At 37.8% G+C, this 288,358-nt stretch overlaps 1 long non-coding RNA gene across 3 annotated transcripts; it reads right to left on the bottom strand.

Moving 5' to 3' along the window:
* Positions 1-74,323: 74,323 nt before the first annotated feature.
* On the bottom strand, positions 74,324-275,548 carry LOC129643213 (uncharacterized). Of its 3 annotated transcripts, XR_008710158.1 has the most exons (7): positions 275,006-275,548; positions 126,624-126,778; positions 126,051-126,445; positions 124,782-124,869; positions 77,895-78,067; positions 75,170-75,283; positions 74,324-75,054 (listed from the first exon to the last, which is right to left on the bottom strand). It is a non-coding gene; the product is annotated as an uncharacterized LOC129643213 (long non-coding RNA). The 3 variants fall into 3 exon arrangements; XR_008710156.1 differs by having other exon boundaries at positions 74,324-75,283; XR_008710157.1 differs by lacking the exon at positions 124,782-124,869 and having other exon boundaries at positions 74,324-75,283; positions 275,006-275,547.
* Between the last annotated feature and the right edge of the window lie 12,810 nt (positions 275,549-288,358).

The raw sequence follows: 288,358 nt of genomic DNA, 5'->3' as shown, positions 1-288,358 counted from the left end.
TACTTCTAAATATATCCTGCTTCACTATTTGCCCATCACTATTGCTGTGTGTTTAGTCATTCAGTTGTATCCGACTTTGTGACCCCATGGCCTGTAGCCCACCAGGCGCTTCTGTCCATGGGTTCTCCAGCAAGAATACTAGAGTGGGTTGCCACGCCCTCCTCCAGGAGATCTTCCCAACCCAGGGATTGAGCTCAGGTCTCCCACCTTGTAGGGGGATTCTTTTACTGTCGGAGCCACCGGGGAAGCCCTTCACTAGGCATACTTAGAAATGTTGCAGAAACACAGCCTGCCATATTTTATTACAGAATAGCAAAGATTTAAACTGCATCTCCAAAGCTGACGCACCACTGCATCATTCAGGGAGCTGCCAAGAACATTTAAAGTATACAGTATGTGCATTTACAGTGGAGGGCATATCGAATGTAAAGCCTTCAGAGTTTAATATATTTAATTTGGCACAGTTGGTCCTATTCTTTGTGAACCGTTAATCTTTTCAACCAATACAGCAAAATGTCAGTGTCTTCATTTGCTGAGTATAATAGGCTTATATCCTGAAACAATCAAGTCAGAATAGCGTGTCTGTTGCTTGGTGGAGCTATACAAATTCTGCCTGAGCCCATGGTTGCATTCCCTGCTTTTTCTCAGGGTTTTCTTGCACATGCCCTTCCTGTCTTGTTGGGAAAATTAGCCACATTCATATTTTTTTTTAATAAAATCAACTATATGGCTTAGACTAATTTTCCATTGCAGTATAATTCACTTTATTTTTTTTTCAGGATTGATATAATTAGCAACTAAAGACATCTGTATTAATAATGTAGAGAAAACATTATCCTTGTTTTAAATACTACTTTAATTTTTTTTTGGTAGACAAAACTCGAAGATTTGGAAAAGTCTATTTGCAGCAGAGAAGGCAATGGCACCCCACTCCAGTACTTTTGCCTGGAAAATCCCATGGAGGGAGGAGCCTGGTAGGCTGCAGTCCATGGGGTCGCTAGAGTTGGACACGACTGAGTGACTTCACTTTCACTTTTCACTTTCATGCATTGGAGAAGGAAATGGCAACCCACTCCAGTGTTCTTGCCTGGAGAATCCCAGGGACGGGGGAGCCTTGTGGGCTGCCGTCCATGGGGTCGCACAGAGTCGGACACGACTGAAGCGACTTAGCAGCAGCAGCAGCATATTTGCAGTGTAAAACCAGAAAAGTGAACAAAGTCATATTTAATAAAGATTACTACTTTCTACCAATGGTCATATTCAACTTCATTCTTCCCTGGCAAAAGAAAATACATTCTGTTCAACTCCTTTCTCTTCTGATTGATTTCCCTGCTAAAATGTAGAAAACGTCATATTATTAAAAAATAAAACCCAAAACATTAACAGTTCAGTGAATAGATGGTTTCATTTCCCCGGATTCTATAATTGTGTAATCAATTCCATGATGTCATATATTCTGTTTAGAACTCTTGTTGTTTTAGTTTGTTTTATTAAAACTTTGAGTTACAATGATTCAGATAGGGAAGTTTTGCAAGTGTTGTTCACTCTTGTTGAAAAACTTCAGTGATTATGCTGCTTTATCGCATTTTACTTCTAGTATTCCTGGTCCTTTATGCACAGGATTGAAAGGACTAAATCCAATATGTGGCAGTTACCACTTGTTATCTCCAAATGAATATTTATAGACTAAGTAAAGCATGATTATACAGGTAAGACTTATCAAGTCCATTTTAGGAAGAATTTCATAAAATTAACACATCTGAAGTTGAACCTGTGTTACAGGAAATATAATCTCTAGTTCATGTATTTCTAAATGAAGAGTGCATTTACAGTATACCTCCCTCCCTATGGGCCCAGTTTATCGCTTGAAAGTTTTTCTAATCAAGGTTTTGGCACCACACATTGAAGTGACCTCCTCAAGATTTTCTAGTGGTCATTTATTATCTGAAACACTATGCTGGCATATCTACTATTTTTAGATAATGTGTTCAGATTTTATTTCAGTTTTGGTGATTGTTTAGGGTTTTGCTTTCCCACTTGCAAGTTAATATAACATTGGGGATCACACTTATTTTAACCAGAGGCACAGGTTACTGCTCTTACACTGTCTATTAACCCTGGAAGGCAGTGACCACTGTGGTTCACCCCTGCCTCTGGGTACCCTCAGGAGAAGAGCTTAATCCATTAGACTGTACTGCTAACAACCCTGGCCCTGGTGGTTCAGACCTTGAAACATCTGTCTGTAATGCTGGAGACCTGGCTTCAGTCCCTGGGTTGGGAAATTCCCCTGGAGAAGGGAATGGCAGCCAGCTCCAGGAATCTTGCCTAGAGAATACCATGGACAGAGGAGCCTGGTTGGCTACAGTTCATGGGGTCGCAGAGTCAGCCATGACTGAGTGACTAGCACACACATTAACTGCAGATAACTCAATGACGTTTTTAGTCCTAGCTGTGATGAAGTGATTTGGTCTTGCCAATTGAAATCATTCAAGCCTAATTAAAATCGTAGTAAACTTCCATTTTATCTGTGAGAGAGAAAAATAATGCATTTAGGATACCCTATAAAGGACATGGAGATTTTTTCTGAGTAGCATAAAACTAGCATAGAATATTCTATATATTAATTTCTAAGCACATACTGTTTTGTGTACTTTATATTTCGTACTCAAGAGGAGGTGACACAAATCAACTATTTTGTGGTGGAGAAAAAGCCGTTTAAATTTGCCAGCTAGTTATTCTGTGATCTTTTTTCTAAGCCAAAATACTGTCAATGAAATTGGGGCTATACATCCATAAAAGGAATGCTTTATAACTGAATACTTCCGTGTGTGTGTGTGAGTTGTTCCAATTGTGTCCAACTCTCTGTGACCCCATGGGCTGTAGCCTGCCAGGCTCCTCTGTCCATGGAATTCACCAGGGAAGAATACTGGAGGGGTTAGCCATTCCCTTCCCAGGCGATCTTCTTGACCCAGTAATTGAACCCAAGTTCCCTGCATCCTAGGCAGGTTTTTTTACCGTGTGAGCCACCAGGGAAGCCCAAACAATTCCATACATATATATGTATGTATGTATGTGTGTGTGTGTGTATATATATATATGTATCTATCTATCTATCTATATATATAGACAGATATAAGTTCTTTGATGCTTTTGAACACACCTAAGTTTCTAAGGGATTCATATGGCACGTCCATAAAACAGAGCATCTTGGGATAAAAATGGTAGATGGAGTGAACTTGTTAAGGATTTTGCCTATTTGAGGTTCATGTTCCCAGCTATAAACATTGGAATAATATTATTTATGATGTTATTTATCCTTATTTCCTCTATGGTGGCTCTACATGTTAAATTTAAAACATGAGTGACTTTCACATTGTATATAACATAATAGATGCTCGATAAATATCTTTCTTTATTATTACTAATAAGAAAGTAATTGGTAATGATTTGGCAGTCAGATTATTCCTCTACTACTTATTAGCTATTTATCCTTTTCAAGTCAGTTAATTTCTCTGAGTCTCAGGTTCTTATTCTGTAAAGTTGAGATAAAATTTTCTTCACAGTTATTAGGACAATGTGTGTGCTTAGTCACTCAGTTCTGTCCGACTCTTTGCCACCCCATGGACTACAGACCACCAGGCCTCTCAGTCCATGGGCTTTCCCAGGCAAGAATACTGGAATGCATTGCCATTTCCTCCTCCAGGGGATCTTTCCCAGTCAGGGGTTGAATCTGCATCTCCTGTATCTCCTGCATTGCAGGCAGATTCTTTACACTGCTGAACACCTGGGAAGCCCATATAAGAACAATATTTGTAGGGTAAAACATCTAAAGTAAAAGTCACTCAGTTGTGTCTGACTCTTTGCAACCCCATGGTGAAAGTTAAAAAAAAAAAAATGTTGCTCCTGTTTTCTTACCAACAGAGGATGTAGTCTTCAGTGAGTGGAGGTTAGTTGGGTAATCAGGAGTGTTGTTCAGAAAGAGAAATAAGAAATGGGTTAAAAAGTCATCAGAATTATTATTATACAAATGTTATGAATTTATGCTGCTGCTGCTGCTAAGTCACGTCAGTCATGCTAGGAGGTAATAATATGTTTTAGAACTGATGGAGCTATAGGATTTATTCAACATGTAACAAGAGGAGCTGGAGGGTGTATGAAAGGAATGGGGTTCTGAGGGTGCTGGGTTAAGATGGGCAGAAATCTCAGATTGTATGTGAAACAGGTTAGTGGCAGGGGATCACTCGCCTTTTATGAATCACCATCTAGGATAGCTCTCATAGTGCTGGGAAAAGTCACCAGTAAGTGAAGAAGCGATGCCCCTGTTAGGGTGGAGGGTTAAGTCAGGGATCCAATGTGCGGATGGTAATGAGTGGTGTGGTTTGTTGGCCAAATCACTCCTAAAGGCCTGAGGCACCCTCCTCAGCTGCCAGGAGTGCTGGTGGCGGATGATGAGCACTTAAATTCATGCACTGGAATCTTGAAGAATGGAGTAGCCACAGGAGACATGCTTCATCTTCTGGATGCAGCCTCTACCTGCACCTCTTAGGTGTAGTTGGTATAAACTCCCTACCTTGTCCTCAAGATGAGTCAGTTCTGAAGAGACATCCCAGGCCCAGCGCTCACTGTGGAGGTGCTGGGTCTTCCTTCTGCCCTCCCTGCAGTGAGCGCCCCTCTGCTCATCCTCCTCCTTCTCCACAGCACATTCTTTTTTCCTCTTTTAGATTTTTTTTATGGTAAACAATACATAATATTTTGCATCTTAACCTTTTTTACACATACAATCCAGTAGGATTAAACACATTCACATTATTATGCAAACAGCTCCATCTCCAAGATTTTTTCATCATCCTGAACGGAAACTCTGACCATTGAACATTAGCTACCTAACTCCCTCTCATTCCAACCCTAGTAAACATGAGTCTATTTTCTGTCTTGTAGCCACCCTAAGTAACTCATATGTGCAGAATCATGTGGCATTTGTGTTTTGATGTTGGGTTTCTTTCACTTAGTGTAATGTTTTCATGGTTCCTCATGTTGCAGTAAAATCAAGAATTCCCTTCCTTTTTAAGACTAAATAATACTCCATTGTATGTATATGCAACCTTTTGTAAACATACATCTGTTGATGGACACTTGAGTTGTTTTTGACCATTGTGAATAATACTGTTATAAACATTGGTATACAAAGGTATCTCCCTATTTCTAAATTGCTGGGGTATATACCTGGGAGTGGAATTGTTAGATCATATGATAATTAAACATATGATAAGTTTAATATTTTGAGAAACTTCCATAATATTTTCAAAAGTGGCTGTACCAGTTTATATTCCTAATGGTTTAAGCCATAATGGTTCTAATGGTTCCCTCATTAACATTCATTTTCCTAATGGGTGTGAAGGGATATCTCATTGTCATTTTGATCTACATTTCCCTAACAATTGGTGATATTTGGTATCATACCATGTCCTTATTGGCCATCTGTATATCTTTTTTGGAGAAATAGTCTATTAAAATCTTTTTTCATTTTTAAATTGAATTGTTGGGTATTTTGTTGTTGATTTGTAGTGGTTGTTTGTATATCCTAGACATAAAATCCTTATCAAATATGATTTGAAAATTTATTTTTATTTTTGGAATTGCCCACAGACACTCTCTTCATAGTATCCTTCACACAAAAGTTTTGAATTTTGATGTAGTTTGGTTTGCTAATTTTTTTCTTTTATTTTGCTGTCATGTTCAATATATCATTGCCAAAATCTATGTCATGAAACTTATTTTAGTCTCTACTTTGAGATTTTTGATCCAGTTTGAATATGTACCGTTTGTATACAGTATAAGATAAAGTCCAGCTTCATTCTTTTGCATGTGGATATCCCGTTTTCCCACTATTTGTTGAAATAATTATCCTTTCCCCAATTGAATTGTTTTGGCACTCCTGTCAAAAATCATTTGACTGTACACGCAAGAGTTGATACCTGGGCTCATTATTTCTGTTTCATTGGTCTATGTGTCTGTCAATACATCAGACCACACTCTTGATTACTGTAACTTTGGAGTGAGTTTTGAAATCAAGAGATGTGAGTGCTTCAAATTTGATCTTCTTTTGGATTGTTTTGGCTATTCAGAACCCCTTGAAATTCTGTAGGAATTTCCAATAGACTTATCCTGAGGTTACAACTCAGTGAACTTTCTGCATACCAATGTCCTTCTTTTAATATCAGTATTTAATGACCAACTAAAATACATTAAATTCAATTCTTTTTCATCAAATATCTTTCAAAAATAAGAGCTAATTTTTCCTGGGACTACAAAAGTATAAGAATTTTCTTTTTATGTAATGACTACACTCCTTATATTAGGTAAAAAACATCCAGATATTTCACAATATCCTTTCTTTCCTTTGCTGAACTTCTCTATTAACACAAATAACCATTCACTTGATGTCTGAAAAATAGACAAGAAAAATATTTATTTTTCTTTCCCGTTAATAAAGCCCAACAAAATAAAAATAACAATTGACACGATATAGATAGATATATATATACACACACACATGTATATACACACATATACATATATAGATAGTTTTGATTTTATCTCTTCATATACCTAAACAATTTGATAGTTCCCTAATAGTGAGAGTTATTGGATGCTTATTAAATTTAACTAATTAAGTAATGTACTCTATGCTTTTCTTTTATATATAAATTTTTGTCTAAAGAATTTAAAGAGAAGAATATAGAAATTATAGTCTTGGCTGATATATACAATAAGCAATTGGAAATCTTTTGAATAATCTCATATGTCTGAATAGACTTGCAGCAAGAGGTTTACAGCACTAGAGAAAGTAGATAGTATAATTGTTAATAAAGCTCTATGATATCCTGTCTATTAGCTTTTCAGCAAATAAGTAGGAATTAGTAGTCTTTTTTGGGTTCAGGAACCTATTTAAAAATTTTGATTTTTAATGTGCTATGAGCTTTACACCTTCTAAGATCTTTAGCAGAGCAGCTTTGCAGATATTAATTATTCTGAACTTATTCTTGTAATTTATATTTTTACATGTGCTGTATCCTTCTGATTTATTGCTTTGATCTTATTTTTGGTTCAGCAATCAATTTGGTTGAGGTCCTGATCATTCCAGTTAATTTAGTGAACTACAAGATATAAAATTATTCTAAGTAAAATCTCCTCACATTTTCACAGTGGTAGGGGTCAGGGAGAGTTCTTACATGAAATATTTAAGAAACATCTGACTATAACCTTACCAGCATGTGGGGAAATTACATTATTTCTTAGACTATTTTAACATCAAAGTAGCTCTGAAGTGAAGGATAGTCATTAACAGCTGAATGACTGAAAGTATATCTGGATAGTACACTTAAACACATTTCAGCAGGCTAAAATAATTTAAAATCTGAAGTGTGATCCAAAATCACATATGTCAATTACTATGTTGTCTGTGATATTAAAAATGCATGCTGCTGGAGGCTTTAATTATATGAGATTTCTCTAAGAAATGCTTTGGCTTTTATTTTTTGAAAAAGTCACCTTTTCAGCAGTCCAAGGGAAAACATTTATAAAATGCATCATGCCTTTTCCAATTACCTATTACTTAAAGACAGAGCAACACTAGGGAGTTATAGAAGTGAACTGAAAACATGGTTTTATATTAAATCTGATTATTGTTTGCTGACAGCAATTGCCTGGGAAGGAGTAAATTTTTGAGTCAGACTTTTCTTCCCCCAGTGCACATGTCATTAAACCAAATGTGATCCAATATGTGTTATCTTGCCCCACTATAATAAATCAAGAGTTTTACAACTAAAATTTTCAAGTAACTTTTGGACTTATCTTTCACTGATAAGTAATATTTATTTTTCTTTCCCATTAATAAAGTCCAACAAAATAAAAATAACAATTGACATGATATAATATATATATACACACACACACATACATATATAGATACTGAAAAATTTTCATCATACATTTGTATTTATTACAAGATGCATTTATTAGAAAATTATTAGCTTATATAAAGCTACACATGCTCAGTCACTCAGTTGTGTCCGTTGTGTCCGACTCTTTGCGACCCCATGGACTGTAGCCTGCCAGGCTCCTCATTCCATAAAATTTTCCAGGCAATAATATTGGAGCGGGTTGCCATTTCCTATTCCAGGGTAAAGTTATATGAACTGCCTCTAAATGTATTTCTAATAGATACAATATCCTGGGAACATCACTAAAATATGAACCTTGAGAAATCATTAAATCCACCATCTCTTAAGACAAAAATATGTCTCAAGAATGCAAATTGTTTTTATTTCTTAGAGGACAAATGAGATTTAAAAATATTTATTTTATCCTCTAGCCAGGTTAGGTCTCATTGCAGATAAGGAACATGAAATTTGCAAAATGTGTATTTTTGGTAAAATCTTCCATGGAAAAGATCTGGTTGCCTTCTGGATAGCAAATTTCTATTTGCTGGGATTTCCTTATTTTTCCTCTTCCAGAATTCCTGTGCACAGTACAGCTCTTCACACTCCCAAGGAAGCAGTAACCCACACCAGGCTCATGTGGGTTAGATAGTTCACGTGATGGCTTACTCTTTTACAATGACTCTTTGTATCCCTAAAATGAGCCTGGGTTGACTTTTGTTCAGATTCAAAGAGAGTATTGGAATAAATCTCCTCTTCAAGTGGCAGGAGGAAATCAAATGTATCTCTCATTAAATAAAAAGTCAGTGTGAGTTTTGGAACTCTTCCAATTATCTACAAAACATGTCTTGTTGGACCCAGACTAAGGATGTGGAAAAAAAAATGGGCTAATTTTCTAAAGGGTTTTTCAAATAATTGTTGTTCAGTAGAGCAATACTGAAAAAGATCTACCAAGTAGATGGGATATTGATATTCTTTAGGTACTAAGGAGAAAAAGGCAAGCTTAAACTTTGATGAATTCGGTCTTTGACCAACATTTTTCTTTTTTTAGTTTCAGGTCTTGCTTTTGCTTATAAAAATGTGAAAACTTGTAGAGGTTTTTAATTGGATATTTATCTTATTAAGCATTTAATTAGCACCTTCCCCATGTAACGATATGTGGTTGCTATGCCTTGGGTGACAGATATTCATAGATTGTTTTGGAGTCTGGGGTGCATGACTCCCCCTTATTAGGGAGCATTGTGATTCTGAGGTCTCCCACATCCTTCACTACCATACCTTCCCTCAGAAAAGATCCTTTTTTACTCGTGGAAAATTTCTTGTTCTCCAGGGAATTTTAAACCAATGTTCTAAGAGCCAAAATTGTGTGATTTTACTCTATTTCTGCACTTTGACTGAGATTGTGACTTTAAAGCCACAAGAGGTTCTGCACTCTTTCCTGTCAGATGATGGAACCCAGGAAGGGTGGGGTGTAGCTAGACGGAGGTACCTGGGAAGTTGACTCCAGCCAGGGCACTCCCTTCACTGCACTGACGAGAGTCCGAGAGTGGGCTTCTCATCCACATATGTATCATGGATGTTTTTCTGTAAAGCACCATGTTCAGACTTTGCAGCAGACTGGGATAATGAAATCTTTCTGAATTAAAAATCAAAGTGATGGCACTTGTGCTAATGTTTTGGGTTTGTATTTTTAGGTGATTTATACAAGTAAGTAATTGCTCTCTTTTGGAATAGCCCCAGTTAATAGCTAATGTTTTTTCCTCAGTCTGTATAGCTGAAGCTAAATAAATTGAGAAATGTCTCAAGGATATTTATTATGTTACTGGTCCAGTTAGAGTCGTCTTCAGATCTATTCTAATATTATTTCTGCTGTACTAGGTTGTACCTTTTAAAAATAAAAGTGACTGTAAAAGGGAGATTATACCTAGGAAAATACTTACAATGTCAATAATAAAATCTGACTTTCCTTCTCTCATAGTTAATGTTGGGTTGGCCAAAATGTTTGCTCAGGTTTTCCATAGCATCTTAAAGAGGACCCAGAAGAACTTTTTTGGCCAACCCACTATACAGTTTGATTAAATCACAGATGTGTTGTTTGATTCGGGTACAGCGTCTGGGACAGAGAACGCCCCAGCTCTACCCTCCCTCTTGTAACAAGGCAGTGTGTGGTGTGATACTGACAGGCCTGGGAAGAGATGAGTGTCCATATGTCTGGGGATCATTGACTGGAGGTTTGATTTGAAGCCAGACACAAAACCACTTCGAGACCAGTTTACTGACATTTACAAAAGCAATATCATTTTCTTGCCTCAGTCAGAGAACTTAGTTAAAAAATATGTTAAATATTACATGAACATAAGATTTTGAAAAGGCGTTATTTTAGAATATTGGGTTACCTAGTCTAATTAATCACCAGCACCAGTTCCTCAGCAGAAATATGTCCCTGGAATCTTACCCTACCTTCCCACTCACTGCCTGAGGGATTCTCATTTCTGCCCCCAACAGAAAATCCTAAAGCAATTGGATATGAAATCCTTAGAAAAGCAATTTTTTCTAATATTGACTTTTATGTAAGTGATACGGCCCTGCTGAAGCATTTTGGAGGTGAGATGTCAACTAACCAAATCACTGAGATTCCCTAAAAAACAAATTTATCACCACTTCACAATCATATGTCCATATTATGGTGACAGATGACCCACAAAACTTGAGCTTCTGCCAAAGTGTTTTTAAGTCTCAGTGTATCACACCATGAAGGTATGTGATTTAGACCTGATCTGGGGCCTTTCGTGTGAATTCTATCGTTTACTGATTTCAATACAAGGAATGTCTCCTTAGAACCATTAAAACGCTCATACATTTTAATGGATTCTACTGAAAACATGAGGCCTTTACAATCAGGTCTAGAAGGAAATGTGCATCGGAAGCCATATTTCTCCTCCTCATTTTCCGGGTCCCGGTGGTGTGGCAATACCGTCGCTTCAAATTTATAGGGCACATTCTTGTGTCGTGTCATGGTGGCACTTGCTTGTGATTGGCCTGTATTTCTCTGGGTTGTGGTTTCCTTACAAATTAATTTGTTATTCATATACACATGCGGTTTGTTTATATACTTATTCCTTAGAAATATCCAGGTGTAGCTAAGTTTTTCCTGCCAAGCATTTCCACCACCCATTATTTTAAAATCAGGCAGGCATCCACTTGATTCATGTAACTGGTGATAAACCAGCACTTTGGCAGGCTGCTCAAATGTATTTGGCTCTGTCAAGGGGCATGATTCAGCTGTAAGCTCATTCAAGTACACACTCAGCTCTAAATCCTTAGGAGTGTTCTTGACAGAGGCCACAGGCTGTACACACAGCTCCGTAGATGACATCCTAAATCATTATTTGGGGAGGTATAAATACATATAATTATTGTGTGACATGACACCCTATTTCAAAGGCTATGAAAAGCAGAGCCCACAGATCAGAAAATGGGATTCCAATCTTATGTGAAAGTGAAAGTGGTAGTTAGTTGCTCAGTCGTGTCTGACTCTTTTGCGACCCCATGGACTACACCAGGCTCCTCTATCCATGGGATTCTCCAGGCAAAGATTACTGGAGTGGGTAGCCATTCCGTTCTCCAGGGGATCTTCATGTCCCAGGCACTGAACCTGGATCTCCTGCATTGCAGGCAGATTCTTTATTGTCTGAGTCACCAGGGAAGCCCCTGTGCATGCCAAGAAATAGTTCTCTCTCTGTTCTTTGACTCCAGAATAACAAAATACGGCATAGCACATTTTTACATAGGAAAGATATTTTCCTAATATTCTGATGCTCTCTGGAAAACGATGTAAATTGTAACTATGATAATGGATATACTCATATTCACACACGACATTGCATGAGAATTTCTAGTCTTTATACAGAAAGACTAGGTTCAGATATATGCTGGAAACATCCTGCATATTAAGGTTTGAGTATAAGAAAATATAGCTAAGGGGAGATAAATTCTAGAATATTAAAACAGTGCTGTCTTTAGTCTATGAATTGCTTTAGTTGTAAGAGTAATTAAAGTTACTATTATTTGGAATCACAGACTAGAAAGTACTACCTTTTTTCTGCTTTATTTTTTGATACTACTTGTCACGAATTGACATTTTCTTACTAATTTTTTCATTGTTGGAGAATGCTGCTATGTGACTTTGGACATTTTCTGTACATTTATTTGCCCTGTCTGTAATGATCAGAAGAATGTCTGCCATGTAGGGATAAGTAAATATTAAATCACAGAAAAGAATGATTTCATAATTTTTGTCTCTGGAATTTTTCTAAACTGAATACTGCTGCTTTGTTTCCTGAGGCTATAATGAAATATCCATTTTATGTGCTATTTATTATTTTAATTTTTACATACATATAGGTGTCTGTAAATAACCTTGAAGGGCTATATCTACCTTCTTACATTTTGAAGAAATAATGTATAATTTAACAAGGCCTCAGAAAGATATATGATGTGTTCTATTCCCCAAAGAGGTAAAACCAGGAGATGAAGTGGGCCATACAAATAGTAAAGGAAATAGCAGAGAGTGCAGTATTTATTCCTGGGGAAGAGGGCTACAGAAGAAATATTACCTAGTCAGTTGGTTCTTCTGTTTGAAAAAAAAGAATGAAAGGTAATGTGTGCAAAAATGACACAGATTCTACAAAAACAGTTGCTACAATACTAATATAAATAGTGGATGGAGTAAATTATTAGTTTATCACCAGATTCTGAACTAGTATTGCCATCTCCCTGGGCGAAAATTTTAAGAGTATGACAGCTTTATTCCTACAATTTAAAAGCAAGTATTTTGGATACCCAAATATACAATGGGCATTTAAAGTGCAACAATAAGGAAGTAAACAAACCAAATGAAAGTGCTCAAAAGATCTGAAGGGCAGATGGTGGGAGCCAGAAAACTCACTGCTGGACTGTGAATTCACAGATGAGAAGAGGGGGCTGGAATGAGCCATGTGGTGGTGAAAGTGACGTGGACAGCTAAGTAAGAACACAGGCTTAGTCTAATACAGATGGGTACATATAAAAATACTTATAGATGTGCATATAAAAAAGGCTTATAGGTATATGTATTGGGGGCTTCCCTGGTGACTCAGATGGGAAAGTATCTGCCTGCAATGCAGGAGACCCATATTTGATCCCAGGGGTTGGGAAGATCCCCTGGATAAGGGAATGGCAACCCACTCCAGTATTCTTGCCTGGAAAATTCAATGGACAGAGGAGCCTGGTGGACTGCAACCCATAGGGTTGCAAAGACTTAGACACAACTGAGCTACTAAGCACTCATGCATAGGTATGTGTATACACACAGGTTAGCACGAGTGTGTGAGCACAAACACACACACACATAAACACACACACACACACACACACACACACAGATTTCTTTGCCCTGTTAGTTGAGAGAACCTAATAAAGTGACACACAAGTAGCAACAGAAATACCCAGCACTCAGATCTTGGTTTCTTATTCTCCTATAAAGTGAACTCTGGCGTCTAGGACAAATGGTTGATTATAGGGCTGGGATAGCAAACACACAGAATGTGTCTGAGCATCTTGTAGTTTCAGAAGATAAGAAAAGTGCTATACACACACACACACACACACACACACACACTTTCTTTCTCTCTCTGTCTGTCTCTCACACACACGCACACACTTTGTTTCTCTCTCTGAAGTATGTCAGACGCAGGAGGCAGCCAGGATCAAAATAAAATAAACAAAATAAATAGTGTTCGATTATGACCCAACATGTAATATAAATGGCTGTGAGCCCATCTGATGATAAGTGAATGACTGAATAGAGTTAATAAATGGGCAGCAGAGCTGGTGTCTCATGCAGGAGAGTTCTTAGTGTTTGATGCTGATCACCCACCCTTGAAGACCCGAAGCCCACCTCCACACTCATTATGTGTGGGCGGCACAGAGTGACTTCCTGCCAGGGAGGATGTTACAGAAGTGAGATTAAAAAAAAAAAAAAAGAGCAACTTTACAGTGAAGAAATATGACAAACACTCCCTCAGCCAGGCGATAAAGGTCAACATTAACAGTCATAAATCATGTTGCTAGTTTGTACCCTTGGTATGAGGTGATGAATATGGCATTTTATTTCTGTGATTTTCCTCCCCAAAGCTCATAACCTCACAGCAATCGTGACAAAAACAAATTCCAACAGAGGGGCATCTGACAAAATACTTGACCATTAGTCCTAAAAGCTGTCAAGGTCATCAGAAACAAGGAAAGTCTGAAAATTTGTCATAGCCAAGAGGTGATATCAAGAAAGATGATGTTTAAATTTAAACCTATCCTGGTTGCGATCCCTTAACAGAAAAGGGACATTAAGTAAAAGCTAGTGAAATCTGGATTTTAGTTAATAAAGTCTGGACTTTAGTTAATGAATATGTATCAATATTGATTCACTAATTGCAACAAATGTCTTTACTAATGTAAAACATTTGGATCAGGAGAAACTGGGTGCAGGGTTGTGGAAATCAATTTTTCTGTAAACATAAAAATGTTCTAAAGATGAAGTTTACTTATAAAAAATGGGTAAAAGATAAAGGTTATTATGAGGTAATTAGAATGCTGTTGCACAACCTGAGTTGCGCAATTTCTAAAATACCGAGTGCCCTAAAAAGATATGCTTCATAATTCTTTATGCTGGGAGACCCAAGGTTCTATTTTATATTCAAACTTGTGGAATCTAATGTAGAAGCTTTCCTCTAGATTTCAACCCATTAAGCACAGTAGAGTTTTGAGAGAAGAAGAAGTATTGGGTTGGTCGAAGAGTTCATTGGGGTTTTCTATAAGATGTTATCTTTGGCCAGCCCAATAAGTCAATACTGACTTGAGTAGTGTGACCCAACATTTATGACATGGGGTTGGTCTGGCTGCACTGAAATCTTAAGCATCAGTGAGATAGAACCTGTATTAACTCAGTGGTTTTTCCAGTAGTCATGTATGGATGTGAGAGTTAGACTGTGAAGAAAGCTGAGCACTGAAAAATTGATGCTTTTGAACTGTGGTGTTGGAGAAGACTCTTGAGAGTTCCTTGGACTGCAAGGAGATCCAACCAGTCCATTCTAAAGGAGATCAGTCCTGGGTGTTCTTTGGAAGGAATGATGCTAAAGCTGAAACTCCAGTACTTTGGCCACCTCATGCGAAGAGTTGACTCATTGGAAAAGACTGTGATGCTGGGAGGGATTGGGGGCAGGAGGAGAAGGGGACGACAGAGGATGAGATGGCTGGATGGCATCACCGACTCGATGGATGTGAGTTTGAGTGAACTTTGGGAGTTGGTGATGGACAGGGAGGCCTGGCATGCTGCAATTCATGGGGTCGCAAGGAGTCGGACACAACTGAGTGACTGAACTGAACTGAACTGAGTGCTTCTTACACATTAGTCACTCAAGAGACGTTCTTTTAATTTTCATTGTTTAGAGCAGCCCTATACTCACTTTGGTCTGATGATTACTAATACAAAGGTTTGACTTGAATCAGTGTTTGTTGAGTTCTGAATCAATGTTTGTTGAGTTCCTTTTTTTTTTTTTTTGCTAAATCAAGAGAAACTCCTTTCTCCAACTTGATGAAAAATGTAGTATAGTGGTAGATTTTACTTGCTAGGTAATAAAAGAGAAAAAAGTGAATATGATGCTATAGAGGTTATACTAGTAAGGGAGGCATGACAAAAAAAAAGTGTCTAAGTACAACTGTGGCAAGAAGGAATGGTTGTTCATTGATCAGTCACTCAGTCGTGTCTAACTCTTTGCGATCTCAAGGGTGCAGCATGCCAGGCTTCCCTGTCCTTTAGTATCTCCTGGAGTTTGCTCAAATTCATTTGCATTGAGTTGGTGATGCCATCCAACCATCTCATCCTCTGTTGCCCAATTCTCCTCCTGCCCTCACTCTTTTGGAGCATCAGGGTCTTTTCCAATGAGTCAGCTCTTCGCATCAGGTAGCCAAACTATTGGAGCTTCAGCCTCAGTCCTTCAGGGTTAATTTCCTTTCTAGGATTTACTGGTTTGATCTCCTTGCTGTCCAGGAGACTCTCAAGAGTCTTCTCCAGCCCCACAGTTCAAAGGCATCAATTCTTCAGTGCTCAGCCTTCTTTGGAAGAATACTGAGAAGATGCATTGTTGGGAAGATGGTAATTTTCATGGAAATTTTATGGGTTTGTAGGACTTGTGAAAGTGGAGAAAGGAGATGGGGCATTTTTAATGGCAACAAGAGCATGTGTTAAAGATGACTGCTATGAAAATGAACACTGATTTGGGAGCAGTCCTGGTTAAGTGTGAGATAATAGAACACAGAGTTTAGGAAGAGAAAAAAGTGAGAAAGGAAGTTTAGAAATGAGACTATCTCCAGCTTTTAATTCTCAGTTAATCCATTGCACATGCAGTGTGAATCCATTTAAAATGTTCTGATGACTCCAGCTTTAGGAAGATATCTCTGACTTTCTCTGGCTCAAAACTTTAAGCAACTGACTCATTTTCTCTATTATTTTTTTCTAAAATAAGAATAGATACTCATCTGAAATTTCATGAGCTAATATAAAATAAACATGAAATTCATGGTGCTTTAAAGGACTGTGTGTTGTCGCTTCTCAGAATGAAGTAATATTTGATACTTTGATCTAGAGGTTATGCAAATAGAAAAATAACTCCTTCTTGAGTGGTCAGAGCTTTCCAGTATTGTAAAAGTTAATTATAATTCGTGTGAATTATACTTTATAATTACTAGGACGAGTGCAGTTTTAATATGAATTTAAAATAGTAAGAGTAAGATGAAAGGCACATAATTTAGTGCAAAGTGACATCGTGACAACATATAAAAATTACTAGAAATAAATGGTTATTCATATTAAGAAATATAATAAGTATTGGCTGATTCTTTAATGGTTTAGATGATTTATATTAGAGTTACTACCATGTGGGAGCAGTGTTCTTTGAAGCTGGTGATACTGTGTGGGCGTGTCACTGACACTCTGATGGTCTAAGGCAAGTTACTTTATTTTCTTCTTCTAAGGACAGACTCTGTCATCACTGACTTGGTGGTTGGTTGTAAAATCTAATATAGTGTCAAACAAAAAGAACACATCTATGGGTTTCACTAGATTCCCAGACTTAATGTAGTCATGTACTCTAGCCCTTGCAATTTTTTTTTTTTTATTCTAATGCTCTGACTTTCTTTGGGATTCAAAGCTGAGAATACTGATTCAATCTTAGATTTGATTTAAAAATAAAAAAAGGAAAAGAAAACACTAAAGAGGAAAATTGTGTTACAAAAGTCTTTGGCTTGAAATCATATCACTCTTTGTTCTAGAAAGGCATCTACTGGATGGAAAGTTATGATTTTTGAGAAAATGTTTTTAGTCCAACTATATTCTGTTATTCCTCATCTTCATGAAATAACATTCATGAAGCACTTATACCCCAAGTTAAAGGAGAATCATGTTTAGCTAGTTTTTGTGTTACTTTTCATCACATGAAATTGGAATGACCCTGACTTTGACTCTTCTCAAAAATGATTTAAAGGAATAAAATAAACCATAATTAAAGACAAAAGCAAGTTAAAGTCCCTGTGCTTGGCAAGATACAATTGTTGATCAATTTAAATGAGTAAGAAAGTATAAAATCCAACTTATTTAATGTGCCCAAGAAAACATATTTCATGTTTATGCTATTTTCAAGGTGATCCTGGTTAATTAAATAAACAACTATAGCAACACAAACCCAAAGACTCTAAGCTTCACTTAATCCTTCAGGGTTGTAAAAATTGTGATTAAATAGCCAAACAGATTTTCAGTGTCTTGTTACCGTGGCTCTATTTTTGATACAGGTGTTACTAAAGTATGTGAAATAATAGAAATTCTTAAATGCACTTACAGATGGTCAGAACCACTTATAAGGTGTGTGACTATATTCTGAATATGCAACAGATTCACAGGTAGGCAATAATAAAATATGTACTTATGCAAACATAGCCAAACAAAGACATGACCAAGGAAGAGAAGGAATAGCAAAGACTTAGCAAAATAAAAATGATCACTGCAGCACTCACCAGTGATCTCTTACCTTTGCAGAACTGTCGTGTGTCCAGATTTCCTCCTCTTATGAGGGCATTACCAAGTTTCAATTAGGTCCCACCCTCATGGCATCACTTTAAATTAATCCCCCTTTAAAAGACGTCACCTTCAAATACAGTCACATTCTGTGGTACTAAGACTTACAGCTTCACTACATAAATTTTGGAAAGATACAATCCAGCCCATAACAGTATGTATATAATGCTTTCAAGATATTCTATTTGGTTCTCAGTGGTGTGTCCATCTAAGTGTTGTTTTCATTTTGTCTTTTTTGGGATATGTTGGGATTCTTAAATTATTAAATATCCTTCATTTGGCAACATTTGAGAGCATTAGGATGGGACCTTTATATTTTGGGGCTCCAACATCACTGCAGATGGTGACTGAGGCCGTGAAATTAAAAGCCGCTTGTTCCTTGGAAGAAAACCTATGACCAACCTAGACAGCATACTAAAAAGCAGAGACATTACTTTGCCAACAAAGGTCCATCTAGTCAAGGCTATGGTTTTTCCAGTAGTCATGGATGGATGTGAGAGTTGGATTATAAAGAAAGCTGAGCGCCGAAGAATTGTTGCTTTTGAGCTGTTGTGTTGGAGAAGACTCTTGAGAGTCCTTTGGACTCCAAGGAGATCCAACCAGTCCATCCTAAAGGAAATCAGTCCTGAATACTTATTGGAAGGACTGATGCTGAAGCTGAAACTCCAATACTTTGGCCACCTGATGCAAAGAACTGACTCATTGGAAAAGACCCTGATGCTGGGAAAGATTGAAGGCAGGAGGAGAAGGGGATGACAGAGGATGAGATAGTTGGATGGCATTACTGACTCAATAGACATGAGTTTGAGCAAGTTCTGGGAGTTGGTGATGGACAGGGAAGCCTGGCATGCTGCAGTCCATGGGGTTGCAAAGAGTCGGACATGACTGAGCAACTGAAATGAACTGAACTGATGACATCAAAGTTTGATTTTTATCCCCCATTTTGTCTTCTCCTTCCATTATTTAAATTACATATAGGATTTTTGTGTGTTCTGTTAATCTTCCAAGCTTTTATCCACATTTTCACTCTTTATTTTCCTTCTGTGCTTCAGATTGACTTCTTCATGACAGAGCTTCCATTTTATAGTCTGTGTTTTGCTATCCAACCTGTTGCTAATACAACTCTGAGGACTTAATTTGTTTATAATACATATTTGTTCTGGAAAATCATTTAATTCTTTCCCATAAATTAAAATTCTACAGGAAATTTTTCATCCTTTCACCAATTGACATCATCCATATTTTTCTTTTTTTTTGTAACAAATTCATCAGAGTTGTTTGCTTTCTTTTCTGTCTGGGTGACCTGTTTGTTCACTTCTGCCATCTGAAGTTTCTTTTAACAAAATTTATTATGTAGATGTTGCTTTCTTTTATATATGGTTTGGCCAAAAAGTTTGTTTGGGTTTTTCAAAAAAATCCGAACATACTTTTTGGACAACCCAATATGTTTTCGATGTATGCTGAACTCTGTGTATAAAAGAACCTTAGAAGTTTCAGATTTGTTGTCTTTCAGATGAAAGGGTTTAGACTTCCTCCTATACCTTCTCCTGTTAACATATAGAGTCAGAGATGTATCACCATAGCCCAACTTGGGGCCAAGTTGTGTCCAGGCTGGGTTTCAGTGTTTGTAATACCTTGTGGTTGACTCCTGTTTCCAGAATGTTCCTCAAGAAATTTCAATAGACAGCCTGGTTGGACTTTGGATCCTTAGCTCTGAAAGACTACTGGTGATCCATTTTAGGTTTTTGGAGTATTTTATGTTTTCTGTTTAGCCTATTTTTCTTGATTTTCTTAGCTCATACCTGTACCGTTTGTCCCCTATATAAATAAAGAATTAATATTCATATTAATTCATTGAATTAATATTCATATTAATTCATTGAATTAATATTCATATTAATTCATTGAATTAATATGGTGCTTATTGGTGTGAAATCTCTCTGAAGGCTTAAAAAATGTGATTTTGTAACTTTATCTTGCCTTGTTAGTAGTTGACAGTAAGAGCAATTGTCTACCTCGATCATCTGCACTTCACAGAAGCAGATCTTATTAACATTTTGAGTACAAATAAACCTACATGTATGAGCAGCTAATTTACAGATCCAGAAGATGATACATGTTTCAGGATCAAACTGAATTTGAAACACTCCACTTGTATTACATGAATTTCAGGTAATAAACCCTCTAGAAGGAGGGTTAATTTATCAAAATGAGTATTATGCATGTTTCTATATATGTGTATCTATACATGTTTACCTATGTATACATATGACAACAAAAATACATGCAATTTTGAATGATAAAAATATATCTATACATATATATATATGTGTGTGTGTGTGTGTACAGGTTTATGAAAGTGAAAGTGAAGTCGCTCAGTCGTGTCCAACTCTTTGTGACCCCATGGACTGTAGCCCACCAGGCTCCTCCATCCATGGGATTCTCCAGGCAAGAACACTGGAGTGGGTTGCCATTTCCTTCATAGTTATGTATAAATAAACCTACAACTATACATTCAGTTACATGTTTTTTGGCCTCCTCGACCATGCTTGAATCAAGATAAGACAGTAAATCTTTGTAGAAAACAAGCTATGCGTATGGAGTTTTAAGTAATTTAATTAATTCGATAATGATTACCTGTCATCTTAGGGAAAACATCCCAACAAAAATTTAGTGTATCCTCCCAATTGCTTGGTAGCTAGAAATAAGTAAAATTGTTAAGACAGGGTTTTTTAAGGATAGAAATATAATTTTTAAATAGTGCTGTATAAGTTACCTATGTTGTGCAGAAAATTAGCATACCACAGATGTAGTGATTTTAAAAGCCACACATTTATTATCTCACTTGATTCTGCTGGTTGATTCTAGTCTGCTTAGATCTTTCCCCTACTCAGAGTCTCAAAAGGCTGCCTTCAAGGATCAGCCTGGCTGTGGCCTCATATGGTGTCTTGACTGAGGAAGAGTACGGCCTCCCTCCTCCCCAGACTTGATCAGATTTTTTGGCAGAATTCCTTTCCTCATGGCTGTGAGAGTGACCAAACTCTTGATTTTTTGCTGTCTTTTCATCTGGAAGCTTTGGTCAGTTCCTAAAAGCCATCCATGGTCCCCTCCTTGAGGTCCTCTCTGTATGGATATAAGCAGTTCATAGCTTCCTTCCTCAAGGGCAACAGAAAAGCAAGAGAATGAACCTGATGGCAAGGCAGCATCTCATCTGCAGTAACAAATCAGAGCAGGGACAGCCTGTGACCTTCGCCACACTTTCTTGGTTAAAGTCAGTCATGTCTTCCCCACCCCCAAGGGGTGGGAATGAAACATCATCCAGGCAGACATGGTAGGACCACTGGGTCAACCTTAGAGATTGTCTGCCAAGGTACTTGACCATTGATGTGACATGTCTAAATATGTGGTTTCAACAGTGCAAGAGGATTCCCTTAAAAATCTAAAAACAGAACTACCCTGTAACCCAGCAATCCCACTCACTACTGGGCATGCTGCTGCTGCTGCTGCTGTGTCGCTTCAGTCGTGTCCGACTCTGTGAGACCCCCATAGACGGCAGCCCACCAGGCCTCCCGTCCCTGGGATTCTCCAGGCAAAAACACTGGAGTGGGTTGCCATTTCCTTCTCCAATGCATGAAAGTGAAAAGTGAAAGTGAAGTCGCTCAGTCGTGTCCGACTCTAGCGACCCCATGGACTGCAGCCTACCAGGCTCCTCCTTCCGTGGGATTTTCTAGGCAAAAGTACTGGAGTGGGGTGCCATTGCCTTCTCCTACTACTGGGCATAGACCTTGAGAAAACCGTAATTCAAAAAAGATGCATGTACCCCAAAGTTCAGAGCAGCACTATTTACAATAGCCAGGACATGGAAGTAACCTGAATGTCCATTTATGTGAATGCACAAAGCAGATGTAGTATATACATACAGTGCAGTATTACTCAGCCATAAGAAGGAATGTAATCGTGTCATTTGTAGTGATGTGGATGAACCTAGAGTCTATCATGTGCAGTGAAGTAAGTCAGAAAGAGAAAAACAGATATTGAATATTATGCAAATATATGGAATCTAGAAAAATAGTACAGATAAAGCTATTTGCAGGGCAGGAATAGAGACGCAGACTTAGAGAATGAACATGTGGACTCGGGAATGGGAGGGTGGGATGAATGGGGAGAGTTGCATTGACATAAATGCACTTCCATGCATAAAAGAAATAGCTAGTGGGAAGCTGCTGTGTAACACAGGGAGCTCAGCTTGGTGCTGTGTGATGACCTAGAGGGGTGAGATGGAGGTGGTTCGATGGAGGCTCAAGAGAGAGAGGGGGACATATGTATACTTGTGTGTGATTCACATACAGTAGAAACTAACAACATTGCAAAGAAAGCAATTATGTGCCAATAAAAAAATACATTTATGTAAAATTCTCAGCGAAGATAAATATGTGGTTTCAAAAACGGATTTAGGTCATTAAGAAAAAAAGAGAAATCAGTTGGTGATAAGCAGTTTAATTGTGCATGTGTCAGTCATCCAGTTGTATCTGACTCTTTGAAACCTCATAAACTGTAGTCCACCAGGCTCCTCTGTCCATGGGATTCTTCAGGCAGGAATACGGGAGTGGGTTGACATTTCCTTCTCCAGGGGATCTTCCCGACCTAGGGATCAAACCAGTGTTTCTTGCATCTCCTGCCTCTCCTGCATTAAGAGCATTCTTTACCAGTGCACCACCTGGGAAGCCACAGTTTAATTGTATATATGTTCAAATTTTTACCCAAAAAAAGAATATATATATATATTTGTATATATTCTTGAATGTGTGTAACTGTTTCAGAGCAAATAGAATTTGGAACTCTCTTTCTCCAAGGAACTTCAGTTGTTAACTTGAACATGTATTCTTTACATATTTATTTCTTTGCTAAGAAAAAGAAAACATACTTTTATGTAAAGCCTGATTATTTACGCAGGGGGGTCACATTTGTTCTCAGATGCTGGGTAAAACTGGCATTTATAGTACCTCTTAAAGTTTGTTGAGAAGAAATCTCAATTCAGAGAGAATATTTGGATTCAACAGCTATAATACCTTTCAATCCACTATTTAAAATATTTTTAGCCTCAGGGCTTGTGTTTCATTTGACAGCCATCTCATTTTCCTCTTCCTTTTTACTGCAATGGCTGATGCTTCTCAACCCTGAGGACATTTATACTTTATCATGAGAAGCTGAGTGGAACATTCTGGCTCCTGCTCCGTTGGCACATTTGCCCTAATTTTGACCTGGTTGTAGAGTTGGAAATCTGAATTTGGTTTCCTTCATGATGTTAGAAAGTTTTAAAAGTATAAAATTACTTGAATGTGTTGATTATTTGGGATAACTCATGGAATATATCTGAAAGATGAATTTTTTGAACTTTCACATATAATATTTTATATCTAATAACAATAAATATAATCCCATAAATCATTTACATCATTCATTTAAATCAGTGGAGTCACTGATCATTTTATACTGAATTTCTAAGGTGAATATACTTATTGAATACTTAGAGTAAAGCAGAGTACAGTGTACACAAATTAATAGGATAAAGCTTTATCCCTGTCCATATTTGGGCTTTTAACTTTTTATAATGAACTTAATATTTATTTCAAACAGGATGAAAGTTTATTTCCTCATATGTGATTACTATGGATAAACACCAAATTACCTATGTAAAATTGGTAATAAATATCCAAAATATATCCAAGTCTTGCAGACTTATACACCTGGGCCAAATTGAAATGCTGGTTTCCTCTTTAACTAAATATCTGTTGCACAGTCTGAATTCTGACCTTAATTAGAGTTTTGATCAGATTACTCAGGTTATTATGAAACACAGCTTTATTTAATACTGAAATTGAATATTGAAATAATTGTTAATTAACTGACAGCTTTTAATAGCTTAAGTATCTATCTATGTTCTGAAATTTTGGGGAATATATTCAGAGAAAAATATGAAAAAGGTAAGAGGAAATAATTAATAAAATTCTCTGTCCTGAATCCCTAAACCCTGTCTCAAAATGCATCAGCAAAGTGAAGAATCCTTTTTGTCTATTTTCAATCAGATCCCAAACTCAGGCCTTTCAAGTAGTGTGTTCTTCGCCTAGAGTAATAGTCTAGTTCCACTCCCCACCCCCAACCCTTTTGAGCGAACACTTAAGAGTTCTCCCCTACAACTTATGAAATTCTCAGTGTTTTTTTAAACTATAAATGAGACACGTGTGAGTACTTGCTTTGCAGGACTTCCCTGGGGGCTCAGTGGTCAAGAATTCACTTGCCAATGCAGGAGACACTGCTTTGATCCCTGGGTCGGGAAGGTCCCCTGGAGAAGGAAATGGCAACCCACTCCAGTATTCTTGCCTGGAAAACTCCACGGACAGAGGAGTCTGGTGGGCTACAGTGATGGGGTCACGAAATAGTCTTAGCGACTGAATAGTAATGGCAATTTGCTTTGCTGAACATTTTAAGTTGTTCCAACAGTATTTGCTATGCTGTAACTGTAAATGTATATAATCAGCTTTGATGTGTGCTTAGTCGCTCAATCATGTCTGATTCTGTGCAACCCCATGGACTGTAGCCCACCAGGCTCCTTCGTCCATGGGGATTCTCCAGGCAAGAATGCTGGAGTGGGTTGCCATGCCCTTCTCTGGCGGATCTTCCCAGCCCAGGGACTGAACCCACATCTCCCGCACTGCAGACAGATTCTTTACCATCTGAGCCACCAGGGAATCAGTACGGATAAAACGTGAAAACCACTATAGAAGGTAGACCTTGAGAGCGCATCAAGTCAGACTGATGTGGTTTCAAAACCTGTATCTTAGAAGCTATGTAACTTTGGATAAATTATAATATTATTTTATTATATATGTTAGTATAAATGTATATTATATTTACAATACTAATGTCAGGATTAAATGAAAGAATGTATGAAAAACACATAGGGCAGTGCCTCTTCCAAAGTATTCACTGATTTCTATTTTATTAGTACTAATATTACTTCTGTTACTACTGTAATTACAGTTAAATCTCTCACTCCCTACTCTAATTACCACTATAAAACAATCCACGTGGTAAACTTGCAGGGAACTTCCCATGCCAGAGGATCACTAGTTTTAGAGAAATGGTTGTGTGTGCAGTAAGAACAGTTAGGCAGGGCTTTCCTTTGGCTCATGCCGGAGTAAGAGTCAATTGGCCTGACCCTTGAACAGCTCTTGTAATAAACTCTGTAAATAACATGTGAAGCTGACACTGAAGGTATTGGAGAGGGAACAGAAAGAGCAGATTCTGGTTAGATAATCGTACTCAGAGGAGACAGTAATGGGGTGATTCCCCCATTTTTGCTAATTTTAGACTGGAGGTAGGCACAGTTGCATAGAACAGTGAGGCTGTTGGTAGAAAACTCAAACCTTAAGGCTTGAGAATCCAGGGACTTGAGTGAAGACAATGACTGTAGGAGAGAGAAGGCAGAATCTAGGACCAGAAAGAGCCAGGAAGACGCTACTCCAATCATGTCTTTCTGTTTATCTGGGTGATCCCTGAACCATGCATTTATAGACCAGAATAAAAGCACTTAGCTAAAGAGTTGGAGAAGGCAATGGCACCCCACTCCAGTACTCTTGCCTGGAAAATTCCATGGACGGAGGAGCCTGGTAGGCTGCAGTCCATGGGGTCGCTGAGGGTCGGACACGACTGAGCAACTTCACTTTCACTTTTCACTTTCATGCATTGGAGAAGGAAATGGCAACCCACTCCAGTGTTCTTGCCTGGAGAATCGCAGGGACGGGGGGAGCCTGGTGGGCTGCCGTCTCTGGGGTCACACAGAGTCGGACACGACTGAAGTGACTTAGCAGTAGCAGCTAAAGAGTAAAGACCAAAATGAAGATCATGAGTGGCTCCCCCAGAAAACAGTGCAGTTTGCATCTAGACAAATAAGATTTTGCTAAAATAAATGTTTGCTTAAAACACTTTTAGGAACAACAAATAAATTCAAAGTCACCAGAGCCATACACGAATAACTCCAAAATACCTGATAGAATCTATAACCATTTTTAAGAAGAAAGGCAATTCATTGAGAACTAACCTAAGATAAGTGATGATATTCACAGAGAAGAATTTGAAAACTACTTGTATAGATATATATGTCAATTTGTTGCTGTTGTTTAGTCACTGAGTCATGTCCAACTGTCTTGTGGCCCAGTGGACTGTAGCCTTCCAGGCTCCTCTGTCCGCTGCATTTCCCAGCAAGGATACTGGAATGGGTGGCCATTTCCTTCTTCAGGGGATCTTCCTGTTCCAGGGACTGAAACCATGTCTTCCACATTGGCAGGTGGATTCTTTACCACTGTATCACCTGGGAAGCCCCACATATGTTTATAAAATATACTTCTAAAACATAAAATATGTGTGTGTTTTTTAATTGCTCAGTCATGTCCTAATCTTTGCGACCCCATGGACTGTGGCCCACCAGACTCCTCTGTACTTTGAAAGGTTGAAAATACAGGAAACGTTACTAGAGAGGATAAAAACAATAAAAGTCACAAGGAAATCAAATTTATAAAAATACACAATACCTGAAATTTGAAAAAAGTATCTGATATCCAGGGGAAAATTCATGAGAAATGAGACAGTGACCTTGGAGACATACCAATTAAGATTATTTCCTAGAAAAAAAAATTAAAAAAGAAAGCAGTCTTGGGGACTTGTTAGATCATATCAAATAGATGAAGGTTGATTCCCAGAAGGAGTATTATGGGTTGAATTATCTTCCCCAAATTTATATGTTGATGTCCTGACTCCAAGTATTTCAGAATAAGACTCTTCTTTGAAAATAGGATCACTGCAGGTGATTTCCTTCCTATCCAGGTCCCTGCTGTGCATGAAGTAGAGTTCCCTGTGGTATATTGTCATTAATTATCTATTTACACAGTTTCAATAGTGTGTATCTGTCCAGTGTGTGCGTGTTAAGTCGCTTAGGTCATGTCTGACTCTTTGTGACCCTGGACTGTAGCCCGCCAGGCTCCTCTGTCCATGGGATTCTCCAGGCAAGAACGCTGGAGTGGGTCACCATGCCCTCTTCCAGGGGAGCTTCCCAACCCAGGGATTGAGCCTGCATCTTTTACATCTCCCTCATTGGCAGGCTGATTCTTTACCACTAGCACCACCTGGGAAGCCCGTATCTGTCCAGAGAAAACCATAATTCAAAGAGATACATGCACCCCAGTGTTCATCACAGCACTATTCACGATAGTCAGGATGTGGAAGCAACCTAGATGTCCACTGACAGAGGGATGGATAAAGAAGATGGGTAGATAAAGATAATGAAATACCCCTTAGCCTGCTAATATCTTGATTTAAATTTCCTTCAAAACTATGAGAATCAAAATTTCTGTTATTTCTGTCCCCTCAGTTTGCAGTCTCTTGGTATGGCTGCCCAGCAAATGAATGCAGAAAGAAAGCAGAAAGAACATTTGTAAAAATAATGGCTTAATTTTTTTTCAAATGATAAGAAATTTCTACTGTGGTGAAAAGATGAGGCTGAGGATAAGTTAACCTTTATAATCTAACATTTCCCACATTTTATGTAAAGTGGCATAAACTTGAAATAGACTGTGGAGTCCCTTGAAAAATTACTAAAAATGTAATGAAAATAAGAACATATGAAAATATTTCAATGAAAAAGTCAGGAAATGTCAGAGTCATAATAAACAGAGTTGGCAAAGAGAAACAAATAATGCAGTAATATACTAACATGATACAGTACTACTAATTACATTAAACTGTAATAGACTACCTTCAATGAAAAGGCATTAAGTTGCTATGAAAAAGAAGACATGTCTTATATACAGTGACAGCCATAGCTTGAAAGCAACGGCTGGGAAATATATACTATACGAACTGTAGAGTAACAGGCCTTTTATTGATCTATCAGTATTTGATAAAATAGATTTAAATTTTATTTTATTTATTTTTTTTGTATTCTTTTTTTTAAATTTTATTTTATTTTTAAACTTTACATAATTGTATTAGTTTTGCCAAATATCAAAAATTATTATTGTCAAAAAAAAGTGGGACATTTCCTAATGATGAAAATGTCAATTCACTTTGAATTCATAATGGTCAATGTGTATGTGATAAATCATGTAGCTTTAAAATATGTACAGAAATATTCACATAATTAAAGGACAAATTACACGAGTCCACAATGATAGCTGGGGCATTTTAACAACTATTTCTGCAACTAAGATAATAACTAGATTAAAAACCAGTAAAAATATAGAAGATGTGAGTGACCCAATCACTTTGATCTACTTGATATTTATAGATACTACACTCAAGAGGAATACAAATTTCATATATTAATGTGTATATATGGAGTCTTAAAAAAATGGTACAGATGAACTAATTTTCAGGGCAGGAATAGAGACTCAGATGTGTGGATTATGTGGGGAAAGGGTGGGTGGGGAGAATTCAGAGAGTAGCACTGAAATACATATACTACCAGGCATAAAATAGCTAATGGAAACCTGCTGTACAGCTCAGCTCGGTGCTCCGCGATGACCTACGGGGTGGGAGGCAGCGGGAAGGAGGCTCAGAAGGGAAGGGGTGTGAGTGTGTGTGTGTGTATGCATATTGTTGTTCAGTGGCTCAGTCATGTCCGACTCTTTGGGACCCCATGGACTGCAGCACGCCAAACGTCCCTGTCCTTCCCCATCTCCCGGAGTTTGCTCAAACTCATGTGCATTGAGTTGGTGATTGCATCAAACCTCCTAGTTCTCTGTCATCTGCTTCTCCCACCTTCAGTCTTTTCCAGCATCAGGATCTTTTCCAATGAGTCAGCTCTTTGCATCAGGTGGCAAGAGTATTGGAGCTTCAGCATCAGTCCTTCCAATGAATATTCAGGGTTGGTTTAGTTTAGGATTAACTGGTTTGATCTCCTTGCAGTCCAAGGGACTCTCAAGAGTCTTTAACACCACAGTTCAAAAGCATCAATTCTTTGGTGCTCACCCTTCTTTATGGTCCAATTCTCACACCCATACATGACTACTGGGAAAAGCATAGCCTTGACTAGACAGACCTTTGTCAGCAAAGTAATGTCTCTGCTTTTTAATATGCTGTCCAGGTTTGTCATAGCTTTTCTTCAGAGGAGCAAGCATCTTTTAATTTCATGGCTGCAGTCACATTCCACAGTGGTTTTGGAGCCCTGGAAAATTAAGTCTGTCACTGTTCCACTGTTTCTCCATCGATTTGCCTTGAAGTGACGGGACTGGATGCCATGATCTTAGCTTTTTAAACGTTGAGTTTTAAGCCAGCTTTTTCACCCTCCTCTTTCACTTTTATCAAGAGGCTCTTTAGTTCTTCACTTTCTTCCAAAAGGGTTGTGTCATGTGCAAATCTGACGTTATTGATATTTCTCCGGGCAATCTTGATTCCAGCTTGTGCTCCATCCAGCCTGGCATTTGGCATGATGTACTCTGCATATACATTAAATAAGCAGGATGACTATATACAGCTTTGACTTACTCCTTTCTTAATTTGGAACCAGTCCATTGTTCCATGTCTGGTTCTAAATGTTGCTTTTTGAGCTGCATACAGGTTTCTCAGGAGGCAGGCAAGGTGGTCTGATTTCCCTGTCTCTTTAAGAATTTGCTACAGTTTGTTGAGATCCACACAGTCAAAGGCTTTAGCATAGTCAATGAAGCAGAAGTGGATATTTTTCTGGAATTCTCTTGCTTTTCATATATATTTATCAACAACTGATTCACATTGTCATACAGCAGAAATGAACACACAGCACAACCTTGCGAAGCAGTTATACCCCAATTAAAAAAATCTCAACACATTCTTTTCAAGTATACATGATACATTCACCAGGACAGATCAATGCTGGGATATAAATTATCAATAAACTAAAATATGTTGAAATCCCCTCAACATAATTACATTGAAAAACAGTAAGACAAGCATTTAGAAACCTCCCAAGCACTTGAAATTAAACAAAGATATCCAAATAACCCTAAAGACTAGAAAGGAATCATAGAAAATGACAATATATTGTGAACTAAATGGAAATGTAGGCAGGACTTTAAAAATTCTGGAGGCACAGCCAACACAGTTCTTAAAGGTAATTCTTTAAATGATTAAATTAGGAAAGATGAAAGATCATAATTCAGTGATATACGTGTCTTAATAAACACAGGGAAAAAAAGCTAATTATTCAAATAGTAAGAAGAAACAGTATAAGAGCAGAAATCAATGAAATAAAAACAATTAAAAGAGAAAAATCAGTAAAATCAAATACTGATTCTTGGAGAAGTTCATTAAAATTGATATAACTCTGCTGAAACTGGTTACAAACAAGTAGAGAACACATGGATGAACAGTATCCGTAATGAATAAAGAAATGTTACTATAGGTCCTGAGGAAAATAAAGTAATAAGGGTCTATTGTGAGCAACCTAATTCCAAAATCAACATTATCCTTAAAGAGTTCAAATTTCCATAAGCAAGATAAGAAAAAAAAGTTAATAGAAATAACCTTTCTCAGTGAAAGGAAGTAAATTCATAATTAATATCTTCCCTGCAAAAAATAACTTAGCTAAGAGATGACTTCCCTGACGAATCCCATGAACCTTTAAAGGATTTTTATTTGAAATGTCTGGAAGTCCTTGTCAAGTCAATAATAAAACAACCCCAACATGGTTAGATATTTTTAATAATCATTTTATAAAAGGAGACATCTGAATGGTCAATAAGCATATAAAAAGGTAATCAAAAGTCACCGGGGAAATTCGAATTAAAGCTCCAGTGACACTGACTGAAATTTAAAACGTACATTGATGAGAATGTGGAGCAACCGGAACTCTCCATTCTTTGGTGGGAATGTAAAATTGCAGTCATTCTGGAATACAAATTAGCATCAGAGATAAAGTTAAACATAAATTTATATATGACAGATTGTCCTACAGAGTGAAGTCTGAAGCAGAACAAATATATATTAATGCATGTCTGTGAATCTAAAAATTGGTACAGATGAACCTAGTTCCAGGGCAGGAAAAGAGATGCAGATGCAGAAAATGGATGTGTGGCACGTGGGGAAAGAAGAGGGTGAGAGGAATTGAGAGAGTAGTGTAGACACAGATATACTATTGTTGTTCAGTCACTGAGTCGTGTCCAGCTCTTTGCGACCCCATGGACTACAGCACACCATGCTTCCTTGTCCTTCACTATCTCCCAGAGCTTACTCAAACTCATGTCTACTAAGTCGGTGATGCCATCCAACCATCTCAACCTCTGTTGTCCCCTTCTCCTCTTGCTCTCAATCTTTCCCAGCATCAGGGTCTTTTCCAATGAGTTGGGTCTTTGTATCAGGTGACCAAAGTATTGGAGCTTCAGCTTCAGAATCAGTCCTTCCAGTGAATATTCGAGGTTGATTTCCTTTAGGATGGACTGGTTGGATCTACTTGCAGTCCAAGGGACTCTCAAGAGTCTTTTCCAACACCACAGTTCAAAATAACCCATTCTTCAGTGTTCAGCTTTCTTTATGGTCCAACTCTCACATCCATACATGACTACTGGGAAAATCATCACCTTGACTATACAGACTTTTGTTGGCAAAGTAGTGTCTCTGCTTTTAAATATGCTGTGTGGGTTTGTCATAGCTTTTCTTCTAAGCAGCAAATGTCTTTTAATTTCATGGCTGTAGTTTCATTGTGAATTTCATTCACTGTCCACAGTGAATCTGGAGCCCAAGAAAATAAAGTCTGTCACTCTTTCTATTTTTTCCCAATCTATTTGCTATGAATTAATGAGACCAGTAATGCCATAATCTTAGTTTTTTTTTTAATGTAAATTTAAAGCCAACTTTTTCATTCTCCTCTTTCACCTTCTTCAAGAGGCTCTGTAATTCCTCTTCACTTTCTGACATAAGGTGGTCTCATCTGCACATCTGAGGTTATTGATATTTCTCCTAGCAATCTTGATTCCAGCTTGTGCTTCATCCAGCCCAGCATTTCTCATGATGTACTCTGCATATAAGTTAAATAAGCAGGGTGATAATATACAGCCTTGACATATTCCTTTTACACTATCATGTGAAATAGATGGCTAGTGGGAAGCTGCTGTACAGCAGAGGAAGCTCAGCTCGGTGCTCTGTGATGGCCTCGAGGGATGGGAGGAGGGGTGGAAGGGGGATTCAAGTGGGAAGGGATATATGTATACATATGGTTGATTCATTTCATTGTGGACCAGAAACTAACAACATTGTAAAGCAGTTATACTCCAATAAAAATAAAGAAAAAAATACCACATAGGACCTAATAATCTCAGTTCTAGAACTTTGTCCAGGTGGAATGAAATACATATGCACATAATCACCTGTACACAAATCTCGGTAGTATCATAGAAATAATCCAAATAATCTAAATGTTCATCCACTGATTCAAACAAAATTTTGGTACATCTATGCTGTTGAATGCATGTCGCAGTGAGAAGGAGCAAACAGTTGACACACATAACCATTTGGATCATTGCAAAATATGTTAAGTGAAAAGATGAGACAAGATGGCATGTTGCAGGAAATATGATATTTTAGAAAAACCTAGTAATACTGACTAAAACAATAAATGTGGTACTTGTAAGGAGTCACCTGATAATATACATACTTGACCTTAGCTAATATCGATAAGTAATTCTTAAAGGAAATGCACATATAGCCAACTTAAATTAATTTGGTTTTAACGTAGATACTGATTTAGTTAATTCAGGACCCTGAAGAGTCTTTTTTTCTCCTGAATTTCATATTACCCCAAACCTAAGGAATTCCACCATGTGGTTGTGAATGACTTTTTCCTGATGTGGCTTCCCTGGTGGCTTAGACAGTAAAGAATCTGCTTGCAGTGTGGGAGACCTGGTTTTGCTCCCTGGGTTGGGAAGATCCCTTGTAAAGGGAATGGCAAGCCACTCCAGTATTCTTACCTGGAAAATGCCACGGGACAGGAACCTAGCAGGCTACAGTCGATGAAGTCGCAAAGAGTCCTACGTGACTGAGCAACTAACATTTTCACTTTCACTTTTTTCATAACATGGGTTATGTCTCTAAAGTTACCAAATACATTAAGAACCAAGAATGTACTTAGAATTTGAAAAAAAAAAGTTCAAGAGTGAAAGATATATAAATAATTGAGAATGTTATATGGCATTTGAACATAATCTTGATTCCTATGAATGAACTTGTTCACAAGCAAACATTTAACCTGTCAAATATGCCTTTAACATTTGCTTGAAGCAGTTATTAACAATATGTAATGAAATAACCATTGTGCATACTTACAGTGCCATTAAACATGAGACTTATAAGACTGAAGACAATTTAAGTGACTTTCTAAAATATTCAGATTCTTTGTATTCATAGTCATAAGAGAAAGAAAGGCAAAATGATTTTATGTGGTAGGAACCTGAACTCCACAAAATATGATAGTTAGAAAAGTTCTTGACTATATTAAAAAAAAAAAAAAGGTTCCCAAAAGTCTATACTCCATGGCAACAATCATACCGTTTTAAATCAATGGGAATTTTAGAATGCAGCAAAGGGATTGAATTGAGCCCAGAGTATTTAATTAAAATGACAAATGTGTGTAAATAATGAATATAAACCATTGTAATTAGAGACTCACCAGGTGTAGTAAATACTCTGTACTTTCATTTTCAAAATTGCTTATAGCCTGATAGTGAGATGATTTTGCAGGGCTGGTCTGAAATCCCAAGTCTCTGCAGATGATGGGTGATCTAGTTAGTTTCCCTTGCAACAGTGAGTATACATCTAAAGATGTGCAGAGGTGATAAAATAAATGTTCAGACTAGTTCAGAAAATGAGGAATCTCTGTATGAGGTAAGGGAGGTGAGTGGCCTAATTAACTTGGGGCTGGAAGGAAAGGTAACTCATATTTTGTCTTTAGAACAAGGTTAGCTAAAATATTTGTACCTCTTTAATTGTTTTCAAAATGTTGCCCAAAAATCTACACAAATCTCTCCTCTTTTAAAAACTTGAGATTTGTCCAAATGTGATTAATTTGATAACTTATCCTCCCCAATTTACAAAATGGAAATTCACAGCTGTTACTAATTACAAGCCTACCCTTCATAAAATAATCCAATAAAACCATCCAAATTTACTAGAAGGTTAAGTTCAAATGCACTGACTTGAATTAACAAAGGACACTGTTTTGTTTTGTTTTGTTTTTACTTAAAACTTTAAAAAATTGCATTAGTACACTTAAATGATTTGGAAAATATTTTTAAAGTAATTGATGGAAAGGTTTGGAGAACAAAGAAACAGGTGACTAAAATATTGAGTCAATTATATTGAATATAAATAAAAACAAAACACCTAAAATTCTGATAACCAATGGATTCCTTTTCTTGAAGCTTTGCTGCATGCTCAGTCATGTCTGACTCTTTCTGATCCCGTAGACTGTAGCCTGCCAGGCTCCTTTGTCCATAGGATTTTCCAGGCAAGAATATTGAAGTGGATTGTCATTTCCTCCTCCAAGGGATCTTCCCGACCCAGTGACTGAACCCATGTCTCCTGCATCGTGGGCAGGTTCTTTACCACTGAGCCACCTGGGAAGCCTCTTGGAGTGTTCCAGGGTCACAATGAAACATCATCTTCAGCTCCTATAGGCTGGCTTAAGCAACTCCACTTAGAGTGTACATAGTTAATTTTATACAGTCTTCAAATACGTACCCTTTTAATGTTTCCTTCAAATTCAAAATTTTTATATTTTAATTATATAAAGATGAAAACCAGTTTTGTAAGCTAAAATATTTACTTATTAAAATTATATTAATACTTCTGTAAACTACACAAAAAAATAATGAGAAAACATCTGTATTCATAGAACTGCATGTCAGCATGGCAGATCCCCACGGAGGGAATTTCCAATAGCACCTGATTCATTGTTTAGGCACATTCATCTACTGATACAGCATGGTTAGTCCTCCAGTTCTTTCTCTTTTTTTTTTAATGAAGTATAATTGAGTTATAATCTTTTGTTAATTTTTGCTGTATAGCAAAGTGATTCAATTATATGTGTATGTTCAATTATATTCGTTTCCATTATGGTTTATCACAGGATACTGAATGTAGTTCCCTATGCTATAGAGAGAAAGTAAGACCTTTCTTATCCATTCTATTTATAATAGCTTATATTTGCTAACCCCAGCCTCCCGTGCCCTCCCTCCTTCACCCTGCCCCCTTGGCCACCCCAAGTGTGTTCTCCATGTCTGTGTGTCTGTTTCTGTTTCATAAACAGGTAGACAGGTTCGTTTGTATCATATTTTATTTTATTTATTTTTTTTTGTTTTTAATTTTATTTTATTTTTAAACTTTACGTAATTGTATTAGTTTTGCCAAATATCAAAATGAATCCGCCACAGGTATACATGTGTTCCCCATCCTGAACCCTCCTCCCTCCTCCCTCCCCATTCCATCCCTCTGGGTCGTCCCAGTGCACCAGCCCCAAGCATCCAGTATTGTGCATCAAACCTGGACTGGCAACTTGTATCATATTTTAGATACCACATATAAGCAATACCATGATTATTGTGTCTGACTTACTTTGCTTGGCATAGTTCCATCCGTGTTCCTGCAAATGGCATTATTTCGTTCCTTTAATGGCTGAGTACTATTCCATTGCATGTTCCACATCTTCATCCATTCATCAGTCAATGGACATTCAGGTTGTTTCCATGTATTGACTGTTGTGGATAGTGCTGCTGTGAACATGGGGCGCATGTGTCATTTTGAATTATAGTTTTGTTTGGATATGTATCCAGGCATCGGATTGCTGCATCATATGGTAGTTCTACTTTTAGTATTCTAAGGGACCAACACTTCTAGAGGGTTCCCTTCTGCTATGAATGTGTGTGTCCAGTTGTCTGCTTCTTAGAGTTGGCATCGACCTTCCTCATCTGCTGTTGGTTTGCAACCTGGCTCCATACTTAGAGGGCAAGGAAGAGGCTGACCACTCTAGGTGGGTAGGTGGCAGGTTTAATAAGTTACCAATTACATATGCTGGCATATGTAACTTATGCCACCAAGTAAGGAGGTAACTTACATATGAGAGACCCCCAAATAAGGAGATCTCTGCACTCACCCCAAGATAAGGGGATCTCTGCATTCACCCACAAGAATATGAAGTGTTTCCACACAGAGAGGCCTTAACTGCATTCAGTCATGTCTACCACCCAGAGACCTCCAGGACACACTATTGTGTTAAGAATGTGGCCTTGGAAATGTCTCCTAGTGTGGGACCAGTGGGCAGAGCCTACACTCCAAGGACAGGGGAGAGAGTGAGGAGCCTCTGATTGCCCAGGTCCAGCGAGTGGGTCCCTCAGTGGCCACTCCCTCTCCATGACTTCCTCCAACATCCACTGGCACTGGAGGAGGACTGGGACCATGCAGACCATCAATTCAACCCACTCTTCCAGGGATGTTTTATTGTATACTTTCAACAGAAATTCTCAAACTGTTAATTGACTCTTTTGGTTTCATATTGTCAGTAGTACTGCAGCCAAGATTCCAACAAAGGCGCGTCTATTCCCAAAGCCTACGTTGCGTCCTGGGGAAGATGTTGTCCTTACACACTCCCACTTTTCTTGATAGTTCTTCAGGATGTGTCTCAGAGCCACTGTGCATGACACCCCTGATGCACGCTGACTGCACAGCTGGCAAAGGTGCCCTTCACATGGGCAAAAGTATGCCCACTTTTGGGAGTTGCCTGGTGCAACTACTCGTGTGTCTTGAAATTTCCAGTCCTTCATCTTATTTTTGATTTGATTCTGGGAATCCAAATTTTTAAAAAAGTAGAAAAATCTACTTTTCTATAGTAAATTATCTTAGTATCCAGAATTTAGCAATTTGAGTACATTTTTTTTCCACACTGACATAATACATATAACATGATACAATAATACATATAAAGTACAGAATGGGCTTCTCTGATGGCTCAGTGGGCAAAGAATCCACCTGCACTGCAGGAGATATGGGAGAAGTGGGTTTGATCCCTGGTTTGGGAAGATCCCCTGGAGGAGGAAATAGCAACCCACTCCAATATTCTTGTCTGAAAACTCCCATAGACAGAGGAACCTGGCAGGCTACAGTCCATAGCATTGTAAAGAATTGGACATGACTAAGCACACACACAAAAATACAGAATACTCATAATATTCAGGTGTGTTTTCTTCCATATACAAATTTATAAAGTTTGTTGATACTATTGTCTATCATTGTGCCTTGCATTATAAAAAACAAAAATACTTGGTGGATGAATACGTAAGTTTCTATAGAGTGAAATTCTTGGCACAATTTTACTTATTCACTTGTTTTTGTATGTATGCATGTCTGCGTATATGTTAGGTGTGCATTTCTTTGTGTAATCAAGTGACCACGTGGTCATGGTATATTTCATTGTTTTTTGGCAAAATTCCAGGGACAGATAACTGATAAATAAGCTTTTTGATGATGGTCTGTTTCAAACTGAGAAATTAGAATTCTAGAGAATATATTGTACAGTAAATCATAATTCATTTTAAAGAAAACTTGAACAAACTTAGGGCAAAGCATAGGCTGGGTGGAAAAAATCCTCTGAATATAACATTGAATGCAGTGCTAAGATCTTTGTAACCATGAGACTTGTTCCACAATGGTATCTGCTTCTTGAGAAGAACTGACCCCATCCCCCAAACACATGGCTTCCCTCATAGCTCAGTTGGTAAAGAATCCGCCTGCAATGCAGGAGACCTGGGTTCGATTCCTGGATTGGGAAGATCCTCTGGAGAAGGGAAAGGCTACCCACTCCAGTATTCTGGCCTGGAGAATTCCATGGACTGTGTAGTCCATGGGGTTGCAAAGAGTCAGACACGAGTGAGTGACTTGGACTTCACTTCACTTCCCCAGAAACATGGTGCTAGAGGGTAGAGGTCACACTTCTGATATCTCTATAAAGATTCTTGCTGTAGCAATGGTTTGTTGGATTAAATATACTCAACACATCTTTGAGCTCTTGTTCAAAAATTTATCATTTCTCTTTTGGCCTCTTTCATTACTAGTTAGTTTTGTTCTTTTCCTTGACAATAATGTCCCAACAATGGATCTTTCAATTTTTCTGCAATTGGTCTCTCACCACTATTCTAGAAGCCCACTGGAATATTGCTGGATTTTCTAGGGATGAGATAGCCTGTCATTGTTAAGCATTCAGAGATAGGATTTCTATCAGTTTGATAATAAGGAGATGGATTTATACATTGTAAGCCTGTGGTGTCATTTTATTGTTATAACTCATTCTTAGAACGGCAGTGAAACTGGATTCCAGATATATGATAGAAATGTACACTTGGTTATCGAATGTTTGGGGAAGAAACAAGATCATTAAATTCTTGGTAGCTTGCACAAGAGTCAAAAGGCAAAGTCTAGAAAGCTATGTGTTTGCATTTCTTTTAACTAGTCTCATTTTAAATCCTGATTTAAGAGAATATCAGGCTTTCTTTTGTTTCTTCAATAGTAATACAAAGCAAACAGCAGGCTGGAAAGGTGGGAAAAAGTTGATATTTGCTTTAACAGTCATGGTAGCTAGGGGTTTTAATAATAAATCAGCTGTTAACTAGACATGTTTTGTTTCTCCCTTATTCAAATATCAAAGTTTAACTGGATGTGATTATAATTAGGATTTATTCATGATACTCAGATTTAAAACTTTCTATTCCATAGAACTAAACAAAAGGCAATATAACTATTTGTAGATACAAAATCATGTTTTTACTTAATTTATATATTTAGCTAATCTTACTCTGTCTTCTGTAAACTCAAGTTTAGGGAAAAAGCAAATGAATTACTGTGCATTCAGCAGTATGGATGTGATTTTTCAATGCTATGTTAATATATCACTGATGTAAAATACCAAAGTCAAGTTTCATTAGCATGTGATATTTTAGGATAGCAGAATTATGTGCTATCCATCAAAGGTAAGTGTTTCTCTTAAGTAATATTTGCCTTTGCTATGGCTATAAGTGAGTATTTGGGGGGAACAGACTAACCTTGATTTGCATTTAATTAAACCAAAATAGGGAATAAGTGTTTGTTGAACCAACGGCACGCACTTGGCTAATTTTTTTTGACTAAAATTAGTATATTGCAATTGATGGAAGTGTCTCTGTGTATATTCACTCATTTCTGCCACTTTGAGTCCCATTAGCTTCCTTTTCCAAGACAGAAGACTGCTTTGGGGGAATATCTGAGCACATTTACTTTTTAATCACTCCATGCCTGCCTAAAGAAGTTTTAAAGTTCATTGTAATCAGATGTTCATGCTTTCAGGAAGCAGAGAATTGCTGGCCAGTTGTCTGCAGTGGCTGCAGGCCACTTCTTAGATGTCCACAGGGAAGAAAGTCTGGACAAAGTCAATCTTTGCAGCTACTATCAAGCACGCATTGTAGACCCTTGGAGAGCAGGGCTTGGGTATAAGAAAGCCTCCAGGGCTGCTTTTCATGGAAGAGATGTGAACGAACCTGGATGAGAACTCTTTGTTCTCTTACCAAACGGGGGGCTTCTTGCCAAGAAAGCATGATGGAGAAAGGAATGACTCTTAAGACTGAGGCCTCTTACCAAGTGGGAGGTGACTTCAAGCACAGTGTTCTGAACCAGCTCCCAAGAAAGGACAGAATCCAGGGGAGAATTTTTTTTTTTTTTTTTTTTTTAACTATGCTCCCAAGAAAGATGTCACAGCCAACCAGGAAAAAATTCAAATATCCTTATCATCAAGGTAAATAATCTGCCACTCCCTGAAACATTTCTCCTTAATTGTTCTTGTCTATGAGGGGCTTTGTTCGTGGCTCTATGGTAAAGAATCCATCTGCCACACTGTTTATAATAGCTAGGGCGTGGAAGCAACCTAGATGTCCATCGGCAGATGAAGGGATAAGAAAGCTGTGGTACATGTACACAATGGAATATTACTCAGCCATTAAAAAGAATGCATTTGAATCAGTTCTAATGAGGTGGATGAAACTGGAGCCTACTATACAGAGTGAAGTAAATTAGAAAGAAAAACACCAATACAGTATAATAATGTATATATATGGAATTTAGAAAGATGGTAATGATGACCCTATAGGTGAGACAGCAAAAGAGACACAGATGTAAAGAACAGACTTTTGGGCTCTTGTGGGAGAAGACAAGGGTGGGATGATGTGAGAGAATGGCATTCAAACATGTACATTACCATATGTGAAACAGATCGCAAGTCCAGGTTCTATGCATGAGACAGGGCGCTCAGGGCCGGTGCACTGGGATGACCCTGAGGGATGGGATGGGATGGGGAGGGAGGTGGGAGAGGGGTTCAGGATGGGGAACACATGTACACCCATGGCTGATTCATGTCAATGTATGGCAAAAACCATGACAATATTGTAAAGTAATTAGCCTCCAATTAAAATAATAATAAAAAAAGAATCCATCTACCAATTCAGGAGACCCTGAACTGTTCAATCCCTGGGGCAGGAAGATTCCCTGGAGAAGGGCATGGCAACCCACTCCAGAATTCTTGCCTGGGCAATCCCATGGACAGAGGAGCTTGGCAGGCCACAGTCTATGGGGTCTCAAAGAGTTGGACACGGCTGAGCAATTAATACTTTCCACTTCGTTTCACTTTTCATGAACTCCTCCTAAGGTTTGCAGATGGTAACCAAGGGCCCCTGAATTTCACATAACAGTTTCTTCCAGTCATACAATTGTATTTCAGCAGAGAATGTGTTCTACTTGAGCTTATGATTCCTTTTTCTGGCCTTAGAGTCCATTCCTTACTGCATCATGCTTTCTTACTTCAGACAGTTCAAAATCATCTCCTAGTTTTTCCAAACTCAGTAGGTCATGAGCTTTTCAAGGACAAGGAGCATCACTTATTTGTTTTAATAACTCCAAGCCTGCCATAATTACTGTCATATTAAAAAATTCAAGCTCTCAAGGACGTGGTGATACATTAAGTCAGAACCCCTTGCTGTGATTTTTAAGAAAGAAAGAAAAGGGAAAAGCCTAGCTCAGTGATTGAACAAGACTGAATTTAAAGGGGGAAGAAAGGCCACAGACAGGGGAGTGGACAGCCTGAAAACCAGGTATTTCTTAGCTCTTCAAGGGGCGAGACCTCTTGATCTTTCAACATGTTCTCACCTTCATCACATGGAGAGGGAAAGGGCAGGACAGCAGGAACGTGGACACTCCTGGCTTGCTAATCCTTTCCCCTCTGTCATTATCTTAGAAAAGATGTCACCGTCCCAATTTTTTTGTCCCCGCCCCACTTTCTCTGCTGAGAACTCATCTCCAATTATGCAAATGCCTTGGAGGCCTGGTCTGACTTCTCATTTTGTGTAACTTCTTCTTTTTCTTTAATACTGAATCATTCAGTACCTTAACCTCATCTTCATTTTAGACTTCTACTTTCTTCATATTTAATTTGAGCTGCCTGGAAGCCCTTTCAGTTCTTTATTGTATCAATAAAATGTGTCCTTTGTCTTAAGTTGGCATCTCATAAAACCAGAAACAGTCTTATCTAAAACATAGTGCCATTATGTATTTAAAAAAAAATCTACCTGGTGTTCTCTTATTTTATGTGTGTGCGTGATTATTTATCTTTATAAAAACATGTATTTCTAGGTATGTTCAACAGTTTATCAACAAAATCCTTCAGCACCCCTGATCTTATTGACCTTTTAAATCTATTCTAGATCAGATGGCTTCTCCTTGAATGTCTATGTATTTATACATAAATACACACATATATATTATATACATATATATTCCCTTCTTGTGCATGCTCCCTGGTTTGTGTGTGTGTGTATCTTTGTTTTACTTTATATAATGTTCTTCTGAAATATACTCATGGAAAAGTGCCAAAACCATAAAATGCAATTCAATGAATGATGATACATTAAGCATATCATGTGACCTCCACCTGGATTAAGAAATAGAATATTAATATACCTCAAATTTCCCAATTAACCTTCCAAACAGTTACCTCCCTTTCCTCTCCAAAGGTTATCCCTAGCCTGATATCTAACACCATAGGTTAGTTTGGTCACTTCTAAAAGTATTTCATATAAAATTATACGGTATTTTCTTTTATATGGTTTTGTGTGTGGCTTCTTCACTCAACACGGTATTAATGGAATTCCCACCTGCTGTTGGATGTAACTACAGACTATTTCTTTTTCATGTTTGCCTATTACTGTACACTGTTCTATTGTAAGGATAAAATGGTTTTAGTTACCATTCTAATGTTAATGGACATTTGGAGCTTTTCCAAGTCTGGCCATTTTGAACAGTTGAGCATATTTCATCCGGGTCTTTTGATGCACATATGTGTGTGTTTCTCTGACATATGAAACTGCTGAATCCTGGTTTGGGCTTTCGGTGAACCTAGATCATTGCATCAAGTTTTCTAAAGAGACATTATCAATTTAAACTGATTCCTGCAAATACTCAACAAAACTTATTATTATCAGTACCTTTCATTTTAGTTATTGGAGTTTGTGGGTCTTGGTGTTTCATTTTGGTTTTGACTTATGTTTCACTGATTTTTAGTGATGTTTATCAAGTTATTTGTATAGGCTTTTAGGATATCAATGTCTGAAGAACTGTCCTCTTTTCTCTTGCTTTTTTTCCCTTACTCTTTTCTTATTTTATTCCACTGCCAATTTTTACTGTGGGTATTATCACCCACTAATCTTCTCTTCTCTCTTACTGTCTTTTCCTGCCTTTCCTTGTGTTTCTCTCTTTTTATTCTATCAATCTTGTCCTCTCCACACATTCACCCCTTTAAGCCTATGTATTAAAAAATGATGCTACATCTTCTCATGATTTCTAGAGTATCATTCTCTAATGTTTAGAGCAATATCTTTGGACCAGAGAGCTAGTCTGAAATCTTGTGAGTTACCTTGTAATACTTTATGATAATGTAATTCATATTATAATAAATATTTAATTTCTAGGTATTTTAATAATTTGTGTTTTAACTATGAGTAATTTCTAATTATATTAAAATTTTGTTTTAGTTGTATACCGCATCATTGTAACATTTTTTCTTCAGTAGTGTACAGTCATAAGATTGCAAGATACAATTGTAATATTTAATAGAAATATAGAACAAATCATCTAGATAAAATGTATAAAATCTATGGTAACAAGTAGTACCAAATGATAGCAGAACTCAGATAATTTGAGGGGTCTGATAAAAGTGATTTTTTTTATCTTAGTGAATAGCACAGAATATGTCTATCAACAATAAGTAAACACATAGGTACACAAAGCATATGTTCGAACAAGCAGAGAAAATCAATGGCAAAGGAAAGTTGCAGAATTATGACTTATTCCTACTTTAGAAATTATTAAGAGGTATCATAAAAATAATAGCTATGTGAAGAGAAATAAACCAGATGGCCTCATAGAGGCCTCTCTTAAATCAACAAATTCTAAGATTCCGTGAGAAACTATCCATCACAAATTCAGGCTCAGGTGGCTTTAATGTAGCTCTCCTCAAGAAATTGAAAGAAATGAAGAAGAGTATATAACCAAATGACAGAGATGGAGAGTATTCTCTACTGAGGTTTGCTTCACAAATAATAAGGCAAAGGAAAGGATAATGCTGGTGATAAAGGAATTTTAGAAGAATGGATAATCTACCTATAAGAACAAAATTTTAGGTTTTACTTTTGACCCCTCACATATTAACTGATGATTTTCTATGGTGTGAAGTGCCATGGGTGCTGGTAGAATAATTTTGCCTTTTTTTTTTTTTTAACTCCGGTTGTTTGAGGGAGGACATAGTTATAATTCAATAAAGGTTTTCCTTGAAATATGTTTCTTTAGAACATTAAGCTGTTTCAGAATTTAAGAAAAAATTCCATGCTCCCATTTTGTATGGCATATTTAATTTTATCTTAAAATACATTCTACACTTTTATGTGTACATCTTGGCAAAGTTTCCCTTCTCCTACTGAATTTGAGATCAGTATTTCTTATCTTTTCAAACGATAATGATCTTGCTTTTTATGGCCAGTGGGTGAGCAGGTCTGCAGAGTATGTAAACAATGGTTTTGATTTTTAGTCGGTCACTGAATTTTTTGTTGCCACAATTTTCTTCTCCACAAAAGTTACCATGATGCAAATTCATGATGTGAGATTTTATCTTTCTGATGGGAGGAAACGATCAGAAGGAAGTGGAATCTAGTGGTTATTGGTGGATAGAATATAGCAGGATAATCATTCCTCTCCCTTGATTTTTCCCCAGAGCATGGTGGTAAGCACCTACAGGCCATTTGACACCATGAAGAGTTGGGAACATATATGAGTGTTTATGGTTTTGCAAAGGACTTGGCTTGAGCACCAAACAGGAAGGGGGAAGTTAGGTGCTGGACTCCTCCGCAGATGGCAGAAATCTAGCCCTGAGATTGCCTGCAGAATGTGACAGCCTTCAACAGGCTGCTGCTGCTGCTAAATCGCTTCAGTCGTGTCTGACTCTGTGCGACCACATAGACAGCAGCCCACCAGGCTCTGCCGTCCCTGGGATTCTCCAGGCAAGAACACTGGAGTGGGTTGCCATTTCCTTCTCCATTGCGTGAAATTGAAAAGTGAAAGTGAAGTCGCTCAGTCGCGTCTGACTCGTAGCGACCCATGGACTGCAGCCTACCAGGTTCCTCCATCCATGGAATTTTCTAGGCAAGAGTCCTGGAGTGGCTTGCCATTGCCTTCTCCGTTCAACAGGCTACATCCCCCTTTAGAGTGTTCTTGTTGTTCAGTCACTCTGTTGTGTCCGACTCTTTGTGACCCCATGGACTGTAGCACACCAGGCTTCCCTGTCCTTCACTATCTCCTTGAGTTTGCTGAAAATCGGGGCCACTGAGTTGATGATGCTATCTAAACATCTCATCCTCTGTTGCCCCCTTCTCCTCTTGCCCTCAGTCTTTCCCAGCATCAGGGTCTTTTCCATTGAGTCAGCTCTTTGCATCAGGTGGTCAAAGTATTGGAGCTTCAGCTTTAGCATCAGTCCTTCCAATGAATATTCAGGGTTGATTTTCTTTAGGATTGACTGGTTTGATGTCTTTGCAGTCCAAGGGACTCTCAAGAGTCTTCTCTAGCACCACAATTTGAAAGCATAGATTTTCTGGCACCCTGCCTTCTTTATGGTCCAACTTTTGCATCCGTACATAACTACTTCAGAATGGGGCCCAGGAAATTTTGCTGAGCTCAGGGATCAAGCAAAGGTGCTCCTTTGTAAAGGATTTCTCTTGTAAATTAAAACACTGGCTTCCCCCCCCATCATACATTAGGAATCCAAATTAATATTAATTGGTGTGGGAATTTTTTGAGCCAAAATATATTAAAGGCTTGTCATAGGCAGGTAACATTACTTAGAGACATAAACACAGAAAGCAGTGTGTGGGGGCATTGCCTTACACGTAGATTACATGCATCCCTTACATGCAGATAACATCCCTTACATGCAGAAAGGGGATATTTGGGGCAGTAAGAATCTGCTTTGCAGGTTTACACAGCTCTCATGACCTTGTTCTTGTACCAACTCTTTCTGAAGTGGCTTCTCCATTTAGATTTAATTTCTAATTTTGAATCTTTCTATAATCCTACCTATAAATTTTGACATTGCCTATTCATTACATTATTTTTTCTTACCTTCTCTAGGTAATTTTAAGAATATTACTCAGTGAGCTTATTTAATGCTTCTCTTCTCTCTCCATCTATATTAAACATTTTCCTCCATCTGTGCAGCTGATAATTAACAAAATTAATTGCTAGAGATCAGTCATCCAGGAACAAATGCTATGCCAGTATTATTAAAATTTGGGAAAATCCTTAATTTCAGTTGTTAAGTTGGCTGTAGACCAGGGCCCAGTAATCTCACAATACTTGTGATTTAGGAGGTTTATAATGTGATATTTCTTTCCCCGAAGAAAGCCTAGAGAAAAGGGTTCATTTAAAATTGCAGGTAAAGCTGAGTAAAAAGAGTGAAAGACAGAAGCCGGGTAAATTTTAAAGATGACAGATCTTTAAGATAGACTTTCTTGAACTTTATTTTGAGGCCTCAGTCCTCCAATTAAACACTCTGACTTCTAAATGTTCCATGTTTTGTCCTCTGATTTTTTATAGAATTTCTCATAAGTCTATCAGTTCATTATATTTTACAAGTCATAAGTACCCCCTTAAGGGCCATTGATACTGTGTGTTGACTTGTTTTGGGCTGTTTATCAAGCAAAGTGCCAGAGCAGGGAATATATTGAGACTTTAAATAGAAATCAGATTTTTTTTTAAGAAAAAAGTTGAGGGGACTTCTCTGGCAGTCCAATGGTTAAGACTTCCCCTTCCAATGCAGTGAGTGTGGGTTTGATCCCTGGTTAGGGAGTTAAAACTCCCACGTCTCGAGGTCAAAAGACCCCAAAATATTAAACAGAGGTGGTATTGTAACAAATTCAGTGGGGGCTTTAAAAATGGTCCACGTTAAAAAAAAAAAAGTCTTTAAAAACAAAGGTATTGGGATTTTGACAAAGACAATTCCATGCAAATACAAAAGCAGAATCATGACATTTTGGTTGTGTGTGCTCTGCATGTTGCTTTGGTTTCCCCCAACAAGCAGGGTTTTGAGGGGTTGTATGACCAGCAACCAGGTGAGGGCATGTCTTTCACAAACTGGGAGGACAGACACCTGTAAAGAACCTGGGATAAAGTGCACCCTGACCCCTTTTATGACGTGTTACTTGTCTGTGAGCTTCCCTGGTGGCTCAGATGGTAAAGAATCTGCCTGCAATGCAGGACACCTGGGCTCAGTTCCTGGGTAGGGAAGATCCCCTGCAGAATGAAATGGCAACCCACTCCAGTATTCTTGCCTGGAGAATTCCATGGACAGAGGAGCCTGGTGGGCTACAGTCTATGGGGTCGCAAAGATTTGGACAAAACTGAGCTACTAACATTTTCACTTTCACTGGTCTGGTAGCTTCTAGTCATTAGCACCCAGAGTCCACTGAGTTAACATGGAAACTTCTGGGGACACTCTATCCATTCTCTGTGAAAGCTTCCTTTCTATGTCTTAAACAGAACTAAGAAAATCCAGGACAGAACAAAGACCTGCATGTAAAAAATATAAATAAAACTTTGTACATAGATAAAAGCAGAAGAAAAAGCACTAAAACAACAGAGGAATAAACATGTTAATAGCAAACAGCAGTACACTTTCCAGTGGTACAGCCGCAAATTCCAGGATTCAACATTTTACATAAAGATCTAGGTTTAATGACCATATACAGACACTTAATCTGGCTACAAATTCTAGGATAAAAGGTAATTTTAACAACTCTGCACAGTAAAACTGTTCAGAACTTTGTTGTTCAGTCACTAAGTTGTGTCCAACTCTTTGCGACCCCATAGACTGCTGCATGCCAAGCTTCCCTGTCCTTCACCATCTCCCAGAATTTGCTCAAGTTCATGTCCATTGCAGAGAAGGCAATGGCACCCCACTCCAGTACTCTTGCCTGAAAACTCCCATGGATGGAGGAGCCTGGTAGGCTGCAGTCCATGGAGTCCCTGGACACAACTGAGCGACTTCACTTTCATTTTTCACTTTCGTGCATTGGAGAAGGAAATGGCAACCCACTCCAGTGTGCTTGCTTGGAGAATCCCAGGGATGGGGGAGCCTGGTGGGCTGCTGTCTATGGGGTCACACAGAGTCAGACACGACTGAAGCGACTTAACAGCAGCAGCAGCATGTCCGTTGAGTTGGTGATGCCTTCCAACCCTCTGTCAGCCCCTTCTCCTTTTGCCCTCAATCTTTCCCAGGACAAGGGTTCCCCTCCACCACAGTGAGTCAGCTCTTCATATCAGGTGGCCAAAGTATTGGAGATTCAGCTTCAGCATTAGTCCTTCCAATGAATATTCAGGAGTGATTTCCCTTAGGATTGACTGGTTGGATCTTCCTGCAGTCTAAGGGACTCTCAAGAGTCTTCTCCAACACCACAGTTCAAAAGCATCAATTCTTTGGTGCTCAGCTTTCTTTATAGTCCAACCCTCACATCCATACATGACCACTGGAAGAAACATAGCCTTGACTAGATGGACCTTTGTTGGCAAAGTAATGTCTCTGCTTTTTAATATGATGTCTAGGTTGGTCATACCTTTCCTTCCAAGGAGCAAGTGTCTTTTAATTTCATGGCTGCAGTCACCATCTGCAGTGATTTTTGGAGAAAATAAAGTATGTCACTGTTTCCATTGATTCCCTGTTATTTGCCATGAAGTGATGGGACTGGATGCCATGATCTTAGTTTTCTGAATGTTGAGTTTTAAGCCAGCTTTTTCACTCTCCTCTTTCACCTTCATCAAGAGGCTCTTTAGTTCTTCTTCACTTTCTGCCATTAAATTGGTATCATCTGCATATCTGAGGTTGTTGATATTTCTCCTGGCAATCTTCATTCCAGCTTGTGCTTCCTGCAGCCTGCCATTTCACTGATGTACTCTGCATATATAAATTAAGTAAGCAGGGTGACAATATATAGCCTTGCTGTACTCCTTTCTCAATTTTGAGCCAGTCTGTTCCATGTCTGCTTCTAACTGTTCCTTCTTGACCTGAATATAGGTTTCTTAGAAGGCAGGTAAGGTGCTCTGGTATTCCCATCTCTTTCAACATTTTCCACAGTTTGTTGTGATCCACACAGTCAGAGACTTTAGCGTAATCAATGAAGCAGAAATATATGTTTTTCTGGACTTCTGTTGCTTTTTCTATGACTAGCAAATGGTGGCAATTTGATCTCTGGTTCCTCTGCCTTTTCTAAATCCAGCTTGAACATCTGGAAGTTCTCTGTTCACAGGCTGTTGAAGCCTAGCTTGAAGGATTTTGAGCCATTACTTTGCTAGCATGTGAAATGAATGCAATTGTGTGATAGTTTGAACATTGTTTGGCATTTCCCTTCTTTGGTATTGGCATGAAAACTGACCTTTTCCAGTCCTGTGGCCTCTTCTGAGTTTTCCAAATTTTCTGGCATATTGAGTGCAAACCCTTTAACAGCATCATCTTTTAGGATTTGAAATAGCTCAGCTTGAACTGGAATTTCATCATCTCCACTAGTTTTGTTCTTAGTGATGCTTCCTAAGGCATACTTCACTTCACACTCCAGGATGTCTGGCTCTAGGTGAGTGATCACACCATTGTGATTATCTGGGTCATGAAGATCTGTTTTGTACAGTTCTTCTGTGTATTCTTGCCAACTCTTCTTAATATCTTCTGCTTCTGTTAAGTCAATACCATTTCTAAGCTTAATTGTGCTCATTTTTTCCCATGTTATATTTGTTCGCTTGGTATCTCTAATTGTCTTGAAGAGGTCTCTAGTCTTTCCCATTCTGTTGTTTTCCTCTATTTCTTTGCATTGATCACTTAGGAAAGCTTTCTTATCTCTCCTTGCTATTCGTTGGAACTCTGCATTCAGATGGGTATATCTTTCCTTTTCTCCTTTGCCTTTTACTTACTTTCTTTTCTCAGCTATTCGTAAGGCCTCCTCAGACAACCATTTTTTCTTTTTGCATTTCTTTTTCTTAGGGATGGTTTTGGTCCCTGCCTCCTGTACAATGTTACAAACCTCCATCCATAGTTCTTCAGGAACTCTGTCCACCAGATTTAATCCTTTTAATCTATTTGTCACTTCCACTGTATAACTGTAAGGGATTTGATTTAGGTCACACCTGAATGGCCTAGTGGTTTTCCCTACTTTCTTCAATTTTAGTCTGAATTTGGCAATAAGGAACTTGGATCACTTTTGAGACCATCTCACCAGACAGGAGATCTAAAGAAAAAAATACTGTTTTGGTGAAATAATTCTAGTGAACACAGCTGTTGGTCTGAGAACCTCTTGATTCTGTCAACTTGATGTCTTTAAAGCAAACCTCCAGAAATGATCGTGAGACTGGCATTCAATATGTGAAATACAAAGATTATTATGAAGTTAGTTATTTCAGTAAAGTAAGGTACAGTGTCTCTGCCCAGAGTAGGCTGGCAATTTTGTGGAGTTTTGGCTATCATGGACAAAGGAATCAATGGTCTTTCAGAAGGTGCTCTGTGTTGACATTATCTGTAGACGTGTGGTTACATAGGTGAGATATTGGTGAATGACACTCATAAGTGTGTTTATGGAACAAGCCTGTTCTTTACTGCTGGCCTCAGAAGCGAAGTTGCGATGCTGGTTGACTTACAAAAATGGTTTCTTTCACTAGTTGTCCATGATCAGCTGAACAGTCTTCAGTTTTTGGTGGTTAGTTGTTATTATCACTACAGAACAACTAATCTTTTCCTACGAGGGTGGCAAATTTTCCCCCAATAGCATATACTAAGCAAGCATAAATCCAAAAGAGTGATACAAAGCTTCAGTAATAGTGATGAAAGGTCATCTTGATAAATGTTAAAAAAAATGTTGAGTTTGATTTTATTTATAAGCATCTGTGTAGACAAATTTTTTCAGTCTGATCAAACTTTTAAATAGGTAAAATGAGATTTGGTACTTTAACTGGGAGTTAATAATTGTTCAAAACCAACAAAGATTATTTTGCTATTAATAATTCTTGTGAAATAACTGTATATTTCTTCTTTAATCTTGGAATATTGACTTCATTGTATTTATTTAAAAGAAACATAATTATTCTTTTAAGTAATCAAACAGTACTACAAAGAAAGAAAAGCACTAGATAACTCCACAAATACTAAATCATCATTAGCGTTAAAACCATTCCCTACACTAATCCATAAATCCCACATTGTTAGTTTTAGTTTTGTAGTTAATTGCATTCAGTGTTTACCACCAACTCCTGTAACACCACTTCCATTCCTGAGTTATTTTGAGTCACCTCTTTTTGGGCTCATTTTTTTGTGTTTCTTGCAATTCACGTTTGTCAGCGTATTGTTTATATTTGACCACCACCCTTGAGTGTAATATCCTTGGGCTTCATTTTTATCTCAGAATATTATACATGTTTTTAAGTATTTCTTGTCATTGACTGTTTCCCTGGAGAAGTATTAGGTCACTCTTGATTTTTCTCTGCCATGGCACATTTTCTTCTACAAGGGTGACAGAGACTTTTATTCTTTTCAGAGTTTGTAAAGAAGCCAGGAATTGATGTGGACTGAATCTGCTTCATTTCCATTCCCTTGAAAGATGTCTTACAATCTTATAAAAGCTAGACAGCTAAGCACTGCAGTCTTCAGAATCCCTGTCACCCACTCAACAGATATATCTGTATTAGAGTTTTGGAAAACGAACATAAAAGCAAGAGAAATTCTCTTGATACTAATTCTTACCTTGTTTAAAGGCTCTGTAATAACCACACCTGAAGTAGGTACCCTCTGTCTGATATAAAACCTCATGACCTACCCCTGCTAATTTGTCATTCGTCCCTACAAGTCATAGAGTGTTGCGCATTTAGGATATGTGTTGTTCCTATAATAAAAAGACACTAAAATTTGTGCATTTCTTTCTCAGATAAGGTCAAAACATGAGTAATACTTGCTTAAAGGTGGTCCTGTTGGGTGTTTTTAAAGCAAGATCCTCAGATCTTTCTTATTTCTCTACAAACTCATGAAACACACCTTGCATGTGATAGAATCTCAGTCGGTTCTGTATTTTGGATCCTGTTTCAAAGAAGTAGAATTGGGAGGAAAATAATTTTTTAAGTAAATTACCAAAAAACTATGCACATATTGCTTCTGATCATTTCAGTCATTGATAAGTTACTCACATGTCACAGCAGCTCCTAGAAAGCCTGTGAGATGCATTGCCCAATTGGGTAGTTGTGAAACTACATTATAGAAAATTGGAACTACAGATCTGAAGGGGAGAATAAGGTAGGCAAGGGAGCTGTTGGTATATCAGCATTCTCATTTGGGTGTGACCCACCCTTGTTTAACTGGAAAACATGAATGAAGCATCTACTAATTTTTAGAAGTTATTAAGACTACTTGGTAAGTGTTCTACACACAGATACATAGGCAGAAATTAATAATTTGCAGTTAGAATGTATACTAAAAAAAGAATCCATTTACTTTGGTACATATAACATCATGTGAAAAATCAACTGAAATATTCAGGAATGGTATTTTTCCTTGATGGTTGACATGTATTATAATTCAGTACCACTCATTCAGTAATTGCTTCTCTTTTTATTATACTGCTATGTTCATCACAGTTTAAAAGTCTTGATAGTTGTTGATATATAGTGACCTATCTACTCTGTCTATATGTCTTAATAATTTGGGAGGCAATCACTATTTCACTTATATTATCTCATTTTGATTAGCTAAAGGAAACATACTGGCTATATCTCTGTATTTTTAATTTTTATTGGAGTGTACTTGCTTTATAATGTTGTTAGTTTCTGCTGTACAGCAAAGTGAATCAGTTAAACAGATACATATATTCACTCTTTTTTAGGTTCTATTCCCACATAGGTCATTATAGAGTATTGAGTTGAGTTCCCTGTGTTATACACTAGGTTCTTATTAGTTATGTATTTTATTTATAGTAGCATATATATGTCAATCCCAATCTTCCAATTTATCCCTCCCTCCCCCACTTTTCCCCTTGATAACCATACATTTGTTTTCTACATCTGTGACTCTATTTCTCTTATGTAAATAGGTTCTTATCATTCTTTTTAGATTTGACATATAAGCAATGCCATATGATATTTGTCTTTCTCTTGTCTGACTTCACTCAGTATAATAATCTTTAGGTCCATCCATGTTGCTACAAATAAGGTTAATCTTTAATTGCTTTTTGAGAGATCTCTTTGAAGGATTTGAGGACATAGTTATTCCAAATGGGTCAAATTGTTAGGAATAATTTATCAACATGATTCTCTTATAATGGTTTAAATAGCTAGGGAATTTTGACCTTTTTACCTATTGATACATCTTATCCATAAAACCAGTATAATTATTATACATAACTGCTGAGCAGTTGTTCTACAAAGATTCATAAGGGCTTCTTAGATTGGCTCTCCTGTTTCAATGATCATTTTTCAACCACTGGCCCACAGTCAATATGGATCATTCTTTGAATCCCTTCACTTTCCTATTTGCTTATCTGTCTTACTAAAGAACATAAAGACCTTAAGCCAGAAGGATAGTTGGTATAAGTTTATGACCTGCAGTCAGTGAGTGAACAGTCTGCCACGAGGCAGCAGAACCCAGTGGACTACGGTGAATGTATGGAAGTCAGTATTTCTCAGCGTGGTTTCCTAGCTATGTTGGTGAAGTGAGCCCAGTTTGGCCTGACAACCACAGTTGGTTTTAGGAAGTTTCTGTCCTGCATTGTCGTAATCCCTCCCAAACATCCATGATCCTGTGTATGTGAGGTCTTCTGGTCTGTTGGCGCCAGTGATATTTATTCAAATTAGCAGCCAGTCGTGAATAATGACCTCCCCAACTTTTCTGTATCTTACATTGATCTCAGCTCCACTGCTGCAGAATGATGTGGTTCTGACAGCATGTCTTTTCCTGACACTGTGCAGTCTTTTTCAGTGTGTAGAATTTCCAAGTCAGGGACTGAAAACATCTTTTTATCTAGTATTACCTATTTTAAATTCAGAAGAAATTTATTCAAGCTTCTGAAGAGTGTATGGCACACTAATTTCCAGTGCTAACACAGTTGTTTGCTGTTTTCTTAGTTGTGTGGTTATTTCAATGCCACTTTGGATTTGTGAGATGAGGTGCTTATTGTTAAGATGTATTGCAATGGATGCTGGGAAACCTGGTACAAGACAGATGTTGCTAAATTTTAGTGATTCCAAAGACAGTTGAAAAGTGTAAACCCATAGCTAATGTGAAAAAAAAAGTGGAAGGATTTAGTTGTGCTCAAAAAGAGTTAAAATATTATTCACATACCTAAAACAATTTTTTTTTAAAAATTAAACTTAGTGAAGCAAAATTAAGACCAAGGGAAGAAAGTGAACATGAGGCAGATTTAGTTGACAGGGGAAACATTTTTTTGCAATAATTATAACTTCCCCAAATGGGATTGGCTTCATCTTGAATGTAGTGATTTCCCTACATTTAAAACATTTCTATAATAGTAGGAATTGGATGACCACCTGCTGGAAATAAGATTTCTCTATGAGCAAGTATTCCCAATGTCCATCCACTAATTTATTGTTCAGGTTTCAAATGTCGTTATGTAGTGTTATAGAAAAAAATTCTTTTGTTATAAATATTAAGAATCCAGGATCATTCCTTTCATCTTATTCTTTTATTTGTACAGAGATAAGTTAAATCTGCACAATATATTTTAGACTTTCTGTAGATTTATAAAATTTTATGTTTATGTTTCACCATCTAATAGATTTTTTTGCCTTATATTTTACAACCAGAAGGCTCAAAATTGGTTTCTGATAAATGGTAAATATATGGTGAATATATATGGTGATTAAGATATGCCTCCTTTTCTGGAATGTAAAATTCAAAACCAAATGCTAACCTTTTTTCCCTCAAATTTTAGAATCTTCAGTAGGATGGATTGTGGTTCATATATTATTCATCTATCGTATATTAATCAGGCATCCACCATGTGGGAGGCACTGCCTTAGATGCTGGGGATACAACAGCGAACAAAGCTCTTCTTTAATGAGCCTCTGTTTTAATTGGGAAAATGAGGCCCAACAATAAACATACAATCAAGCCAATATATGGTCCACAGGATGGTGATACGTGTTTAATATTACTGTAAATTGGAGAAGAATGGTGGGGCATGCTCTCTTAGGAAGAGTTCTCTGAAAGGGTACAATTCAAGCCCCTAATGCATGAGGCAAGACAGCAAGTTAGTGGGGCTATCTATGGTAAGAGGTTTTCAGCAGACATAATAAGTTCAATGTCTTGAAACCATAGTGCCTAGGTGTATCAAAGAGACAAAAGACAATAAGCAAAGATGCGAGTGGAAGGAGATGGGGTGAGAGAGGTGTTAGAGGTCAGGCCCTTTAGGCACCATAACCTCTAGTGAGAATTTTACACTTCATTGAGTAAGAGGACATCATTGGGGATGTTAGCAGGAGAGATAAAATATGCAAAATTAATAGACTGTTTTGGGGCTTCCCTGGTGGCTCTGTTGGTAAAGAATCTGCCTGCCAGTGCAGGAGACCTGGGTTTGGTCCCTGTGTTGGGAAGATCCCTTGGAGAAGGGAATGGCAACCCACTGCAGTATTCTTGCCTGGAAATTCCTATGTACAGAGGATCCTGGTGGGCTAAAGTCCATGTGGTCTCAAGAGTGGGACCTGACTTAATGACTGAACCACCACCACCACAGGCTGTCTTGAGCTTCACTCTACATTGTTTAGAACAGACTTTATGAAGGAAAATGCGGACTCAGAAAAACATCTGACTTTTTCTCAGATGATGAGAGCACATGAATCCACACCAGAGAAGACACTGATTCGGATGCTGGTCATGGAGATCTGGCTTCCCAGGTGGTGCAGTAGTTTAAAAAAAAAAAAAATCCACCTGCCAATGCAGGAGATGTAAGATACACAGGTTCGATTCCTGGGTCAGGAAGATCCCTTGGAGAAGGAAATGGTAACCTCCTCCAGTATTCTTGCCTGGGAAATCCCATGGACAGAGGAGCCTGGTGGACTACAGTCCATGGGGTCACAGAGTGTCAGACATGACTTAGCACCACACACACAGTGGAAATCTGAGGAGTGGCTGGTGCTGGACATATCTGAAGGTACATGTGCCAGGGTTTTCTGGTTAATGCATGTCACAATTTAAGTTATTCCTGGTATTTTTTCCAAAGCTGTTGAAGCAATATAGTTAAAATTGACTGAGATGGGAGGAACTGGAGTAGGAGAATATTTAAAGAGGTAATTGAAATGAAGTGAAAATCATTCAGTCATGTCCGACTCTTTGCGACCCCATAACCTATAGTCCATGGAATTCTCCAGGCCAGAATACTGGAGAGTTTAGCTTTTCCCTTCTCCAGGGGATCTTCCCAACCCAGGGATTGAACCCAGGTCTCCTGCATTGTGGGTGGATTCTTTACCAGCTGAGCTACAGGGAATCCCCAAGGATACTGGAGTGGGTAGCCTCTCCCTTCTCCAGTGGATCTTTCCCACCCAGGAATCAAACCGGCGTCTCCTGCATTACAGGGGGATTCTTTACCAACTGAGCTATCAGAGTTGTAAAGGGAGATAATTAGGAATATACTGTTCACTTGGTTCCACTGGATAGCATATTTATATAAACAAATTGCATGTACTCCTATGCAATTTGAAGGGTGTGGACCTCCATATTAACATTTTAGAAAGCCTCCTAAGCTTTTATTTTCTACATTAAAATGATGTAGGCAAAAGTACGTTAAATTAACAAATAAAAACAGTAACTGCATTTAGGAGTCACATAATAATTTTCAAGTAACTGTCCATTTCCCATAACCTATAAGCCAGGCTTTACTACTCAATTATCTCATGATGTTAGCTTTTCCTTTCACGTCAAATTTCTGACCCTTACTGTTTGGGCATCAGGATAGTTTTTGATTCTTGATCTGTGGGGCTATCAACTGGTACAGCTTTAATATCGCCATTTGTAATTCCTTTATTTATATTGTGTCTTTTCAGATCAGACTTGATTAAGGCTGTTAAAATGATGCCTACAAACATCCAAACGTAGAGGAAAATGTTCCCTGTTCTAGGACCACATGCTGAGGTAAGCTTTCCTGGAGCCAATGTGAATAAGATTGCAAGTATCTGTGCAGCAGGACTGAGAAGACCAGATGAGGTCCCTTCAGATACATTCTGTCTTTTTTTGGAGAGAGGTAAATTAGGAGGGTTCTGTTCTGGATATATGAAATATGAACAGAGCATTGCTATGAAGACTGGGACTGTCTAGCCAGAATGGCTGGGTTAAAATTTAGGCTCTGCCATTTGCCGGGTGATGCTCTAGAAAAGTTTGTTATCCTCTTGCTTTAGTTTCTTCATATTTAGAAAGGTAAGAATCTACCCACTAGTGTTATTGGGAGGCTATGTGTGTATAAAAACACGCAGTACTTGGTGGAACCCCTGGTATGTAATGAAGATTCTGTAGGAGTATTATTGCCTACAAGGGGAAATGCAGAATGGACAGCTGAGTGTATAAATCCGAATTCAGGAAATGCTTCGGCCAGAAATACTGTTTAGAGAGCTCTGTAGTCTGAATGTTTGTGCTCTCAACAATTCATGTTGAAACCCCCAAAGGTGATGGCATTAGGTGGTGCTTAGGTCGTGGGGGGAGATGTGTCATGAACGGAATTAATTTTCTTAGAAACCCCACAGAGTGTGCCTGCCCCTTGTGAGAACAGGGCAGAAAGGCAGCAACTGTGAACCGTAAAAAGGACCATCATCCAACCATACCGACACTCTAGTGTCAGACTTCCAGCCACCAAAACTGTGAGAAATTAATTTTGATTGACGGTGTCTAGGCAGCTTGAGGAGAAAAAGAGAAGATAGGACTTAGTCGCCAAGAAAAGTGGAAGACAGTTCAGTGAGCAAATGCATCACTCCTCGAAGCACCTGTAATGCTCTCTTCCAGGCAGTCTGTGTGTGCAGAGAAGCGTCAACTAAGCTATGTTTCCTCCCGGTGCCCATCATGGTTTAAGCAGATAGCTGGATTTTTAAACACAGAGGTTGTGTTTTCAGAGAAAACAGGGAGGCAGGGAGAGGGAGAAAAGTGGTGAACCAGGCAGAAATCATGGGGAGTTGCAATCTTATGTCACATTCACTGGACTCTGACTCTTTCTTGAAAAGGTGTTACGATGGTTCAAGTAATTATTTATCTATTATTGTTAATTCTGCTTGGAGCCAAGCATGTGTGTGTATGTGTGTTAGTCGCTCAGTCGTGTCCAACTCTTTGTGACCCTATGGACTGTAGCCCGCCAGGCTCCTCTGTCCATGGGATTCTCCAGGAAAGCACAGAAGTTGATAAAAGAATGCATGTTGGCATCATATTACTAGAAAAAATCAGGGTTTTTTTTTTTGTTATTGTTATGCAGTATAATCGAAAGTAGGTTATATAACATAGTCCCTAGACAATATGCATCAAATAAAATCAAGAAATACATGATCTAACTTTGATTTTAAAATTTGTTCAAAAACAATAGATACTTGAAAACTGATACATGTGAGTGGGTTTTATATATGATAAAATACTACATGTGATGTTTGAGGATGTGAATCTGCTTTTTTTTTCCCTAACAAACATATTACCTTAGGAATTTATTTAACTTCGAATTCCTCATATTATTAATGAAGAGATTAGGACCAGATGATCATTAAGTGCCTGATCATTCAAAGTTTCCAACAGCATCTAGATGGGAGGATAAAATCTTTTTAAGTCCTAACAACTCAGGGAAAAAAAGTTGTTCTGTGAATATAATTATTATTATTTTTTTCTAAAAATGTTGAAAGCCTAACAGAGAGCAGAAAAAGGTAAATGACTTAACTTGACAATCAGTAAAAACATTCTCTTATACTTGAAGGCAGGCTACAGAAAAAACACCAGTCCTTGCCAGAATTCTCTTCTGCCCACTCGTAGAAGTCAGGCCTGTGGGGGATGGTCCTGGGATAGAGATACAGTGTCATCCCTTCCCCAAGTGTTTCTTTGTGACTTAAACTCACTAGGATGGTAATTTACTGCAGTTTTTCAACACACAGGAATATTGTTACTCAAAAGTAAAACATTTTAAAAATGGGGAAGGAAACCATTTGAATTCAAACTATTTTAGTGACTTTAGATTTCATAGCCATAAACGTTTGATAGATTTCAGTCTTAAGGACAGAAACAATTTTGGGTTCTATCTACCAACTGCCAGGAACAATATTAAAATCCTAGTAGGCTCTCAAAACAAACAAACAAACAAAAAAAACCAAACAAAACCAAAAGACCAGTGACTATTTCCAAATCTATTATCATTACCTTGCTTTTTTTTTTTTGTCAGCATTTCTGTTTCTGAAAATTTTATCTTTCTTTTGATATATTTTTTTAAATTTTGTGTATAAAATACAATTCATGTCTTGCATAGCAGACTATATTGTCCAGTCTGCAAGGAACTTTGGAAACTGTAGTAAGAAGCAAAGCAAGCTGTCAGATATTTCGGTAATTGAATTTCTTTGAGAACTGACTTGGTTTGTCAGCTTGGACTTTACTGTCAAAAGAAAATAAAATAACCAGCGAATTCATCTGAGATAACACTGGGGGTAGTTTGATAATGCTAAGGTGAGAACACTAAGTGTTTTCTATGAAGTTCTCTGCACTCAGATACCCCCAGCTAGTGACTGTGAGTTCACGTGAGCTTTGAGTCCCTGTTATCTGATGCTGAGGTCTGAGATTAACTAATGACCTGTCAAATGGCCACACAGAAGCCTTTCTTCCGGTATGAGAATGCACACCATCGCTGCTTAAAATGCCCAGTGTGCTCTTTGTCAATTATTTCATAAGTGCAATTCATCTTTTACTGCTTCCGTGCATGGATTGCTTGTAAAATGTTTAGTGGTTAATTAGCCTGGAAGGAAGTCCAACTTATGAAAACCCAGGTAGAAAAAAAAAAGTGTCATAAAATTAATGGCTTATTCTCCTGTTATTATTTGACAGAACAATGTTAATTGGATCCCATCAGAAATTTACCTTTGACTACCATGCAGCCTTCTCCATAATTGGCTCGAGATTTTCCACCATGGAAAATCCTTTCTTTGGGTTTCCTTTCTTTGGCTTGCGCTTTTCGCCAAAGGACTTAAATGTATTAGACTGGCAGTCCTCCTAACAACTTTGGACTCTGCTAACACTAAAAGGAAACATGGGTCTTGAGATATTTCTTTCCTGAAATATCAAACATGAAAAATATTTAACTATAAATGAAACCAACACTTGTTACTCTTTATGAGTAGACTGACCTTGAGTTGACATTAATCGGTTAGAGGGAAATTTATAGAAAACCCATAAAAGTACAGGCATAGATATATTATAAAGCTATTTTTATAGTCATGAAGACAGCAAATTAAAGGATTTCAATACAAAATACCACAGTTGCATATATTCAGTTTTACTACATGGTCTGATAAAAGTACTAAAAAAATCCTTAAATTAACAAAAATGGTTATGTATGTTTTTCACTTTATCCTGAAAGGGAAATATATATATATATATATATATATATATATATATATATATTTACCACAGGTATTGGCAGAATCAGTATATACAATTTTCTTTAGCTTAAATATGAGATTCTTGCGTTATGGTCTGTAGTACACAGAGACAGTCATTCAGTTCAGTTGCTCAGTCATGTTCCACTCTTTGCGACCCCATGGGGTGCAGTATGCCAGGTCCATCACCAACTCCCTGAGTTTACTCAAACTTAGGTCCATTAAGTCAGTGACCCATCCAACCATCACATCCTCTGTCATCCCCTTCTCCTCCTGCCTTCAATCTTTCCCAGCATCAGGGTCTTTTCAAATGAGTCAGTTCTTTGCATCAGGTGGCCAAAGTATTGGAGTTTCAGCTTCAGCATCAGTCCTTCCAATGAATATTCAGGACTGATTTCCTTTAGGATGGACTGCTTGGATCTCCTTTCAGTCCAAGGGACTCTCAAGAGTCTTCTCCAACACCACAGTTCAAAAGCATCAATACTTTGGCGCTCAGCTTTCTTTATAGTCCAACTCTCACATTCATATACAACTACTGGAAAAACCATAGCCTTGAATAGATGGACCTTTGTTGGCAAAGCAATGTCTCTGCTTTTTAATATGCTGTCTAGTTTCATCATAACTTTTCTTCCAAGGAGCAAGTGTCTTTTAATTTCATGGGTGCAGTCACCATCTGCAGTGATTTTGGAGCCCAAAAAATAAAGTCTCTCACTGTTTCCACTGTTGCCCCATCTATTTTGAGCCAGTCACTAACCCTTTCTGATATGAGATGGATTATAATGAAACCCATAGAACTAAATTCAGCTTATGTAAATGGTTTTAAGTTGTGATTTTTCCCACCCCAGTTCAACTGGCTGTTCATACTAGGTAACTTAAGAAAGGGCCCTGTCCCGCTATAGCAGGTACTATGCTGTGTCTTCATTAACATCTTAGCTTCCTTGGTGGTGCCTGAAGGATCTGCTTTATTTTGTTTATACCCCCAAAATATGCGGATGTGTTCTAGGGGTGTGGTGAAGTCAGTACATACTTTTTCTTAGGTTAATGAGAAAGAAGAATTTTCAGATTGTCTTGGGGAAAAAAAAAAAAAACATGTATTAATAGAAATTTCCTTTCATTAAGCTGGTAGAGTTCTATATTAAGTTAATCTTATTCTGCTATACACAATAAAAATATGTATATCCACCTGAAATAAGTACAAGGGGGGTTTAATTCGCTTGTTCTTCATCCTGTGGATGAATTCTTTTGTCTTCAATAAGGCAGTTACTCTTTAGCATTAAGACCACTTTTTCCTTGTTACCTGGCCATCAGCTACGTCAAATATCATAGAGTGGAAACATGCTGGAGAATGCGTTAGTACTGTTAACTCATCTGTATGGAATGTTTCATGATTTTATCAGTTCCAAGTAGTATATTGGTATTAGTATTCATCAAACGTTGCATTTGATGGCTTTATATGACAATAGGATAAAATTCTGGCAAGATTTATACCCTTAGTTTAAAGAGAAGACATCTCTGATTAAAGTGCTATTTCATATCAGAAGAAATAATAGATGACTATTAAGGCATATGTGTGCTTTATAGGCCTTCTGTAAATTTTTAAAAGTAAGTAATAAAATGTGGCACATTATTAATTTGGGTTTTAAAATGGAATTTTAAGTGCCCTTTGTTTCACATAATGGTGTAAGCTGAAAAAGCCAAGCAAATTATTTGGATAAATGTCAGCACTCTGTGTGTATAATAGCAATGGTAGAACAATGCTATTATTTTATTTTTTAAATTTTTATTGCAGTTGCTTTACAATGTTGTGTTAGCTTCTACTATATAGAAAAATTAATCAGCCATACGTCTTGCCTCTCCATTTTGTACTTTCTTCCCATTCGGTCACCATAAAGCATTAAGTAGAGGTCCCTGTGCTATATAACACATTCTCACTAGTCACCTGTTTTATACATAGTATCAATAGTGTATATGCGTCAATCCCAATCTCTCAATTCCTCCCACCACTCCTCCTCCTCTTTGGTATCCATACATTTCTTATCTAGGTCTGTGTCTCTGTTTCTGCTTTGTAAATAAAATCATCTGTACCATTTGTCTAGATTCCACATATATGCATTGATAAATGATAGTTTTCTCTTTCTGACTTACTTCACTCTCTGTGACACACTCTGGGTCCATCCACATTTCTACAAATGACCCAATTTCATTCCTCTTTATGGCCGAGTAATATTTCATCATATTCAGGTACCACATCTTCTTTATTCATTCCTCTGTTGATGGACATTTAGGTTGCTTCCATGCCCTGTTTATTGTAAATAGTGCTACAATGAACATCGGGGTGCTTGCATCTTTTGTAATTATGGTTTCCTCTGGGTATGTGCCCAGGAGTAGGCGTGCTGGGTCATAAGGTAGTTGGAGGACTTAGCTGGGGGCTCAATGGTAAAGAATCGACCTTCAATGCAGGAAATGTGGGTTCTATCCTGGGTAGAAAAGATCCCCTGGAGAAGAAAATGGCAACACACCCGAGTATTCTTGCCTGGGAAATCCCATGGACAGGGGAGCCTGGCGGGCTACAGTCCATGGGGGTCACAAGAGTGGGGCGTGACTTAGCAACTGACCACCACCACCAGGGTAGTTGTTGTTTCCATCTTTTAAGGAACCTGCATGCTGTCCTTCATAGTGGCTGCATCAGTTTCCATTTCCACCAACAGTGTAAGAGGGTTCCTTTTTTCCACACCCTCTCCAGCATTAATCTTTTTATAGATTTTTTGATGATTTGTTTTTGCTGGATCATTTTTGATTCTGAGTGGTGTGAGATGATGCCTCATTGTAGTTTTGTTTTGTCTTTCTCTAATAATTAGTGATGCTGAGCATCTTTTCATGTGCATCTTGGCCATCTGTATGACTTCTCTGGAGAAATATGTAGCCAGGTCTTCTGCCCATTTTTTGACTGGGTCATTTTTTTTTTTTTCTCATATTGAACTATATGAGCTGTTTGTCCATTTTGGGGATTAATCCATTGTCGGTTGCTTCATTTGCAAATATTTTCTCCCATTCTGAGGGTTGTCTTTTCATCTTGCTTATTGTTTCCTTTGCTGCGCAAAAGCTTTTAAGTCCTATTTGTTTGTTTTTATTTTCATTACTCAAGGAGGTGGGTCAAAAAGATCCTGTTGTGATTTATGACAAAGAATGCTCTGCCTATGTTTTCCCTTAAGAGTTTTATACTATCCAGACTTACATTTAACTTTTTAATCCATTTTGTGTTTATTTTGGGCAATGGTGTTAGGGAGTGTTCTAATTTCATTCTTTTACATGTAGCTGTTCACTTTTCCTAGCACCACTTACTGAAAAGACTGTCTTTTCTCCATTGTATGTTTTTGCCTCCTTTGTCATAGATTAGGTGACCATAGGTGTGTAGGTTTGTCTCTGGGGTTTCTATCCTATTCCATTGATTGAAATTTCTGTTTTTGTGCCAGTACCATACTGTCTTGATTACTGTAGCTTTGTAGTATAAAGTCTGCATTCAGGAAGCCTGACTACTCCAGCTCTGATTTTCTTTCTCAAGATTGCTGTGGCTATTCAGGATCTTCTGTGTTTCCATACATACTGTAAAAAAAAAAAAAAATATATATATATATATATATATATTCTAATTCTGTAAAAACATGATTGGTAATTTGATAGAGATTGTACTGACTCTGTAGATTGCTTTGGATAATATTCTCATCTTCAATCTATTGATTCTTCCAATCCAGGAACATGTTATATCTCTCCATCTGTTTGTGTTATTTCTTTCACCAATATTTTATAGTTTTCCAAGTACAATTCGTTTGCCTCCTTAAGTAGGTTTATTCCTAGGTATATTATTCTTTTTTTTGCAATGGAAAGTGTGATTGTTTCCTTAATTTGTTTTTCTGATCTTTCATTTTTAGTATATAGGAATGCAAGAGATTTTCTGTGTGATTTTTGTATCCTTCAGCTTTACCAAATTCATTGAATAGCACCAGTAGTTTGCTGGCAACATCTTTAGAGTTTTCTTTGTTTAGTATCACATCATTTGGAAACAGTGACAGTTTTACTTCTTTTGAGTTCAATTCTTTTTATAATACTTCATTTCCCTCTCTGATTGCCATGTCTAGGACTGATTATAATGACCAGGGCTCCCCTGGTGGATCAGCAGTGAATTCACGTGCCAGTGCAGGAGATGGAGGAGATACAGGTTTGATCACTGGGTCAGGAAGATCCTCTGGAAACAGAAAGGGTAACCCACTCAGTATCCTTGCCTGGAAAAACCATGGACAGAGGAGCCTGGCGGGCTACAGTCTTGTTGTCTTATAGTCACAATGTCCTGTCTGACTCTCTGTGATCCCATGGACTGTAGCACTCTAGGCTTCCCTGTCCTCCACTGTCTCTCAGAATTTGCTCAAACTCCTGTCCATTGAGTCAGTGCTGCTAACTGTCTAACGTGCTGCTGCTCTCCTCCCTTTTTGCCTTCAGTCTTTCCCAGAATCAGGGTCTTTTCCAATGAGTCGGGTCTTTTCCGATGAGTCAGCTCTTTGCATCAGGTGGCCAACGTACTGGAATTTCAGCTTTAGCATCAGCCCCTCTAATAAATATTCAGGACTGATTTCCTTTAGGATGGACTGGTTTGATTTCTTTGCAGTACAAAGGACTCTCAAGAGTTTTCCAGCACTACAATTTGAAAGCATCAATTCTTCAGCACTCGGCCTTCTTTGAGATCCAACTCTTAAATCCACACATGACTACTGGAAAAAACCATAGCTTTGACCATATGGAATTTTGTCAGCAAAGTGATGTCTTAGCTTTTTAATATGCCATCTAGGTTGTCATAGCTTTCCTTCCAAGAAGCAAGCGTCTTTTAATTTCATGGCTGCAGTCACCATCTGCAGTGGTTTTTAGAGCCCAAGAGGAGAAAATCTGTCACTGGGTCCACTTTTTTCCCCCCTTATTTGCCATGAAGTGATAGAACTGGATACCATGATCTTAGTTTTTTGAATGTTGAGTTTTAAGCCAGTTTTTTCACTCTCCTCTTTCACCCTCATAAAAAGACTCTTCAGCTCCTCTTCACTTTCTGCTATTAGAGTGTTGTCATCTGCATATCTGAGGTTATTGGTGTTTCTCCCAGCAATCTTGATTCCAGCTTGTGCTTCATCCAGCCTGGCATTTTACATGATGTACTCTGCATATAACTTAAATAAGCAGGGTGACAATAAACATTCTTGATGTACTCCTTTTTCAATTTTGAACCAGTCAGTTGTTCCATGTAAGGTTCTAACTGTTGCTTCTTGACCCAAACACAGGTTTCTCAGGAGACAGGTCAGGTGGTCTTGTATTCCTATTTTTTTAAGAATTTTCCATAGTTTGTTGTGATCCCCATAGTCAAAGGCTTTCTCTTAGTCAATAAAGCAGATGTTTTTCTGGAAGTCCGTTGCTTTCTCTATAATCTATTGAATGTTGCAATATGATCTGTGGTTATTCTGCCTTTTCTAAACTCAGCTTATACATCAGGAATTTTTCAGAACACATACTGTTGAAGCCTGGCTTGAAGGATTTTGAGCATAACCTTACTAGCATGAGAAATGAGCACAATTGTCCAGTAGTTTGAACATTCTTTGGCATTGCCCTTCTTTGGGAACTGGAATGAAAACTGACCATTTACAGTCCTGTGGCTACTGCTGAGTTTTCCAAATTTGCTGGCATATTGAGTGCAGCACTTTAACAGCATTATCTTTTAGGATTTGAAATAGCTCAGCTGGAATAGGGAATGGCAAACAACCCCAGTGTTTTTGCTGTGAGAACCCAATGAACAGTACAAAAACAACTACAGTCTGTGGGGTTACAGAGAGGTGAACATGACTGAGTGAGTGAACAACAACATGGTATTATTCTGAGAAATATTTAATTGTGTACATGTATAATGTTACATTTTATGCAATTCAAGTAAATCATCCCTTCCAAATAGTTTTGGATCCTAACTTTTTGGGAGTTCGAAGTGTAAGAGAAAAATAATTTGAAACTTATTCTCTGACTCTTTGATGTTGGCCCAGATAGACCTTTTTGGAGGAATAGGATAAAGCAGTGAGCCCTGTTTGGATGAATCTCCAGGAATTAGGAAAGTTATGTGACTAGATGTTTAGTCTGGTGCTTGAACTGTTCAAGATATGCCCCAGCAGTAAGTCAGCTGAGTCTTCTCAAGTTCGTTAGGAATACGCTGCCTTCCAGTAGGGACTTCAGTGCTAATCTACAAGGCTGAAGCTTAAGCTTGGTTGGGACTCTGGCTCTTTATCTGGTGTCTGTTGAGGTTCTTCAAACAGACCTCATGCAGTGCCTCCCATGCCGAGGACGCAGCCGCAGAGAGCACCTGAGTTGGTTATCGCACCCACCTTCTGAGAGCGCTGTTGCCCCTCTGTGTCGTGTGGCCATTGAGTGCGTGCAGTTTGCCTTTGAAATGTTATCACTTTATCCGTTTTTCATTTGTCTATTTAGCTATTGTACCTTACTATTTGCTCTCATTTATAAATATTGAAGAATAGGTACTTAATTCTCAGAATGACTGGAGATCAGCAGAATATCTTGGCCCCTTAAGAAGCACATATCTCTGCTTCTGTCAGCTGAGGTAAATTCTTCAAAAACAAAATCAGCCTCATGAAATATGAGGTATCTGTTAAGCAGTACAGCACCCTGTGACTGAAAAATGTCCCCCGAAAAGTCAGCAAGGAGAAGATAGGGGGGGAGTGGAAATTCTAAGTATTTAATATGCATGATTGCACCTAGTTTTATAGCAATAGTATGTGTATATGATTATTCTCATTTAACATATAGTAAAAATGAGGCTTAGAAATTGCTCAAAGTTAGAGTATAACCAAACCATAATGCTAGTGTCAAAATCCAGCTCTTCTTGATGTTAGTTATCCAGCTTTTAGCCATGGGAAAACTTAGTTATCTACTTACTCATGAACAGTCCAGTCTCATTATGAAAACATACAGCATCTACTCTCCTTATGATCAGGACATAACAACACAAAGGAATGGGAAAGAAGTCCCATTCTGGGAGGAAAAACTATTGTAAATGATGACATCCAACTTTTGTAACTAAAGTAGTTCTCGATCTGCCAATTCCATCTTGGAGGGTAAGCAACAGAATGTCCAAAATCAGGATTCTGGATTCCTTTTTTTGCCAGAATGCTACAATTGACTTGTTTTCAACTGAGTGGTCTGGTGGATTAGTAATAAAACAATTAGGCTTTACAATCAATGCCAAATGGATTTTAACCCACATAGCTCTTATTGGCCTGTGGGAAATTAATTTATTTAATGGACTTAGACATTTATAAGATAAAATAATACTTAGCTTTCACATTTATGAAGAAAAACAGAATAGGTATTCAATAATTGATAGTTATTATTGACAGATTATTATTGTTATTATTTACTTAAGTTGATCTTGGGACGAAGATTTCTTTACTCCAATTTTTATAGAATTTAAGTGGAAACTGACAAGAGCATGAATTATTTTTAAGAGACATTTTAGAAATATAATATGTACATATCTAAGAATACGTTTAGTAACATGTGTGTGTGTGTGTGTGTGTATATATATATATATATATATATATATTAGTGTTTGTTAGTTGTTCAGTTGTATCTGACTCTCTGTGACCCCATGGACTGTAGCCTGCTAGGCTCCTCTGTGCATGGCATTTCCCAGACAAGAATACTGGAGTGAGTTGCCATTCCCTTCTCTTTATAGTTGAACAGGATCCTATAGACTACTAGACTAGATATTCAGGTTCTCCCTATTACATTTTGCTCTAGCTGTCCTCAAAAATTCTTTTAAATCATTAAGTATTAAATAAGAAATTTCCTCTGTACTACTCACCTTAAACATGAACAGAAAACTAGGATGTGGCCACTCCATGGAAACTGGGAAGCATATGGAAAAGAGGGCCTCAGTATTTTCCTGTTTGGTTTAATGATGTTTTTAATGAAGGTTTCTCAGGGTCTGAAGCTTACATAATTTTATGAGCTGTTTTTAAGTAAAAAGGCACAAAATTTCAAATAAAAAATTAGGGCTTTGGGTAGAGCCTTGGCCTTAGAGCTGATACATCATCAGCTTTGTTTAGAATCTTCCTTGGGATCCAGACTCTTCATGTTGAAAATTCTTCCCCACTTGTAGAATCTGTTTAGTTCCCTTTACATTTCTGATAAATATTATCTACAATGGCTTTGTTTCCCATATCTTACCTCTCTTACCACACTGAAGTCCAACCCCACTTTCCCCATCATGTTTCCCTTCTTCAGTCTCTCTTTCTTTTATTCCTAATCTTTACTGGGGTATAGCTGCTTTACTGTGTTGTATTAGTTTCTACTCTACAGCAAGGTGAATCAGCTACATATTTACATGCATCCCCTCTTTTTTGGATTTCCTTCCCATTAGGTCTCCACAGAGGACTGAATAGAGCTTCCTGTGCTTATACAGTAGATTCTCGTTAGTTATCTATTTTATACATAGCATCAATAATGTACATATCTCCTACCTCACCCGGTCACCTAGTGAAGATTCCTAATCTTTCTACCAAAGCAGTCATCACACTAGCCCTGCTTCAGTTATCTGGACTTGCACCATCCATTATTTCACAGGAACTCTAACCACATGGTAATGACTGTGTGTTAGATTTTCATAATATCTCTCTCTCTCTCACACACACATATACATTTGAGCATTTTCCTTAAAAATATATAGATGTTTTCTACAAAAACGAGAGAAAAATATATATGAATACATATGAATCGAGGGAATGTGTACAATCTGATACAACCGTTGTATATTGTAGGTATTGCAGTTATGAGCAGATAGAGATACAGTTTGAGACTGGAAATATCAGGTGTCGTTAGTGCCCCTTATGCCAGGGCTTTCCAGGAGGCGCTCGTGGTAAAGAATCCTCCTGCCAATGCAGGAGACAGAGGTCTATTCTCTGGGCTGGGAAGATTGCTGGAGTAGAAAATGGCAACCCACTCCAGTATTCTTACCTGTAAAACCCCATGGACAGAGGAGCCTGGCAGGCTACAGTCACAGAGTCAGACACGACTGAGTGACTGAGCGTGCACATGCACACACACACATACACACACACACATGCCAGGCTAAAGGCCTTAGACATTTCACTTAAGGCTGGGAAGGTCAATCAGGAATTACCATGAGAGCTGACCAACAGATATGTGATAAAAAGATCTCCAGTGGCAAGTTGGAAGCATAGCTTGAGAAGGGAGGTGAAGAGACAGGCTGCTTAGTCTATAGTACCCATAACTAAAGGTCCAAGAGGAACTGTGTGAAGAAAAAAGGAAAACAAAAATTAAGAATAAACTTGGTGGAGCGTATATATTGATTAGAAGCAGAGAATGAAGGGAGAGGAAATTAAGAAAATTACATACACACACACACACACACACACACACACACACACACATATATATATATATAATGTTTCTATTTTGAGGATGTAATTGGATGATGGGTGAGTGGTATATGGAACTTGGTGAAAAATGTGCAGTTTTATAGGTAAAAAGGATACTTTTGTGGGAGCCTTGTTGGAGTTTGTGTACAATTGAGATACTTGTCTACAGTGTGTGATCTCAGTTGGACATGCTTTCAAAAGACTTCAAATTGATTCAGAAAATTCTGGCCCTCTTCTTTGTAGCTTTTATGGTAGCTCAGATAGTAAAGAATCTGCCCGCAATGCAGGAGACCCAAGTTCGATTTCTGGGTCAGGAGGATCCCCTGGAGAAGGGAATGGCAACCCACTCCAGTATTCTTGCCTGGAGAATCCTGTGGACAGAGGAGCCCGGCAGGCTACAGTCCATGGGGTCGCACAGAGTCAGATACGGCTGAGCAATTTAATGCTTTCACTTTTCTCTGTAGCACTTCCAGTGTGTAGAATATAGATTAGTTCTCAATCTCAGTTGTAAAATGTTTGTACTACTTTTTCAAGAACCCAGAAGCTTCATGCTCTTGGCTCATAACAAGGAGTTTGAACTTGAAGTTGTTTTGTTTCCTGCCGAGGATAAAACTGATGTTCAAAACAGACAAGCCAAGAGCAAGGCCTCTCCTATCCATCATATCTCAAATCAGACTAAACTCTATCTTTTTCTCAAGTTGGTTGTCAGAATGCTTACCTGAGTGGCTCAAACTTCTGCAGAAATGCCTTCATTGCACTATTTTTAGTGTTAAGCTCTGGCTGTATTAAAGATAGATTCAGTAAGTGGACATGGAAAGAATGCTCGCAGCTTTGCTGAGAAGCTACTGTTGAAGACATTACCCATTCTCCTGTTCTCTGTCATTTGTAAGAAGTGTCTAGGGAACACATTATTCCTTGACTTAAGCACTGGAAAACTCTGATTCTCTTACAGAACAGGTTTGATATTTTTGATCAGAGAATGGAAAGTATGTAACTCAGTTGAATAGTATGTAACTCAGTCTGTTTTTGCCTGAATTATGAGTTAGAATTTGTGAAAAAAGGTAATAACCACATTTTAGTTCAGTTCAGTAACTCAGTCATGTCTGACTCTTTGCGACCCCATGAATTTCAGCATGCCAGGCCTCCCTGTCCATCACCAACTCCCAGAGTTCACTCAAACTCACATCCATCGAGTTGGTGATGCCATCCAGCCATCTCATCCTCTGTCGTCCCCTTCTCCTCCTGCACCCAATCCCTCTCAGCATCAGAGTCTTTTCCAATGAGTCAACTCTTCGGATGAGGTGGCCAAAATACTGGAGATTCAGCTGTAGCATAATTCCTTCCAAAGAACACCCAGGACCGATCTTTAGAATGGACTGGTTGGATGTTCTTGCAGTCCAAGGGACTCTCAAGAGTCTTCTCCAACACCACAGTTCAAAAGCATCAATTCTTCGGTGCTCAGCTTTCTTCACAGTCCAACTCTCACATCCATACATGACTATTGGTAAAACCATAGCCTTGACTAGATGGACCTTTGTTGGCAAAGTAATGTCTCTGCTTTTGAATATGCTATCTAGGTTGGTCATAACTATTCTTCCAAGGAGTAAGCGTCTTTCAATTTCATGGCTGCAGTCACCCTCTGCAGTGATTTTGGAGCCCCCAAAAATAAAGTCTTACACTGTTTCCATTGTTTCTCCATCTATTTGCCATGAAGTGATGGAACAGATGCCATGATCTTAGTTTTCTCAATGTTGAGCTTTAAGCCAACTTTTTCACTCTCCTCTTTCACTTTCCTCAAGAGGCTTTTTAGTTCCTCTTCACTTTCTGCCATAAGGGTGGTGTCATCTGCATATATGAGGTTATTGATATTTCTCCCGGCAAACTTGATTCCAGCTTGTGCTTCCTCCAGCCCAGCGTTTCTCATGATATACTCTTGCATAGAAGTTAAATAAGCAGGGTGACAATATACAGCCTTGACATACTCCTTTTCCTATTTGGAACCAGTCTGTTGTTCCATGTCCAGTTCTAACTGTTGCTTCCTGACCTGCATATAGGTTTCTCAAGAGGCAGGTCAGGTGGTCTGGTATTCCCATCTCTTTCAGAATTTTCCACAGTTTATTGTGATCCACAAAGTAAAAGGCTTTGGCATAGTCAATAAAGCAGAAATAGATGTTGTTCTGGAACTCTCTTGGTTTTTCGATAATCCAGCGGATGTTGGCAATTTGATCTCTGGTTCCTCTGACTTTTCTAAAACCAGCTTGAACATCTGGAAGTTCACGGTTCACGTATTGCTGAATCCTGGCTTGGAGAATTTTGAGCATTACTTTGCTAGCGTGTGAGATGAGTGCAATTGTGCGGTAGTTTGAGCATTCTTTGACATTGCCTTTCTTTGGGATTGGAATGAAAACTTACCTTTTCCAGTCCTGTGGCCACTGCTGAGTTTTCTAGATTTGCTGGAATATTGAGTGTGGCACTTTCATAGCACCATCTTTCAGGATTTGAAATAGCTCAACTGGAATTCCATCACCTCCACTAGCTTTGTTCGTAGTGATGCTTTCTAAGGGCCACTTGACTTCACATTCCAGGATGTCTGGATCTAGGTGAGTGATCACACCATCGTGATTATCTTGGTCATGAAGATCTTTTTGTACAGTTCTTCTGTGTATTCTTGGCACCTCTTCTTAATATCTTCTGCTTCTGTTAGGTCCATACCATTTCTGTCCTTTATCGAGCCCATCTTTGCATGGAATGTTCCCTTGGTATCTCTAATTTCCTTGAAGAGATCTCTGCTGCTGCTAAGTCACGTCAGTCGTGTCCTACTCTGTGTGACCCCATAGACGGCAGCCCACCAGGCTCTGCTGTCCCTGGGATTCTCCAGGCAAGAACACTGGAGTGGGTTGCCATTTCCTTCTCCAATGCATGAAAGTGAAAAGTGAAAGTGAAGTCACTCAATCATGTCCGACTCAGCGACCCCATGGACTGAAGCCTACCAGGCTCCTCCATCCATGGGATTTTCCAGGCAAGAGTACTGGAGTGGGTTGCCATTGCCTTCTCCAGAAGAGATCTCTAGTCTTTCCCCTTCTGTTGTTTTCCTCTATTTCTTTGCACTGATCACAGAGGAAGCTTTCTTATCTCTCCTTGCTATTCTTTGGAACTCTGCATTTAGATACTTATATCTTTCCTTTTCTCCTTTGCTTTTCACTTCTCTTCTTTTCACAGCTATTTGTAAGGCCTCCCCAGACAGCCAATTTACTTTTTTGCATTTCTTTTCCATGGGGATGGTCTTGATCCCTGTCTCCTGTACAATGTCACGAACCTCCGTCCATAGTTCCTCAGGCACTCTATCAGATCTAGTCCCTTACATCTATTTCTCACTTCCACTGTATAATCATAAGGAATTTGATTTCAGTTATACCTGAATGGTCTAGTGGTTTTCCCTACTTTCTTCAATTTCAGTCTGAATTTGGCAAGAAGGAGTTCATGATCATAGCCACAGTCAGCTCCCAGTCTAGTTTTTGCTGACTGTATAGAGCTTCTCCATCTTTGGCTGCAAAGAATATAATCAATCTAATTTCGGTGTTGACCATCTGGTGATGTCCATGTGTAGAGTCTTCTCTTGTGTTGTTGGAAGAGGGTGTTTGCTATGATCATTGATTTCTCTTGGCAAAACTCTATTAGTCTTTGCCCTGCTTCATTCCGTATTCCAAGGCCAAATTTGCCTGTTACTCCAGGTGTTTCTTGACTTCCTACTTTTGCACTGCAGTCCCCTATAATGAAAAGGACATCTTTTTTGGGTGTTAGTTCTAAAAGGTCTTGTAGGTCTTCATAGAACCATTCAACTTCAGCTTCTTCAGCGTTACTGGTTGGGGCATAGACTTGGATTACTGTGATATTGAATGGTTTGCCTTGGAAACGAACAGAGATCATTCTGTCGTTTTTGAGACTGCATCCAAGTACTGCACTTCAGACTCTCTTGTTCACCATGATGGCTACTCCATTTCTTCTCAGGGATTCCTGCCTGCAGTAGTAGATATAATGGTTATTATAATAATAACCACATTTAGTTTAAGTTAAACCTCGCATGGCAACCCACTCCAGTGTTCTTGCCTGGAGAATCCCATGGACAGAGGAGCCTGGTGGGCTGCAGTCCATGGGGTTGCAAAGATTCGGACACGACTAAAGCGACTGAGCCCAAAACACAGCACAAACCCCCAAACTTATACACACCTACTTTATACAGTTATTATTCCAGCTTTCAAAAGTATGCTAAGATACATGTTTCCTTTGTAATAAAAGGTTTGAAATTTTTTGGAAGTGTATAGGTTCTAAATAATAGATGAGTAAATCATCAAAAAATCAATAATTGTATATTTGCTTACAAGAGATGACACTTATATTTTTATTTCACTATTTTCTACCTGAACGCTTAAGAAAGAAAGAACTTGGTTTGTAAATATAGTGAAATCATTCCCTCAGAATTTTGATATTTGAAAAAATTTTATTTTAATTGTTTCTTAATTATAACAAATATCTTTCCATTAGGATATGACTTTGCTTTCATCAGTTTTTCTATAATAAAAGGAGACAATATACCTACATACAAGGCTATTTTATACACACACACACACACACACACACACATATATATATATATATATATATATATATATAAAATTTCCTTCCATTACATTTCTTTTTAGACTACACCCATCTTCATGCTTTCTCCTCTGCCATTCAGTTCTAATTCTTTCATTTGCCTGTGAAGCTTGAAGAAATCAGGTGTTCGTAGTTCAGATTTGTGGTAACATCTCAATTGCTTACCTTTCCTGGAGGCATTAGAAAGGCTAGTTTGGGCCATAGGTTATAACAAAATGTTACACAAGAATCGGTGGGAGTTGGAGTTTGTTCTATGAAGTATGGCAACAACATCAGAGGAAGCAATTACATATAAGACTGTCCTGTTTATGAAGAGAATGAAGACGTCTACAAGAATTGTTGTTACTTAGTCGCTAAGTCACCTCTGACTCTTTTGCGGCCTGATGGCCCCATGGACTGTAGCTGGCCAGGCTCCTCTGTCTGTGGGATTTCACAGGCAAGACTGCTATGTAGTGGGTTGCCATTTCCTTCTCCAGAGGGTCTTCCCGACCCAGGGACTGAACTTATATCTCTTGCATTGGAAGATGGATTCTTTACCAGTGGGCCAACGGGGAAGCCCCTATAAGGCATAGCAAGACAGAAAAGAGATTTTAGAATGGTGTAGTAGTCTGCTAGGGATACTATACAAAATGTCACAGAGAGAGTGCCATAAACCCATAGATGTATTTCCTCACTATTCTGGAGTTGGAAGTACAAGAGTAAGGTACTGTCAGGGCTGGCTTCTGGTGAGGCTTGTCTTCGGCGTTGTAGCTGGCAGAGTTCTTGCTGTATCCTCACGTGGCTTCTTTCTGTGTGTGCATGAAGAATGAGACAAGGGAATAAGAGAGAGATCAGAAAAGATCAATTTCTGGTGTCTCCTCCTCTTGTAATAACACCACACCTATTGGATTAGGACTCTTTCTTTCTATCTCATTTATCCTTTATTATCTCCCTAAAAACTGTGGACTCCAAATACATCAGGGGTAAAAGTCTCAATGTATGAATTTTGGAAGGACACAATCTAGTCCGTACCAGATGGTAAGATGACGGGAAACAGAATAAATAACTTGATTTTGGTGTCTTGAATTTTGTGCCCACTTGAGGTTGTCTAAATCTGAGGCTCTTCTTGGCACAGGAGGATGCAGGGAGCAGAGACTAATGCCTAGTAAGGGATTTCAGTAGCATCATTTCCTTTTCCCAAGTTTTGAATAAGAAATTTTGAACACTTTATATCTATTTGCCTTTCCATTTTGATTCCAAACAGCTTGGAGTGTTGATTAAGTATATAATCCTTTCAATCAGATTTATACCAAAATTTATGTACTGCATTTTCATTGCAAAACACATATTTCACCCTCTAATGAAATTAAGCCAATTTAACCCTTGTTTTATGCTTTTTTAATAGTGCCACTTATATGCTTTTAATTTATTCCACATTTTTGGACTGATATCATTAAAATAATTTTCATCAGGATTAATTGCTTTTTTGAAAATTTCAAATATTTGGTTTGTTGATTATTTAGAGCATATCAGTTTTTTTTTTTAATAAACTATTACTCTTGCCATTGAAGGCTTCCTTGATGCCATTATTTCAAGCATGTAGAGTTTCTGTGGGTTTAAATTTCACAATCCAAAATACATCTGTATTAAATCCTTTCATTAATTTTTAATCAATAAAAATTTTAATGAATGTATTTTCAGTCACTTCTTTTTAGACATTAATTTTATTAATTTTTCCAGACCTAGTTTTTTCTAGGTCTCAAATTTGCAGATTTCAATGTTACCAATAAGATATATTTCCTTTAGTTGTTTTGTTTGTGGAATTTATTATTTACCATGGTTTTTCGAGCAGAGCAAAAAAAGGTAAAAGCTGATTTTTTTTTTTACCATAACACACCTAAGATCATTGTTTCAAATTTTCAAAATACCAAAGTAATTGACATCCACATAATTTAGAGAAATAGAAATAGGCTATTTTATAGTTTATGGGTGAACAAATTTGATAAGCCTTTGGAAAGTAATTTTCTTACAATAAACAACTATGATTCAGCAATTTGATTTCTAGAAATCTCTCTTTAGAAATGATAAGTAGGTAAAAAATGTACATGCAATATTATCTTTAATAGCACAAATGCTGAAAAATGTAAATATCCATCATGCTAAGGAAAATAAATTTGTTTAGTTCATATGCTGAAATTACATCCATCCATTAAAAGAGATATAAACCAGCAACTCCTTCTGAGGAATTGCTGTTTAGTGGGTATGAAGTTTCAATTGTGCAAGATGAAAGATTTCTAGAGATGTGGGTACACCACCATCTGTACAGAATTGTACACTTAAATTTTGCTAAGAGGGCAGATCTCACGTTAAGTGCTCTACCACACTTGGAAAACTGTAATAGAATTACAGATGGAGCCTCTTAGAAAGTTAATCTTGATATATCAACTTTGCTTTGGTAGAGATATGACGGGTATTATTTTTCCAATGAAAATTAAGCTAAAGACAGATTTTCAGTGTTTGGGAATGAAAGTCATGAGGAGTCATTAGTGGTATTCATCAAATATTTTGGTGCAAATGGACTGAGCTTCCCTACAGTCACTGAATTAAGTGTAAATTTGCTCCTTGATTTGGTGTCTGACATGAGTGGAAGTGACATAATACATTTGGGTGGAACCTTAACATTCAATGCATGGTTAGCCATAATGCCTTCTTTCTGCCTATGCAATTGTAACACAGATATAGAGTCAACTTCTGCATGAATAAAATATATCTGTGATTTTAAGCCCCTGAGAGTAGGGGATTATTTTTTACTTACAGCATAATGTAGTTTATTCTATGCTGATCTTAAAAGTTTTAAACATACTCTTACCCCTGGGTTTGTAATAGATTTGGAACTATTTTGAAAAGTCTTCTGTCTCTTCTTACTTTCCTAACTCAATCTAGTATATATCTTACCAGCATACAACAACCCACTCTTGTCAGTTGGCTTTATTAGACCAGTGAAATGAACATTTTAGTATGATTTAATGTAAGCTCTTTTATCAGTCCTTATTTATTAAACTGGCAGGAGTAAGATAAATATCCACTGTATCTCTGATCATTTTACCCATCAATTTCCAACTCATCAGTTGCACCCGTCTATGAAGGGTCTTTGATACTTTCCAATGCTACCCTAATTGGCTTAAATATGAACACAACAGAAAACATTACTGTTACTATCTCTTCTGTGATGCAGGATAGACTTGGTAAGTTGACTGCCTTGTTCCCATCTTAGCATATGTCAGTTTTATCAATAGGCAAAATGAGATAAATTTGGACACTAGAGTAAAATGTGTCACTATGATAGTATCTCCCAAATGAATTCTAAGTGGAAGTTTGGGGGCTTTTTTTTTTTCTAAGAAGGGAAATGTAACCACATACCTGGTACTCTCCTGGGAGGTCCCTTAGAGACTCTAGGGAAAGCTCTGTAGAATCTGTGTCTTTCGTAGAATCTGTCTTTACAGATTCCCAACTTTTCCGTGATGATTGGCAAGTGATGGCTCTTACTGGCACGTAATGGCTCTCAGTCAGGGGGTTCCATGAATAGCTGGAAGCTAGGAAATTCAAAGGGGCAAAAACCATGTATTTATTGCTTTAATTTTCAGCCTTACCTATCTTTTGCCTACTTACACAAAACCTAAGTGCTGGCTTTGATTCTAAATACTTTGCACGTGTTGATTTAATTCCCAACAACTCTCTGAGATAGAAGCCATTATTTTCTCAATAAGTAAACTGAGGCACTGGAAAATAATTTATCTCTGGTCATATAATTGGTAAATGGATTCAAACCCAGGCAGTCTGAATACAAAGGAACATTCTCAACCAGCATGTTGCATTGCCATTCAAAAAAAGTCATTGAAGGCAAGCATTTACACAGTCCAGTGTTCAAAGAAAACGAGAGCAGCAAACCCTGAAAGACTGGCCGTGTCCACCAAGAATAAGGGATACTGGCATGTCATCCTAGTGATGCATTTGATGCATGACAGGGGAAATACAGGAACCCAAGCCTGTGTGAGTGGTAGATTCTGATCTATGCTGACTAGTGCAGCCTGATGACAAAAGTTATGTCTCAAGAGATAAGCCATTAGTTCTGCTTCGTGGTGTATAAATGTACAGTTGTACTCATTACATTGCAGATTTAGACTATAATCACTTTGAAATATATAATAATGTTGTACCTGTTTCTTGTGTTCTCTTCTGAAAGTTTAAATATTCTTTAATAATGGAAGTAAGACGGTTGCACACAGGAATCTTAATGCTAAACTATAGCATCTCAGTACAGATGATTAGGTGAAAGTGAAAAAGGGTGGACATGTGATTTATATTTATTCATTGCTGTATCCCCAGCCTAGCACAGTGCCAGATGAATTAAGGCTGTAGGTATATCATTATTCATTTACCAGTGAATTGTCTGGTTTATAGGAATCACACATTGAAAAATAACAGCTTTCTTAGCATATAGAAGATTTCTGTCCTGAGTACATGCTAAGTTGTGTCCAACTCTTTGCAATTCCATGACTGTAGATAGCCAGGCTCCTCTATCCATGGGATTTCCCAAACAAGAATATAGGAGATTGTCCTGACCAGGGGATCAAACCTGCGTCTCCTGCATTGGCAGGTGGATTTTTATTTTTATTTTTTTATTTTTTTTGCCACTGAGCCACCTGGGAAGCCCTACAAATTCCAAAAGAAAGTAGTCAGATGTTTCAGTGTCACCCAGGACATACAGACACCAGGGCATCCTGTTACTCCAAGAACCACGATGATTCTTAGGCTAATTGATCTTCAGTATGAAAAATGTCCACCAAAGAGGAATTGTACAATATTGTTAGATTAGAACACTGAGTATTCATTTATTTTCCCATAAGTTTCCACCTTCACTTTTTGAGTTATTTATTAACAACTTATTCAGGAATATTTGTGAACACATTTATTAATATTTCTCATGTCACATCACTTAGATACTCACTCTTGTGTCTGTCCCTTCCATGTTTAAGAACCATTGTGTTTACACTGCTTTACTTGGATAAGCCCAGCCACTGTCTTATTTAAAGTCAGCCCCAGGAGCAGATGGACTTGAATCCACTGCCTTAATTCCCACTTGCTATATAATTAAATGTTCAGAAATGTGTGGGATTAGAATTTAGATATCTTTCAGTTCAGTTCAGGCGTTCAGTGGTGTCTGACTCTTTGCAACCCCATGAATCACAGCATGCCAGGCCTCCCTGTCCATCACCAACTCCTGGAGTTCACTCAAACTCACGTCCATCGAGTCGGTAATGTCTTCCAGCCATCTCATCCTCTGTTGTCCCCTTCTCCTCCTGCCCCCAATCCCTCCCAGCATCAGGGTCTTTTCCAATGAGTCAACTCTTCGCATGAGGTGGCCAAAGTATTGGCGTTTCAGCTTCAGCATCAGTCCTTCTAATGAACACCCAGGACTGATCTCCTTCAGGATGGACTGGTTGGATCTCCTTGCAGTCCAAGGGACTCTCAAGAGTCTTCTCCAACACCACAATTCAAAAGCATCAATTCTTTGGCACTCAGCTTTCTTCACAGTCCAACTCTCACATCCATACATGACCACTGGAAAAACCATAGCCTTGACTGGACAGACCTTTGTTGGCAAAGTAATGTCTCTGCTTTTCAATATGCTATCTAGGTTGGTCATAACTTTCCTTCCAAGGAGTAAGCGTCTTTTAATTTCATGGTTGCAGTCACCATCTGTAGTGATTTTGGAGCCCAGAAAAATAAAGTCTGACACTGTTTCCACTGTTTCCCCATCTATTTCCCATGAAGTGGTGGGACCAGATGCCATGATCTTCATTTTCTGAATGTTGAGCTTTAAGCCAACTTTTTCACTCTCCACTTTCACTTTCATCAAGAAGCTTTTGAGTTCCTCTTCACTTTCTGCCATAAGGGTGGTGTCATCTGCATATCTGAGGTTATTGATATTTCTCCCAGCAATCTTGATTCCAGCTTGTGTTTCTTCCAGTCCAGCGTTTCTCATGATGTATTCTGCATATAAGTTAAATAAACAGGATGACAATATACAGCCTTGACGAACTCCTTTTCCTATTTGGAACCAGTCTGTTGTTCCATGTCCAGTTCTAACTGTTGCTTCCTGACCTGCATACAAATTTCTCAAGAGGCAGATCAGGTGGTCTGGTATTCCCATCTCTCTCAGAATTTTCCACAGTTTATTGTGATCCACACAGTCAAAGGCTTTGGCATAGTCAATAAAGCAGAAATAAATGTTTTCCATAATATATCCTAAAAAAAGAAAATGTTTTGTTTAAATCATTATTTATAATTGAAGTCACTTTTCATTCCTTCCTGTAGATCAGGGCTTCCATCTACTGCTGCTGTTCTTTAGGACTAAGAGTGCTTTGTACACCTCTCATATTGATAGTTTACTGGAATATGACTCTCTTAGATTTTTGATGGTATGACACTGTACTTATTCTACATTAAAAAAAAAACAACTTTATATTTTGCATTGGGGATAGGTGATTAACACTGTTGTGGTCATTTCAGGTGAAGAGCAAAGGGACTCAAGCCATACATAGTATCCTTTCTCCCCTAGTCCCCCTCTCATCCAGACTGGCACATAAAGCAGAGTAGAGTCCCATGTGCTATACAGTAGGTCCTAGTTGGTTATTCATTTTGATTACAGCCGTGTAAAGGATATTTTCATTGGATATAGAGTTCTAAATTTACAAGAACTTGCTAGTTTTTTTTTTTTTTTTTTTTCCTACTTGCATCACTTAAAATGACATTCTTCCATCTCTGGCCTCCATTGTTTCTGAAGATCATCATCCATCATTTATATCACTTACCTGCTATGTGCTATGTCTTTATTTTCTAGTTTTTAATATTTTAAAAATTTTAATTTTTCAGAAATTTTCTTTGCCGTTTTACAAATTTTGGGTTTCAGTGACCTTCTTAGATTTATGGCTTAATGCTTTTTCATCAGTGTTAGATAATTGTCACATTGTCCCTTCAAAACTGTTCTCTGTCTTCATCTGGTTCTGCAATCACACACAAGTTGATTCCACAAATCTCTGAAGCCCTGCTTACTCAACCTGTATACTTTCTAAGTATGTGCTTTCAGTTTACACATTTCTGCTGCATTTCTACAAGTGAGATTATGGTGAAATCAAATTAAATCTTTATTTTTAGTATTTGCATTTTCTGTTGATATCTCCTGGCTTTTTTTCTAGCTCCTTTAACATATTTATTCTAATTACCTTGGAGTCCTTATCTGCTAGTTCCTACATCTGGGTCATCTGTGGGTCTGCTGCTATTGTTTATCTCCCTCTTTGATTATGAATCATATTTCCTGCTTCTTCAGGTCTCATAGTTATCTACTGCATTCCTGCCACTGTATATACGTAAAATAACAGTAAGTACAAAAGTAATAATATTCACTGAGAAAGGGGGGGGCCTGCCTTATCTGCACTCCAGATTTTCTTTACCACTCAGATTGCTAGTGTAGCAGATCTGTCAGTCTGATTGATAGTAAGGTATTTCTGGACCTTGTTGCAGCTTTAGTTTGGGGCTCAGTTCCCCACTGGACTACACTATTTTCAGGGCAGGATTAGGACTTTTCCTTCAGCACAGTTTGCAGTCTGAGTAGGGATCTATGTTGTAGGGTCCAGTCACTAGTTTTCCAAACCATGGTTGATTTCTTCATTTTTTTAACAGAACAGTTGCCAGCTTTTTGGATCACTAGGTATGTCTCTGGGCTCTTGAACCTGACCCTCTGCTCCACCCCCAGTGTTAGGAGTTGCATGCCCTTGGCAGGACTTCCTGTTCTACTCCATGCAAGGTGGAGGCCGTGTCCATCTGTAGCTGACGTGGCTCAGCTTTGATGCTCTCCCAGTGTGGTAGCTTGCTGATATGCGTTCAGGAAGAGCCTTTGTAGCTTTAGGAAGAGGGTTACAGTGTTCGCTTTCAGGTCTTCCCTACCCTCACCTGACCCATGCCTACAGAGAAGGCTCTGTGGGAAGGAGCTGGTGGGTAGGGACAGACTTTCTGTTTCTATCTTGAGTCTGATTCCATCATACAAGCCACAGACAGCTAGGCAAAGTTCATTAAAAGTCTCTGGAGTCTCTTTACCCCAATCTGGTTGGTTCTTTCTCCTACCAGTCTTAAAGGATTGAAGGCAGCATTGTATCTTGTTTATTTCTGGATTTCAGTTTATCTAGGTTTCTTTATATCAAAATTTCTGATGGTTTTAAAAACTCTGATCTCACAGCTTTCCCCCAATATTCTTGTTGTTAGTTTGGCAGTGCCTACGTTTTAACTGAAAGGAAAAATACCCTTTGCTAAAATTTTCCTTTCTCTTTGATTAATTATCAAAGCAATTTTGAAAAAATTGTTATTGCTATTAAAGTTGAAAATAGGTTTAATTCTCCTTCACACAAAACGGTATTGTATTCTGTGTACATTAGTAGCTGAAAATACAGCAATGGTTCACTGCTTTTATTTTCAAAATGACACTGAATGCTGTTAAATTTGATAAATTTAATGTCACCTTTTTCAGTGTTCAGCCTATTTGCTTTGTATATTCCAAGTGTATATCAAAACAGCTACAGTGTACTACATAGTGGGTGGAGATTTTGCACACTTGATTAATATTGAATATAAGTCACCTTATGGATGTGGACTAACACTTGTGGAAGTTGCCCTCAGATGGCAATGCTAACCTTGTAAATATGCACAGTACCTAATTATAACCACTCAGTGTCATGGTGTAGAAAATCATTAGGGCTCCAAGACAATACATGCCTTGATAAAAATAACCAAGCATTATTAGTAAATTGTCTTCTGTTAGAGGAACATGATTTTGAAAATCAAAAAAAAAGCAAGAATTAAAATATATTTATTTATACATTATCCTGTTATAAACTTATTAAAGGAGACAGAAAAATCTGATTAAGATGACAGAAATAGAGGGGAATTCAGAGAAAAGTAAATTAGACACAAAGGTAAATCACAAAGAAATATAAAATGAAATGCTATATGCTTTGTAATATGGCAAACAAGTTGAACTCTGGGCTGTCTAGTTTTTCACTGTGTCAGCAAGGTTTCCACTTGCAATTAGAGTGGTGGAAAGTATGCATTTAGATTAAATCATAATGGGCAAATTATTTTAATTAATTCCTGGAGCTTTAGATGTTTCCTGTGAAGATAGGTGATATTAAAATTTTTCCCTCCCAGCCACATACTTTTTGCTTAATGTCCCATTAAGTTCCCAGCAACTGGTGTTTGATCAGTTACCCTTATTAATCATAGTCTTTTTGTGAGAGCCTTCAATGATTCCTCAAATTCTGGGCACCTCCCTAGAGAAATAAGCCTCTTAAGTGTCAACTTTCTTACCCAACTTCACCAGCCAAGCTTGGGCTGCTCACATGAGATGCTTCCCTGAGCTCTTGAAACAACGTGTCACGTGCTGTTTTTTCCTTCATCTCTGCCACCTTCACTGATGAGCCAGGATATCTGATCACTCTAACTGAGGCAGTGATTTAAGATGAGACTTCGAATCATTTCATAAGGATGGATTCTCCATGTCCACAGAATATCTCAGGTGATAAACCCATCCTCCAAGTGAAAGTGAAATGCCCTCTGTTGTGTCTGACACCTTGCGACCCCCATGGACTACACAGTCCATGGAATTCTCCAGGCCAGAACACTGGAGTGGGTAGCCTTTCCCTTCTCCAGGGGATCTTCACAACCCAGGGAGCGAACCCAGGTCTTCCACATTGCAGGCGGATTCTTTTACCACCTGAGTCACCAGGGAAGCCCAAGAATACTGGAGTGGGTAGCCTATCTCTTCTTCAGCGGATCTTCCCGACCCAGGAATCAAACTGGGGTCTCTTGTGTTGCAGGTGGGTTCTTTACTAACTGAGCTATCAGGGAAGCCCCCAAAAACCCATCCTCCAACTTGTCCCCAAGTACAAAGAATATATTTTCTCACCCTCTGTCAGGTCAGAAATCCAGTCTCCTCCTTCATGGTCCCCTCCCAGAGAACTCCATGGTAAGCCTCTTTTCACCTTCTCTCCGTAGCCTCCCAGACTCCAGGGCGTTGTGTTTTATATGCGGATGATCATGTGTTGTTCACTAGTGCCTCCTTTCTCTGCCTTTCGGCACTCCCTTCCAGAATCTTCTAAAAGATTCTCTCATTTCTTCCAGCCCAAACTCAACAAGTCTCTCACAAACAAAATAATGCAATTTGATTCTTCAAACCTTCCATCTCCTTCTGTTACTTAGAAATACTTTGATCACCTAAAAGCCTCTCTAGAATAACCTGAAATGATAGAATTTCCTCAATCTTAAAAGTCCCTAACCCATTTTCCCCTGTGGAGTCTTAGAATTCCTCTAAAAATATTTCTCCCAACACAGTAACAGAACTTTTCGTGTTCTCTTTTATTCCAAATTTATACATTCAGACCCACTTGGTTATGCTTTTATGGAAATAGCTCCCGATTTTTACAAGGGAGTTCTGTTCCTAATCTTGACTCTCAAGCCATTTTGATGGAAAATTCCTCTTGCTGATTCAGCCAAGCAATCCATAACACTACATGATTACTTTGTTATCAGAAAGAGCTATTATAATTACTTCCATTTTCAAGCACTGTTTCTCTCTGACCAGTTTAAAACAGTAGAGTCTAGCTTAAGATAAAAAACACAATGCTTCTCAACCAATTTTTAAAGAAAGATTTCCATATAAGCATATTAGCTGAAATGCTTTCCCCTTCCTTCTTAAAGGCTTGACATTAGGACTGACATAAATACCCAGAAAAGCATGGTTTGTTCCTGTGTCTCATCATCCATAACTCTCAAGCTCAGTATACTTGTCTGTAGCATGCCTGGGAGTTACTGGAAGTGAGCTCATGGGGGTGTTTCCTCTATCACTTATTTTTATATTTAAAAAAGAACTTAGGCTATAAGCTGCTTTTTATTGTGAGAACTTTGTATAAGAAATCACTATTCTGTTTCCTCTCTTGCCAACCTCAAGTCCTTAATAGCAAACCATACTCTATCAAGTTTTATCATGGTAAAATAAGCTTTGTTTCTTTCTCTTTCCTCCAAAATTTCAAGACAATAAAATGAGTGTAGTGCTATTTAGGCAGTAAAGAAAGAAACATAATGTTGAGCTGCACCCTGAAGACACTTCTTTTGTATTATAATGCTTTTTATCCACAGATGTTAGTTGAAAATTGATATAATGATGTTTCTTGTAAGTCTACCAGAAACAAAACAAAACAAAAAACATTTTAAAACTAGAATAGATGTAATTGTATGTGATAAATGAGCCTCGTGGTATTGTACTAGAAACCCACAGGGAATAATTATCTATCAGTGGCACCTGCAGAGGAATTATAAGCAGCTGCAGAATTTGATTTTTGAACAACAACAAAAAAATAGAAGAGAAAATAACTTAAAGACTGGTATTAAGAATTGAGAAGTTAGAGAACAGAACAGAATATAGAATGAGAAGAGGAGGATTTAACCGGGATTTCAGTCCAAAGATAATAAGGTGAAACACAGCTAGAAATGCATATATATTTAATTGTTATGAAGAAGTGTGCAGGGCCAATTAGGGGAGAGGTAGGGAAAACATTGAGTTTGAAGTTCAGACTCACACTGTCTCTCACGTTTAGGAATGTAAATCACCTGAATTTAGAAACTCTTTTGTTAGGCAGCAGGCTGTAATAAAAAGTATATAAAATCTGAAGACAAAGATATGTCTAGCCCCTGCTGTGTCACCTACAAGCTGTATGTTCTTTGAAAGTTATCTGATGTTTCTGATCATTTGTTTATATCATCATGTTGTGAAGACCAAGTAAATTTGCATTTGCTTTATACTTTGGACAGAGGTTAGTGAATATTAGGTACTTAGAAAATGTGGATTCTCATTATACCTCTTTTCATTATTTTGGAAAATTCACAAAGTTTAACAAAATCTTTTCTTGAGTATGGACAAAGTCAACTCTTATTTGTGGTAGTTCTATAAAGTCTGTGTAAACACTGACCCATCACTCCTGGGGATAGATAGTTCCTGCGAGATTTGGGTCACATGTTCATCCTCCTGTAAAGACACAGCCTTGTCTTATGTGTGTTTCTATTTAGACATCTTATGTACAATGTATTGGTGATTTGTTAATTCACACCTGGAGGAGTCTGTTTAACCCATGGGTTTTCTTCATAAGGCACATCTCAGTCTTCTACTGTTATAGACATTCGACATCACTTCAGCACCACAGACAGGCCCTTTTCCATACAAGGTCACCAATAAGCACACAAATATGAAACATGTGGCTCAATAAATATACTATGAAAAGGACTCATTTGTAGTGTAGGCTCTGAAATGAGAAGGCCAAGTGTCCCCTTGCCTGACCTCACTTGGGGACGTGTTCACTGGGTGACTCAAGCGTTTCACCACTCAGTGCACGTCACACAGAACCACAGAAGTGCCTGTCACACAGAACCACTCAGTGCCCATCACACAGAACCACTCAGTGCCCGTCACACAGAACCACAGAAGTGCCTGTCACACAGAACCACTCAGTGCACGTCACACAGAACCACAGAAGTGCACGTCACACAGAACCACAGAAGTTCAGTTCAGTCGCTCAGCCATGTCCCACTCTTTGTGACTTCATGGACTGCAGCACACCAGGCCTCCCTGTCCATCACCAACTCCCAGAGTTTACTCAAACTCACGTCCATTGAGTCAGTGATACCATCTGATCCTCTGTCATTCCCTTCTCCTCCCACCTTCAATCTTTCCTAGCATCAAGGTCTTTTCCAATGAGTCAGTTCTTCACATCAGGTGGAAAAAGTATTAGAGTTTTAGCTTCAGCATCAGTCTTTCCAATGAATATTCAGGACTGATTTCCTTTAGGATGGACTGGTTGGATCTTGCAGTCCAAGAAACTCTCAAGAGTCTTCTCCAATATCACAGTTCAAAAACGTCCATTCTTTGGTGCTCAGCTTTCTTTATAGTCCAACTCTCACATCCATACATGACTACTGGAAAAACCATAGCCTTGACTAGATGGACCTTTATTGGCAAAGGGATGTCTCTTCTTTTTAACATGCTGTCTGGGTTGGTCATAACTTTTCTTCCAAGGAGCAAGCGTCTTTTAATTTCAAAGAATATGCCTGCAACGCAGGAGACCCCAGTTTGATTCCTGGGTTAGGAAGATCTGCTGGAGAAAGGAAAAAGCTACCATCTGCCCTCCAGAACTAGTCCATGGGGTAGGACAGTGTTGGACAGGACCGAGCGACTAACCACAAAAGAGCTGTGAGTATTTGAGAATAAAATGTCTATTCAACATCAAGGAGAAAATTACAGAGGAAAAAAAAGGAAAGCATTTGATAACCATGTTTTCATATACATATTTACATGTTTGTTTTTATTATGGTCGAAGTCCTCTTTAGAACTCTGAGAGTTTGAAGAACGTGGTCTCATCACATACGTGATAACTATCAGAGAAGAATGGCTGGGATTTTCAGAAATGTCAAATTAATCTTACTGATAGGAAAGTGATTTAAGTCCATTATGTGAAAATTAAGAATCACACGTTATTTTTGTTGTTTAGTGACTAAGTCATGTCTGACTCTTTGCTAAGTCTTGTCTGATTCTTTTGTGACCCCATGAACTATAGCTTGCCAGGCTCCTCTGTCCATAGGATTCCCAAGCAAGAATACTACAGTGGATTGTCATTTCCTTCTCCAGGGGATCTTCCCAACCCAGGGATCCAACCCACATCTCCTGGATTGGCAGGTAGATTCTTTACCACTGAGTCATCAAGGAAGCCCATAGGTTCTTAGGTGACTGTAAAAATGAGATATAATTTTTCAGTTATTTTTGCTGTAATTAATATCAACAGCAAAATACTGCATCCCTACTTAGAAACTTTTAAGCATTATGATAAATGTTGAAGTAGTGAGCAAAGAATACTGTAGGAACTGGGAACCCCTGATGTTGATTATACTGGGATGTGCTTAATTTGGACTCTTGTTGTGGTATAGCCTCATCCCACGAGACTATTATGGGATGTACCTTTCTCCTGAATCACGCTACAGCACTCTTCTTAAAACTATGTTGGCCGAGTTGCTCTCTGACATTTTCCCAAAATTGAATCATCTAGAACAATCTGATTCTTAAGAGGAGTGTCCCTACTCAATGGTGGCTTTCCTAAGAACTGTTTTAGAGTGTGTGGGCTTCCCTGGGGGCTCATAGAGTAAAGAATCCACCTGCAATGCAGGAGACCTGGATTCGATCCTTGGGTTGGAAAGATTCCTGGAGAAGGAAAGAGCACTCACTCCAGTATTCTTGCCCGGAAAATTCCATGGACAAACGAGCATGGTGGGGGTCCATGGGGTCACAAAGAGTTGGACACAACTGAGTGACTGAGCACATCAGTGAGGCAGGAAGATTAGTCCACTATTAAGGATCATTGTTGTTAGAAATAGAAGAGAAACAGCTCAAGCATAACTCGTGCCCACTCCTTAGATCACTTCAGTCTCATCTGTGCTGTCCGACTCTCTATACCCCTTGACTGTGGCATTGCTCACTCTTTTTTTCTCATTCTATCGTGGACTCCACTGTCTGTTGTCTACTTCTCCTTGAAAACAGAGACTATATCTTATCCATGAAGATGGTTATGGTTTTTAGCACCATGCTTACCACAGTGGAGGGCTTCCCTGATAGCTCAGTTGGTAAAGAATCTGCCTGCAATGGAGGAAACCCCGGTTCGACCCCTGGGTTGGGAAGGTCCCCTGGAGAAGGGAAAGGCTACCCACTCCAGTATTCTGGCCTGGAGAATTCCGTGGACTGTATAGTCCATGGGGTCGCAAAGAGCTGGACATGACAGAGGACTTCCACTGTGGTAAAGTGAAAATTGCTCAAAGAAGCTTGTTAAACAGTGTAGGAGGAGACTGAAAAAGAGCGAAGCCTGCAGGTGCGTGTCTTTAATGACAGGTGTGGGAGGCACTGGCTGGCACCCAGAGAGCAGAGCACCTGTGTGCATCAGGGCAGGGCCCTCAGCCCGGCTGCCCTGCCCACCGTCCTCCTTGGCGACACCCTTTATACATCTTTTCCCACTCAGAAACAGTGTTAGCTCTACATCACTCCATCCTTCTGAGGTTAGGTTTCTGACAATTGTTTTCATTCCCTTTCCTTTATAGAGGGGAAGAATACAAAGGCCATGAGATTTTTAATATCACTTGCTGATTGTTACCACTAATTTCAGTCAAGTCCTGTAGGCCAAATGGATACTTTTGCTAATCGGCAGACTCTACACAAGGACGTAGGCTTCTGTGTGCATGCGTGTACATAGGTGTGGATACTGACTCAAAGAATGTGACCAAGGAACATACATGAATGAAGAAAGGGAAAAGTAAAGAACATTCATGTACGTTCCTTGGTCAAAGAATGTGACCAAGGAACATACATGAATGAAGAAAGGGAAAAGTAAAGACAGCACTTGTGAAAGAAAGATCTCTGAAATAATGGACTATAAGAATATTTGCTTTCTTAGGAATCTCCAAAATATTCACAAGGATAGCACCAGATATTCTGAAGGATATGGAACAGGGACCTAGATCAGTGTGATGCTTGTCTTAGAGGCTGGGAGACTGCAGGAGACTCCCATTGTTAACTTATAATAGAAATCCCTATAAAGCTCTTAACATACTAATAATGTCATCCCACAGATAGTAAAATATTCCCAATCAATAACAAAGGCAGAAACTTGAAAACTTGACACATGCGATCTGATAATTATGGGAGAACGTGTATCTGCAGACCTAGCCAATTTCCAGTGTCCCACTTAGCACTAAAAGAAGACAAATCTGGAAGTTTCCAAACTGATAATTAAGATGTTTAAGTACCTGAAATGTTAACTTGGCTGATCAGTCCCAAAGTCAGTTATCAAAAAAATTATTTAAATCACAGGGAACACCAAATTATAGACAACTCAAATTTGCAAAGGCAGATGACATTATCAACGGTCCATAATTTCCAGTTGCTCCAAACAATGCACTGTCTATTGTCTTTCATTAATATTTTTATCTGAAAACTTTTTCACACGTATTCATGTCATTTTAATGGTTTTGGTTGGCTGTGTCCATTACTACTTTAGAAAAAATGTGTAGTTTCTCTTATATCACCTTTAAAAAAAACAAAAGGATCACCTTGTTTGGACTCAACTGAAATAGAGTAACTTTTAGAATGAATTAATCTAAGAAAAGTTGTATAATAAATTCATTATTTGCTAACTGTCATTACTGGCCAGAAATATTACAACACTTCAGTGTAAGAATTTGGAACTGTCCTACAGATCTATAAAATAATCAACAGTCAATTCCATTATTTTGCATTGATTGGGAATGGTACAACAAAGTAGCTCTAAATGCTGTACATTAATAACGAGTTTTCCACAAATGGTCCATCGTCCTTTTTTGATATTTCATACATTTTTAGGTATTGTAATGCCTCACAGTCATATTCTAAACCTCAGTTTTAATCACATCTTCCTTATAAATGAAGAAGGTTACAATAGGAAGGCAGGTCAGTTTTAGCTAACTGTATTATTACTACCTTATTTTTACCCTTTTACATTAAAAGTTAATATAGGAATATTTAAAAAATATTATTCTGGTTAAAATTGTGTTCACACCAAGAAGTTATTGGCATTGTATTTATTTATATTTGATAATGTTTTTAAAACTTCATTTTGTACTTTTGGATTTCAAAAACTTCTTAAGGTAGAAGTTTAGGTCATTGATTTGAGTTCTTTATTTATTGTGTGTGTATATACATGTATATATAAGCACACATATATATTCAAATCTTCTAAACTGTACTTTAAACTTTCCCTCTAATCCTAGAGTCCATGTTCCTGGCTATGACTTACATGCTCTCCATCTAAACATTTAAACATAATTTGTCTACTCATAAAAATAGTGTTCACTTGAAAGGTTTTATAATTTCTCTTGTGGTTTATTCTTTGACACACATTTCATATTAGGTGTGGTTAATTTTCCCCCACTTGTGTGAGCCTTTCCCAGGTTACTTTCTATAATTGATTTCTAGGTCACTTCCCTTGTGGTCAGAGAACACAGTGCACACAATTTCATGTTTTACACTTCTCTATTAATGGCACAGGATATGGCTTATGTGACTGTTAATGAGTATCTGAAAAGAGTGTGTGTATTCTGGATATGGTGTTGTACAAATATGAATTAAGTTAGCCTGGTTGAGAGAAGCCCACTGTGGAGCTTGGGGTGGGACAGGGTTGACAGAGGAGGAGCTTGAGAAAACTTTATGAGGTGAAAGATTTCTGTGTTTTGATTACATGGATTTTATCATAATAAACTTTGATAGAGATGATTTAAAACAAATCTCCTTCCAGCTACTGCCCTATTTCTTGGTCAACCATGACCCTAAACACTCCAGAAGCGCCGCCCACACTTACTGCTTCTAATTTCTCTCCCGCCTTTCTGACATCCTCACAAGGGAGGGTTCTCCCCCGACTTCTGCACTAGTCCTCTGGCTGCGGTCAGTAGTCTTCACTCTCTCACTTTCGTGCTCATGTTCCTCCTCCTGCCCCCTCTGTTACGCTGCGGCTGAGATTCTAATCTCCTGCCACCAGGCTTTTCCTGATTATGTCTAACTCGCTTAAGATACTGGCGGGGAACCAGGCTGGAGGAAGAAGGGCAGGATGTCTCTCCTGTTTGTCTCTGTCAGAATCAGTGCGTAACAACAAATGGTTTCCTTATTCCAGCTCCCAGCTTCTTCCGGCATTGCCAGCACCTACACAAAGCAACCTGTGCTTTAACAAAGAAGAACCAGCCACCCGACTTTAAGGCCCATCCCTACGTCCTCTCCTCTCTACTCCGAGGTCTATTTAACCGCACCTTTTCCCTCTGCCCCACAGACCCAGGTCAGCTGCTGCTTGTAGGAAGTAATCTGAGAGCCTCTCCATTTTCCCTCTTTTGGTTTTATGGTGCTATGCAACCAAAATTAAGCTTTCTCTGTTTGAAATAGTTAATGTAGCTTTTGATTTTCTGACTCAGCCAGAATAACATAAAACTTGGTGATATTTGGCAAAACTAATACAATTTTGTAAAGTATAAAAATAAAAAAAAAAAAAAAAAAAAAAAAGAAAGCGAAGTCGCTCAGTCGTGTCCGACTCTTTGCCACCCCATGGACTGTAGCCTATCAAGGTCCTCTGTCCATGGGATTCTCCAGGCAAGAATACTGGAGTGGGTTGCCATTTCCTTCTCCAGGGAATGACACCAGAAAGCATCCAATGGTTTTGTAAGTGCTGGGACTCAAAAGGAGGCGGAGATGCTGAAATTTGAAGAACATATACGTAATTTGAAAGGAGCGTTTCTTGGTAATTTTAAGAACCTCTGAAAAGTTACTAGACGAAAGTGGTATTTGGACATAGATTTATTGATAAGCTGTCACTTAAATTTGATATTCATTACCTTATTTTTCTTATTAGATAATGTTAGGCTCATGACTAAATGTTTAGTAATCCATTCTTTGGTGTAGACAAATTTAAGCTTAAATGCTTAGATGGAGAGAACATATAACTAACAGGCAGAAGCATGGAATATAGGATCTAATGCAGGCAAACACGTGCAGTTTGATCTTGGATATTTAACACTATTGGTTCACGTTCCTTGTTTGTAAAACAAATAGCACTATTTGAGTTCTAGGGTCCCTTTTCAGTTTTGTGGTCTCCTTGAGTATACCTGCAGAGATGTTGAGAGCAAAAGAGAATCGCATGCAGATTGCAAAAGCAACCCAAACCAGAAGGAACCATATGTGTAATGGGAGAAAATGGTAGGTATCTGGGATGGAAAAGTATAAGTCCCCTCTGGTAACAAACCATTCATATTCTTGGGTAGAGATGAAGCAAAAAGCCACGTTTTAGATGAGAAATCTGGACATATAAAACTGACAACACAGCTTAAAAAATTGAAGACAAGCAGAAATGAAACTTGTAAATATTCAGATATGAAACAATCAGAATAAAGTATTTCTTACAGAAATTCTAATATTATAGGTAATTATATAGCTATTTCACTTGCCAGGATACTTTTTTTTTTTTTTTTTTAATACAGAGTGTCCTTGCTATGCTATATGGTATGGAATAGAATTAGTAAGCATATAACAGAAGCAACTCAGAAGACTCTACACCTATATTCAAATCTCAGTTTTATATTTAAATGCTACAGAAGTTCAGAGATCATGAAAGATCTGTATTCTCAAACTGTCCCAGACTAAATACAGTATAAGTTAGTCAATACTGCATTCTATTATATGAGCTGAAGAGCCAGCTCTTTGGAAAAGATGGTGATGCTGGGAAAGATTGAGGGTAGGAGGAGAGGGGGTGATAGAGCAATTGATGGCATCATTGACTCAGTGGACATGAATGAGTGAGTGAAAGTCGCTCAGTCGTTTCCGACTCTGACCCCATGGACTATACAGTCCATGGAATTCTCCAGGTCAGAATACTGGAGTGGGTGGCCTTTCCCTTCTCCAGGGGATCTTTCCAACCCAGGGATGAAACCCAGGTTTCCTGCATTGCAGGTGGATTCTTTACCAGCTGAGCCACAAGGGAAGCCCCAGTGGACATGAGTTTGAGCAAACTCCGGGAGACGGGGTAGGACAGGCAAGCCTGGTGACCTGCAGTCCTTGGAGTCACAGCGAGTCAGACATGACTGAATGACTGAACAACAACAAAAATTCTATATGTCAAGTATATCTCAATTTTAGGTTTTAAAAATACTATATTCTTTGATTTTTTGCATCTTAATGAAATAGTCTGTGGATGTTTTATCTATTCCTAAAACTTCTTTGTTGGAGTTACTTCATTTTGCCCCCACTGTGCATTACCCTATTCAGTTTTCTCTTCCATAATTGAGAAGCTGATCTAATCACAGCAGATCATCATTCAGGATTTATGTCATTTTCCACATAACATTAATAGACTTTCTGTAATTTTCTTTTTCTAATATCCATGGTTTCATATAGATACTCCACATTACATCTACTCTAACTTAGTGTTCCAAGGTCAAGTACAATGTGGAATAATTTTTCAAAATAACCACCACCAAAGGAAACTATTAAATTATGAAACACATTACCAATGCCCATTTCTTGGTCCCTTGAATTCTAGGTCTGCTTTGTACAAGCCTGTTATACACTTGTGGAAACATGAAGTCTGAGATAAATATCTAATAGTTTGGAACCTATAATATATTGGTATCTCCTGGACTTTGGTTCTACCTTCTATAACTACTGAATTTATTTCACATTGTTAAGCCCCAAGCAATAGAGTTTCATTCAAAATTTATTTCCTTTCCCAAAGTGGAAATAGATTTTAAAAATAAAACACCTTGCACAAAGCCTGAGAGTAGCAGTAATGATCGTGCAGTCCACCCACTTCACTTCCTACCATGTTCCCACTCTTCCTTTGTGAGCTTCTCAACCATTTCCCACTTCACCAATTCCATTCCATTCCATCCCTTTCATACTCATCTCACCTTAGTCCATCCTTGATTGTTCTTAAAACTCCATTTTCTTTATTGTTAAGTGGATCAAGTCACTACTTTTTTTCCAGCACCCATTTAATATTTGAACATCCAAATGCATCAAGATGTTTAACAGTCTATCCATACTCCTTACAAGTCAACTGTGTTTATATATATATATATATATATATATATATATATATATATATATATAAAACTTTGTTTTTCATTGCAAATCCAAGTACTTGCTATATAGATGGTGCTACTATAGGGTCAAAACATCACCATACTTTTGTTGTAATTCCTCCTCTTTGTGAATTGAGACCCTTTCCCCACCCTGGGGCTAGAATAAGTAGTCATCACTCTGTTACCATTCTTTAGTCTGATTTTCCACCAATATGTAGAGAAAAATTCTGTTTATTTCAAATTGTGACAGATGTTTCTAGTTTTAAAATGTAACTTTCAAAAGCTTTTATTTATTTTTTTTGGTTAGTCCTATTCACCAAGTACCAAAGTAGTGATATTTCCTATTTTACAGTGAGATCAAAATTCTAATGGGCGCCAATAGTTTAAAGAAGTAATAAAGTGAACATATCAAAAAAGAAATTGCTCCTGAGCTGAGTTAGACACATTTCAAAAAAATCTGGTAATGTGTTCTCTAGGAATATTCCTGATCAGTATGGCAATGACTGTGCAGTGTGGAGAATAAGTACCCAGTGCATAAGTGCCTGGTATCTCTTGCTTGTGCGCTATCATAAAACTCACAGGAAGTGCTCGTAGTCTTAGGAAAAAGGTTATTTAGTGGCTCTTTGTCTGCTAAGATACATATAACTTAGTACTGATATAAATAAGACAACTAGCTCTCAACTTGTTTAGAGTGTACTGTTGAATATTTGTAGTCAATTCCAGTTAATTAGATGGTATAAAGAATCATTGTTTGAGGCTTCCACTGATTTATATGACAAGCCTCCTTATGGGACAATATATTCAAAAGTAAAATTTGTTTCACTGCCTATAAACACTGAAACCTATATCAGAACACCTTGTTATCAAAACCTTTATTCAGTAAACATAAGGGATTTTATTGCTTTTGCATTTTGGAGGACACTGGAAAGCCAAAATGATTTTTCAGAAATGAGTAAACAGAAACATTGCTAAAATGAAAGCTCTGAAAAAATGATTTTAAATCTAGGCTTTTGGGTCACTGCATGTATCAAACATATTATTTATATGACAGACTAAATGCTTTTTATCTTTTCTCAGGTAATTACAAAACTAGGCAATGAGGATTTTAATTTCAGTTGAAATACTTTACATAATGCTATTATACACTGAATTTCTCTGTATGTCTCTCACTCTTTGCGACCCCATGGACTGTACCCCTGCCAGGCTCCTCTATCCATGGGATTTCCAGGCAAGAATATTGAAGTACATTGCCATTTTCTTCTTTAGGGGATCTTCCCGACCCAGGAATCAAACCCCTTTCCTGCATTGCAGGCAGATTCTTTACTTACTGAATTTCTCTGATATACTTATTTCAGCAACACTCCATTCAATATTGACATTAGGTTATTTTTCCTGTTAACACAATACTAGAAGTTTGCATATTTCCCACCACAGGCATGATCCATTCTAGTCCACTTCAACTTTAATTCTGAAGATAACATTTGCATACGGTCATAGCTCAATTTTAGGCTCAGAGTAACAGTCTAGAGCAGCACACCAGCAGGGAATGGAGACCCATATTTAAATCATTTGAAATGCTTTTTGTCCATTGCTGATACTGAGATTGACTAGCAGAGTTTGTTAAACTATCTCCTTCACCAACACATCTGAGGGATCAATTGGTTTATTATTTGGTCATTTGCACTTTCATTTAGAAGGAAGAGGGACACTGCCCAGCCAGTAAGGGTGGGTATCAGAGTCTTGATGATGGGGTTGGGAGTTGGATTAAAGGTTGTAGATGACTCTAATAGCATTACAAAATCATCCCAACTTCTTCCCATCATTGTGCAGCTCTTGAATCAATTTACTTTCTAATTATTTAATAATATTTTATGGCATCTATTGAACATCTCTAAGGTACCAAATACTGTGACAAAATGGCTTTATTTAATTCTCATAATAGCTACGAGGCAGGCATTCTTCTTATCCCCATTCACAAATAAGTAAATTGAAATATGAACTAAATGACTCAAGCTGGGTATCTTTAGAGCCGACTCTCGAAGAGAAGACTGTTGACATCAAAGTTCATAATCTGAGTTACCACTGACTTGTGTCTGGCTTTGTTCAGTTTAGCATTAACTGTGTCTTAATAAAATTATTTTGAGAATAGTCAATGTATGTTTATATCTAGTAATGTGATGGTGATGGGAAAATACTTTCAAAAATGACTGCAACTGTGCAACTCAGCAAAGATCCATTGATTTCATCACTGCAGGGAGAATGCTACACAATGCAGGTGGGAATCCATTAAAATATTTCAGATAAAATATGTGTGATCCCAAGCAATACTTATTATTTCATTGTGTGCTATTGTATTTAGTGTTTCCAATTTAGTCTATATTTTATTATCCAAGAGTATTTTAAAATATGAAATGATTTTTTTTTAGCTAGAAATTTTAATAGTTAAAACAGATTGACATATCGACTTAGAACTAAATTATCTCTGCAAAGCAGCAAAGATAAAAGGATGAAATGGTCAGGAGGGTTTTAATATCTAAGCAACCTCACTCATACTTTAAAGTGGTCTATGTAATACCACTTGAAGTTTGTTTTAATGTCATTTAATGGCAACCCACTCCAGTGTTCTTGCTTGGAAAATCCCAGGGATGGGGGAGCCTGGTGGGCTGCCATCTATGGGGTCCCACAGAGTTGGACATGACTGAAGTGACTTAGCAGCATTCATTTGTTATTTGGTTTTATAGAATATAGCATATGTACTAGGGCCATATCAATTAATAATGAAAATAAGCAACTTCTAACATAGTAATTCTGGAGTTTCTGTTGCTTTTCTCTTTGGGGTTCATTTCTATTGCTTAAAAGAAATGCAATATTTAAATCTATCTTATTAAGTGCTATCTGAGTATATTAGACCTAAAAGGCTGTGATCTTAATTATCTCAATGTTTTAACTCATGAAAAATGTACACTCAAAATTCTTTAGCCATAGAACAAAGGTTTTAAAGAGTGAAGAACTTAAAATTATGTGACTCAATTATATAAAGAGGCAAACAAGAAAATTTAGCTTAGCAGTTAATATTCTTTACAGGTCTGGGTGCTCTCATTTTAGATTACTCTTAATAAAATTTAAGACAATTATTTTTTTATATTGAAGTATAGTGGATTTACAATGTTAGTTTTAGGTGTACAACACAGTGATTCAATGTTTTTATAGATTATACTCCAGTTAAAATTGTTATAAAATATTGCCTGTATTCCCTATGCAGCACAATATTACACTGTTGTATGTTATTTGTGTTATATCTAGAGGTTTGGACACCTTAATCCCATTCTCCCCTCTGATAACCACTAGAGTGTTCTCTGTATCTACATTTAACTACACATTTAACAAGTAAATGACAATAAATCAGTCATAGCATTGTATCCTTTCTAAATTGCTTTAAATGTATTACTAAGTGAATATTTGCATTTACAAAGCATTGTGATGATCACTAAAGCATTTCCATGTCACTGAAACACTAAAAGTAACATAAGGCTAATTCTAGGTAAAAGCAAAAATGATAAAAACATGCTAAATTGCCAACAAAGTTAAATTTTGAATATCTGCCACATTATGTTCAATTTTCCACCAGTATAAGACACAGAAAACAAAGCAAATAGTATTAAAGCTCAGAATAAGCTGAATAAAGGAAATTAAAAAGCAGAAATGATGGAAAAGAAAACTATAAGCATTAGAAATATTGGCCAAAACCAACATTTCTTCTTTGAGAAGGAAATACACCTGCAAAATTGCTACCAGCCCGGGACCCCAGATGGCACAGTAAGTGCCCTAGGATCTGCCTGCCAGTGGGTCACCAACCACAGCACAAGACGGAGCCTGGCACCCAGCTGGGCCAGGGAGCAGCCTCACCGCCTGAACCTGCAGTAGTCAAACTGCCTCAGGGGAAGGAAACAGAGGGCGCCCCCAAGCGGACTGCAGAGAAACGCAGCTCTGGGGCCCAGAGGAGAGTGTGCTGCTGGGTCCTGGGCCGCCTACATAAGGCTACTTCTTGAAGACTGGGAAATGCACCCGGACCAGCTAAAATGTAGTAATAAATTCAAAGAGTTCGAGGAATATTTTTCAAATGAAGGCATAAGACAAAACTTTATAAGAACAAAGTGAAAAGAAAATAACTACTTTACCCCCCAAAAGTTTAAGATAACAACCATAAACATGTTCAACAAACTCTGGTGCTGAAAGAAGGAAGAGAAATTTAGCAAGAGTGAGAACTCTGAGACCTGTGTCAGACTCCCCAGCCTGGGGGGTTGACATTAGGAGGAGCCCAAGAACATTTGTGTTTGAAGGCAGGAGCTCCCAGGACTCGGGGAAACAGAGACTGCAGTCTTAGAGGACATACGCAGTTTCTCATGGAATGGGACCCAGGACAAAGCAGTGACTCAGGAAGAGCCTGGACAGACTTACCTGCAGGGTTTGGCGTGTCTCCTGAAAAGCCAGAGGTCACTGGTCATACCCCAGAGAATACTCAGAGATCAATGAAACTAGCATAAAAACAGAGGTGTATTCCAATGGTATAGGACAGAAAGCTCACGTACCTATGGTCCACATACCTATGGTCATCTAATCTATGACCAAGGAGGCAAGAAGAAAATACAATGGAGAAAAGACAGTTTCTTTAATACGTGGTGCTGGGAACACTGGGCAGCCACATGTTAAAGAATGAACTCAGAACATCCCCTAACCCAAAAATGAACTCAAAATTGATTAAAGACCTAAAGGTAAGACTAGATACTATAAAACTCTTCAAGGAAGACATAGGGAAAATACTGTGACATAAATTAGAGTAAGATCTTTTTTGACCCACCTCCTAGAGTAATGAAAATAAAAACAAAAATAAACACATGGGACCTGAATAAACTTAAAAACTTCTGCACAGCAGAGGAAACCATAAACAAGATGAAGAAACAACTTTCAGAATGGGAGAAACTATTTGCAAATGAACCAACTGACAAGGGATTAATCTCCAGAATATACAAACAGTTCATGCAGCTCAGTAAGAAACAGCACGATCAAAAACTGAGCAGAAGACCTAAATAGACATTTCTCCAAAGACACACAAGTGGTTAAAAAGGACAAGATAGGGCCTGGCACCCAACTGGGCCAGGGAACAGCTTCACCTACCAGCCAACATGGGGGTGCCCTAGAGAAGGCAGCTCTGGTGCCCAGAGGAGAGTGTGCTGCTGGGCCCAGGGCCTCCTACACAAGGCTGCCACTTGAAGATTGAGGAATGCAACTGGGCTACCTAAAATGTAATCAATTCAAAGAATTAGTGGAATATTTTCCAAGTGAAGGCATAAGACAAAACACCAGAAGAACTAAGTGAAATAAAGATAACTAATTTGCCCAATAAAAGTTTAAGATAATGACCATAATTATGTTCAACAAACTCTGGAGCAGAAAGGATGAAGACAAATTTAACAGAGCTAAAGGATATAAAAACAGATCCAATAAAATGTGCACTGCTGCTGCTAAGTCACTTCAGTCGTGTCCGACTCTGTGTGATCCCACAGACAGCAGCCCACCAGGCTCCCCTATCCCTGGGATTCTCCAGGTAAGAACACTGGAGCAGGTTGACATTTCCTTCTCCATTGCATGAAAGTGAAAAGTGAAAGTGAGTTGCTCATTCATGTCCGACTCTTAGCGACCCCATGGACTACAGTCTACCAGCCTCCTCTGTCCATGGGATTTTCCACGCAAGAATACTGGCGTGCACTAGAAGGAATCTATAGTAGATTAGGTGATAGAGGAATGGATCAGAGACTTAGAAGACCAAGTAGTGGAAATCAACCAAGATGTTCACCATCACTAATCATTGGAGAGTGTAAGTTGAAACTACAGTGAGGTATATCACTTCACACTGGTCAGAATTTCTACCATCAAAAATTTCTACAAATACTTTAGAGTGTGTAGAGAAAAGGAAACCCCTGCACTGTTCGTGGGAATGTAAATTGATAAAGTCACTATGGAGAACCGTGTGGAGGTTCCTTTAAAAATTAAAATTAGAACTACCACATGACCCAGAAATCCCACTACTGCACATATAGCCTGAGTAACTCATAATACAAAAAGATACATGCGTCCCAATGTTCACTGCAGCACTACTTACAACAGCCAGGACATGGAACCAACCTAAATATCCACCAACAGATGAATGGATAAAATGGATGTGGTACATACGTACAACAAAATATTACTCAGCCAAAAAAGGAGAAAAATTGGGTCATTTGTAGACACGTGGATGGAACAAGAGTGAAGTAAGTTAGAGAAAACCAAACATCACATATTAACACATATATGTGGAATCTAGAGACATGGTACAGATGAACCTTTTTACAGGGCTGGAACAGAAATGCAGGGATAGAGAATGGATACAGTGGTACAAAGGGAGGGTGGGATGAATTGGGAGATTAGGATTGACATAGAGATAGCTAATGTACAGCACAAGGAGCTCAGCTCAGTTCTCTGTGATGACCTAGAGGGGTGTGAGGTCTGTCCAAGATGGAGGGGACATATATATACATATAGGGATTCATTTGTACACCAGAAACTAATGTAACATCATAAATCAATTATACTCTACAATTTTAAAAAAATCAGTGGAACTTTTAAAAGCTGGGTTCTTTAAAAAGATAAAATTGATAAGACCTTTAGCCAGACTCATCAAGAAAAAGAATTCAAGTCAATAAAACTAGAAATGAAAAAGGAGAAGTTACAACTGACATTATAGAAAAACAAAAGATCATAAGAGACTAATACAAACAAATATCTGCCAGTAAAATGGACACCTTTAAGAAGAAATGGATAGATGCCTAGAAACTCGATCTTCTACGACTGATCCAGGAAGAAACACAAAACATGAACAGACCAATCATAAGTACTGAAGTTGGAACTGTGACTAAAGAACCTACAACAAATGCGAGTCTAGGACAAATAGCTTCACATGTGAACTCAATCAAACATTTAGGTAAGAGGAGTTAACACATATCCTTCTAAAACAATTCTAAAAAAGCTGCAGGTGAAGAAACACTCCCAAGCTCATTCTAGGAGGCCACCATCACTCTGACACCAAAATCAGACAAAGAAACCATAAAAAAGAAAATCATAGGTCAATATCACTGATGAACATATATGCAAATATCCTCAACAAAATACTATCAAACTGAATCCAACAACACATTGAAAGAATCCTACAGCACTATCATTTGGGATTTATCTCAAGGATGCAATGATTCTTCAATATCTGCAAATCAATCAGCGTGATACACCACATTAACAAACTGAAGAATGACTACACATGCATCTCAATATATGCAGAAAATGCTTTTGACAAAATTCCATACCCATAAAAACACTCTAGAAATGGGAATAGAGGGAATTTCAGTTCAGTTCAGTTGCTCAGTCATGTCCGACTCTTTGCAACCCCATGAATCACAGCATACCAGGCCTCCCTGTCCATCACCAACTCCCGGAGTTCACTGAGACTCACATCCATCGAGTCAGTGATGCCATCCAGCCATCTTATCCTCTGTCGTCCCCTTCTCCTCCTACCCCCAATCCCTCCCAGCATTAGAGTCTTTTCCAATGAGTCAACTCTTCACATGAGGTGGCCAAAGTACTGGAGTTTCAGCTTTAGCATCATTCCTTCCAAAGAAATCCCAGGACTGATCTCTAGAATGGACTGGTTGGATCTCCTTGCAGTCCAAGAGACTCTCAAGAGTCTTCTCCAACACCACAGTTCAAAAGCATCAATTTAAGGTCATATGTGACAAACCCATAGCATACATCATTCTCAATGGTGAAAAACAAAATATTCCCTCTAATATTAGGAACAGGACAAGGATGACTACTCTTGCCACTGTTATTCAACATAGTTTGGGAATTTTAGCCATGACAATTAAAGAATAAGAAACTAAAAGGATCCAAATTGGAAAGGAAGAAATAAAACTGTCACTGTTTACATATGACCTGATACTGTACATAGGATATCCTAAAGATGCTACCAGAAAACTACTAGAGCTCATCAATGAATTCAGTAAGACTACAGGATACAAAATTAATGCAAGTAAATCTCTTGCATTTCTATACATTAACAATGCAAGATCAGAAAGAGAAAATAAGGAAACAATTCCTTATTTATGATAAACAATTCCTTATTTATGATTAAAAAAAAAACTGGTAATAAACCTACCTAAGAAAGCAAAAGACCTGTACTCAGAAATACAGAAAATACTGATGAAAGAAATAAAGGGTGATAAAAAACAGATGGCGATATATACCATGTTCTTGGATTGGAAGAATGGATGTTGTGAAAATGCCTATACCTCCAAAAGCAATTTAGAGATTCAGTGCAGTCCCTATCAAGTTCCCAATGGCATTTCCCCCTCAAAATTAGAGCAGGATAATTTACAATTTGTATGAAAACACAAAAATCCTAAACAGCCAAAATTACCTTAAGGGAAAAAAAAAAAAAAAAAGCTCAAGTTATCAGGCTTCCAGATCTCAGACAATACTACAAAGCTACAGTAGTCAAGACAGATAGTAGTGGCACAAAAACAGAAATATAGATCAAAGGAACTAGAAAGCCCTGAGATAAACCCATGTGCCTATGGTCATCTAATCTATGGCCAAGGAGGCAAGAATATACAATGGAGAAAAGACAGTCTCTTCATAAATCGTGCTGAGAAAACTGGACAACTGCATATCAGACCAGATCAGATCAGTCGCTCAGTCGTGTCCGACTCTTTGCAACCCCATGAATCGCAGCATGCCAGGCCTCCCTGTCCATCACCAACTCCCGGTGTTCACTCAGACTCATGTCCATCGAGTCAGTGATGCCATCCAGCCATCTCATCCTCTGTCGTCCCCTTCTCCTCCTGCCCCCAATCCCTCCCAGCATCAGAGTCTTTTCCAATGAGTCAACACTTCCCATGAGGTGGCCAAAGTACTGGAGTTTCAGCTTTAGCATCATTCCTTCCAAAGAAATCCCAGGGCTGATCTCCTTCAGAATGGACTGGTTGGATCTCCTTGCAGTCCAAGGGACTCTCAAGAGTCTTCTCCAACACCACAGTTCAAAAGCATCAATTCTTCAGTGCTCAGCCTTCTTCACAGTCCAACTCTCACATCCATACATGACCACAGGAAAAACCATAGCCTTGACTAGACGAACCTTTGTTGGCAAAGTAATGTCTCTGCTTTTGAATATGCTATCTAGGTTGCTCATAACTTTCCTTCCAAGGAGTAAGCGTCTTTTAATTTCATGGCTGCAATCACCATCTGTAGTGATTTTGGAGCCCAGAAAAATAAAGTCTGACACTGTTTCCACTGTTTCCCCATCTATTTCCCATGAAGTGATGGGACTGGATGCCATAATCTTCGTTTTCTGAGTGTTGAGCTTTAAGCCAACTTTTTCACTCTCCACTTTCACTTTCATCAAGAGGCTTTTGAGTTCCTCTTCACTTTCTGCCATAAGGGTGGTGTCATCTGCATATCTGAGGTTATTGATATTTCTCCCGGCAATCTTGATTCCAGCTTGTGTTTCTTCCAGTTCAGCGTTTCTCATGATGTACTCTGCATATAAGTTAAATAAGCAGGGTGACAATATACAGCCTTGACGAACTCCTTTTCCTATTTGGAACCAGTCTGTTGTTCCATGTCCAGTTCACTGTTGCTTCCTGACCTGCATACAAATTTCTCAAGAGGCAGATCAGGTGGTCTGGTATTCCCATCTCTCTCAGAATTTTCCAGTTTATTGTGATCCACACAGTCAAAGGCTTTGGCATAGTCGATAAAGCAGAAATAGATGCTTTTCTGGAACTCTCTTGCTTTTTCCATGATCCAGCGGATGTTGGCAACTGCATATAAAAGAATGAAATCAAAACACTCCCTAACTACATACACAAAAATAAACTCAAAATGGATTAAAGACCTAAATGTAAGGTCAAATACTGTAAAACTGTTTGAGGAAAACATAAGGAAAGTATTCTGACATAAATCAGAGTAAGATCTTTTTGACCCACCTCCCAGAGTAATGAAAATAAAAATAAACAAGTGGGACCTAATTAAACTTATAATCTTCTGCACAGCAAAGGAAACCATAAAATAAAAAGACAACCCTCAGAATGGGAGAAAATATTTGCAAATCAAGCAATTGACAAGGCATTAATCATCAAAATACTCAAGCAGCTCATACAGCTCAATAACAACCAACCCACTCAAAAGTGGCTGTAGGACCTAAATAGACATCTTTCCAGGGAAGACATACAGATGGCCACAAGGCACATGAAGAGATGTTCAACATCACAACTGTTAAAGAATTGAGTCAAAACTACAGTAAGGTATCACCTAACACAGGTCAGAATGGCCAACATCAAGAAATCTACAAACAAATGCTGGAGAGGGTGTGGATAGAAAGGAGCCCTCCTACACTGTTGGTAGGGATGTAAATTGATATAGTTACTGTGGATAACAGAATGGAGATCCTTAAAATGTTAAAAGTAGAGCTATCATATGACCCAGCTATTCCAACTCCTGGGCATATAGATGGAGAAAACCATAATTCTAAAAGATACATGCACCCCGATATTCTCTATAGCACTATTCACAGTAGGACATGGAAGCAACCTAGATGTCCATTGACGGAGGAACCGATAAAGATGTGGTAGATATATAGAATGGAATTTAATCAGCAATGAGAATAACAAAATAATATCATTTGCAGCACCACAGATGGGCCTGAGATTGTCCTATTGAGTGAAGTCAGAGAAATAAATATCACATGATATCACTTACATGTAGAATCTAAAAAAACTGTACAAATGAACTTATTTTCAACACAGATATAGACTCATTATAGAAAACAAACTTATGTAACCAAAGAAGGTCGGGTGAGGGAGGAGATAAATTAGGAGATTGGGATTAATATATGAGCACTGCTATATATAAAACAGATAATCAACAGGACCTACTGTATACTATATAGCATAGGGAAGTCTACTCAATGATCTATAATAACTTATATGGGAAAAGAATCTTTAAAGGATACATGAATATAACTAAAACTAACACATTGATGTATGCTGGGAACTAACACGTAACATTGTACATCAACTATATTATAAAATAAAATCTAAACATAAAATAGCAAAAATTAAAGGTTAAAAAAAGTAGGAATTTACACCAACTGCTGTTTACCAGTGAAAATGATGAACTGTTTTTTAAAGTTATGTATGCTGGTCAATAGGAGTGGGTTATCTGACCTTTCACACTAACAGCCTTTAACTTTTCCCAAATCTGACACCTTTTATTCCTTCTGCATTGTCCCCTTGTAGGTGCATTAGTCTAGGCATCTCAGGGGGATTCTGGTCACTGATCTATTCCAAATAGTAGAATCTTGTGCTCTAGTTCTGCTCACCGAAGAAGCAATAGTGTGCCTTTAATTCAGGACTCTGCCCATTACTATTCAACTCTAACCTGAAGGCAGGGCCACTCTTGTAACTCTCCTGTTCTGAATTCAGAACTTCACATCACACACAGAAGCTGACCATTGATTCTTACAGTACAATGAGTGTCAAAGAAGGAAATCATTTGTTAAACCCCATATAGATAATGAATCTTCTGATCCAGGGATGTTTACATTTCTGGATTAAAATCTGTACTTATGGAAAATAAAGGCATTTTGAAATTGTTTAAAAAAAGTATATTAAAAATATCAAGAAAGAAGTAACTAGCTATGTACAAGAGAATTCCCATACAGTGGTGAATTGGGTTTTCAGCAAAAATTTTGTAGGACATAAGGGAGTTGGACAATATATTCAAAGTGATGAAAGCAAAAACAAAAACAAACCAAGAATACTCTTCTGTCAAGGCTATCATTCATTTTTGAAGAAGAGATAAAGACTTTTATAGAGAAGCAAAAACTAAGAGAGTTCTGAAACATTAGACTGGTTTTAGACAAAAAAAAAGTTCAAGACATTTCTCTAAGGAGAAAATACTACAATTACAAATATAAAATCTCATTTTATATTTGGGAAAATATATAGTAATGTTGGAGAAGGAAATGGCAACCCACTCCAGTATTCTTGCCTGGAGAATTCCATGGACAGAGGAACTTTGCAGGCTGTAGTCCATGGGGTCACAAGAATCGGACACGACTGAGTGACTTTGACTTGACTTGACTATAGTAAAGTTAGTAGATTCAGAACTTATAAAGCTATTTGGAAGGCTAAAAGAGAAAAATAGTAAAAGCATCTATAGCCACAATAAGCAATTAAACACACAAAACAAAATAGGTAGGGAGTTTGGGATCAATATTACACACTGTAATATTCAAAATGGATAACCTACTGTATATAGTACAGGGAACTGAGCTTACTGTTATGTGACAGCTTGGATGGGAGGGGAGTTTGGGGGAGAGTATACATATGCATATGTATGACTGAGTCCCTTTGCTGTCCACCTGAAATTATCACAACATTGTTAATCGGTTATCCTCAAATATAAGTTTTTTTTTATTAAAAAAGACATCATAAGGGAGAGAATAAGAATGCAAAGTTGTTAGGACATGTTTAAACTTAAGTGAGCCACTTAAGATCATCACAATCAGAAACTATATAGATAGAAAAAAAGGAAATAGGATTCAAACAAAACACTGAAATTAGTCATCAAATCACAAGGTGAGAGAGCAAAGAAGAAAGGAACAAAAAACAACTGCTTATCAGTAATTACTTTAAGTGTAATAGCAATAAACACATATTGCCTATCAATAATTATTTTAAATGTAAATAGACTAAACACTCCAATAAAAAAAAACATAGGGTGACTGAATAGATTTTTAAAAATCTATTAAAAAATAGAATTAAAAAAATTTTTTTAATCTATTAAAATAGATTAAAAACAATGACCCATATATATGCTACCTGTAAGACACTTCAGATCTAAAGCACACACAGACTGAAAATGGAAAAAATGGAAACAGAAGAGAACAGTGGCAGGAGGATAGAGTGGGACTAATTGAGAGGATGCATGGAAACATGTACGTTACCTTTGTAAAATGGCTAGCAAGTGAGGATTTGGAGTGACACAGGGAGCTCAAACCAGTGTTCTGTGCCGACCTGCAGCGGTGGGGTGGGTGGGAGGTGGGAGGGGACATATATATATCTGTGGCTGATTCGTGTTGATGTGTAACAGGGGTCAACCCAATACTGTAGAGCAATTTCCTCTAATTAAAAATAAAAAAGAAGAATGCTCAGGGAGCAATACTTATATCAAATAAAAAACACTTTAAAATGAAGACTGCAACAAGAGCTAAAGAAAGAGGGACATTACATAACAGCAAAGGATCAACCCAGTAAGAGGATATTGTTAATATTTTTGCACTCACGTAGAAACACCTGAATACATCAATATAGCAGACATAAAGGAAGATATTGACAGTAATACAATAATGCCAATAGAAAAGTATATTAATACCTCCACTTACATCATTGGATGAATCATCCTAATAGAAAATCAATAAGAAGAATCTAGCCTCAAATACATTACACCAGATAAGCTTAATAAATAATATTTCACTGCATAACAGCAGACTACACATTACTTTTAAGTGCACATGGGATATTTGCCAGGATAGATCATATGCTAAGATACAAAACAAGTCACAGTCCATTTAAAAAGACTGGAATCAAATTAAGCATCTTTTCTGACCACAGTGTTATGAGACAAGATCAAATACAAGAAAAACTGCAATAATACAGTCATGTGGAGGTTAAACAATATGCTACTAAAAAAAAATAAATAAATAAACTATGGGTAAATAAATTAAAGATAGAATAAAAAATACCTGGAGATAGACAATAATGAAAACACAATGCTCCAAAATATATGGGACTTAGCAAATAGAATTCTAAGAGGGAAGTTTATTGCAATTCAAACCCACTTCAGGAAACAAGAAAAATCTCAAAGTAATCTAACCTTACTGCTAAAGGAACTAGAAGAATAAAAAAAAAAACCCAAAGTTATAGAAGGAAAGAATTCATAAGATCAGAGCAGAAATAAATGAAATAGACACTAAGAAAATAGAAAAGATCAAGGGAGCTAGGAGCTGTTTCTTTAAAAAATAAACAAAATTGATAAATCTTCATCTAGAACATCTAGTCTAGTCATCAAAAACAAAAAAAGGACCCAAATACATAAAGTCAGAAATGAAAGAGAAGCTATACCAACACCATAGAAATACAAAGGGTTATTAGAAATTACTATGAACAATTATATGTCAATAAAATGGACACTCTAGAGAAAATGGATAAATTCCTAGAAATGTACAATCTCCTAAGACCAAATCAGGAAGAAATAAAAGATATGAACATATCAATTATAAATAATGAAATTGAATCAGTCATCAAAAGCCTCCAACAAACAAAAGTCCAGGACCAGATTCATCACAAAAGATTTTAACCAAACATATAAAGAAGAGTTAACTATCTTTCTCAAAACTATTCCAAAAAACTGCAGAGGAAGGAATGCTTTTGAATTCATCCTACAAGGTCAGCATCACCATGATAACAAAACAATACAAAGATGCCATCAAAAAAATTACAGGCCAGTATGACTGGCAAACATAGATGCAAAAATCCTCAGCAAAATATTAGCAAGCTAAATTCAGTAATGCATTAAAATGATCATACCCCATGAGTAACTGGGATTTATCCTATGGAGGCAAGAACTGTTCAATATCCACAAAACACTTTAGTGCATGATATACTATATTAACACATTTAAAGATGAAAATTATATGATCATCTCAATAGATTTAGAAAGAGTTTTTGACAAAATTCAACACTCATTCATGGAAACAACTAAAAATTAGGGAATAGAGGGAACATATCTCAACAAATGCTATTTATGACACACCTACACTCCTCTTACTCACTGATGAAAAGCAGGGAGTATTTCCTCCAAAATCAGACTCAAGACAAGAATACCAGCTCTTACTCCTATTCAACATGGTATAGGAAGTCCTAGCCACAGCAACAGACAATAAAAGGCATCCAGCTTAGCAGGGAAGAAGTAAAACTGTCATTATTTGTGGATGACATAATAACTATATGTAGAAAATCCTAAAGATGCCACAAAAAGCTATCAGAATAAATGAATTCAGGAAAGTTTCAGAATGCATAATTAATATATTGAAGTCTATTGCATTTCTTTATACCACTGATGAACTATCAGAGAAAATTTTAGAAAGTAAAATTGCATCTAAAAGAATACGATACCTCAGAATACATCTAGCTAAGTATATGAATGAACCATGCTGAGAAAAGTATAAGCCCCTGATGAAAAAATTGGAAGATGTTACAAATGGAGAAGATATATATTGCAATAAGTAGTATTGTTAAAATGGCCAGGATCTCTACAGATTCAATGCAATTCATGGCATTTTTCACAAAACCAGAGGCAATAATCCTAAATCTTGTATGGAACCACAAAACATCTCAAATAGCCAAAACAATCTTGAGAAAGAAGAGCAGAGCTGGGGTATCAGGCTCCCTAATTTCAAACTATCCTGCACAGCTACAGTCATTAAACCATACGGTGATGGCAGAAAGACACACAAATCAATGGAACAGAACAGAGAGCCTGGAAAGATTCAATGCTTATATGGACGATTCATCTTCAGCAAGGGAGGAAAGAATATTCAGTGGGGAAAAGATAGCCTCTTCAATAAATAGTGTTGGAAAGACTGGACAGCTACAAGGAAAACAATCCCACTGGACTTATTTTTCACAAAATATACAAAAATAAACTCAAAATGGATTAAAAATTGTATAAAACACTTGAAAGCTTAAAACTCTGATTAGAAGACATGGGCAGTAAGCTCTTTGACATCAGCTATATATGTATAATATATATTATGTATGTGTGTGTGTGTGTATATATACACACACACACTTCCCTGGTGGCTCAGACAGTAAAGTGTCTGTCTACAATATATATGTTATGACTCAGAGGGCAGACAGAATGAAAACCACACAGAAAACTAATCAAACTGATCACATGCATCACAGCCTTGCCTAACTCAATGAAACTGTGAGCCGTGCCATGTAGGGCCACCCAAGATGGACAGCTTACAGTGGAGAGTTCTGACAAAATGTGGTCCACTGGAGAAGGGAATGGCTCTTCAGCATCTTGCCTTGAGAACTCCACGAACAGTATGAAAAGGCAAAAAGATATGACACTGAAAGATGAACTCCCCAGGTTGGTAGGTGCCCAATATACTACTGGAGAACAGTGGAGAAATAGCTCCAGAAGGAATGAAGAGGCTGAGCCAAAGTGGAAACAACGCCCCACTTGTGGATGTGCTTGTGGTGAAAGTAAAGTCCGATGCTGTAAGAACAATAGTGCATAGGAACCTGGAACGTTAGGTCCATAACAAGGTAAATTGGAAGTGGTGAAACAGGAGATGGCAAGAGTGAATATTGCCATTTTAGGAATCAGCGAACCAAAATAGACCAGAATGGGTGAATATAATTTAGATAACCATTATATCTACTACTATGGCAAAAATCCCTAAGAAGAAATGGAGTAGTTCTCATAGTTATCAAAAGAGTCTGAAATGCAGTACTTGGGTGCAGTCTCAAAAATGACAGAATGATCTCTGTTCATTTTCAAGGCAAACTATTCAATATCACAGTGATCCAAGTCTATGCCCTAACTACTAATGCAGAAGAGGCTGAAGATGAACAGTTCTATGAAAACGTACAAGACCTTCTAGAACTAACATCAAAAGAAAGATGTCCTTTTCATCATACAGGAATGGAATGCAAAAATAGGAAGTCAAGAAACACCTGGAGTAACCAGCAAGTTTGGCACTGGAACACAAAATGCAGCAGGGCAAAGACTAACAGAGTTTTTCAGGAGAACAGACAGGTCACAGCAAACATCCTCTTCCAACAACACAAGAGGTGATTCTACACATGGACATCGCCAGATGGTCAATAGCGAAATCAGACTGATCATATTCTTTGCAGCCAAAGATGGAGAAGCTCTATACAGTCAGCAAAAACAAGACCAGGAGCTGATTGTGGTTCAGATCATGAACTCCTTGTTGCCAAATTCAAATATAAATTGAAGAAACTAGGGAAAGCCACTAGACCCTTCAGGAATGACCTAAATCAATCTTTTATGATTATACAAAGTGACAAATAGATCCAAGGATTAGATCTGATAGAGTGCTTGAAGAACTATGGATAGAATTTCTTAACATTGTACAGGAGGTAGGGATCAAGACCATCCTCAAGGAAAAAAAATGCAAAAAGGCAAAATAGTTGTCTGAGGAGACCTTATGAATAGTAGAGAAAAGAAGAAAAGCAAAAGGCAAGCAGAAAAGGAAAGATATACCCATTTAAATCCACAGTTTCAAAGGATAGCAAGGGGAGATAAGAAAGCCTTCCTCAGTGATCAATACAAAGAAAGAGAAAAGATACAATAGAATAGGAAAGACTAGAGATCTCTTCAAGAAAATTAGAGATACCAAGGGAACATTTCATGTAAAGATGGGCACAATAAAGGACAGAAATGGTATGGACCTAACAGAAGTAGAAGATATTAGGAAGAGTTGGCAAGAATACACACAAGAACTGTACAAAAAAGATCTTAAAAACCTAGATAACAACAATGGTGTGATCACTCACATAGAGCCCAATATCCTGGAGTGCCAAGTCAAGTGAGCCTTAGGAAATATCATTATGAACAAAGTTAGTGGAAATGATGGAATTCCAGCTGAGCTATTTCAAATCCTAAAAGATGGTGCTGTGAAAGTGCTGCACTTAGTATGCCAGCAAATTTGGAAAACTCAGCAGTGTAATACAGGACTGGAAAAGATCAGTTTTCATTCCAATCCTGATAAATGTTCAAACTACCAGACACTTACTCTCATTTCACATGCTAGCAAAGTAATGCTCAAAATTCTTCAAGCTAGGCTTCAGTACATGAACCGAGAACTTCCAGATGTTGAAGCTGAATTTAGAAAGGGCAGAGAAACCAGAGATCAAATTGCTGACATCTGTTGGGTCATAGAAACAGCAAGAGAGTTCCAAAAAACATCTCTTCTGCTTCATTGACTACTCTAAAGACTTTGACTGTGTGGATCACAACAAATTGTGGGAAAATTTTTAGAGATGTGAATACCAGACCACCCTACCTGCCACTTGAGAAAACTGTATGCAGGTCAAGAAGCAACAATTAGAACTGGACATGGAACAACAGACTGGTTCCAGATTGGGAAAGGAGTACGTCAAGGCTGTATATTGTCACCCTGCTTATTTAACTTAAATGCAGAGTACATCATGTGAAATGCCAGGATGGATGACACACAAGTTGAAATCAAGATTTCTAGAAGAAATACCAATGATCTCAGGTATGCAGGTGACAGGACCCTAATGGCAGAAAGCAAAGAGTAACTCAAGAGCCTCTTTGTGAAGGTGAAAAAGGATAGTGAAAAAGCTGGCTTAAAACTCAACATTTAGAAAACTAAGATCATGGCATCCAGTCCTATCACTTCATGACCAATAGATGGGGAAACAATGAAAACAGTGATAGACTTTATTTTCTTGGGCTCCAAAATCACTGCAGACATTGACTGCAGCCAGCAAATTAAAAGACACTTGCTCCTTGGAAGAAAAGGTATGACAAACTTAGACAATGTATTAAAAAGCAGAGATACTATTTTGATAACAGGTCCATCTAGTCAAAGCTATGGCTTTTCCAGTGTCATGTATGGATGTGAGATTTGGACCATAAAGAAGGCTGAGCACCAAAAAATTAATGTTTGGAACTGTGGTGTTGGAGAAGACTCTTGAGAGTCCGTTGGACTACAAGGAGATCAAATATCTGATTCCTAAAAGGAAACCAATCCTGAATATTCATTGGAGGGACTGATGCTGAAGCTGAAGCTCCAATACTTTGGCCACCAGATGTGAAGAACTGACTCATTGGAAAAGACCCTGATGCTGAGAAAGACTGAAAGCAGGAGGAGAAGCAAGGACAGAGGAAGAGATGGTTGGATGGCAAACCGATTCAGTGCACATGAGTTTGAGGTAGCTCCCGGAGATGGTGAAGGACAGGGAAGCCTGGCGTGCTGCAGTCCATGGGGTCGCGAAGAGTTGGACATGATTGAGCAACTGAACAATAACAACATGTCTCCTCAGGCAGGAAACAAAACCAAAAATAAATGGGAAAATAACAAACTGAAAGGCTTTCACACAACAACAACAAAAAACATCATGAAAACAACAACAGCAAAACCTCTGTGACAACCTAGAGGGGCAGGATGGGGTGGTCCATGGGAGGGAGGTTCGAGACAGAGAGGACATACATATACCTATGGCTGATTCATGTTGATATATGGCAGAAATCAGAACAATATTGTAAAGCAATTATTCTCTAATTAAAAATGAATTAATTAAAAAAGGAAGCCTACTGAATGGGATAAGATATTTGTAAACAACATATACAATAAGAGGTTAATATTCAAAAGATAAGCAGAATAGATTCCTCAACATTAAAAAAAATGATTAAAAATATGCAGAGGACCTGAATAGACATTTCTCCAAAGGAGATACACAGATGGCTACCAGATACATGAAAAGATGCTCAAAATCAAAAATCATAAGGGAAATGCAAATCATAATCACAAATAGGTATCACTTTATAGCTGTCAGAATGGTTTCATTAAGAGAACCACAAATAACAAGTATGGGCAAGGGCATGGAGAAAAGGACACACTCATGCACTGTGGTTCAGATTTTCAATTGATGTGGTCACCACAGAAAACAGTATAAAGGCTCCTCAAGATATTAAAAATAGAACAGCAAGATATTAAATATAAACCAGCAATTTCACTTAAGCATTTACCCAAAGAAAACAAGCACTAATTTGAAGATATAGACATACCAGTGTTCATTTCCACATTATTTGTAACAGCCAAGGTACTGAGGCCACCTTGATAGTTGAATGAATAAAGATGCAGCATACATATGCAATGCAGTATTACTCAGCCATTTAAAGTGAAATCTTGCCATTTGGAACATCACTAGATCTATACAGCATATTTCTAAGTGAAAAAAATCAGAAATGGAAAGACAAATACCACATGATCTCATTATTTGTGGAATTTGAAACATAAGACAAATGCAGAGAACAAATGAGTAAGTTGCCAGAAGGGAGGGAGTTGGGAGATAGGTGAAGTGGATTAAGTGATCTTAACCTCTAATACATAATAAATAGTAACAGTGATGCAATAGCATAAGGAATATGGTAAATATTAATTATTAATATGTATTGTGCTTATCATTTCATAGTCTATGCAAGTGTAAAATCATTATATAGAACACCTGAAACTTATGGATACTTGACATAATTAATTTCAATGAAAAATGTTTAAAACTGAAAACCTTGTTCAAATGAAGAGAAAAATATGATAAGTCATATGCAAAGTAAGAATGAGAAAGTCTAAATAGACTTCATGGTACACATCTTTTTCTCCAACAATAGGAGTTTCTCTTGTTCCTTAGAAGGGAGAGGCATTTGTGGTACTATAAGAGTGGCAGAGTATAGAGGATGCTAAGGGAATAATGTTTAAGTACTAGTTACACACACCCACACTCCCCCCCACACACACACAGAGATGATTAAATTGCTAAAACAAATCAAGAGAAAAACAGAAAATTCACAAAATACAAAAGGATATCAATAATAATCATAGAGGTAATAAAATAGTTTATGCCAATAAATTAAATATCTTATGAGAGCTGTTTTTAAGTTACTTAACAGTGCCACAGTACATAGATGAAGACTATCTATAGAAATGCAAACACATCCAGCAATATGAAATACATTATCAAACATGCAAATAAACAAGGAAATGCCACCCATAATGAAAAGAAAACTCAATCAAGAGAAACAGACTAAATTGACATAGGTAGCATTAATATTTAAAAAAACATTATAGTATTATAACTATTTTTCATATATTCAAGATGGTAGAGGAATGACATTTTTTACAAATACTGAAATATATACAAACACATAAGTTCAACTTTTAAAGGTATGCAAGTATAAACTACATACTTTTTAAAGGTATAAACTATAATTCCTGAGATGATATTTACAAGATGGGATAAATAACAGACTACATAACAAAATTGAATGGTTTGCCTTGGAAACGAACAGAGATCATTCTGTCATTTTTGAGATTGTGCCCAAGTACTGCATTTCAGGGAGGAGGCAATGGCAACACACTCTGGTACTCTTGCCTGGAAAATCCCATGGATGGAGGAGCCTGGTAGGCTGCAGTCCATGGGGTTGCGAAGAGTCAGACACGACTAAACGACTTCACTTTCACTTTTTGCTTTCATGCATTGGAGAAGGAAATGGCAACCCACTCCAATGTTCTTGCCTGGAGAATCCCAGGGACAGGGGAGCCTGGTGGGCTGCTGTCTATGGGGTCGCACAGAGTCGGACACGACCGAAGTGACTTAGCAGCAGTAGCAGCAGCAGCAGCAACTGCATTTCAGACTCTTGTTGACTATGAGGGCTACTCCATTTCTTCTAAGGGATTCTTGCCCACAGTAGTAGATATAATGGTCATGTGAATTAAATTCTCCCATTCCAGTCCATTTTAGTTCACTACTGATTCCTAAAATGTTGACATTCACTCTTGCCATCTCCTGTTTGACCACTTCCAATTTGCCTTGATTCATGGACCAAATATTCCAGGTTCCTATGCAATATTGCTTTTTACAGCATTGGATAGTGACAGTGAAAGTCACTCAGTTGCATCCAACTCTTTGCAACCCCAAGGACGGTATAGTCCATGGAATTCTCCAGGCCAGAATACTGGAGTGGGTAGCCTTTCCCTTCTTCAGGAGATCTTCCCAACCCAGGTATTGAAACCAGGTCTCCCGCATTACAGGTCAGTTCTTTACCAGCTGAGCCACAAGGGAAGCCCAAGAATACTAGAGTGGGTAGCCTATGCCTTCTCCAGCGGATCTTCCCAACCCAGGAATCAAACCTGGGTCTCCTGCATGGCAGGCAGATTCTTTACCAACTGAGCTATGAGGGAAGCCCTTACAGCATTGGACTTTACTTCAATTACCAGTCACATCCACAACTGGGTGTTTTTGCTTTGGCTCCATCACTTCATTCTTTCTGGAGTTATTTCTCCACTGATCTCCAGTAGCATGTTGGGCACCTACCAACCTGGAGAGTTCATCTTTCAGTGTCCTATCTTTTTGCCTTTTCATACTGTTCATGGGGTTCTCAAGGCAAGAATACTGAGGTGGTTTGCCATTCCCTTCTCCAGTGCGCCACATTCTGTCAGACCTCTCCACCATGACCTGTCCATTTAGGGTGGCCCCACACTGCATGGCTCATAGTTTCACTGAATAGGACAAGGCTATGGTCCATGTGATAAGTTTGATTAGTTTTCTGTGATTGTGGTTTTCATTTTGTCCACCCTCTGATGAATAAGGATGAGAGGCTTATGGAAGCTTCCTGATGGGAGAGACTGACTGTGGGGAAACTGGATCTTGTTCAGATGGGCAGGGCCATGCTCAGTAAATCTTTAATTCAATTTTCTGTTGATGGATGGGGCTGTGTTCCCTCCCTGTTTTTTTACTTGAGACCAAACTATGGTGGAGGTAATGAGGATGATGACAATCTCCTTCAAAAGGTCCCTTGTCGGGAGCCACGTTAGGCATTACTGACACAATGGAGGCACAGCCCCCAATCCCCTCTCCTCATTCCACAGGTACGGATCCTGGGATGAAGGAGTTAGGCCTTGTAATTCTGACTTGTCTTTTCCTCTCCTCGGCTGAGTTGACTGAAAAGGAATATTAAGGTGCTTATTGTTCTTGAAAGGAGCATGAGAAGGCACAAAGCCTTCTGAGTTGTGCTCAGAAAATAATTCATAAAGTTAATCATTGACATTTGTTCAAGGACTTTTACAAAAGAGTGTTCCAGGATGAGCACATAGGCCGTAGCTTGAGGCCATGGGAGGGATTGATATCTGAAGCCTATTTGTGAGGAGAAAGTTTATGGCAAAGGAGTTTACTGAATTTAGGGCTTAGAAATAATTAAAATAGTTAGAAGTTAAAGATTTAAGGAATGTTGTAAAGTTAGCATATTTTACTATAGCTTATAGAAGTTAGGAATTTTTAGAGACACTATAACTAGAAGCCTTTTTAAGAGATAGTGAGCTCAGGATGTTAGGGGCAAACAGGATTTAGGAAGATAAGTAGTAAACTGAGGAATGTAGCATGAGTTACAATGTAATCACAAATTAACTATAGGACACATTAGAAGAGGTAGATAATAGATGATAAGGCTGATCTGGAGAGAATCACTGAAGCAGGAACTCTGTTTGAAGAGCAACAATGATTTATGGAGATAATAAATGTGGGAGAGGGGGCAACTGAAAATGTCAAACCTCTGGCCTAATGTTTTTGTAAAAGTATAAAAGAGAATCTTAAACTTGAAATAAACAGGCAGTCCATAGAAAAATGAGAGGCTGTCTCATCGCCAACACCGTCCATCTCTTCAGGTTGAATCCCTGGTTGTTGGAGTTGGACTTTGGCAATCCCTTGCAGATCTCAGTGCCTCTGACCCTGCAGCAGGCCACCACCGACCCACACCTCCTCTGGAGACTCCTGAACACTCACAGGCAAGTCTTGTGTGGTCTGTCTTGTGGGGTCACTGCTCCTATCTACTGCTATGGGCAGGAATCCCTTAGAAGAATGGAGTAGCCCATGTAGTCAACAAAAGTCTAAATGCAGTACTTGGGTGCAATCAGAATGATCTCTGTTTGTTTCCAAGGCAAACCACTCAGTATTACAGTAATCCAAGTCTATGCCCCAAAAAGGAATGCTGAAGAAGCTGAAATGAAGACCTACAACAGCTTCTAGAATTAACATCAAAAAAAATTAAAAAGATGTAATTTTCATCATATTAGACTGGAATGCAAAAGTAGGAAGTCCAAAGATACCTAGAATAACAGGCAAATTTGGCCTTGGAGTACAAATTGAAACAGGGCAAAGGCTAACAGAGTTTTGCCAAGAGAACACACTGGTCATAGCAAACACCCTCTTCCAACAACACAAGAGACAACTCTACACATGGACATCACCAGATGGTCAATACCAAAATCAGATTGATTATATTCTTTGCAGCCAAAGATGGAGAAGCTCTATACAGTCAGCAAAAACAAGACTAGGAGCTGACTGTGGCTCAGATCATGAACTCCTTATTGGCAAATTCAGACTTAAATTGAAGAAAATAGGGAAAACCACTAGACCACTCAGGTATGACCTAAATTAAATCCATTACAATTATACAGTGGAAGTGACAAATAGATTCAAGGGATTAGATCTGATAGAGTGCCTGAAGAAATATGGATGGAGGTTCATTGCATTGTGCAGGAGTCAGGGATCAAGACCATCCCCAAGAAAAAGAACTGCAAAAAGGCAAAATGATTGTCTTAGGAGGCCTTACAAATAGCTGAGAAAAGAAGAGAAGCTAAAGACAAAGGAGAAAAGGTAAGATATACCCATTTGAATGCAGGGGTCCAAAGAACAGCAAGGAGAGATAAGAAAGCCTTCCTCAGTGATCAGTGCAAAGAAATAGAGGAAAACAACAGAATGGAAAGGCTAGAGATCTCTTCAAGAAAATCAGAGATATCAAGGGAATATTTAATGCAAAGATGGGCACAGTAAAGGACAGAAATGGTATGGACCTAAGAGAAGCAGAAAATATTAAGAAGAGGTGGCAAGAATACACAGAAGAACTATACAAAAAAGATCTTCATGAACCACATAACCATGACGGTGTGATCACTTACCTAGAGCCTGACATCCTGGAATGTGCAGTCAAGTGGGCGTTAGGAAGCATCACTACAAACAAAGTTAGTGTAGGTGATGGAATTCCAGTTGAGCTATTTTAAATCCTAAAAGATGATGCTGTGAAAGTGCTGCACTCAATATACCAGCAAATTCGGAAAACTCAGCAGTGGCCACAGGACTAGAAAAGCTCAGCTTTCATTCCAACCCCAAAGAAAAGCAGTGCCAAAGAATGTTCACAATACCACACAATTGCACTCTCTCATAGGCTAGCAAAGTAATGCACAAAATTCTCCAAGCCAGGCTTCAATAGTGCATGAACCAAGAACTTCCAGATATTCAAGCTGGATTTAGAAAAGACAGCGGAATCAGAAATCAAATTGTCAATATCCATTGGATCACTGAAAAAGCAAGAGAGTTCCAGAATAATATCTACTTCTGCTTTATTGATTACTCCAAAACATTTGATTCTGTAGATAAAAGAAACTTGGAAAATTCTTCAAGAGATGGGAATACCAGACCGCCTTACCTGCCTCCTGAGAAATCTGTATGCAGGTCAAGAAGAAACAGTTAGAACCAGACATGGAAAAATGGAGTGGTTCCAAATTGGGAAAGGAGTACATCAAAGCTCTATATTGTCACCCTGCTTATTTAATGTACATGCAGAGTAAATCATGAGAAATGCTGGTCTGGAGCAAGCACAAGCTGGAATCAAGATTGCCAGGAGATATATCAATAATCTCAGATACACAGATGACACCACCTTTATGGTAGAAAGTGAAGAGGAACTAAAGAGCCCTTTAATGAAAGTGAAAGAGAAGAGTGAAAAAGCTGGCTTAAAACTCAACATTCAAAAAACTAAGATAATGCCATCCAGTCCCATCACTTCATGGCAAATAGATGAGGAAACAATGGAAATAGAGACTATTTTCTTAGGCACCAAAGTCACTGCAGATGTTGCTGGCAGCCAGGAAATTAAGAGAGTCTTGCTCCTTGGAAGAAAAGCTATGACCAACTTAGCATATTAAAAAGCAGACATTACTTTGCCAACAAAGGTCTGTCTAGTCAAAGCTATGGTTTTTCCTGTAGCCATGTATGGATGTGAGAGTTGGACTATAAAGAAAGCTGAGCACTGAATAAATGATGCTTTTGAACTCTGGTGTTGGATAAGACTCTTGAGCGTTCCTTGGATTGTAAGGAGATCCCACCAGTCTATCATAAAGGAAATCAGTCCTGAACATTCATTGGAAGGACTGATGCTGAAGCTGAAACTCCAATACTTTGGCCACCTGATGCGAAGAACTAACTAGTTGGAAAAGACCCTGATGCTGGGAAAGATTGACGGCAGGAGGAGAAGGGAACAACAGAGGATGAGATGGTTGGATGGCATCACAGACCTGATGGACATCAGTTTGAGTAAGGTCTGGGAGTTGGTGATGGACAGGGAAGCCTGGTGTGCTGCAGTCCATGGGGTCGCAAAGAGTCAGACACGACTGAGCAAATTAACTGAACTGAACACAACAAAATGCTTGTGAACTTGATAATGTCTTAACAGAATCTGTCAAAGGAGATGGTAGAGGAGGAGAACCAAGAATCAACGAACTCTTAGACAGCCTTAGACAGGCTAATGTTCTTACATAGAAGGGAGGGCGTTAAGAAATAATTGTCAACATTTTCCCCTAATTTGATCAAAAGTATAAATCCCTAGGTCCTTGAAGAAAGTCCAACAAATTTTGAAAACAAAGAACTAAGTGGAAATACTTAAGACTGCCTGGTAAAGATATTTTCAAGCTACTGTAGTGCAAAGACTACTTAATGGTTAATGTTTGTATATATTCAATATTATATGCATATTTTCAACAAATGGATACACATGACAAAAAATGAATTTCAGATGTTTCCTTACATCATAAACAATAGTTACCTTAAAGTGTATCTGATCCCTAAATAAATGTAAGTACAATAACTATAAAGTTTCTAGAAAATAGAATTTAGTGAACTTACATCAGGCAAATATTTCTTAAAAATGACACATAAATTAAGTGTAAAAGAAAAATATTAATAAAACAATCAAAAGTCAACACTTGATTTTCCAAAGATACTGAAAAACTTAAGAGGCTCGAATATATTATTTGCAAAACATACAACTCAGTAAGAACATGCATAAGTAACTATTTACAGATTGCCTTTGAACAATGTGGGGATTAAGGGTGTCTGCCCTTGAAAATTTGTGTGTAACTTACTGTTTGTCCTCCAGATCCACAATTCCTTTCTGTTCACAATTTTACTCAACTGAGGATTATGGTAACACTGTACTTACTATTGAAAAAAACATCATATCTGTCGACCCCTGCAATTCAAACCTGTGTTTTTTTAAGGATTAAGTGTATATGTTTACACCCACACACACACACATATACACACATATATATCAATAATAAAGAAAAACACCTCAATTAAAAATGGGCAAAACATTGGGATAATTCTAAAAATACATCTGTAGGCAAAGAAGCATATTAAATAGTACTCGATAGCATTTGACTCTGAAAATGCAAATCACAACTCCATATATATTATAATATACATAATATACCACATACCAATAGCACAAATTAAAAAGATAAATCATACCAAGTTTTGGATAGGATGGGAAACAATCGAAACTCACATACTGTTGTGGGAGGGTAAAATAATACAACCATTTGCAAAAAAATTTTAGCAGTTTCTTAAAACATTAAACATACACCTACCTTATGAGTCAGCCATGCCAAGAGAAACAAAAGCATGTATAAACATAAAACTTCTAAAGAAATGTTCAAAGCAACTTTGTTACAATAGTCTAAATATCTATCAATAGGTAAATGGTTAAACAGATTGTGATGTACCCATATAATAGAATAATGCCAAAGTATTATATTTCCAAAGTAATATAAATATACCATACCAAGAAAAGCATATATGCTGTGCAATTCCACATATTAAAAATTCAAGGAAATGTACAATAAATTGACAGAAAAAAAATTTTTTTTTCCCGGGGAGAGACAAGTAGAGAGGTACAGGACAAACAAATTACACAAGAAATTATGGAAGTCATGGGTTATGCATAGTATCTTATTGCAGTGATAGTTTCATGGGTCTGAACATGTCAAAATGTATAAAATTTACACTGATAAACACATATAATGAGATACAGCTGCATCCTTGTCATAATAGATCAAGTTATCAGTATAGACTTACTACTAATCATTGGTAGGGATTTGGAACAATTAGAATTCTAATGCATTTCTAACATGGAACAGTTACTTATAACGTGAAATATGTATATGTCATACAATGCAGTTCTTTCACTCCCACAATATTTATTCAAGAGGAATTAGAACAGATCAGTTGTTCATGTATTTTTGTAGTTGTTTAATTCATTAATTAAATCTCAAATCTGAACACAACTTAAAAAGTTTTCACTGATGAATGGATAGACTAATTGGGTCACACATTCCCATGATGAATAGCTGACCCTTCAACAGCATGGTTTGAGTTGTGTGGATCCACGTTTGTTTCACTAGAAATGTACTACAGTACTACACAGTCTGCAGCTGGTTGAATCCATGGATGTGGAACCAGGGTTACTGAAGTCCGACTCTAAGTTATATGGGGATTTCTGACTATGTGGAAGGCCAGTATCCCAGTTCCTGTGTTGGTCAAGAGTCAGCCATGTGTACTATTTAGGAATGAATACTGCATGCAGCAATGCTAATATGTTGTAAGTTATAGGGTCTGAGATAATACAATCAAATATTTACACAAATCATTCCAGTTCTAATAAATTATAGAATAAGCAGGACTAAGTTTCAGTGATGGAAAGCTTATCAAGATTGATTGTAAATGAGATTTTAAAGAACTTTTTAAGGAATGGAAATTTTATTGGTGGTTACACACATCTGTCAAAATTCATCAAGTTGGACACCTCACATTGGCACTTTTTATTGAGTGTAAATATATTTGATTTAAACATTGAAATTGGTTTCTATTATAAGAAGCTGAATCATAAAACATAGACATAACATTTTATAAGATTTCACAATATGCATTCCAACAAATATTTAATATTTTTTGTGAAGCTGAAATTCACAGTAAGATCTACAATTAAGGTCATGATTTACTCTTTCAGAATTTGAAAAATGGTGTACTTAAACAGGAAAGTGCTGGGTCTATGTAGTAATTGCTAAAAATCCAGCCGTATTCAATTCACATAAATACAAATTTATTGGATTTAATATTCTTCTAAAAAGGTGAAATTCAGTGAAGCCATTATAAAATTTTTAAGTATATAACTATTTTGGTAGAATTTATCATTTTACCATTTGAGCCCAGTTTGTTCTGCATAAGAGTACAACCCCTGATTATTGTTAGAATGTGCCACATTCCTGTGAAGAGCCTTTTCAGTTGAAACGCAGTGTATATAGTGAGTGTGTGTGTGTGTGTGTGTGTGTAGTAGTTGTATGTAGTGTATACATGGTGGTTCTAATAACATTAGAACTCAGAGCATTTTTCTTATGTCTTAGTATCTTGTACTCACATTGCATGGTCCTCTCCAGGTGATGTCCCAAGGAGTTACTGGGGTCATCCTGTCTGGGGCTCTGTCTTCAAGGCTGTAGTTCTTTTTGCTGCAGACATTATTCCAACAACCTTCAGGTACTCCTCTCCCTCCTTCCATTTAGTTTCTAGATCTGTACTAAAAGATTCAGGCTTCCCAATACAAAATTCTAAAACAGATTTTTATTTTCCTACTCTATATTTTAAAATCATGTTTCTTTTTCTCATAAGACATAACTAGATCCATTAAATTTTAAGTTTATTTTTATTATTCAAAAGACTGTATGTTCCATGAAAGCATACTTTTCCTGATTGTCACTGGTTTATATTTTGTGCCTATATATAACAGGTATTCATGAAATATTATTTAGATCTACTTCCCTGGTGGCTCAGATGGTAAAGCGTCTGCCTACAGTGCGGGAGACCCGGGTTCAATCCCTGGGTTGGGAAGATCTCCTGGAGAAGGGAATGGCAACTCACTCCAGTACTCTTGACTGGAAAATCCCATGGACGGAGGAGCCTGGTAGGCTACAGTCCCGTGGGGTCGCAAAGAGTCGGACACGACTGAGCGACTTCACTTTCACTTTCCGTGAAATATTATTTAGATCAATACAAGCTTGAGCACATAAATACATGGGTGTCTCTGAGTTCTGATCAACCACAATGATCAAGTTTCTGTTTTGCAACCTTGATTCTACCCTGCCCTGCAAAAGTGAAAAATTGAGATTTCTCAGCTTGGAACTGCAGAAAAAAATAAAAAAAAATTTTTTGAGCCATTTTGAAAATAAGCTATACATGTGTGCTAAACCATAGCATCCTATCTACTTTCAAGAAGACTAAAGGACTCGGAAATTAAAACAGAAACCTTTTTTTTTTTTTTTTTCAATTCTACTGTCTGAACACATCAATTGTCTCTATTAATCTCTCCTGGTCTATCACCTGGTCAACGAAACTTATCCTCCCTCTTCCACTGATCACCTTCCTCCTCTACCTCCTTGCCAACTGATTTGGAATTATGTTCAATATCACCAAATGTAGGTACTGAAAAACAATATAAATTTTTTTTTTTTTTCTGTTCCAACTAAAATCTAACTTAAAGCTAAATTCAAGTCAGGAAGATGTGGGCTATTTAGTTTTTATAGCCAACCTCCTCACAAGCCAAAATCATTTGTTCACATTTGGCCCTAGTGGAAAGGGACTGAGCACAGAAAGGCCTCTGCTGCTTTTGTTCTGTGACACGGGCTTGACTTACCTCCTAAGTATGCAGCAGGAGAAATTACAGCTCCATGTGTTTTCTGCAGCAGACCAATTTAGCCTGTCAGAAAATGGTTTACTCTCATTTGCTTCCTCTAGGCAGTTGCACCCCACTCCAGTATTCTTGCCTGGAAAATCCCATGGAAGGAGGAGCCTGGTGGGCTGCAGTCCATGGGGTCGCCGAGAGTCGGACACGACTGAGCAACTTCACTTTCACTTTTCACTTCCATGGCTTGGAGAGGGAAGTGGCAACCCACTCCAGTGTTCTTGCCTGGAGAATCCCAGGGACGGGGGAGCCTGGTGCGCTGCCATCTATGGGGTCTCAGAGAGTCGGACACGACTGAAGTGACGCAGCAGCAGCAACAGCAGTACTGTCAGACAACCTGGTAATGCCTTTTTTTTTTTTTTTTGAAAAATAAGGAAAAATAAGCTGAAATAAGAGTGAACTAGATTTGGATTCATTCAAGTCATAGATTTTTTGTTGTATTTTACCTTGGGGAAGTATTCCATTCAAGGCTCATTAACATAGAGTGTTATAAGAATTAATGTTGAGAACTTTTTGAAAACCTACTTGTTGGATGAAGAGGACACTGGAGTCTGACCGAAAGAGCAGCTCTTCCAGAGATGGATGGAGTTCCAGAGTAAAGGTCAGTGTCAAGACCTCTGTGGACTGGATTCCTGCCAGCAAGGCTAGGTTGTTCTCACCTCTTAGCCTACAAGATCCTTCTGTAAATAATCATTTATATTAATAACATTAGTGGAGTAAAAGGGTTGATCTGTCATATTTATCTATTCAATCATTTTTTCTCCAACTGTTTCACCTATTCTTATATTTTACAAATGTGTCTTTAAGAAGGTCTATATTCCTTTTCAGGAATATGTGAACACTGTAACAAATCCTCAGTGAGTTTTGGTGAGTAAAATATAAGCACATATATTTAATGCCATTCACAGTATATTTTTTCTAAGAAGAAATCTCTGGTTTGCTGGAGCAATACGAACTATAATTTATGTTAATATTCATAAAAAGTAATGTCATTCTTGCTTGAGGTTTTCCCCATGTTTAGTGGACCGTATCACAGGAAGTATCTTGAAAATTTTATTCATAAAGAACATGTCAGTTCAGCCTGAAAATAAAAATTTAATAACTGCTATACAGATTTCAATGTATTTTTTGCTCATTGGCTCAAGATTCAAAGACTATTTTGGAAATAATATTTCCATTGAAATTTTAATATTGTTGTAACTTTTATAGAGATTATTTTTCTCTAATCCTCATTTTACGAGTTGTCACCATAAAACAACTATTAATTTTATTAATAGTCATACAACTTTATATTTAGAGTAAAAGAAGTTGATAATACCACTGTATATATTTATAGAAGATAATACAAGACAATTCCCCCAGAAAACAACAGTTGTCTGCTTATTCTTTTCCAAAAATAATGGAAAAAAATTGTTCAGAAATGATTTCAACAGATTTCAACCTTTGAATAATTGCTATAACAAAGGAAACTTCCCTCATAATTTTCCAAATTTTGTGTAATTTATAGTCATCTGTAGTAAATAGTGTTTATCATTTTTTTTGTACAATGACCAAATCATAATAAAACTTAATGGAATCAAACAAAAACAAAATTTCTGTGATAATAAGACACTTTTTGCATTCCTTTTTTGCTATTTTTTCTTTTTTGTTTTATTCCCTCCATTTCTTTACCTACTTTTACCACTCAAATGCAGAAGTCTAAACTTACCACAAGAGAGGCTGCTCGTGTATTTTAGAGTGATAGAGAACATCAGGTGTTTCATTTGACATGGTATTAAGTTAGTTTTATTACAAACTCAATTTAATTGAAAGTTAAAGGGCTTAACAAAGGAGCTTAAAGTTGAAAGCAAGCATGTGAATTATGTTGAAAATGGATGTGTTACTTTTACTATAGATTCAATATTCGATCATTAAATTAGTCATATGTGTAACAGTATTGTGATATAACATAGAACAATGAGTTGTATGGTCTCTTTTAAAGGTCATTATGATAGATGACAAAGTTTCATAATATAATTAGTAACTTGAAATGTAATTCTTGGTAGTTTACCTTTTTTTTTTTTTTTTTTTTTAACCCGTGAAATGTCTAAAGCCTCAGCTATATTGCTTCTTTAGCAGCATGAGTCTATTTTTCAACTAGATGCTTGGGGCTGGTGCACTGGGACGACCCAGAGGGATGGAATGGGAAGGGAGGAGGGAGGAGGGTTCAGGATGGGGAACACATGTATACCTGTAGCGGATTCATTTTGATATTTGGCAAATCTAATACAGTTATGTAAAGTTTAAAAATAAAATAAAATTAAAAAAAAAAAAAAAAAAAATAATCAGAACAACAACAAAAATGCCTTACATAGGTTCTGTAGAATGAGAAAAACAAATTCTAATTAACAGATAGGTACAGTCATATATAAATAAATTAGACTATAAATATTATTATATAAACATACTATTCCACCATTCTTTTGAAATGCATCTTTAATGAAGTGTATTCATATGTTTCCTACATCTTGTTTCATTGATTTATTAGCATAAACCTGCAAAAAGAGCATACCATTTAAATCCTGAGATAATTTTGTTTGTATTTTGATGTTGATCCATCATTATTTTTAGTATGAATATTACCTAAGCCTTTCAAAATGTACTGAGACTTGTATACTCTGTAAAGGTTTAGATAATAAGAAAATTATACTTTGAAGTATTGTTTTTAAAACATTTTTGTACAGTTATGAGCCTGTTTCCATTTACAGGGTAATACATAAACCCCTTTTAATAATTCCTCATAGATACTAGTACTTGAAGAGTCTCAAATCCTTTTGCCAACATTAGCAGCTGATAATGTTCAAGGACACACTAGAAGGGAGCTGAGCTGAAAAGGGCTCTGCACCCAGTGCCTGAAATTCCCACACTATGCTGCCCCTCCTGCAGCTCACGGTGCAAGCTGATGCATTTATGCTAACGCTGGACTCATATTTAAAGCTAAAATTCAAGATACTCTGATATTGAAAAAAAAAAATCAAGGTTACTTACTATCATCATTAACTAACAGTGTTCTCTTTGAGTAGATGATGTAAAAATAAGAGAAAGAAAACAGTATAAAATTGAAAAGAAAAATAGCAGTTGCAAAGTGATTGCTCATTTTACAATTTTATAGATAGAAATACAGTAAGCTAATCAACACTCCAGAAGAGCTAAATACACAATAGTATCATAAGAAGAATTATTAGGCAATAAATATATGTGGAAACAACCTATGTCTCAATAACAGCAAGCTTATTGTTGAAGCTTAAAGAGCTAGACATCATCATAAGCACCTCACATCCTTCCCTCTCTACTTCTATAGCATTTCTAATCAAAACAATACACACTGCATTGGTAAACACTAAGGCTGGATGAAGAAAGCATGTGTTATGAATATGTCACTTCTTCCTAAACAAATATGATTCTCCATGAAAATGCTAATAGCTTCAGCAACTATATAAACTTTCAACTGAACAGAAAAAATGAAATGAAAATTAGGCAGAGATAGTATAAAATTTAGTAATAGTGAGAAGGCTCTCCTAATGGATGTTAAAACATATTATTGAGCTTCAATATTTAACGTATCATATTAATGGTAAACACATAGCTCAATACAATAAAGAGCAGAAATAGAAAAATGTTTTAATATATGAGAAAAGAAAAATGTCTTACCATATAATACAAGTAGCATTCAAAGTAAGTGAATAATCAATAGATTATTAATTGACACTAGGATTGATGGATAGCCATCTAAACACAATCCAGTTCCTTCCCCCCCCCACTCTTTTTAACAATTTAATTTCAATTAATCACCAATAAAAGATTTAAATCATAAAGATCAACACAAATTGTTGAAAGAAATCAGGGGATATTAATTATAATTTTGAAATCAGCATATTAAAATATAATCTTGAAGTGAAATTTCTGTTACTTTTTAAAGGAAAAATGCTAATGTAAAAAACTTAAAGCATAAAAATTCAAACTGAGAAAATATTTAAAACCTATATGCATGAATAGGGCATATTTTCTTAATACCAGTTGATATGGATACAAGACAAATAGGGATTTAACTGACTGGTCATTATGAAAAAATAAACAGATACTGAAATATAATTACAATATAAAAGTTACAAAAATATTTTCACTGTAAATAATTTTTAAATTAAAGGCAGGAGAAGGCAATGGCACCCCACCCCGGTACTCTTGCCTGGAGAATCGATTTCATGGACGGAGGAGCCTGGTAGGCTGCAGTCCATGGGGTCACTAAGAGTCGGGCACGACTGTGTGACTTCACTTTCACTTTTCACTTTCATGCATTGGAGGAGGAAATGGCAACCCACTGCAGTATTCTCGCCTGGCGAGTCCCAGGGACAGAGGAGCCTGGTGGGCTGCCGTCTCTGGGGTCACACCGAGTCGGACATGACTGAAGTGACTTAGCAGTAGCAGCAGGATATATACATTTTATGGAGAAGGAAATCGCAACCCACTCCAGTGTTCTTGCCTGGAGAATCCCAGGGACAGAGGAGCCTGGTGGGCTGCCGTCTATGGGGTCGCACAGAGTTGGACATGGCTGTTGCGACTTAGCAGCAGTAGCAGCATATACATTTTAAAAACAAAGTACGAAAGATAACTGTGATAATAACATGTTGCTTAGAGTATGGGGTAAGAAAGACCCCCATACAATTTCGGTCCAGGTAATTAGTTAATAAATATCAGAATTATAGGTATATAGGTACATATTTACTGGGGTATGTATATATAATCCTATTCATTTGGGTTAGTTTGTAATAACAAAATATATTGATACAAACTAATTTACTGTCCATCAACAAAAATACTAATGAAGTATATAATATGCCCTTGCAGTGATGTACTATGAAACCAAAAAAAAAAAAAAAAATTGCCAAAACTAACAAAAACAATATATCACAATAGAAAGAACCTATCTCAACATAATAAAGGTCATACATGACATACTCACAGCAAGCATTATTCTCAATGGAGAAAAACTGAAAGCATTTCCTCTAAGATCAGGAAGAAGACAAAGCTGCCCATTCTCACCACTGTTATTCAACATAGTTTTGGAAGTCCTCAACACAGCAATCAGAGAGAAAAAAGAAATAAAAGGAATGTAGTTTGGAAAAGCGGAGAAGGCAATGGCACCCCACTCCAGTACTCTTGCCTGGAAAATCCCATGGGTGGAGGAGCCTGATAGGCTGCAGTCCATGGGGTCGCAAAGAGTCGGATACGACTGAACGACTTCACTTTCACTTTTCACTTTCATGCATTGGAGAAGGAAATGGCAACCCACTCCAGTATTCTTGCCTGGAGAATCCCAGGGCCGGGGGAGCCCGGTGGGCTGCCGTCTATGGGGTTGCACAGAGTTGGACGCGACTGAAGCGACTTAGTAGCAGCAGTTTGGAAAAGAAGAAATAAAACTATTTTCAGATGACATGATACTACATAGTATAATGTATAGAAAACCCTAAAGATTCTGCTAGAAAATTACTAGAATTCATCAATGAGTATATTAAAGTTACATGATATAAAATTAATACACAGAAATCTTGAATTCCTATATACTAACAATGAAAAATCAGAAAGAGAGGTTAAAGCACCAATCCTTCACCACTGCAACAAAATGAATGAAATACCTAAGAATAAACCTAACCAAAGAATCAAAAGACCTATATGCAGAAAAGTTTAAGACACTGATGAAAGAAATCAGAAATGACACAAAAGAGATGGAGAGATAACGCTATGTTTTTGGATTGGAAGAATACTGTGAAAATGACTATACTACTCAAAATAATCTACAGATTCAGTGCAATCCCTATCAAACTATCAATTATATTTTTCGCAGAACTCAAAAAAAAAAAAACAAAAAAAAAACCATTTCACAATCTGTATGGAAACATAAAAGACCCTGAATAGCCAAAGCAATCTTAAAGAAAAACAGAGCTGGAGGAATCAGCCTTCCTGACTTCAGACAAAGCTACAGTCATGAAGACAGTATGGTACTGGCACAAAAACAGAAATATCAACCAGCAGAACAAGACAAAAAGCCAAGAGATAAACTTACACACCTATGGGCACCTTGTCTTTGACAAAGGAGGCAAGAATACACAATGGAGAAAAGGGAGCCACTTCAATAAGTAAGCAATGCAGGAGAAAGTGGACAGCCACATGCAAAAGAATGAAACTAGAACACTTTCTAACCCCACACACTGAAATAAACTCCAAATGGATTACAGAAGTAAATGTAAGGTTAGAAACTATAAAGCTCTTAGATGAAAACATAGGCAGTATGCTCTATGACATAAATCACAGCAAGATCCTCTGTGACCCACCTCTAGAGTAATGGAAGTAAAAACAAACAAATGGGACCTAATTAAACTTAAAAGCTTTTGTGAAGCAAAGGAAACAAACAAGATTAAAGGACAACCCTCAGAATGGGAGAAAACAATTGCAAATGAAACAACTGACTAAAGGATTAATCTCCAGAATATATAAGCATCTCATATAGCTCAAATTAGGAAAACAAACAACCCAATCAAAACATGGGCAGAAGACCTAAACAGACATTTCTCTAAAGAAGACATACAGATGGCCTGTGAGCACATGAAAAGATGTTCAATGTTAGTAATTATTAATGAAATGAAAAATCAAGACTACAGTGAGGTATCACCTAACACCAGTAAGGATGGCCATCATCAAAAAATCTACCAACATGAAACGCTGGAGAGGCTGTGGTGAAAAAAGAACACTCCTACACTGTTGGTGGGAATGTTAACTGCTTCAACCATTGTGGAGACTCGTTAAAAAAAACTAGGAATAAATCTACCATATGACCCAGCAACTCTACCATTGGGCATATATTGTGAAAAAACATAATCAAAAAAGACAGATGTACCCCAGTGTTCATCACAGGACTGTTTACAATAGTCAGGACACGGAAGCAACCTAGATGTCCATCAACTGATGAATGGATAAAGAAGATATGGTGTGTGTGTGTGTGTATATATATATATATATATATATATACACACACAATATAATATTACTCATCCATAAAAAAGAATGAATTTCAGTCAGTTTTAGTGAACCTAGAGCCTGCTATACATAGTGAAGTCAGAAAAATAAATATAGTATATTAACACACACATGCACATATATATATAATCTAGAAAAATGATATTGATGAACCTATCTGAAGGGAAGGAAAGGAGATAGAGATGTAGAGAAGGACTTGTGGACACAGTGTGGGAGGGAGAGTGTGGTACAAATGGAAAAAATAGCATCAACGTGCGTACATTATTGAGTATAAGATGGATGGATGTGAGAAGCTGCTGTGTAGCACAGGGAGGCCAGTCGGGTGCTCTGATGACCTGGAGGGATAGGATGCAGGGAGAGGAGGGAGGCTGGAGAGGGAGGGGACGTATGTGTAATTATGACTGGTTTGCATTATCATATGGCAGGAACAAACACAACATTGCAAAAAAATTTTTTAATTAAATTAAAAAAATCCAACAACAATGTATCATAGCCATCACTGATGTGAACCCACCCCAGAGTAAAATGCTACGTGGAAAAAGCTTGCAGAACAATGTCTATGGTATGGAGCATCTAGGATAGAAGAAGGGATGAAAAAGATGAATGCCAATTACTACATTAGTACACAAGTCACACTTGATGATTGCCACTTCTATGGTGTCATCTGTAGAAATCTGGGTCCCAGAGGACAAAAGGTCACTGGAAGATTAACTTTTATTTTGGCTTTTACACCTGTGCGCGTGTGCGTGCACGCGCACACACACACTCCTATATGTAGACACACACATATATATCTACACACACAGATACATATATATGCCTTCACTGTTTGAATTTTATTTTACCTTCACAAATATTACCTATTCAACAAATTCCCAATAATTTTATAACATGTGAACTTGGTTAATCTATTTGAAACTAAAACTTAGTTTAGATCTAATGAAAGTGTTGTTACATTCTATTTGAATTTTAAAAGAATTCTTTTGAAAACATACCAAATCAAAACATGTATTAGTAACAGAAAATATTTCATGTAAAATGATCTTGAGTGGTTTCTGTAAGTTTCATGAAATCAAAGTACTACACAGTAAGAATGTGCTCTGGGCTGAAAAATAAATGAAAAAAGTTATAACAACTTGAAGATTCTTTGAACAACTGATGTACATACACTGCCATGCTTGACATGTTTAGAAAGGAAGACAGGAAGTTTCTGTTCTCCTTAATAAATAATTCCTGGCCATTTTATTATTTTGTAAATGACTTCTGACTTTGAAGAATATCATTTACTTAAACAGCAAGACAGACCATACAGATAGAACCAAATTTCTTTTTGAAGTATGACTTTCAAAGTTACAGTTTCCTTTTGATCCAGATATATATTAGATTACCTTTTGCTTTTCAAACTCCTGACATTTTGCTAATGAGTTGAAGCCAAGGCTCACAGCTAATGACATTACATTAATATGATCCTTCACTTGGTGAAGCTTTGGAACAAGGACTTCTGGAGTAGAACTTCGTTTTTTTCCTTCCTTTCTATCCTCAAAAGACCACTTTCAGTGGCCACTCTGGGATATATGAGATACGTTATTTCACTACAAGATAGCATATTGTTAATGGTAATGTATTTCAAGTGTTTACGTGCAGTCAACGTGGAAATTGAATTTCATCTGAAAGCAGAAACAAGTTACGGCTTCTAATGAAGAGTTTATGAATATGTAAATGTGAGTCTAAATCATAGTATAGCGATCTTTTCTGAGATATTTAATTACCTGAAAGAAGCATGAGACATTGTCATTTTTAAAGAAAAATGACAATCTATAATAAAAAAAATGAATGCTGAGGGTGTATTTTAAAAACTGTATTATTAAGCAAAGTGAAATAGGATATGGAAATAATGAAGGACTCCGGAGAAATAAATTACATCTAGCTCAGACTCTCTCACTAATTACCTGTATGACTAACTTCTGTATTCTCTAGATTAGCTATTAACTGGTTATAATACATGTCTTACCGCCTTCTAATATTTTTATAAGGGAAAAAAATGCATATGGATGTCATTTTTTAGAGTTTTTTAAAAAACACCCCTTGAATATATCATTTTAATAATTCTAGAAGAATTTTTATTATTTGATAGCCATGATGACATTGGTAACAACAACCAAGTAATTAAAACAGAATCTCATCATTATTCACTTAATAACCTACACGGGACTAAGTAATTTGTCCTTTCAGCAAAGAAGCTTGGTTTCAGCATCTTTTCAGTACTGATCAATGTTTCAGCATCCAGTTTTTCACTGATGTACCCTCAGGTTTCTAGGTTTGTTGGAGGACAAAAGGTTTCTGACAGACGGAGGAAGCTAACTGTTTCCGGAAGAGGCAGGTCGGCACCGCCCTTCCCCAAACTTCTCAGCGGTTTGGGGAAACGCTCCCCCTCGATTCTGCGCACTGGGAGAAGCAACAGCTGGTCCTCCTCCCCCTGATGGAGGCTGCCACCATTTCCTTTCCCACCGCAGCTGATGAGGGTGTCCATTATTTATGATCATTAGATTACGCTCATCTCTCAGCCTTTGGGCAGGTATACAAAAACAAATCAGCCCATCAATCTTTTCCTCCCGAGTTTCCAGTCTACAGATTCACACCTGCCCCTCTCCTATATTTATTAGACAAAAGTCTGTGTCCACAGATGGGCCTTAACTGGGAAGGAAAGCAAAAACAAAATTTAGAAGCATGAAAACCTACAGATAATCCTGTCATCATGCTCATATTATTGAAGAAAAAAAAGATCATTAGCTCTTGATCATCCACAGTTTGCAAGTCGTCATCAGCAGTGTCTCATCTGTACTGAATGCTGTTTAAATGCAAATACATCAGCACATACACATATCAAGGATACAAGGTATATGTTCAAATTCATAAAAATATACTGAGAAAGAAAATACGTTTGATGCAATAAAGAAAGAAATAGTCCTTTGTGAAACACCAAGTAGCCCTGACAGATATTTAGTTTCTGGGACAGGGTTTTCTCCAAAGCAAACTCATTAAAGCGTTTTAGGAAAATGAACCTGTGTCACTATTTAAAGAACTCCACAGTTTTAAAAATAGTATTTGTCTTATCTGAGTGTTACAAAGCCTAGAGTGTTTCTACAGTCCTGCAGCCATGTATAAAATCACCCTGATGCTGGTGAGTTTTTAGATACTGATCACAATAAAACTGCAGTTTGAATTGAATTAACTGAATTTTTTGGCTTCCTATAAGAAATATAACTTGATGGACACTATGCTTATCTTTAATATGAGAAATATAAGACTAAGTTTAGGAACTTTTGAAATGTAATGAATCAAATTTGAGGTGAGGGATTTCTTTTAGGGTTCTATTAACAAAACCGCTGTAAATAAATGAAAAATAAAAATGGTGAAGGTTAAGCCCTGTGAAGAGGCTGTCATTTCTGTAATAAGACAGATGTTTAAACACATGCCCTCTGGCATGGCCTTCACATGAATCTCTAACTGCAACTTCACCGTAAAGTGTACCCAGGAGATAAGGAACTCTGGGAAAACACACTGAAAAAGGAAAAAAAATTACTTTCCATATGTTTAATTCTAATTACGTAAAAATAAAAATTAATTTTGGTAATATTCTCTACATGTTATCTACTTATAATTTCCCTGCTTTCAGAGAGCCTATACATAACCTCACCAAGGTTCAAATGACATAAAGGCAAAAGCTGAATATTAATCATAAATAAAGTTTAAATAAACTATCTTTCAAGATATTTACTTTTGAATTATCTTTAGACACTCTTTATCTGCTTCACAAGGATTTTACAGTCCAAAATTTGCTTCAAGTGTCAATTTCTCTATCACTATTTGTGTCTATACCTACATCTACAGAAACATCCATAGCTATATTCTCATCTATATTCCTTACATTATTCCTATATTTGTTCATATCAATGTAACTATTTCAAGGGTCTCAGAGTAACATCATTACTAGTTTTATTTTCCTTGAAACAGGTAAATTTGTTAAAAATGAGCCTGTGTTAGGTGAATTCTATCAACCATTTAGAGAAGAGTTAACACCTACACTTCTGAAAATCTTCCAAAAAATTTCAGAGGAACACTCTCAAGCTCATTCTATGAGGCTACCATTAATTACCCTGAAACAAAAACCAGAAAAAAAAAAAGAAAATTACTGGCCAATATTACTGACGAACATACACACAAATATCCTTAACAAAATACTAGCAAACGAAGTCCAACAACACATTAAAAGAATCATACACCATGATCACATGGGCTTTACCTCAGGGATACAAGGGTTTTTAACATATGTAAATTGACTGGTGTGATACACCACATCAACAAATTGATGCATAAAAACCATATGATCATCTCAATAAATACAGAATAAGCCTTTAACAAAATTCAACACCCACTTAATGATAAAAACTCTTCAGAAAGTGGGCATAGAGGGAACCTATATCAACATAAGTGTTAGTCACTCAGTTGTGTCTGACTCTTTGTGACCCCATGGACTGCAGCCCACCAGGCTCCTCTATCCATGAGATTTTCCAGACAAGGATACTGGAGTGGGTTGCCATTTCCTTCTCCACGGATCTTCCTGACCCAGGGATTGAACCCAGGTCTCCTGCATTGCAGGCAGACCCTTTACCTTCTGAGCCACCAGTGAAGCCCCATATCAACATAATAAAGACCAAATTTCACAAACCCTCAGCAAAAGTCATTCTTAATGGTGAAAAACTCAAAGCATTTCCTCTAAGATCAGGAAAAAGACAACTTCTCCCACTTTTATTCAGTGTAGTTTTGGAAGTTCTAGCCACAGCAGTCAGATTAGAAAAATAAATAAAGGAATCCAAACTGGGAAAGAAGAAGTAAAACTGTCTTCCAATGGCATCTTTCACAGAATTCAAACAAACAAATCTACAATTTGTATAAAAATATTAAAGACTCTGAACAGCAAAAGTAATCTTGAGAAAGAAAAGTGGAGCTGGAGGAATCCCAGGTTCTCTGACTTTAGACTATTTTACAAAGCTACAGTCATCAAGACATTATGGTACTGACCCAAAGACAGAAATATAGATAGAATTTATATTTATAGATATATAGATATCTATCTATAGGATAGAAAGCATAGATATAAACCCACACAATTATGGTCAATTAATCTACAACAAAAAGACAAGAATACACAATGGAGAAATGTAGTCTCCATTGTATATTCTTATACAAGTGGTTCTGAGAAAACTGGAAAGCTATATATAAAAGAATGAATTAGGATATACATTTATAGCATACACAACAATAAACTCCAAATGGATTAAAAACCTAAATGTAAGGCCAAGAACCACAAAACTCTTATAGGACAACATTGGCAGAGTGCTTTTTGACATAAATTGAAGAAAGATCTTTTTTGACCCACCTCATAGAGTAATGAAAATAAAAACAAAAATAAACAAGCAAGACCTAATGAAATGCAAAAGTTTCTGTACAGCAAAGGAAACCATAACAAGATGAAAAGACAACCCTCAGAATGGGAGAAAATATTTGCAAATGAAGCAATGACAAGGAATTAATCTCCAAAAATATACAAACAGCTCACACAATTCAGTATCAGAAAAGAAATCCAATCCAAAAAAATGGGCACAAAATCTAAATAGACATTTTTTTCAAAGAAGACACATTAATTATTGTATGCTACTCGCTCAGTCATGTCCGACTCTTTGCCACCCCATGGACTATAGCCTGCCAGGCTCCTTTGTCCTTGGTATTCTCCAGGCAAGAATACTAGAGTGGGTTGCCATTTCCTTCTCCAGCAGATCTCCCCAACCCAGGGAGACCCCAGGTCTCCCACATTGCAGGCAGATTCTTTACCATCTGAGCCACCAGAGAAGCCCATCACTAATTATTAGAGAAATGCAAATCAAAAAAAAAAAATGATGTTCCACCCCACACTAGTCAGAATGGCCATTATCAAAATATATACAAACAATAAATGCTGGAGAGGGTGTGGAGAAAAGGTAACATTCTTAGACCGTTGGTGGGAATGTAAACTGATAGAGCCACTATGGAGAACAGTATGGAGGTTCATCAAAAAATGAAAAACAAAACTACCATATGACCCAGAAATCCCAATTCTGAGCATATTCCCAGAGAAAACCATAATTCTAAAAGAATATGTACCCCAATGTTCATTGGAGCACTATTTACAATAGTCAAAATATGAAAGTAACATAAATGTCCGTCAACAGAGGAATGGATAAAGAAGCAATACTTCATACAAATATAGTGGTGGAAATGCTGTATGGAATATGGTAAGATATTAGGTACACATGCAGTTTCAAGTTCAAAGAATATGTGATCCTGAGCTTTCCATATGTAAATGCTGGTAGTCTTGAGGATCTACTTTAAATGTTTAAAATCCTCTACTACTACTTACTGTCATAGCAATCAATCTCACATTTAATTCTTTCACTTCCCTTGAACTTTCCTTTTTCCATGATATGTATTTCTACCATATTTCAGCTTATCCATCATTTTATTTTAGGAATACATCCATCTTGTCTAAGAGTAACATCAGATGGTCCTGAAGGTTATAGTGAAATTGTTATCACTTGAAAGCAAAAAATGCAATCTTTTCTCTTGATACATGTAAAATAAAAGATGTAGAAGTGTTTCCCTTGTGCAAAAAATTTTGCTTTTAACTAAGATTTATCACTATTTCCTTATGAATTTAAAACATATATATTGCAGTTTTTATACATACTTGGCAATCCTATTTTTATCTTTATTTACATGCTGATTTTTAAAGAAAAATCATACATCTATGGATTTTATCATCACCTAATTATAGCAATTATATTATTTACTCTTTTAAGCACCTTGAAGTGTTCTTGTACCATGCTAAGCATCATATAAGTTACTGATAGTAGGTAGATTAAATAAAAACTAACTTGTTCAAATATATTCATGAGTTTTGAATGTTTCAATTATGTTTAATGGAAATTAAAGCTGTTTTCCTATCTAAAAGATACGGATTTTCAGTGCAATGTCTTATGATTTTTCAGTATCTACCCAGTTGTCACCTTATAGTTTTATCTTTGGGACAAAAACGATTACATATTTTTAGTAAAATATACTGTTCCCGAATCAATGTAAAGGGCAGATAGATAGCCATTTTAAGTGATCAGACAACTATTTTAAGAATGCATTGATCTACCTCTGAAGTCAGTAATCTCATATCACCAGGTTAATGTCAATCTTTTTTTTAAAGGTAAAGGCAAGTTTTTTCAAAGACAGATATGCACTGATATTTTTAGCACTCTCAAGAGGCTGAAATTCCAGAGTATATATTCCCTGGTGTTTGAGAACCACAGGCTGTGCATGAACAATGTGTGATTCTAAGTGGGACTCCTTTACCTCAGTGCTTAGAGGGTTTTTCTTATTAGGAAAGCCACACAAGTAATTATAATCTAATTATGATTTTGGGTCAACAAGGTTTAATATGGACCGTTTTGTTTTTTCACACCCAAATCCTTAAATAAGTAGTCAAAGCCTCTTCTCTGTTCTCCTCTTTTGTCACTGCTAATGATGCTCCTCTTTAAATGAGGCACTGGGTTGTGGGTTGGGGGGGGGCGGTGCTGCTTAGACTATCAGTACATTCTTCTGAAAGCCTATCAGTGTAACTAATGATTACCTTGTCTTAAACCTGGGCTGGTTTGCTCCATCTTACCCCTGGGAATTTCCCAAGGGTTGGCATTTGTCTTCTGGTTTTATATATACTGTGTCCTAAGAGATCACATCTTGTTTTCTTCCTGTTTTCACTCCTGAAGTAATATCTTCAGAAATCTTTGTTTCCCCTCTCACTTTCCTTTTGTTTGTTTTACAGTTCTGGGTTTAAGTGTGGGGGTTTGATATAAGTGAAAATTAACTTTGTAAGCAGTAACCACAACCTATATTGTGCTAAGGATAACAACTGTTTGCAGTGAATCAGTTTTATTTAACAATTCCCCAACAATATACCTAGATTACTGAGCGGGATTGCATGTCATGTGCTAACCTGAAATGTGACAAAGGTCATGAAAAGTGGGATGCAAAGGTTTTGGTTACCTAGGTGGAACTATCTAACTTCTTGGAAAAGAATGTTATATTGCTGAAAACAGCATAAGTGAAACCATCCTTTGTAAATATCCCTGAGATTATATAAAGGTCCCTTAACAAGTCTCTGAGACAACTTTCAGGCTCGTTCTACTCTTTTACCTGAATCTTCCTGACACTCTCAGCAACACTTGTGACATAGTGATATTATTTTCCTTAAGTGGTAGGATAGAAATTTATGTCATAGCTAAAAATATAACCCTTATTGTGATTATAGTTATTAAAAGAAAAATTGTGACAACAAAGTAGTTATAGTTATTATAATTATATAATATGTATAGTATATAAATATCATTTATAAATCAGTATAAACAAAATTATATCTACATACAATATTAATATAATGCTTGAACTCTCAAAATCACATACCTTCAGCAGACATTAATTTGTTCATAAAACAAATCCGAAATTGTTTAATTTTCAAAGATTTCTATAATTTGCATGACATCAGCATTTCAGTGTGATCATCAGGTAGTTCTGACACACTGCTGTACAGCTGGATCTGTTTATAATCCCTAACTCCTCTCTGTCCACATATTTACAACCACCACGTGCTTGTCTCTAAGACTGACGCCGCCTCTCAGGGCTCCCCTCACATCCCACCACCTCACTGATCTCTTCCCACCTGATCTCTGTCTGTATACAGCAGAGATGCTCTTACTGTATACAGCAGTAGCTTCAAATATTTTGCAAACCTATCCCTTAAAGAACTTTACAAACTGTCCGATCCCTTGAACATATATAATTTGTCAAATTTTCTCTTCACAAATTTCAACAGCTACTGTAAGCAAATAATTTCCAATATATTATATAAACAGTTATTCTAAGCAAAAATTATCACATCATTCAAAATGTAATCAAGTTTATGTGCCACAGATACTCGGTGCCATATTTCATTAACTTAAAACTATGTCAAAAGTCTCTGTAAGACAAAAAAAATGTATCTTTTCCTTGCTATTCTTAGAATGCATATTTGTAATTCTGAAAATTTTAACTATTTTATGTGTTTAAATATTTGATTTTCTTTAGCAATATATATATACATATTACACTATATATGTATACACATTTCATGTACTTATAAAGATAAATATGTAAAGAACATTTCTCTGGATTAAATAGTCATAATTATTACTTACATATAATTGATTTAAATAAATACCTATGTCATGCATAGTTATTAAATATAAACAAAGTGAAAAATTTTCAAAATGCATCTTTTTTTTGGCATCTTAAATAAATTTATAAGCCTCTGACTTTAGTTTGTGTATCTCTATGTCAATTCTAGTTTTGTCTTTCAACTTTATGACCATAACCACTGAGAAAACTTATTTACATAAATAAGTAAAAGAGAAAGAAATGTGGTGTGATCTAGTAATGTCACAATCATTTAAACCCCTACTGTTTTAAAAGTCAAAAATCATGTAGTACTCTACCTTCAGAAACAAACCCTATGGTTCACTGGTTAATAACTACATTTTGGTTTTACTCAATTTTTGTCTTAAGTAAAGATTTGGAGACCACCTGACTTGCAAATAAATGTTTCCTGGTCTGCTGCATTCAATATGTCAGCAAATTTGGAAAACTCAGCAGTGGCTACAAGATGGCTAAGTCAGTTTTCGTTTCAACCCTGAAGAAGGGCACTGCCATTGAATGTTCAAACCATTGTGCCTATTTAGCATGCCAGTAATGTTATGCTCAAAATCCTTCAATCCAGGCTTCAGCTGTGCCTGAATCGAGAACTTCTAGATGTACAGACTGGGTTTAGAAAAGGCAGAGGAACCAGAGATACAATTGCCAACATTTGTTTGATTGCAGAGAAAGCAAGGGAATTTCAGAAAAACATCTATTTCTGCTTCAATGAAGTAGGCTAAAGCCTCTGACAGTGTGGGTCAATACCAAGCCACCTTACCTCTCCTCCTGAAAAATCTGTATACAGACCAAGAATCAACAGTTAGAACCAGACACGGAACAACTGACTGGTTAAAAATTGGGAAAGGCTGTATACCATCACCCTGCTTATTCAACTTCTGTGCAGAGTACACTTTCTCAACACCAACATGCCGAACATACTCTTTGTCAGGTGCTCCAGGATCTTTCACACTCAGGGCAATGCCTAGAGTAACAGAGAAGAAATGAAATGCCTTGCATTTCTTCTCTGGCAGATTAATAAGTACATACAGAGGGAGACTGAAGATGTGATGTTCATGCTTCTCAACTTATCTGTATCTGTATACCCAGGAAGTTTTGGCATACCCTCAGAAATATTCAGACTCCATTCTGAAGATCACTGCTCTCCAGCACTGGAAAGGCCATCCAAAAATTAGGTCTTAATTTTAAACCAATTATGTTATTCATTGTTGTTTCATGAACATTTGTTTAACTTCCTCATGTGAGGTGGAGTCACTTGAGTTACACTTAGTTTATGTCATGCACTTCTTGCTCCTAAACCATATCTCTCAGTGCAGATTAGAATCCCAATTATGTATGTGCTTAGTTTCCATTTCTAAAAGCATTAGTTAAAAAAAAAAAAGGCAAAGAAATTAAATAACATGATGTGGTCATTTCTAAATGTTAATGCCAAAAATATTTTGCATTCCAAGCGCAGACCATTGTAATTTATTTTGAATACAACTATAAATTAGATTACAGCCTCCCATGGAATGGAAATTCAGAAAGATTGCAAATTAGTAGAAGTCACTACATTTAAATTCAGTCTGTAACACAGTCAAATCCAGATACACATACTGTTTTCCCACAGGTATCCACATAAATTCAGACAACTACATTCATGGTTACACTTATGTTTTATGTATATGCCTATTATATTTGTAGGGCTTTATTTTGTTTTCCCAGCTGGATGTTCCTTAAGAGCTTGTGTCACATTTAAAAAATGATATTTTGTTTTGGAAATAAACATTTGGAAAAAATAAAGAAATTTGGGGAAAAAACCCACTCTTGATTATTTCAGAGTTTTGAAATTAAATGATTTTTTCATAATTTTCTTCATTTTTATGTCACCTTACTAAATGGTTTAACATGTTCAGACATCTACCTATAAATAGATTCTGTAAAATTCTACCTATAAGTGGATTCTAAAACATTTGGTTAATTTATTTAAGTTTTAATTTTAACCTTTTATCTTCATACTCAAACCTTCACATAATCTTTATCCTGCTAAACCATTTTACATCATAAAAGTGTTTCTCAACAGTTATCTTAGACTTTTGTTCCTGATTATCTAGGTAACAGTTTTCAAATTTACATAAATATCTATAAAAATGTTCCTCTACATTCATAATCATGTTTTCATGACTGACTTCCAATATTTCTACTTAATTTAAGAATCCAGAGCTAGTCACAATTTAGTTTGCTTTCTGAAGGGCTGCATACAAAACTTTTTCTATGAAGATTACTGCAAAATGTATTAATGTTTTTTCATGGTAGATAGTTTCTTTATATCCCAAAATTGTTGACTTGGTTTCAAGGTAACAATATATATTAAATTATTTGAATCTAGCCCTTTCCCAATGCCATTGAAATAAACAAAATATTAAGAATGTAATCTGAAACAGTTCTGACAAGTAAGAATATTTGACCTTGTGTATGTGTGTGTATGGTAAGTCACTTCAGTCATGTTTAACTCTTTCTGACCCCATGGGCTGTGTAGCCCACCAGGCTCCTCTGTTCATGGGATTCTCCAGACAAGAATACTGGAGTGGGTTGCCATTTCCTCCTCCAGAGATCTTCCCAACCCAGGGATCGAACTCATGTCTCCTATATCTCCTGTGTTGGCACACAGGTTCTTTACCACTACTGCCACCTGGGAAGCCCTATAGTTGACTGACCTTAGCAACTATGAAATCTTGAAGTTCATAGATGGTGTAACATAATGCTATGAATTTGACAAAAAAGTATTTAAAAAATATGGCCACATTTCATACCATGGAAAGAAAAGACCTATCCAAAATATAATAGAATCAGTACCAGGTCTCAGCTCCAACATGTAAAAAAGTCACCACTCCTGTCTTTACAAGAAACTGGGCAAACTGAAAATCAGCAGTGCTTCCTAGACCCACAAGAGGACAAAGACTGCAGGGTAACTGAAATTTTGAGATATAGGTTCATCTAATGAGAACCAGTCAAACTCTCTTAACCTGGAGCAGAAGCTGCTGGAACCATAACAGTTAGAAACATTTAAATGATAATTTTGATGAACTGTTGGGAGAATGAATGTAGACTGGTATTAGAAGGGGAAAAAAATGGCTGGGTACATGCTTTAAAAATGTTCTGTATTCTTATGGGCTTTATCTGTAGGAAATTTACAAGGTTCTCAGAATGTTCCCCATGTGGCTCTAGGAAGGAGGAGATTAATCATTGTAGCTGTAACTGAAGTCTGCTCAGTATATTTCCCATAGACTTCTCCTTAACTCTCCATGGGGGAAACGTGGACAGAGACTTATCTCTATGGGGAAGATCATCCCTCCTGCTCCAGGCTTTTCTATCCTTCCTAATTCACGAAGATGTGGGGTGGGGACTACAACCAATCAATCTGAAGGCTTCAAGGTCATTGATGTAGAATGCTGTTGCCAGAGAAGGAAGTGGGGGTGAAAATGGGAGAAGAGCTATTCCACTGAGGAGAAAGACTTATTAAGGTCACACTTCTAAAAGATGAGTCCATTAAATGACTGAAATTATAGAACACCTCCACTACCCTACACCTTACAACTATTACCCCTAGTAATGGGCACCAGCATGTTACTAGGGGTAGCTGAAAGCAGCTTTCTTTGAGGAAGATTACCTAGGAAAGCCTGAAGTCAAGCGATAAGACAAACAAGGATACCAGGGGAATGTAAATGCAAAACTTCTGGTAATTCCAGCAAATATTAAACAGAACCTGACTCAGCCAGAGTAACATAATCACACAACAGAAAGGTCTCTTTGCCTCAGTAACCATACTGATCCACAGTATCTGACTTTCAACAAAATTACAAGGTTGCCAGGCATGACAAAAGGCAAGCTAAAACAATCCAAAGAGGCAAAGCAATCATCAGAACATATGCAGATATGACACAAATGTTGGAATTAATTAACTATGAGCTCAAATCCAGTGTTCTATGACAACCTAGAGGGGTGCAATGGGGGTGGGAGGTGAGAGGGAGGTTCAGGAGGGAGGTAATATACATATATCTATGGCTCATTCATGTTGATGTATGGCAGAAACCAGCACAATACTATACAGGAATTATCCTCCAATTAAATATAAATAAATTTTTAAATTAAGTGAAATTTGAACTATGACTAATATGTTAAGTGCTCTAATGGAAACAGTAGTCTAACAAACATCAACAGAAGGGTAATGAAAGTAGATGAAAATCCTGAGCAAGAGGCCAAGGGAAATACTAGGATTCAAAAATGTAACAGAAATGATGACTACCTTTGATGGTTAGTAAACAAGCTAGGGTAGACTCAAGCAGCTTTAAGATAAGCCAATAGAAACCCCCCCCCAAACTGGAATGCAAAAGGGGGAAAAAAGAAAAAGCCAGAACAGAGTATCGAAGAATTATGGGACAAAAAGATTTAACATATGCACAACTAGAAAACAAAACATAAAGAGAGGAAACATAGCAAACTATTTTAAGTAATAATAGCTAAGGGCTTTTTAAATTAACGACAAACACCAAACCACAGACTCAGTAAGCTCAGAGAATATCAAGCAGATAAGTAGAAGAAATAAACAAAAAGCCCTATATTTAGGCCTTCTGTTTTCAAAAGGTAGAAAAGCAGAACAAGGGAAGTTTTGGAAAGCAGCAGGGGGAAGGGACACATAGACTAAGGAAATAAACACAATGGGTTTCTTAACATAAACCGTTCAAGCAATGAGAGAACTGAGTTGTGTGTGTGTCCATATGCTGAGTGACTTCAGTCGTGTTTGACTCTGTGAGTTATTTACTGTTAAAAACAAAAACAAATATATGATCCTAACTACAGGGGAAATAACTTTCAAAAAAGGAAGCATAAAGATTTTCATAAACAATACTGAGAAAATTCACACCAGTAAACCTTCCCTGAAAGCAATGTTAAGCTTTCAGAAGAAGGAAAAGCAGTTAGTCAGTTCGGTATCTCAGTCATGTCTCTTTGCAACCCCATGGACTGCAGCACACCAGGCTTCCCTGTGCATCACCAGCTCCCAGAGCTTGCTCAAACTCATGTCCATTGAGTCGGTGATGCCATCCAACCACCTCATCCTCTGCCATCCCCTTCTCCTCCTGCCTTCAATCTTTCCCAGCACCAAGGTCTTTTCCAGTGAGTCAGTTCTTTGTATCAGGTGGCCAAAGTATTGGAGTTTCAGCTTCAGCATAAGTCCTTCCAATGAATATATAGGACTGATTTCCTTTAGGATTGACTGGTTGGATCTCCTTGCAATCCAAGGGACTCTCTCCCACACCACAGTTCAAAAGCATCAGTTCTTCAGTGCTCAGCCTTCATTATAGTCCAACTCTCACATTCCATACATGACTCCTGGAAAAACCATACCTTTGGCTAGATGGACCTTTGTTGGAAAAGTAATGTCTCTGCTTTTTAATATGCTATTTAGTTGGTCATAGCTTTTTTTCCAAGGAGCAAGTGTCTTTTAATTTCATGGGTGCAGTCACCATCTGCAGTGATTTTGGATCCTAAAAAATAAAGTCTGTCACTGTTTCCATTGTTTCTCCATCTATTTGACATGAAGTGATGGGACCAGATGCCATGATCTTAGTTTTTGAATGTTGAGCTTTAAGCCAACATTTTTCACTCTCCTTTTTCACTTTCATCATGAGGCTCTTTAGTTCTTCTTCACTTTCTGCCATAAGGGTGGTGTTATCTGCGTATCTGAGGTTATTGATATTTCTCCTGGCAATCTTGATTCCAGCTTGCGCTTCATCCAGCCTGGTATTTAAGATGAGGTACTCTGTGTATAAGTTAAATAAGCAGGGTGACAATATACAGCCTTGATGTACTCCTTTCCCAATTTGGAACCATTCTGTTTTTCCATGTCTGGTTCTAACTCTTGCTTCTTGACCTGCATACAGATTTCTCAGGAGGCAGGTAAAGTGGTCTGGTATTCCTATCTATCTAAGAATTTTCCATAGTTTGTTGTGATCCACACAGTCAAAGGTTTTGACATAGTCAATAAAGCAGAAGTAGATGTTTTTCTGGAATATTCTTGGATTTTCTATGATCCAATGGATGTTGGCAATTTGATCTCTGGTTCCTCTTTTCTAAATCCAACTTGAACGTCTGGAAGTTCATGGTTCACATACTGTTGAAGCATACCTTGGAGAATTTTGAGCATTATTTTGCTAGTGCATGCTGCTGCTGCTGCGTCACTTCAGTCGTGTCCGACTCTGTGCGACCCCATAGATGGCAGCCCAACAGGCTCCCCCATCCCTGGGATTCTCCAGGCAAGAACACTGGAGTGGGTTGCCATTTCCTTCTCCAATGCATGAAAGTGAAAAGGGAAAGTGAAGTCACTCAGTAGTGACCGATTCTTAGCGACCCCATGGACTGCAGCCCACCAGGCTCCTCCGTCCATGGGATTTTCCAGGCAAGAGTACTGGAGTGGGGTTCATGAGATGAATGCAATTGTCCGGTAGTTTGAACATTCTTCAGAGAAGGCAACGGCACCCCACTCCAGTACTTTTGCCTAGAAAATCCCATGGATGGAGGAGCCTGGTGGGCTGCAGTCCATGGGGTCGCTAGAGTCGGACAAGACTGAGCGACTTCACTTTCACTTTTCACTTTCATGCATTGGAGAAGGAAATGGCAACCCACTCCAGTGTTCTTGCCTGGAGAATCCCAGGGATGGGGAAACCTGGTGGGCTACTGTCTATGGGGTTGCACAGAGTCGGACAGGACTGAAGTGACTTTAGCAGTAGCAGTTGAACATTCTTTAGCATTGCCTTTATTTGGGATTGACATGAAAACTGACCTTTTCCATTCCTGTGGCCAATGCTGAGTTTTCCAAATTTGCTGCCATATTCAGTGCAGCTTATAAACTCAGTTAAATGAAAAAAGGAGCATCACCGGGAAATAATTAAATGGAATTAAAATAAATGCTTCATTTTTCTTATTCTTAATATAGGATATGACTGCTTAAAGAATTAGTAGTAAAAATGTACTGACTCATGATAGCATATGGATAAGTGAGATAAATGACAGTAGTGTTAGAAAAAAATCAGAAAGGTAGGAATCAGGAATATTGTCAAAATGTCCTTGTAATGGAGGTGACATGATATAGCATACTCAAATGTGAATTTAAGATTAATTAAGACATATCCTGTAAACTCCAGGGCGATAAGTGAAAAATAAAAGTAAGTTCAACTGAAATTCTGAAGTGAAATTAGTATGGAACCCTGTAAATGCTCAATTAAAATTAAAGAAGATAGTAAAAGAGAACAAAAACAAAGAGCGAATGCAATAGTATTAGGAACACTATAAATGTGAATGATATAAATAGGGCACTTAAAAAGAAGAGAATTTCAGGGCAAATAAAAATATGAACCAAGTATATATTTAAAGTGGATTTCTTTTAGAACATATAAATATGCAGGATAAAATTGAAGGACTCTAGAAAGATATGCCATACTAATTCTAATTTTTAAAAACATTCAAGCAGTTGGAGAAATATCAGAAATAAGTTAACATCTGACTTATAAGAAATTGAATGAGGGATATTATAAATACTAAGTTATTTCATATTTTTCTGTATATATATTTAATTGGAGTATAGTTGGTCTACAATGTTGTGCCTGTTTCTGCTATACAATTAAGTGAGTTAGCTATGTGTATACATATATCTCTTCTTGTAAATTTTCTCCCACCCTGTCCCTCTATCTCACCATGTAGGTCAGCACAGAGCACCGAGCTGTGATCCCTGAGCTATAGAGCAGGTTCCCACTGTATGCGAGACCGCAAAAGAGACACAGATGTACAGAAGAGTCTTTTGGACTCTGTGGGAGAAGGCGAGGGTGGGATGATCTGAGAGAATAGCACTGAAACATGTATATTATCATATGTGAATCAGATCGCCAGTCCAGGTTCGATGCATGAGACAGGGTGCTCGGGGCTGGTGCACTGGGATGACCCAGAGGGATGGGATAGGGAGGAAGGTGGGAGGGGGGTTCAGGATGGGGAACACATGTACACCCGTGGCAGATTCATGTCAAGTATGGCAAAAACCACTACAGCAGTAAAGTAATTAGCCTCCAATGAAAATAAATAAATTAAAAAAAAAATAAACTAAATTCTTTTGCTAAAAAAAAAAACTATTTTAAAATTTTAAAAGGAACTACATTAAAATCACATTAATCAGTGAAAGTACTACACTCTGTTTTGAAAGAAATAATTTGCAGCTATTTGTTCATACATAGAAAAGCAAAAAATAAAGAATATCCATCAAATCATTAATTATGATTGACTTTAGAAGACTTCCCTGGTGGCTCAGATGGTAAAGCGTCTGTCTACAATGCAGGAGACCTGGGTTCAATCCCCAGGTCGGGAAGATCTCCTGGAGAAGGAAATGGCAGCCCACTCCAGTATTCTTACCTGGAAAATCCCATGGATGGAGGAACCCGGTTAGGCTACAGTCCATGGGGTCGCAAAGAGTAGGACACGACTGAGAGACTTCACTCACTCACTCACTCACTCAGAAGACTTTACATAAATTATATATTTCTAATGTTTAGTAGCCCACATAGTGAACAAGTCTGAAAGGCAGTCCTTGGGTGCAGTATCAAAAATGACAGAATGATTTCAGTTCCTCTCTAAGGCAAACCATTCAGTAAACAGTAATGCAAGTCTATGCCCCAACCACTAATGCTGAGGAAGCTGAAGTTGAATGGTTCTACGAAGACCTACAGGCCTTCTAGATTTAAAACCAAAAAAGATGTGCTTTTCCTCATAGGGGACTGGAATGCAAAAGTAGGAAGTCAAGAGATACCTGGAGTAACAGGCAAGTTTGGCCTTGGGGCACAAAATGAAGCAGGACCAAAGCTAAGATGGTTTTGTCAAGAGAACACACTGGTCATAGCAAACACCCTCTTCCAACACAAGAGACAATTCTACACATGGACATGACCAAACGGTCAATACCAAAATCAGACTGATTATATTCTTTGCAGCTGAAGATGGAGAAGCTCTGCACAGTCTGCAAAAGCAAGACCTGGAGCTGACTGTGGCTCAGATCATCAGCTCCTTATTACAAAATTCAAGCTGAAATTGAAGAAAGTAGGGGAAACCACTAAGCCATTCATATGTGAACTACATCAAATCCCTTGTGATTATACAGTGGAGGTTACAAATAGATTCAAATGATTAAATCTAGTAGACAGAGTGCTTGAAGAACTATGGAAAGATGTTTGTAACATTGAGAAGGAGGCAGTGACCAAAACCATCCCAGAGAAAAAGAAATGCAAGAAGGCAAAGTGGTTGTTTGAGGAGGCTTTAAAAACAGCTGAGGAAAGAGGAGAAGTGAAAAGCAAAGGAGAAAGGGGAAGATGTACCCAACAGAATACAGAGTTCCAGAGAATAGCAAAGAGACATAAGAAGGCCTTCTTAAATGAGGAATACAATGAAGTAGAGGAAAACAACATATTCTTCAAGAAAAGCAAATATCAGAGAATACTTTATGCAAGGATGGGCACAATAAATGACAGGAAAAGTAAGGACCTAATGAAGACAGAAGAGATTAAGAAGAGGTGACAAGAATACATAGAAAAAAACATACAAAAATGTCTTAATGACCCAGATAACCATGATGGTGTGATCACTCACCTAGAGCCAGACATCCTGGAGTGGGAAGTCAAGTGGGCCTTAGGAAGCATTACTACAAAGCTATTGGAAGTGATGGAATTCCAGCTGAGTTATTTCAAATTCTAAAAGATGATGCTGTAAAGTGCTACACTCATATGTCAGCAAATTTGTAAAACTCAGCAGTGGCCACAGGACTGGAAATGATCTATTTTCATTCCAATCCCAAAGAAAGGCAATATCAAAGAACGTTCAAACTCCTATACAGTTGCACTCATTTCACATGCTAGTGTTATGATCAAAATCCTTCAAGCCAGGCTCCAACAGAATGTGATCCAAAAACTTCCAGATATATAAGCTGGGTTTAGAAAAGGCAGAGGAACCAGAGATCCAATTGTGAACATTTGTTTGATCATACAGCAAGGGAATTTCAGTAAAGTATCTACTTGTGTTTCATTGACTACACTAAAACTTTGCCTATGTGGATCACAAAAAAAGTGTGGAAAATTCTTACAGAGATGAGAATACCAGGCCACCAAACCAGTCTCCTGATAAACCTATATGCAGGTTAAGAAGCAACAGTTAGAACCTTACATGGAACAACAGACTTGCTCTAAATGGGGAAAGGAGTACATCAAGGCTGTATATGTCACCCTGTTTGCTTAACTTATATGCAGAGTATATCATGTGAAATGCTGGGCTGGATGAAGCTCAAGCTGGAATAAAGATTCCTGGGAAAAATATCAATAGCCTCACATATGCGAATGATTCCAATAATGGTAGAAAGTGAAGAGGAACTATAGACCCTATTGATGAAAGTGAAAGAAAAGAGTAAAAAAGCTGGCTTAAAACTCAACATTCAAAAAACTAAGATCATGACACCTGGTCCCAGGATTTCATGGCACATATGGGGAAAAAGTTGAAGCAGAGACAGACCTTCTTTTCTTGGGCTCCAAAATCACTGCAGATGGTGACTGCAGTCATGGAATTATCTTGCTCCTTGGAAGGAAAGTTATGACAAACCTACACAGCCTATTAAAAAGCAAAGACGTTTCTTTTTCCATAGCCATGTATCCATGTGAGAGTTGGAACATAGAGAAGGCCAAGTGCCAAGAACTGATGCTTTTGAGCTGTAGTGTTGGACAAGACTCTTGAGACTCCCTTGGAATGCAAGGAGATCAAACCAGTCAATCCTAATGGAAATCAATCCTGAATGTTCACTGGAAGGACTGATGCTGAAGCTCCAATACTTTGGCCACCTGATCAAAGTTGGCGAAGAGTCAACTCACTGGAAAGGACCCTGATATTGGGAAGGATTGAAGGGAAAAGAGAAGAGGGCAGCAGATACAAGGAGATGTTTAAATAACATCTTCAAGTCAATGGACATGAATTTGAGCAAACTCAGTGAGATAGTGAAGGACAAGGAAGTCTGGCTTGCTGCAGTCCATGGGGTCAGAACGAGTAGGAGAGGACTTAACAAATGAACAATAGCAAATGTTTCATATCACCTCAGAGATTTTCTTAGGTCTCATTCCTTAGAATCGGGGCCTAAAAGGGGAATTTTTATGTAAATGACTTATTCCAAGAATGCCCTCTGGTGAAAGGTACAGGGAAGTGATGGGAGCAAAACAGGGCAGACTGAGTGACATGGATGGACCTAGAGACTGTCATACTGAGTGAAGTCTGTCAAAGACAAATGCATGATATCAATTATATGTTCAATGTAAAAAAAAAAAAAAAGGCACAAATGAACTTATTTACAAGACAGAAATGGAGTATACACTTATGGTTACCAAGAGGAAAGAGGGGGTAAATTGGGAGACTGGGATTGACATACACATACTGCTACTGCTGCTTACTCACTTCAGTTGTGTCTGACTGTGTGGCCCTATGGACTGCAGCCCATCAGGCTCCTCTTGTCCATGGAATTTTCTAGGCAAGAATACTGGAGTGGGTTGCCATGCCCACAACCAGGGGATCTTCCCAACCCAGGGGTCGAACCCAGGTCTCCTGTATTGCAGGCACATTCTTTACTGTTGAGCCATCAGGGAAGCCCCATCAACACACTGTGCTGCATTGTGCTTAGTCGCTTAGTTGTGTCCCTCACTTTGTGACCCCATGGACTGTAGTGCACCAGGTTCCTGGGGATTCTCCAGGCAAGGCTACTGGAGTGGGTTGCCATACCCTCCTCCAGGGGATCTTCCCAACCCAGGGATTGAACCCAGGTCTCCCACATTGCAGGTGGATTTTCTACCAACTGAGCTAACAGGGAAGCCCCATATACACACTAATATATATAAAAGAGAGAACTACTATATAGCACAGGGAACTCTATTCAATAATCTAATAACATACATTGGAAAAGAATATAGAAAGAATACATATACGTATATGCATGACTGATTCACTTTGCTGTAGAGCAGAAACTAACAATATTTTAAGTCAACTATATTTTAAAACAATATTTTAAGTCCAATAAAAATAATTTTTAAAAACCACATAGAAAAAGCTCAACAGTGTAGCTCAGCCTGAATCCATAGGCATTCTACAATTGTCATGCCTTGATGCAAGGGGCTTGGCTTTTGTATCCCCTATCAGATCATCATGGACCTCAGTCCTTACTGGCACAAGGGTACACATATCAGGATACCAAAATAAATAAATAAATAAATATATATATATATATATATATATATATATATATATATATATATATATAATGAATGTGTATTACATTTCTAAGCAGAAAACAAAGATCATGTGTTTTCTGGGGGCTGCTCAACCCCTCCATTGATAGTTCTAAGTTAGGTAAATGCATCATTTTTTATTTCTATTCTTCTGCTATTTTTCCTGCAACCCATAGTGTATGCCTTTCTAGAATATATACAGTATCAAACAGCATAAAATGCTGACACAACTTTCTGTTTGTGTAAATGTTTCTTCAAAGCAGTTTGTGTACTGTATCTAGGTATTACTTTTCCTTTATTGTTCTCCCAAGTATTTAAATGTCTTAAAATTAGGCCCAGAGTCTAGTCTGAAAAATAGGAAATTAACTAGTAACTTTTATTCCAGTGGAATCATAAACCCTCAATTTAAATGGTTCTCTCATCTACAGGTTTTTAAATTATCTGTTAACTACCTGATTTTACTATGTATTTTGAAAGCTAAATCACTACTTTTCCATAAATTTAAGTTTTTAAAATGTAAAAGAATAGTTTTAAGAGAGCAACTGTATATAAGTGCTGTCTGTTTGTTCACACAGAACTATCGCCACACAGACACTAAGCCTTCACAGAAAGCTCACTTAACCAGGTATTCAGGGATAAAACGAAGTGATATTTTCTCCACAAAAAATAGCCTTTATTTCAAAAACGGTACTTTCTCTTTTACAATAATGTTATCAGTTCATAAGTACAAATAACTGCTTTGGATAGAAATGTGCTATAACCTAATATTATTTTCCCTGTGTCCTCAGCTGCTTAGCTGTGTCTGACTCTTTGAGACTCTTTGGACTGGAGCCCCCAAGCTCCCCTGTCCATGGGATTCTCCAGGCAAGAATACTGGAGTGGGTTGCCATGTACTCCTGCAGGGGATCTTCCCGACCCAGGGATTGAACCTGTACCTCCTGTATTGGCAGGTGGATTCTTTACCAATGAGCCACCTGGCAAGCCCTTACATGATACCAAACATTGGTTGGTATCCAGAGATCAAATTGCAAACATCTGCTGGATCATAAAAAAAGCAAAAAACTTACAGAAAAACATCTATTTCTGCTTTATAGACTATGCCAAAGCCTTTGACTGTGTGGATCACAATAAACTGTGGAAAATTCTGAGAGAGATGGGAATACCAGACCACCTGACCTGCCTCTTGAGAAACCTGTATGCAAGTCAGGAAGCAACAGTTAGAACTGGACATGGAACAATAGACTGGTCCCAAATAAGAAAAGGAATAGGTCAGGGTTGTATATTGTCACCCTGCTTATTTAACTTATACACAGAGTACATCATGAGAAACACTGAGCTGGATGAAGCACAAGCTGGAATCAAGATTGCTGGGAGAAATATCAATAACCGCAGATATGCAGATAACACCACCCTTGTGGAAGAAACTGAAGAGGAACTAAAAAGCCTCTTGATTAAAGTGAAAGAGGAGAGTGAAAAAGTTAGCTTAAAGCTCAACATTCAGAAAACTAAGATTATGGCATCTGATCCCATCACTTCATGGCAAATAGATAAGGAAACAGTGGAAAAAGTGGCAGAATTTATTTTGGCGGGGGGCGGGGGGGGGGGGCTCAAAAATCATTGCAGATGGTGATTGCAGCCATGAAATTAAAAGATGCTTACTCCTTGGAAAATTTATGAGCAACCTAGACAGCATTATTTAAAAGCAGAGACATTACTTTGCCAACAAAGGTCTATGCTATGTCAAGGCTATGGTTTTTCCAGTAGTCATGTATGGATGTGAGAGTTGGACTATAAAGAAAGCTGAGCGTGAAAGAATTGATGTTTTTGAACTGTGGTGTTGGAGAAGATTCTTGAGAGTCCCTTCGACTGCAACAAGATCTAACCAATCCATTCTAAAGGAAATCAGTCCCGAATACTCATTGGAAGGACTGATGTTGAAGCTGTAACTCCCAGTACTTTGGCCACCTGATGCGAAGAACTGACTCATTTGAAAAGACCCTGATGCTGGGGAAGATTGAAGGCAGGAGGAGAAGGGGATGACAGAGGATGCAATGGCTGGATGGCATCACTGACTCAATGGACATGAGTTTAAATAAACTCGAGGAGTTGGGAACAGACAGGGAGGCCTCAGTTCAGTTGCTCAGTCATGTCCGACTCTTTGCGACCCCATGAATCACAGCACGCCAGGCCTCCCTGTCTTTCACCAACTCCTGGAGTTCACTCAGACTCATGTCCATCGAGTCGGTGATGCCATCCAGCCATCTCATGCTCTGTCGTCCCCTTCTCCTCCTGCCCCCAATCCATCCAAGCAACAGAGTCTTTTCCAATGAGTTAACTCTTCGCATGAGGTAGCCGAAGTACTGGAGTTTCAGCTTTAGCATCAGTCCTTGCGTGCTGCAATTCATGGGTTCACAAACAGTCAGAGACAACTGAGTGCCTGAACTGAACTGAACTGAACTGAATCCAGTTAAAATCATGGGTTTACCAATCGTAACTAACTGAATCATAGGCAGAAACCTTGATGTCTATTAGAAGTGAAACTATATAACTCTTAGAGGAGAACATAGGCAAAACACTCTCCGACATACATCTCAGCAGGATCCTCTATGACCCACCTCCCAGAATATTGGAAATAAAAGCAAAAATAAACAAATGGGATCTAATTAAAATTAAAAGCTTCTGCACAACAAAGGAAACCATAAGCAAGGTGAAAAGACAGCCTTCAGAATGGGAGAAAATAATAGCAAATGAAGCAACTGACAAAGAATTAATCTCAAAAATATACAAGCAACTCCTACAGCTCAATTCCAGAAAAATAAATGACCCAATCAAAAAATGGGCCAAAGAACTAAACAGACATTTCTCCAAAGAAGACATACAGATGGCTAACAAACACATGAAAAGATGCTCAACATCACTCATTATCAGAGAAATGTAAATCAAAACCACAATGAGGTACCATTTCACACCAGTCAGAATGGCTGCGATCCAAAGGTCTACAAGCAATAAATGCTGGAGAGGATGTGGAGAAAAGGGAACCCTCTTACACTGTTGGTGGGAATGCAAACTAGTACAGCCACTATGGAGAACAGTGTGGAGATTCCTTAAAAAACTGGAAATAGAACTGCCATACGACCTAGCAATCCCACTGCTGGGCATACACACTGAGGAAGCCAGAAGGGAAAGAGACACGTGTATCCCAATGTTCATCACAGCACTGTTTATAATAGCCAGGACATGAAAGCAACCTAGATGTCCATCAGCAGACGAATGGATACAAAAGCTATGGTACATATACACAATGGAGTATTACTCAGCCATTAAAAAGAATACATTTGAATCAGTTCTAATGAGGTGGATGAAACTGGAGCCTATTATACAGAGTGAAGTAAGCCAGAAAGAAAAACACCAATACAGTATACTAACGCATATATATGGAATTTAGAAAGATGGTAATGACAACCCTGTATGCGAGACAGCAAAAGAGACACAGAAGTATAGAACAGTCTTTTGGACTCTGTGGCGGGGGGGATGATTTGGGAGAATGGCATTAAAATGATATATAATATCATATAAGCAAGGAATCGCCAGTCCAGGTTCAATGCAGGATACAGGAAGTTTAGGGCTGGTGCACTGGAATGACCCAGAGGGATTGTATGGGGAGGGAGGTGGGAGGGGGGTTCAGGATGGGGAACACGTGCACACCCGTGGCGGATGCATGTTGATGTATGGCAAAACCAATACAATATTGTAAAGTAAAAATAATAATAATAATAATAAATTTAAAAAAAAGATGTGAACTCTTAAAAAAGTGCTTGACTTATGGTTCACTTAAGGATGACAATAGGAAAAATGCATCATACAGATAGATCAATGTATCTTACATGTTTTTACTATATGAAATGGACACATGTTCCTAAACATAATTTCTATACATTGATTTTCCAAAAACCTTGAGAAATAAAGAAAACATCTACCAAAAATTAGTAAAGATAGTTTTACATAGAAAATTTCTGTTGCTTGCCTCCTGAATATACATTTTACAGTCTGTTTAATTTATTTCATTATACTGAGCTTGCCTCATTTTATTACACACACAAAAAACATCCAAGCTCAATTTAAGAAAACTAAACTTTATACTACTGTACTTACATGTTTTTAATGCTGTTCATATTTTAAGTGTATTTTTATGAAGAATTGATATTTGTCATCCAGACTTATTTAATTATTAACTTACCCATAGATAAAAAAAATCTTCAAAAGGTAAACTAGTTATCTGGTAAGAACTATTCTGTCTTTAATCAAAGATATATCAAGTCTCTTTGATCTGATGAACAATGGTTTTGAAAAAAAAATAAACCTAGCTTTTGGTTGGCTGATTAAAGGTATCTTCTCAACCGTCTATCATTTCAGAGATTTTAAAATCGAATTTAATTAATAATAGATTTAAATTTTAACTGCCAAATTATATGTTGAATAAAACTATACAATAGGCTAAAGAAGTTCCTCATACTATATTAAGACTTACATTATTTTAAGATTTTATTTTGACCTTAATAAAACAATTCAAGTTGGGTTGTACTCAGAAATGCAATTTTTAAACTCTAATACATGCTGCGATTCATGGGGTCGCAAAGAGTCAGACACGACTGAGCGACTGAACTGAACACTTAATAATGATTATAATAGTGAATCAAAATGCATATAATAACTAAAAAGAAAACTATAATTTAAGAGCAGAGACATGGCTATATTGGTATAATTAGCCAAACATATTTTAAATCATATTTAATGTAATGAGCTTTCAATTAATACATTTAATCTTGTATAAGATATTAAGCTATTTGTAGAATTCTATATACAACAAAACATGTCTCTATACAGACTTTATGACATTATAAACATATTTTGCTATGTTTTATCTTTATATATTTACAGCAGTCATATAGAAGAAGATAGAATAATTTTAAACATGAGTATAGCTAACTAAGAAAAAAGAAGCTAGACATCATTTGATTGATTTTTAAGGAGAAGAAAGTGTTTCAGAGTCAGGGTTGTGTTTCTATACATGTTTATTAATTCAATATGCTTTAAAGGTAATATTTATTTTCCTTTAAGTTTTACATAATCTGAAAAGACAGGCATAAGAAATGTGAAACTTAAGTTTAGAGGGGTAGTTCAAGCTGGTGGTATAGGGAGACCTTGAACTTGCCTCCTCCTGGGGAGACAGTCAATCTCCAGCTACACACAGACCAGATAAGACCTGAGAGCAGGAGGCCTGGCCCCGCAGCACGGGCAGGTGGCCCACGGAGGACAGGGCAGGAGAGGAAGCGTCACAGTCCCACTGAGACCCTGCCCCGGCGCCCCCACCACCGGCGGGAGGGATCGCATCCAAGTTCTGAAGGCCTCCCAGGGGAGGGAGAGACGTGTACCCTGGATCCGGCAACACACTCCCTGGGACCTGCAGGAGAGACACAAGCCCCACAACCCCCTTACCTAGAGAAGAAATGGGGCTCACGTCCAAGGGCCCCCAAGAGCTGTAGGTAACTGAGATTCTCCTTTAAGGGCAACACAGCCCAGAAGCAGCAGTTTGAAAAGCACCTGGACTGTATGTGAAGAGGATTCATTTGCGAACCTTAAAGCATCGCTAGAGCAGGGTGGACACATAGGGCTGTCTCCAGCGGGGCAGGTGCCTGCAGTCATCACGTTCACACCTCCTCTCCTCCCGTTTGTGTAGACGGTGCACACGGACACGCCTCTTCCTGCTGCCTCCGAGTGTGGCCCGTGGGGCAGGGGGCTATTTCACTGCCTCGGGGAAGCCAGTGAGCAGAGGTGGCCGCAGCAATGCCCTGCTCTCTGGCCGGGGATGCCAAGCAGGAGCAATCACAGGCTGCCCCCCGTCCCGAGCTAAAGCCGGCGTGCACACATGGCCAAGGCACTTCCCCTTTTCATCGCTGAGGCTGGTCTGTGCAAGCCGTCAAGACGTCTTCCCACCGCCTTGCTGATGCCAGTAGGCGTGCCCTGGCGCCCACACTCACCAGCTGCCTCACTAAAGCCAGCAGATACTAGGATCCACACAGTGGATGTCACTTGATTACCTGGCCTGATGGCAAGGGGCTTGCATTCCTGGGCTTCAGGAACACAGTTTTAACAATTGAAAAGATAATTATTGATGGGCTACCACCCCTCCATGAGGGCTTTCCAAGTGGCACAGTGGTAAAGAACCTGCCTGCCAATCAGGAGTCTCAAGAAATGTGGGTTCAATCCCTGGGTCAAGAAGATCCCCTGGAGGAGGCATGGAAACCCACTGCAGTATTATTGCCTGGAAAATCCCATGGACAGAGGAGCCTGGTGGGCTACAGTCCACGGGGTCATAAAAGAGTCGGACATGACTTAGTAACTAAATACCAAGCACCACCACCCACCCCAGGGCACTGCTCAGTAAGCAGATTGAAACACAGTCCCTGTCTTCCTGTGAAAAAGGACTGTTTACTCAGAGATGCACTCTGGGGGATAGGCTTCAGGTTTGCCACACGCCTGAAGGCTCTGGAAGCAGCCTCAGGGAACATAAGTAGCGAGATGCTTTCTTCACCCACTCCCTTGGCTTGATGGCAGCCTGACAGAACCTCCGAGAAATGAGCCTGTAAGCAAGCATCTGGAGCACCAGTTTGCAACTGTTGTCCAGGGAACGGCTTCAGATCTCCTGCTCTGGAGGCCAGCAGGGTCTACAGCCACAGCCCCACAGAACTTGTATGTGTGCATACTTCAAAAGCTGGTCCCTGACGTCTATGTTCCAGTCAACAGGAAACCGAGTGCCAAATGAGGTCCTTCCTCTTGGAGCACTGACAGGTCTTGGCGCACCCCTAGCAGCGGGGATCTGTTGAGAATAAATCAGGCTGCTTAGACAGCCACGAAGATTTGAAAGACAACCACATGTCGGCACAAGGTATAAGTTTCCACACAACGCCATTCCTTCAAGACTGGGAGCCTTCTCTTTCACTTAATACAAAGGAGCAAACACAGAGCCAAGAAAAATGAGGAAACAGAGGAATGAGTTCCAAGGGAAAGAATAAGACAAAACCTCAGAAGAAAAAAAAAAAAAAAAATATATATATATATATATGAAATAGAGATAAGAAGTCTACTTGTTAAAGCATTCAAAGCAATGGTCATAAAAGTGCTCACTGAACTGAGAAGAATGGGTGAACACAGTGATATAAAAATCATAAATACTTAACAGAAATCATGGAACTGAAGAATAAACAAACCGAAAAATTCAATAGAGGGGTTCAACAGCAGACTAGATGAAGCAGAAAAATGGATCAGTAATCTAGAAGACAGGGAAATAGAACTGAACCAAATAGAGGAAAAAAAAAAAAGTAAAGCTAGTTTAAGGAGCCTGTGGGACCATATCAACCACAGTATCATTCACCTTATACGGGCATTAGAAAGAACAATGAGAACGGGGAGGAAAACCTATTTGAAGAACCAAGGACTAAAAACTCCCCTAATCTGGGGAAGAAAAGAAACATCTAGGTTCAGGAGGCCAGCGAAAGATGAACCAAAGGAGATTCACTCCAAGACACATTATAATTAAAATGGCAAAAGTTAAAGAGAGTATCTTAAAACCAATAAGAAAAAAACCACTTGCTATGTCAAAGGAAAACCCATAAGAATATCAGCAGATTTTCAGCTGAAATTTTGCAAGTCAGAAAGGAGTGGCATGATGTATGTATCCAAAGTGCTGAAAGGAAAAAAAACTTCCAACTGAGAATACACTATCTGGAAAGATTATCATTCAGAATTGAAAGAGACGAAAGAATTTTGCAGACAAGCTAAAGCTAAGGAGCTCATCACCACTAAAGAAATGTTAAAGGCAGTTCTGTAAGCTGAAAAGAAATGACACTAATTAATAACAAGAAAACATAGGAAAAGAAAAAAAAATCTCACATGGGAAAATAAAAAAAGGTAAATATATAGTAAACATCATGTATTCATTACACAGCTAGTATGAAAGTTAATAAACAAAATTAATAAAATTAACTAAAGCTCCAATAAGTAATATAAAAATAAGATGTAAAATATGACATTAAAAACATAAAAAATGCAGGGGGATAAATATATAGAGCTTTGGGATGAGTTAAAAATTAAGTTGCAAATAACTTAGAATGTTATATAAATAGGGTGTTATATGTAAATCCCACAGTAACCATATGGGAAAAATATATAGTATAATAAATACAAAAATTAAAATGAGAAAGAAACCTAAATGTAACACCAAGGAAAGTCAAAGGAAAAGAGGAAAGAGTAAGAAAAGAAAAAAACGTAATCAACTAAAAGAAACTAAGTAACCAGCCAGAAAACAATAGAGTGACAATAAGTAAATACCTATCAATAATTGCTTTAAATGTAAACATGCCAATCAAATGTGCAAATCAAATCTAAATGTTACACCAAGGAAAGTCAAACTACAGGAGAAAAGAGTAAGAGAAGAAAGAAATATAACCAACTCAAAGCAACTACATAACCAGCCAGAAAACATTAAAGAAAGTGACAATAAGTAAATACTATCAATAATTACTTTAACTGTAAATGTACCAATCAAAATATAAGTGCCTATAGAGACTCACTTCAGCAGAAAGGCCACAAAGTGAAGAGATACAAAATATATTTCATGAAAATGAAAGAGATGGTGTAGCTATAATAATATTAAGCAAAGGAAACAAATATTGTAATAAAAGACAAAAAAACATAATGATACATTATGTAATTATATAATATATATTATATATAAATATATAAAATATATATATTATATAATTATATATATATAATTACATAATGATAAAGGAATAAATGCAAATAGAAAATATAGCATTTGGAAATATATATACACCCAAAATAGGAGCACTAAGATACATTAACACAATTTCTTTTACTGTATGTCTCCGGGAGCTCAAACAGGGGATCTGTATCAGCCTAGATGTGTGGGATGGGAGGGCGATGGGAGGGAGGTTCCAGAGGGAGGGGACATGTGTACACCTATGGCTGATTCATATTGATGTTTGACAGAAAAAAAAATTCTGTAAAGTAATTATCCTCAATTAAAAAATAAATTTAAAGAATAGAAAAGAAAAGGAGCAAGAAAAATAAAAAAAAAAACTTTCTAAAGGAATTAGAAAAAGAAAAGAATAGGGAAGAAATAAGACTAAAAACTCAAACTAAGAACTGATTCTTTGAAAACATTAAACTTTAGTTAGACTTAAAAACAGAGTAGGCTTAAATCAGAAATGAAAGAAGTTACAACTGACAACACAGAGATACAAAGAATCATAAGTGACTGCAAGAAACAATTCAGTTCAGTTCAGTCACTCAGTTGTGTCCCACTCTTTGCGACCCCATGAACTGCAGCACGCCAGGCCTCCCTGTCTATCACCAACTCCAGGAGTTCACTCAAACTCACGTCCATTGAGCCGGTGATGCCACCCAGCCATCTCATCCTCTGCGGTCCCCTTTTCCTCCTGCCCCAAATCCCTCCCAGCATCAGAGTCTTTTCCAATGAGTCAACTCTTCGCATGAGGTGGCCACAGTATTGGAATTTCAGCTTTAGCATCAGTCCTTCCAATGAACACCCAGGACTGATATCCTTTAGGATGGACTGGTTGGATCTCCTTGCAGTCCAAGGGACTCTCAAGAGTCTTCTCCAACACCACAGTTCAAAAGCATCAATTCTTCAGTGCTCAGCTTTCTTCACAGTCCATCTCTCACATCCATACATGACCACTGGAAAAACCATAGCCTTGACTAGATGGACCTTTGTTGGCAAAGTAATGTCTCTGCTTTTAAATATGCTATCTAGTTTGGTCATAACTTTCCTTCCAAGGAGTAAGCATCTTTTAATTGCAGATGGCTGCAATCACCATCTGCAGTGATTTTGGAGCCCAGAAAAATAGTCAGCCACTGTTTCCACTGTTTCCCCATCTATTTCCCATGAAGTGATGGGACCAGATGCCATGATCTTAGTTTTCTGAATGTTGAGCTTTAAGCCAATATTTTCACTCTTCTCTTTCACTTTCATCAAGAGGCTTTTTAGTTCCTCTTCAGTTTCTGCCATAAGGATGGTGTCATCTGCATATCTGAGGTTATTGATATTTCTCCCCACAATCTTAATTCCAGCTTGTGCTTCTTCCAGCCCAGCATTTCTCATGATGTACTCTGCATATAAGCTAAGAATGATCTCTGTTTGTTTCAAGGTAAACCATTCAATATCACAGTAATCCAAGTCTATGCCCCAACCAGTAATGCTGAAGAATCTGAAGTTGAATGGTTCAGTGAAGACCTCCAAGACCTTTTAGAACTAACACCCAAAAAAGATGTCCTTTTCATTATAGGGGACTGTAATGCAAAAGTAGGAAGTCAAGAAACACCTGGAGTAACAGGCAAATTTGGCCTTGGAATATGGAATGAAGCAGGGCAAAGGCTAATAGAGTTTTACCAAGAGAACACACTGGTCATAGCAAACACCGTCTTCCAACAACATAAAAGAAGACTCTACAATGGACATCACCAGATGGTCAACACCGAAATCAGATTGATTATATTCTTTGCAGCCAAAGATGGAGAAGCTCCATACAGTCAGCAAAAACAAGACCGGGAGCTGACTGTGGCTCAGATCATGAATTTCTTATTGCCAAATTCAGACTTAAATTGAAGAAAGTAGGGAAAACCACTAGACCATTCAGGTATTACCTAAATCAAATTCCATATGATTATACAGTGGAAGTGACAAATAGATTCAAGGGACTAGATCTGATAGAGAGCCTTATGAACTATGGATGGAGGTTTGTGATACTGTACAGGAGACAGGGATCAAGACCATCCCCATGGAAAAGAAATGCAAAAAAGCAAAATGGCTCTCTAAGGAGACCTTAAAAATAGCTGTGAAAAGAAGAGAAGCAAAAAGCAAAGGAGAAAAGGAAAGATATTCTGATTTGAATGCAGAGTTCCAAAGAATAGCAAGGAGACATAAGAATGCCTTCCTCAGCAATCAAAGCAAAGAAATAGAGGAAAACAACAGAATGGGAAAGACTAGAGATCTCGTCAAGAAAATTAGAGATACCAAGGGAACATTTCATGCAAAGATGGGCTCGATAAAGGACAGAAATTGTATGGACCTAACAGAAGCCTTTGTGTGTATCACAATAAACTGTTGAAAATTCTGAAAGAGATGAGAATTCCAGACCATCTGACCTACCTCTTGAGAAACCTATATGCAGGTCAGGAAGCAACAGTTAGAACTGGACATGGAACAACAGACTGATTCCAAATAGGGAAAGGAGTACGTCAAGGCTGTATATTGTCACCCTACTTATTTAACTTACATGCAGAGTACAACATGAGAAATGCTAGAAACAATTACACACCAACAAACTGGAAAACCTATAGCAAATAAACTTTTAGAATAATACAATCTTCCAAGACTGAATCAGGAAGAAACAGAAAATCTAAATAAACTAGTTACTTTTAAGGAGATTGAATCAGTAATCAAAAGCCTCTAAACAAATAAAAGGCCCAGGACTAGACAGCTTCACTGGTGATTTATATCAAATGTTCAAAGATTTGATATCTATCCTTCTTAAACTCTTCCCCCCAAAATTGAAGAGAAAACACTTCTACACTCATTTTATGATCAGCACTACCCTGATACCAAGACCAAAGACATCACCCCTCCAAAAAAAAAAAAAAAATATATATATATATATATGCCAATATCCCTGATGAACATGTACACAGATGCAACAATCCTCAACAAAATATTAGCAAACCAAATTCAACAATCTGTTAAAAGGTTCATATACTATAATCAAGTGTGATATAGTCCAAGAATGTAAGGATAGTTCAACATCCACACATCTATCACCATGATACACTCTATTAACATAATGAAGGATATAAATCATATGATCATCTCAGTAGATCCAGAAAAATCACTTGAAAAAAATGAAACATCCATTTATGAAGAAAAACTCTCAACAAAGTGGGTACAGAGGGAACATAATTCAACGTAATAACAACCATATATAACAAACCAGAGGAGAGAAGGATTGGGGGGTGAACAAAATGGGTGAAGGAGGTCAAGAGATACAAACTTGCCATCATAAAATAAGTCATGCAGACATAATGTACAGCATGGTAGTCAGTAATACTGTAGGGCATATTTGAAAGCTGCCAAGTGAGTAAATCCTAAAAGTTAACTTTGTGTGATGACAGGCAGTAAATAGATTTAATTTGGCCATCACTTTGCAATGCATACATCACTTCATAGCAAACAGATGGGGAAACAATGGAAACAGTGACAGACTTTATCTTTTGGGGCTGCAAAATCATTGCAGATGGTGACTGCAGTCATGAAATTAAAAGACGCTTGCCCCTTACAAGAAAAGCTATGACCAACCTAGACAGCATATTAAAAAGCAGAGACATTACTTTACCAACAAAGGTCCATCTAGTCAAAGCAATGGTTTTTCCAGTAGTCATGTGTGGATGTGTGAGTTGGACCATAAAGAAAGCTGAGCACTGAAGAACTGATGCTTTTGAACTGTGGTATTGGAGAAGACTCTTGAGAGTCCCTTGGACTGCAAGGAGATCCAGCCAGTCCATCCTACAGAAAATCAGTCCTGAATATTCGTTGGAAGGACTGATGCTGAAGCTGAAACTCCAATACTTTGGCCACCTGATGCGAAAAGCTGACTCACTTGAAAAGACACTGATGCTGGGAAAGATTGAGGACAGGAGGAGAAGGGGACAACAGAAGATGAGATGATTGGATGGCACCACCAACTAGATGGACATGAGTTTGAGCAAGCTCTGGAAGTTGGTGAAGGACAGGGAAGCCTGGCGTTTTGCAGTCCGTGGGGTCCCAAATAGTCAGACATGACTGAGCAAATGAATTGAATTGATTGCAATGTATACAAATGTCAAATCATTATGTGTACCTTTGAAACAAGTATGTCTATTATTATTACCAGTATGTCTATTATTATCTGACCTGCCTCCTGAGAAATCTGTATGCAAGTCAAGAAGCAACTGTTAGAACTGGACATGGAACAACAGACTGGTTCCAAATCAGGAAAGGAGTACATCAAGGCTGTAAGCTCTAGGAGTTGGTGATGAACAGGGAAGCCTGGCGTTTTGCAGCCCAGGGGGTTGCAAATAGTCAGATATGACTGAGCAACTGAACTGAAATGAATTGATGTCTATTATACCTCATAATTTAGAAGCATAAGCCTTTATTCTTTGAGATACTCAACTAATTCTGATTCTCTTTATCTAAAAGTAAAGTCACATAGAAAGAAAATGAGAAAGCAGGTCTCATATTGTCAGCCCAGCTCTCATTCTTTGGCACATATCTCTGGTAGCTCAGCTGGTTTAGAATCCCCCTGCAATGAGGGAGACCTCGGTTCAATCCCTGGGTTGGGAAGATCCCCTGTAGAAAGGAATGGCTACCCGCTCCAGTATTATGGCCTGGAGAATTCCATGAACAGAAGGAGCCTGGCAAGGTACTCTCTATTGGGTTGCAAAGAGTCAAACATGACTTAACAACTTTCACACACTAGCCAAAGTAAATTCTTGTATGTATTGTTCAATGTCACCAGAGAAGCAAGTATAAACAAATAAAGCCTTATTCTTACATTAATTCTGAAAATCCACTCACCCAAAACACAAACTATCATGGCATAAAACTGAAACAGAATTTGCCTGAAGAGACAAATATGTGGATGTTTACCTACATGGGTCAACGCTCCACAGCAGGTGTTTTTAATTGAGTGTTATTTTTGGCTTATTACAAGTATGTATAATGTTGGACTCCCACAAAAGCAGATCTTGAGACAAAGTATTTGAGGACAATTTTGGAGGAATCTGAAAACAGAAGGGAAAGCAGGGTATACACAGAAGAACAGAAAGCCCCCACATGGGCACATTTTCCATCTGGGTCTCAGACCTGGTGGGGACTTCTTAGAAACAGTTTAGACCAAACCTAAGAGTAGCTCATTTGAGGGGCAAGGAAGCTAGAGTGTTAATATTCCAGTTCCCATTCATTATTATTTGAGAGCTGTTTCACAAAGTCCTTTTTACCTATAAGTTACTATTAACAATACAATGTCAAATTATATCTATGAATAAGAAACTTAGTAATAAATGTCAAATTATATCTCTGATGATATGACTGGTAGGAAGTTGGTAGCCTACACATTGTGGGTGGGATGCTACTACGGGTTCTGTTTTTTGCTTTTAGAATACCACATTGCAAGTATTCATATTGATTAATATATCATTCCCTTGGGTATAGTAATTATACTTCTAGGAAACAGAAGTATGTGTACACTTGAAACCAGTATGTCTATTATTAACCAAGTATAACTTATTTTATAAAACAGTATGAGTGCCAGAGACAGTTTTTCAGATGCCCAATGAAGTATTCATGCCCCATTATTTATGAAATGTTGTGTTGGATACCTTCAGTTTACTCTCTAGATTGCTCTCCACTTCTGTCAAATAGCTCCCTTGCCATCTAGCCTCTTGTTGCAGATGGGCAGTGGGAAGCCCCGTGTGCTATCAGAGAGAGACGTGGAGAGAACAGTCAAATACTAGATCCTCCCAGCTCTTCCTTGCAGTGTCTTCCCTTGTGAACTGCCTACTGCCCAACACCTAAGCCATAATTCCAAGGAGACAGCATTCTCCGTGGCATTCTTCTGTTCTCTACATGTTATCCTTCAGTGGTTAATTCTCTCAAATTGACTCCGTTCCACTGTGCCTTCTACTTCCTGCCCTATGCCCTGGCTGATACAATCATTTACTACATGGTAGGTGTTAGTCTATTTGCCACCATTCCATCACTCACTCAGCACATATTCTGTTAAGGAAGACTAACACCATGAATAGAAATGAGTACAATTGACGAACCGACATCAACACATCATCTAGACAGCAGGGGAGGTTATTCATGAATGAGGCCAGAAATTATATGGAAAACATTTGTACCTTCAGGCCGATTTTGCTGTGAAACTAAAACTACTCTTTAAAAAGTCTACTAAAAAAAAGAGTGGAAGCTGTGATAAAAAGCAAGAACATTCTGCCTTGGGTGTCATTTGGTCCTGGTTCTAGTCTGGGTGTTTCTACTAACCAGCTATGTAGCCTTGGACCCTTTTGAATTCGGTATCCTTATATGTAAAATTGGAGGAGAAAAATCAACAGATTTAATATTTTCAAAAGCCACTTCTAGCACTGTACGGAAATTTTTTAGGCCTAAGGGTCACATGAGAAAGGTAAATGATGAATTAGTCCCACCCTATGTGGAAAAAAAGACCCTACTGGCATATACTAAAGTATTAATATACACAGTCTTCTGTTACCAACTTTATTGACCAAATCTTCAAAGATATAACACTACAGCAACAATGCTGTTGACAAAATAAGAAGTTAAAAATTTTCGATAGGTAGAAAGATGGGTAAAAACCAATATGATTAAATTGTACAGTGACAGAGGGGCAGTCACAATTACAGGGGGGTAAAAAAAGCATTGCTCCAATACAAGACGGGTGGAAATGTTTTCTTGATATTACTAGAAGGAAAAAAAAAAGATGTAAGTTTTTAGTGACCAGAAAGATCAAAATGATTGGCACAGCTGCTCAAGAAATAATTAAGTAAAGGAACTAGAGATTAATCTAGAACTGGGAAAACTTGAAATCAAACATCAAAATAGTCTCACACAGAAGGAGTTGGCACATTCTTCTTTGAACAGAGTATAGACGTAGGTCTACTAAGTGGAAGTTCAGGGAGGTAGATTTTGACTTCATATAAATAATAACTTTTGTTTCACATATTAGAAAGTGTTTCTAGGGCATTTAATACTTCCCAGGTGTGATCAAGATATGGAGCTACAAAGATAGGCAGAGATTCATCCTTAAGTACAGAAATAAACAGGCTACCTTGAGAGGTAATGAACACTCCAAAGGAAGAAGCCATCAAGCAAAGGCTTACTGTTGACTTTTTTTTTTTCTAACTTTCAATTTTGTGTTGGGCTATAGCTGATTAATGATTAATAGTTTCAGGCAGACAGCAAAGGGACTCAGCCATACATACATAGGTATCCATTCTCCCCCAAGTTCCCCTCCCATCCAGGCTGCCACATAACATTGAGAAGAGTTCCATGTCTTATACAGTAGGTCCCTGGTTGTCCATTTTAAATATAGTTGCATGTAGGGAAATCTTGTATCAGGCAATTAATTAAGTTAAACTGCTTTTTCAAGTATCCATCAATGGATATATGGATAAAGAAGATGTAATATGTGTATGTATATGTGTATTATTAAGCTATGAGAAAGGAAGAACTTTAAGTCCTATTTGCTTTTTAATAGCAAGTTCAAGTTGCTATTTGCAACAACATTGATGAACCTAGAGGGTATTATGCTAAGTGAAATAAATCAGACAGAGAAAGAAAAATACTCTGTGACGTCACTTAAATTTAGAATCTAAAAGAAAAAAAAAAAAAAAATAGAACACAGAAACAGAGCAGAATGGTGGTTACCAGAAGCTGAGGAATGGGAAGAATAAGGACATGCTGGTCAAAGAGTCCAAGTCTTAAGTTATAAGATCAAAAAGTTCTAGAAATCTAATATACAGTATGATGATGACAATAAATAATACTGTAGTATGGACTTAAAATTTACTAAGAGAACAGGTATTAGTCATTCTCATCACACACACAAAAAGTAACCGTGTGAAGTCATTGATGTATTATCTAACTTGATTACAATAATCATTTCACAATGTATATGTATATGAAATCATTACTCTGTACACTTTAAATATATACAACCTTATTTGTCAATTATACTCCAATAAAACCCAGTGGAAAAATGAAAGAAAAAAAAGAAATGAGTAAAACATAATGGGTTTATGAGAGAAACAATGAAGCAGAAAAGAATTGAATTTTCTGGGCCTTGAAATGGACCAAGGGAATATTCTTGGAAAGATTTTCTTCAGTAATCTGGAGCAATTGAGGAGTTGCCTATGACTTTCTGGGTAGGGGTTAAGGGATAAAAGAAGCACTTCACCTAGACAGAGATCCCAAAGATCAAAGACCCTGGATGAAAATGTGCCTTATATGTGTGAATAATCATGAAGGGTCCAGTGTGACTGAAGGGGAGTGAGCAAGAGGGGGGACAAGCACATGCAGCCTCACAAATGGGCAGTCAGCTCACAGAGAATTCTGCAAGGTCCCTTAAAGAATCCAACATTCCATCAGGGTGAAATCAACAGCGAATGCAGATATTTCAGCAGGGAGTGAAATGATGTGTCATAATTTAATAGAGCCATCCCTTTTGCTACCATGAAGACAGAAGGGCCTGGAGAAGAATCTGGAAGGGTAAGTCCAGTTGGAAGAAAAAGCAGTAATCCGGGAAAGATATTCAGAAGTCTGCCGGAGGATAGACCTAAGGATGCAGAAAGATGATTAATTTATAGACACTTGTGAATGTTGAAACAAAATTAAAAAATATATAATGAAGATAAAAAAGTAGTTTATAGTTTATCATAGAATAATACCAAGATTTCTGTGGTCAGAGCAACTTAGACATCTTAGTTGACTTTCACTAAGATGGGGAAGATTTCTGTAGGAGCTAGTTAAGGAGATTCTCTGAGAAATCAGTTGTGGATGGCTTGTGTTCATCTGCATACTAGTATATCTAGAAGAAACTTTGAGTAGGAGATTATAAATATGGATCTCATCTCAGAGGAGAAGATGAGTCTGATATTAGCACCATAAGCTGTGACCCCCAGGTAAGATTATCCTGGGCTTTTGTATGGATATATAAGAAAAACACTAACAGGACTGGGCTCTGAGTCTGCTCAACATTTAGATGCTGGCTTTATGAGAGGAGAAAAAAAAGCCCCCAGACCCACAGCAAAACCTTGGAAATGGCAACCAGTGGGTAGGAAAATCAAGAGAGAATATTATACCATAAACACATGAACTGAGTCTTTCAAAAAGGATATAATGACCAACCAGGTCAAATGTTATTACCAGTATAATGACCAAAACATGTCAAACATTGTCTGTAGGCTAAATAAGATCATATGGAAATTAATTATCCTAAATATTAACACAGATGATATTGAGTATCTTTGTAAGGGTTCAGGGGTGAAAATCTGGATGCATTTAAGAGAGAATGAGGGCTGGTTTCTGCAGAGAGGAGTGGTTTTGTTATGTGCAGCATTTAAAATCGGAGAAGGCAATGGCACCCCACTCCAGTACTCTTACCTGGAAAATCCCATGGATGGAGGAGCCTGGTAGGCTGCAGTCCATGGGGTCGCTAAGAGTTGGACATGACTGAGTGACTTCACTTTCACTTTCATGCATTGGAGAAGGAAATGGCAACTCACTCCAGTGTTTTTGCCTGGAGAATCCCAGGGATGGGGTAGCCTGGTGGGCTGCCGTCTATGGGGGACACGACTGAGGCAACTTAGCAGCAGCAGCAGCAGCAGCATTTAAAATAGAATAAAAGTGTATTTGTATGGTGGCTAAACAGTAAGGATAGAAAATAATGAAATGAGAAGGTAACACTAAATGCGTAAAAGAAAGGGTTGGCCTTAACCAAGAATGAGGACAGTTTAGCCAATGCAAGACACGCAGATGATATGGACAGAAATGCACATACATGGGGGTTGGGAGCTTGGAAGCTTGCACAAGTTCTCCAACAGTTTATTGTTTTCTCAACGAAAAGAAAAAAAAAGTCAGCAGGTGAGTGTGAGAGGAGGAAATAAGGTATTAGGTTTTGAATAAAATGGATAATGCAGGAGCCTCACATGTGAGAACTGATGAGAGGGAGAGGAAAAGAAAACCATAATTGCCTAAAGCCCAGTGAGCTGAGTATTCAGGAATCTAAGTGAGATGAAGTTCAGTTGTTCAGTCATGTCTGACTATTTGTGATTCCATGGACTGCAAAACACCAAGTTTCCCTGTCCATCACAAATTCCCGAAGCTTGCTCAAACTCATGCCCATCAAGTCAGTGATGCCATCCAATCTCATCCTCTGTCTTCTTCTTCTCCTCCTGCCTTAAATCTTTCCCGAATCAGGGTCTTTTCTAATGTGTCAGTTCTTCACATTGGGTGGCCAAAGTATTAGAGCTTCAACTTTAGCATCAGTCCTTCCAATGAACACCTCAGGACTGATCTCCTTTAGGATGGACTGGTTGGATCTCCTTGCAGTCCAACGGGCTCTCAAGAGTCTTCTCCAACATCACAATTCAAAAGCATCAATTCTTTGGTGCTCAACTTCCTTTATGGTCCAACTCTCACATCCATACATGACTACTGGAAAAAATATAGCTTTGACTAGACAGACCTTTGTTGGCAAAGTAGTGTGTCTGCTTTTTAATATGCTGTCTAGGTTGGTCATAGGTTTTCTTGCAAGGAGCAAGCGTCTTTTAATTTCATGGCTGCAATCACCATCTGCAGTGATTTTGGTGCCCCCCAAAATAAAGTCCATCACTGTTTTCATTGTTTCCCCATCTATTTGCCATGAAGGGATGGGACCAGATGCCATGATCTTAGTTTTCTGAATGTTGAGCTTTAAGCCAACCTTTTCACTCTCCTCTTTCATCAAGAGGCTCTTTAGTTCTTTTTCACTTTCTGCCATAACCGTGGTGTCATCTGCATATCTGAGGTTATTGATATTTCTCCTGGAAATCTTGATTCAGCTTGTGCTTCATCCAGCCCAGCATTTTGCATGGTGTACTCTGCATATAAGTTAAATAAGCAGGGTGCCAATATACAGCCTTGACATACTCCCTTCCCAATTTGGAACAAGTCCATCGTTCCATGTCCAGTACTGTTTCTTCTTGACATGTGCACATATTTCTCAGGAAACAGGTAAGGTGGTGTGGTATTCCCATTTCATGAAGAATTTTCCAGTTTTTTTGTGATCCACACAGTGAAAGGCTTTAGCATAGTAAATGAAGCATAAGTAGATGTTTTTTCTGGAACTCTCTTGCTTTTTCATTGATCCACGAGATGTTGGCAATTTGATCTCTGGTTCCTTTGCCTTTTCTAAAACCAGCTTGAACATCGGGAAGTTCATGGTTCACATACTATTGAAGCCTGGCTTAGAGAATTTTGAGCATTACTTTGCTAGTGTGTGAGATGAGTTCAATTGTGTGGTAATTTGAACATTCTTTGGCATTGCTTTTCTTTGGGATTGGGATGAAACCTTACCTCTTCCAGTCCTGTGGCCACTGCTACGTTTTCCAAATTTGCTGACATACTGAGTTCAGCACTTTCACACCATCATCTTTCAGGATTTGAAATAGCTCAACTGGAATTCCATCACCTCCACTCGCTTTGTTCATTGTGATGCTTCCTAAGGCCCACTTGACTTTGCATTCCAGATGTCTGGCTTTAAGTGAGTGATCATACCATCATGGTTATCTGGGTCATAAAGATCTTTTTTGTATAGTTCTTCTGTGTATTCTTGCCACCTCTTCTTAATATCTTCTACTTCTGTTAGGTCCATACCATTTCTGTCCTTTATTGTGCCCATCTTTGTATGAAATGTTCCTTTTGTATCTCTAATTTTCTTGAGGAGATCTCTAGTCTTTCCCATTCTATTGTTTTCCTCTATTTCTTTGCATTATCACTTAGGAAGGCATTCTTATCTCTCCTTTCTATTCTTTGGAACTCTGCATTCAAATGGGTATATCTTTCCATTTTTCTTTGTCTTTCACTTCTCTTCTTTTCTCAGCTATATTTAAGGCCTCCTCAGACAACCATTTTGCTGTTTTGCATTTCTTTTTCTTGGGCATGGTTTTGATCACCACCTCTGGTACAATGTTATGAATCTCTGCTCATAGTTCTTCAGTCACTCTATCAGGTCTAATCCCTTGAATCTATTTATCACTTCCACTGTATAATCATAAGGGATTTGATTAGGTCATACCTGAATGGGTATGGGTATGGGTTAGGGTTAGTGGTCTAGTGGTTTCTGAATTTTGCAATAAGAAGTTCACGATCTGAGCCATAGTAAGCTTCCGGTCTTTTGTTGTTGTTGTTGTTGAGTATATACAGCTTCTTCATCTTTAGCTGCAGACATTACAATCAATCTGATTTCGGTATTGACCATCTGGTGATGTCCACATGTAAAGTCGTCTCTTGTGTTGTTAGAAGAGGGTGTTTGTTATGACCAATGTGTTCTCATCAGTAAAACTCTGTTAGCCTTTGCCCTGCTTCATTTTGCACTCAAGGGCAAACTTGCCTGTTACTCCAGGTAAATCTTGACTTTCTACTGTTGCAATACAGTCCCATATGATGAAGAGGACCACCTTTTTTTATGTCCTTTTCATGACATGAATACACAGTCATGTGAATATGCAAGTCATCTTGGTGACACAGTCACTTGATTACTCAAGTGAGATTATGCAGCATTTTTTTTCCTAACACCCTCAGCTACACTGGTGGGGTTGCTGAAAAAATGATTAGATACATCCAGAGTTAATATTTTGCAAAATGCTTATGATGAGATGAAAGTGTCCAATTTTTAAAGATACATGTCTGGAAAGGATGGCCTTCCCACATGACACAGTCGTAAAGAGTCCGCCTGCCAATGCAGGAGGCAGAAGGGACATGGGTTCGATTCCTGGGTTGGGAAGATCCCTTGGAGAATGAAATGGAAACTCCAGTATTATTGCCTGGGAATCCCATGCAAAGAGGAGCCTGGTGGGCTATAGTCTATGGGATTGCAAAAGAGTCAGACACACACACATGTAGGAAAGGGTTATAATAATAATTTTTTATCACATATCTTAACAATATGCCTGGTGCTATTCTAAGCTCTTGACAATCATTCACTCATTTAAATGTCATTAACACCCCTGTGAGGTGGATTTCCTATTCTCCCCATTTTTACAGATAAGGAAAATGAGGCATAGAAAGCAAGGAAATCTGGATCATGTCTGGATCGTGTAGATGATGCGGCTAAGTCTCAAAGCCTGGCCACCTTTTTCTATAGCTCATACTCTTAGGGGTCTTAGGCAAGATAAGGAGGAATGAACCTTCAAGGAACTTAAAGTTCAGGCATGAACCATAAATTATTAGAACTAGAATCCTAGAAAAAAGTGGGAAAGAACAAGATGGTGGTTTACTATTTAATGTGTAAAGCTGGGAAGATGCAGGGTTAAAGTTGGTAATAATGTATTAGTGGTTGGGGTGGAGAGGAGGGAAGTGTAATCTGAGGAAAAGACATCTCTGAAGCAAAATATGAGAACAGTGAAGTGTCTAGGATTATGACATGAATTGTAGGGAGTGGAAATAAGCAAAGACAAAATTCTGAAGAAATGCAGCAAAGTGGCTCATGGTATAGTATAGTAAGAGATGGCAAATGAGGATTATCTGAAATGAAAGCTGTTAGTAAGAGTAGCAGTTTTAGAAGTCAGCAAAAGGAAGAGCCATGATGTATGAAACATCTAGAAGGAATGAGGTGGAACTCTGGTTTTTTTCCTAGAAGGGTCCCCACAACATATTTTATACTGCATGGACCACTGAACCAAATTATATACTCTACATATAGTATGAATACCTTCTAATACCCCAAAATGTTCTGTTTCCCTGAAAATACAGGTATACACAAGTTCACAGAAAAAAGTCTGGAAGAGCATATTCCAAACATAATTGTAGTTCTGGGGAAATAAGTCAAATGGGAACTTTTAAATGATTGTTTCAAACTTCTACAAGAATGTGAATATATGTACAAGCAAAATGACCAAAGAGTACAGACTTATGATTTTACAAAAGTTTATGCAGTTAAAATATCCCTTCATTCCCTCTTCTATTAAAAGTACATGGAAAACTCACTTTGATCAGTTTCTTCTATATCTTCGAATATATTTATTTACCTTGGGTGTATGTTCAGAATTTTTTATATAAAACTATATATGCATTTTTACAAAAGTAAACATATCACAAGTACTCAGCTCAGTGTAAATTATCTAGAAGTGGATGTATTTGTGTAACCAAAGAGATAAAAAAAATTATCAGTAACTCAGAAAACTTCTTAGGTACCAACCAATCACCACTTCCTCCTTTCATGCCATAGTTAAACTTATCCTGACTTCTTTAATAAATGTTATTGCCTGATTTTTAACTTTATAGGTATAATCATTCTATATCTTATATTTGAGAAAATTATATATGCTATTAAAACTAGCAGTAATTTTTCATTTTTGTATAGTATTACATTTGCAATATTCAGTTACTTGCTATTATAATTTCTGGTATGAATATTCTTATAGATGTCTTTTGCTACACATTTGCTTATATAATTTCAATATAATTACCTGATTTTACCAATAAATTGAATTCTATATCTTTTCTGCAAGTGTTCTTCTTATATTAATAGTCTGTTGCATTACACTGCATTTTCCCCCAGTCATTTGTATTTTGACATGGTTGGTGGTATTTTGGCCTTGAAAAATATTTTATGCAAAATTAATATATGCCTTCTTTAATTACATTTATTTATGTTCAACAATACCATATCTTATAGAAAATGTATCCAAATATTTCTTTAAATTCTGCCCTATTCCAAAATATATATTAATGTTAACAGTGGTTTTATAAAATAGTTTCAGAAACTTTCTTTATTCTCTGAAAAGTTTAAATAGCATTAGAATTTGTTCTTTTTAGATTAGTAATTAAACTGAAATTTTCTGGCACTATCTTTATTAGGTACTTAGATTCTGATAACTTTTACAATTATTTTATAATAATTGGCCTACTGAGATTTTATGTGTATCTTTGAGGGTTAGTGACAGCCACTTAATTTTCTAAAGCCCTTCAATTCCATAGACGTTTTCAAATTTGATTAATATATTCTTTAGACATTTACAACTTCCTATTTGTTCTATTTCCATACACAATTTCTGATTTTGTGTATTTTGCTCTCTGCATCTTTATTGCTTATGGCAGATCATTGCTTATCTTTTAATTATATTTTTCAAAAAGCCAATTCTTTGATTTATCAAATCTAATTTCTCTATAAATTAACCTTGCTACTTCCATACTTATTAAACTCTGTTCATCCTCTTTCTAACTTTTTTAATTTAATGCTTAAGAAATAATCTGTAGTGAAGGATTTTTTGGTCATTGTTTCTATTTTAATTTTGTCCTTCCAATTCTTGTTTAGGGGAAACGTTTAAATTCCCTGCTGTATAGAGTTTCCTTTCTTTACTTTTCCTACTTAAAAAAAAATCATCTTTATATCATGATCAAAGAAAATGGTACTTATAACACAATACTTGTAATTTTGATCTTTAAAAATCCATTACAATTTTCTCTATGCTCTGAGCAGATGAACACATTTGGTAGTGTTTCGTGTTTCATAAAATTATACATTACTAGATTAACTAATCCAATCATATTTACCAAGGGATCACTTATCTTTAGCACCTGAAATTGATGAAAAAAATAAAAAGTCTTTCCTTCCTGGTGTTTATATTCTAGCTGTGGAAATAAACCCTGCACATTTTAATTAAATATACTATATTGTCTCTTAATATAATCCATGCCATCAGGGAAGAAAGTGAAGCAAAGTTTTGAAGGGTAGGTACTGAGAGGGTTTGCAATTTTGAGTATGGTGGTTTTGGAAAGCTTCATCGAGAACACAAAATACTTTACCAATGACCTTAAGGAGTGAGAAAGACATCTCCCTGCTTATCTGGAGGAAAGAGCATTCCAGACAGAAAAACAGCCTGTAAAAGGCTCTAATATGAGAGTGTATATAGCATCATTCAGAGCAGCAAACAATAAAAAGACTGGTCAAGGTCAAGGAAGGGATACGATTGTAGGACATGAAGTCAGCAATGTAATGAGGCTGCCGTAAGGACTTTGAATTGTACTCTGACAGGAGCATGGGGCACTGGAGATTTCTAAGAAGAGTGACATGATGTCACTTCCAGAAAAACAGGACCATTCCTACAGATCTGTGATGAGGCAGAGATAGTCACACAGGATGTTGTCTGGTGATGAAAGTAAAATCGAATGCAGAAAAGAACAATATTGCATAGGAATCTGGAATGTTAGGTTCATGAATCAAGGTAAATTGGACGTGGTCAAGCAGGAGATGGCAAAAGTAAACATCAACATCATTAAGAATCACTGAAATAAAATGGATGAATTTAATTTAGATGACCATGGTATCTTCTACTGTGGGCAAAAATTCCATAGAAGAAATGAAGCAGTGCTTATAATCAACAGAAGAGTCTGAAATTCAGTACTTGGGTGCAACCTCAAAAGTAATGGAATGATCTCAGTTCATTTCCAAGGCAAACCATTCAGTATCACAGTAATCTAAGTCTACGCCCCAACCACCAGTCCTGAAGAAGCTGGATAAGTTCTATGAAGACCTAGAAGACCTCTTAGAACTAACACCAGAAAAGATGTCCTTTTCATCATAGGGGACTAGAATGCAAAAGTAGGAAGTCAAGAGATACCTGGAGTAACAGGCAAGTGTGGTCTTGGAGTACAAAATAAAACAGGGCAAAGGCTAACAGAATTCTGCTGAGAGAATGCACTGGTGAGAGCCAACACCATTTCTCAACAACACAAGAGACAACTCTACACATGGACATCACCAAATGGTCAATACCCAAATCAGACTGATTACATTCTCTGTAGCTGAAGATGGAGAAGCTCTATACAGTCAGCAAAAACAAGACTTGGAGCTGGCTGTGGCTCAGATCATCAGCTCCTCATAGTAAAATTCAGGCTTAAACTAAAGAAAGTGGGGAAAATCACTAGGCCATTCAGCTACGACTTGTATCAAATCCCCTATGAATATGCAGTGGAGGTGGCAAATAGATTCAAGGGATTCAATCTGGTAAACAGAATGCCTGAAGAACTGTGAACAGAGGTTGGTAATACTGCGTGGGAGGCCGTGATTAAAACCATCCCAAAGGAAAAGAGATGCAAGAAGGCAAAGTGGTTGTCTGAGAAGGTTTTACAAATAGCTGAGGAAAGAAGAGAAGTGAAAAGCAAGGCAAAAGGGAAAGGTACACTCAACTAAATGCAGAGTTCCAAGAATAGTAAGGCTGGAATAGAAGGCCTTCTTCAATGAACAATTCAAAGAAATAGAGAAAAACAACAGAAGGGTAAAGACTAGAGATCTCTTCAAGAAAAGTAGAAATACTGAAGGAACATTCCATACAACAATGGGCACAATAAAGGACAGAAATGATGAAGAAATGGAAGACCTAAAAGAAATAGAAGAGCTGAAGTGGTGGCAAGAATACACAGAAAAACTGTACAAAAAAAAGATCCTAATGATATGGATAACCATGATGGTGGTGTCACTCACCCAAAGCCAGACATTTTGGAATGTGATGTCAAGTGGGCCTTAGGAAGCCCTGCTGTCAATAAAGCTAGTAGAGGTGATGGAATTCCAGTTGAGCTATTTCAAATCCTAAAAGATGATGCTATTGAAGTGTTGCACTCAATATGTCAGCAAATTTGGAAAACTCAGCAGTGGCCACATTACTGGAAAAGGTCAGTCCTCATCCCAATTCCCAAGAAGGGCAGTACTAAAGAATGTCCAAATAAGAGGATAATTGCACTCATCTCCCATGTTAGTAAGGTTATGCTCAAAGTCCTTCAAGCTAGGCTTCAGCATCACATGAACCGAGAACTTGCAAATGTTCAAGCAGGGTTTAGAAAGGCAGAGGAATGAGAGATCAAACATCTATTTTTATTTCATCGACTACGCTGAAGCCTTCAGTTCTGTGAATCATAACAAACTGTGGAAAACTCTTAAAAAGACCATCTTACCTGTCTCCTGAGAAACCCGTATGTGGATCAAGAAGCAATAGTCAGAACCTTGTATGGAAAACAGACTGGTTCAGGATTGAGAAAGGAGTACAGCAAGGCTGTTTATTGTCACCTGTTTATTTAACTTACACACAGAGCACATCATGCAAAATGCCAGGCTCGATGTGTTACGAGCTGGAATCAAGATTGTTGGGAGAAATATCAGCAACCTCAGAAATGGGGATGATACCACTCTAATGGCAGAAAGCAAAGAGGAATGAAAGAGCCTCTTAATGAGGCTGAAGGAGGAGGGTGAAAAAGTCAGCTTAAAACTCAATATTAAAAAGAAAACTAAGATCATGGCATCTGATCCCATCGCTTCATGGCAAATAGAAGCAGAAAAGGTGGAAGCAGTGACACATTTCCTCTTCTTGGGCTCTAAAGTTCCTGTGGATGGTAACTGAAGACATGAAATTAGAAGATGATTGATTCTTGGCGGGAAAGTTATGAGAAACCTCGACAGTGTGTTAAAGACATCACTTTGCTGAGAAAGGTCCATATCATTAAGGTTATGGTCTTTACAGTAGTCATGTACAGATGTAAGAGCTGGACCACAAAGAAGGCAGAAGGCCAAAGAATTGATGCTTTCAAACTGATGCTGGAGAAGACTCTTGAGAGTCTCTTGGACAGGAAGGAGATCAAACCAGTCAATCTTAAAGGAAATCAACCTTGAATACTCATTGGAAGGGCTGATGCTGAAGTTTCAATACTTTGGCCACCTGATGCAAACAGTTATCTCATTAGAAAAGGCTCTGATGCTAGTAAAGATTGAGGGCAGGGTGTAAATGGGGGAAGAGAGAATAAGATGGTTGGATGACAAAACCAACTCAATGGACATGATCTTGGGCAAACTCTGGGAGATGGTGAGGGACAGGGAAGCCTGGCATGTTGCAGTTCATGGGGTCATGAAGAGTCAGACATGACTTGGTGACTGAATAAAAACAAAAATAAGACTTAGCAAAGGATAGTTAGTTCTGTGTAAGATTTGGAAAAAAAAAATTCAGAGGGAGCAGGCTGCTGGCTGAGTCAATATTAAACAGAGTGATCTGAAGGAGCCCTATGAGAAGAGGTAACAAGCAGATACCATCAGGGGAAGTAACTTCCCTGGCAGAGGCCACATTTTAGAAAAACAAAGATGTTCTTCTGATGGAAGAGCAGGCAGTGGATGTCACATTGGAAAGGGGTCTCCAGCCCCTTTTGGTTCTGGAGAGGCTGATGAGTGGATAGCTGAAAGTCAGTTAGCAGAATGAATGGGTAAAGAACTCAGAGAAAAGAGAAATAAGCTGGTAAAATAATTTTTGCCTCCAGGTTTCAGGTTCGTGGTACAAGCAAGACTTAGACAAATACCGTTCTAGTTAGGGTAATTAGGCAACTAATTAAAAGCAATTAACCCAGCCTCCACCTACAAGATGAAGAAGTCGGAGCTGCAGCTTACTTTAGGGGTGGAAGCATCTGGCTGAAAAGAGCCTGCAGCTAGCTTTGTCTGCTGCTGTGTTAATTGTAACTTGGTTGATTGAAAACACAATTTGGGAGGGAGAAGCTGTTCTTTTCAAAAGAAACTCATGTATTATAACAATCACCACTACTAAGATATCCATTTCTGTGCCGATATGATAGGAATATTATATTGTTAATTACACACAAAGTTGCACAAAGAAACACATGTTCTTAAGCTTCATGAGCTACAGTAGAATTCTTAAGAAAACAGAAGAACTGGGACGACCCAGAGGGTTGGAATGGGGAGGGAGGAGGGAGGAGGGTTCAGGATGGGGAACACATGTATACCTGTGGCGGATTCATTTTGATATTTGGCAAAACTAATAACAATTATGTAAAGTTTAAAAATAAAATAAAATTTAAAAAATAAATAAAGAAAGAAAGAATAAGGAGACAAAAAAAAAACTTAAAAAAAAAAAACCAGAAGAAAAAAAGGGGTGCAAGATCTCAAGCACATTTAAGGTTGTTTTCACCTCATGGAAGCATAAGGTTATGGGTAAAATTTTTAACTAGTGTAGGCTCTAAAAAGAATATTTAATTTAGAATAAGAATCTGTGTACATACTCTCATAGAAACAGATACACAAATATCACCAGAACTGATTGCACCCCCGTTTTTTTTTTCCTTTTAGCATTGTAATGCTTGAAGAAATTCCTCTAGCATCATTCTTATTTGTTTAATTAATCTTGCTTTTCCTTCTGATTGTTTATTTAGTTTTATCTGTTTATTTGGCCATACCAGATCTCAGTTTTGACACACAGGATCTTTAGTTGCTGCATGTGGGATCTAGTTCCCCAACCAGGCCCCCTGCACTGCAAGCCCAGAGTCTCTTCCACTGGACCACCAAGATGTCCATAGCATCATTCTGATTTTACGAAGTTAGAATTATCACTATTTATACACAAAACACACAGACATCCAAACAAAATTACTGTATTTCTAGAAGTCTTGCTTTATCTGATGTTCCTTTCAAATATTTTGCCAAAGCTGCCAGGATTCTGTGCTTAAGGGTCATAGTGGAACAGAATCCAGAGTGTTATGAAGTATTAAGAGCACAGGAAGTAAATTAATAAAGCAGTATTTAGTGGCAAAATACCATAGATGAACAGTGAACTGTTAAACAAATCAATTAAAAAATACAAAATGAAACCTACTGAAATTCACTATAAAGGAAGATGAACAAAAACCATGGCAACAAAAAGCATGAGTGTGATAACTTTTGAATATTAAAGAATATTTGCTACTACTCCATTTACTACTGTGATATGTCAACTCTAAATGATGTCTTGGCTAAACTTCACAACTCTTTAGTATCAATATTGAATATAAGAAGCTTCAGATTCATAAAAGTTGAGTAATTTGCTCAAATTCACACAAACAAATGAAGGACCTGTTCTAAATTTTTGGTTCTTACACTAGCAAGAAGCTACTCAGATGAAAAATCCATGTGGCCTTTTCAATCCTTAGGTTCAGATGTAGCTACTGATTGTGAATACAATTTAAGGAAATCATTGAGAGAAGAAAAAAAAAAGTTGAAAACACTCATTAAAGTTTAAAATGCTGTGCATTAGGAAAAATGTAAAGACAGGCTCATGGAACTAAAACCCCCTCCCTAGATTCCTACACTTTATTAAGGGATCTGGCTATGATTTCAGATGCATTCAAATTCTAACTAAACTACTTTCCAACTTTTTGTCTTTAGGGCATTTACGTAATGTTTCTGTGGCTTAGTGGCCTCATCTAAAATAGGAAAATCCTACTTCCATATCATAATAATACATTGTTGTCACCTGCCCTTTTTTCTGTATTGACATTTGCTGCTTTTATCTCGGTGTAATCCAAGGTAATCGGACCAAACTATACTTGCAATCATGGTATCCGTTGCTGCTCCCTGCATAAAGCACATGGATGCAGTGAAATGAAAATTCTGCTAAGAATGTCGATGATAAGAATGGAGTACATAAATGCCTATTTCACTTAGCGAAGAATGGCAATTGTCCATGAGTTTCTTTGCAGGATAAATAATCCTTTAGAGTTCAGTCTACCAGAGAACATGATTTTAGATTATATATGGAATGAAAGGGATGTATGAAAACTTTTTCTCCACAAGTACAGTTTATAAGTTTAGGGTTAATGAAATCCAATGATTGGTAATGAAAGTCAAAATAAGATTATAAGCTTCATTCTCTGTTAGAATAAATTGCTGCTAAGTCACTTCAGTCGTGTCTGACTCTGTGCGACCCCAGAGACAGCATCCCACCAGGCTCCCCCGTCCCTGGGATTCTCCAGGCAAGAACACTGGAGTGGGTTGCCATTTCCTTCTCCAATGCATGAAAGTGAAAAGTGAAAGTGAAGTCACTCAGTCGTGTCTGACTCCTAGCGACCCCATGGACTGTAACCTACCAGGCTCCTCCGTCCATGGGACTTTCCAGGCAAGAGTACTGGAGTGGGTTGCCATCGCCTTCTCCATATAATAAATTACTGAACATAAAATGCAAAGGGACATTTAGAAATATCCTATATGTCGACACAATAGTATGAAAATATTATTTCTATATATGTGGAGGAAATGTAAAAAGCTAGGTTATGTCAGTTAAACTTGTTGTATTAGGAAAAAATGTATTTGGAGTGTTCTGGACATACTTTTTCTTTAATTCTATTTTAATTCTGTTTCAAGTATCAAAATTAAATAGCTACTATACAATGTTATTTGAAATGTAAATTTTCACAGTTTCTTTTGGAGTTCTGTATTTCAATGCCCCTCAGAGTAGTAAGATATTCATTCTCTTTGATCTACATTTAAAGCACTTTCAAAATTATATCATATGGGTATTGCTCTAAAACCAGAAATATGTTGTGCATACCCTGTATATCACTGCTTTATCTAAAAGACTTTATTAGAGAAGTCCATTAAAAGCTTCTGAAACTTCCTGATGCCTCTTTCTTCGTATTTTCAATATCAGAATTTGTTCATAAGTAGGAAATGACAATATGTGAAATAAGCTGACAATTAAGGCAGATGTCTAATTGGAGATTGATGTTTTAGTTTACTTTTTCCCCTATAACTCTGCTCTAGCAAGAATCAGTAGAAAATCTCCTTGGTTAACAAGGAATAAAAATTGCCTCTGAATCTCTTGTAATAGGTTAAAATTTCTTCCACCGAGAAATAAATAAATTACTAGCACACATACAAGTAAGCAAGCAAACACACAAAATTCTATTAATAAAAATATTTTGATACATATATACAGGTGAAAAAGTTATAACTGCTATGACACCTCGTAAATCTAATAATTTTACATCAAATATATGAACCATATCAGTTTTAAAAGGTAAGGAAAAATAAAAGGCAAAGATATTGAGACTTTATAATAGCATTCTCACTTATTATTTAAATAAGGATCCAAATAATAAGGATACAGATTATCTAAATAATATATTTCATAAAGTTAATATTAAGTGTTTAGGTATATATGTTCACATACATCTTTACAAAGCTTTAAGATAATGCCAAGAGAATGTGCTGGTCATAGCAAACACCCTCTTCCAACAACACAAGAGAAGACGCTACACATGGACATCACCAGAAGGTCAACACTGAAATCAGACTGATTATATTCTTTGCAGCCAAAGATGGATAAGCTTTATACAGTCAGCAAAAACAAAACCGGGAGCTGACTATAACTCAGACCATGAACTCCTTATTGCCAAATTCAGACTTAAATTGAAGAAAGTAGGGAAAACCACTAGACCATTCAGGTATGACCTGAATCAAATCTTTTATAATAAAAAAGTGAGAAATAGATTTAAGAGATTAGATCTGACAGACAGAGTGCCTGATGAACTATGGATGGAGGTTTGTGACTTTGTACAGGAGACAGGGATCAAGACCATGAGCAAGAAAAAGAAACACACACACACACACACAAACCAAAATGGCTGTTTGAGGAGGCCTTACAAATAGCTGTGAAAAGAAGAGAAGCTAAAAGCAAAGGAGAAAAGGAGATATACCCTTTTGAATGCAGAGTTCCAAAGAATAGCAAGGAGAGAAAAGAAAGCCTTCCTCAGCGATCAGTGCAAAGAAATAGAGGAAAACAACAGAATGGGAATGACTAGAGCTCTCTTCAAGAAAATTAGAGATACCAAGGGAACATTTCATTAAAAGATGGGCTCAATAAAGGACAGAAATGGTATGGACCTAACAGAAGCAGAGGATATTAAGAAGAGGTGCCAAGAATACAAAGAAGAACTGTGCAAAAAAGATCTTCACGACCCAGATAATCACGATGGTGTGATCACTCACCTAGAGCCAGACATGCTGGAATGTGAAGTCAAGTGGGCCTTAGAAAGCATCACTACAACAAAGATAGTGGAGGTTATGGAATTCCAGTTGAGCTATTTCAAATCTTAAAAGATGATGCTGTGAAAGTGCTGCACTTAATATGTCAGCAAATTTGGAAAACTCAGCAGGGGCCACAGGACTGGAAAATGTCAGTTTTCATTCCAATCTCAAAGAAAGGCAATGGCAAAGAATGCTCAAACTACCACACAATTGTACTCATCTCACATGCTAGTAAGGTAATGCTCAAATGTCTCCAAGCCAGGCTTCAGCAATACATGAACTGTGAACTTCCAGATGTTCAAGCTGGATTTAGAAAAGGCAGAGATCAAATTGCCAACATTAACTGGATCATAGAAAAAGAAAGAGAGTTCCAGAAAAACATCTATTTCTGTTTTATTGACTGTGCCAAAGCCTTTGTGTGGATCACAATAAACTGTGGAAAATTATGAAAGAGAAGGGAATGCCAGACCACCTGACCTGCCTCTTTAGAAACCTGTATGCAGGTTAGGAAGCAACAATTAGAACTGGACTTGGAACAACAGACTGGTTCCAAATAGGAAAAGGAGTACGTTAAGGCTGTATATTGTCACCCTGCTTATTTAACTTCTATGCAGAGTACATCATGAGAAATGCTGGGCTGGAGGAAGCACAAGCTGGAATCAAGATTGCCAGGAGAAATATCAGTAACCTCAGAGATGCAGATGACACCACCCTTATGTCAGAAAGCAAAGAAGCACTAAAGAGCCTCTTGATGAAAGTGAAAGAGGAGAGTGAAAAAGTTGGATTAAAGCTCAACATTCAGAAAACGAAGATCATGACATCTGGTCCCATCATTTCATGGCAAATAGATGGGGAAACAGTGGAAACAGTGTCGGACTTTATTTTTCTGGGCTCCAAAATCACTGCAGTTGGTGATTGCAGCCATGAAACTAAAAGATGTTTACTCCTTGGAAGGAAAGTCATGACCAACCTAGACAGCATATTAAAATGAAGACACATTACTTTGTCAACAAAGGTCCATCTAGTCAAGGCTATGTTTTTTCCAGTAGTCATGTATGGATGTGAGAGTTGGACTATATAGAAAGCTGAGCACCAAAGAATCGATGCTTTTGAACTGTGTTGTTGGAGAAGACTCTTGAGAGTCCCTTGGACTGCAAGGAGATCCAACCAATCCATCCTAAAGGAGATCAGTCCTGGGTGTTCACTGGAAGGACTTTTGTTGAAGCTGAATCTCCAATATTTTGGCCACGTGATGTGAAGAGCTGACTCATTTGAAAAGACCCTGATGTTGGGAAATATTGAAGGCAGGATGAGATGGGGACAACAGAGGATCACATGGTTAGATGGCAACTGACTCAATGGACATGGGTTTGGGTAAACTCTGGGAGTTGGTGATGGACAGGGAGGCCCGTAGTGCTGCAGTTCATGTGGTCCAAAGAGTTGTACATGACTGAGCGAATGAACTGAACTGAACTGAAGACAATGCCAGGTTGATACATCTACTTTGTCTCTGACTGTGAGATAATCAGATCAGATCAGATCAGTCACTCAGTCGTGTCTGACTCTTTGCGACCCCATGAATTGCAGCATGCCAGGCCTCCCTGTCCATCACCAACTCCCGGAGTTCATGGAGACTCACGTCCATCGAGTCAGTGATGCCATCCAGCCAGCTCATCCTCTGTCTCCTTCTCCTCCTGCCCCCAATCCCTCCCAGGATCAGAGTCTTTTCCAATGAGTCAACTCTTCGCATGAGGTGCCCAAAGTACTGGAGTTTCAGCTTTAGCATCATTCCTTCCATAAAGATGATCTAATTGACCATATATAAAATTTCATAATAGTATAAAATTTGAAATGATTAAGACTATATAAATAAATCAAACAATTTGAAATTAATTGTTAAACAAAACAGTCTCCTAGATAGCTCCCATGTCTAGGTTATCCAAGCTGAAATTATTGATTTTTTAAAAGATCAAATATCAAAGATCAAATGATCAGAGTATATAAACATACTTGATATGAACAATGCTGAATACAAAGGAAAATTTATAGCCCTAAAACTTTGTTATTCTAGAGGAATTAAAATAAGTGAATTATTTGGATAAGGAGGTTAAAAAACCCCCACAAAACTGTAAAACACCTGGAAGATAACACAGAGGAGAAAAGCGAGATGATCTTGGATATGGCAAAGACCTTTTAGATAGAACACCACAGGCATGATCATTGACAGAACTAATGGATAATCTCATCTTCATTAAAATTAAGGACTCCTGATCTGTGAAAAACATGTGAACAGAATGAGAAGATAAACCACAGACTGGGAGAAAATATTTACAAAAGATACATCTGATAATTGACTGTCATCGAGAATTAGAAAGACCCCTGAAAGCTAAAAATAAGAAAACCAATCTAATTAAAAATGGGCCAAATACCTTACAAGGTGCCACATCAAAGACAACATAAAGTTGTCAAACAAGCATATGAAAGGATACTTCACATTCTATCCCATCAGGGAAATACAAATTAGAACAATGAAATAACACTACACATCTCTGAGAGTGAAAGTTACTCAGTCATGTCTGACTCTGTGCAACCCCATGGACACCCACCTGCCCACCAGGCTCCTCTGTCCATGGGATTCTCTCGGCAAGAACACTGGAGTGGGTTGCCATTCCCTTCTCCAAAGGGATCTTCCTGACCTAGGGATTGAACCTGGGTCTCCTGCATTGCAGGCAGATTCTTTGCCATCTGAGCCCCCAGGGAAGCCCAAATGGCCAAAATCCTAGACACTGAGAATACTAAATGTTTGTGAGAATGTAAAGCAACTGGAACGCTCATACATTGCTGCTGGAAACACAACAAAATTGTACAGCCACTTTGGTAGACAGTTTGGTAGACAATGGGACAATGAAGTAATACCCAGTGCTAAAAAGAAATGAGAAAAGGTATGGAAGAAACTTAAATGTGTATATGACTCACTCAAAGTAACCAATCAGACAAGGCTACATATAGTATGATTCCAACTACATAATATTTTGGAGAAGACAAAACTATAGAGATAGTAAATGGTCAACAATTGCCAGGGGTCTGGGGTGAGGTGGCAGAAAGATGAATAGGCAGAGAACAGAGGATGTTAAGGGGAGTAAAATATTTAGGGGAGTACTGTACCATAATAAGGGCTTCCCAGGTGACTCAATGGTAAAGAACCTGCCCATCAATGCAGGAGACATAAGAGATGCGGTTTCCAGCCCTCGTTTGGGAAGATCCCCTGGAGGAGGGCATGGCAACCCACTCCAGTATTCTTGCCTGGAGAATCCCATGGACAGAGGAGCCTGGCGGGCTACAGTCCGTGGAGTCGCAAACAGTCAAACATGACTGAAGCCACTTAGCACACATGAACTCAAACCATAATGATGGGTACTTGTCCGTACACAAATGAACACACGTTCAAGCCCACAGAATGTATGACACCAGAAGTGAACCCAAACGTAAACTATGTGCCTTGGGTGATGGTGATGTTCACAAATTATAATAAATCAACCTTCTGGTGTGGGTGCTGAAAATTGGGGAGGCTATGCAGGTGTTGGGGGCAGAGTTACAGAAAATCTCTGTAACTCCCCTTCCATTTTGGTGTGAAAAATTTAAGCGTCTAAACAAATAAGGCCTTAATAAAATGAAGAAAAAGAATAGAAGGCAAAGCAAATAAAATGAATCAAAGAACTTAAAAAACTAAGAAATCAATGTAATTTCAGTGGTTTTATTTTGACGTATTTAATATCTTGAAAAGATATTACAAATGAAAGAAAAAGGCAAAACTTTTGGATAGTAAAAATGTCATAGATGGAAATGTAGAGGTGTGTTTCCATTCTTTCAATGTCCATTGACTTTTGCCTAACTTTTGATATATTTTAAAAATGTGTAAGATAATAGTAGGGGCTTCCATTGTGGCTTAGATGGTAAAGAATTTGCCTGCAATGCAGGAGACCTGAGTTCAATCTCCTGGTTAGTAAGAGCCCATGGAAAAGGGAATGGCTACCCACTCCAGTATTCTTCCCTGGACAATTCCATAGACTACTGCAAAATTCAGACTTAAAATGAAGAACATAGGGAAAAACCACTAGAACATTCAGGTACGACCTAAATCAAATTACTTATGATTATATAGTGGAAGTGACAAATAGATTCAAGGGATTACATCTGATCGAGTGCCTGAAAAACTATGGATAGAGGTTTGTAACACTGTACGACAGGCTATGATCAAAACCATTCCCAAGAAAAAGAAATGCAAAAAGACAAAGTGGTTGTCTGAGGAGGCCTTACAAATAGCTGAGAAAACAAGATAAATGAAAGGCAAAGAGAAAAGGCAAACTATTCATATCCATCTGAATGCAGAGTTCCAGAGAATAACAAGCAGAGGTAAGAAAGTCATTTTAAGTGAACAGTGAAAAAAAAAAAAAAAAAAAAAAGAGGGAAATGATAGAATGGAGAAGACTAGAGATCTATTCAAAAACATTAGAGATACCAAGGGAACATTTCATGCAAAGATGGGCACAATAAAGGACATAAATAGTATGGACCTAACAGAAGCAGAAGATATTAAGAAGAATACACAGAAGAATCATACAAAAGATATTAATGACCCAGATAACCACAATGGTGTAATCACTCACATAGAGCCAGACATTCTGGAATGTGAAGTCAAGTGGGCCTTAGGAAGCATCACTACAAACAAAGCTAGTGGAGGTGATGGAATTCCAGTGGAGCTATTTCAAATCATGAAAGACGACACTGTGAAAGTGCTGCACTCAATATGCCAGCAAATTTGGAAAACTCAGCAGTGTCCATAGGACTGGAAAAGGTCAGTTTTCATTACAATCTCAAAGAAAGGCAAGGCCAAAGAATGTTCACATACCACACAATTGCACTCATTTTACATGCTAGCAAAGTAATGCTCAAAATCCTTCAAGCTAGGCTTCAACAGTAGGTGAACCAAGAACTTTCAGATGTTCAAAGTGGATTTAAAAGGCAGAGGAACAAGAGGTCAAATTGCCAACATCCATTGTATCATCAAAAAAGAAAGGGGATTCCAGAAAAATATCTACTTCTATTTCATTGACTATGCTAAGGCCTTTGACTGTGTGGATCACAACAAACTATGGAGAATTCGAAAAAAGTAGGAAATACCAGAACACCTTACCTGCCTCCTTAGAAACCTGAATACAGGTCAAGAAGCAACAGTTAAAACCAGACATGGAACAATGGACTAGTTCCAAATTGGAAACAAGTACGTCAAGGCTGTATATTGTCACCCTGCTTATTTAAATTATATGCAGAGTACATCATGCAAAATGCCAGGATGAATGAAGCACAAGCTGGAATCAAGATTGCTGGGAGAAACATCAATAACCTCAGATATGCAGATGACAGCACTCTATGGCAGAAAGCAAAGAGGATGAAGGTGAAAGAGAAGAGTGAAAATCTGTCTTAAAACTCAACATTCATCTATGTTCATCAGTGATATTGGCCTGTAGTTTTCTTTTTTTGTGGCATCTTTGTCAGGTTTTGGTATTAGGGTGATGGTGGCCTCATAGAATGAGTTTGGAGGTTTACCTTCCTCTGCAATTTTCTGGAAGAGTTTGAGTAGGATAGGTGTTAGCTCTTCTCTAAATTTTTGGTAGAATTCAGCTGTGAAGCCATCTGGACCTGGGCTTTTGTTTGCTGGAAGATTTCTGATTACAGTTTCAATTTCTGTGCTTGTGATGGGTCTGTTAAGATTTTCTATTTCTTCCTGGTCCCATTTTGGAAAGTTGTACTTTTCTAAGAATTTGTCCATTTCTTCCACGTTGTCCATTTTATTGGCATATAATTGCTGATAGTAGTCTCTTATGATTCTTTGTATTTCTGTGTTGTCTGTTGTGATCTCTCCATTTTCATTTCTAATTTTATGGATTTGATTTTTCTCCCTTTGTTTCTTGATGAGTCTGGCTAATGGTGTGTCAATTTTATTTATCCTTGCAAAGAACCAGCTTTTGGCTTTGTTGATTTTTGCTATGTCTCTTTTATTTCTTTTACATTTATTTCTGCCCTAATTTTTAAGATTTCTTTCCTTCTACTAACCCTGGGGTTCTTCATTTCTTCCTTTTTTAGTTGCTTTAGGTGTAGAGTTAGGTTATTTATTTGACTTGTTTCTTGAGGTATGCCTGTATTGCTATGAACTTTCCCCTTAGGACTGCTTTTACAGTGTCCCACAGGTTTTGGGTTATTGTGTCTTCATTTTCATTTGTTTTTATGCAAATTTTGATTTCTTTTTTGATTTCTTCTGTGATTTGTTGGTTATTCAGCAACGTGTTGTTCAGCCTCCATATGTTGGAATTTTTAATAGTTTTTCTCCTGTAATTGAGATCTAATCTTACTGCATTGTGGTCAGAAAAGATGCTTGGAATGATTTCAATGTTTTTGAATTTACCAAGCCTAGATTTATGGCCCAGGATGTGATCTATCCTGGAGAAGGTTCCATGTGCACTTGAGAAAAAGGTGAAATTCATTGTTTTGGGATGAAATGTCCTATAGATATCAATTAGGTCTAACTGGTCTATTGTATCATTTAAAGTTTATGTTTTCTTGTTAATTTTCTGTTTAGTTGATAGAACACTTTCTAACACCATACACAAAAATAAACTCAAAATGGATTAAAGATCTAAACGTAAGACCAGAAACTATAAAACTCCTAGAGGAGAACATAGGCAAAACACTCTCTGACATACATCTCAGCAGGATCCTCTATGACCCACCTCCCAGAATATTGGAAATAAAAGCAAAAATAAACAAATGGGACCTAATTAAACTTAAAAGCTTCTGCACAACAAAGGAAATTATAAGCAAGGTGAAAAGACAGCCTTCAGAATGAGAGAAAATAATAGCAAATGAAGCAACTGACAAACAACTAATCTCAAAAATATACAAGCAACTCCTACAGCTCAATTCCAGAAAAATAAATGACCCAATCAACAAATGGGCCAAAGAACTAAACAGACATTTCTCCAAAGAAGACATACAGATGGCTAACAAACACATGAAAAGATGCTCAACAGCACTCATTATCAGAGAAATGCAAATCAAAACCACTATGAGGTACCATTTCACGCCAGTCAGAATGGCTGCAATCCAAAAGTCTACAAGCAATAAATGCTGGAGAGGGTGTGGAGAAAAGGGAACCCTCTTGCACTGTTGGTGGGAATGCAAACTAGTACAGCCACTATGGAGAACAGTGTGGAGATTCCTTAAAAAACTGGAACTAGAACTGCCTTATGATCCAGCAATCCCACTGCTGGGCATACACACTGAGGAAACCAGAAGGGAAAGAGACACGTGTACCCCAACGTTCATCGCAGCACTGTTTATAATAGCCAGGACATGGAAGCAACCTAGATGTCCATCAGCTGACAAATGGATAAGAAAGCTGTGGTACATATACACAATGGAGTATTACTCAGCTATTAAAAAGAATACATTTGAATGAGTTTTAATGAGGTGGATGAAACTTGAGCCTATTATACAGAATGAAGTAAGCCAGAAAGAAAAACACCAATACAGTATACTAACACATATATATGGAATTTAGAAAGATGGTAACAATAACCCTGTATATGAGACAGCAAAAGAGACACAGATGTATAGAACAGTCTTTTGGACTCTGTGGGAGAGGGAGAGGGTGGGATGATTTGGGAGAATGGCATTGAAACATGTATAATATTATGTATGAAACAAGTCACCAGTCCAGGTTCGATGCACAATACTGGATGCTTGGGGCTGGGACACTGGGACGACCCAGAGGGATGGTATGGGGAGGGAGGAGGGTTCAGGATGGGGAACAAATGCATACCTGTGGCAGATTCATTTTGATATATGGCAAAACCAATACAATATTGTAAAGTTAAAAAATAAATTAAAAAAAAAACTCAACATTCAGAAAAACTAAGATCATGGCATCTGGTTCCATCACTTCAGGGCAAATAGATGAAGAAACAATGGAAGCAGAGACAGACTTTATTTTCTTGGTGTCCAAAATCACTGTGGGCAGCGACTGCAGCCAATTAAAAGATGCTTGCTCCTTGGAAGGAAACCTATGACAAACCTAGACAGCATATTAAAAAGGAGAGACATGACTTTGCTGATACAGGTCTGTACAGTCAATGCTATGTTTTTTTCAGTAGTTATGTATGGATGAAAGAGTTGGACAATTAAAAAGGCTGAGCACAGAAGAATTGATGCTTTTGAACTGTGGTGTTGGAGAAGACTCTTGAAGAGTCCCTGGACAGCATGGAGATGAAACCAGTCAATCCTAAAGGAAATCAACCCTTAATACTCACTGGAAGGACTGATGCTGAAGCTGAAGCTCCAATACTGTGGCCTCCTCATGTGAAGAGCTGACTCACTGCAAAAGACCCTGATAGAAGATAGAAGGCAGGAAGAAAAGGGGACGACAGAGGATGTGATGGCTGGATGGCATCACCAACTTGATGGACAGAGTTTGAGCAAATTCCAAGAGATGGTGAAGGATAGGGAAGCCTGGCGTGCTGCAGTCCCTGGGGTCACAAAGAGTCAGACATGACTGTGCGACTGAACAGCAACAATGATAGTAGATAAGATGGACTTCTTTCTGCAGTAATATCCAGAATGGCGTCTTTCACCATAAGCAATGCAAAGAAAACGTCATTTAATTGCCTGATTTTCGACCCTTGGACTTTAATAAGCCAGGAATAATATTTTCAGACTTTAATAAGCCAGGAACATCATACTGATAAATATTTTGCAGTGACAAAGCTCCATAATTTGGCGAATAGGAATATAGAGCAGTGATACAATGTCCACAGTGCATCACAGAAGAACATTGTGCCCATGTGCCCTATTAGTAGTGAACACTAGTTATTTGAGTATGTTCCACCAAGGTTTTTCTACTGTAAAGCTACTTGTTGTGTAATTGATAAGTAATTAGGGAAATAATTTGATGTTATGGAAATATTCTATTTTTCTAACCTTTCACTCAATAGACTTAGCAATCCTGAATGATATTTTTTTTAATTTAATTTTATTTTTTGAATCAACTTTTGAAAGTTTTGCAGTGACAGTTTTGTAACTTTATTATTATTTCTATGTTTATTAGTTGGCATTCTGCTGTAAGGAAGAAATTTCTTTTCCTCCTTTCATTGCTTTTTTACATGCAAACAGATTTTTACATTATTCAATGGACTACTGTTCATTACTGTCATCTTTATTTTGATGTGTGAATTATACATTTGGACAGGTACAGCTATTCAAAATGGCTTTTTCTTACTTTTGACATAACCCTTTTTTTTAAGGACTTTCAACTTTCTGGCATGTCCATACACATCTTGTACTTATCCTGTTTCAGCACTGGAATCAGTTATTTCCCCAGAGTCTAGTTCTTATTGGGAAATCGTATTTAGCAACCAAGATTTCTGAGCTAAAGTGTATTGTCCTTCACTACTGGAATAACTGCCTCTGGGCCACTTTAGAGGAAAGAACTAGGTAAAAACATCGCACCACTCACCTACAAACATACCAAATACAAATATATGAATGTTGTATTTAAAATTAAACTATATATGACATTTATATAATTTCCATGTCTAAAATTTAAAATATAAACTCATAATGTCATAGTGATAGCTCTAATTTCAATCCAACATTATAGGGTCCCTTCTTGCCTTCCTCACTTCATATTAGTATCTCCCTTCTTTTACTGTGTAAACTTTGTCTCCCAAGATCAATCTTCAATATATTCATATATTTTTCAACCTAATAACAACATATTTTCAGAATAGATGCCATTATACCAAGATGTGTATTATGTACACATACCACACTGCTAAAATCCAAACATACAGCCTAAGAATACATAGTCATGTTTCCAAAATTGCTTGTATTTGGTTTTCTCTTTGATCATATGATAGTCATCTGAAGTACAGTGAGGGGGATCAAAATGTGCCACTATGGCATGTTGATTTTTTCGATTTAAGGTTACTTAAGCAGCCAGTGGCACCCCACTCCGGTACTCTTGCCTGGAAAATCCCACGGACAGAGGAGCCTGGTGGGCTGCAGTCCATGGGGTTGCCAAGAGTCGGACATGACTGAGCGACTTCACTTTCACTTTTCACTTTCATGCATTGGAGAAGGAAATGGCAACCCACTCCAGTGTTCTTGCCTGGAGAATCCCAGGGACGGGGGAGCCTGGTGGGCTGCCGTCTATGGGGTCGCACAGAGTCGTACACGACTGAAGCGACTTAGCAGCAGCAGCAGCAGCAAGCAGCCAGTGCCGATACCCTGACCCTCCTTTGTCTCCCTGAAAGCAGGAAGTAAATCTTTGTTGTGAAGGTACCTTCCCTGTATTAGGAAGGTAGAAGGCATCCTTATCACCAGAGAGAAGGAATTCAAAACTGAGAAAGCTATAGAAACAAATCCTATTACTTCATTAACTTGTTACTCCAAGCCCAGAATTTTTGTTGTTTTTCCAAAACCCTCACAGATAATTGTCTAAAGGTATGAAAACTGCCTGCTTTGGTCACTTCTTTGAGTCTTACTTATATCTAAAAATAAGACACAAATGAAGTGGTGACATTCAAATTTCTTGCAATCTGAAATGGAAGCCACCTCTCCTCTATTTCTTCTCCTTCTCTTCCTTCTAACAACATTTAATTTCAAAATATTAATACTTTATGCTCAAGAGTTCTTGTGTGTAAAAATTCTAAATGTTAAAAATTACTCTGAAAGACATCTTGCTTTCTCTAGTTGGAGTAATTCAGCTATATGTGTTTTTAAATGCAGTTTCTGACGTATTTTTGGTTTTAATATAAGATCTCATACTTTGCTTTCTGTTGGTTCCATCAGTTATATCTTTTTACTATCTTATTTTTTCTCTGGTTTGACATTTTTAAAAAAGCACTGTCACTGCCAAGTCCTACATGAGATGATACAAATATTTAGTTATCAAAGGATAATATTTGAATATCCTCTCTTCCAGGAGAAACAATGCTCTCTCTCAGCAGCTAAAACCACTTTAACCCTAACATTGTTTACGTATTTTTTCAATTCAGACTTGCTGAATATGATTCACTTGTAGTAGAAATCTTTCTGCTTAGCTGTATAAGTCAATTACTTTGAGAACCATGTAGATCCATGGAAACTTTACCATGATTGAAATACGCAATGTTTCTATCACTAGAAAAATCTCCCTCAGTCCCCTTTAGAATGAATCTCTCTGCTCCCAGTACCTGGCAACAACCTGGTTCTGTGTAAATACACATTCTTGTAAAATATAGCTGCAATTACAAATATGCAGATTTTTATGGCTGGCTTAGTTTTATGTTTTTAAATCCACCCTTGTTATTCTTTTTATGGTGACAGTAATACATTATGAATAAACTAATATCTCTATCCCCATTCCCTATTGGGTGTCTTTTCAGGTGATTCCAGTTTTACATAAGTATAAAGAAGGCTGTTAAGAACATTTGTGTATAGGTCTCTAAGTGACCACATGTGTTCTACCTTTGAATGAGAATGGTGACTTGTGTATGTTTAGCTTTATAAGAAATTGCCAAAGATCTTCCAAAGTCACTGTATTAGTCTGTGTTCTAATTATAAGTATGAACGTCAAACACTCATCCTTTATCCTTCCAAACACTTCATTTTTCTTTTTTTGGTCTTTAGCCATCCTAGTAAATGTGTAGTGGAATCTCTTTTTAATATAGATTTTTCTAATGAAAAATGGTAACAAATATTTATTTATTTCCCAGTTTTATCTCATCTTTGGTAAAGTATTTGTTCAAATATTTTGAATTTCTTAGTTGCCAATTTATTATTATTACTGAGTATAAAAGTCCTTCATAAACTCTGAATATAAGTCCTTTAGAGATATGCATTTGCAATTATATGTCTCATGTATATAGCAATATGCTCCAATATCAGATGTGAGTTGAAGATTTATTATGTTATTTCAATATGAGCTTATTGAAGAGTCAAAATTTGTTGTTTAAAATGAAATATACACATCTATTTCTCTGTAACTTACAATATATTTATTATGATAATATCCCACTCTATTGATTATCATAGCTGCAGGGTAAATTTCAAACTCAATTACTGTGAGCCTTTTAATAGTTTTACTTCAAAACTTTGGTCCTTTGTTCTTTTGTGTACATTTTAAATTAGTTGACACAATCTATGAAAGTTCTGCTGGAATTTTACTGGGCTTATAATGAATTTTTAAATGAATTCTGGGAGAACTGACATCCTGAGAGTATTAAATGGTTCAATTCAAGTATATTTATCCATTTATTTAAATAGTTTTTATCTTCTTTCATGGATGTTCTACTTTTCAGCATATAAATCTGGGACATATTTCAATTTCTCTAAAATTATTTCATGTCTTCAATGTTATTGAACACATAGGACTTACTTTACTTTCCATAAACAATTACTCAATTCCATTGTAACAAGAAATGAAAATGAATTTTGTGTGCTGTTTTGTATAGTACAACTTTGCTAAACTGGACTTGTTTCTCCTGGTGTTCAAAAAAAAATTTTTTTACAGAATTGAAACAAATCTTATTTTCATCTTTATAGTAGACTTGAGGCTTCCCTGATGGCTCAGTGGGTAGAGAAGCGCTTGCAGTACAGTGTACCGCAGTGCAGGAGACGTGGGTTCAATCCCTAGGTCAGGAAGATTCCCTGGAGGAGGAAATGGCAACCCTCTGCAGTATTTTTGCCTGGATTCCATGGAGAGAGGAGCCTGGTAGGCTACAATCCAGAGGATCACAAAGAGTCAGATATGACTACGTAACTAAGTACACAGAGTAAACTCTCAACATTTACTTTGAATCAGTTTTTTGTAGTTAGGAATGTCTATCTAGTAACACAGGGTTGGAGACACAAATTTTGTTCAGAGTAGAAGTAATGGTTTTGAGCTATTACAAACCAAGATTCAATATAATCATATGTTGATATATGGGGTTATAGAATGGGGTTCTCTTAATTAAATTCTTTGGAGAATACAATCAATATTTACTAAAGGAGGCACCTAAAATTAAAATAGGTTCTGATTTGAATGTATCAGTTCAGTTCAGTTCAGTCGCTCAGTTATGTCTGACTCTTTGTGACCCCATGAATCGCAGCACGCCAGGCCTCCCTGTCCATCACCAACTCCCGGAGTTCACTCAGACTCACGTCCATTGAGTCGGTGATGCCATCCAGCCATCTCATCCTCTGTCATCCCCTTTTCCTTCTGCCCCCAATCCCTCCCAGCATCAGAGTCTTTTCCAATGAGTCAACTCTTTGCATGAGGTAATGTATATGTATATTAAAAAATGTATTTGTTGTATACAATTAAAGTTCAAAGGTAACTGCCACAATTATTTAGAACCTAAAACTACAAACTAATATTTTTAGGAAGGGAATTTTAATTCTGACATTGTTTAGAACTGCCAACAAATGCTGTTAGTAAAAAGAACACCTCTAGTGATTTTAACACTGGCTTTAGATTTTAATATTTGTTTTAAATTTTAAATAACACAACCCTAATTGTTTGTATTCAGAGCAAATAATTTCTGTCTTATCAACCTTGATATCCCACACTCCCTGACCAAGTTTTATCCAGTACCAGGAATTTTTAATGTTTCTTAATTTCTTATTCTACCAGTGTTTATTAGCTAATCAGCTAATACGAATCCTTTGAGAGAACAGATTTTTAACTTCAGTTTTAATAAAGCAAATCTAGGAAGTAACAACCAATACAAAATACGCATTCCATTCAAAGGATAGTAAGCATGAATATTGTTTTGTAATTAAGTTTTAAAGATGACATTAGTTGAGGATATCTGTGCCTCAGAATTTTACATATGGAATTCTTTATGTCAATGAAGGAAATAAAAAGCCTTAAAAATTAAAAAGCATAATAATTTAAAGAAGCGGAAAGATATTCCATGCTTTTGGACTGAAAGAATGCATACTGTTAAGATGGCAATACTACACAAAGCAATCTACAGATTTAATACAATCCCTATCACGTTACCCACAGCATTTTTATATGGAACCATAAAGACCCAGTATTGCCAAAGCAAACCTGGGGCGGTGGGCGGGGAAGCAGGAGGCATAACTCTCTCAGAGTTCAGACAATCGTAGAAACCTACAATAATTAAAACACTGTGGTACTGGTACAAAAACAGACATATGGAATAATGGAACAGGGTAGAGGGCCCAGAAATAAACCCATACTCCTATGGTCAGTTAGGGTTTCTCAAAGGAGGCAAGGGCGGAACAAATGGGGAAAACAGTCTATTCAGCAAGCAGTGCTAGAAAGTGGGACAGCTGCACGTAACTCAACGTTAGAACACAAAATGGCTTAAAGACACAAATATAAGACAAAACAGTATGGAAATCCTAGAAGAGAACATAGGCAAAACATTCTGACGTAAAATGTGCCAGTGTTTTCTTAGGTCAGTCTCCTAAGGCAATAGAGATAAAAACAAAACAAATGAGGTCTCAAAGAGTTGGACATGACTGAGTGACTGAAAAAAATCAACCTTAAAAAGCTTTTGCACAGCAAAAGAAATCATAAGAAAAATGAAAAGACAACCTATGGAATAGGAGAAAATATCTGCAAATGACATGACAGACAAGTATTAAACAGCAAAATATACAAATAGCTCATATACTTCAACCACAAAAAACTAACAACCTAATCAAAAAATGGGCAGAGATCTAGACATTTATCAAAGACGACACACAGATGACCATTAGGCACATGAAAAGATGTTCAACACAGGCAATAATTAGAGAAGTGCAAATTAAAATTACAATGAGGTGCCATCTCACATTGATCAGGATGGCCATCATGAAAACCTCTACAAATAAATGCTAGAAAGGATATCCAGAAAAGGAAACTATTCTAGACTGTTGGTGGGAATGTAAGTTGGTGCACTCACTTTAGAAAATATGGAGGTGCCTCAGAAAACTAAAAATAGAACTACCATATGATTTAGCAATCCCACTCCTGGGAATACACCCAGACAAAACTATAATTCAAAAAGATACATGCACTTCTATGTTCACAGCACCGATATTCACAATATCCAAGACAGAAGCAATCTAAATGTTCATCAACAGATGAATGGATAAAGAAGATGTGATATAAATATTCAATGGATCGCAGCCATTCTGACTGGTGTGAAATGGTACCTCATAGTGGTTTTGATTTGCATTTCTCTGATAATGAGTGATGTTGAGCATCTTTTCATGTGTTTGTTAGCCATCTGTATGTCTTCTTTGGAGAAATGTCTATTTAGTTCTTTGGCCCATTTTTTGATTGGGTCATTTATTTTTCTGGAGTTGAGCTGTAGGAGTTGCTTGTATATTCTCGAGATTAGTTGTTTGTCAGTTGCTTCATTTGCTATTATCTTCTCCCATTCTGAAGGCTGTCTTTTCACCTTGCTAATAGTTTCCTTTGATGTGCAGAAGCTTTGGGAGAATGGCATTGAAACATGTAAAATATCATGTATGAAATGAGTTGCCAGTCCAGGTTCGATGCATGATACTGGATGCTTGGGGCTGGTGCACTGGGACGACCCAGAGGGATGGAATGGGAAGGGAGGAGGGAGGAGGGTTCAGGATGGGGAACACATGTATACCTGTGGCGGATTCATTTTGATATTTGGCAAAACTAATACAGTTATGTAAAGTTTAAAAATAAAATAAAATTTAAAAAATAAAATAAAAAAAAAAGAAACACTTAAATAAAAAAAAAAAATTCAATGGAATGCTACTCAGCCATAAAAAGGAACAAAATATCATCATCTGCAGCAACATGGAAGCAACTAGTGATTATTACACTAAGTGAAGTAAGTTAGAAAGAGAAAGACAAATACCACACGATATTACTTAAAGGTGAAATCTAAAAATAGGGCACAAATGAACCTATCCATGAATCAGAAACAGACTCACGAGAATGGACTTGTGGTTACCAAGGACAGGGGGTGGGAGAAGGATGGGCTGGGGGTTCAGGGTTAGTAAAGAAATTATACTTCAACTTAAGAAAAGATCCTGATTTGACTGCATAACGAGAAGGGGGAAAATTATGATGTTTAGACTGTTAAACAAGTGAGTACCAATGAGATATTGATGATATTAAGGAATGACTGATTTTTTAAAGTCTGATGATGATATTGAAAAAAGAATAATAGTTAAAAGTATATAATGGGTTATAGAAATCAATGTATGTGGTTGAAATAACATCAACTATAATTTCATGCTGTTTGGGACAATTTAAAAAATTGAATTTCATCTTAGTGTACTTGTCACAAATCCTGTATCAAAATACAAGTGATTGCTTATAAATATTATATATTTTATTTTATTTATAAAGATTAATTGGTTTTAAATTTGAATAAGTTACTTACATCAGAAAGCATTAAATCTGTTTCAGAATAACATGTATACCCAATGCATTAAGATAATATAAAATGGGTGGCATATTTGTAGCCCATTGTGTTCTATTTATTAATAAATTAGGCACCAACCATCTACTTATTTTTCATAAAATGTGTTCATGAGAAGCACAGACATCACCCAAGTTAAATAAATCATATACTTCTTATCTTCCAAGAAAGCCAATATTCTCATATATAAATGACACTGCAAAATGCCCTGAGAGAACACAGTTCTTATATCACTATATCAGAAAAAAAAAAATTCAAGTTTACTTTTAACAGTGTTAGGCCAGAAGCTGAAGTTTCTAGAAGATATATTCATAAAACTTTTACAATATTAGCACAGCTATGAACAATTATCTGTAACACTACTTTTGTAATACCCAAAGTGCAGGAAGTGCAAACTCTGAACTCCATAAATCATATTAAATTATATAAATTGTGCATGCATTTGTGAATACTCATTTAGAAAGGTGAAACTCATCAATAGTCTAATCAATATTTGTATTTTGATACCATGAAAACATTTTATACCATATATAACATTAAATATTCTTATATGTAATATCTTACTCCTTATAACAAATAAGATGATTATTTTCACAATTCTGTCTAATTCTAAGTAGCTGGAACTTCTCAATATATTACCTGACTTATCTTTGTTTATTCTTTAAAATACATGTAAGAAAAACATGAACTTCCCTGGTGGCTCAGTGGTAAAGAATCCACCTGACAATTCAGGGGAAATGGGTTTGATCCCTGGGTTGGGAAGATACCCTGGAGAAAGAAATAGCAACCCACTCCAGTATTCTTGCCTGGGAAATCTCATGGACAGATGAGCCTGGCAGGCTACAGTCCATGGGATCACGAAACAGTCAGACATGACTTAGAGATTAAACAACAGCAACAATGAGAATTCTATGCCCTTTTAGGCCATTTATTTCCTAGTCACCTAAATTTAAATTGCAGTTACATCATTTGAGTCACTTAGATTGTATGTGAAAAACTAGCTTGCATAACTATATGATTTATAGGTATCACATGAAATATTGAAATATTTAACATTCACAATGACAATTCTGAACTAATTTATTGATATAGCAAAATACTTAACTTTGCTTCAGAGTCACAATAAACAAGTCACAACTAACAATTTTTTAGTAAATCTAAATAGATCAAAATCTATAGTGAGTTTTAAATTGTGTGCTAAATCTAAACATTTTAAAAAGTCCATCAGTTTCAAAATTGACTTCACAGAGAGACCGACTGGACACTAAGTTTATTCAGAAGGTCACAGGTAATGCTCGAGTTTCCCAGGTGGCTCAGTGGTAAAGAATCCACCTGCCAAGCAGGAGCTGCAGGAAACATGGGTTCAATCCCTGGGTAGGGAGGATCCCACGAAGGAGGAAGTGGCAACCCATTCCAGTATTCTTGCCCGGGAAATCCCATGAACAGAAGAGCCTGGTGGGTTACAGTCCATGGGTGGTAAAAAGCTGAAAGTGACTGAGTATACACAGACAGGGAATATTGGAAAAATTTAACTGTTTGCTTAGAAGCAAATTTTACCATTATGACTTACCTGTTATTTCACAGCCTGTGTTATACAAAAAAATAATATAGAATCACAAAAATAAAAACACATCTATATGGCAAGTACCTGCCTTCATGGATCAAAGCCTTGTTTGGCCAAGGAACTTGCATAATTCAATGAAGCTATGAGCATTGCTGTGCAGGGCAACCCAAGATGGATGGGCCACAGTGGAGAGTTCTGACAGAACGTGTTCCATTGAAGAAGGGAATGGCAAACCACTCTCATATTCTTGCCTTGAGAATCCCATGAACAGTGTGAAAAGGCAAAAAGATACAACATCAGGAGATGAGCCACCGCAGGTCGGAAGGGTTCCAAGATGCTACTAGGGAAGAGCAGAGGGCAATTACTAATAGCTCGAGAAACAATGAAGTGGCTGGGATGAAGCAGAGTGATGCTCTGTTGTGGTTGTAATCTGGTGATAAAAGTGAAGTCCAAAGCTGTAAAGAACAATATTGCATAGGAACCTGGAATGTTAGGTCCATGAATCAAGGTAAATTGGACACAGTAAAGCATGAGATGGCAAGAGTGAATAATGACATCTTAGCAATCGGTGAACTAATATGAACTAGAATGGGTGAATTTAATTTGGATAACCACCATGTCTACTACCGTGGGCAAGAAATTTTTGGAAGAAATGGAGTATCCTTCATAATCAACAAGAGTGTGAAATGCAGTACTTGAGTGCAATCTCAAAAGTGACAGAATGATCTCGGTTACTTGCCAAGGTAAACCATTCAACATCACAGTAATCCAAGTATATGCCCCAACCACTGATGCTGAAGAAGCTGAAGTTGACTAGTTCTATGAAGAATTACAAGACCTTCTAGAACTAACACTAAAAAAGATGTCCTTTTCATCACAGGGAATTGGAATGCACAAGTAGGAAGTCAGGAGATACCTGGGGTAGCAGGCAAGTTTGGCCATAGAGTACAAAATGAAGCAGGGCAAAGGCTAACAGAGTTTTGTCAAGAGAACACACTGGTCATAGCAAACACCTTTTTCCAACAAAACAAGGGAAGACTCTACACACTGACATCACCAAATGGTTAATATCAAAATCAGATTGAGTATATTCTTTGCAGCTGAAGATGGAGAAGCTGCATACAGTCAGCAAAAACAGGACTGGGAGCTGACTATGATTCAGATCATCAGTTCTTAGTGTAAAATTCAGGCTTAAAGAAAGTAGGGAAAACCACTAGACCATTCAGGTATGACCTAAATCAAATCCCTTTTGATTATGTCCGTGGAGGTGACAAATAGATTCAAGGGATTAGATCTGACAGAGTGCCTGAAGAACTATGGACAGAAGATTCTAACATTGCACAGAAAGCAGTGACCAAAACCATTCCAAAGAAAAAGAAATGCAGCAAGGCAAAGTGGTTGTCTGAGGAGTCCTTATAAATAGCTGAGAAAAGAAGAAAAGTCAAAGGCAAATGAGAAAGGGAAAGATATACCCAACTGAATGCAGAGGATAGCAAGGAGAGAGGCCTTCTTCAATGAATAAAGAAAAGACATAGAGAATGACAATAGAAAGGGATAGATGAGAGATCTCAAGAAAACTGGACATATCCAGGGAACACTTCAGGCAAGGATGGGCACAATAAAGAACATAAATGGCAAGGTCCTAACAGAGGCAGAAGAGATTAAGAAAAGTTGGCAAGAATGCACAGAACTATACAGAAAAGATCTTATTGACTCAGAGAAGTTGGAGTCACTCACCTAGAGCCAAGGGTGAAGTCAAGGGGGCCTTAGGAAGCATTACTACAAACAAAGCTAGTGGAGGTGATGGAATTCCAGTTGAGCTATTTCAAATCCTAAAAGATGATACTATTAAAGTGCTGTACTCAATGCCAGCAAATTTGGAAGCCTCAACAGTGGTCACAGGAATGGAAAATGTCAGTTTTTACTCCAATCCCAAAGAAGGGCAGTGCCAAAAAATGTTCAAACTTTTGCACAACTGCACTCATTTCACATGCTAGCAAGGTAATGCTTAAAATCCTCCAAGTAAGTCTTCAGCAGTATATGAACCAAAAAAGTTCAGATGTACATGCTGGGTTTAGAAAAGATAGAGGAACCAGAGATCAAATTGGTAACATTCATTCCATCATAGAGAAAGCAACAGAATTCCAGAAAAACATCTTCTTCTGAGTCATTAACTAAGCAAAAACTTCTAACCGTGTGGATCACAACAAACTGTGGAACATTCTTAGATGGAAATTCCGGACCACCTTATCTGTCTCGTGAGAAACCTGTATTGGGTCAAGAACGAACAATAAAAACCTTACCTAGAGTGACTGACTAGTTCAAAATGACAAGGCTGTATATCTTCACCCTGCTTATTTAACTTCTATACAGAGTACATCATGCAAAATGCTGGGCTGGTGAAGCACAAGCTGGAATCAAGATTGCTGGGAGAAATATCAATAACCTCAGATATGCAGATAACACCACCCTCATGGCAGAAAGTGAAGAGGAACTAAAGAGTCTCTTGATGAGGGTCAAAGAGGAAAGTGGAAAAGTTGGCTTGAAACTCAACATTTGAAAAACTAAAATCATGGCATCTGGTCCCATCACTTCATGACAAATAGAATGAAAAAAGTGGAAGCAGTGACAGATTTTCTTTTCTTGGACTCCAAAATCACTGTGGATGCTGACTGCAGCCACGAAATTAAAAGAAGCTTGCTCCTTCAAAGAAGAGCTATGACAAACCTAGACAGCATATTAAAAAGCAAAGACATTATTTTGCCAACAAAGATCCATATAGTCAAAACTATGGTTTTTCCACTAGTCATGTATGGATGTGAGAGTTGGACCATAAAGAAGGCTGGGTGCCGAAGCATTTTTGCTTTTGAACTGTGGTGCTAGAGAAGAGTTGAGAGTTGTCTGGACTGCAAGGAAATCAAACCAGTCACTCATAAAGGAAATCAATCCTGAATACTCATTCATGACTGATGATGAAGCTTAAGCTCCAATACTTCAGCTACCTGATGCAAAGAGCCAACTCATTGGACAAGACCCTGATGCTGGGAAAGAATGAAGGCAAATAAGAAGAAAATGGCAGAGGATGAGATGGTTAGATAGCATCACCAACTCAATGGATGTGAATTTGATCAAAATCTAGGAGATAGTGAAGGATAGGGAAGCCTGGTGTGCTGCAGTACAAGGGGTCGCAAAGAGTTGACTACTCTACCAAAATATAATAAGGAAACAGCATATGATCAAACATTTTCAGTCCAAGGTGAGATTTTAACAGGGAATAGATTTTCCTCATGCCTGTGAATTAGGAGACCTTCATGGTAAATGGTACCCTAAAGATGCTACTGCTTTCAAGTCATGGAAGGAGCACCGCCAATGACGGACATGGTTCCAGGTGAAAAGCACGTAGTTACAAATGTGACTCTGCAGAATTCTTAGGGCACATTTTTTTCAACTAGAAGATTAATTATGTCTTAGTGGGAAATAAGTCAGAAAGAGAAAAATATTGTGTATTAATGCAGGTATATATGGAATCTCAAAAGACAGTGCTGATAAACCTATCTTCAGTGCAGCAATGGAGACGCAGACACAGAGAAGAGACTTGTGCACAAAGCTGGGAAGGGAGAGGGTGGGGCAAACTGAGAGAGTGGCACTGAAACATCCACTTCATAATGTGTAAAACAGACAGCTAGTGGGAACTTGCTGTGTAACACAGAGAGCTCAACCCGGTACTCTGCGATAACCTGAGGGGGTGGGCTTCAGTGGGAGGGAGAGGACATATTTATACTTATGATTCACATTGTTGTATGGCAGAAACAATGCAACACTGTAGAGCAGTTATCCTCCAATTAAAAGTAAAATTTAAAAAATGTCTTAACACAGTATCACATGGTGATGATGGTAACATCAGCTATAATATAATGCTTAGTACAATATACCAAAGGACAATACATGACTATGAGTGACTGGCTAAAATACATGACAATAGCAAATAAAATTTTCCAGGAATAAATTATTTCATAATATATATGTAAAAGATAATACCTATGGCCATTTAATCCATCAAGAGATTTTAATTAATACTAGATGAACACTGAAAATATTATATGGACTGATAGTTATCAGAAATATAAAAATAACGTTAATTATATATTTCTTAAATATTAGTAAATATGCATGATTGCAGTCATGAATGAAGTTTTTTTTTTAAGAGCAGCAGATGCTTACAATGGAAAAGGTTAAATTTTACATTGGTTTTGATAGATTGTTTGATGTTTAATTATGATTTGCAACAGAAAAAAGACAGCATATATTAATACTGAAGTTTCAACTTGCTGATTTTGCCAGAAATTTGGTCAAGATTTTAAGCTACTAAATCCAATATTACTTCTATAGCTAAATAGATTTTTATATGAAATTATCATTGTTTTCACTAATAATTAACTTTTCATTACAGAATTATCTGTGAAGACTAAAGCTTTCATTCTTTCATTTAACTATCATGTTTTCCTTCCTTTAGAAATCTATTGATCTAATCTAGTTTAAGACTGTATGCTCAAACAAATGGAAGAAAACAAAATGAAATACAGATAAAAAAAAAAAAAAAAGAAATACAGATGACTTTAATATACACCTAGAACAATGAATAGCAGAGGCACAGAGATATAAATGAAGTATTAAATCCTGAATTACAGCTAGTTTACACTTTTCCACAACAGAAGACAATTACTTCTGAGTCTGGTATCATTTTTCATGTTTCTCTGTTAATACAGAAATGTGAGAGACTTTACAAATTCAAATTGTAAAGAGGTGCCAATAAACTAGAACCATTTCAGTCAAAGGTAATGGATTTTGTTTTCAAATGCTTGTTTCTTAACTGTGAAGCTTTCTCTGAGTTAATGTGTTATATAAAGAATCTACTTACAGAATCTTAAACCAGATTGATGGTGTAATCATTGAAGATGTATTGAAAACACTTCTCTTGCACTATTCTTTTAAGCTCAAAATTTCCAAATGTTTCTGAAACACAGGTATGCCTCCCCACTCCTCCTTGCCCCCCAGGATCCTCAATCTCTCACCATATTTCTTGGCAGTGATGATAGATGTGTATTAGAATGAACTGAGAGTTTGGACATAAGACACTGGAATGAGTTCTCATTGAGGATAAAGTTTTGTTTGGAAATTAGGTAGGATTTCTCTCTAATTACTATTATAGTATTAGGAAATGTCACTCACATAGAATCCTTTTTATTTATAAAATAAGGTCAAAGCACTATATGGTAGATTCCCCTGTAACAAAAGTCTGTGACTCAAGGAATAATTTATATTATTTTTTGAATTGTCAATAACCTTACAATTTATGAAAGTGAAAGTGTTAGTCACTCAGTCATGTCTGACTCTTTACAACTTAATGGACTATAGCTGATCAGGCTCCACTGTCCATGAGATTGTCCAGGCAAGAATACTAGAGTGGGTTGCCATCCCTTTCTCCAGGGGATGTTCCCAACCCAGGGATCAAACCCAGGTCTCCCTCACTGCAGGCAGATTCTACCATCTGAGCCATAAAGAGACCTTCGAAAGGCTGACTAGTCAGGAGTGGGATTTCTCAGATCAGTTCAGTCGTTCAATCTTGTCCGAATCTTTGCGACCCCATAAACCGCAGCATGACAGGCCTCTCTGTTCAATTCCCGGAGTCCACCGAAACCCATGTCCATTGAGTCGATGATGCCATCCAACCATCTCATCGTCTGTTATCCTCTTCTCCTTCTGCCTTCAATCTTTCTCAGCATCAGGGTCTTTTCCAATGAGTCAGCTCTTCGCAGCAGGTGGCCGAAGTATTGGAGTTTCAGCTTCAACATCAGTTCTTGCAATGAACACCCAGGACTGGTCTCCTTTAGGATGGACTGCTTGGATCTCCTTGCAGTCCAAGGGACTCTCAAGAGTCCTCTCCAACACCACAGTTCAAAAGCATCAATTCTTCAGTGCTCAGCTTTCTTTATAGTCCAACTCTCACATCCATACATGACCAGTGGAAAAACCATAGCCTTGACTAGATGGACCTTTGTTGGCAAAGTAATGTCTCTGCTTTTTAATTTGCTGTCTAGGTTGGTCATGACTTTCCTTCCAAGGAGTAAGTGTCTTTTAATTTCATGGCTGCAGTCACCATCTGCAGTGATTTTGGAGCCCAGAAAAATAAAGTCAGCCACTGTTACCACTGTTTCCCCATCTATCTGCGATGAAGTGATGGGACCGGATGCCATGATCTTCGTTTTCTGAATGTTGAGCTTTAAGCCAACTTTTCACTATCCTCTTTCAGTGTCATCAAGAGGTTCTTTAGTTCTTCTTCACTTTCTGCCATAAGGGTGGTGTCATCTGCATATCTGAGGTTATTGATATTTCTCCCAGCAATCTTGATTCCAGCTTGTGCTTCTTCCAGCCCAGCGTTTCTAATGGTATACTCTGCATATAAGTTAAATAAGCAGGGTGACAATATACAGCCTTGACATACTCTTTTTCCTATTTGGAACCAGTCTGTTGCTCCATGTACAGTTCTAACTGTTGCTTCCTGACCTTCATATAGGTTTCTCAAGAGACAGTCAGGTGGTGTGGTATTCCCATCTATTTCAGAATTTTCCACAGTTTATTGTGATCCACACAGTCAAAGGCTTCGGCATAGTCAATAAAGCAGAAATAGATGTTTTTCTGGAACTCTCTTGCTTTTTTGATGATCCAGCGGATGTTGGCAATTTGATCTCTGGTTCCTCTGCCTTTTCTAAAACAAGCTTTAACATCTGGAAGTTCATGGTTCACATATTGCTGAAGCCTGGCTTGGAGAATTTGAAGCATTATTTTACTAGTGTGTGAGATGAGTGCAATTATGCGGTAGTTTGAGCATTCTTTGGCATTGCCTTTCTTTGGGATTGGAATGAAAACTGACCTTTTCCAGTCCTATGGCCACTGCTGAGTTTTCCATACTTGCTGGCATATTGAGTGCAGCCCTTTCACAGCGTCATCTTTCAGGATTTAAAGTAGCTCCACTGGAATTCCATCACCTCCACTAGCTTTGTTTGTAGTGATGCTTCCTAAGGCCCACTTGACTTTACATTCCTGGATGTCTGGCTCTAGGTGAGTAATCACACCATTGTGATTATCTTGGTGGTGAAGATCTTTTTTGTATAGTTCTTCTGTGTACTCTTTCCACCTTTTTTTAATATCTTCTGCTTCTGTTAGATCCGTACCATTTCTGTTCTTTATTGAGCCCATCTTTGCATGAAATGTTCCTTTGGTATCTCTAAATTTCTTGAAGAGATCTCTAGTCATTCCTATTCTATTGTTTTGCTCTATTTCTTTGCATTGAGTGGGATTTATAGATTATTCTAATAACTTCAACAATACCTACCATATCAAAATTATTTATATGTGTGTATCTGTGTGTGTGTATTAAATTAAAAAAAAGAGATGGAATATGTGTTCATTCACAGTAATGACATGTTGGCTGATGTGCACCAAGTCTTACTGAGAGTGATTTTTCTGTATATATCAGTAGAGAAATTCAAGATTATAATACAAAAAAGGCAACTTGAATATTTTGTAACCCATCATTTAGGGCCATGTTTTACCTAAGACTATTTTGGAAAAAGTAGCTGAAAGAATGAGGAGCTGTGCATGGATTTCATCAGCCACTTGGAGATAGAGAGGCAGAATTTGGAGTCCAGGGTCTACCAAGGAAGTGGTGACTTATTAATCCTCCAATTGTTTGCTTTGGTTCCCTGAAGGGCTAAATGATTATAAGCAGGGTTTTAAGAGGAAATTAAAACTAGAACTATATTAGTCTTCACGTGTGCTGAAGCCCAAAGTCATGTTATTTTAAATACTTTACTGGATTATATTAATCCAGGGATGATAGTCTACCTCTTTTCACCACAAAGCAAAGGTAAATACTCATGGCATGACTTAAAGTTACATATAGCCTTATTCTTTTTTTTTTTTATAAGTATCTATAATTCAGTCACTCAAAAATATCATCATAAGAGGAAACAAGGTGATGGGACAGAAAGCCAGAAGAAAATTAGATAACAGAAAGACAACTACAGAGGATGCTGACGATGATATCATTCAGGTAAGACATTAAAATAAAAATACTTAAATACTCACAGAGATAAAGTTATTTCAGCAGAGAACTGAAGTCTAAGAAAAAGATTCAAATGTTAATTCTAATAGTGAAAAATTCATAAATTAAGTTTAAGAATTCAATAAGCCAGTTAAGCAGCATGTTGCATAGAGAAAAAGAGGATTAAGGAATTGAGGATATATCCATAGAAAACACTCAGGCAGGATGAACAAATAGTGCATAATGAACGGAAAAACCCAAAAGAGGTCTTAGTAGATCTATGGATGAATAGATTATGAAACTGTAATATGTATTGTATGTATGATGGAATATTATATAATAGATATGTAAAATGAAATATTATTCAGCTATAAAGCAGAAGTCCCACCATACACAACAACGTGGATGAAACTGTATGGCATTATAGTAAGTAAAAGAAGCCAGAAATAGAAAAACAAACACTATATATCTCACTTATATATGAAGATCCAAGAAAGCCCAACTCATAGAACCAGAAAAGGATAGTGGTTGCCAGGGGCTGTGGATGGATTGAAGGGAAGGGGGAGTGTTGGTCAAAGGCACAGAATTTCACTCATAAGATGAGTAAGTTCTGAGGATCTAGCATAGTGATTTTAGTTAAAAACAAACATACAACATGGTGATTATAGTTAATATTACGTACTGTTTTGTGTACTTGAAACTTGCTAATAAGAAAGTGGATCTGAGGTGTTCATAGCACACACACACAAATACTAACTCTGTGAGGTGGTATGTTAATAAACTTGTGGTAATCATTTCACAATGTATGTTAAATCATTATAAACCTTGAGTTGTACACCTTAAATATCATGTTTAGAGGGAGGGGACATACGTATACCTATGGCTGATTCGTGTTGATATATGGCAGAAACCAACACAATATTGTAAAGCAATTATCCTCCAATTAAAATAATTTTAAAAAGAAATTAACACAACACTGTAAAGCAACTATACTTCAATATAATAAATTTTAGACAAATTTAAAAAATCATGCTGAACAGTCTTAATATACGTAACCTTTATTTGTCAGTAATACCTCAATAAGGCTAGAAAACACTCGAGCATGCAAAAAATTAAAAAAAAAAAAACCACACTAAAATCAAAGAAGTCCATAGGAACCTATTGTTAAAACCTATAGTTAGAACTGTACATGTTAATAAGACAAGGGCTACCAGGGCTTAGTGGTAAAAAATCTGCCTGCAATGCAGAAGTGGGTTCAATACCTGGGCCGGAAAGATCGCCTGGAGGAGGAAATGACAACCCACTCCAGTATTCTTGCCCAGAGAATTCCATGAACAGAGGAGCCTGGTGGGCTTCAGTCCATGGGGTCTCAAAGAGTCGGATATGACTGAAGCAACTGAGCATTCAAGAATATTCCCAAATTAGGGAAGTCTAAAAAAACATAGATTCAAGAAGTGCTACAAAGAAAATTAGTCCTTAAGAACATCATGAAAGAACTGCCTAAAATGAAAAACAAAAACAAAAACAAAAAACCTCAAAAGCATTTTTACCAAAGTCAAATACAGGTAATTTATCAGCCAGAAACCTGGCTGATGGGTAAAATCAGGCAGAGAAAAAAACAGGAAAAGAGTAACCAAAAGTGTGTATTTAAGTGAGATTTTGGCTGTGCATAGCACTGTCCTGTTGTATTTAAAATTTCATTAAAGAAATTTTAAAGAATTGGAGTAGGAAGAGGCAACCCACTCCAGTATTCTTGCTGGAGAATTCCATGAACAGAAGATCTGGGTGGGCTACAGTCCATGGGGTCACAAAGAGTCAGACACAACTGAGAACGCACGCACACAAGAAAGGAGTGCTGCTTCCGCTAGGAAAACAGAGAACATCACCCTCAAACTTCAAGTGAGCAAGAGCCAGATAAAATGCAGACACAATTTTGGGGAACTAGTCAAAGAGCTGAAGTTGCAAGGCTCTTAAAGGGAATGGCATATCAAGGAGTGACAAGCTCTTCTGGGGACCAGAGACACAGGAACTATAGGCAGGACGAAAAGAGAAATAATAAAAACTAACAATATTGTAAAGGGGAACTGTAGGGAAGGGCTGGATACCAGTTCCCACAGCCACGAGCCCTACGCATAAAGGGAGATATACACAGAAATCATGCATTCATTCACAAACTCTTCTACATGGGCCTCTTCCAGATATTTAATAGGAGGCTGTGAGCAAAGGAACAGACGAAAGAGTCTCTTTATGCTCCCAGACAACCACAAGGGATGATCTGTTCCCAGTGGAGAATGGGAAAGCAGTGTAGAGTTTTTCTCACCCTCATGATGGAGCAGCAGCTGATGCCCGTCTCAGAGGCCTGTGAGGATATGTTTAGAGATGAACCCATCTGCATCTTGGGAAGAGCTGGGGAAAACCACCATTATGCCCTCAAAATGAAGTTGCTCAGTTGTGACTCCATGGATTGCAGCCTACCAGGCTTCTGCATCCGTGGAATTTTCCAGGCAAGAGTACTGGAGTGGGTTGCCATTTCCTTCTCCAGGGGATCTTCCCAACCTAGGGATTGAATCCAGGTCTCCCGCATTGTAGGCAGTCACTTTTACCATCTGAGCCACCAGGGAAGATGGATTAGGCCCTCAAGGGCAAGGCAAAGACCCTTGGCTTCTGGGGAGAAACAGATGCAAAACCCTCTGCCCTTGCAGGAAAGCAAAGAAAAACAGTCCCTGAATGCCTCACCAGAACAAGATGGTGTTCCTCCACCACTAGGCAAAGATGGCCTTCTCCTACACGAGACCACAATAGACATAAGGTGGAGTTCAGCTGCTGTGGGTGAAGTGGAGGCAGGAATAAGAAGGAACATCCGATGAGGCCAAACACAGCTGCCAGCCAAAGACTGGATGGAGCAGGAGAGCCCCACGCCCCCTACACGGAACACAAAGCAAGGGCATGGACACTGCCAAGCATGCAGCAGCAGCAACTGCCTCTGGAGAAGACCCAACAGCAGAGGGACAGACCTCTTTGTGATTCAAAAGCACAGGAACCAGGCTAAACATGAGGGGAAGATGGATGGAAACACTAGGTTTTCAGGATCTCAGGACTAACAGGAAGTGCGCACAATGATAGCCTGTTGCTGAATGAATGTGAAGTCTGGGGCATGGGAAGTCAGTGATACGGGCAACAAAGCACAAATCTATCTCAGTGGTTCACCCTGTTAACCTAACTCTGCATCATGACGGCCCGACAAAGCAGTAGGCGTACCCATTTCTGGCTGTAAAAAAATATATATCTCAGTCTCACTTGGTCTTAATTTTATTTCTGGGCAGTATATTATATCAGAAATGAAAAAATTCCTTTAACAGTCTAATAACTAGTTAAGGGTAAGGAGTGATTCTATTGAACTGGAAAATGGGTAAACAGAACTTACAAAATAAAATGCAAATAAAAAACTTAACAATCAAATACAACAGAACATCTAAGACCTGTGGGCTAGAATCAAAAACTTAACATTTAGTACTGTATTTATAGAGGAATAAAAGACTGAATGGCCAAGGAGTTATTCAAAGAGATGATGGTCCCCAAATTTCAAAATAAAGAAACACAAACACATATCAAAGTTTAGGTAACTGCAACATGATAAACACAAAAGAAAAATTAAGAAAAAATTTAAAGTCAATTTGCTCGAAAACAAATGTAAATAGAATCTTGATGGCAAAATAAAAATGACTGCATATGGGGAATATAAAAATTTAAACAGATTTATTTTCAGAGATTATGCAAGTTACCAAAAGTGAGGAGATATCTTTATAATTCTGAGAGAAAAATATTTCAAACAGCATTTCTATACCAAGCAAAAATATAGTAATTGGTCAAGAAAAAATAGAAGATTATAGCAGAATGTATGAAGATGATTTATATATTGAGTTGAAGGATGTATGGATTTTGAAGACTGAAGTAGCTATTATAAATGTTTTGATGGGTTAAGTAATATGACATTAGCTGGTAAATACTTGACAACTGCAATAAATGGAAACAATTAAAAAATAACACAGATTTAAAAAGAAGTACAATGATTGAAATGAGAAATTCACTGTTTGTTGTCAGTAGTAGACTGGAGAGGAGAGAAGAAATGATCAGTGAACTTGAAGCTCTACCAATGGAAATGGTTTGGTCTCAAGGTATTGATAAGAAAGACTGAAAAAAAAAGATTACCAACAAGTGTCTAACATATCTAGAATTGGAGTCACAGAAAGAAGACAGATTGGGACAGAAGGAGATATTGGGATGACAATGATTACTTTTTTCCAATTTGATTACAAATTGGACTTACACTTGGAGATCTACACATTTCAGCAGACACTAACCAGGATAAGTATCAAGAAAATCACATCATAGTAAAATTGCTGAAAATTACAGGCAAAAATTCAAAACAGCCAGAGAACAAATTTATACAAAGAGCAACACTGAACTTAATGACAGCCTACTTCTCAGACACCACTGAAGCCACAGGTAATACAACAAAATCATTAAAGTGCCAAAAGAAATGCTTCAACACAAAGTCCAGGAAATCATTTTTACAGTGAAGAGAAAATACTGTTACAGTTAAATAAAAGCTGAAGATGGTGGCTAAAGAACTGCACTGGAAAAAGGGCTAAAAAACATTCTTTAGGAAGAAAGAGAACACCACCAGATAAAAACTCAGTATCAGAAATAGCAAACAAGTGGGAAAATACACAGTACATTTTTCTATTGATTTCTTGAAGGCAAGTGACTATTTAAGAACAGCACTGAAAATATGTCGAAGGAAATACAGGAAAATAGGACAAAGTAAAGAAGATGCAAAGTATAAAACATAAAATGAGAACAAAAAAGGAAATGGGATTTTATAACCAAGGGTGAAGTGGAAAGTAGAATAATACTAGGTTTAAATGTTGAAATTTTGAAGATGCCTAATGTAAACTCAAAAAAAAATTAAAAATAATTTTAAAATATGTATATATATGAAACAAAGTCATTAGACTATAAATTAATTAGAGTCAAGAAGTAGACCTACATACATATGGCCACTAATTTTTTTATTTTACCCTTTTTTCCCTTTCTTATTTTTCAAATTGTGAAAATATGATAAATGGTCATTAATTTTTAACAAATGTCACAGCATTTCAATGAGTTAAGATTAATACATTCTACAAATTGTGTTGGAACAAGTTGATAACCAATATACTATTTATATATTTTGTGTATATATATCTTTACCTAACATTATATGCAAAAGTGTCAAAATTACATTAAAATAGAACAACTTAAATATCAGACCTTAACCTTTAAAATCTTCTAGAAGAAAATATAACAAAATTTTTACCTTGGAATAGGTAAAAGATTTCTTATGTAGAATACAAAAAAGCATAAACTATGAAAGAAACTAATAATTTAAGATATTTTTCCCCTATTCACAAGACAGTTTGAATAAAATGGAAAGTAAAGCTACAGACCAGTAGAAAACATCTGCAAAACTTATACCTGATAAAGGAATTATATTCTCTCTCTCTCCACACACACACACACACACACACACATATACAAACACATACATAAATAAAATATATTTTAGAGTAATAAGAGAAATAACTCACTAGAAATAAATAACAGACATTCAAATAATAGGAAATACACATGAAAAACTGCTCAGGATAATGTCATTTAGGCACATGCATATTAAAACTACAAGATGCTACAGCACCTACTAGAAGGCCTAAAACTAAAAATCAAATATTCATATCTGTTGTGGACTGGTGTGTTACAATTTCAAATCCAGTTGTTGATGGCTTAAGTACAGTTGTTTGAGCTAAGGGAGAGTTTCTTTACATTGGGGAGGCTGTCAGGATGATGTCAGCAAAACTGTTGTGCTCACTGCTTACTGCAATGAATATATGGGAGGAATGACTATCAACATTTAAACCCTAAATACCAAGATTTTGTGAGGACTTAATGAGAGTATTTGGTATAGGCAAGGCTACTCTGCCAGCTGTGGTGAAAACCCTAGTGGTCCCAGAACTAAGATCATCCCGCCCGTCAGCACTGGCGCCTTGGTTCCACCAGCATCGTGCTCCGGCAGCGGGGCCTTTCTGTCTGCACTGGCAGCTGGACATCAGCTACCGGTTGGCTAAGCTGACTCTTCTGAGAATCAACCCACAGAAAGGTACACTTGAGCTAAATTTAGACGTTTTATACTTTTCATCTTCTTTTTGCCTGGAACAATAGTGTGATTAATCCATCCTTGGTTTGGAGTATGTTATCTCTTTATTGGCTTATTAAGAGACATTCTTCTGTATGATATTGGGTTGTGAAATATTATAATTTCCACCCTGAACCTGTGGGAAACACAATACTGCAAAAGATAATCTCAGTCTGCACACAATTTGTCCCAAATGTAATTGGTGTGATTGGCAATCCAACTCAAACTAGTAATAATATTGATCAGTGCTGAAGGATATACCACACTCCATGTCAAATCTGAAAAACAGGTAGATAAATTACACTAAATTTATGATTGACTAAAATCTGGTAGAGCCCAACATGAAAAACTTTAAACTTAATGAACTATTTACAATCTATGTCATCCTACTGAAATCATAAGCAGCTCATGAATGGACAAAATTGTGCTACTATGGTTGGAATTCTAAAGCCAGCCACAATACCTATCTTAATACTGCCCTAGCATATTACATAAACTGTGGAACACTGTATTAAAGGCCTCTATAATAAAACATTTTAAACATTGCTGTGAAAGACAGGAGGACAGTAATTAATGTTTCTCTTGTTGCCCTGCCAAAATCACTCAAGAGGTACTTTAGGGATAGACTGGATTATGTCTTAAATTCTGAGAATCCCTAGAGACCTACTGAAGACTTTGTCTCAACAAAACTTAAAAAATATTTAGATGTTGGTCCGATCACCTAACCCAGTGAGTTATAGTCTATATCATAAACAGCAAGAGAGAAATTCCAGAGGTCTTATTAGGAGCAAGTGGGGCTGTTTCTCTCCGGTTACAGGAACTCTGGAATTTGTTACTTGCTGTGTATAATACAGACTACAACTCACTAGGTTAGGTGATCAGGCCAACAAAGAGTTCTTTTAAGTTTTGTTGAGACTAAGTTTTCAATAGGTTTCCAGAGATCCTCAGAAGAGTGAAAGAGGAGAGTGAAAAAGCTCGCTTAAAACTCAATAGTCAAAAAACTAAGATAATGGCATCTGGTCCCATCACTTCAAGGCAATAGGTGGGGAAACAATGGAAACAGAGACAGACTTTATTTTCCTGAACACCAAAATCACTGCAGATGGTGACTGCAGCCATGAAATTAAAAGACACTTGTTCCTTGGAAGAAAAGCTATGACCAACCTCAGTTCAGTTCAGTTCAGTCGCTCAGTTGTTTCCGATTCTTTGTGACCCATGGGCTGCAACAGTCCAAGCTTCCCTGTCTATCACCAACACCCAGAGTTTGCTCAAACTCATGTCCATTGAGACAGTGATGCCATCCAACCATCTCATCCTCTGTTGTCCCCTTCTCTTACCACCTTCAATATTTCCCAGCATCAGGGTCTTTTCCAATGAGTCAGTACTTCGCATCAGGTGGCCAAAGTATTGGAGTTTCAGCTTCAGCATCAGTCATTCCAATGAATATTGAGGACTGATTTCCTTTAGGATTGACTGGTTTGATCTCCTTGCAGTCCAAGGGACTCTCTCCCACACCACAGTTCAAAAGCATTAGTTCTTCAGTGCTCAACTTTCTTTATAGTCCAACTCTCACATCCATACTGGAAAAATAATACCTTTGACTAGACAGACTTTTTGTTGGCAAAGTAATATTTCTTCTTTTTAACATGCTGTCTAGGTTCATCATAGCTTTCTTCCAAAGAGTAAGCATCTTTTAATTTCATGGCTGCAGTCACCATCTGCAGTGATTTTGGAACCCCCCAAAATAAAGTCTATCACTGTTTCCACTGTTTCCCCATCTATTTCCCATGAAGTGATGGGACCAGATGCCATGATCTTTGTTTTTTAGTTGAGTTTTAGGCCAATTTTTTCACTCTCCTCTTTCACTTTCATCAAGAGGCTCTTTAGTTCTTCTTCACTTTCCACCATAAGGGTGGTGTCATCTGCATACCTGAAGTTATTGATATTTCTCCTGGAAATCTTGGTTCCACCTTGTGCTTCCTCCAGCCCAGCGTTTCTCATGATGTACTCTGCATATAAGTTAAATAAGCAGGGTGACAATACACAGCCTTGAAGTACTCCTTTTCCTATTTGGAACCAGTCTGTTGTTCCATGCCCAGTTCTAACCGTTGCTTCCTGACCTGCATACAGGTTTCTCAAGAGGCAGGTCAGGTGATCTGGTATTCCCATCTCTTGAAGAATTTTCCACAGTTTTTTTGTGATCCACACAGTCAAAGGCTTTGGCATAGTTAATAAAGCAGAAATAGATGTTTTTCTGGAACTCTCTTGCTTTTTCAATGATCCAGCAGATGTTGGCAATTTGATCTCTGCTTCATCTGCCTTTTGTAAATCCAAACTGAACATCTAGACAGCATATTAAAAAGCAGAGACATTACTTTGTTGACAAAGGTCCATTTAGTCAAAGCTCTGTTTTTTTCCAGTTGTGATGTATGGATGTGAGAGTTGGACTATAAGGAAAGCTGAGCACTGAAGAATTGAACTGTGGTGTTGGGGAAGATTCTTGAGAGTCCCTTGGACTGCACAGAAATCAAACCAATCAATCCTAAAGGAAAACAGTCATGGTATATTCATTTGGAAGGACTGATGCTGAAGCTCCAATAATTTGGCCACCTGATGCTGGGAAAGACTTAAGGCAGGAGGAAAAGTGGATGACAGAGGATGAGATGGGTGTATGCCATCACTGACTTGATAGACATGAGTTTGAGCAAGCTCTGGGAGTTACTGATGGATGAGGAATCCTGGCATGCTGAAGTCCATGGGGTCACAGACAGTTGGACACGACTGAGTGACTGAACTGAACTATTAGGAGCAAAGGGTTTTCCATGTGGCGCTAGTGGTGAAAAACCCATCTGCCAATGGCAGGAGATGCAAGAATCTTGGGTTTGATCCCTGGGTCAGGAAGATCCACTGGAGTAGGCATTGGCAACCCACTCTAGTATTCTTGCTTAGGGCTGCACAGAGTTGGACACGATTGAGTGACTAAGCACAAAACAACAGAGAAAGATGAAAACAGCAGAGAAAGGCTCAAACAATATTCTCTAGAGTAGGAAGAAACACAGACTCTTATTGCTCCTAAAGGCATGATTTCACACCTGGAGGAGGATGATTATTATTACCTTTTGGTGCCAGTAACTTAAACCTGGGCTTCCCTGGTGGCTCAGTGGTAAAGAATCCACCTACCAATGCAGAAGATATGAGTTCAATCCCTGGGTCGGGAAGATCCCCTGGAGTAGGAAATGGCAACCCACACTAGTATTCTTGCCTAGATAATTCCATGGACAGAGGAGCCTGGTGGGCTATAGGCCATGGGGCTCCAAAAGAGTTGGACTCAACTTAAGGACTAAACAACAACTTTACTACAAGCTAAGCCCACGAGAATAGATAAATCTATAAGTGATAATACAGAAGACATCAGAGTCACTCAGAACCTGTACTAGATAAGAAGTGACAGAAATTGGAATGCAATTCCAACTAATTGAGTTGGACAGAGAAACCTAGAGGCTAGTAGATTTATGTTTCAGAATAAAACTGATCCTTACAGGAGCAGAGAATATGAAACTCAGACCCAGGACCAGTGATGCTACGTTCAATGAACATCTTAGAGTATTTGGATACAGTTACAGTTAGCCATGTATCTACTAAAGAAATTATCAAAACCTTTCCTCAAAGACAATTATAGAGCTGATTGTTGTCGGTGATAAATTTCAATTAAGGATTTAAGGAAGACCTGTATCCATCTTTTGTGACTCTTAAAAGAAAACAGAAGAGAAGGTACTTTGTATTTATTTTATGAGATTTACTCTGATATCAAAATCAAGATTTTACAAAAAAAAAAAAAAAACTATAAAATCAATATTCATCATGAGCATAGTCACAAATATTCTTATCTATCAGGAAATCAATACTGGTGATATCTATAAATGGTCATATGTCAAGACCAAGTGACTGTTATGGATTTTAATGATTTCACTGAACACAGTGGACTAAATACAGGCCAAATAGAGCTGGACATTGATAGATTGCGAGGTGAGCTGGCCTGTAACACACACAAGCCCTAAGGATGCCTGAAAACTCGGCCCCTAGTAAAATACCCCTCACCATATTAACTCAATCAGTCTATACTTGCATGCGATCCTGGCTAAATTTACTATTAACAAACTGAACAGTTGTAACTCACTGTTGAGACTTGATTGAGTAATCCTTAACTTATGCATACCCTGAACTTAATGAAATGCAGGATAAGGTTTCCTGGGTTGGATGGTTTGCTTTAATTAAGACTGTTTGAGCCCACAGAGCCTTATTTCTTATACGTAGAGTAGGGATGCTGATTAATGTGTCCAGAAATCCCCGGCTCTCCAGAACCTGACTATGCATGCTAGGTTGCCTGCCTCATTTCCTTCTTAGAGTAAACTAGCTACTGGCCAATTGTGTTTTGTAAATTTGATTTTCAATTTAAAACAAAAGCCACTGATTCTGGCCAAGTAGATTAGGCATTACAGTAGACTGCAGAGTTATCTACTGATTGATAATTTACATTTTATTCCTTTATACCACAGAACCTCATTAAGAAACTATATTAGAAAATGTTTTAAAAATCATTCATATTCTTATAAACCACTCAAAAGAGTCTAGAAACCAACCATACAAAACACGTATTAATTTAATAGAGAAAATAATTTTTAAATGACTTAAAATATTAAATATTCAGTCACTGAGTCATGTCCAACTCTTTGCAACCCCATGGACTGCATCAGGCTTCCCTGTCCTTCACTAGCTCTTAGAGTTCGCACAAACTCATGTCCATTGAGTTGGTGATATTAAATAAGTTTTGAATAAACAGTTTTGCTGTTCATCAGTATTTATTTGGGCTTCTCAAGTGCTGCAGTGGTAAAGAATCCACCTGCCAGTGCAGGAGATGCAGGAGACATGGGTTTGATCCCCGGGTCAGGAACATCCTCTGGAGGAGAAATGGCAACCCACTCCAGTGTCCTTGCTTGGAGAATTCCATGGACAAAGGAGCCTGGCAGGCAATAGTCTATAAGGTCACTAAGAGTTGGACATGACTGAGTGACTGAGCACACACGCACACACTCAAGTATTTATTTAAATTCTTATTAAATTCTGAGCTTGATTTTCAGAGTGATTTGAATAATTTATTCTAAGCTTTTGCATAGAAAAATGTTTCCAATGACTAAAGCAACTTCATAAAAGAAAACAAAAGTGAGAAGTTCCACCCTATCATATGTAAGTGCAACATACAGGGCCATGATGGTTTCAAAATACTACTAGAGCAAGAAAGAGTAAAACAGAAATTAGAAATGGACATGTATTTCCTATTAAATTATAAATTTTATAATTATAATTTATGGCATTTAAGTTTTAAAGTTCTTAGCTAAGCAATGGAGAAAAACAAGGGAATTGTGGAATAGAGATAGAGGAACTGGCTCAGTATGTGGAGAGAATTACATTTCTCTTTATCACTTCGAACTGTCTTGCTCTTGTGCCTATATAAATTAGAAAAAAATTAGAAATCTCAACCATACATTTTGTTTCTGTAAATGTTATGAGGTTGAACATCCAACTTACAAGTTCAAATAATTCTTATAAAGGTTTATTTTACATTTTTAATGAACCACAAAGTTGATTTCACCCTCCTTCAACTTAACACAAATAATTGAAAATAATTTCACATGCATCTGAATTAAAAAGCTATTCATTTCAGTAATTCACGTTCTTAGCTTCTGGGACAGGGATTAATTTAGTGTTGTTCACTTTCCCTTTAATACCATCGTGTATATGTGACTATATATACATGAATGGGTAGATTCTCCTTTTTCATTAGAGTTACTTTCTATAGAGTTGCTGAGAACACCAAATCAGCAAAAACAAAGTCATTGCCCTTAGGGGAAATAAAGATCAGGTGCCCGTGAATCTCTGGCCACAACATTTTCATCAACTCATCTATAAACACTTTATCTTATGTGTGTTTCTGCTTAAAGATACCTTAATTGACATTTATTTTGTACAAATAATTGTATTGTCTCTGGATGTTTAAAGCCAGGGACTTTGGAACCCATTTGTGTTACAGGGGTTGGTTTGCCAGTGTTCTTGTAACATCAAAGGGTGTTTACGGGCAAGGTGCTATGATTTATTAATTTTACTAAATGGCCATATTGTCCATTTTACTTTGGAAGCATTACTACTTCCGTTTCACATTAGGAAAATCTGACACTCAAAATAACTTTAATTTGCTCGGTGCTGCCCAACCATCAAGTGATGAAGACTGAGTTACACTGTCTAATTAATATTCAAAACTTAAAAAATTTAACCTGTACTTTCCATAAAAGATACATGAGGGTTGGGTCCACAGTTTCTAACACACAGTGTATCAAGATGTGTCTCTAAACCCTGTTATCAAGAAAAAAAAATCAATAAAATTAGAAATGAAAAGGGAGAAATTACAACTGACACCACAGAAATACAAAGGATCCTAAGAGATTACTACAAGCAACTATATGCCAATAAAATGGACAACCTTGAAGAAGCGGGACAACTCTTTTTTCAAGACCAAACCAGGAAGAAATAAAAACAGAGTAATCATAAGCAATGAAATTGAAACTGTAATTTAAAATTTTCCAATAAACAAAAGTCCAGGATCAGATGGCTTCACAGACAAATTCTATCAAATATTAAGAGCCAACACCCATTCTTCTCAAACTCTTGCAAAAAGTTGCAGAGGGAAGAACACTCCCTAAATCATTGTACAAGGCCACCATCACCTTGATATCGAAACCAGATAAAGATATATTAAAAAATGAAAATTATAGATCAATATAACTGATGAACATATACACAAAAATTCCCCACAAAATACTAGCAAACAGAATCCAAAAATAATTAAAAGAATCATACACCACAATCAAGTGAGATTTATCCCAGCAATGCAAGAATTCTTATATACACAAGTCAATATGATATACCATATTAACAAACTAAAAAAAAAACCAAAACACATATGATCATCTCAATAGAAGTAGAAAAAGATATGACAAAATTCAACACTTATTTATGATAAAAATAAAACAAAACTCTCCAGAAAGTGGGCATAGAGGGAAACTATGTCAACATAATAAAGGCCATATGTGACAAATTCATAGCAAAAAACATTCTCAGTGGTAAAAAAAATAAGAAAGAATTTCCTCTAAGATTAGGAACAAAACAAGGATATCCACTCTCACCACTGTTATTCAGCATAGTTTTGGAAGTACTAGCCACAGCAATCAAAGAAAAGTAAATAAAAGGAACCCAACTTGGAAAAGAAGTAAAGCTGTCAGTGTTTGTAGATGACATGATGTTATACAAGAAAAAGCCAAAAGATGCCACCGGAAAACCACTAGAACTAATCAATGGATTTGGTAATTTTGCAAGATACAAAATTAATATGCAGATATCTCTTGCATTCCTATATGCTAATAACAAGAGATCAGAAAGACAAATATAGGAAACAATCCTATTTACCATACAACAAAAAGAATATCCAGAAATAAACCTAAGGAGACAAAACACTGGTATTCAGAAAACTATTAAATAATGATGAAAAAAATCAAAGATGACACAAACAAATGGAGAACTATACCATGTACTTAGACTGGAAGAATCAGTATTGTGAAAATGACTATACTATCAAAAGCAACCTCTGGATTCAATGCAATCCATATCAGACTATCAATGATTTTTTCACAGAATTAGAAAAAAAATTTAACGATTTTTATGGAAAGACACAAGACCCCAAATAGCCAAAGCAATCTTGACAAAGAGGAACAAAGCTGAAGGAATCAGGCTTTCTGACTTCAGAAGATAATACAAAACTACAGTAATCAAGACAGTATGGTCCTGACACAAAAACAGAAATACAGGTCAATGTAACAGGATGGAAAGCCCAGAAATAAACCCATGCAACTGTGGTCACCTAATTATGACAAAGGATGAAAGAATATACAGTGGGGAATAGACAGTCTTCAATAATTGGTGCTGGGAAAACTGGACATCTACATGTAGAAGAATGGCATTAGAAAACTCAGAAAAACCATATTTTGAACAGAGATTCAAAATAGATTAAAGATCTAAATGTAAGACCAAACACTATAAAACTCTTTTAGGAAAACATATCAAAAACATTCTTTGACATAAATTACAGCAACATCTTTTTTGACCCAACTCCTAGAGTCACACAAATAAAAATAAACAAATTGGACCTAAATAATTTAAAATCATACAGCCAAGGAAACAATAAACAAGAGGAGAAAACTACCCTCAAATGGAAGAAAATACTTGCAATGAAGCAACTGGCAAAGGATTAATCTCCAAAATATACAAACAGCTCATGCAACTCAGTAACAAAACAATGAACAATCCAATGAAAAAATTGGCTAAAGAACTCAATAGACATTTCTACAAAGAAGCCATATAGGTGTCTGAGTCGCATGAAAAGATGCTTAACATCACTAATTATTAGAGATGTTTAAATCAAAACTACAATGTGATATCATCTCATACTGATCAGAATACCCATCATCAAAAAAATCTACAAAAAATAAATGTTGGAGAGGGTGGGGAGAAAAGAGAACTTTTTAATACTGTTTTTTGGGCTCCAAAATCATTGCAGATGGTGACTTCAGCCATGAAATTAAAAGACACTTGCTCTTTGGAAGAAAAGCTATGATTAACCTAGACAGCATATTTAAAAGCAGAGACATTACTTTGCCAACAAAGGTCCATCTAGTCAAGGCTATGGTTTTTCCAGTAGTCATGTATGGATGTGAGAGTTGGACTGTGAAGAAAGCTGAGCACTGAAGAATTGATGCTTTTGAACTGTGGTGTTGGAGAAGACTCTTGAGAGTCCCTTGGGCTGCAAGGAGATCCAACCAGTCCATCCTAAAGGAAATCGGTCCTGAATATTCATTGGAAGGACTGATGCTGAGGCTGAAACTCAAATACTTTGGCCACCTGCGAAGAGCTGACTCATTGGAAAAGGCCCTGATGCTAGGAAAGATTGAAGGCACGAGGAAAAGGGGATGACAGAGAATGAGATTGTTGGATGGCATCAACCAATCAATGGACATGGGTTTGGGTGGACTCTGGAGTTGGTGATGGACAGGGAGGACTGGTGTGCTGCAGTTGATGGGGTCTCAAAGAGTTGGACATGACTGAGCGACTGAACTGAACTTATACTGTTAGTAGGAATGTAAATTGATATAGCCACTATGCAGACTACTATGGCGGTTCTTTAAAATAACTAAAAATGCAACTACCTTGAAAAGAAAGTTAGTCAATTAGTCATGTCTGATTTCTTGTGACCCCATGAACTGTAGTCAACTAGGCTTGTCCATGGAATTCTCCAGGCAAGAATACTGGAGTGGATTGCCATTTTCTTCTCCAACTACCTTATAATCCAGCAATCCCACTACTGGGCAGATACCTGAGAAAATAATAATGTAAAAAGACACACGTACTTGAATGTTCAGTTCAGTTAACTCAGTCATGTTCGACTCTCTGCAGTCCCATGGACTGCAGCACGCCAGGATTCCCTGTCCATCAACAACTCCCAGAGCTTGCTCAAATTCATGCCCTTTGCATTGGTGATGCCATCCAACCATCTCATCCTCTATTGTCCCTTCTCCTCCCACCTTGAATAGTCCCCAGCATTAGTCTTTTCCAATGTTCGCTGCAGCCCTACTTAGTATAGCCAGGATATGGAAGCAATCTAAATGTCCATCGATGGATGAACGGATAAAGATATGGTACATTTATAAAATGGAATTGCAGCCAAAGATAGAGAAACTCTATACAGTCAGCAAAACAAGACCAGGAGCTGTCTGTGGCTCAGATCATGAACTCCTTATTGCCAAACTCTGGCTTAAAATGAAGAAAGTAGGAAAAACCACTAGACCATTCAGTTGAGTTCAGTTCAGTGCAGTCGCTCAGTCATGTCCGACTTTTTGCGACCCCATGAATCGCATCATGCTAGGCCTCCCTGTCCATCACCAACTCCCAGAGTTCACTCAAACTCACATCCATCAAGTCGGTGATGCCATTCAGCCATCTCATCCTCTGTTGTCCCCTTCCCCTCCTGCCTCCAATCCCTCCCAGCATCAGAGTCTTTTCCAATGAGTCAACTCTTCACATGAGGTGGCCAAAGTACTGGAGTTTCAGCTTTAGCATCATTCCTTCCAAAGAAATCCCAGGGCTGACCTCTTTTAGAATGGGTGGTGGGATTTCCTTGCAGTCCAAGGGACTCTCAAGAGTCTTCTCCAACACCACAGTTTAAAAGCATCAGTTTTTCAGTGCTCAGCTTTCTTCACAGTCCAACTCTCACATTCAGACATGACCACAGGAAAAACCACATCCTTGACTAGACGGACCTTTGTTGGCAAAGTAATGTCTCTGCTTTTGAATATGCTATCTAGGTTGATCATAACTTTCCTTTCAAGGAGTAAGCATCTTTTAATTTCATGGCTGCAGTAACCTTCTGCAGTGATTTTGGACCCCCAAAAATAAATCTGACACTGTTTCCACTGTTTCTCCATCTATTTCCCATAAAGTGATGGGATCAGATGCCATGATCTTCGTTTTCTGAATGTTGAGCTTTAAGCCAACTTTTTCACTCTCTTCTTTCACTTTCATCAAGAGGCTTTTTAGTTCCTCTTCACATTCTTCCATAAGGGTGGTGTCATCTGCATATCTGAAGTTATTGATATTTCTCCCAGCAATCTTGATTCCAGCTTGTGCTTCATCCAGGCCAGCGTTTCTCATGATGTACTCTGCATATAAGTTAAATAAGCAGGGTGACAATATACAGCCTTGAAGTACTCCTTTTCCTATTTGGAACCAGTCTGTTGTTCCATGTCCAGTTCTAACGGTTTCTTCCTGGCCTGCATACAAATTTCTCAAGAGACAGGTCAGGTGGTCTGGTATTCCCATCTCTTTCAGAATTGTCCACAGTTTATTGTGATCCACACAGTCAAAGGCTTTGGCATAGTCAATAAAGCAGAAATAGATGTTTTTCTGGAACTCTCTTGCTTTTTCGATGATTCAGCATGTTGGCAATTTGATCTCTGGTTCCTCTGCCTTTTCTAAAACCAGCTTGAATATCCAGAAGTTCACAGTTCATGGTTCATGTATTGCTGAAGCCTGGCTTGGAGAATTTTGAGCATTACTTTACTAGTGTGTGAGATGAGTACAATTGTGTGGTAATTCGAGCATTCTTTGGCATTGTCTTCCTTTGGGATTGGAATGAAAAGTGACCTTTTCCAGTCCTGTGGCCACTGCTGAGTTTTCCAAATTTGCTGGCATATTAAGTGCAGCAGATTCACAGCATCATCTTTCAGGATTTAAAATAGCTCAACTGGACTTCCATAACCTCCACTAGCTTTGCTCATAATGATGCTTTCTAAGGCCCACTTGGCTTCACATTCCTGGATGTCTGGCTCTAGGTGAGTGATCATCTGGGTCGTGAAGATCTTTTTTGTACAGTTCTTCCGTGTATTCTTGCCATCTCTTCTTAATATCTCCTGCTTCTGTTAGGTCCATACCATTTCTGTCCTTTATCGAGCCCATCTTTGCATGAAATATTCCCTTGGTATCTCTAATTTTCTTGAAGAGATCTCTAGTCTTCCCCAATCTGTTGTTTTCCTCTATTTCTTTGCATTGATCGCTGAGGAAGTCTTTCTTATCTCTTCTTGCTATTCTTTGGAACTCTATATTCAGATGTTTATATTTTTCCTTTTTTCCTTTGCTTTTCGCTTCTCTTCTTTTCACAGCTATTTGCAAGGCCTCCCCAGACAACCATTTTGCTTTTTTGCATTTCTTTTCCATGGGGATAGTCTTGATCCCTGTCTCCTGTACAATGTCTTGAACCTCCGTCCATAGTTCATCAGGCACTCTATCTATCAGATCTAGTCCCTTAAATCTCTTTCTCACTTCCACTGTATAATCATAAGGGGTTTGATTTAGGTCATACCTGAATGGTCTAGTGGTTTTCCCTACTTTCTTCAATTTAAGTCTGAATTTGGCAATAAGGAGCTCATGATCTGAGCCACAGTCAGCTCCTGGTCTTTTTTTTGCTGACTGTATATAGCTTATCCATCTTTGGCTGCTAAGAATATAATCAATCTGATTTCAGTGTTGACCATCTGGTGGTGTCCATGTGTAGAGTCTTTTCTTGTGTTGTTGGAAGAGGGTATTTGCTATGACCAGTGCGTTCTCTTGGCAAAACTCTATTAGCCTTTGCCCTGCTTCATTCTGTATTCCAAGGCCAAATTTGCCTGTTACTCCATGTATTTCTTGACTTCCTACTTTTGCATTCCAGTCCCCTATAATGAAAAGGACATCTTTTTTGGGTGTTAGTTCTAAAAGGTCTTGTAGGTCTTCATAGAACTGTTCAATGTCAGCTTCTTCAGCATTACTGGTTGGGGCACAGACTTGGATTACTGTGATATTGAATGGTTTGCCTTGGAACCAAACAGAGATCATTCTGTCGTTTTTGAGACTTTTCAGGTATGACTTAAATCAAATCCTTTACGATTATAAAGTGGAAGTGAGAAATAGATTTAAGGGACTAGATCTGATAGAGTGCCTGATGAACTATGGACTGAGGTTTGTGACACTGTACAGGAGACAGGGATCAGACCCATCCCTAAGAAAAAGAAATGCAAAAAAGTGTGGTGGCTGTCTGAGGAGGCCTTACAAATAGCTGTGAAAGGAAGAGAAGCGAAAAGCAAAGGAGAAAAGGAAAGATATACCCATTTGAATGCAGAGTTCCAAAGAATAGCACTGAGAGATAAGAAAGCTTTCCTCAGTGATCAATGCAAAGAAATAGAGGAAAACAACAGAATGGGGGAAGACTAGAGATCTCTTCAAGAAAATTAGAGATACCAAGGGAATATTTCATGCAAAGATGGACACAATAAAGGACAGAAATGGGATGAACCTAACAGAAACAGAAGCTATTAAGAAGAGGTGGCAAGAATACAGAGAAGAACTATACAAAAAAGATCTTCATGACTCAAATAACCACGATGGTGTGATCACTCACCTAGAGCCAGACATTCTGGAATGTGAAGCCATGTGGGCCTTAGAAAGCATCATTACGAATAAACCTAGTGGAGGTGATTGAATTCCAGTTGAGCTATTTCAAACCCTAAGAGATGATGCTGTGAAAGTCCTGCACTCAATATGTCAGCAAATTTGGAAAACTCAGCAGTGCCACAGGACTGGAAAAGGTCACTTTTTATTCCAATCCCAAAGATAGGAAATGCAAAAGAATGTTCAAACTACCACACAATTGTACTCATCTCCCACGCTAGTAAAGTAATACTCAAAATTCTCCAAGCCAGGCTTCAACAATACATGAACCATGAACTTCTAGACGTTCAAGCTGGTTTTAGAAAATGCAGAGGAACCAGAGATCAAATTGCCAACATCTGCTGGATCATCGAAAAAGCAAGAGAGTTCCAGAAAAACATCTATTTCTGCTCTATTGACTATGCCAATGCCTTGACTGTGTGGATCACAAAAACTGTGGTAAATTCTGAAAGAGATGGGAATACCAGACCACCTGACCTGCCTCTTGAGAAAGCTGTATGCAGGTCTAGAATCAACAGTTAGAACTGGACATGGAACAGCAGATTGTTTCCAAATACAGAAAGGAATACATCAAGGTTGTATATTGTCAAGGTTGCTTATTTAACTTATATGCAGAGTACATCATGAGAAACGCTAGCCTGGATAAAGCACAAGCTGGAATCAAGATTTCTGGGAGAAATGTCAATAACCTCAGATATACAGATGACACCACCCTTTGGAAGAAAGAGAAGAAGAACTAAAGAGCCTCTTGATGAAAGTGAAAGAGCAAAGTGAAAAGGTTGGCTTAAAGCTCAATATTCAGAAAATGGCATGTGGTCCATCTTTATGGCAAATAGATGGGGAAGCAGTTGAAACTGTGGCAGACTTTATTTTTTTGGGTCCAAAATCACTGCAGATGGTGACTGCAGTTATGAAATTAAAAGATGCTTACTCCTTGGAAGGAAAGTTATGACCAACCTAGACAGCATATTAAAAAGCAGAGACATTACTTTGCCAACAAAGGTCTGTCTAGTCAAGCTATTGTTTTTCAGTAGTCATGTATGGATGTGAGAGTTGGACCATAAAGAAAGCTTAGCACTTTTGAACTGTGGTGTTGGAGGAGACTCTTCAGGGTCCCTTGGATTGCAAGGAGATTCAACCAGTCCATCATAAAAGAAATCAGTCCTGAATATTCTTTGGAAGGACTGATGTTGAAGCTGAAACTCCGATACTTTGGCCAATTTGAAAAGACCCTGATGCTGCAAAAGATTGAAGGTGGGAGGAGAAGGGGATGACAGAGGATGAGATGGTTGGATGGCATCACCAACTCAGTGAACATGAGTTGAGTAAACTCCAGGAGTTGGTGATGGACACAGAGGCCTGGTGTCCTCCAGTCCATGGGGTCACAAAGAGTCGAATGCAACTGAGTGACTGAACTGATACAATGGAATATTAATCAGCCATAAAAAAGAACAAAATTTGGTAATTTTCAGATGTGGATGCTTCTAGAGTCTGTCATCCGGAATGAAGTCAGAAAGGGAAAAACAAATATTGTATATTAATGCATATATATAAATCTAGAAAGATGGTACAGATGTGCCTGTTTACAAGGCAAGAATAGGAACACAGACATAGAAAACGGACTTGTAGACACAGCAGGGGTAAGAAGTGGGTGGGAGGAATTGGGAGATTAGAACTGACTTATGAACACTGCTGCTGCTGCTAAGTCACTTCCGTCGTGTCCGACTCTGTGTGACCCCATAGATGGCAGCCCACCAGGCCCCGCCGTCCCTGGGATTCTCCAGGCAAGAACACTGGAGTGGGTTGCCATTTCCTCCTCCAATGCATGAAAGTGAAAAGTGAAAGTGAAGTCGCTCAGTCGTGTCTGACTCTTAGCAACCCCATGGACTGCAGCCTACGAGGCTCCTCCGTCCATGGGATTTTCCACGCAAGAGTACTGGAGTGGGGTGCCATTGCCTTGTGTAAAACACATCGCTGGTGAGAACCTGCTGCCTAGCACAGGGAGCTCAGCGTGGTGCTCTGTGGTGACCGAGATGGGTTGAGATGGAGGCAGATCTGAGTACGGGGTGTGAGGGAGGTGGATGTAAACATGCAGCAGAAACTGACACAACATTGTAGAGCAATTATACTCCAAATAAGTAATTAATCCTGTAATGTTATCTGTTCATACCTAACCAGTTTCATAAAATCTCAGGTTATATACATATAGGCAAAGTGTAGGTTTAAACAGACACACTGACGTATTTTCTTTAATATTTTGGTTTTCTATGGGATTAATGTAAATATTTTGCTTAATCCTATGTAAAGACTCTGTGGAAGTGGAATCAACAATGATAATCGGCAAGTGCAACATTGAATTAAAAAGAAAATCCAAATTGATGTTTGACCCTATAGTACTGAAGTATAAAATGATGGAAATAAAGTGTGAGCACACCTTTTCTAATTTGGACTGCCAAAATATTTAATATATTCATTATATTTAACAAACCTTTTTCACCAATTAACTTATAAAATAAATAAAAATGAATAAAACAGAATCATGGAAAAGTTAACACTGAATGTACATTAGCCTAAGTTTAAAAGTCAAGAAATTTTTTGAAGTACAACTTAATTTCATCTAACTCTGATTCATAGTTAAGAATTACAAAGACCTACTTCATTTTTAATTTTCACTAGAAAAGAGGTCAGTTGCCAAAAGATTTACTTACATTTTAGACTACCTTGATATTCCTTTTATATTTATAGGCATTAAATAATGATAGAAAATAAATTATAGAAGACACCTACATGGCAATAAAAGTGTTAAGTTTGGAATAAAATATTGCTACAATTATGAGGGACATTTTGTAATCATACAGTGATCAACCACTCCAGTATTCTTGCCTGGAGAATCCCATGGACAGAGGAGCCTGGCACACTACAGTCCACAGGGTTGCAAAAAATCGAACACGACTGAAGCCACTTAGCACAGGCTTGCCCAACTCTATTTCTATTTTCTTCTCTGGTTGTCATCGTCATAAACAGTCCTTTTTGAATTTACAGTAATATGAACATTAAGAAAGAATACTGATGACTCTTGAATAGCCAATGTGTTTTGCTTAAGGATTATGCAAATCAGTTCTTAAGTCTCATTAAAAGATAATGTTTAAGCTGAACACTAAAAATTCTCAGTTAATATTCAGGTCATCCAAGCATGGAGCTTACTGTTTTATTGTGCATGCTGCTACAGTATATGAATGTTCTGTTTGTATCTCCTATTTTTTATGTATCAAGTATCTAGGACACCCTCCCTTCCATGATTATGATATATGCATATATATTTTAGTATGTATGGCAGAATATTTCCATGTAAATTTGAGGTCCATTTTAAGAGAAATTATAAAATTTTCAATATATCGTCTGAAATCTTCAATGCAGTAAATTTTAGAACTGCATGTATAACTGAACTACTCTCAACACTGGGAACACAAGGATTGGGAAAAGTTAGAGAAACAATTGGCAACCCACTCCAGTGTTCTTGCCTGGAGAATCCCAGGGACGGGGGAGCCTGGTGGGCCGCCGTCTATGGGGTCGCACAGAGTCGGACACGACTGAAGCGACTTAGCAGCAGCAGCAGCAGCAGCAGAGAAACAATTAAGAAGACCCCTGTAAACTTAGTGTACTTTGTTTTGCCTTCTTTGTGTGAAACAAGGAAATCAAGTGCTACTAATTGAAATATTAAAGATTAAATGTGTTCCCTTAGTGTCTGAGCCCAAGGAAACCTAAGATTTTAGTGACTGACTTTGTCAAACTGTGTTAATAACTGAGGCTCAACTTGATACATGTATTGATTACCAATTGAAAATACATTTTAGATCATTTAAGTGGAATCATGAAAATCTCTGTTAAATCATAGCAATATTCAGTTCAGTTCAGTCCCTCGGTCATGTCTGACTCTTTGTGACCCCATGAATCGCAGCACGCCAGCCCTCCCTGTCCATCACCAACTCCCGGAGTTCATTCAGACTCATGTCCATTGAGTCAGTGATGCCATCCAGCCATCTCATCCTCTGTCGTCCCCTTCTCCTCCTGCCCCCAATCCCTCCCAGCATCAGAGTCTTTTCCAATGAATCAACTCTTCACAATATTAGAACAGTCAAAATTAAACTTACAGAAGTTTGAATGTCTGGATACATCTAAAGAATTCAACAAATTTCACCAAGTGATGCAAGGATTATAATTTATAAAGAAAGCAATAGTACCCAAAAGACAAACAAAGCTAAGAAGGAATTTAGGTGCTCAAACCAAAAATTCTCCTAAACTTGACGCTCGCGGTATTTGTTTTCCATTCATATTTATTTACAGAGAATTGGCTTGCTTCATAAATATAAAATTATGTTCAGGCAAAACAAATCACATGTACATAAATATCCTTGGAAACACTGATGATTGTTTACAGCAATATCCTTGAACGAGGAGAGGATCAAAGGGTCCTCTGTGTCTCTGTGTGTGTCTGTGTCTGTGGCAATAGATTTTTGGTCTTAATCTTGTTTTTAAAGCACCCTACATTACCTTGATAATATGGATAATTGAAAGTACATTAGGGGACATTCAGACAAGCTGCCCGTGTTTTCATTCCATTCCCTTGTGAAGGTCTATATATACTGTTTGTCAGAAATGACTTTCCCTCTTGGAACTTTTCAATGATGAGCTATACTTTCCAAATGTATACCAGTACTATGATTTATTTTGAAGGGAGTCTCATTAAATTGTACACTGCTGTACTGAAATACATGGCGACAGTAAAAGTGCTGACACAAATATTTTTCAAATTACTCTTCAAGTTGGTTGATTTTCTGAGAATGTTAAATCAAGGATGAGAGCTTCTTCTTCTTCATCTGCATAGAGATGAAGGTGCTGCATGTACTCATTATTTCTTCCTGCACTGTCAGATATAAATATTTGATGGAAGAAAATAATCTATGGGAATGTTTAATAAAATCACTACTTTTTATATTACAGGTTAGCTATTTTAAAATTACTTATAGTAATAAACATCTCTTTGTTCAAAGGCACAACGTCTATATAATTGATGATTAATATTATATTTTATATCAAATTTCAAGGCCATAGTGATAGTTAAGGATGTGATTTAACAAGTAAGTTCCTTCAAGGGAAAGAGAAGAAAGTGTAAGTTGCTCAGCCGTGTCCAACCCCATGGACTATACAGTCCATGGTTTCTCCAAGCCAGAATACTGGAGTGGGTAAGCCTTTCCCTTCTCCATGGGATCTTCCCAACCCAGGAATGGAACCCAGGTCTCCCACATTGCAAGCAGATTCTTTATCAGCTGAGCCACAAGGGAAGCCCAAAAATACTGGAGTGGGTAGCGTATCCCTTCTCCAGTAGATCTTCCTAACCCAGGAATTGAACCAGGGTCTCCTGCATTGCAAGCAGATTCTTTACCAACTAAGCTATCAGGGAAGTCCAAGTTTCTTCACGAAATATACTCAAATAATTAATATCTGCAGCCTGCCTAAAAGTAAGTTTGTTACATTAGTAACTGCTTTCACTTTAAAAATATGTGCCTTCCTTAAAGAATTTAGTTATGTTTAAAATGATAATAGTGAGTCAATTTTCCAGATATTCCTTTGGCATGCTTTAGAAATATCTTTAGTATCAAAGAATTTTAATGTTTGTTGTATTAGAATATATTTCATAAGTATAAACATAGAACAAAATACTGTGATGCTTTATGTCTCCTCCCATTGATTTTAAGTTCCTGTAAAGGATATCTAACATCTTTATGCAGTTGGGGGGTGTGAGAAAGGTAATAAGTTATACCATCCAAATTTGTTGTCTTGAAAAAAATTCTTACTACATATAATACATGTAAGTAAATGAATACATAAAATTTCTGGATTTGATAACACCATTGCTTATGATATTGAATTCTCTCTTCACTGGTCCATGCCTGCAACTGAACAGGACTTCAAGTATATGAGTGCAAGAGTGATGGTCCAGTTTGCACAATTATCACCTTACAATGAGTGAAGCAGGAAAAAATCTGAAGCTGTCCACTCTTTCAGAGAAGCTCAGGATCCTGTGATCTGGCTTGACTCACGTATTCCACATCTTCAGTGGATTCTGGAGGCAAATTCAAGCCTGAGGATTCCTAGGCTCTTCAAGTTCATTTCCATGGTAATTCCCTGTCTTTATCAAAGTTAAAGCAAAGCATCTTATGAAGATGTTCTTGAAATCCATCTTCAAAAATGTCAGAAAAGAATTTCCTGTATTCTGTTATTTTATCAAAAGTACTTTTATTCTGCATTGATTGTCAGGAGCCAGTGTGAGGAACTCCACCCATGGCAAAGGTCATGAGGAAGGAGGCTAGGCATACGCAAAGGTGGGATCGAGCCTCAGGAGTCCCCCTGGAAATTCTTGAGCATCTACCCCCGGACCCCAGCAATTGATATTTTAAGTAACTGATTGAATTTTACTAGTTGTGATACATGGTAGGAAAACAGCTAAATAGGTGCTACCAGAACAAAAAGGCTAAAAAATAGACAGTATCTTCAACATAGGAAATCTCTATGTGTAATTTTAAAGAAATCCTCACAAATGATGACAGTAATATAATGAGAAAAGACTGGAATTTTACAGACTGGAAGTACAAAAGATCAATAAACAAAAGATTAGTAAATAAAAACCTTATTTACATTCAATTGATTATCAGAAATTAAAGTCTAATGTTCACTATTAGAAGATGGACCTTGATGGGAGTACTCATTGCCTGTAATCAAGTCAAAATTGCTACAAAACTTTGAAAAACAACATAAAACACTGGTTAAGGAAATTCAATATATGTGCATTTTATGATGTAGCAATTCTGCTTCTGGGCATATGCAGCGAGATTATATGTTTACACAATGAACAATAAAACAGCATGTTAACAAGGAAAAAAGATAAAATAACTATCAAACATAACAGAACAGATAAATGACTTGTACTATATATGTACAAAGGAATATTATTTGAAGGTAAATATTAATTTGCAACAAAAGCAGCCCATCTGAGACTGGGAAAGTGTGAATAAAATTTAGTCAAAAAAAGAAAAAGTAAAAAAGAGGACATAGACTCTACAGTCCTGTCTCTAAAGAGAGTAGGAATTCCCTGATGGCCAATTTTGTTTTAGAGTGAGTTTCATTTAGGAAAATTACTTACTTAGATATAACTTTATCACAGTTATTTGAAGAGCTTTCTCAAACTGTATTAAGTTCTTCCCAAGTCCATGAAACACTTCATGAGTGAGACCGGATGTGGGTATAGCTACTCGTAGTTTTCTCTTACCACACTTTCTTTTCTTCTACTATATACATTTGGTATCAGTATAACTTAGTTGCTTACACTACATGTATTTATGACCTAATTTAGTGTGAGAATACTGGAACCAAATTTAATTCTCCAATAGGAATGACACATAGTATGTGGTCTTTCAATCAGTACTAGACCTCCTAGCTGTAGTACACATAAGCAAAATATGATGCTCTAATGTAACTATAGAACTTTTCAGATGCTGCCCTTATGATTTAAATTATTTGCATGTTATTTAAACAGTATTTCCTACTTCACGCTCACAATGGCATTCTGAAATACTGTATTAAATACTGTTAAAATTATAAATGCAATTCTGCAAACTCTACCACTGTCACACAGTATTCAGATGTGTGATTTAGCTTTTTATTTCATTCCATTGATTGATTTTCTCTGTTTCTCAATATCTGGATACCTGATAAGGAACAGTGCTTTAGGCATTCTTGGGACAATATAAATTTAGTTTCAGATATATGTTCAGTTCAGGTGCTCAGCCATGTCTGACTCTCTGTGACCCCCTGGATTAAAGTGCACCAAGCTTCCCTGTCCATCACCAATTCTCAGAGCTTGCTCAAACTCATGTCCATCGAGTCAGTGATGCCATCCAACCATCTTATCCTCTGTCATCCCCTTCTCCTCCTGCCTTCAATCTTTCCCAGCATCAGGGTCTAAAAAACTAAATCAAACAAGAAAACAATGGCAAAAACAGCTGTGGCGGTTGCACTGAATATTTAAATGCATTGCAGAAAAACTGAATGTTTTCTATATTGAATTTATCAGATTTTCACAATGAGCAAGACTAGAGATCTCGTCAAGAAATTTAGAGATACCAAGGGAATATTTCATGCAGAGATGAAAAATAAAGACAATAAAGAACAGAAATGGTATGGACCTAACAGAAGCAGAAGATATTAAGAAGAGGTGGCAAATGACATCCTGGAATGCAAAGTCAAGTGGTCCTTAGGAAGCATCACTAGGAATAAAGCTAGTGGAGGTGATGGAATTCCAGTTGAGTTATTTCAAATCCGAAAAGATGATGCTGTGAAAGTGCTGCACTCAATATGCCAGCAAATTTGGAAAACTCAGCAGTGGCCACAGGACCGGAAAAGTTCACTTTTCATTCCAGTCTCAAAGAAAGCAATGTTCAAACTACCGCACAATTGCACTTGTCTCACATACTAGTTAAGTAATATCAAAATTCTCCAAGCCATGCTTCAACAGTACATGAACCATGTACTTCCAGCTGTTCAAGCTGGATTTAGAAAAGTCAGAGGAACCAGAGACCAAATTGCCAACATCCGCTGGATCATTGAAAAAGCAAGAGAGTTCCAGAAAAACATCTATTTCTGCTTTATTGACTATGCCAAAGCCTTTGACTGTGTGGATCACAACAAACTGTGGAAAGTTTTTAAAGAGATGGGAATGCCAGACCACCTGACCTACCTCTTGAGAAACAAGTATGCAAGTCAGGAAGCAACAGTTAGAACTGGACATGGAACAACAGACTGGTTCCAAATAGGAAAAGGAGTATGTCAAAGCTGTATATTGTCACCCTGCTTATTTAAATTATATGCAGAGTATATCATGGGAAATGCTGGGCTAGATGAAGCACAAGCTGGAATCAAGATTGCTGGGAGAAATATCAATAACCTCAGATATGCAGATGACTCCACCCTTATGGCAGAAAGCAAAGAAAAACTAAAGAGCCTCTTGATAAAAGTGAAAGAGAAGAATGAAAAAGTTGGCTCAAAGCTCAACATTCAGAAAACTAAGATCATGGCATCTTGCCCCATCACTTCATGGCACATAGATGAGGAAAAGTGGAAACAGTGACAGATTTTATTTTTAGGGCTCCAAAATCACTGCAGGTGATGACTTCAGCCATGAAATTAAAAGACGCTTTCTCCTTGGAAGGAAAGTTATGACCAACCTAGACAGCATATTAAAAAGCAGAGACATTACTTTCCCAACAAACGTCTGTCTAGTCAAAGCTATGGTTTTCCAGTAGTCATGTACGGATGTGAGAGTTGGACTATAAAGAAAGCTGAGCACCGAAGAATTGATGCTTTTGAACTGTGGTGTTGGAGAAGACTCTTGAGAGTCCCCTAGACTTCACAGAGATTCAACCAATCCATCCTAAAGGAAAGCAGTACTGAATGTTCGTTGGAAGGACTGATTTTGAAGCTGAAACCCCAATACTTTGACCACCTGAATCAAAGAACTCACTCATTGGAAAAGGCCCTGATGCTGGGAAAGATTGAAGGTGCAAGTAGAAGTGGATGACAGAGGATGAGATGATTAGATGGCATAAGTGACTCAATGGACATGAGTTTGAGTAAACTCTGGGAGTTGGTGATGGACAAGGAAGCCCGTCGTGCTGTAGTCCATGTGGTCACAAAGAATTGGACACGACTGAGCGACTGAACTGAACTGATATTGAATCTTCCATGAAGTATAAGTGATATTTCCACAATATGCAGGTGATAGTTAATGTTAATCAATGTAGTTTTTAATTTTCTAAAATGTTTTAATATATACTTTGTAGATCTATTCCTAGATACTTCAACATATTTATTCATAAATTATATTTTACTAAATTTTCTAAGGACTTGCCACTGTGCATACAACTGTCACTTTTTATATATGTTGATTTCAGCAATATTTCTCATCACTTCTAGTACTTATATACCCTTTGGATTATAAGATCAGTTTTCAAAAATTAATGGAAGCTCTTGAAAATGCATACATCACTGATAATCAAAAGTAAGTGATTTTAAGAGAATGTCATCAACAATTTTAAGCCAACAAAAATAAACGTATTAATAAACTATACAAATTCCAAGAAGGACACACTATGAAAACTGAGTCAAGAAGAAACAGCAAATAAAAAAAATGTACAAAAAGTAAGTACTGTATACTGGATTGGTAATTTTAAAACTTCCAGTAGAGAAAAGTCAAGTCTTCACTGGCTTTTCTACCAGTTACTTAAGTAATTCTACCAAATGCTATAAAAAATTAATACCAACACTTCATAAGCTGCTATAAAAACAGAAGAGGAGCAGTTTTTAGTTTATTCTGAGGCCCACAATACCCTGATACCAAAAGCCTAGCAAGGGATCACAGGAAAATTACATACATATCAGTACATACATACCAGTACATCTTTCAACAAGATGAAAAGACACTCAAAACACATAATGCCATGTCTGCTATAATCAAGTTGGATCTATACCATAAATGCAAGATTATCTTAACATTCTATGATCAATAGATGTAATACCTCCAATAGAATAAAGGATAAAACCACATCATCATCTCAAATGCAGAAAAAAACATTAGAGAAAAATCTAACAAATTTTCATGATCAGAACCTTAGCCAAATAAGGAAAGGGATATCTTCCTCAAACTCATAAATGAGATCTATTGAAAACTCACAGGTAAGTGTGTTTCAAGGTAAAAGACAATGCACATCCAAACAATAGAATATTTTCATCACTGAAAAGAAATGAGCTATTAAACCATGAAAAGGCATGGAGGAAAATTGAATGCAACTTATTAACTGAAAAGAAACTAATCTAAAAAGACTAAAAACTACTTCCAATTACATGACATTTTAGAAAAGGTGAAACTACTGAGACACTGAATATTCTAGACAAACTTAGTGTATTTAAAAGCAGAGACATTACTTTGGTGGCAAAGGTCCATCTAGCCAAAGCTATGGTCTTTCTATTTGTCAGTATGGCTGTGAGAGTTGGCCCATAAAAAAGGCTTGAGTGCCGAAGAATGGATGCCTTTGAATTGTGGTGCTGGAGAAGGCTCTTGAGAGTCCCTTGGACAGAAAGGAGATCAAGCCAGTCAATCCTAAAGGAAATCAACCCTGAATATTCATTGAAGGACTGATGCTAAAGCTCCAATACTTGGTGCCACCTGATGCAAAGAACCAAATCATTGGAAAAGACCCTGAGGCTGGGACAGATTGAAGGTGGGAAGAGACGGGGACAACAAGAGAAGAGATGGTGGAATGGCATCACTGACTCAATGGACATGAGTTTGAGCAAACTCCAGGATACAGTAGAGAACAGGGAAGCCTGGCACATTGCATTCCATGGGGTTGCAAAGAGTGGGACATGACTTAGCAACGGAACAACAAATGGAAACACTAATAAGATGTGGGTTGTGGGTCCAGGGAGGGATGAATAGGGAGAGCAAAGAGGATCTCAAGATGGTAAAATACATGTTACCATATGATACATCCTGTTATACATTTGTCCAAATCCACAGAATGTACAACAGTAAACTGGAATGCCACCTCTGGTTTTTATGCTTACTATACATAAACATACTTTCTTCAGTTATGTCAAATATGGCATTCTGGCTGGGGATGTTAATAACGGGAAAGACTGCTTGTGTGAGGCATGCAGTATATAAAAAATATATCTTCTCAATTTGCTGTAAAGTTTAAACTGCTCTAAAAAGTTGTTCTATTTTTTTTGTTATATTCCCTCTTCAAAATTTCATACATATTAATTTTATCAGCTCGCCAGAATACCTAGAAACCTTAGTCTAATCCATTCACATCACACTTGAATTCCACATAGGTTCCTTCCAAAATAAGGTAGCATTTAGGACATAGACCCCAGAGTTATTGGTTTAATTTGTAAATTTGTAATGAATATAATGATCAAATGTAACCATAATGCTCTTCATCAAATGAATGTGGGAAAATCCCAAATCACTTCATGGTCCATTTTCTTAGCTCTCTGAGGTTAAATACATCACAGATTTTGCATCCCTTTAGAGATATATATGTGTGTATGATTTGGTGATTATGTGTCATTGTGATCCTGCGATGAGTAGCTTAATACTCTTGCTATAGAACTAATGGGATAGTAAAGGTTAATGCCTATCTAGTTAATACCCAGACTAAATGTGAAAGGAAAACAATGATAATAATTGTATAGATATGTAATGCCTACTGTGTGTTGATTTCAAGCATTCCTTCCAGGTAAATATTTTCCCACCCATTTGCAAGTGAGGAAATTGAAATTCAGACTTTAATTTATCCCTGCTAAATTGTTACTATTATTGTTCCCATTCAACCTTTTAAATGAAAAATATTATATATTAAGCTTTTAAAATTATATTCTAGTTAAAACTATCTGGGAAAGAAAATACATATCTAATAATTTGTAAGTCATGAAACAAGATATAATATGGAAATCTCAAAACTGTTTCTAAAATACTTGCACCAATTTATTAATTCTTACAAAAATTATGCTTTGGACCAACACATTATCATTTAATATTTGCTAACATTTGCTTAATATTTAAGATTAATCTAATACTATTTTATTTAATAATGGAAACTATACATATTTTAAATGAGCTTTGACAAACTTTATAAATCTGCATTTCAAGTAATGACAAATTAATTTCAGAATATGTATAGCTTTAAATAACTTGCTTTAGTATATACTGAACAAATATATTTATACAACATATTCCTAAAATATCTGGTGAAAGATTTGACCCTAGAAAACACATTATGCCACAAATTACGTTTCCAGATTCAGTATGTGTGTCTAATTATTTGCAGGATTGGAATTTAAATGAAAATAATTTGCAGGTGCTATGTCATACTATTCACTTTCTCAGTAAGTTTTAATTTTGCAGGAAAAAAAGGGTGAAATCTAGTGCTAATTTAGACAGTTCCTGGAATTATTTCATGGTTCATTATGATAAAGATTTCCATATTTAAGCAAACATTGTATCATATTTATTTTAAGTTTTTTTAAAAACAAGAAACATTTCTGACCCAGACTTTATGGAGCACAGATGGATTAAGAGATGTAAATACATAGATAGCTGGCAAACAGATGGCTTTCACTTTTCTATTTAAACTCTGTCCCTGGTTGAATGTGGCCTCTACTGATATTTTTCCATGTATTTTAACATTTTGTGTCTTTAATAAAGTGGGATAGAAACTAACAGAAAAGGTGGGAAATGTATGTATGTTTAAACTAAGTAGTGGTAGAGAAAGCCGTTCAGTCACGTCCAACTCTTTGTGACCCCACGGACTGTAGCCTGCCAGGCTCCTCTGTCCATGGGATTCTCCAGGCAGGCATACTGGAGTGGGTTGCCATGCCTTCCTCCAGGGGATTTTCCCAACCCAGGGAGCGAATCCAGGTATCCTGCATTGCAGGCAGATTCTTTACCATCTGAGCCACCAGGGAAGCCCAAAACAGGCACATTTTTTCCTTATTTGGGGAATATTACTGCATCACAACTAATTAAATACAATTTTAGAATTATGCTCACACAGTTTTTTTTTTTCATGTTATTGCTCTTTTTCCAAAGCAAACTTGGATCTTTAAGCACTTAAAGCATTTTCCTATAACTAATAAGTGAATGGACTAGGTTACCCATTTCAATTTCAAATCAGATGTGTATACATTACTCACTGCTTAGATTTTATGAAAGCAGGCATTTTTGCAGTTAGCATTTATAAAAATAAGATGCTAAAATATCTAATGTACATTTTAAAATACTCTAAAGCATGAAATAGTAGTGTAAGTGGTTATTTCAGCATCAAGAAAGATATAATAAAATTTTACAAAAATGTTTATTAACCATTAAATACAATGTTACATGAATTATACTCATAAGCTAGTTTCCTTAGGATCTTTATATCTTTTAAATTTCACTTAGTTTATTAACAGTGGCCATGTCACCACATCTGCAATGACTGTTTTCTTTGCATATTTGAATTTTATGAAATCTCTCAGGCCTCTGGCAGGAATCTGATTTTACCTGTAACTCACACATTTCATCCTCTTATGCCTCTAGTTTTCACTGTATCCTCAAAAGCTTGTTCACTTTCTTATGCTTTTTAAATATTGTTCCCAAGTTTTCACACATATGAATATTCTCTGTCCTATAAATTCAAGGACATAAGTTTCATCCTTGTATCCAAATATATGTTACACATTGAAATAACATGATTCAATTGAATATGTTTTTATCTAAGCTTATTTATATCTAAAGAATTGATGCTTTCAAGCTGTGGTGCTAGAGAAGACTCTTGAGAGTCCCTTGGACAGCAAACAGTTCAAACCAGTCCAGTCTTAAAGAAAATCAACCCTGAATACTCACTGGAAGGACTAATGCTGAATCAGAAGCTCCAATACTTTGGTCACCTGATACAAACAACTGACTCATTGGAAAATACCCTGAGCTGAGAAAGACTGAAGGCAGAAGAAGACAGAGGATGAGATGTTTGGATGGCATCACCAATTCAATGAACATGAACTTGGGCAAATCCCAGGAGATGAGGAGGGACAAGGAAGCCTGGCATGCTGCAATGCATGGAGTTGCTAAGAGTCGGACATGATTTGGAGACTGAAGAGCAACAATATCCAGGGTATATGTAATTATTATGCGTGTGTGTGTGTGTGTGTGTGTGTGCATGTGCTCAGTCAAGCCTGACTCTTTGTGACCCCACAGACTGTAGCCCACCAGGCTCCTCTGTCCATGGAATTTTCCAAGCAAGAATACTGGAGTAGATTGCCATTTCCTACTCCAGGGTGTCTTTCCAACCCAGGATTCAAACATGCGTCTTCTTGTGTCTCCTGCATTGGCAGGTGGATTCTTTGCCACTATGCTACTTGGGAAACCACAGTAAATAACTTTGGTTCAAATTTACTGTATCAATAGCTACAATATGTCCATTTTATCATATGCACCACTCACTCACCAGAGAATAGTAATCTAGAATAGAGACTAACATGACAATTCTAAAATGGCAAAATATACCATCTGAAATTATGCATACTTTCATTGAGATTAATAACACATAAGAAATGCAAGACACGATTACTGAACTGGAAAGAAAGTCATCAGAAAGTATCTAAACTTAAGCACCACAAAATTATAAAAGAGAGACTGAGAAGAAATTAGAACCACATGGGACACGATGAAGACGTCTATCATGCATGTAAATGGAGGCCCCATGGGAATGGAAAAAGAACTGATATATGAGAAGAAACAAACCCCCAAATTCAAAGATCTGCAAGCATCCCAGGCAGAATAAGGAAAAAAAAAAAATCACACAGTTGAAAACCAAAGACAAGAGATGAGCTCAAAGCGAATCCAAGAAAATTCGTATTAGATTCCTAGGAACAACAGGTAAACTGAGATCTGATTTGTGAAAGTTAGGTTGGATCCAGAAAATAATTCAAGGACACCCTGTTTCCAAAACAGACTCTTAGAGTCCAGAAATGAATCATGGTGACTTTCAGACTGATATCTAGGAAGATGAAAAAGGGAACAATATGGAAGAGATTTTCAGTGTATAGTAGACAGGATTTGATGGATTACATATTAGAGGAAAGGCAAATGTTTAAATAAATGATATACACAGTTCAGGTTTTTCCTTCATTGTTGTTTTAATCAAGTTGCTGACTCCAATTATAGATATGGGTGAGCCTGGGGTAGTTCTGTGGGAGGAAGAAATGGTCAACTATGTTTACTTACGTTGAATTGAGAGGCATAGTAGACATCTAAGTAAATAGATATATAGATACATTCTTTGAGGAGCTAGGAAAATTTGAGAGAGGGTTATATTTAAATATGGTAGTCAGGGTGACTTCACTGAAATGATGTTTTGGTGGACTCAACACTTTACTCCTGTGTAATAGAATAATACATTCATACTTGTTCCTTTCAATGCTGAATTGCCTTCCAGTGTGGAGAAAGTAAATTTTCCTGTCATGGTGCTGTTGGCACTGCCATGCAATTTGCTTTGCTTACTGTATTATGTGGTTATATGTAATTCCACTGAGATACAACTGTTACATGGTCTAGTTTGTCTTGGTATCTGCCACGAGAAGAACATGCCTCAGGTAGCTTCTGGTGTCTTAATAACAGACAGAATTGGAATGGACCTGACTTGAAGCCTGGATTTAGCTTAACTCAATGTCATCAATATCACCCAGACTCTCCACTCTCAGATCACATAAAACAAGCGTCTGCTTTATAAATCAGAGGAGCTTAAGTTCATTTTAGCTCACCTACAATATTCTGTTAGGTTCAGAAGTATAACATATGATGTCTTTATTTAAAAAAAAAAAAAAAGGTTAACAGAGACATTGGTACCAGAACTGTGGTGTGGGCTCTTCTACCATGAAATATGTGCCATTGTCTGTGGGAAAGTGCACAGAGAAGTGATAAGAAGATATAAGACAGCAACACAGTGTGGTGAAAATGTTGTGTAATTCTTGCCTGTGGTAGCCTAGCAGTGATGAGACTTGTGGCCCAAGTCTGCTTGGCAGCTGCACTTAACAAAGGTAACAAAAAAAGAAATGGACTCAGAAGAATCAGCTGGTACTTCACGAAAATGTAACTGAATAGGGAGACCCCAGAAATTCTAGGACTTTCATTTAGAAAATGAATTTACTCTCAAGAGAAACAATGTGTACTCATTAAATCATGAACTCAGGGACAAGAGACAATTCAGATGTCTACCCTTACACCACAGCCTTAAGACAGAAATCACATTAAGGTCTTGGAATTAAGACTAATAGATACCCTTTCAATTGGACCTAATGGGTCCAAGAAGACTACAGACATTGTCCCATGAAGCCTTCTATACCATCGAATTTTTCCTTAAATCTAGACAGGACAAATTGTGGGCATAACTTTTGGCACATAAGATGAAACAGAATCAAATAAATAGGATATCTCAAAGCTTTTATTAAGTTATATTGACCAGAGCATTATCATCCTGAATTAAAAGACATTGAGACTACTCAAGATATTAAAAGATTTCTACTACTCTCTCCAGAGGTGGCCAAGGAGGATGATGAAAAAGCAAAGGACACCTAAAAGGTAGGTAAAGTGCCAAATAAATTAACAGACTGGGGAAATGCATTCAGGGAGGAAAATACAGATTTAATAAAAGATAGAGAGATGGTAAAGAATCTGCCTGCAAGGTGGGTGACTAAGCTTTGATTCCTGGGTTGGGAAGATCCCCTGGAGAAGAGAATGGCCAACTACTCCAGTATTTTTGCCTGGAGAACTGCATGGACAGAAGAGCCTGGCAGGCTATAGTCCATGGGATCACAAAGAGTCAGACATGACTAAGTGACTAAGACTTCCATTGTTTCAGAGAGATCTCAAAGACGCTGGGCTCAGTCTAAGAGAACATCACAAAACTGGCCCACTGATTTCCAAATTACTGTGAACTACGGATGTTGAAGTTGAAACTCCAGTACTTTGGCCACCTGATGCGAAGAACTGACTCAATGGAAAAGACCCTGAGGCTGGTAACGATTGAAGGCGGGAGGAGAAGGGGACGACAGAGGATGAGATGGTTGGATGGTATCACTGACTCAATGGACATGAGTTAGAGTAAACTCCAGGAGTTGGTGATGGACAGGGAGGCCTGGCGTGCTGCAGTCCATGGGGTTGCAAAGAGTCGGACATGACTGAGCAACTGAACTGCACTCTGAATTACTGTGAACTAGTGGCTTCTTGGTGCCAGCCCTTTTTTGCATTACTAAATTGAAGTATTCCTGCAGTTATCTTGTCTCTATTTTGGATTTGGGGGGAGAATGTAGAACTAGCATTTGATTTCCTATATTTCTTGCTCAAGAGGATTGATTCACTTCTGGACTTGGGAAAGATCACTGAAAAGTTCATAAAGATACTGAGATGGATTATAATGCAGCAAAAATACAGCCATTTTAAACCACATTAGAGCAGTGGAACCATGCCATGAAAATACCCTGAGAACAAGTTTCCAGGCATAAGAAACATCAAATACCCAGGCCCTGATATGAGTTAGAATCAAAATCAAACGGAGGGACTTCCCTGGTAGTCCAGTGGTCAAGACTGCTCACCAACAATGCAAGGGGCAGATTTGGTCCACGGTCAGGGAACTAGATCCCACATGCACAACGAAGACCTGGAGCAGTCAAAAAAAAAAAAAAAAAAAAAAAAATGGAGACCAGCTTTGAAAACTCCCTGAGCGCACAAGACCGGTTTTGTCATACACATACACACACCTTACCTTAGTTTATTTTGCAAGGCTAACTTAACCTGAGTCATTTCTTGTTATGCCTCTGGAAATCATGAGCAAAACAAACTGTTCTCTAAAGTTGATATGAGGTAAATACTGACCAATTTCCTATCGTTTAAAAAGATTCTAATATTAGAACCAATCACTGAAAAATAAGCAGTCAATGCTTTCTCTTTTACCCACTCCAGTGTTCTTGCCTGGAGGATCCAGGGATGGGAAGCCTGGTGGGCTGCCGTCTATGGGGTCGCACAAAGTCGGACACAACTGAAGCGACTTAGCAGCAGCAGCTTTCTCTTTTGTAAGCTGCTTGATAAAAATATGCCCTTGAGACTCATCTTATGTTTGGGTTTGAATGCTCACAGTATTCTGTCTTCCTAGTGTGTGCATAACAAATTTTTTACTAATCATTACTTTGGTGATACATTGGCTTTCAATCTATTACACAAGTTTTTGACAAAAGCAAGAACACAAAATTCAATGTGGCTAGATCCAATTAGTCAAAAAGAAGAAAAGTTATAGAAGAGATGAAGACAGGGAAGAAATGGACCATGGGTACATAAAGTTATATGCGGGGCCTTGCTAGAATTTCAGATTTCACCTAAAGAGAAATGGAGAACACTTAAGGGCTTTGGATATTAATAACAGGATATGACATCAATTAATATCTGCTTCCATTTTGCTAGGGAGTACTGGAGGGGTCAAGTGTAGAATCATCCTGCAACAATCCAGGCAAGGGATGAAGGTGGTAATGAATTGGGATTTTAGTGCTGGTCTGATGAGAAGTGTTTAGATTTGGGGTTTATTTTGAAGATTAAGTTTCCATGATTTGTTGGTCTGTTGATTTATTTGGAGTATTAGAATCACCAAAAACAGCAGCAAATTTCTGGACTAATCTAAAGTGTGAGGTTGACAATAATGAAGGTAAAGATGATTGACTGCAGGAGGAGTTTTACTTTGTATGTGTGTGTGTGTATGAAAAAGTGAAAGTGTTCGTCACTCAGTCTTGTCTGACTCTCTGCGACACTATGAACGATAGCCTGTCAGGCTCCTCTGTCCATGGAATTCTCTAGACCAGAATACTGCAGTAGGTTGCCATTCCCTTCTCCCAGGGATCTTTCTAGCCCAGGGGTTGAATTTAGGTCTCCTGCATTGTAGGTAGATTCTTTACTGTCTTGAGTCACCAGAGAAGTCATGTCTGTATATTTATATATTTATTTTTGTGGGACAGAATGGTTTCAGAAATTTGCTTTTGTACATAGCCAGTTTGAGCTGCTGGTTAGATATCCATGCAAGATATTAAGGGGACTATTTTGCCTAATAGTTTGGAGTCCAGGGGAGATATCTAGATGTAAATATACATTTCAGAGTTATTTGTCTTTAGATGCCATTTGAAACCATAAGATAGCATATGCTTATCAATGAATAAAGCTGAAAGACTGAACCCTGGGGCATTCCAAGGCAAAATAAGATATGAAAAGAAAAATGCCAACTAATTTCAAACTGAGAAAGTCATATAGGACCAAAATAAAGACATTAAGGTGCCACAGACACTAACTGAAGAGAATGTTGTAAAGGGAACATGGTAATTAACCAGATCAAATGCTTTTGTACACCAAGTAAGAATAGGGATAAGAAGCTCACCACTGGATTTAACAACACAGATGTAATTTTCCAGTGACTTCCCATACTGTTAATGTTGGCAAGGGAAGAAAATATGATTGAGTGATGGTTTAGTCAAAGGATAAAAGTGTCAAGGGAATTAAAGGTGTAACAAGGAATATAATTATAGTTACTTGCCATGAACTTTAATCTACCTAAGAAATAAAGATAAGGTGCCTGGGACAGAGAAATACTGATATGATCACAAGAGTTTAGATTTTGTTAAAGTTGTAAATTTCTGTGAATGTAAGATAATGATATTGCTAAGCTAGAAAGTGATAATCCAAGAGGAGAATAGTTAAGGTGATATGAATACTAAATACAATGTCATAGCCTGAAAAGTGAAAGTGAAGTCACTCACTCATGTCTGACTCCTTGTGACTCCATGGACTGTAGCCCACAAGGCTCCTCAGTCCATGGAATTCTCCAGGCTAGAGTACTGGAGTGGGTTGCCATTTCCTGCTGCAGGGGATCTTCCTGACCCAGGGATAGAACCTGGGTCTCCTGCACCGCAGGCAGACGCTTTACTGTCTGAGGGGTTCAAGTATTACATCAAAACTAAAGAAAAATGACAGAACTGAGACAGAACTGTGTCAGAGCATCTCTTGTGGAGGTACGGGTCAGCAGTGGACTGCCACAGGGACAGGAGCTCTGGGCGCAGCAGACTTGGGTATGGCATAAGCCCTCTTGGAGGAGGTCACCATTAATCCCACCATAGAGCTGCCAGAACTTACACAGGACTGGGAAATAGACTCTTGGAGGGCACAAACAGAACGTTCTGTGCACCAGAACCAAGGAGAAAGGAGCAGTGACCCCACAAGAGACTGACCCAGACTTGCCTGGGAGTGTCCAAGAGTCTCTGGTAGGGGCGTGGGTTGGTGGTGGCCTGCTTCAGGGTTGGGGCCACTGAGTGAAGCAGTACATGCATGGGGCCTTTTGAAGGAGGTCACATTATCTTCATTACCTCCACCATATTTGGGCCCCAGGTAAATAACAGGAAGGGAACACAGCTCCACCCATCAACAGAAAACTGGATTCAAGATTTACTGAGCATGGTTCCGCCCATCAGAACAAGATCCAGTTTCCCAGTCAGTCTCTCCCATCAGGAAGCTTCCATAAGCCTCTTATCCTTCTCCATCAGAGGGCAGACAGACTGAAAACCACAATCACAGAAAACTAACCAATCTGATTACATGGACCACAGCCTTGTCTAACTCAATAAACTATGAGCCATGCCTTGTAGGGCCACCCATGATGGACGGGTCATGGTGGAGAGTCATGACAAAATGTGGTCCACTGGAGAAGGGAATGGCAAACCACTTCAGTATTCTTGCCTTGAGAACCCCACGAACAGTATGAAAAGGCAAAAAGGTATGACACTGAAAGATGACCTCCCCAGCTCAGTAGGTGCCCAATATGCTACTGGAGAAGAGTGGAGAAATGATTCCAGAAAGAATTAAGAGACAGAGCCAAAGCGAAAACAACACCCAGTTGTGGTTGTGACTGGTGATTGGAAGTAAAATCCAATGCTGTAAAGAACAATACTGCATAGGAACCTGGAATGTTAGGTCCATGAATCAAAGCAAACTGGAAGTGGTCAAACAGGAGATGGCAAGACTGACATCGACATTTTAGGAATCAGCAAACTAAAATGGACTGTAATCAGTGAATTTAACTAAGACGACCATTATATCACACTACTGTGGGCAGGAATCCCTTAGAAGGAATGGAGTAGCCATCATAGTCAACAGAAGAGTCTGAAATGCAGTATTTGAATACAAACTAAAAAGTGAAAGAATTATCTCTGTTTCCAAGGCAAACTATTCAATATCATGGTAATCCAAGTCTATGCCCCAGCTAGTAATGCTGAGGAAGTTGAATGCTTCTATTAAGACCTACAAGACCTTCTAGAACTAACCCCAAAAAGATGACCTTTTCATTATAGGGGACTGAAATGCAAAAGTAGGAAGTCAAGAAACTCCTGGAGTAATGGGCAAATTTGGCCTTGGAGTACAGAATGAAGCAGGGCAAAGGCTAATAGACTTTTGCCAAAAGAACACAGTGGTTATAGCAAACACCCTCTTCCAACAACACAAGAGAAGACTCTACACATGGGCAACACCAGATGGTCAATACCGAAATCAGACTGTTTATATTCTTTGCAGCCAAAGATGGAGAAACTCTACACAGTCAGCATAACAAAACCGGGAACTGACTGTGGCTCAGATATTGAACTCCTTATTGCCAAATTCAGACTTAAACTGAAGAAACTAGGGAAAACCACTAGACCATTCAGGTATGACCTAAAGCAAATCCCTTACGATTATACAGTGGAAGTGAGAAATAGATTCAAGGGATTAGATCTGATAGACAGAATGCCTGATGAACTATAGACAGAGGTTCATGACATTGTACAAGAGACAGGGATCAAGACCATCACCAAGAAAAAGAAATGCAAAAAAGCAAAATGGCTGTCTGAGGAGGTCTTACAAATAGCTGGGAAAAAAAGAGAAGTGAAAAACAAAGGAGAAAAGGAAAGATATACCCATTTGAATGCAGAGTTCCAAAGAATAGCAAGGAGAGATAAGAAAGCCTTCCTTGGTGATCAATGCAAAGAAATAGAGGAAAACAATTGAACGGGAAAGACTAGAGACCTCTTCAAGAAAATTAGACAAACCAAGGGAACATTTCATGCAAAAATGGGCACAATAAGGACAGAAATGGTAGGGACCTAAGAGAAGCAGAAGATATTAAGAAGAGGTGGCAAGAATACACAGAAGAACTACGCAAAAGATCTTTTTCTATACATGAAGATCTTCTTCAGACCCAGATAATCATGATGGTATCATCACTTACCTAGAGCCAGACATCCTGGAATGTGAAGTCAAGAGGGCCTTAGGAAGAATCACTACAAAGAAAGCTAGTGGAGGTGATGGATTTCCAGTTAAACTATTTCAAATCCTAAAAGAGGATGCTGTGAAAGTGCTGCACTCAATATGCCAGCAATTTTGGAACACTCAGCAGTGGCCACAGGACTGGAAAAGGTCACTTTTCATTCCAATCCCAAAGAAAGGCAATGCCAAAGAATGCTCAAACTACCACAGAATAGCACTTATCTCACACGCTAGTAAAGTAATATTAAAAATTCTCCAAGCCAGGCTTCAACAGTACATGAACCATGAACTTCCAGCTGTTCAAGCTGGATTTAGAAAAGGCAGACAGACTATAAAACAAACTGCTAACATCTGTTGGATTATCAAAAAAGGAAGAGAGTTCCAGGAAAACATCTATTTCTGCTTTATTGACTATAGAAAAGCCTTTGATTGTGTGGATTTCAACAAACCGTGGAATATTCTTAAAGAGATGGGAGCACCAGATTTCTTGACCTGTCTCTTGAGAAATCTGTATGCAGGTCAGGAAAAAACAGTTAGAACTAGACATAGAACAACAGACTGGTTCCAAGTACATCAAAGCTGTATATTGTCACCCTGCTTATTTAACTTCTATGCAGAGTACATCATGAGAAACGCTGGGCTAGAGGAAGCATAAGCTGGAATCAAGATTGCTGGGAGAAATATCAATAACCTCAGATATACAGATGACACCACCCTTATGGCAGAAAGCAAAGAACTAAAGAGCATCTTGATGAAAATGAAAAAGGCGAGTGAAAAAGTTGGCTTAAAGCTCAACATTCAGAAAACTAAGAAAATGGCATCTAGTCCCATAACTTCATGACAAATAGATGGGAAATGGTGGAAACTGCGAGACTTTATTTTGGGGCTCCAAAATCACTGCAGGCGGTGACTGCAGCCATGAAATTAAAAGACACTTACTCCTTGGAAGAATAGTTATGACCAACCTAGACAGCATATTTGGATAAGGTAATGGCACCCCACACCAGTACTCTTGCCTGGAAAATCCCATGGACGGAGGAGCCTGGTAGGCTGCAGTCCATGGCATCGTGAAGAGTCGAACATGACTGATCGACTTCACTTTCACTTTCGTGCATTTGAGAAGGCAATGGCAACCCACTCCAGTGTTCTTGCCTGGAGAATCCCAGGGACAGAGGAGCCTGGTGGGCTGCCGTCTCGGGGGTCGCACAGAGTTGGACACGACTGAAGCGATTTAGCAGCAGCAGCAGTAGCAGACAGCATATTAAAAAGCAGAGACAATCCTTTCCAACAAAGGTCTGTCTAGTCAAGACTATCGTTTTTCCAGTAGTCATGTATGGATGTGAGAACTGGACTATAAAGAAAGCTGAGAGCCAAAGAATTGATGCTTTCAAACTGTGGTGTTGGAGAAGACTCTTGAGAGTCCCTTGGACTGTAAGAAGATCCAAACAGTCTGTCCTAAAGGAATATTCATTGGAAGGACTGATGTTGAATGTGAAACTCCAATACTTTGGCCACCTGATGCGAAGAACTGACTGGTTGGAAAAGACCCTGATGCTGGGAAAGATTGAAGGCAGAAGGAGAAGGGGACTACGGAGGATGAGATGGTTGGATGGCCACCGACTCAATGGACATGAGTGTGAGTAAACTCTAGATGTTGCTGATGGACAGGGAGGCCTGGTGTGCTGCAGTCAATGGGGTCGCAAAAAGTCAGATGTTACCGAGTGACTGAAACGAACCTAACTGCAAGAAAAATGAGTAATGTAGAAACTATATATAATAAGGATTTATCTATACTTGTAACTTCCCTGGTGGCTCAGTCTGTAAAGTCTTTGCCTACAATGTGGAAGATCCAGGTTCAACCCCTGGGTTGGGAAGATCCCCTGGAGAAGGAACAGGCAACCCACTCCAGTATTCCTGCCTGGAAAATTCCATTGACAGAGGAGCCTGGTGGGCTACAGACCATGGGGTCTCAAAGAGTCAGGCACAACTGAGTAACTTCATTTTATCTATACTAGCTTATCCATAATAATAAATATACAATTGAAATAAGAGATATTAATTACACTGGAACAGTTTAGAATATATAACAGCTCTGTACTGTATTTTAATTTCTTTTATAAACCTCAAACTATTATAAACTGTAACAAGTAATTAAAAGTGGAATGCTTGAAGCTAGGTATTGATTTTTCAGTTATTAATAATAATGATACTGTGATAAGACCATATGAGTGAGTAGCTGAAACCGAATGGAGAACTTTAGAGCTCAGACTGTTAAGGAGCTGGGAAGTCACTTGCTTATAGGTCAAAGAAATAACAAAAATGAAAAGTGAGAGGTGATTAAGTGCTGGGGAAAGTTCTGGAAGCAGCAGTGTACAGTAGAAGAAACTTACTCCATCTCTCAGCCCATTTGATGAGGGCTGAGGAAGAGAAAACCTCACAATTTGACAGGTTGAAAGGTCAACTGTGTAGTCAGAAAACAGCCAAGCTTTAGATAAAGGGCTTGAGGTTATAGAGATTTTTCAAAACACTGACTAAGGTAAAAAGGCAGAGAGAAATATAGTAGGGGTTAGGACAAATGGGAGGAATAGTTAGCAAAGTGTTTGCTGCTGCTGCTAAGTCGCTTCCATTGTGTCTGACTCTGTACGACCCCACAGACAGAAGCCCACCAGGCTCCCCCACCCCTGGGATTCTCCAGGCAAGAACACTGGAGTGGGTTGCCATTTCCTTTTCCAATGCATGAAAGTGAAAAGTGAAAGTGAAGTCGCTCAGTCGTGTCCGACTCTTTGCTACCCCATGGACTGCAGCCTACCAGGCTCCTCCGTCCATGGGATTTTCCAGGCAAGAGTACTGGAGTAGGTTGCCATTGCCTTCTCTGAGCAAAGTGTTTAGAGCTAATCAATTCCTGAGACTGAATGATAATGAAGATGTCCTGGACTTCTTGTGATGACTGGAATAAACTGGGAAAAAAACAGCATAACAATGCGAGTCTTGATCTTCTTAGAGCAAAAACAGGTAGTAGGGAAGTAAGCATCCACAGAAAGGGTATGTTGGGGATCTTTTCAGAGGCTCTGAAGTGTTAGGACTTACTGCTGATGGTGGTTTTCAGGGAGGTGATGAAGCGCTGTTTTACTAACATATAAGGTTTTCTCTGTGACTGGTAGGCTTAAATATATAAATATGGAGCTAGGGGAGACATAAGGACTCCGAATAAACACCTGGTAATGTCGATTATGGTGTTTAAGGTGTGCAACTGAATGAGGTGCATCTTAAAGTTAAAATAGAAGAGGATTTAGAGGTGAAGAGATAAGTATAAAAACTGACCTAAGATAAAGATTAAGACAAAATTGTATAAGTATTAAATAAGTCTATTTGGTGGTTAGGAAGATTTACATTAATAATATGCCACATACAAATTGATAAGAAATCTTGAAATAATCTGAAAGTATTAGGATTCTTAACAGAAAACCAAACACTGTCAAATTGTTTGTCACTGAGTTTTATAAATCAGTGCAACATTTTACCTTTCTATTCTGCAGCACTAATTTTATCATGAATTGATTAGTATATTTTACACACTTACCATTATAATTGAGGGCTCTATGCTACAAGAATCAATTTTTAATTGTCTGTTTGAAATTATTAAATCATTTACAAATCTAACAACATATTAAGTATGCTAGGTATTTAATTATAGTTCAAGTATTTAAGGGATTTCCATGTTTGATTTTCAGAGCATTTAAACCAGAAAACATCCCTGAAATACTTATGTTTTATGTCAAATGGACATTTTCCAAGAGTACTGTAATTATTCTGAAGAATATCACATTACTCTTTTAGAAATATGAGAATTTAGATATCAAGATGAAATAGTATAGTTGTTCCATAAAATATGAAGATAAGTTTGTACAAAAGTTCTACTAAATTAAAGGTGATTTAGAGAGACAAATATACTCTGGAAAATATATTTCTGAAAAGATATTGGGAAAAAATGAACTTTTACAGAAACTCTTTAAAAGTCATTACTGTGAAAAAAATTTTTTTTCACTTGATACATTTTGAGTGAGAAAGAGGGAACAGAGAGACGTCTAACCTGAAAGTGGTATTCCTCAGAGCCATGCCATTACAGGATGACAAAGAGTGAAAACTAGGAAGGTGTTTAAACTTTATGATGGCTGGTTATTACAGTGGACTTTCCAGTCAATTTTAACCAAAACTCTGCTATCTTGGACCACTGTAGGCAGATGAGAAGTTTTTTTCATGATTATCAGAGGCATTTACAAAAAATAACCAACATTAATTCTGGCTTATGTTTATTAAATGAGTTTGATTAAATTATGCTTGTCTTGGCCGTTTTGTCTGCTTGAGGTATCTTCAAGCCTGGTCTCCATTTTAATAACAGAGAACTACAGTAATATGAAAATATTAAAAGGAGTTTTCTTCTCTTGTTATTTTAATCCAGTGGTTTCCAACTGGAGGTGATCTTGCCCTAAGGGACCTTTGGCAAAAACTGGAGACATTTCTGCTGTTACTACTACGGGAGCTACTGGCATCGAGGGGTAGAGGCCAGAGCTGCTGCTGAACATCCCAGAGTTCACACGATGGCCACATGATAAGAAGACACTGTCCTACCCAAAATGTCAATGGTACCTTTTTTGAGCAATTTTCCTCTCACATCTCTCGTGATTTGATCTTATTCACAGAATAGTTTGCATTCCCACATCTAAGCAGAGGACTAAGCAATTAACTTATCTACATTATATCTCATCTCTAAGCTCCAGACCCCTTGATTTCAGTCTCTACTTGGTATTTGCTTTTGATGGTTTCACAGAGGCATCTGAACTCAACCTCATCTTATCTAAATTCCTGTTCATATTTCAGCTCAATAAATGGAGCTAATCGCCATTCAATTTGAACAGTCAAAAAAACATGGAAATGTCTTTATTCTATTTCCTAGCTGCCATTTGTTGTAAGCAGGTGAACAAAAGGTACACACTTCAAGTTATATAAAAAATATTAGGGATGTAATGTACAATCTGATGACTATGGTTAACACTACAACTCTATGACATGTAGCAGTTGTTTTGAGTAAATTGTAAGAGTTCTCATAACAAAATTTTTTCCTCTATTCTTTTTTCCTGTTTTAATTATCTGTGTGAGAAGATGGATGACTAATATAATTATAGGTTCAACCATATATATTTCATAATACATATGTAATCATATATCAGATCAGATCAGTTGCTCAGTTGTGTCCGACTCTTTGCGACCCCATGAATCGCAGCACGCCAGGCCTCCCTGTCCATCAGCAACTCCCGGAGTTCACTCAGACTCACATCCATCGAGTCAGTGATGCCATCCAGCCATCTCATCCTCTGTCATCCCCTTCTCCTCTTGCCTCCAATCCCTCCCAGCATCAGAGTCTTTTCCAATGAGTCAACTCTTTGCATGAGGTGGCCAAAGTACTGGAGTTTCAGCTTCAGCATCATTCCTTCCAAAGAAATCCCAGGGCTGATCTCCTTCAGAATGGACTGGTTGGATCTCCCTGCAGTCCAAGGGACTCTCAAGAGTCTTCTCCAACACCACAGTTCAAAAGCATCAGTTCTTCGGCACTCAGCCTTCTTCACAGTCCAACACTCACATCCATACATGACCACAGGAAAAACCATAGCCTTGACTAGACGAACCTTTGTTGGCAAAGTAATGTCTCTGCTTTTGAATATGCTACCTAGGTTGCTCATAACTTTCCTTCCAAGGAGTAAGCATCTTTTAATTTCATGGCTGCAGTCACCATCTGTAGTGATTTTGGAGCCCAGAAAAAGAAAGTCTGACACTGTTTCCACTGTTTCCCCATCTATTTCCCATGAAGTGATGGGACCGATGCCATGATCTTCGTTTTCTGAATGTTGAGCTTTAAGCCAACTTTTTCACTCTCCACTTTCACTTTCATCAAGAGGCTTTTGAGTTCCTCTTCACTTTCTGCCATAAGGGTGGTGTCATCTGCATATCTGAGGTTATTGATATTTCTCCCAGCAATCTTAATTCCATCTTGTGTTTCTTCCAGTCCAGCATATATATAAAATCATTAATCAAACCATCATGCTACATTCTTTGAACTTAATACAGTGATGAATATCAACTATTTCTCAGTAAAACTGGGAGAAAATAAAGTTTATTTTAATCATGGACAGTCTAAGCAAAAAACAAGATAATTTTGTAATGAAATTAAATATGGGGCCCAAAACGCTGCTGGATCTAATATTTCTCCTTCACCACTAAATTTGCCCTATTTGTAGTTAACTGCTCCAGGAATAATCATTCCTCCCATGACATTTTGTCCTTGTCCAAACTCATTCTCCCTCCTGACACTGTGGCTGGTGCTGACATTAAAGTGAAAGTGAAGTTGCTCAGTCGTGTCCAACTCTTTGCAACCCCATGGACTGTAGGCCACCAGGCTCCTCTGTGCATGGGATTTCCCAGGCAAGAATACTGGAGTGGGTTGGCATTTCCTTCTCTAGGGGATCTTCCTGACCCAGGGATTGAACCTGGGTCTTCCGCATTGCAGGCAGATGCTTAAACTTCTGAGCCACCGGGGAAACCTTGCCATTATAGAAAAAAGTAGTGAAGGATGAAGTATGTGGGCTGAGGAAAGAGTCTGGGATGCCATGAAAAGCACAGGCACAATTTTAAAACTCAGCACCAGAGCTACAGAGATGCATTGGTCACCAAATGCTGTGTAACAAGTCACCCCAAATTTAGAGGCTACAAATAATTATTAGCAGTTTCCACTGGAGTTTAATTTGGTGACATATGGAGATGGTTTTAGTTCCTATTCTACAGTGTCTGGAACAAAGCTGGAAGACTCAAAATTCAGGCCTGGAAATATCTGGGAGCTCATTTGCTCACGTTTGATCATAGATACTGATGTCCCGCTTGGGGACTAGCTGGGACTATCAGCCAGAATAACCCACAAGGGGTCCTCCGATTCCAGGGGCAAGAGTTCCAGGAAAAGGAGAATCAGGAGAAGCCGCATTGCCACTTCTGGTCCGGCCTCAGGAGTCACGCAGCATCACACTACATTACATTGGCCCAATTAGCCACAGAAGCCCACCCAGGTTTGAGGGGAGGGAACACAGCTCACACCTCTCAGTGGAGACATGTCAACATTACACTGGAGTAGAGTATACAGATGGTATGTATTATACATGTGTCTATACTTTCCAAATGTGGCTACACACACACACACACACACACACACACACACACACACTTTCCACAAGAAGTACTAGAAGAAACAAAATATTGTGCAGATGGAATTCTGAACTTGAAAACTTTTCCAAACAATTGAGAAATTGGTAGTGACATTAACTTCAACACCATTATCCTCTTATCTAGTACGGTGTCTAAAATGCATAAATACTAATATACATAAATACAAGTGCTTATAACCTTTTCTGAGATAGCTTGGGACAACCTGCCATTTTTAATACTGTTTTTATCAGACACTCTCCAGCTTTCACATCTCACTCTCAGGTCAGGAGCACTCCTAAATTTCTAGTTATACACAATGCAATCCCAGGTGAGCACTGCCTATCTGCTCTTCTTCCTCAAGTGCCCCTCCCCTCCTTTCCCCCAGCAGACTCACATTCAATTGTGGATATAAAGGCTTCATATGATATGAAACTGTGGCACACACCAGGAACTCTCTGCTATTGCCAGAGAATGCATTTCAGCCCTGGTATATTCTTTTTCAGCATTTATCACTTAAAAAAAATGAAAAGCTGCTGTTACATAGAAGTGCTGAGTTTCAGGATTAATTATTGGAATAGGATGTGGTCACCATGGGCTCTGTAAACTCGCCTTGGCTCACTCATTCTCTGGTGAAAATTGAATCTGAAATGCTATCTGGAGTCATGTTTATAATGACTGCCCTCAGACTGTCACTAGGGCATCTCAAGCAAATAAGGGCTTGTATCTTCCTAGCTACATACTCCACAGTGCTGTCTGCTGACACAATTATGAGAAAGGTATATCTTTTTGTCAGAAACATAACTATATGGCTCAGTAACAAGGATTTTACAGATTGCATCATAGTTTTCCCTGAAAATGTTCTATGACCTAATTTTGTTAATAATTAAATAGGTCTCCAGATATAACCAAGTTACCCAATATTTTGGAGAAGGAAATGGAAACCCACTCCAGTATTCTTGCCTGGGAAAACCCATGGACAGAGGAGCCTGGTGAGCTACTGTCCATGGCGTGGCAAGAGTCAGACATGACTTAGTGACTAAATAACAACCCAGTATTTTGTCTTTAAAAATCAATCATTATTTATGGATGTATATATAACTAGTCAAAATTATTAAAACTGAGTTGAGCCAAAAGATATCTTGTCAGGAGCTTATCTTCACAACACAGACAACTATTAAATCTCACTTCTAAGCTGAATTGTAAAATGCATCCCCTCTAATTAGTAAATGAGTGAAATATATTAAAACCACAGCTGTTAAATTTAATATAGTATGGGTATTGGTAACTCTGTAAATAGTTCAGTTTTTTAAGATACCTTATGTACAATATGTATTCATCACTTAGTTGTAAAATACATATCAAGGAGAACAGAAAGGTAAGCTATTGAATTTCTCACTGGATTCATAAGTTATTTTTAGATTTTTATCACAGTTTAACCTCCATCTTTATCAAATCTGTTACTTTGTTTTAACAGATGTGTAAAGACATTCCTTATGTATGGGATCAGTGGCATTGAGTGAGAAAATCATATTCCTTAATTCCAGAGTTCAGGCCACATTATAAAGCCTGTGGGATTGGACAACACTGAGAATATAATCAATGGAACCAAACTATCCCTGCTTCTACAGGTGACTTATCTGACCACTTCTATTTCACTGTCAGCCTCAAACTGTAGCACATACAGGAAGCCTCAGTGTAATTTTAGGAATCTAGAAAACCAGTATTACGGTGTGGGCCAAGGAGTATTGGACTAGTTATCCAACAATATATAAGCAGTGCAACTTAATAGTTATCAGAGGAGCTTTGTGTTAGTCGCTTAGTTGTGTCCTACTCTCTATAACCCCATGGACTGTAGCCCATCAGGCTCCTCTCTCCATGGGATTTCCCAGGCAAGAATACTGGAGTGGGTTGTCACTTCCTTCTCCAGGGGATCTTCCCAAACCAGGGATCAAACCCATGTCTCCTGCTTGGCAGGCAGATTCTTTACCATTGAGCCACCTGGGAAGCCTGAAACTAGCTTTAAGCACAGCATATAGAACTGCCTATTGTGGCTCAGATGGTAAAGAATCTGCCTGCAATGCAGGAGACATGGGTTCAACCCCTGGGTAGGGAAGATCCCCTGGAGAAGGAAATGGCAACCCACTCCAGGATTCTTGCCTGGGAAATCCCACGGATAGAAGAGCCTGGCAGGCTACAGTCCATGAGGTCGCAGAACTGGACAACTGAGCGACTAACACTTTCACTTTCAGCTTTATGCACAACATATATGACTGCCTATTATACTTAGTTGGAAAACTTTCAAGACATTATAGTATTTCTTGCTTAAAATAGGCCTCATCCCTGCAGCAGGACACAGAATTTATAGTCTATTTGGTTAAATATTACCATTATTTAAAGGTTAGCATTTTAGAAAGGCAAGTATAAAAAGGTAGGTAGATGTTTATTTTTATGCCTAGTTTTGTGACAGACTGTCAAATTCTCATTTTCAGTTTTTAACAAAATTGGGGGATATAAATATGCCTCCACCCATGCTGAAGTTGAAGATGACTGGTTAAATTTCTCTGTTAACTTCAAGATGGACTTAATCCAAACCATAATAATCACATTAAATGTAAGTGACAATACCACAGTTAAAAGGCAGAGATTGTCGGCTTAGATACAAATCAAGTTCCAATTTTATGCTTCTTAAAAGAAATGCACTTCGAATGTTAATACCTAAGTAGGTAAAAAGTAAAAGGATCAAAGTGATAGCCCATTCTAAACTGATCAAAATAAAGCTATCACTATATTAATGAGCAAAGTGAATTAGAGAAGAATACAATGAAGAAGTAAGGTCTTTTCATAAAGAAGCAATTCATAAAGACAAAACTCTTCAACTTTACATACACATCTTCAAAATACAGAGGAAAATCTGGTAGAACTGCAAGAAGAAACAGATACTTTCAAGGCCATATTTGAAGATAAATACTACTTTCTCAATATAGGCAGAAAATACAAGTGTATGGAAGACTTCAACAATGCTACCAACTAAATCAACTCAATTGTCAATTTTAGAATAAACTTCTCAGCAGAGTATACAGTCTTCTCAAGTGTACATAGAATCAAACCCAAGACCACAGAACAAAAGTCTAAAATTTAAGAGCATTTTTACAAAGAATGTTCTGACCACAACATGATTACAGATCATTAACAAAGATTTTCTGAAAAATCCTTAAGTAGCTGAAAATGAAATAACACTTCTAAAAAACTTGTGTCATTGCAAAAAAATAAAAAAGGAAGTTTGAAATATTCTGACCTCAATGTAAATGGAAGCACAACATAAGTGTCTGGCTAGTATATACACTTTAACATACAACTGACCAAATTTCAGGCAGAAATTTGGACCACAGAATTGTATTCGAAGAAAACAAAACTCAAATTCATGACCTCATGTTCTATTTTAAGCAACTAGAAAAAGAGCAAATTAAACCCAAATGAGCGGAGAAAATGAACTGGTAATCTGAACAGATAGAAGAAGAAAAATACGGGGAAAAAAAAAATCAGTGTACCCACAAACTAACTCAAATAACAATCTGGTAAGAGTCTAGTCAGTTTAGCTAGGAAAAGAAGAAGGATAAAACTCAATTTAACTGTGTGAGATTTAAAAGAATATAACTACAAATATGTCATATTCTACAAACATTAACAGAATTTCAAAGAGTATCATGAAAGATTTTGTGCCAGTAGGTTCAATAACTCCAATTAAATTCTATAATTCATATGAAAATCCAAGTAATTAAAACAGGCAAAACAACTCTGAAAGAACAAATACTGGAAAGCATTATCTGATTATAAGAACAAAAAAATCACAGTAAAAGTTTGTTACTGGCCTCAGTATAAACAAGGAGATCAATGAAACAATAAGAAATCTAGAAGTGGATTCACACACATGAATAACTGATTTTTCATGAAAATTCAGAGGCAACTCAGTGATGAAAGAATAGGGTTTCCACAAATATTGTTAAAAAGTTGTATGTCCTGGTGAAGAAAATGTGATTTTGTTTCCTATCTTGTACAATATATAGAAATTAAATCAAAATGGATCATATACTTAAAGGTAAAACCTAGAACTATAAAAGCTTTTGAAGTTAAAACCTTGAAATTGGGCTGGCAAAGACTTAAGTATGATAATTAAAAATAATCCAAGAAACAAATTGGTAGCATGAGCTTTATCAAAATTTCAAATATTTTTATTTTCACAATATATAGTTAAATAAAATGTAATGGCAAACCACAGTCAGAAAATTTTTGCAAGGTATTTATCTGATAAATTGATTCCAGAAAAAAAGAATGCTCAAAACACAGCAATAAAAAAAACCTAATATTAAGGTAGATAAGTATGTGAAAGACATTTCACCAAAAAAAATGGATGGCAAAAAGACACAGAAAAAGATGCTCAACATGATTAGTCATTAGGCAAATTAAATCCAAATTATAAACCAGGACATGGTTTTTGGATTTCCTAAGATTTTTCATAAATCGAAATAGTTGATTTACAATGTTGTTAGTTTGAGATGTACAGCAAAGTGATTCAGTTATACATATATAAATAATATGCTTTGTTTTTTTTACGTTCTCTTCCATTATAAGTTACTAAAAGTATCAGGTATAGTTCCCTATGCTATACATTAGGTCCTTGTTGGTTATGTATTTGAAATATAATAGTAATAGTGTGTATATTTTATTCCCCAACTCTTAATTTATCCCTCCCTACTCCTTTCCCATATATTAATAGTAAAATATAAGTTTATTTTCTGTAAGTCTATTTCTGTGTTATAAAAAGTTCCTTTGTATCATTTTGGTAGAGTCTACATGTAGGTAATATCATATGATAATTTGTTTTTCTGCCTAGCTTACTTCACTTAGTATGATGATCCCTATGTCCATCCATGTTGCATTATTTCAGATGGCATTAATTCATTTTTAAGGCTGAGTAACATTCAGTTCAGTCGCTCAGTTGTGTCCTACTCTTTGCGACCCTATGAATCGCAGCACGCCAGGCCTTCCTGTCCATCACCAACTCCCAGAGTTCACTCAGACTCACGTCCATCGAGTCAGTGATGCCATCCAGCCATCTCATCCTCTGTTGTCCCCTTCTCCTCCGGCCCCCAATCCCTCCCAGCATCAGAGTCTTTTCCAATGAGTCAACTCTTCACATGAGGTGGCCAAAGTACTGGAGTTTCAGCTTTAGCATCATTCCTTCCAAAGAAATCCCAGGGCTGATCTCCTTCAGAATGGACTGGTTGGATCTCCTTGCAGTCCAAGGGACTCTCAAGAGTCTTCTCCAACACCACAGTTCAAAAGCATCAATTCTTTGGCTCTCAGCCTTCTTCACAGTCCAACTCTCACATCCATACATGACCACAAGAAAAACTATAGCCTTGACTAGACGGACCTTTGTTGGCAAAGTAACGTCTCTGCTTTTCATTATGCTATCTAGGTTGGTCATAACTTTCCTTCCAAGGAGTAAGTGTCTTTTAATTTCATGGCTGCAGTCACCATCTGCAGTGATTTTGGAGCACCAAAAAAATGAAGTCTGACACTGTTTCCACTGTTTCCCCATCTATTTCCCATCAAGTGATGGGACCGGATGCCATGATCTTCATTTTCTGAATGTTGAACTTTAAGCCAATTTTTTCACTCTCCTCTTTCACTTTCATCAAGAGGCTTTTTAGTTCTTCTTCACTTTCTGCCATAAGGGTGGTGTCATCTGCATATCTGAGGTTATTGATATTTCTAGCGGCAATCTTGATTCCAGCTTGTGTTTCTTACAGTCCATTAATTATTAGAGAAATGCAAATCAAAACTAAAATGAGGTATCAACTTACATCATTCAGAAAGGCCATCATTTAAAAATCTACAAACTATAAATGCTGGAGAGGGTGTAAAGAACAAGGAACCCTCATGGATTGTTGGTGGAAATGTAAACTGGTGAAACCACTATGGAAAACACTATGGAGGTTCCTTATAAACCTAAACATAGAACTACCATATGATCCTGTAATTCCACTCCTGAGCATATGCCCAGAAAAAAAAATGATATTCAAAAAGATACATGCACTCTAGTGTTCAAAGCAGCACTATTTACAATAGCCAGGACATGGGAACAACAATATTGTCTATATGTCCATCAACAGAGAAATAAAGATATAGCACATATACACAATGGAACATTACTCAGCCATAGAAATGAATGAAATTGGGTCATCTGTAGAGGTGTGAATAGACCTAGAGAAGATCATACAGAGTGAAGTAAGTCAGAAAGAGAAAAATAAATATCGTGCATTAATGCATATATGTGGAATCTAGAAAAATGGTACAGATGATCATACTTGCAAAGCAGAAAGAGAGACACAGATGTAGAGAACAAATGTATGGATACCAAGGGGGGAAGAGAAGATGGGAGGAATTGGGAGGTTGGGATCGACGCACATACACCATTGATACTATGTGTAAAGGAGAACTAAAGAGAAGCTACTGTATAGCACAGGGAGCTCTGTTTAATGCACTGTGGTGACCTGGATGGGAAAGAAGTCCAAAAGGGAGGCAGTGTGTGTTTATGTATGGCTGATTCATTTTGCTGTACATAGTAAAGCAACTATACTCCAATAAAAAATTTTAAAATATTAAAAAAAATAATGACAAAATTGGAAGGAGAATTGAGGTTTCTGCAAAAAAAAAAGTATAGTATCTTGGAAAATAAGTCATATAAATTTCAAAAATGAGGCAGCAGTCACTTGTGTTAAATAGTGTGGAGTAAAAAATCAGAAAAATCATGGACTATGACAAAAATCAATGTATTTAATAAGATGAAGGTCACAGTCATTGGCAGAGTGATTTGAATAGAGGTGGAAATAAGTCCTTAAAGGTTAAGTTCAGAAAATAAAAAAGTAAACATAGTTAGGTACAGATTAACTCGTTCAACAAGTTACTAATGGAAACAAAGTTTAACCATGTTTAAGGGGAATGTAGGAGCTACATTCCTTAATATAACTACATTGCTTAATATGTTTCAGCAAATACAACTTTGTCATATCTTATGCTGCTTTATTTACATAATTATAATACATATTCAACCGCATTTTGCTTTTATTCAGTTCTTTATATTTTATTCTATTTTGATAAAAGTCAGTTTAATGAATTCTTTTAATGAATAGTATTTTATGACAGTATGGCACATCTATTGTATTTTTCATGATCACTTAAGATTTTTGTTCATTTATTCATTACAGACACTTGGCAATGAACATTTTTGTATCATTTTAGGAAGTTACAAGTTTTATGTACAGAAATAAAGTAGCTGAACACATGTGTTACACATTTAACTTTACTAGATATTGCCAGTTTTCTCAAAAGTGTCCATGATAATTCTCACCTTTACCAGTAACAGGAGAGTAAAATTTCTCCCTTTATCCTTACCATTCTTATTTGTCAGACTTGGAATTTGGCTAATACACTATGTTTTATTGTGTGTGTGTGTATGTTTTCAAATTTTAGTTTCTAGATATGGAACAATGCTCAACCACACCTGAGTTGGACATTTTTATGTTCTTCTCAGTGAATCCCTATTTGGATCCTTTACCCACCTCTGACATCTTCTTATCTTTCTTATTTCCACTCTTGGGCTAAAATGGGAAGCACTCCAGGAGGAAGCCTCAGTACCCCACCCCCTGAGCTTGGCATGAGCTGCCACTCAGAGCACCATCCTGCCTCTGTGTCCAGGACAGCTCCCACTTTTGTCCGACGCCCCATCTCAGGCCCTGGCTCAAAGGGAAGAAGGGGGCCCACAAGGGTCAAGCAGCCTGACTGGTCCCTCTGTGGTGCCTCAATTCATCTCCCTGCCAGGTGCTCCCAAGTCTCTCTGGCTCCTGGGGACCTCCAGATATACACCACCTTTAAGGTGCCCCATCACCTGTGGACCTCCCCCCAACAACAGGCTCAATTTTCATATGTTCCACCATTTCACTCTTCAGTATCATCTCATCTACTTTCTTAAGAGAAAAGTCTCATAGCCCCTGCTTCTCTAAGAAATCCTTTTGTTCTTTTTGATCACTCTGTATTTGTGCTTTCCATCATTATATATTTCATCTGGTTTGAGGAACAGAGGAGAGACTGATGCTTACAACCACTCTGCCCCAGTTCTGACAGTTTCAGAGCATTCTAGCTGGAAGAAAGAGCAACAACAGCTACAACCAGCCTTTACCTTCAGAACTCTCAAGGCATCACACACACACAACTATTCAGCCACTAAGAAATAGAACTGCCATACGACCCAGCAATCCCACTGCTGGGCATACACACCGAGGAAACCAGAATTGAAAGAGACATGTGTACCCCAATGTTCATCACAGCACTGTTTACAGTAGCCAGGACATGGAAGCAACCTAGATGTCCATTGGCAGACAAATGGATAAGAAAGTTGTGGTACATATACATAATGGAATATTATTCAGCTATTAAGAAGAATGCATTTGAATCAGTTCTAATGAGGTGGATGAAACTGGAGCCTATTATACAGAGTGAAGTCAGAAAGAAAAACAGCAATACAGCATATTAATGCACATATGTGGAATTTAGAAAGATGGTTACTATGACCTTATATGCAAGACAGCAAAAGAGACACAGATGTAAAGAACAGACTTTTGGACTCTGTGGGAGATGGCGAGGGTGGGATGATTTGAGAGAATAGCTTTGAAATATGTATATTACCATATGTAAAACAGATTGCCAGTCCAGGTTTAATGCATGAGACAGGGTGTTCAGGGCTGGTGCACTGGGATGACCCTGAGGGATAGGGTGGGGAGAGAGTGGGAGGGGGTCAGGATGGGGACACATGTATACCCATGGCTGATTCATGTCAATGTATGGCAAAACCACGACAATATTGTAGAGTAATTAGCCTCCAAATCAAGTAAACTAATTAAAAAAAAATGAGCCTGACCCAGAAGAAGACAACAAAGCTTTCCATGTACATCCCTTGACATCACTCAACTTTTAGGTTGTAAAGCCCAGGCACACACTGAAAAAAAAAAAACAACACAGATGACTGGCATTATTAATTCATTACATTTAAAAAATGATGACATTTATGTTAATAGATTATTGAATTAGTATTACAATACATAAGGCTATAAAATTTTAAGGGGATAAAAGTACTCTCAGTTAAAGCAAGATAACTTTTAATGGCCTCACATCTGCAAAATGTGTTTCCCATTTTGTTTCCTTCTCAGCTGAATTAAAGTATTTTAGAGGCCTGTTAAAATATTTTTGCATTATAAAATATAAAATGCTGGAGATCAGTGTAAATAAGATATGTGTGAAGAAGGAGGATTCATTAGAATAAAGGATGGGATTCTCAGCACTAGGATGATTCTCCTAGAAAGGGCTGTTCAACATCTACCCTCCCACACACACACTACTGGATCCCAGTTGGACTTTTTTTATGAGAAGAAAAAATGGGTGGCAAGAGCCTTAGTTTTTAGGGTTTTTTTCTTTTTCTTTTTTTTTAAATAATTGTATATTTTTAATGGAAGAGTAATTGCTTTACAGTCCTGGGTGTTCATTGGAAGGACTGATGCTAAAGCTGAAACTCCAATACTTTGGCCACCTCATGTGAAGAGTTGAATCATTGGAAAAGACCCCGATGCTGGGAGGGATTGGGGGCAGGAGGAGAAGTGGACGACAGAGGATGAGATGGCTGGATGGCATCACCGACTTGATGGATGTGAGTGAGTGAACTCTGGGAGTTGGTGATGGACAGGGAGGCCTGGCATGCTGCGATTCATGGGGTCGCAAAGAGTTGGGCACGACTGAGTGACTGAACTGAACTGAACTGAATTGCTTTACAGTATGCGTTGGTTTCTACATAACATCAACAAGAATCAGCCACAGGTTTACCTATGCCCCCTCCCACCTGAACCTCCATCCCGCCTTCCTCCCCATCCCACCCCTCTCGGCTGCTATCAGCCCCTGCGTTGAGGTCCTGTGGTAATGTATGTTTCCATGCTACTCTCTCCTTACATCCTACCCTCAACTTCTCTGCTGCCGCCCACAACCAAGTCCATAAGTCTGTTCTCCATGTGTCTCTGTTTTGACAATATTCAGTTTACAAAAGCACCAAGGTGGCTATTCTCTGTATAGGCTTAGGCTGAATCACTGCTCATCTTTCATGGAGGAAATAATGCCATATTGAAACCTTTGAAGGCTCTGCCAGCCGAAAGTTGGTGTGTTTTTGTTTTATCCTTTTTGTAATCAACAGGGGACATGTCCATAGTGTGAGGTTAGAACCCAGCGGTGCCTCAGATCCCAGGAAGAAATGGGGCTGGGTAGCAGGCCTGGCCAACTACTACAACCATCCAGGGAGAAAGAGGCTTGAAAAGCCATCAGACCACACCCCACACCCCACACCCCACACCCATTAAGCCTGAGTCTCTGCTGTAGGAATCAGGTGTAGGACTTTGAAAGTCCCCCAGGTGATTCCTCTCTACCCTCAGCCAGAGCTCAGCAACTGTCACAGAGCTTCTGAGGCTGTGACTTAATGCTTCCTGGTTTCCACTCCATAAAGACAGTTCTATTTGATTTTACCCTATTTTACAAGTTTATGATTCCTCCCATTACTGTTACAACTGAAACTCCTTCCAGATAGTTACCAAATTCAGAGAACCTTGAAACAAGTATTGTTAAGAATTTCCATCTATTGATTCATTCACCTGCAAACAAAGGAATGTTTTAAGGTCATCATCTGCTCTGTGCTGCTGCTTACATTGAGAATCACACACACAAAGAAACTCAAAATAGATTTTTCAAATATAGCTTTCTTTCTCTGTAAAACATCCCTTTGTGATGATAGCCATTACACAAGCATTTTTATTTTAATTGAGTGTTTCATTATCCTTAAAGCGAATCAACCTGCAGTGCTCTCCACACAACCATTAGTCTGAAGAAAATCGCCCTCAGATACCTTGCAAGGCAGCAAAATATATAGATACTAGGATCCAATGAACAGTTCTTCCAAAAAAGGTAGTTGCTATTGTAAACAACTTTGGCCTCCAAGAATGATGTGGCACGTGTTCACCTTAAATTTCACTTTTCTAAACAGAAACCATTTTACCTTCTCCTCCCGAAGTCCTAAGTGACCAATATGTGCTTATAGGTTTGGAGAAAAGAGATTCAAACCCTGGCTCTCTATTTCGAGCTGCAGTAAAACGTACAGACTTTTATGCTCATCCCACTAGCAGTGATGAGTTTGCCCTGGGTCATCCTTGGCCAAGTCAGCAAGACCCTCGTAACCAACAGGACACATTTAACACATGAACAGTTAGAGGCGACGCGGTTTTTATTCTGCCAGTTTGTCCGCAGAGGAGAGGAGACGCCCTCTCCCTGTGAAGCTACAGGACGGGAAGGTGGTGGGACACACGGTTCCAGACGCTCAGAGAAACCGGGGGACCAGGGCCAGGCCCGTGAGCATCCTCAGGGGGGCCCGCGGTCTCCAGGGGCGTCCTCGGAAACTCCGCGGAGCAGCCCCAGGCTCCCCGACACGCCGGCATCAGCTTCCCCTCCCTGCTGCAACAAACCACCGCAAACAGAGCGTCACAGCACAAGGAAAGTGAATTCCTACCTTCAGACGTGGGAAATCAGGGTGCTGGGCAGCGCTGGTTCCTCCGGGGGGCTCTGCACAAGAACTTTCTCTCTGCCTGCCAGCCCCATCTTCCCGTCACGCACCATCTTGCTTCAGCCCAAGGCTCTGAGCCACCCCCTCCCTCTTAGAAGGCTTGATCCTGTTGAATCCACCTGCATCAACCTTATCTCCCATCATTAAATTACTACCTTTATTTAACCCCACTGTGCAAGATAGTGTACTCACAGGTTCCAGGAATTAGGATGTGCACATCTCTGAGAGGGGAACTGTCAAGCTCAGCATGATTTCCATTGTTAGCATACACTTGCTGTGTGATTTTTCTCCTGAAAATGATTTAGGGATCATACAAGAAAGATGTTGCACAAAGACCTTTGGGTAACTCATAATGAAAGGGAGCAGGACCCTGTGGTCCATGCCACCACCCCCACCCCCACCATGCTCTCTGTCTGCCTTTTCTTAATGGAAAACTGTAGTCAAAGAATAAGTTTAATCACAGAAGTGTGAACATGCAGAAACAAAGGAAAACAGTCAAAGGAGATCAAATAATAATAAAATAGTCACTAAGCAAAGCCAAGACCTTTAGTTCCTCCTTATGGTCCATAGTGGAGAAGGCAATGGCACCCTACTCCAGCACTCTTGCCTGGAAAATCCCATGGACCAAGGAGCCTGGTAGGTACAGTCCATGGGGTTGCTAAGAGTCAGACACGACTGAACAACTTCACTTTCACTTTTCACTTTCATGCACTGGAGAAGGAAATGGCAACCCACTCCAGTGTTCTTGCCTGGAGAATCCCAGGTATGGGAGCCTGGTGGGCTGCCATCTATGGGGTCGCACAGAGTCAGACTTAGCAGCAGCAGCAGCAGCATGGTCCATAAATAATATCCCAAGCCATGTCCTGATAGCTGTCTCGCAGATACTGAAACCCCCACCAGGTGAAGAAGTTAACTAAATGATGACAAGACTGTAGCCATGACATAAGCCAAGAATTGGCCTCAAAGAATGGAAACCAACTTACCCTGGAACTGAAGACTAACTGTAACTAAAACAAGCAAAATGACACCGCTCAGACCACCAATGACCAATTTCAAGATGACTGTCAGAGCTGACTGTGCTGTTTCTGCATGTAGCCCCTCCCCTGCCATTAAAAACTCTTGTCCCACTAGGTCGTCAGTGGGGGGAATCTGCCTCTGAACAGATGTCTGCCCTCCCCCATGACCCCCCAGTTGCCAGCATCTGAAATAAAGCAAACTCTCCTTTCTACCATGGCTTCCCTGATAGCTCAATTGGTAAAGAATCTGCCTGCAATGCAGGAAACCCTGGTTCAATTTCTGGGTTGGGAAGATCCCCTGGAGAAGGGATAGGCTACCCACTCCAGTATTCTTGGGCTTCCCTGGTGGCTCAGCTGGTAAAGAATCTGCCTGCAAGGCAGGAGACCTGGCTTTGATTCCTGGGTTGGGAAGATCCCCTGGAGAAGGGAAAGGCTACCCACTCCAGTGTTCTGGCCTGGAGAATTCCATGGAGTGTATAGTCCATGGGGTTGCAAAGAATTGGACAGGACTGAGTGACTTTCACTTCAGTTCCTTTCCACCAACCTGGTCTGCTTACTGGATTTTGAGCAGTCCAAAAGCAGCCAGACCCCAGCTGTCAGAAACAATAACACCAGGTGAGGTGAGAAGACTGATAGAGCCTATCCGTGTTTTTCTTTCCCTTAAAATATGCTTTATTTTAAATTTATGGCATGTTTATTTACAAGTGGAATTTAATATCAACACATTTTTCATGTCGGCAATGAGGCTATAAATAAGTTGCTCATAGTGGAACCTGGATGACCTACTGGAGTTTTTTTTTTAATAAAAGGTTAAACTGTGGTTGGATGTACATCAGTTATCACTATGGTAAGATTTCCATAGAACACATTAGATATGGAATAATATGTAAACACATTTGGAGCTGTGCTGTACTGAAGAAGGAATAAATAAATTCACGGTATATACTTAACAGGGGATAAGAATGAGAGGGTTATAACAGGGAGAGCCTATCTGAATTTTAAGTTTTCTTACCAAACATAAATGAGAGCAAATATTAATAGAAGAGACCCATGAAGCTTGGTTTCTACTACTGCAGCATAGCGATACCTGTTAATACTATTAACACTGTGCTTTCTGTGGGCCAACTGCTGCAGTAGGTGCTTGATACCTGGGACCCCGTTAGTACTGCAAGGATCTCTCTCATTTGCTAATAAATAAACTGGATCCAATAGAATTTAAGTAACTTAGCCAAAGTCACAAAGCTAGTAGGTGGCAAGGGGAGGTTCTCATGCTGGTCCATGGGCACCAAAGCACGTGCTTATTCCTGCTGCACGTGGTGCTCTGACTCCTGAGGGCACAGGAGGCTGGGGGAACAGCGGTAGGGCTCAGAAACCTGCTTCCTGCCCAAGCTCAGTTGCCACTCAGGCTGTGAGAAACAGCGTCATTTATAAAAGGAAGGATCTCCATCGACCTGTCTCTTCCTTCTTAATTTCTCTAAGTCTCAAAGGAAAAACTTCTTCACTTCTTCCAAACGAAGACTTGATGACAACAGTCATCCAGGTAAACGTCTCACTCTCAGAAGCATCTCCTAACAGAAGGTTTTCCTGAAAAACTGTAATCTTGCCTCCTATCACTGATAGGATATCACCTTTCAGTCACCTTTAAATTTCTTCCTTCAGAGAAATGATTTTGACACATCATGTCAATATGACAGTTCTTTCTCTTATCTATTTGTGTGGTTTTTTAAAATTTTAACATAGTTCGTTGAAGTTTAATTTATATTACAGTGCACTCACTGAGATGTACATTTCAACGCATCTCGGTAAATATATACACCCATGTCACCACCTCCCAAATCAAGTTCCCATCACTTCAGAAGTTCGTTCCTGCATCTTCTCAGTCAATCCTGTCTTCACTGTAGTCCTCAGTCAGTTCAGTCGCTCAGTCGTGTCTGACTCTTTGCGACCCCAAGGACAGCAGCACGCCAGGCCTCCCTGTCCATCACCAACTCCCAGAGTTTACTCAAACTCATGTCTATTGAGTTGGTGATGCCATCCAACTATCTCATCCTCTGTCATCCCCTTCTCCTCCCTGTAGTCCTGCTGCTGCTGCTAAGTCGCTTCAGTCGTGTCTGACGCTGTGCGACCCCATAGACGGCAGCCCACCAGGCTCCGCCAGCCCTGGGATTCTCCAGGCAAGAACACTGGAGTGGGTTGCCATTTCCTTCTCCAATGCATGAAAGTGAAAAGTGAAAGTGAAGTTGCTCACGTGTCCGACTCTTAGCGACCCCATGGACTGCAGCCTACCAGGCTCCGCCGTCCCTGGGATTTTCCAGGCAAGAGTACTGGAGTCGGGTGGCATATAGTCACTAGCAGTCCTAAACAGCCTGTTTAGTCCTAAACAGCCTAAAAACCCTGTAGTCCTAAACAGCCACTAATCTGGTTTCTGTCATGGCAGATTATATTGGTCTTTCCTTGAATTTAATGTGAATAGAATCAGATAGTAATACTTTCTATGCCTGGCTTCTTTCACTCAGGGTGATGGTATTTTGAGATCCCAGTTGTTTTATCATCAGTAACTAATTCATTTGTATCATTGGGTATTATTCACTCAGAGCTGCATGTCTAAGAAATTACAGCACATTGATGTGAAGGATGTATTGGACTTCATAGCACTAACTCTGAAGAGAAAAAATAGTTGCTATAAAATTACAATATTTAACCCACAGAATCTAGCAAAGTAACCACCATGTTTACCATACAGCATTTTATAGTCCATTTAATTATTTCATTAAAAATGCATAGTTACCAATAGCTATTACGTTGTAGAATTCCATGTATTAATATGATTGCTGTCATATTCCTACTTTCAACCATTGCTTAGCACGAGTTTCCTCTACAGTTTTCATTTGGTATTATTAAAAGAAAAATGGTTTATCATTTGATATTTTCAGTGCCATTTACAGCATACTCTAAATATAAATTAGGGATTACGGAACATGTAACATTTATTCAAAAGATCAGCTATATAAATACATATTCAGAGATTTAATCATTTGCTTATACTGGAAATTACAATTGAATGAGTTGAGATGTGCCAGATACTATTTGTGGGCACTCAGCATATTTCATACCAATCTATAAACTCTCTGCTGTATGCAGAGGTATAAACCTGAGTGCTTCACTTGCAAGTGTGTCTTGCCAGGGAGGTTATAGACAGACACTGCCAACTCTGTGGCTTTAGGAAGGTGAAAGAGATTATTCTCAAGTGGCCACTGCAATGAGATGCATGGGTGTCTGCGACTTGCTGACTTGGGATGCTGCCTGTGGATTTTGGATGCCTAGCTGTGAATCATCTACTTTAGCACAAACACGGCTAAGGCTGGTGGAGCAGCTACCCTGCAACCCCCAAGCTTCTGTATTTTTGCACTTTTCACGTTTGCCAATGATTTTGTTAGCCTCTTATGTCATGTATTAAAAGTGTTACTTGTAGTAGGAAACATCAAAGTCATGCAATCTTACCATCTAAAGAGGGGAATAAAAGATAATATGCAAAAACTCAGCTGAGAGTCCTAATGCAATGACAACTGAATACCAAGGACAGAGTATTGATATCTCTGGAGAAGAGGCTGAAAGAAAAAGGGTCCTACCTGTGGCACAGCAGGAGAGGAAGACGTGGCTGCTCTGGAAGAGGGGACGAACAAACCAGCCAGAATATTAAGGCTGAGTGTGCTCAGCGTGCTAGGGATAACTGGAAGTCCTACACAAAGGAAGGGTTTTACACTCACTGAAATCTGTTCCTCATGGTCATGCATCATCTGTTGACTTAGAGACTGGGGAGAGGACAGAGGACCACAGACAGCCCGCTTAATGATGAAGAGAGAATGATGCAATCAGCTCCCCCCAAGGAAAGGCATGAAGCATGTCCCCAGGCTCATGTCTTACACTGGGTCGGCCAACAAAGTGCATTCAAACTTTTCCATAAGATGTCACAGAAAAACCCAACCAAACTTCTTGGCCAATCCCATATGACTAGCCAGTAATCAGTCCCATAACCCACAGAACTTATGGTTTGTGACTTCAAGTTTCAGGGAGACCTAATGGAACTTCTCCTTTTCAAAAGTCAGCTAAATTCAACACCACATTTCTCAAGGAATTTCAAATGTAAAGGAATGTTCAAAGACATTTTCAAAATGTGATGATTTCTATGATGTGTCTACTTAATTTTCTTATTAGCCTTTGAATAGGCAAATGTATCTTAGAGAATGGCAATGCAATGCCATTATGTACCAGGAAGCATTCCAGTTGCACCCATGTCTTATCTTTGCAAGTGCAAATTAATGCAAACTTTGGAACCTGCAATGAAAGCATCTATTTGAAAAATGCTTTATTATCTATACCAAGCAAGAGACACATGTGGTTTTCCTTCTTTTGGTAGCAATGTTGTTGTTGTTGTATTAGTCGCTCAGTCATGTGTGACTATTTGTGACACCATGGACTGTAGTCCACCAATCTCCTCTGTCTATGGGATTCTCCAGGCAAGAATACTGGAGTGGATTGCCATTCCTTTCTCCAGGGGATCTTGCCGACTCAGGGACTGAACCTGGGTCTTCTGCATTGCAGGCAGATTCTTTACCATCTGAGCCACCAGGGAAGCCCTGTAAGTGTATGTAATTTCTCAGTGCTCAGGGCTGTGTCATCCCCATCACTGTCAAAGACTAGTCTTAAGGTATCTTGATCACTTGATATCAGTTTGGACATGATACTATTTGCCATATTGATCACATGATGATTAGATGTGTTAATCATGAAATGATGACTATTTTATTCTATTTAGTTACAAAATGGTCTTATCGAAGAGTGAAAATCAAATGAAAACCAAGGGCCAACCAACTTATGGAAGGTTCTATGAATCTAGTTATTTGGAGTATGTTAATATTGTTTCTCTAAAGATAAAAACAAACAAGAGAAGTGTTTTGCAATTTTCACCTTTTAACTCTGTGAAAGAGACACGTTTCTCTGTATTGTGAAAGTTATATAATGTAGCTGTGTGTGTGTATGTGTGTCTGTGCCTGTGCCTGTGTCTGTGTCTGCTCAGTCGTGTCTGACTCTTTGTGACCCCATGGACTATGGCCCACCAGGCTCCTCTGCCCATGGGATTCTTCAGGTAAGAATGCTGGAGTGGGTTGCCATTTCCTATTCCAACGACCTTCAATCAACTTCTCTTGCATCTCCTGCATTGGCAGGGAGATGCTTTACAACTAATGCCACCTGGGAAGTCATGTAACATAAGATAGTGTCCTAATTTGAGTAATTTAGTGAATAAACTATATGGCTGCTAGAAACTATTAATACCAAGCCTCTTGCATTTTGTAAACCAGATCAAAGATATTACAAGTATCTGTGGCAGACATGGTGGGTATAAAGAGCCTCTGGCAAGATCTTATAAGACATATATCAAAGTTGGGGAAAGCATGCTTTTATCTTCCAGTATATATTCTCCTTTGACAGCAGTTTCTGCCTTAATGATGGGCACTGGTAGGGGCAGAAGGCTTGACCTCAAGTCACTAAGCAACCTTGTGGTCTGACCTCCCTATCACAACATACATATAATCTAATCTATGAAGGCATGAGGTTAAGGTTAAGTACTCCATTACCAAGTATAAGTGCAATACAAAATATCGGACCTAAACTGTTTCAGAAGGCAAATAAAGTCTTGTAAGCAATGGTTCAGACTCCTGTACTCTCTGCTATTTTTCAGTGACCACATCTCCCACATCTACCTCAACCCAAACCTGTGGCTTACTGTGGAATTCTCTATGACCAGTCAGACTGGAAATGCAAACTGGCATTTTGTTCATGATCATTCCACAATAGTATGCTGACACAGCCCAAAATAACACTGGTTGGTCACATAAGTGCTCAAAGGAATATTCCTGAATGACAGTGGGTCACGATGAAACTCCCAGTTGAGAGATTTGGGTAATTAATCTGTCTACAAGAAGAGATTACTAAAGTGTTGGAGTTACATTAACATTAATATATGGAGAGTGGCTCAGATGACCGTAACAGATTTGGAAGGACCATCACTAGAGGAATAAACACAAGGTAAATGAACGGATGCTCAGTGTAAGAACTGAGTGTACAAACCTTATATTACCATGAGCTGGATCATCAAAGTGAATCTTTTACAAATCAAGCTCTTAGTGATCAGGTGGATGGAAATGATCCATTCAGTGAAGGTTTATCTCCCTCCTTTTCCAACTGACCTAGTTTTCACTGAAGGGACACATGAAAAACACAGCCATGGCAGCGGAGGTAAAATGATTGCACAATCCTTGCCTTAACAAGGTTGATTTGGCTGACATTACTACTGCATATGCAATCTGTCGACAACAGAGACTACTGCTGACTTCTTGCTATGGCATCATCCTTTGGAGGGAAAGAACAGCCAACTGGCTGCAAATTAAGATTGATTACTTGGAATTCTTCCATCATGGATGGAGCAGTAATTTGTCCATAGTAAAATAGACACATCCTTGGTGTGTAACTATTGATACGTCTTCCACCTCTATGATTTCCGCCAACAGCACCACTCATATATTTATTAAATGCCTTATTCATCATCATGAAACTTTAATCAGCATTGCTTATGATCAAAGAATTTATTTTTTATTATTTTATTTCTTGTGGCTAAGACTTTTAAGAACTTTTAGGATAAAATCATTGCGGAAACCGGGACTTCCCTGGTGGTCCAGTGGTTAAGAATCCACCTGCCAGTACAGGGGACATGTGTTCAGTCCCTGGTCTTGGAAGATTGATTCCTCATGCCACAGGGCAGCTAAGCCTGTGTGCCACAACCGCTGAAGCCCATGTACTATAGAGCCTGTACCCTGCAGCCAGAGAAGCCACCGCAATGAGAAGGCTGAGCGCCCAACTAGAGAGTAGTCATCACTACTCTCTAAATAAATAAATTAAATTAAAAAATAAACATAAAATAAAATAATTTTAGAAATGGCCTTAAGTCCCAAGAGTCAAAGTTTCAAGTTTTCTCTATCAGAAAAAAAAAATACCCTGAATAAAACAATGGAATGGGAGTCCTTTGATTACAGTAATAATAAACTAGCCAACTCAAAATAAATCTGTATTCAAAACAAAATAAGAAATTTGAATGATATAGCTAAAATAGATTCCTGAAAGAATCAAAATACATAATGGTATAAAAAGGAATTACGAGGCTAAGATGGGGAATACAATGGGCATCAGTGAGATGAACCAAGCCTTTGGGATCATTCTGCCCAGTATGAAAGCAAGACAAGCAACTCAGAGAAGGAACAGATACCTTCAATCTTCTGCAACTAGCAGGATGGGAGCTGGGCTACAGATTGTGCTAACTTTGCAGCACTGTAACCCACCTTTATTTAAATATAAGGCTTTAAAGTGCTGTATACTGAGGGTAATTAGAGACGGAAGCAAATAAGCCCTTATGTAGATTCTCTGAGTTATATCAGTGACTCCAAAAAACTCATGTCCTGACATTGGGTTAGATTAATCATGTGTTTCTAATGTCCTCAGGTGCCTGAAAGAGGTTAACAAATTCTCTCTAGAAGATATGACCTCACCCAACATTTTTGACAATTGTTTTAAAAATAATATTTCAACTAAAATGCTTAGCAAACAATCAATGATATCCAGGGTCATAAGAAAACACAACATCTAAATGAAGACCAAAAATACAAAATATTAAGCAAAAATAGGTTCTTAGTCACTCCTGATGGCAGAATCAATAGATATGGATTATAAAATAACTGTATTTTAAAATACAGTTATTATAAAATAATAACTGTATAGATATGGATATAAATCCATAATAGATATGGATTATAAAATAACTGTGGATATAGAAGGAAAGCATAAGCATTTCAGCAAAGACACCACTAATTTATGTCTTAAATCCCAAAGATCTAGAGATGTTTCCACCAGGAATAACAACAGTGGTTGCCCTGAATCACAAGTTGAGGCTACCATATTGTAGCTTAAGGTTCATCAATCAGCAATAAATGGGGATCAAAGTTGATTGATCCTGTTTATCAAAGGGAAAATGGAATTGCTACTATAAAACTGGCTCAAGAAGAAGAATGTCTGGAATTCAGGTAGTTCTCTGGTAGTCTTGTTAGCGGACGTGCCTGTTCAGTACTACAAGTTAATGAAAGACCACAGCACCCTCAAATAAGTAAGATCATTAATGACTCAGAATTTTTAATAATTATTAGGCTCAATCTATGAAATTAAGAACCATAATTTGATGAGGCTCTAGCTGAAATTGGTACTAGAAAAAAGAACTTAGAAATATCAGCTACAACTTTGTAACAATCAGTATAAATGTTTGCAGAATATCATCCTCATATACTAATATTGTACATAAGATGAATTCGTGATGGCACTCCTTAAGGTATATGTTATCTAAAGGGATGATGGTTGGGCTAGCAGATGAAAACACATCACAGCAAACGCAGAGACTTATAAGAAGGTTTGGTCTCTTATTTTAGGATTCATAATGGGTACGTCTTCCTGACACCTTATTTGGCAAATATGACATTAATACCAATGGCTGGCAGTTTAACTAAGAGTAGAAGATGTACATAAAACTAATTGTCCAAGAGGGTGGACTTACCAGGTACAGTTTGTTGATCTTCAGAAATATTCTCACTCTTGAATTCACTCATTGAATTTCTTGGAAATTCAATTTTCAATTCTGTTTTTTCAGAACAGGTCTCAGGTTATATTCTTCCACGGAGAGACACTGTAAGATGTGGGAGGCAAAATGAAAGATCATCCTGATGTGGTGGTGACTACTGGGGGTGGACACGTGGTTTCACTCATGACTTGAAGTCTTATCTTTTGACAAGTACTAACTACGGTGCTGCAGCAGGTCAGATCATTCATAGTTGAGACCAGCAGCCTTAGGAATCAGGCACACCATCCTGAACCCACTTTATAAGGTTAGGATATTTGCAATCAGGTTTAGTTATTTGCTATTGTGAGGACAGAATTCTCACATCCATGTAAATGTGGCTGACACTGGATTAAAAAATTACCTTGTGAAGGTATCAGGATTTAAACTCTAAAACCAAATTATATATATAATCATAAGTAATGATTATATAATTATAAAATATATAATTATATATGTTATTGTTGTTCAGTTGCTGAGTCATGTCTGACTCTGTGATCCTATGGACTGCAGCATGCCAGGCCTCCCTCTCCCTCACCATCTCCTGGAGTTTGCCCAAGTTCATGTTCCTTGAACCGGTGATGCTATCTAATCAACTCATTTTCTGCCCTCTTCTCAACTTGCCTTCAATCTTTTCCAGCATCAGGGAAATATATCTATACCTATATATCTATATCTCTCTATATATATCTTTATATAAACGTAAAATTATATACATTGTTGTTTAGCAGTAAAGTTGTATCTAACCATTATGACCCTATGGACCGCAGCTTGTCAGGCTCCTTTGTCCATGGAATTTCCCAGGGAAGAATACAGACTAGGTTGCCATTTCCTTCTCCAGGGGGTCTTCCTGACCCAAGTATCAAACCTGCAATGGTGTGTGTGTGTGTGTATACAAGCACAGTATCTTTTCACTTATGGCTTCCTTTCCAAAAAATTGTGAATATGGATAGTAGCAATATGCTTTAATGGAACAGCAATGTCTAACAGAGTTAGCAGTTTAAAATAGGCACAAAAACTCACTGAATTTCAGGATTGAATTCCACCAAACATTAAAAGAATTAATTCCAATCCTTCCTAACTCTTTCAAAAACAGAATAAGAGAGAACATTCCCACATTTATTTTATGAGGCCAGCATTACCTTGACACCAAAGCTAGATGAGGACACGAAAAAACAGAAAACTAAAGGCCAATCAATAGCATGATAATAGAGATGCAAAAATCCCCCAAAGTACTAGCAAATAGAAATCAAAAGGACAATAAAAGGACCATACACCAAGATCAACTGGGATTTGCACCTGAAATATCAGGATGATTCAACACATGCAAATCAGTATATGTGATAATCACATTATTAGAAAACAAGATAAAAAGCAATGATCATCTCAATAGATGTGGAAGAAAACATTTGACAAAGACAGCATCCGTTCATCATAAAAACCCTCAACAAATTGGGAATATTTACGCTTTCAACATAAAATTTCTTCTAAAGAGTGAATCCCATGAATGTATCAAATCTCCTTTTTAGAAGCATTAAAGATAGCTCTAGCCTTAATTCAGAATCCCTGTTATGTTGTCATAGTGGCGATTCGTGTGTGTGTGTGTATGTGAAAAAGAGAGAGAAAGATGGGTATTTAAACTATGTGTCCTTTACAGACGATAAACACAGAGTAAAGGGGACTTGACTATCTGTTGATCTGTTAATTCTCCCTCACCTCCCATAATATTGTCAGTTTTATAATAAAGTTCTCAAATACTTCTTCAATGGAGGATGAAAATAACCATCCCTTAATCTGCCTGCAATGCCGGAGACCCTGGTTTGATTACTGGGTTGGGAAGATCCGCTGGAGAAGGGATAGGACACCCACTCCAGTACTCTTGGGCTTCCCTTGTGGCTCAGCTGGTAAAGAATCTGCCCGCAATGCAGGAGATCTGGCTTTGATCTCTGGGTTGGGAAGATCTCCTGGAGAAGGGAAAGGCCACTCCAGTATTCTGGGCTGGAGAATTCCATGGACTGTATAGTCCATGAGGTTGCAAAGAATTGAACACTCCTGAGCAAATTTCACTTCAGTTATATTTATTGTTTCATTCAAATGGAAAGATAATATATTTACTAGCAAGAAACCAAGAGTGAGACAAAAATTAGTGAAAACATTAAACCTGAAAATCTGTGCTGGACTCAAGTATAGAATTAGAGTTGAGAAGAAAATGTTTTTAAAAAAGTGTAATCCCAAACAAGACACTTCTAAGAGTTGGTAAATGTTCAAAAATTAGTTATTTATATTTTAAGTACAATTGTAAAATATTTATTGAACAGAATGTTGGGTTTATTATATTCTTTATCATAGAAATAGTTATATTCAAAATATCACTGAGACCAAATTCCTTCTATAAATTAATATCTATCTGCATTTTAAATTGAAAGTGCATAAATGTTTTTTGATTATATAAGCTTTAAAAAACCATAACTAAAATTATTATTCTGTACTATGTTTCCATACATTAAAATTTATACTCTTATCTGATCTAATATTTAATAGTCATGACTAATATTTTCTGAAAATTTTATTTCTAAATTCTGTCTTATTATGTATTTCTTACAAAATTGCCTTCAATAGTCTTCAAAGTTGTATTTTAGGATTTAAAAATTTTGAATAAATTACACCTTCGTTTATGTTTTGTTATAGATCATAATTTTTCTAAATTAAGGAGACACTTTTTCTACAGCTTACCTGGTAAATTCAAGAGGGAATTCTTAATTATATGTTTGTTTTTGAAATGTATAAATATTTTCCTAAATATTTTCAGAAGTATAGTCTGTTTGGCCTTCTTTAGATTATAGTTTTTGAGAAATAGTATTTAAATGAAAGAAATTTGCTAAATTAGATGACTATATGCTTTGCCAAATCTAGATGCTATGAAAAGTTTAGGACTCAATGTAACTCTATTATGCTATAAAATATAATTTCATTCAATTACAAGTAGGAGCTCCTTTGAAAAAACTTTCCCCACTTATAACATTTAAAAGTCGATTTTTGTACACAATTTAAAACTCATCATTTAAAATTTTTAGTTTGTCCTTGACAGTAAAGTGATATATTTTAATGTTCTACTACTCCAAATGGTTCATTTTAAAAATAGCATACCAATTCAATCTTAAAATATTAAAATATTGGAGGTATCATATTAACTAATTAAAGAATTTACAAAAGTCATGAGCAAACAAGACAAGCAAACTCAAAGAACTCATTAAAATAAAAATTAAAACAATTGTAAGACACCTATATTGATTTGTAAATTCTTACATTTTAAAATTTCAACTGATAATAGGCAGGACAGATTAAAGTAGATGCTGAAACATCATTGTGTCTTCAATAGCACCTTCCTCACTAAACTTACAGTAAACTGTACAGAGAACCTACTTAACGGATTTTGAAACCGGCTTCTGATTCAGTTGACTAAATAGAATAGTTTATTTGGAAATACTTGAGAATTATGTCGGCAACAGCAAAAATTCCAAGTACATTTTATTTCTGTTTTTCCTGTGCACCTTTGCAGAAAATCAATTG

Source organism: Bubalus kerabau, chromosome 2 (assembly GCF_029407905.1).
Source record: "Bubalus kerabau isolate K-KA32 ecotype Philippines breed swamp buffalo chromosome 2, PCC_UOA_SB_1v2, whole genome shotgun sequence".
Classification (NCBI taxonomy): Eukaryota; Metazoa; Chordata; class Mammalia; order Artiodactyla; family Bovidae; genus Bubalus; species Bubalus kerabau.
The sequence above is the reverse complement of the archived record's forward strand: the minus strand, read 5'-3'. Positions and strand labels throughout refer to the sequence as shown.